This window comes from Cydia amplana, chromosome 11, assembly GCF_948474715.1.
Source record: "Cydia amplana chromosome 11, ilCydAmpl1.1, whole genome shotgun sequence".
Classification (NCBI taxonomy): Eukaryota; Metazoa; Arthropoda; class Insecta; order Lepidoptera; family Tortricidae; genus Cydia; species Cydia amplana.
Genome location: NC_086079.1, coordinates 8826278 through 9053251, shown reverse-complemented (window position 1 = coordinate 9053251; position 226974 = coordinate 8826278). Strand labels below are relative to the sequence as shown.

Genomic DNA, 226974 nt, shown 5'->3' with positions numbered 1-226974 from the left:
ATATTTTGCGTCTAAGTTTTTTAGTAATTTCCTCGCGTTGGTGAGTGATGATTGTTGAAAAATGTTCAGCTCACTTTGAAGCCCTCGCATAGCTTCAGATTCCAGTTTTTGGATTTTAGAATCTTTCGCTTGCTCGGCTCTATTAGCACGAGGTATTAACAACAACTTTGCTCCCTTGTTAAACAAATAACTATATTAAGAAACTTTTTAGGTTTTTTTATCTTTCTTTATCTAACCCATTATATGCCATATCTACTAGTACTCGTACCTATCTTTTTATAGATAGATATTCAATGAAATCTACATCGGTGCTAAATATTATGTGTCTACTTATTTCTGTTTTTACTCAAATTAACGCAACGCCATATTCGAACAGCTTCACCGCAGTAGATCTCTGCGATCAGCGATGAGCTTTGATGTGCCGAAGTTTATGACTTATATGAATCAATTATTTATTGCAAAGATGCAGATATTGACGATCGTCATAAAAAGAACAACAGGATAGGGATACCTATATTTTTACAAGAAGCCAACTATTTAAATTTTAAGCTATGATTTTAAGCGGAATTATCAAAACTATAGCTGTACTTTAACACACAATGCAACTTCTATTACGTAAATATTTGATTTATCTGAACAGTAAATTAAATATGTGTTTTGTGTAAATCAAGTTATCACGAACGCTGACCTCACCTCCCGAGCTCCACCCAAATCACAAGATCAGCCCAATCTTCTCGGCTACTCTACGGGAGCGACGTAGGTACCTAACTATATATACTCACGATATAATACATTGATAGGCGACTATACGTGCCCTATGGCATGAAGACAAGTTTGAATTTACTAGAAATGAATAATTATTAGACAAATCAAATATTTCTCAAAGTCACTATAAAACTGTTTTATGAATATTCTTCTGAACCGTCTCAAATACAAGACCGCTTTCGTATCTATAAATTGTTGAACGAAACAAAATCTGTATTTGCAAAGATTCTCCAATATCTGTATCGACAGTAAACATACCTACGCTTCATTTCAGTATTTATTCGAAGTTTCAAATTACATTAGATACTTACGTTATACAGGATAGGCATACGTATACGTACCTATAAGCGTATTCGGCGGTGGCGGTGGTGCCGGCGGCGGCGCGGCGAGCGTGCAACTATCCGCATATACTCAGGAGGCGGCGCGGGCCGACATGGGGTCGTGGTGGTCGAGATGGGACGGAGGCTGGCGCGGCGCCGCGCCGCCAGCACCTTGGGCCTTCCTCCGCGCGTGTTTACGTAAGCGCCACGCCCCGAGCCACGCTACGGCGGTATGGGGCGCGGCGCGAAGCGCGAAGCACCTCCAGTCGCCGAGCGCCGACTGCCGCGCCTCAGAGATTCACTCCTTGCGCCGCCGACCACGCATGCGCTAATCTTACAACCTTCATGGTCCACGCCTCCTGTTACATAATAAGAAATAACTACGGCGAAGCCTCACTGATCCCTGACAATAGCCGCACGTAGGGTTCATCAGGTTCATGGTATGCTGGTGTATTTATTCACGATTTGTGCATTAAAGGCTTTATATCCAGCCAAACTTCCGTTAGGATTCTTCTGGGTTCAAGAGCGAGGTAATTATTACAATTGAATGCCTAGTAGGATTCGCGGGGAGAGTTGGGTTATGAATGGGGAGAGAAGGGATGAAAGGGTGGTGAGATGGGATTTTAAGGCTACTGCTACAAAAATAATGTATTCCAATTTAAAATGGAGCTATAGTAATACTCATAATAAAAAAAAACGATCCAACAATCTTCCAAAATCACCTTTGTATGAAATCCTATCCCATCTCACCCCAATTACGAGGGACTACGGGGTGAGGTGGAATTTCCTGTTTATCGTCAAAGTTATGAAATGGAACTACCCAAAATAAAATAAAAACTAAAATACAAACGTCCGGAACACTTATTATATACACCATTCACTTTGCATATGTAAAAATAAAATGTTATCGAGGTTTGAATGTCAGTTTTGCCCCTACTCACCCCATTGTACGGTACCTATCTATCGAGTATCATTAGAGTCATGATATCGCATACCTACGCTTGATAGTGAAAGTTGACAAATACAAGGCACACGAATTCGAGCCAATCGTGCTGTCAAAGCCAGATTCCTACAGGTTTTGTTTAACCAAATGCTGCGGTACAGTACACCGACCAAACTCGCTTAGGACTTCCCAAAGTTTGTTCCTATGGTAATAAGCACCGAAGTTAATAACTGCTTCACGAATAAGCAAATACGAGCGTATATAGGTACGATAAGTATATATATATATATATATACAGGCTGCTTCCTGTAACAGGAGCAATAAATTAAACTGTAGGGTAGGCTGTACTCCTCAAACTGACCAACATTTGTTCAGCAACTTTTGAAAATAACTCATGTTTTAATTTTTATTACACTTTAAAGTTTATTCTAAGACGCAATGTATTGCACATTTTGTATGATTAAAGCGTGACAAGCAACGTCAAACACACTGATGTCAGCGTACATTGAAGGCAATATTTATTTTGTATGAAAAAGAGGAAGTCTAAAGGATTCATAATTTTTAAAAGTTCCTGAACAAATGTTGGTCAGTTTGAGGAGTACAGCCTTTAGTTTAATTTATTGCTCCTGTTACAGGAAGCACCCTGTATATATTTTTTATAGCTACAATTTTTTTGTCAGAAATTAGAGTCGGCCGGACAATTCCGCCCAATTTCGCCATTTTTAGGGTTCCGTAGCCAAATGGCAAAAAACGGAACCCTTATGGATTCGTCATGTCTGTCTGTCTGTCTGTCCGTCTGTCTGTCTGTCCGTATGTCACAGCCACTTTTTTCCGAAACTATAAGAACTATACTGTTGAAACTTGGTAAGTAGATGTATTCTGTGAACCGCATTAACATTTTCATACAAAAATAGAAAAAAAACAATAAATTTTGGGGGTACCCCATACTTACAACTGAAACTCAAAAAAATTTTTTTCATCAAACCCATACGTGTGGGGTATCTATGGATAGGTCTTCAAAAATGATGTTGAGGTTTCTAATATCATTTTTTTCTAAACTGAATAGTTTGCGCGAGAGACGCTTCCAAAGTGGTAAAATGTGTCCCCCCCCCTGTAACTTCTAAAATAAGAGAATGATAAAAATAAAAAAAATATATGATGTACATTACCATGCAAACTTCCACCAAAAATTGGTTTGAACGAAATCTAGTAAGTAGTTTTTTTTTTAATACGTCAAAATCCCCTAAATACGGCTCCCTTCATGGGCGAGTCCGACTCGCACTTGGCCGCTTTTTTTATACTACGTCGGTGGCAGACAAGCTTGTAAGGGATGTAGGTATAATGTGCCGACTCTTCATATTACACAGACTTGCAGTTCTTAAAAGCATCTCTCTCTCTCCTCATCTCATTACTACTTACAACTCTGCCTTTTATTATTAGTCGGTTGAAACGAATCTGCTTCGAGGTATACTTTTACTTTATTAACACTCAATACAGTCAGCAAAAGAATTAAATGCTTAAACAGTACCTAGATACCTACTTTTTTTTAAATTAAGTAGGTACCTATTAAGTAGGTACTAGCTAGGTGAAACATGTGGCTTTCAAGTTTCAACGATGCACGACAGGCGACTGTATTAGGTACGTTCCATCAAATAAATTGAATAATGGGCTGCCGTAGACCCTTGTCATACCAACAATTTGAAAATGTTCAGGGGCTGTCAACATTACTTTTACGTAAGCTTGTACTGTAAAGAGGCCCACTGATTAACAGTCCATCGGCCTGTCAGTTAGAACAAAAAGTTGACAGTTCCGAACAACTGACAGGCCGATACCGGCCGGTGGACTGTTAATCAGTGGGCCCCTTAAGCATAGAAAAACATTAACCTATAAAACTTAAAAACCGGCCAAGTGCGAGTCGGACTCGCGCACGGAGGGTTCCGAACCATCAACAAAAAATAGAGCAAAAAAATCGTGATTGTTTTATGGGAGTCCCCCTTAAATATTTATTTTATTTTTAGTATTTGTTGTTATAGCGGCAACAGAGATACATCATTTGTGAAAATTTCAACTGTCTAGCTATCGCGGTTCATGAGATACAGCCTGGTGACAGACGGACGGACGGACAGCGAAGTCTTAGTAATAGGGTCCCGTTTTTTACCCTTTGGGTACGGATCCCTAAAAACTAAATCTAAAAATAAGTAAAAGTAATCTTACAATAAAAAAAACTAAATATAACTTATACTTAGGTACCTACCTACCCAATTTAATTTACGCGCAGTAAGTAAAGCCAATTCCTATCACATCATCTCATTTTGTCAGTCACAATTTAAAAGCAAAACAATATCATGTTGTTCGTGACTGTACATCCGCTCAAGGACTGACAAAAATAATCTCACTCGAGCTCATTGTCCTTGGGAAAGAGCGAGGGTGGCTCGTGAAATGTAATTCACACCCGACCCGACGCGATTCGATTTGACTACCAGACACGTTGTACAATCGGTGCCAATTATATTTAGAGTGCTTACCTTAACACAATGCACTTTATAGTTCGATATGAATATAAATGTGTACCTACATCCTTATATTATAAAATGCAATATTTATGTATTTTTTCAGTGCGCTATGTGGGGTAGGTGCTATACGCAAGAGTAGTTAGGACAGTGCTACGAGCTTTGTTTAGATAATTGTAAGTAAAAGTGTGTATGTCTGTCTGTTACCTCTTCACTCTTAAACCGATTTAGTTGAAATTTGGTATGGAGATAATTTGAGTCCCGGGGAAGGACATAGGGTAGGTAGTTTTTATCTCAGAAGTCGTCTTTTAAGGAGGTGGAAATTTGTATGGGGAATCGATAAAAAGCAGATTGGATAAAAAATAAGGTATACCCAAATTACTAACTCCACGCAGACGAACTCGCGGGCAAAAGCTATTAGTTTTTCATACTTTTGGCGGAACATGTGTGGTTTACAGAGGTACACGGAAGGTACAATATAACCGCATACTTTTAGTGCGGCATAAATGGCATAATGCAAGATTTCATAGGACTTTTTTTGTCAAATATCTCGTTTTACGGAGAGGTACACCAATTAATGGTACACAGAAGGTACAATGTTTATAAATCTTTCGTTGAAATCGCCGAGGTCCACCACAGTATGACCTATTATTTGACGAAATATAGGTTTTGCCTATCTTTTTATTTTATGTAAAAAAACAAAGCTGCAGAGTCTATTTGCGCAAATAACTAAACGAAATGATCTTTCAGCAGCAAAGCATATAATGTGTGTGTGTACGCACCTTTAAAACAGACTGCATAATGTGTAATAATTATTAATTAGGTACGTACCTACCTACTCTATTCAACGGCCTCTATTCTTTCGAAGACCTTCGGGCGTCTTGAGAAATTCTAAACAGTCAAGTTGCCTACCCTCTTGATAAAAGCTTTTAAAGAAGGTATAAGTAGGTAGATATGAATATTGTCTACTGAGGCCCTATTCGACATGTACAACTGTCAGATTTCGCGTCCACTTCAATTCAACAGTTGTATGAATCGCATGTTCATCAAGTGCGGATAATAACATTTGGTACAACCAATAATACAACAAATATCAACTTTATATTATTATTACTTTAAGGTTTATAATGGTTTGGTCTGGTTGTCACCTAACTGTTGATTGCTAATGTCAAATATTGATACAGGTTTGTTCAGAGGGCCTACCGCGAACCACGTTCGACGTGTTAACTCCCTGTCACACTTACGTACGAATTTACAAGTGCGACAGAGAGGCAACACATCGAACGTGGTTCGCGGTAGGCGCTCAGATTCAACGTAAGTTCAACACGATACCAAGTGATTTAATACTCTTTGCACGATACCAGCCCATCGACACCCCATACTATGATAACTTAGGAACGTACTTGTTACCAACGTTGAGGCATAGTAAATAATCTTATCGAATTAAAATGACTGCTGTTGCATTTTGGTAGCACATACCATACTTGCTTTCAAACATAGACGTATTATACCTACTTTTCTTTAGGTTGGTATGATCGGTAAAACGTCTACCGTCATTCTAAATTGTCGTGAAAGCGGTTATGTTACGTGTTTATTTTTGTGTTTAGACTAAATAACTTTAGCTTTTATTTAAATGGGGGGCAAATCTTTAAGAAAATGTGAAGTTTGTGGGGTCAGGCGTGTAAGGAAACTTACTTCTGATATATTTTTGGCAAGATTTCCCCTTGATTCGAACAGGTCGGTAAACTGATGTTTTTGTGCGATATTTTCATTTTGAGTCGTTACCAGATACTAATTTAATTAGTTTGGAGTAGTTTTTATCGTTTACAATCCTTGATTAAAATGAAAACTTTCTGTGAATAGATTAATTCTTCTTGTAAAAAACTAGGTAACCTAAGACACGAATAGTGTGCGAACAACTTATCGATAGTCCCTTTATTTCAGATATCGACTATGGGTAAAGGTAACAGGTAATGAGGATTTGGAATATTTACCTATACAAAGGCTGAATGAAACTCCAACCTCTGAATATCTACAAGTGAATGTAAATAAGCCTGACAGCTTTTTCCCTTTGTGGGAAGTTGGAGTTCACAGCCTTCACAGGCAAGACTCAGTGTTTGCAGGAGTGCTCTAAAAGTAGATTGTAGCTTTAGTTACGTTCATAAGCGTATTGTAATATGCCTACGTAAATATAAAACTATCTGTATCTTATGTTTATTATGTAAAATAAAATTATTTTTATATTTTGCATTTATTTTATTAATCCACCTGATTCTCAATATTTACTTTTACATTAGTACAGTACAACAGCACGTATCGCACATTTATCGATATCGATAAACAGTAGGTACCGGAAGTGTCGAGCCCTAGCGTTGTTTTTTTTGTGTTGGCAGTATTGACATGTATTTGGTGTGTTGGCACAATGTACGTTCTTAATTCGGTTTAAGGCTTGTTCGAGAGTGCCGACTCTTAAAACGTAGTGATTTAATACTCTTTGCACGATACGTCAAACGTCGCTTGTCGAATAAGGCCCCTGTTTCGAAGTGTAAGGTCAAATGACGGTTAAATTCGCAAAAGCTGGTGCATCTTGGGGTTTATTACCAGACTCTTTTAACCCTAGTGGGTAACGGCAAGACATTTGCCGTCGGACAACTCGGACATTTTTTTCTCAATAAACGCGTTGTTAGTTATACTTGGTCAAGCAGATCTTGTCAGTAGAAAAAGGCGGCAAATTTGAAAAATGTAGGCGCGAAGGGATATCGTCCCATAGAGAATTTGGATTTCGCCCCTTTTTTTACTGACAAGATTTGTAGAGGTCTATAATTCCCGACAGCCGCAGGCTGGCAGGCTATAATACATCGAGGTAAGAGTTGAAAATTGTATTAACATTGCCACCAACATATACTCGTACCAGGCGGGCCGTATGCTTGTTTGCCACCGAAGTATTAAAAAAAAAAACGGGCGGACGATTCTGATTTCACAATTTGTATTGGTTTTTATAATACCGTGAAGATCACCCACGCTGATTAATCACGTCATGCTCCGTGGAAACCCCACTGTCTTTTTTGTGATTTATTGAAACGTAATGCTGATGTACACAATATGTACTGAATTAGTACATACTTAAAAAAAATTGTACCTCAATAGATCAAGAGTACAATAAACTCAATTCGGACTTGCTGTAGAGCATCTCCCCAGCAACCCCAAATTTTTTTTAAAGAAAAATCACGTAAATACTTACTTTTTAGCAAATAAAACCCTGAAAAAAAATTGTACTGTGGATTTTAACGTTGAATCAGTTAGCCATGGCTAGTTAAATTACCTAATTGTCGCCAGGACGCAAGCGCCTCCAGCCGACTTCTCAAACGTAAGAAAACATTGGAACTCTCACCAGAAACCAAGTTCATAACATAAATAAAATGTGTGTATCCCATTGTATATAAAAATACAAAGTTTCATACGTTTGAGAAGTCGGCTGGAGGCGCTTGCGTCCTGGCGACAATTAGGTAATTTAACTAGCCATGGCTAACTGATTCAACGTTAAAAACCACAGTACAATTTTTTTTCAGCGTCTTATTTGCTAAAAAGTAAGTATAAATTTACGTGAATTTTCTTTAAATAATTTTTGGGGTTGCTGGGGAGATCCTCTACAGCAAGTCCGAATTGAGTTTATTGTACTCTCGATCTATTGAGGTACAATTTTTTTTAAGTATGTACTAATTCAGTACATATTGTGTACATCAGCATTACGTTTCAATAAATCACAAAAGAGACAGTGGGGTTTCCACAGAGCATGACGTGATTAATCCATGCGATATGAAATTAAATTCGTGCGTGAGATGCACACCAATTACCAAGACTATCGTCAAGGGCGTATCAAAACAATATCAATACTATAACAAACTATTAAATCAGAATTGCCCTCCTGATTCTGATGAAATTTACGAGATCGGGGCCTATAAAAAGCCATTTTGATAGATCAAAGCTTCAATTTAACCTATAGTAATCTACTTTGATTAATCTATTTAGCAGCCAAGGGTCATATAGTAGTTAACGAAGTTAACGCGGGCCGCACTTTGTTAATATTTAATTAAGTATTTATGCCTTTATCAGACATTGTCGTTTGTCAATATTACATGCAAAATAGCCAGGGACGCTCGGGGGCCGCATGAGAGCCTGTTGCTGACCGCTGATCTACAGGACTAGGCACCAAGTCCTTTATGTACCTAATTTATTTTTAGATGTCAATTATTTTATCGGTGAATTCGTGAGCGTCAGAATGACAGGACCATGATGGCTATTTATAACGAGTGTTACTCCTAGATTTAGTACTATTTGGTACCTCAATAAAAATCGAGAAATATAGAAAATAAAGTGGTCAGCCATTCTGACTGATTTATGCCGTAAAGCTGAAAATAAACGAGATGATGAAAATATTTTGAATTTGTCGCTTTTTTCAAATTTAATTTCCAAAATATCGATCCTAGAAGAAAAATTGTGAGGACCAAACTTGTAGAGAATCAAATTTCCTACAGTTTTTGTCCTCACGGTTGTACTGTAAAATCATTAATGGCCGAGTTATTCAAGATAAACCGTTTTTCGAATATACACAGGAGCCTGATTCAGTCTACTTTTTGAATTTACACTCCCAGTGACCCCCCCGAGGGACTGATTGAAGAACTGATTATTCACAGGTCAAAATCTATAATGACTGAACTATCGACTTGGCGAGGGCACTGCCTTGCCCCTAGATAGATATACAGTAAAATCCGCTTATAATGACATCGAAGGGAAGAGACAAACACGTCATACTAAGCGGATGTCATGTAAAGCATAGTTGTACAACTACTTATTTTTGTTAAGTTTTCCAAATTCATCTCAAATTCCTTTGTGAGAGATGAGTTTTATTTAACTTATAACGAATATCAACTTGTCACTGAGAATAAAAACGCACCCAACGTCCTCGCAGGGAAATACGTGGTGATGGCCACGAAAACCAGCGAATGTGTCAGTATAACCGGACCATAGAGAAATATAGTAAGACAAGAGTGCTCACTCCATACATCAGTTCATGACTATTAATTTCAGTATCTACATCTAGCATCGAGTAGCGGAACTATCAGTACTGCTACATCTATTGTCAAGTAGCAGTACTGATAGTTCCGCTACTGGATGCTAGATGCTAATAGTCTTTTTGGTACTAAAACTGATGTATGGAGTGAGCACTCTATGTATTTTTTTCTCTATGACCGGACATAATTTCATGGAAATAGGATTTTTAGATCATTGTAAGCGATTTGTCACTATAAGCGAAGTCATCTTATCCAAATTTGTCACAAAGAATTTTATATGAAAACCAAACTTCGCACAGTAGGTAATTACGTCCCGTTGCTACAAAAACAATATGATTTTGTATGTTATTGACGTGTACGTTTACACCGTATTAAACGAATTGAATTGAATCGTAAACCGATCGCATGCTAACGCTCGAATCGCTCGATCCAGCAAAGACCACTATATTTTCGTTCTAGCCCCGTAAACACAATACATAATAAGGAAATTAGGTAAGCAAGATTATTTTGGTTCAAGGAAATAGGTATATGTTAACTTCCTACACCTACATACGATAGGTTTAATATTTCTAAAGAGAGTTACTAATAAAATGAATGTATAATTTTATAAGTCGTTAATAGGTGGAAATATATCACAGATCAACACAACATGAAGTTGCATAAATGCCAGTCTTACATAGATCCTCGTTGGAACCATCTTTTTTTTATTGAAGATAAGAATTTAAACTTCCAACCTTTGAGTGGTAACTATGTTTTTGTTCTTTTTCGTACTATGTACACTTGCCGTCCACCAAAGGAAGAAAGGTCGTCGCTTTGGATGACAGCGAATAATCTTTGAGTGTATAGTTCGTTTTTTTAGCATTAGAAATAAGGTAAACAATCTTGATGTGTCTTTTAATTGAAAAACCCATTTTAAAAATAAGTTACGGCAAATATGTAACAATTATGAATCTAATACGATCATTTATATTCTTCTGCTTTCATAAGTAATAGTTTTTGATTTTTAAAAAGCGTTTCTCAATTAAAAGACATGTCAAGATCGCTTACCTTCTTGCAAGTTACGACTATAATGAAAACACACGACGTTGCACTTTCTAATGCTAAAAAAAAACGATCTATAGTACTTAGTAATTTACATTTTTAAATTATGATGAATTATCAGTTGCATTACACCTAATCTGCTACTTTTACCCTTGGTATATAGGGTAGTTCGAATACGTTAGTAATTTTGTCGAGTGGCGAGTACTTTAGTTGCTAAAATCGAGCAACTCATCAAAAAACGTTTAACTACAAACGAGCAAGTTACAAGTAGATCGGGTTCGGAACTTCAGACTACGTTAATTTAGTAGAGTGGCGAGTATTTGTTACTAAACGTGTCCGAACACCAAATATATTGTCGAGTAGATTAGTAAGTGTTGGGGGTTTACTCGACTAAATTACTGACTTAAACCGTCGAGCGCCCTAGTATCACACGTGTGATACTAGCTTAATTTGAGTCGTAGCAGTATCAAACATGTGTTACTACAGATCAATATGGATCAAATTGACACCTAGATTAGTCGAGTGGACCCATTTTATTATATTTTTTCTGGCGAGTGAGGCTCCCCCCACCACTCTTGCTAATCTACTCGACTTAATTTTTGGTGTTCAAACACGTTTAGTAACTAAAATACTCGCCAATTGCCTAAATTAACGTAGTCTTTCATATTCTACTCTATATCTGTAGTGCGAACCATTTTTGGTCAGTTGACCGATTTTATTAAAATACTCGCCACTCGACTAATTACTAACCTAGTTCGAACTAGGCTTATGAGCCAGCTAGTCTGAAGACTGAAGTAGAGATGGGTCGAATATGGAGTATGCAGTATGCCGAATCGAATATTCGGCCGAATTATTCGGTCCATCTGTATCATTCTAATAAACCATTTAAAAAAGCGTCAAACAAATTGGTCAAAAAGCAAGGTTCTCGAAAAAACATTTCGACACTCTCATTCTCATTAGGGTTTCCTCACATCTATAGATGCGGAGTCAGCAAAAACCGATAGAAAAAAGCTTTATATCCACATTATTCACGCAAAAATGCATGGTTCGGCTCGGCCGACGCGGCGTCATCTTTTTCGCTCTTATTGCGTAGACATAAAGGTTTTTTCTATTGACTATTGCCGATTCCGCGTTGATAGATGTGTGGAGACCCTATTATTGTGTTTTAATGACAATGGGAAAACGTAACCGTACTTTAAAAAATCTGGAGAAGCTTACATTTTACAGTGTTACAATAAGTCAAACAAAATAAAAAATCGGCCCATCTCTACTATGAAGTAATCTGCTGTACTGAGTTACATAAAATAGAGAACTCCTAAAGAATTTTACAAGGAATTTAAATAGAAAAATTTCATTTCGGAAACTTACAAGCTGCACATGACTAATAATAGTTATAATGTAAAGAATATTTTACTCAGAAGTGATAAAGGCTTCCCCACACCCCTTCCCCTCCCTTCTGCCCCCCAGTATGGAATCAAACATTTATAGAAAATTCATACCTATATGATTGTAACATCCTTGCAAAACACAAGTGTGAGAAATAAGGGGCTCTCAGCAAAAACCATGCATATATGTAAATGATAATAAATAAGTGTAAACCTCAAGTATCTATCAACCCTTGTAAATCACAAATTACACTCTTATCAAGGCTGGAGTTTAAATTCTTATCAACTAGATCAAAACAATGATTTTTGTTCATTTTTCCTTATTGAATACAATAAGGATTTATAAAAAGCTCTTCTCAGTCTGCTTGCTCTTGCAGCTTGAATGTCCCATTAAAACACGGGCAATAATTTTAAAATAGTCCAAACTGTAACCATTGTCCGTCAAAAGGTTCATCACACACACCAATTTTATATTTTCAAGCCAATAAAGTTCAAAGTTCAAACACAATTTTTATTTATTAGTGATAATTAATTACTTAATACATCGGTGGTGATACAGGCTTTACCGTCGGTCACGGTAAGATCTGTGGGAGTCACGATCGCGGCTACGACCGCGCGAACGGTCGGACGTGCGCCACAGAAACTCATCCACTGAACGTTCATAGGACCTCTTATCATACACTAGCACTGATCGGGGATAATCCGCTAACGGCGCGTCATAGTAACGTGGCGGAGGCGGTGGGGGTGGTGGAGGCAGGCCATCGTACGAGGCAAGTGCGCCACTGAATCCTGGAGGAGGCACATATGGCAACGGTGGGAGCTGATGATGCATGGATCGCATATACTCAGCCACATATGCCTCTGCTGCTGCTGAACTACTGCTGCTGTAGCTGTCACGTCCGCGTGTAAACCACAGGGGCAGCCTATCACGCATGTATGGTGATGGAGACCTTCTCTTGTATGACCCAGATGATAATCTGTTCCTAGGCGGCATAAAAATTTTACGCCTACTCCTAGATGAGGAGTTCAGCCTTGCTCTAAAATTAGAACCTCTTGTCAACAGTGGGGCTCTATATGTTCTATAATTACCACCACTCTTTAAGTAAGCTTTTTTAGATGCCTCTTTAGACTTCCGGAGTATTGGTGTCATTTCAATACCTTCATCTTCTGGAAATAGTCTGCATAATTCTTCAGCAACTTTTGGCTCAATTTCTTGACCATCTCGTCCAATTTTTACAGGTTTGCCTTCATTCCAGGGGTTGTACAAATGCAGAGTGCTACTGAATGGCAGCTCCTTGCGGCAGATCCAATCAACTTTAAATACACCATCCAGTACTTTAGCAGATAATCCTGGCGGCAGTACCCAAGATATGGGCGGCACATCTCTTCTGGACTCGCTGCTCAGACGCGCGAATCCTGCAAACTTTCCACTTTCCTTCACTGAAAATATTAATAGCACATTTCTTGACTCTCTATAAGCCTGGTTTAAATTTGCTTCGTTTTGTGGCAAAGTTGACCACACACCTTTAGCTTTAGATAGTGTAATATTTTCAGCATTATTTGACTTAATTAAAAAGAATCTTGTATCTCTGAATAAATAATTCAGTTTAGTCATGTAATCATAGGTCTTTGTTTTATTGTTGGCGGCTGTAATGCGTGTCCTTTTAGTTTGTATTGGAGAATGGCTTTCGGACTTGGTACGTTTACGATTTGCGCGTCTTTCTTTTGACTTAGAACTGGCGGTACTTATGCTTGGAGAGCTTGAATCACTTGAAGATGAGCTGGATACTTCGCTGCGTGTATCATAATCTTTTCCTTCCTCGAGCTGTTTCAGTTCCTCTCCTATTTCGGCTTCGACTTCACCAACGCCAAGATTCACGGCGTCAGTGTTATTGGAAGCCTCCATTTTCAGTTACTGTATCACAAGCTAAGATCATGTAACTTTAAATTGAGAGCTTACGTTGACATATTACGAGAAGAATACGCTTGAATTTGTCTAGACAAACAGAATAGAATGTTGGAGTGGTATAATATTTTGATAATTAAGCACAATAACTATGTTTATCAAAGAAATAAATCCATAAAAACACCACCCACCACCTCATTCTGCTAACCATAAACACGCAAGCAAGGTTACAGATAATTTATAGAAGCAATGAAGCAAGTAAAAAGCTAGGACCAAGATCCACTTGTAAGGGTATGCACGCACGAGCAACTTTTGTCTACGCGACTATTTTGTCTCTCAGTCTATTGGGGAGTCGTATCGCTACGTGTAACTCTTTCTCGCTCTCACTTATGGGTGCGACGCTTGAAGGTCACGGTGCGGTGCGATAGTGTGTTATCACTTTAATCCATGGCCTCACTCTTGGTTAAGCCATTGTACACGTTGGGCCAGCGTATCGTGACAAAAAAAAACCGGCCAAGTGCGAGTCGGACTCGCGCACGGAGGGTTCCGCACCATCAACAAAAACTAGAGCAAAAACAAGCAAAACAACGGTCACCCATCCAAGAACTGACCCCGCCCGACGTTGCTTAATTTCGGTCAAAAATCACGTTTGTTGTATGGGAGCCCCACTTAAATCTTTATTTTATTCTGTTTTTAGTATTTGTTGTTATACCGGCAACAGAAATACTTCAACTTCAACATTTATTCAGCAAATAGGCCACAAGGGCACTTTTACACGTCAACATTGAATTTACATACAAGCAAAAAAATAATAATAATACATCAACAACATCATCTGTGAAAATTTCAACTGTCTAGCTATCACGGTTCGTGAGATACAGCCTGGTGACAGACGGACGGACGGACAGCGGAGTCTTAATAATAGGGTCCCGTTTTTACCCTTTGGGTACGGAACCCTAAAAAATAAAAAAAGGTTTTTTACATCTACTCTTGTCTGACACTTCCAGCTGCGAAGCCCCCTCCACACTCGTGCGCGAAGCCGCGGACGCGAGTGTGTAGTCGATTTCGCATACTTGTGTACCGGTGTGGTATCGGGCTAAACGAATATGAATAAAAAAGTTAAATTTTGTTTATGGTCGAATGTCACCTGATTTTAGTTTCTGTAGGTTGGTCTTTCTTATTGGATCTGAAAAAGCCGCCTAACAAAACTTAATACTCAGGCCATGGGTTTCTTAACTTTTTGTAGGTAAATAAGTTGGAACTGCGGTGCGCCTAAACAATAAAGATCTAATCATGCATTATGTTCAAAAGTATCTTGAGAAATTACCATTGCCGAAAGGAAGTGCGAAATCCGTTAATAATGGAACCAATATATTCCTATACTGTAACTACTACAGCTTTTATTCTCAAAAGGTAAGAATGGATAAATTATCTCTCCTCCTCTAGATTATATCTTATCATTAAATGACCTCGAAATAACTGTAATTATAAATAAATCATCATTATTTGTCTAGAATTACACAATAAATAAAATCCTTACCTGACCTTTTTTTGTTTTTTTACAGGTGTTAATGGCATTATACGAAAAAAATGTAGAGTTTGAACCACTACTGCTTGATATCACCAAAGGAGAACAATATTCATCCTGGTTTCTTGATATTAACCCACGAGGAGAAATTCCTGTACTTAAAGTGAATAATGACATCATCCCAGATTCAACAAGAATCCTTGATTACTTGGAGGACTACTTAGATCCTAGTACGTGATTTGCGGTTATTAACATTTTTTAAAGTGCTTATCAAGTTTTGTTTATTAAATTAAAACGCTTCACGCGCCGTTTTTGCGACTATGTTGTAAGTGAAGATAATTGTAGGTGTATCTTAAGAATTTAGAGCCAGCAGACTAAGTGTACTAATTCTCGACGCTTCTGAGTAATTGCAGCAACCCTCCGAGGCATCGTGTTAAAAAATCTTGTAAGCTTTTAGGTAATTTTTTTGTTTGGTCTTATTTTAGAAATGCCTCCACTAATTAATGTGTCGACGGATAGAAAGGTTTTAAATAACATAAACAAATTCCGTGACCTGATTGATGCACTTCCAGCAGGTGTTATTACTGTGGGTTCTTTCTTTCACCCTCAGTTGTGTGGCAGGCCTAAGTTGCCTTTCATTTTGCCTGTCAGAGAAGTCCTAAAAAGTGAGTAACAAAGTATAAAAAATATTTTTTTTTTACAATCCATTTTTCTTTTAAAATGTGTAATGATAATATTCATATTCTTTCAGGTGGGGACTTAGGTAGTTCCAAAAACCTAAGAAAATTAGCTGAAGAAAATCCAAAAGCAAGAGGCATTCTGTTGTACAAAGCAGAAATTCAGGACAGAAAACACGAAATACTTACTAGTGAAGAAGAATATTTAAAAGTATTAAACATCGTAGACCAAGTCTTAGCTCAGGTTGAGGAACAGTTGAAAGAACAAAATGAAGGTAATTAGCATACAATTATTTAGAATTAAGACAAATTGGAAAATGTATTGTATATCTTTTTTCTATTTTTAGACACTTGGTTGTGCTGTGAACAATTCAGCATAGCTGATGTTGATTTGGCAATACTTTTGCATCGTTTGTGGGAACTAGGCCTTGAAGGCAGATTCTGGGCTCAAGGCAAACGTCCCCTAATAGAGAATTATTACCATCGTGTCCAACAAAGAGAATCATTTAAGAAGACTGTGCCGACTTTACCGTTCCATATAAAGATGATCATTACTTCCCAACCTCCCGCATATGTTGGTGCCGCTGGAGCAGCATCACTGGGCATTGTCATTGCAGTATTATATGTTTTCAGAAAACTTCTTCATTAGTCAATGATTGTTACTAATGAAAATTTAAAGAATAGTTATACTATATAAAAGAAACAGTATTAGTAGTTTGTATAAGAACTTTTATTTCTTAAATATTAATTTAATATCAATAAATAGTTTTCAAAGTGAAATAAATCTCTTTTGATTTAACCTTAATATAGAAATTGTGCAAATTTAAAAAGTTAACTTTCTTAGTAAAGTTGTTTCTTACCCCCTGCACCCAGTTTACCTAATTTACTAATAACAAGATTTTATACTTGAATCCAGGTACCCTTGATATATGTACTACCAATTACTTTAAATCCCAGAAAATGCTACAACCATACTAACTAGTACTTGAGATGAAACATATGTAATGCACATTTGCCTGGCTTATTTTTATTACCTCAACTACCTTAGATTATCTTTTTTCCTCTGATGCAGCCTCTGTGGTATCCTGCCGGTTGATGGGCATGCCCATAAAATGTTTACCATTTGTGGTGCTTCTTTTTCTAAATGTAGGAGTCGATGCCAATTTTGTTTTGTTATACTTGAATGTGCCATCTCCTGGTAAATTAGGAAGAACATTTGGAATTGTATACCAAACTCTATAGGTCACAAACCATGTAAATATAGCTATTACACCACTGATGAATTTCTCCACCATAATATGGTAATAAAGAATGGTAGATACAAGCATCACATCCCACAGTATTTGAAGCAAAGTTGTTGCAATTAAAAATCCTCTCACATAGGGTGTCCATTTTTCATAGGATGTTTTTACAACCTCTAGTTCCTCAGCTGAAACTTTTCTTAGAGGATTCATGCTTACAGATTTATCATCCATACTTCGTGCATGTTTCTCATCTCTGATGTAATCTTTTATTCTTTCCCATCCATTTATGGCCCTGGCCTCTTCTATCATCACTAAACTTGAATATATAAGAATGAAACAATGACCAGATATATCAAATCCATTCCAAAAGCCCCCGTTTTTTAAACACATTACTTTGTTGTCTACATTCTTCATATTACATCGTCCATATTTGGTTTCAATAACATTAAAGATCATTGTCCAGATGTACCAAAAAAATGTAGCTATCGCCAATCTCGATAAGTGTGCTGTAGCTATGAGTCTTCTATTACCACAACAAGTGGTGTAGGATGTCAATAGAACGTAGGGCACCGTCATAAATAATGTCCAAAACCATCCAATTTTAACAAAATATTGGTTGAATATATTATCACTCCTTGAGAAATATGTTTTCGGAAACGTTAGACTGTCCGCCATAAGTGAAAGCAAGAAAAGAGCTCCTAAATAAACTGCTATTTTTAAATTGGTGTCGAAGAACAGTACCTTCTTGCAAATGTGCACTATCATTATAACGAGAACTTCCAAAATAGATGATGCTTCTCGGGTAGGTTTATTACCTTTACTTTCAAAAGATTCATTTTGAAAATTGTAATTCATTCGGGAATTTTTATAATTACTACTTCTACTTGTCATGGCTCAGAACTCTAATAAACTTTGTTTAGTTTCTAATTCTATCTCATCTCCGTCAGTCTCACTGTGTCGTCGGATCGTAAATTGTAATGAAATTGTAGGTTAACCACGGACAATAATATGTCAACTGTCGTTTTTTTTTTTAAGGCCTGATTACATAATACATATATAAGTATAGTGTGTCAAAGGTCTGTTTGATTTCAAACATGACAGAGAGAATCATACTATCTTTGTCTAACACTAGTACTAGCACTCAAAAGAAAGGGATGATAGTATAGTTTTTTTTGTTCCTATTTACTGACAAGATTTGGTTGACCCAGTATAGTTTGTGAGACTAGGACTACCTAAAGTCATAATACACTACCGCACCACACCAAGGTCACGGTGCACCACACCCATAAGTGAAAGCGAAAAAGCGATATCTCTCTCGTTCTCACTTATGGGAGCGGCGCATCAACGTCGCAGTGCGGTGCGGTAGTGTGTTATAGCTATTAAACCATTGCGACGAAAAAAACTAGAATTTGAATTGAACATGAATTTAAAAAAGTTAAACAAGCAAGCCAAGCCAAGTTTTCTTTTTCCCTCCTATTGCGTATTCGACGTATAAGTATATTTTCGGCGTTCGAATTTCACGGAGACTTCGTGTTGTTCATCAGTGTTTACTAACTACTTGAAGGTTCTTAGCCATAATTGTTTATTTCAAGAAATTTACAATGCGTAAAGTATCAAAAAGCCGTGCGGACGACGATGGCATTTCATCTGCCAACGGGTCGGTGATAAATGATGATCGGTCTGATACACAACTCTCTGATGAAAATGATAAACTTAACGAGTCTGACGCTGAACCCAGTCGAGATTCCGAAGAAAAAGAAGCTGGGAAAAAGGGAAAGTCTGCTAAGAGCAAAGGCAAGAAAAGAAAATCTGAGAAAGAGGACAATGACGCCGAAGAAGAATACGAGGTAATTGGGTTTAAGCTTACTAGCATAAGATATATTCTGCAACAAATTTAATTAGACTTTTTCTTTGTATTCAAAAGTATGAGACTATGCCCACTAGCCCGTTCCGTCACCGACCAGCACCGTCGCGTGCCATGCACGGACCGTCAAAAATTGTCGGCGAGGATTATTTTGCCGGTGCCCAAACGCTACGTGCATGGCACGCAACGTTGTCAGAACGGCGGCGAATATAACCAGTATGCTCACCGTATACTGGTTATAACCGCGTATGGTGACCGTTCTAAGCCCGTTATAAACGCGTTGCCTCATCTGTTGCTCTCTGTTGCCAGTATGATAACCATTCGCTCGCTCTTTCTGACGAGTCTGGCTGATTGCTACGGGGATTATAGGTGGATGCTATGGGGATGATACGCAGTTACTATGGGCACTAAGCCCGTTATGTACGGATATGAAACAATGTGGACACGGTGTAGTGGGCATAGTAGTCCATATCGCGTTACATTCCGCGCCTGATACGTTCACAGCACGGTGATGGTATGATACGGTGTAGTGGGCAGACCTTAATATGGTATTTTTTTGAAGGTGGATAAAGTGGTAGACTCTAAGAAGATCAAAGGGAAATTGCATTATCTTATTCGCTGGAAGGGTTATTCTGCTGACAGTGACACTTGGGAACCTGAAAATACTCTTTCTTGCCCCGAGCTCATCAGCAAATATCATGAGGAAGTAAGTATACAATGTGAAGTTTCTTCTATAAGCATTAGCGATTTTTTTGGGCAGGTTTTTGACATTTAGTTTGACTAAAGCTCAAGTAAGGATTCTAAGCACAGAATTTTGTACATTGGCCCCCCTCTTCTTATCTCTTGCACGCACGTAATTATATTGCTGTCCTGCCCATGATGCAGGTGGTCAATGATACTCTGCGAGCAGGACAGCAATAGGAACACACAAAATTATTTGTGCTTAACGTCCTAACTTTATTAATAGATGGAATTTCTGTAAACAGGTTAATGTTGTGAGTCTATGCATTATTGCAAATGGGAGTACAATTATTATATATTTGTGGAGAATTTTACTTGTATCCACCTGGTATAAAACTATGTAACTCGTACTATTGTTGGGCCAAAATCAATGTGCTTGCAGAGTTTTAAATTATTAAGCTGGCCGTCTCGATTGTACTTGCAGCTTTCTCACTTTATTTTTATTGCCCTATCGGCATGTTGGCTTTACCGCACAACCGCACATTAGTGGTAGCTTTTGCCTTAAAAAGTTGTGCCCCATGTTATAAATTATGTTTTGTAGTTATAACAGCAAGTCTGAAGAAGCACACATTTGCCCTTACACTTTACCCACCAATTATGTCAGTTTTTATATACCAGATAGCTACTAAAATTACATTGTGGTTTAAAACAGTCTGCACTCATTTTTAGTTTAGTATTGTCCAATGCTATAGTTCGTTTTTTTTTTAGCATTAGAAAGAACTTGCAAGAAGGTAAGCGATCTTGACATGTCTTTTAATTGAAAAACGCTTTTTAAAAATCAAAAACTATTACTTATGAAAGCAGAAGAATATAAATGATCGTATTAGATTCATAATTGTTACATATTTGCCATAACTTATTTTTAAAATGTGTTTTTCAATTAAAAGACACATCAAGATTGTTTACCTTATTTCTAATGCAAAACCCATTATAATGGTATTTTTTAATTTTAGAAAGGCAATTCAACAAAGAAAAAAGAATCATCTCCAAAGAAAGGAAAGAAGAGAGGAGCTAAAAAAGAAAAATCAAGCCCTAAGAAGGCTAAAAGAGCCAAAACTGAGTGGGACGGTGAGAATGCTGATGAAAACGCTGAATATGAGGTAGGTTAGGTTAATATTTATATCATAGGATATGCTTATACAATCAGACGATATATATAATATACAAATTATATATACCACTGACATAATTTTGAATAAAATATATTTCATAAAATATATATGAAAATACTCAAATACATATGTACATAGAAAACACCCGTGACCCTGGAACAAATATCTGTGCTCATCACACCAATAAATTTAATGTCCTTACTACCAACTAGGTCAGACTGGTTGTAGTCTTTTTATAACCCTAATGGATTATTTAAATAAACAAGACCAAGTTGAGCTTTTTAATTATTTACAGATGGTAAATTTCTTTAAATAAACAATTATTGCTAAGAACCTTTTTACAGATCTGCCCAATTAATAACTCAAATGGATAATCTATAATATAGTACAGTCATTATAGATTTTGACCCGTGAATAATTAGTTCTTGGATTTTTTTTTCGAAGGTCCCTCGGGGGTGTCACTGGGAGTGTAAATTCAAAAAGTAGACTGAATCAGGCTCCTGTGTAAATTCGAAAAACCAAACCAACCAAATTGTTCAGAATTTGATTCTCTACAACTTTAGTCCTCTTCATTTTTGCCGTAAAGTAGAAAATAAACGAGATAATGATAATATTTCGAATTTGTCGTTTTTTCAAACTTAATTTCCAAAATATCGATCCTAGAAGAAACATTGTGAGGACCAAACTTTATTTCCTACAATTTTTTTTCCTCACGGTTTTACTGTAAAATTAAAAATGGCCGAGTTATTCAAGAAAATCCGGTTTTTTGGTAAAAAAATCATTTTTCGAATATACGCAGGAGCCTGATTCAGTCTACTTTTTGAATTTACACTCCCAGTGACCCCCCCCGAGGGACCTACGAAAAAAAATGCAAGAACTAATTATTCACGGGTAGAGTCGGTTTTTTTGGATAAAATTACAGTATTAATATTCATTAATCTTTGGTAACTGATGAAGTTTCATTATTAAAGACAGGGTTCGAATCGAAAGGACAATTATCAATGATTATATCGTGATTTTTATGCCTGATAATTATCGATTTCATAATAACCTAACATATAAAAAACGCCCCAATCATTATTTTTTACTATCAAAGAATTCAAAGAAAATAGCACCAATATAGCACCATCCATACCTGGGATAATTATCCGATATTTATCGGATATTTATCGTGATAATTATCAAAGACTATAATTATCTTGATAATTTCGAACCCTGATTAAAGAAAGATAAGAATCAATAGTAACAAATGTTTTTACTAAATATAGTTTTCGGTTTGCAGGTTGATCGTATCTTAGAGGTTCACCATGGCAAAAATGGAAAACGAGAGTTCCTGATCCATTGGAAAGGATGGTCTAACAAATTTGATTCTTGGGAGCCCGAAAGCAATCTCAACTGCACGGACTTGATCAAGAAATTTATGGAAAAGGTAAATTATAAATCTAAATAACTTTTTTCAACCCTTCTTCCAATCTTCTAGTTTTTCATAGCATATCTAATAGTAGTTTATGCAACAGTGATATAATAAGGGTTCTTAAAATTCAAGGGTCGAAGTTACAAAACGAGACTACGTCTCGTTTTGTAAAAAAAGACCCGAGAATTTTAAGAACCAATTATGAGCTGTTGCATACATTACTTTTTCTATGACAGCTGCAGCAAAAAAAAAAAAAAAAAAAGTTATTATTAAAAAAAAAGAGTTATAATTAAAAAAAAAAGAGTTATTATTTAAAAAAAATTGAGTTATTATTTAAAAAAAAAAAGAGTTATTATTGTAAATGAAAACATACCTCTTTCAATCAAGATGATCGGAACTTGTATCTTTAAAAAAAATAAAGCACTTGTATTATACTCATAAGATGACTGCTTGCAGTCATCTTATGAGCCTATAGACAAAGCATTCAAATGACATTGCTTTAGATATCACTGTCAGTCATTTAATTGACACATTTAAGTGCTGGAGTAGAAAAATGTCTTTTTGTTATATACAATTATATTTTGTTTCTTCTTTGCCTTCTTTGGTATAATTATTAAAAGCAACAGCTTGCGAACTAGTGAATTGTTCAATAATTTCTCAAGTGGTGTAGCATTTTCGTTTTATGGTGACTTGAAATGTGTAGATCTGTAGGCTATCACTACTAATTCACTTATATTCGAATTATTTAAAAATATATTTATTTACTTAAACCTTAAGAATTAGCATGAAGAATCTATAATTTTATTTTAGTCTTGACATACATTGACATTTTCAAATTGTAATTCTTAGGTGGAAGCAGCCAAATCGTCGGATACTCGCAGTTTAAGAGTAGCACCCGGCACTACCAACCGATTTACCTTACAAGCTCCTTCTTCAGGCCGCAGGCTCAGCAAGAGGCGTGGTCAGAAGCAGAGGTAGTGAGATTATGAAATAATGATTAAATAAGTCCTTATAATAGTAATTATTCATAAAACTTACTATAACTCTGTTAAACAACAAACACAAAATATGTTTTAATAACAAAACTTCCGTGAGACAAAGACATAGTAAATATATTAAAAACGGGTCACTCACGTATTTTAAGTCGAAAAACGCTCGACATGTTTCACTTCGTACCGAGAAGTGTCATCAGGAGCTTGCGTTTACGGTGACGGACCGGCGCAGACTGCGGGCCGCAGCTCTCCGCGCCCGATGACTCGGCGCAAGCTCCTGATGACACTTCTCGGTACGAAGTGAAACATGTCGAGCGTTTTTCGACTTAAAATACGTGAGTGACCCGTTTTTAATATATTTACAAAATATGTTACTATGACAAATAGGGTCAAAGGATTATGGCATGTGAAAGTGTAGGTACATACATAGACGTTAATTAATAAGCCATGAATATAAATCTATGCTAATATTTTCACACACTTGCGTAGTAAGCGTGCTGTTTCACGCATGTACAGTGGGAGCTAACGTCTATTTTACTCCCACGGGAGTTATAGTTTTTTTTTTCAATATGTCATTAACTCATACGAAATTACGAACCAAGATTCTATGTAAAAATACTTGTTAAAAGTCAAGGAATAAAATGAGTTTTATTTTCAAACTGTTCGGAAAGAGAAGAGTCGTGGAATGTATGGGGCCCGATACATTAAACGACTCTTCTCTTTCCGAACAGACTAATAGCCGTTTAAAATATTTTTACACAATTTTCAATCCTGGTTGAATGCAGGACGGCTCCGTGCCATTGATGCCTAACCAGTCAAAAAATGACAATATGGAGGACGAATATCGGAATTGTCACCGTATTTCAGAATGATTTCGCTTAAAATTTAGTTTTTTTCGCAAGTGTGATAAAAAACATTGCGTGTAACTCCGGGGGTAAGAATATTGCAAACTCGTGCGGCTGTTGTGCATTTAAAGACCTTGTTTGCAAAATTTTACTTGCCCCCTCGTTGCATAATGTACTATTTATTCTGTTGCATTTGAATACTGTTTATTTTTTTCAGAGTTCGCTACGACGACGCGGAATAATGTCAAGTTTATTACCTCCCATAAGACGAAAGCAGTAGGAGCTCCTTGTTTGTGGAATGTTTGTAAGCGGAATATGTCCGTATTTTATTATTATTTTTTTATCCATTTTGGGCCGCACACCACTACCAGGTGAGGGGACCACAATCTGAAAGTTCGAATGCTTTATCAGCATGTAACACCCCCTAAGTAGGCAGCAATTTGAGTTTTAGTCATTTCACCACAATTATTTTGGTTTAAAAAGGTAAATTTAGTAGGAACTCGATTGTGGACGAGCTTAGGTCATACATAACTGAAGACGCTATTCTTATTCCTCTTATGTTAGTTTGCTATACTATGTTACCGTTGCTTTACAGTGACGTCAGTGTGTTAAGTAGTGATCTTGTTTTATTTAATGCGTCTTCAATTAATGATTACTCTGCGTACATATATTACAAAACACCTTGTATTAATTTATAGACATGCAATCAAATAGGTGTCTCATGGTTGCTGAAATATGTATCTCAGTTATGTTGAAAGTCAATAGTCTGATAAAGAAAAGTCGAGAAATAAAATACGAATTAATATGTGTTGTCAACTACAACAGACGAACTGGCTAATGTAACTCAGGGTGGTATTCCACCTATCCAATTTCTTGATCCAATGTGTACTTGCGTCTCACATTTTGCTTAATGAGAGAGTGAGAGGCATTGCACATTGGATAAAGAAATTGGACAGGTGGAATACCACCCTCAGCAAAGAGCTATTAAAGTTCCCGAAAGGTATATTCGGGTAGTTACGAAAGTTAACTTTAATATGATATCAAGGGTGATTTTCGGCATTTCAAAATGCTGAAGTATTTGTTACTAGGCGAATATACCTTACAATACGTGTGCAAACGGTTTGGTTCAACCAATTCAGTTTATAAAACACATTGTTTTTTTTTTAGTTATATGTCAGTAAGTTCACTAAATCTGATAGCAGTATGGTATTCGGCTTCCAAAAAATTGCAATACATATGTATATGTATGTTACATCTCTATAGTCTATACTATAGCCAGTCTCAACAGGTCATGGGACTGAAAGGCTTATAAACAGAGATAAATTTTAAAGTTTTTTTTTTCTCTAGGATTAAGGATTTTTTTATTGCATACCTAAAGCTTTGGATTCCTCCGAAAGCGGTGCCGTCATATAGCGGCCGTCTCCATACTAAATAATACGGCTAAATATGGATGTCGTAGTATTTGTATGGAGACGGCCGCTATATGACGGCACCGCTTTCGGAGGAAACCAAAGCTTAAGTGTTTAAATTAAAAAATATCACCGACAACTGTTGTTTCCAATTAAAAGTATGAAATAAATTCATAACATAGCGTTGTAATGATTTGTGACTAAGGTCTTACTTGAGGATTATGCTGCAATATCTGTTATACCTACTTAGTTTTTCTTGGCATTAGAAAGAAGGTGGGAGGAAATTAGGGATCTTGACGTATTCTTTTATTAAAAAAATAACTCACGACGGACATGTAACAATTATAAATCTTATATGACTATTTACATTATTTTGCTTTCAATGGGTAGTTACTGATTTAAAAAAAAGCGTTTTTTTCCTTTTTTTAATGCAAAAAACAGACTATAGTGACGGGTTACCCTTCGATACAACAATTATCGTGTAATTTGATAAAAGCACAGGCTAGTCTAGTTAAAGGTGTTAAAAAATGTTTCTTTATTATTACTACTGTGTATTTTACGGCGCTTGTTCTTTAAATAACGAACAATATTTCGGTACAATAAGCCCAAGATGGTACATACTTATTTTACTAGAATCTTGTTTGTTCTGTAGGTAGGGCTTGCAAATATTCGAAACTTTCAGATATTCGAATATTCGACTTTTTCTGACGACGTATTCGAATATTCGAATAATTATTCGAATATTATAAAAAATAAGAAAAGGAACGAGAAATCGGTTTATTATCGTTTTATTCAAAAGCTTTTTTCACATATTGCTAAAACTAAGGATATTTGGCAGAAATCCACTTAATTGACTAGATTTTATCATCCTACTATTTATAAGATGCCTACATTTATAAAAACAAGTAAAACGCCAAAATTAGGCGTATTTAATATTTCTAAATAAAACTTATTATATTATAAATGCGTCGTTGCGTGAAATAATATAACTTTAACCATCCAAACACCTAGGTATGTAAGATATTTTTTTAGTAGGTAATTATTTTCCAATTTAAATTAACTTGTAATCACTCAGAGGCCTGTAAAAAGGCCTTTAATTTCATTGTATTTTGAATCTTTATTGACTTTATTTGTTTTGGCAAGTTTATTATTCCTAATGGTGGGCTAATTATATAATATTGGAATATTTAAGGGAAAAAGTTAGTTGAGTACTGGGTGGATTATTCGTCAGCTAAAGGTGCATGGTTAGATTACCAAGTTGGGCAGGATAGGTATGATTAAATTTGTGAATTGCGGTAAGTGGCAAGGTTTAGACTTCAAAAATTCGCTTAACGTACGCTTGTACTGAATAAACAGAATGACCCTTTAACTTAAAACTTACGCACCGTAAAAATAACATACTTTTTGATTTCGTTTTCTTTTAAATTGAGTTAGGTTTCACTGTATTCACGAAGTCTATCGAGAGGAATACAGTAAAAATATTATTTCCTTCGTATTTGGGTACCTACCGTTCCTCATTCACTGTAAATACCCGTAAAACACACAGAAACTGTAACTACAGCGGATGACATAGATTTTTTTATAGTAATAAAAAATATTCGAATATTCGAAACCTGAGCGGCCGAATATTCGAATATCAAAACAGGTCGAATATTCGGCAAATTCGAATATTCGAATATTCGAATTGCAAGCCCTATCTGTAGGTAATTACTAAGTACAGATGCCGGCAAACTGTTGAACATGTGACCTTGCCTTTAAGCTCGTTTAATTATATCTTTATTTGCACGACAGAGATGGAAATACATTACAACAGTGTAACTTTGTACTGTTTAAGAAGTTTGCCGGCACCAACATATAATATATGTATTTTACTTTTCCTTGACTTGTGGTGCAAGATATTGTAGTGGCTGTCACTTTTATGACACAAAATAAACTGTGTCACACACATGGGCTATTTGGTACAAGTAATATACAGGGTGTCCCAAGAAGTAGTGATATACTGAAGCTGGGAGGTAGAGGACCTAGAGGGCTATCTGAATCACCCCCATGTATGTTCCGCGATTTTTCGTATTTTCGGAGTTATGATTTTTTTTAATTTTTCACCTATCGCCGAGTACGATGAGATTTTTATTTATGGTGACGTGAATTATTGCGGTAGATGCTTGATTTTTTTTGTGTGCTACGCTGATAGATAGGCCAATTCAGTATGGTAACATTTACTATCGTTAGATCTTTGAATGGAATTAAAAAAAAAATTAATGCCAAGAAAGATAAAATTACCCAGTATGTTCACAACTTCAAGGGCGCTTAGAAAAATAAAACATACTGGGTAATTTTGTCTTTCTTGGCATTAAAATTTTTTTTAATTCCATCCAGTTCAGCTTAGCACACAAAAAAAATCAAGCATCTACCGCAATAATTCACGTCACCATAAATAAAAATCTCATCGTACTCGGCGATAGGTGAAAAATTAAAAAAAATCATAACTCCGAAAATACGAAAAATCGCGGAACATACATGGGGGTGATTCAGATAGCCCTCTAGGTCCTCTACCTCCCAGCTTCAGTATATCACTACTTCTTGGGACACCCTGTATATTATATGATCGGTGTGTTTGTTCTGTTTTGGGGCTAAGTATGTCATTTTTAAGCTGGCATGTGTAGTGTTATTTGTGTTACAATTTACAATTAAGTTTTCGGAGTTATTGCGAGCTGTCTAATGACTAATGAGATATTTGTGCAAAACGACGAATATAAAATTAATTTACTATAACAGGATTTTTGGATAGGTAATATATATTTGCATTTTCTTGTGTATTAGACAAAACTCCGGCTCGTTATATCATTTATTCATATAAATTATAGGTATAATGAGCCGGTGGACCATGAAGACCACAGACTTTTTTGTCTTCTTGCAATAAAGAAAGTTAAAATTAACAATTTAGCTTGATTATCATGTTCTAGTAAGCACAAGAACTTGCGATATTCATTCATGGCATAAGTTCTGATTTGTACTATGCACTTTTTTATTTACGATTGCATTTAAAAGAATTCACTATTTCATAAAAATAAGTGTAATATAAGATATGAATGTGTAAGTATCGCGAGTGCGTGTCTCATTTTTACGTGACCGGCGTATGTTTTCAAGTATGTCTATTATTTCTAAATATAAATAGTTCAATATAATAAAATAGTAGTTTCATTGTTTTGTCCCACCGAACTCTTATGGCTCCTCTACACGATGGGCCAACGCCGGCCACTCCAAAGGACGCAGCCATGCGGTAGAATGAGATAGCAATATCACTTGCTCCCTCTAACGCATAAATGCGTCCCTTGGAGTGGCCGGCGCTGGCCCATCGTGTAGAGGAGCCATTATGACCATCACACCCTATCTACCCTTATTTTGCTTAAATATCAGGTTTGCTTGTAGTGCTTGTGCCACATGTCTCCGGTTGTTCAAGTTAATTCATATACGATTTGATGTTTACGCCATCTACTATGTAATCACAATAATTTTAAAGTCCTAATTTTGCATGTGAACCATTGAACGTATCAATCTTATGTAATAATACTCATTACTTCTAATAGATGGCGTTACGGGTCCTAAAAATCATCAAGCATAGTTGTTTACTTGAATAAAGAGTCTTGCACTACCTATCTGCATGAACGCTGCATTTTTAATTCTCCCACATCTCTCATCGACCGGTACAAAAGTGGTCCTTACCGAACGGATATAAGAACTATATTAGTGTGACATCGAAATTAACCTCAAATGTTGTTTACGTTTTAACGAATTTAAGAAGAAATTAAAGTGAAAAAACTGTATAATACGTGATAAATAGACTTGATAAGTGTATACAAACGTTGGTGTGCTTATATCTTCATTATGGAAGACTATATTAAGGAACAAGAAAACGTGTACGCGATGTTGACGAAAACTATTTCAAATTACAAGAAATCGCCGAAACAAAGACTGACTAGTGGTTATGTACAGTTACGAATGGAAATATTGACCGAATATTGGAATCAGTTTCACAACAATCACATGGAAATGTTGAAATTGGTACCTAAACATGAACGAGGAAAGTATGAATATTTCACAAAAGATTATTTTATGGAAGTCGAAGAACAATACATCGAGTTACGGTCAGATATGATGGACTTGTTATTAAAGTTAAGTTCACAGAGCGGAGAAAGTACATCGAGTTCACGTAACCCTCCAACTGCCACTAGTGTTAGTGATGAAGTCCGTCTGCCTAAAATTAATATTCCACAGTACTCGGGCAGTTATCACGAATGGACTTCGTTTCACGATATGTACACATCGCTAATACACAATAAAACCACACTCAATAAAGTGCAAAAAATGCATTATTTGAAAAGTTGTTTATCAGGTGAGGCGGAACAATTACTTAAGCATATACCTATCAGCGAGAGTAATTACGACATGGCATGGAATATTTTATTAAAAAGATACAACAACAAACGAATTATTGTAAACACAATTTTGGCACGATTAGTGAATCAACGAAAATTAGCTACGGGAACATCGAAAGGGTTACGAGATTTGTTAGACACCACAAGTGAATGTATGAATAAATTGAAAAATCAAGATATACAAGTAGATACATGGGATACACTGGTAATTCATTTAATTGTCAATAAATTAGACTCCGAATCACACAAAGAATGGGAACTCGAGCTCGGGTCCCTAGATATTAGTGAATTACCAACACTAAACATGTTGAACAAGTTCCTGGAAAAAAGATTTCGTGTTTTGGAAATGATACAAGCTCCGCCGTCGAGTGCACCTGTAAATAAAAGAAGTTTTCATGTAAATAAGAGCGAACAGAAATGCATTTTTTGTAACCAAGACCACCTATTATACACTTGTAAGGAGTTTACGAAACTTGAAGTAGATAAGAGAGTGGAATATGTGCAAGGCTGGCGGCTTTGTTTTAATTGCCTGGTACCGGGGCATTCAGTCAAGTTCTGCAAACATCGATCTTCTTGCCGCCGATGTGGGAGAAAACACCACTCTCTGTTGCACAGCACGTGGAGCCCGCAGTCTCAGACCTCTGCGCCGGTTCCGGAGGCATCAGCGCAGCTTTTAGAGGATAAAGAAGATACCAAGGAAGAAAAAGAAGATAAAAATAAAAAGAGTATTATATCTCACCTCACTACGGGGAGTCGCGCGCGGCTGATGCCAACTGCATTAATGCAAGTATATGCTGAAAACGGAGAAAAACACTTGATGAGAGCGCTGTTGGACCCATGTTCACAAGAGTCTTTTATAACTGAGGCCGCAGCACAAAGGCTTCGCTTACGACGTACCTCAGTCAGTGGGCATGTCACGGGAGTTGAGAAAATGAAGACTACACTCAAGTATGTAACGGAAATAGAGTTCTCATCAAGAATCGAGCTTAAGATGAAGATGAAGGCAACTACTTATGTTGTACGACACGTCACCGACATTATGCCGGAGAATGAAGTGAAGATAGAAAACTGGAAACATGTCGAGAAGTTGTGCCTCGCAGATCCAACATGTCACACTCCAGGTCACATCGACTTGCTTTTAGGAGTCGAAGTTTGGAGCGAAGTTATTAAACCTGGAGTGATCAATGGCCCCTCAGGAACACCTATAGCACAAGACAGTCACCTGGGGTGGATTATTTGCGGAAATGTGAGGACAGAACACACTGCCACAAAAAACATCGTCAGCATGCATCTCAATGTTGATCTTAACAACATGCTGAAGAAGTTCTGGGAGTTAGAAACCATAGAAGAAGAAAGCAATACACTAACCTCAGACGAAAAGAAGGCAGAAGACATTTATGAGAAGACACACAAAAGAAAAGAAGATGGTCGTTACGTGGTCAGGTTGCCATTTAGAGAAGAACCACCTGTGCTACCACGTGACTCACGAGAGATAGCAGTGAAGAGATGGATGTCGCTAGAAAGAAGATTAGATAAGAATCAAAAATTGAAACAAGATTACAACGACGTCTTACAAGAGTACATAGATCTGCAACACATGAAGAAAGTAGATGATAAAGAACTAACCGAGAATTGCGTATACCTACCACATCATGCTGTTGTAAGAGACGACAAACAAACTACACGAGTTAGAGTTGTATTTCATGCTTCATGTGCTGGAACTAACGGGGTTACCTTAAACGATGCATTACTCGTAGGCCCTACTCTGCAAGAAGATTTACGCGACATACTGCTGAGATGGAGAACACACAAAATCGCATATGTCGCGGATATCATTAAAATGTATCGGCAGATTGAAGTTAATGAAAAAGATACAAATTATCAAAGAATTGTTTGGAGAACTGATGCTCAAAAACCGATAGAAGATTACAAACTACTTACCGTCACCTTCGGGACCTCTTGCGCTCCCTACTTGGCCATCAAAACCTTACGTCAAGTTGCGATAGATGAGGGTCAAGAGTATCCTGAAGCACAGCGTATAATACTAGAGGATTTCTACATGGACGACGTCCTGTCGGGGCATGAGACAGAAGATCAAGCTAAAATAAATCAGAAAGAAATCACAGCAATTCTCAAAAAGGGTGGGTTTGAGCTTCAAAAGTGGAGTTCAAATAGTGAAGCATTCATGCAAGAGATTGAACCTGTAAAACGATCACCAAAGGCCCAAAGAGAAGTAGATGGAAGAGACAGTATTAAGACTTTGGGTATAATTTGGAACACTAAAGAAGACAAGTTACAAATAACGAATAATTTGAAAGACTCACCTGAACAACCTGTCACGAAGAGGAATGTTTTAGCCGATATAGCTTCATTATTTGATCCAATGGGTTGGCTGGCGCCTGCGGTAGTAATCGCTAAAACATTCATGCAGAAATTATGGCAATTAGGTGTTGGTTGGGACGAAGAACTCGCAGATGACGTGAAGGAAGAGTGGCTGAAGTTTAGAAAAGAGATTCCTGCATTGACAGAAGTAAAGATAAATCGTTGGATACATACCAACGCAGACAGAAGCTCGATTGAGGTTCATGGATTCTCTGACGCCTCGATGAGTGCGTACGCAGCCGTAATATACGTCCGAGTCATCGAAACAGACGGGCAAGTACAAGTATCTCTACTCACGGCTAAAACGAAAACAGCGCCTTTAAAGCAAATATCCATGCCCAGATTGGAGATGTGCGCTGCTGTTCTGCTGTGTAGACTCCTGAAACATGTAGTAAGCATATTAAAAGTTCAAAAACATCAAGTATTTGCCTGGTCAGATTCACAAGTGGTACTGTCATGGATAAAAGGCGACCCAGGTCGATGGACTCCTTTTGTTAAAAACCGAGTTACTGAAATAAAGAAGATGAACGAGATAAACGGGTGGTATTATGTCAATACTAAACACAATCCAGCGGACCCAGCTTCACGAGGAGTGATGCCTAGAAAGCTGTTGACAAATACACTCTGGTGGAATGGACCGGCGTTTCTCAAGGAGCCAGCCATAGAACTGCCGGGAACCGAAGTACCTGAAACAGACTTAGAATGCAGAAAGGTTATTAAAACATTAGTTACTACAACTAAAGAAAATGAAGAGGATTTAATACGCACCTTGATAGCTAAATACTCGTCGCTCGGGAAACTGGTTAGAATAATCGCATACTGTCGTAGATGGATGCTGCACCTGAAAAGAAAGAGAGAAAATAAATATCACTTACCAACTTACCTGACGACTGAAGAGAGAGATGAAGCACTTACCATTTGCTTAAGACGATCCCAGGAAATCGAATTTCAAGAAGAAATTGAAGATTTAAAGAGTAAGAGACAGCTGAAAAGGAAAAGTCGATTGTTGTCACTCGCCCCCTTTTTAGATCCAAAGGGTGTGTTGAGAGTAGGCGGCCGACTACGCCATGCTGATTTAGAAGCCCAACAGAAGCACCCCATTATAATCACGAAAGACAATGCTCTGTTACCTCTTCTTCTAGCAGAAGCACACAGCAGCACTCTTCATGGCGGTCCGCAATTGATGGTGATGTATCTTCGATCCAAATACTGGCTAATCAACATGACTAATAAAATAAAGAAATATGTACGCAATTGCATCGTTTGTATCAGGCAGAGAGGAGAAACCGGCAGTCAGCTCATGGGGGATCTGCCTGCTATAAGAGTAAAGCCCGCAAAGCCTTTTTTGATCAGCGGAGTAGATTTTGCAGGACCTATAAACGTGCGTATGAGCAAAGGTCGTGGGGCAAAATCCACCAAGGCGTACATATCTCTATTTGTCTGCATGGTGACCAGAGCTTTTCACATCGAACTCGTGAGCAGTTTAAGTACAGAGGCATTTATAGCAGCTTTAAGACGATTCGTAGCTAGACGAGGACGATGCGCAGAGATGTGGAGCGACCATGGCACAAATTTCATAGGAGCCAAGAAAGACTTGATAGCCATGTGGCGCCAAGGTCAAGCAAGAATCCCAGACGAGTTTGCAGCCCTGTTGGACAATATGAGGATTAAATGGAAGTATATTCCTCCTGCAGCTCCAAATTTTGGTGGTATATGGGAGGCCGGCGTTAAGTCTATCAAATATCATATGAAAAGGGTCATAGGAAATTCAACCCTCACCTTTGAAGAATTAACGACGCTCCTCACCCAGATTGAAGGGTGCCTTAATTCTCGGCCCTTATACCCTCTCAATGATGATCCGGATTCCTTACAGCCGTTAACCCCAGGTCATTTTTTGACCACTGAACAGATTGTTAGTATCCCTGATGATGACTATACAGACTCTAAGATTCACCAGCTATCTAGATGGCAGCTAACGCAAAAGATGTTGCAAGATTTCTGGAGACAGTGGCAGAAGGAGTTTTTAACCCGTCTTCAGCAACGTCCTAAGTGGAACCGCGTAACCAAAGATCTGGACATAGGCGATTTGGTACTGGTCAAAGACCAACGACTCCCGCCTGGAAGCTGGCCTATGGGCCGTATTATAGGGAAACATCCCGGCCCTGATGGCTTAACTCGGACTTACGAAATACGTACAATTTCTGGTGTTTTGCAAAGATCTGTAACTAAATTATGTGTTTTACCTTGTGTAAAGGACTCCGTCCTTTCCGGGGGAGTATGTTCAAGTTAATTCATATACGATTTGATGTTTACGCCATCTACTATGTAATCACAATAATTTTAAAGTCCTAATTTTGCATGTGAACCATTGAACGTATCAATCTTATGTAATAATACTCATTACTTCTAATAGATGGCGTTACGGGTCCTAAAAATCAGCCCATCGTGTAGAGGAGCCATTATGACCATCACACCCTATCTACCCTTATTTTGCTTAAATATCAGGTTTGCTTGTAGTGCTTGTGCCACATGTCTCCGGTTGCACTGTAGGCAGATTGTAGTTAAATATAGCTCTACTGATAGCAATTTTTTCAAGAAACAACTTTTGCATACCTAGACTACTGTTTTACGTATTAAGAAGCTGTGTCACAGACACAGCAGGACCTCAAGTTGTGCCAACCCAAAAGCCCAAAAGGAAGAGTGTCACCCCACTGGCTGTGTCAAGTAACAAAAACAACAAATAATGTATACAGTGTGTATTTGAGTGCCAATTAACATTGAAGTTAGCCTAACTGCGTTCTATACACTTTAAAGTAACAAGATATAGTCTACAAATATCATCATTATGTATAGGTATTATAATTATAATGTAAATGCATGGTAAATAGATAGTAACAAGTCTACTTTTATCAAATCGCATCTGATCTAAATTTATAATTCACTTTGTTACTACATACTACTAGTAACTATACCTACATATTGTAGGTATATTGAACGCTCAAGGAGTTATCAACTGTTATGGTCTTCGAAGACTTTGCAACTTTTACTTCCAATCCTTGAATAAATGTTACACGTTCTTTAGATACAAATAGGGGATATAGTACGGCTTCCAGAAACTTGCGCCGAGCAAGATGAATTAATCCTCGATTATCAGACAATTACGAATTTCTAACAAAAGTTGTCAATCGGTTTTATACTTGGTCAACCAGATCTTGACAGTAGAAAAAGGCGGCAAATTTGAAAAATGTAGGCGCGAAGGGATATCGTTCCATAGAAAATTTGAATTTCGCGCCTTTTTTACTGACAAGATTTGGTTGACCAGCTCTATTTTTGCGCCGGGAAAATTGGCTATCCTAAGGCGAAGACCCACTGTTGCCCACAGTGGGCTGCCGAGTTAGCTGTCCGCGGGCCGGATTGAAACGCCTCGCAAGCCGGATTTGGCCCGCGGACCGGGGTTTGGAGACCCTTGATTTAGAGTATTTAGACGATACCTTCTAGATCAGGTCTAGGCGGGGCGACTAACTGTAGGCCGTGGTCCTGCGGCGCAGGCGCGGGCGGCACGGGCGCGCGCGGCGGCGGCGGCGACACCACCGCGTCCGGCACGCGCGCGCCGCACACGTGGCACGCGCCGCCCGCGTCGCACGACACGTGGCACGCGCGCGCGCAGTGCGTCGTGCGGCACGCGCCGTCCGCCGCGCCCAGCGCCCGGCCGCAGCGCGTGCAGCGCCCGCGCACCGCCACCCCGCGCCGCGCCGCCGCCAGGGCGAGCGCCAGCGCCTCGTGCGCCTCGCGCGCCGCCACCCGCGCCGCGCACCGCCACGCGCCGAGCCGCCCGCCCGCCGCCACGAGCGCCGCCCGCGCCACGAGCGGCGCCCCGCACACGCGCGCGGCGAGCCGCTCCGGGGGCAAATACGCCGCCGCCTCCAAAAGCAGCGCCGGCGGCATGCTCTCGGCGCGTTTCAATAGCCGGGCCCACATTCCGCCCGCGGTCTCCGCGGGCACGCCGGGCGCGACTCTCGCGCACAGCTCGCACGCTCGCCTCAGCAATTCCGTTTTCGCCTCCCCCTCGGCGTCGGAGACGAGGTTCAGAAGAGCGTCCAAGGCGGCCCCGGGGTCCCCCGTCGCCTCCAGGCACGCCGGCTCCGCCGCCCGAGCCCCCGTCTCGCGGACGATCGCGAGCGCCTCCTCCGGTCGCAACGCGCCCGGATTTTTTTCTAAAAAGGCCCCGGCGGCCGCGGGGCGCCGGGCGCACAGGTTGCGAAAGTGGGCCGCGGCGGCCTCGCCCCGCAGGCGCCCCGCCTCGAGGAGGCACTCAGCGAATTCGAGCGCGCGGTCGCTCCCCGTAGCGCTCAGAGTCGTCGAAAGAACGTCGGGGAACCGGTCGGTTACCAATGCGGCCGCGGCCCGCGGGCGAAGCTCGATAAGCTTCGAAAGGTGGGCCTCCATCTGCTTCATCGTACCGACGCGATCGGCCTCCGCTCGGGAGGCGAGATACTCGAAAAGCTCGTCGACGTCCGCCGCGGACGGGTTCTCTATCTCGAAAAATCTCGGCAGGGCCTCGGCGTGGTTGTCGAGCAGCACGTCGAGGCGCCACAAGACGCGCGGGCGCGTGGCGGCGGCGGCGGCGGCGCGGTGCGCGGCGAGCTGCGGGCGCGGGGCGGCGGCGGGCGCGGGCGCGGGCGCGGGCGCGCCGGGCAGCGACACGGCGGGCGCGGCGGGCGCGCGCAGCAGCAGCGCGAGCCAGGCGCGGTCGGCGCGCTCGCCCGCCGTGCCCGCCGCCAGCTCCGCGGCGCCCGCCAGCACCGAGCGGTCGCCCGGCAGCGCGCCCGTGCTCAGTTGGCCGGTGATAAATTCTAGTATCTCGGCCCGTTCGTCGGGTTCCTGAAGGAGCAGGAGATCGTTAGCCGAGGGATGAGATGCCCGCATTTCGGACGAGGTATTTTGGCGCTCGAACTGGGTGAGAGCGCTACCTAATAATAGTTCGTGTAGGAGCGGGTTCTTTTTCCCCGAGTTAAACGCTCTACTTTCCGTTTCGAATACCTACGAGTGAAGTAAAATAAATGCGTTTTACAAAACGTGACTAAGTATGAGCGAGCGTCAGAGAACACGGACCTGCAGTTGATGCGCGACGGCGAGCAGCGCGCGCGCGACGCGCAGACGGTTCTGCTTGCCGAGCGGGCCGGCGAAGGGCGGCTCGCGCGCGCTCTGCTCCAGCAGCCGCACGCACGCGCGCGCGTCGTGCGCGCACAGCACGTGCAGCGGCGAGCGACCCCCGCGCTCCGTCTGACGACATTCATTACATAGAAAAAAAAATATAGTTAACAACTTAGCTAATTTAGTCTAAAATCTGAAAAGAGACAGTAGATGAAGGATTCATACTTTAAGTACCGTTCATACTTAATTTTAAGCGAACGTGGTTCCTTTAAAATATATATAGACATAATCATAGCTGAGTAAGAAGCGCCGGTGGCCTAGCGGCAAGAGCGTGCGACTTGCAATCCGGAGGTCGCGGGTTCGAACCCCGGCTCGTACCAATGAGTTTTTCGGAACTTATGTACGAAATATCATTTGATATTTAGCAGTCGCTTTTCGGTGAAGGAAAACATATACGGGCCTAGTTTACCCTCTGAGTTGGAAGATCAGATGGCAGTCGCTTTCGTAAAAACTAGTGCCCACGCCAATTACTGGGATTAGTTGCCAAGTGGACCCCAGGCTCCAATGGGCCGTGGAAAAATGTCGGGACAACACGAGGAAGATGATTGTAATCATAGCTGAGTAAGGCCCTCAGCACGCGGCGTCGTATCGTAAGAAAAGTGTAAGCGTATCGTAATACGCATTGTTGCAGAGAATCGTATGAGATTAGGTACACTTCGTGTGCGGACTTGTTTGACCATACGTGCTTGTAGCGCTCTCGTTCTACGCGCGTTATTACGATACGCTTAGGGCTGATTTAGACGGCGCGCAAACTCGCATGCGATTTTAGTTACATTGCGGATGATGTTGATTACGTCCAATTTAACCGACCGATCAAAACCCGCAATGTAATGAAACTCGCATGCAAGTTGTTGCTTCGTCTAAATGAGCCCTTACGCTTCTCTTACGTTACGACGCCGTGTGCCGAAGGCCTAAAGCTTTGGATTCCTCCGAAAACGGTGCCGTCATATAGCGGCCGCAAAAGACGGCCGTCTTTACGGTGGCGACATGTGGAAAGTACCACGGCGGCGTCATAACACACCGTCATCCACCAAGGTCAAAGCGGCAAATTTAAAAAATGTAGGCGCGATGGGATAACGTCCCATAGAAAATTTTAATTTCGCGCCTTTTCCTACTGATAAGATTTGCTTGATCATCTATAATTTACTTGGAGGATGAAATATCATCAGAAGAGGAAAATAATCGTAGTACGGAATCATTTATTCAAATCTCGTGTCATTTATTTAAAATGGCGTCACCGCTATCTAATAAAACGTTCACGAAACTATCGACACCGTCATGACGGCCGCCATCTTACGTTACGTTGACAATCAACGTAACGTAACGCCGTCTAGGAAACCGCTCCATCTTGTTTACATAGACAACGTTCTAGTGACGTCAGTCAACGCTATATAGCGGCCGTAATATGACGGCACCGTTTTCGGAGGAATCCAAAGCTTAAGGGTACAAAATGTACAAGTTTTTATGAAGCACGTCGGCCGCCGCCGGCACTGGAGCCCCGCCTCGCCCGTAGCGTACATATGATGGAGGCGGACTCACCTCGGCCAGCAGCGCGTGCAGCGCGTCGTGGCGCGCCGAGGGCCGCGCGTGGTCGGGCAGCGCGCGGCCGCCGGCGCCGCGCCCGCCCAGCGCGTCCGCCGCCGCCAGCAGCAGCGCCCCGCCCGCGCAGCGACACGACGGACCGCCGCCGCACGACGCGTCCACATAGCCCACGAGTTCCTTCATCGCGCCACTCGGACCGCCTGCAATACTAAAGGCTTTCAGGACAAATTATAATTGTTGAGCATGAGACTTTTCGCTCGTCGCGACATCTAGTATCAACCGCTACTTGACGCTAGATGTCGACTATGAAAATAAGCAAGCGTGGTCAAGGGGATTTGCGGTCTAGTGTTATTAGTTTATTAGGGTCGGTTGCACCAAACTGTTGCCATCGTTGAAAAGCTCACTAAATTTTATTGTATGGAAAGTTTCAGTAAACCGCCGCGGCGCGCCGGCTGACGTTGATCAGTCTGTCAAGTGCGTATGGTGCAACTGGCCCTTAGTCTAAGGTATTACACGGTGCGGGCGAGCGACGTCAGCAGGGAGTCACGACACGACCACCGGGCCGGGAGCAGGAGGGTGTCACTCCGCAGTTTAGGTACATTTGGCCGGCGCGCCCATCGGACAGGCGTATGGCAGTGGGCTGCCGCTCGGCGTGCACGATAGTCGTGTCACGTGGCGCTCGCGCAAAATTGAAAATACGCAATGGCTTCGAAACTTACTTCCACGAGAATCAGACATGGTATCTTCGGATAAAAAATGTATGTTTACATAATCAACGTTTGTAATTCCTACATATTTATATTAAAAACAATAAATCAGTGGGTATAGGTATAAAAACTTGTCAAGTGATAACCCCGTGCCGACACTCACAGCTTGGTCATAAAACTGCGGCGCGCAAAGGAGATTCACGGTTCGTGCGCGGTTATAAGTTTCAATTTTGCTTGCAGGCGGCGATATAGGTGTAGTTTTATACCTAAACCTGACTTTTGTGAAGGAGTGAATTTTCTGTACGGTAGTACTATTAGTTATTCTGTGCCGGGAGTCAGGTAAAGCAAGTATCGCACCTAAAGCCGCCGCGATGGCCCCGACGCCGCGCCAGAGCCCCTTGTCGCGGGTGAACACGCTGGAGCGGTGCGGGTCGAGCGACGTCAGCGGCAGCGAGGCCACGACTCGCTCCACTAGGCCCGGATCGCAGTCCGCCAGCCGCTCTATCAATTCCTGTGTAGCAGACGTTCGTAATTTTGTTTTAACTTAACAAGGCCAAGAATTCTAAGACAATAAGAACTGGGGAACACATGTTACAAGCTCTCCTTTTAGGGTTCCGTACCCAAAGGGTAAAAACGGGACCCTATTACTAAGACTCCGCTGTCCGTCCGTCCGTCTGTCACCAGGCTGACCGTGATAGCTAGACAGTTGAAATTTTCACAGATGATGTATTTCTGTTGCCGCTATAACAACAAATACTAAAAACAGAATAAAATAAAGATTTAAGTGGGGCTCCCATACAACAAACGTGATTTTTGACCGAAGTTAAGCAACGTCGGGCGGGGTCAGTACTTGGATGGGTGACCGTTTTTTTGCTTGTTTTGCTCTATTTTTTGTTGATGGTGCGGAACCCTCCGTGCGCGAGTCCGACTCGTACTTGGCCGGTTTTTTTGCATTTAGCGTAATAATCATGTCATGGAGTTTCAATTGTTCACGTATGTAATACCTGTGAGCAATCGGGCGAAGGTGCTGCGTCGTAAAGTTCACCGCGCACCGCCGCTTCCCCTAACGCCTCCACGAATACCTTTTCCCCCGCGCATTGCTCCCACAGACACGACCAAAGCTCTTCGCTGGAAATACAAACGCAAAAGGGCGTATTATCCTAATGAATAACAGGTACTCATTGTGTACCTAAAGGCAGAAATATAGTAACGTAATCCGCACGAGTGTATAAATATTATATGAAAAGTAAAAGAATTGTTAATTAACACAATTAAGTACTTCCTGTTTAATTCGTTTAATACGTCGCTTTTTGAGGGTAGCTAGGAGTACATCTCGTGGCTAGGACATTAGATCAGCTAATTATGATCTAAGGAACATTCATGTCAAGCGGCGTCACCTGAGACAAAAGTGAATGCTGCTATGTATTCTGATACAGACTCATAAAAAGCTCTTACCCCAGTTTAAATTTTAGGCACAATTTGATGGCCAGGTCTGCTAACACCTTGTTACTCAGTAAATGTGGTCTTTCAGAGATATTGATAACGAAGGAATTGGCCAGCGCTGCAGCGTCCGGTCCTTGCGCCGAGCACAGCAGTCGCAGCGCCTGGGCGTGGCGGCCGGAGCACATGGCGGCCTGCGCGCGCGCCAGCAGGTCGCGCGGCCGCACGCGCGCCACGCCCCGCCGCCCGAGCAGCGCCAGCGCGCCCTCCGCCACGCACGCGCCGCCCAGCGCGCTGCCTCCCGCCACGCACATGGCGCGAGACACGCGCCCGTCTGTCCACAGACCCTAAATCATTTATCATCATGTTACTAATAAAAAAAAAAGCGGCCAAGTGCGAGTCGGACTCGCCCATGAAGGGTTCCGTATTTAGGCGATTTATGACGTATTAAAAAAAAACTACTTACTAGATCTCGTTCAAACCAATTTTCGGTGGAAGTTTACATGGTAATGTACATCATATATTTTTTTTAGTTTTATCATTCTGTTATTTTAGAAGTTACGGGGGGGGGGGACCACACATTTTACCACTTTGGAAGTGTCTCTCGCGCAAACTATTCAATTTAGAAAAAAATGATATTAGAAACTTCAATATCATTTTTGAAGACCTATCCATAGATACCCCACACGTATGGGTTTGATGAAAAAAAAAATTTGAGTTTCAGTTCTAAGTATGGGGAACCCCAAAATTTTTTTGTTTTTTTTTCTATTTTTGTGTGAAAATCTTAATGCAGTTCACAGAACATCTACTTACCAAGTTTCAACAGTATAGTTCTTATAGTTTCGGAGAAAAGTGACTGTGACATACGGACGGACAGACGGACAGACAGACAGACAAACAGACATGACGAATCTATAAGGGTTGCGTTTTTTGCCATTTGGCTACGGAACCCTAAAAATGAGATCTTAAAGTCAAACATTTTTGAATTACCGACTGACCTTAAAAAAAGCAGACGCGTAGACCGGTTCGATTTGGGACAAATCCAGTGGCTTATCATAGTCGTCGCCCCACAGTCTCAGATTCTCATCCGCGTCAAATATTGCGAGATTTCCGCCGAGCCAGCCCAGCCACAAGGGCGAACTCTTTAGCTCCACACGATGTACGGGACGAAGCAATATCGAGGATCCGGTGACGTTTACTGCGAGCCATTGTAACGTTTTTGCTCGTCCACAGACTAATACGCGTTCATCTGTGTCGCTCCACGCTAGTACCGGCAGCGTGTCGGGCGGGCCGCCGAGCCGGACCCCGGCCGCGCGGCCGCCCGCCACGATGATCACTCGAGAGAGAGTCGCCAACGCTAGGATGCGGGCATCACGAGCCGCCATGGCCACTACTTCTCCTCGGGCGCCAGAGAACAAGCAAGACGAGCGGGCGGATCGCACGCCGAGAGGACGTGAGAATTTTATCAGCCACACGGATCCACCCGTATCTAGCGCTAATCCCGACATTCCGGCCCACGTGACCCGTAGCGTTCCCCAAATCTCACCCCCCAACGTCACGCGTCTTAAAACGACTCCTTGTATGCTATCGTACTGGCAAATAAGACCTCTCGCGTATCCGGCCAGAAGGCGTGTGCTGTCCTGATTGTAAGCTACGCAAGAGACTGCGCCGCGGTCTGTGTTGGAGTCACACACCCATCGCAATGTTTGATCAAAAAATGTTAGTAGGTGGCCGTGGGCCGTGCCTACAGTTAGTTTTCCGTTCGCACCAACACTGAGGGCTGTAGCAGCACCTGCTGATGATCTTTCCTGAAAAGAAAAATTGGATCTTGTTAATTTTTTTATGATAATGGTTATCTGACAGGATTATTCTTTATCTATCTTTAAAAAGAAACCCCTTTTTAAATTATTTATGAAGACATTGAGTTAAAATTAATATCAGATTCTCAAGGCTGCTGTACCTTCAACACTCAAAAGTAAAATGAGTTAGAAAACCAAAATTATTTGGTAGAACCTATAGGCTACTTTCTCATTGACCTAGAACACATGACATCTGAACATGAACCAAATAGTCTTTGAGCCCAAGTAAACGGAAAGTCCAAAAACTGTATATTTGTTGTTACTTTCAACACAAGAAAAAACAATTTTTTTATTACAAACTTATACCTAATTGAAGTTGGTGGCTTCTATCCTTCGAGCAACACCGGGAAAGGAGTCGGTATTCATACTATTTCCACTCTGCTGAAGCATAGGTACAACTGTACCTATGGTGGTGCGTGTTGTGACTAGTTCGTACACAAAATGCCGTCGAGGTTTGCTAGATTTGTCTTTGACGTGTGTCATTTTCTATGTATCTGTGTCGTCATTACAGATTGGATTTTGTATATAGTGAGTGACAAGTGTGACTGTGTGCAATCGCTTAGGCTCCTCCCTTTCGACATGTCGGAATCCGGTGTTGCTCGAAGCTTCTATCAATTTTTTTTTCTTTCTTGGCTTTTACTCTTTGCAATTTTGCACAGACTGAATTTGCCAATGTTGGTTTATACTTTTAAAACTTACAATAAAACGGAATCTGAAGTTACAGGATATTTACACACTTTTACTTGTTAAAAATAAAATATTATTAATTAATAATTCACCTTATAAAGTGAAACAGACCAACTTTTCTCTTCCACCATTTGCATTCTGCCAGTTGTACATTGTTGTATTATGTGCCATAAAATTAAAATGTATACCTGAGCTTGTATAATTTGTTGGGACACAGCCTGTAGAAAGTCTATTTGTACGGCCGAGCAGCTGGACGGCTCCTCAACAGGTTTGAACGGTATCTTTTCTTCACCCTCATCCTCAGCAGACAGGACCTCGGCCAGAGTTGGGGCCTCACTTGTTGGCAAGGCATATTCAACTTCATCTAACTGTAAATAAATAAGAATTATTTATCTCCACTATAAAATTATTTAATTGACATGTAAATATTAAAGGATGTACCATCAGCTGCATAAAAATTGTATACATTTTTTTAAATCTTACAAATGTGAGATGGAGTTCAGAAATAACAGTAATCTATAACTCTTATTGGAAAAGTTAGTTATATATGCATATATCGTACCTCTTCAAAGTCCATATATTGTAAACTTCCAACTGATTCTAAATCGGAGTCCAGCAAAGATTGAACAGAAGGAGTTTTCAATAAATCCATTTTAACATTGACATATAATAATAAATATATGGTGTTTCTCTTTTAACAAGACAGCTAAACTGAATTTTTAGATCACCGGGTAAAGTCAAAATACATGACTCTGACTGTTTTAGTTAGGCGATTACATTTGTTGTATATCTAGTAACATTTTAAGTCTTAATATTCCAAATATCATTACACTATTTATCAAATTTGTTTTAAAAACACCGAGTAAACGTAGACACCCCCTTTGTAGATGACATTGACATTTAGTTTAGTCACATTCATAGATGGTAGTATTTCTAGTCACATTAGTGTCATTTAGTAACTAAAGGCCTGTCCAGACGAAGACAATTTTTCGGCAATCTGATTAAATTGTTCGATTAAATTGTGAAGGACGTGCGGACACAAACGCCAATTTCGAATCGATTTTCGCAGACAGTGAAATCGACTCCACACCCGCGTTCGCGGCTTCACGCACGAGTGTGGAGGGCCTTTTACGGGCAAAGAGTAGTATAAGGCCCCCTCCACACTCATGCGCGAATGCTTTAAAGACGCAAATTTTCATGGAAATAGGTGCATTATTATTACCCCAGGCCGTTCATCTACCTCTAAAAAAGCGGAGCCACATTAATTTAAATTAAATCTTAAGGCCCCAGTACACAATGGGCCATCGCCGGCCACTCCAAGGGACGCATTTATGCGTTAGAGGGAGCAAGTGATATTGCTATCTCATTCTACCGCATGGCTGCGTCCCTTGGAGTGGCCGGCGATGGCCCATTGTGTACTGGGGCCTTTAAAGGATTCCCTTGCAAAAATTCTTTGAAAAACACGGAAATATAGGACACCTGGCAACACTGGAGCACGTGTGCGGCAGTCTGAGCTAGGATCGCACCGTTTTGACGGTTCGGTGCGATAGTGTGGAAGCCCACGCCAGTACGAGCTATTCCTCGCTTGGAGGATATAATCAATATCAAGGATATAATTTAGTTGTATCCTCCAAGTATTCCTCGAGATCCAAGGTCGCGGTGCGGTGCGATAGTGTGTTACGGCCTTTCCGTTCGTTTTCATTCGTTCTTTTTTTTATTACGTTCAATTACGTTTCATTACTTTCATTCATACTCATTCATTTCATGATCGTGAGTAATTTAGGATGTCGTGAGCTAAAACCCTAAAAAATATAGTTGTTTGTGTACCTGTAAAGGTTTGTTGGAATTTTATTACGCCGCAAGGAGAGACCCGTGCAATCACTGGTAAATTCGTTAATCGCTTCCTCCAAATCTTTGTACGTTCGTTATAAGTTAAGTAATCTGTCGCCATTTTGTGTCAAGTGCCTGAGGATTGTATTCGTCATTCGTCTGTGAATTTAACCACATGAATTAGATTATCTCACGAAATGGCTGAGAATACATCAAAGGATCCTCCTTTACAAACGATTAATGGTATGCCACCAAATCATAATCCTTGGATGTATGGTCTGTATCAGCAATACAACGGCTATCATGGTGGTATGTACCCGCCTTATTACAACCAGTACTTCAATCAAATGGGTCATAATCCGGGCCTGGCTAATAATGCAGTCCACCAGTTTCAACAAAATAACGACGTGAAGCCGGATTTTGGCCGTCAGCAGCAATTTCCGCCTAAGTCACCTGCCCAACCAACTCCTTTGTTGGGCATGTCACCTCTTGACACAAGTCGTCCTTTCTTCAATCAATCTCCCATCAGGTTTAATCTGAACGGTAACCGGAAAAGTGCACCCATACCTCCTAATGAAAACCCTCTTCTGGGTAATAATGGAGGTTCAAAGAAAAAACGTAAGAAGGATAATAGACTAAATAATGATAGCATTGATGCTTTTCCGAATTCAATGCTACCTCCTCTGCCAGACCATCCTCCCCCACTACCACCTTGTCCTCCACCAGATACTCCTAAGCCACCTCCTCCTCCACCGTTAGATATTCCTATGCCCCCTCCCCTTCTCACTGATGACATCCCTGAGCCAGCGGGTGAACCACAAAATCACTTTGAATCATTTAAGCATCAGGAAGCCAATCAGGATCAAGAGGAAGTATCTGAAACGTCAGATTTATTAAAGTCCTCTTCCATTTGTCAGTCTTCTGCAGGATCATGGCCAGAAAGCCTGGAAAGATATATCAAAAGATGTTATGAAAAATGCAAATCAGGCCTTGACCGTGACCAAATAGATATTTGCTTGAAGGGCCGTATCACAGCAGCAGCGAATAAGGATGAGATTTGGTCTAGGAATTGGGATGAAGAGCCAATTCCTAGTGTGCACAGTGAACGCAATAACTTATCTGTTAAGCCGGTTCGTGGTACATTATCACTGTATCAAAAACTTGAAAATGTACCTGAACCAACTAAGGGAAAATCTAGCTTGGGAGGACGTTTTTCTGGTCATAAAAATTCGCCTCAAAGAAGGCGAAGACAACATTCTAGGAGTAGGTCTAGATCTAGGAGTCCATCTAGGAAAAGACAGAGGTAAAAAAAAATCCATTTACTTATTTTGCTATTTTTGATTATTTGACATGTATCTGACCATACATTTTATTTCAGCACATCTTCTGCATCAGGTGATGAGGTAGAGGAAAAAAGAAACTATAAGGGTAAATCCCGACAAAAAATTAAGGATAGGTTGTCATTTGATCATAAGAAACAGGAAAAAAACAATAAAAATCAAAAAAAGAAACAAGCTTGTGGTCAGTTTCTTGTTGAAGATGTTCAAGTAAATGCTGAAAAACTTCTTAAAAGGGCAGAAAGGTTTGGAAATACTAGTGTGCCATCCATTGCTAGCTCTGTACAGGTAAGTTCTAGGAGAGCAGAGCCATCTGTCAACCGATCCATCATTCAGGACAATGAAGGAGACTATGAAGTCAATAACATGCACATTGTGGGGACCTGCACAGATATTGAGAAATCATTCCTCAGATTAACAAAAGCCCCTGAGGCCTGTGAAGTGAGACCAGTATCTGTGTTAAGGACTTCTTTAAAAAATGTGAAAGAGAGGTGGATAGATAAACAGGACTACAGATATGCTTGTGATCAACTGAAATCGATACGACAGGATTTAACGGTAAGTGTTTCTACCTCTGAAGATGTAAACAATGTTTCTATCTTTTCAGAGTTATTAAATTTGATTTTCATTTTTTCAGGTACAAGGAGTAAGAGATGGATTTACAGTTGAAGTGTATGAGACACATGCAAGGATAGCATTAGAAAAGGGTGACCATGAAGAGTTTAATCAGTGTCAAACACAACTCAAAATGCTCTACAGTGAATTACCCAACAGTAGAAATAATGCTGCTGAATTCACAGCATACCGGATACTGTATTACATCTTCACTAAAAACACATTAGGTTAGTATTGAGTCACATACAATAACGTTTTTAATAGTAAGTATAAATGATAATACAAAAATATTTACCAAAACTATTTGTTGCAGATTTAACTACAATATTCCAGTTTCTCTCTAAGGAGGACAGGTTGAATGAATGTATTAAACATGCCTTAGACACCAGATGTGCATGGGCCACTGGAAACCTACACAAGTTCTTCTTGCTCTACAAAACAGCGCCTTTGATGGCTGGGTACCTTATGGACTGGTTTGTGGAGCGAGAAAGGAAGCAGTATCTCAAATACATCATCAAGTCGTATGTTTTTTCAATACATGTTTTTATTTTAGTTGGTGTGGTAGCACTGTCATTATCACTGGGTTATTTGCATTTGTTACCACCAACAACCAAGTTGTTGCCACTTGCTGTTGTTAATAGTAGCAACAGGTGAGAATAACACATCATAGCATGTATCTTTTTATCCTTGCATGCTCACATTCTTATTTATTTATGTATGTGTATAATATGAAATAAAGCCATGTCTGATGTCAATACTTTCTGAGCATTTCTAAAAAGTGTTCCATTTTTTTCTAGTCGACTAATATGACGAAATGCTTTAGTGAACTAATTAATGTTATGAATTTGACCCGTGCACTTGATTTCGGCGGGACATAGACAATAACACAAATCTGCTGAGAGCATGGCAAAATATACACACTTTTTTCAAAAAGCTCATCTTTATCATCATAGTGCAATTGAACACTGACACCATGTTCTGCCATAGTTAGCAGCAACATATTGCTACCGCGAATTTTAGAAAGTCGGTTGGTCTCTATCGCTCTTGCCTAGTGACAGGGACACTAATAGACAATTTTCGAATTTCGCTGAAGCCCCCTGTATAATGTATCACCCCTCACTGGGGTAGGCCGGTGTCAGTGTTAAATCGCCTTAAAGGTATAACTCTGTGCGGAAAGAGAAGAGTCATAGAATGTATTGGAATCCATACATTTCACGACTCTTCTCTTTCCTACTCATAATGTGGCAGTTACGGAAATTGGAATAGCGGTTTAAATTCTGGTTTTTGTAGTTTGTATATTAAATAATCTGATCTAACCAATTCGCTTGTTTTGAACATACCTACCAATAATAACATCGAGATGGAGGTGCCACGGGACCTTGGTTTGACATCATAAGCATACAATATCATGTATACTTTTAGTGTTCCGTACGAAACGTTGTTAGTTATATATTTAGATAGTTGCACATTCTGGACTTCATTTGGTAAAAACATCTATCAAATAGGTATATAATTTTATCCTGATCAAATTTCAATCAAATCTAAAATATCAGTCGCCTTTTTTCGCCTTTCGGAAAAGAAACTTGACAGTATTTCGAAAGAAAAATGTCAAGTTTTACTACAATACTTATAGTATTATCGCTTGGTTCTCCACTCGATATAATATATCAGTATATCACGTGGACCCCCGCCTTATTAGGCAGGGATATCTAATAGATGCTGGACCAGGTTTCCGTAGCCGATTTGGAAAATACTGCGAAAAACGTAAATCATAATTTCGTTAGGTACGGTCAGCCAAGAAAGTGGTCTACCACTTTTCGACTCTATCAATCAGATGATAGAATCAGATTTATTTATCTGCCTCTATTGCTCGAATATGCAAGAGCGATAACGAGACAGGTACAGTCAGCCAAGAAAGTGGTCTACCACTTTTCGACTCTATCAATCAGATGATAGAGGCAGATCATTGATATAGTATAAAGAACTGGATACCCAATCAGCCGCCAAAAATGGCCCCACAAAAGTGATGTCAAAACAGATCATGCATTACTTTTTCGTTTAGTCTTGTTTGAAACGCTCAAATGTGAAGTTGTCAACAATTACGAAATGTGCCGTTAAAATATGTAAAAATAACAATGATAAAACAAGGAAAAAGGATGGAATGTATTTCTTTCGGTTAGTTCTTTGGATAGCATTACATAATTTATGTAATCTGGTGGTAATTTTATGGTTTTGAATAAATTAATTTGTTAGTACCAAAGAAGGGATGTCAAGGAACAAAATTCTATTGAGTCGATGTGAGGTCAATATTTTTTTATATTTTTATATGGAATTCATAAGAAATAATATTATGTTTAAATTGAAGATTTCCAAGAAAACCTATGCGACGTGCAAAGTGGACTGCTATTTAATTATAGCAAGAGATAGGGGTGATGTAGTTTTAAACAAGGCAAAACGGCACTAGTGTGTTCGGCCCATTTCCCTGTTTCCGACATATACACCACCAATAAGGGCTTATATCGACTAACTGTAAATGCTAAACCTGTCGGAACACAGTGACAACCACAGGATTTTTTTTTATAAAGTATAGGTAGACTTTATAAAAAAAAATCCAATCAGTATCTAAATGTCCCCGTGCACCCGTGCTATGAGTAAATCTTAAATACACAGTTATTTAATAAGTAGAATTTATTTCAAGGAAATTAGTATTTAAAGACGTATACTTACGAATTAAAAATTTAATTTGTTTGAATTTGAACCACGAATTAATTTTATTTGAGCTCCCGATTAAATTAAATTTGTTTTATTTATTACTTCAATTTTAATATTTTCCTGTACAGTAATACATATTAAAGTGTACCAAAGTGACTCCATTCGTTCATTATTCTCGTTTGACGTTGTTTGACGTAAATACGTTACGTTTAGTGCCATCGGACTAAATTTTTTAACAGTGTTGGTACTTATGTTTGCAAATTTGACACTTAATGCTTACGACATTAAGCTCTTTTCTGTACGAAACATTTATCTTGACTCAAAATTTACGTAAGCGTTTTTATCATCAATGCAAATGGTGCGAAACGTCATTGGGATCCACATTTCTTGACGTTTTTGTTCTGCTTTGTGTGTCTATTTCTTTTATATTAAGTCAGTGAGGCAGATAAATAAATCTGGTGTTGTATTTCTTTTTTGCGGTAGGGCATCACCATCAGCTCCTTACTTTCGTCACGTGTGTCTGTATATCAGTCATTTTTATCCGAAATTAAATTAAACAAAAACTCTATCATGAAATACTTATCGGTTTCTTTAAAAATAAGTTAATGTTTGTGCATAAAATCGCTTTAAAGCTTATAAGGTCTCTCCACCCGTCTGTCTGCTATTTTATCGATAAAAAAGGATTTTGGACATGACCCGTTTTCACAAAACCTTCTGTAATAAAAGAACGTAAGAGTAAGATACGTAATTTTGCTTCTACAGTTGCTATTTTTATCTTAAATGTGAACTGTTTGTAGGATGCCTTGTGTTTAATTTGATGGGATGTATGACAATATATGCACGATGACGTCGATGACTCATAAATTATTCTATTTGGTTTTGGTTGGATATTCCAACGCTCTTATATTTGCAGCATGAATAATCTGTATTATAAAGTCTGTCAAGCCATCTCCGTCAGTAGAAAAAAGCGGCAAATTTAAAAAATGTAGGCGCCTAGGGTTGTTGTCCCATAAAAAATTTGAATTATGCGCCTTTTTCTACTAACAAAGTTGTTTGACTGGCTTTTGCAGATTCTGGATTTTGAAGATTCGATTGCCTTGTAACCTTTACTTTTAGGCATTTTAAGAAAAGGTAAACAAAACCACGTGACTTGTCTAATATCTATCAACCATGGTAAAATTCATAAATAGTTATGATTATTCAAGTTAGAACTTATTATATTGTAACATTTGTAACATTAACTGAACGGATGGTCATGGTGTTTTGTTTTAGAGTCAGATCTTAGGCTAACTCGGCAGCGATTTTGATAGCATAGACTGTGCAAGTGTTGTTTTAAACGTCTAACTTCTATGGAAATATGTTTAAAATAACACTTGCACAGTCTATGCTATCAAAATCGCTGCCGAGTTAGCTTGGTCACACTATTATCTTTTATGAAATATTAAGAGCCCGTTATCGATTTTAGAGCCAAAATGTAAAATTGATAGATTTATTCGTTGAAATTGTAGGTACTCCTTTTGTTACGTAATAGCTAAATAACAAGTATTGGTTTCTATCAGCACGTCTTCTCATCTTGCCTTTTAATAATGAGGTCCCGAGCGTGCGTCACCGGCAATATATGATGAGAAGGGGCAGTTTTTAAAAATTCATCAAAAGATCAGTGGTAAATTATAAAAAATTATGTATAAGAACAGTTTCAGGAAATGTTGTAGATTGTTTAAGTATTAAAATTACGTTGAAATTAAGTCCATTTTCACTTGTTTTGAAGTAATTTCTGGTGAAAATTGATTTCGTCTAACTTTAATTTACTCTTATTCAATATCATATAACAAAAATGTAGTCTATGAAAGTTGGATTGGAGTACAGGATATGTGTAATACAAAATTATCATTTTTAGCAGTCCAAACTTTACGAAATTTTCAAATAAGATTGACTAAATCAGTGCTTTACGCGCGTTTACCTAAAATATCATTACTAATTTAGTGAGTCTGTTTTCAAAAAAATGATGTGTAAAAGTGCAAGATAAGAAGACGTGCTAATAGATACCAGTAGGTACTTGTTATTTCTATTACGTAACAAAAGGTGTACAATTTCATCGACTAAATCTATCAATTTTACATTTTTGCGACTAAAATCGATACCGGCCTCTTAAAATACGGACTATATACTGTGAACTGTTAGCAGTTAAATTGATTATTCAGTAAAATCTTGTCAATTTAAACTTAGTAAATAAAGGGTTTTTCCATGGTAACACTAAAACCCTTGTTTTGCTAATTTACTCACGAATTCCCACTCCTTGTCTTTCTGTACTATGTAAATGGTACTTATTAGTACAGAAGTACATTGTATGGGGTGTGCCTTCGTGAATGGAAATACAAATTAAACAAAGACGATATAACTGTAGACGTACATGGGCATAAAAAATGGCTCACATACGATTGAATATTCCATCGTGGAGCGGATCTAGGTGCCGCAAATATTCCATATAGAATTACAGGGATCCGCGTCCGGTATCCTCAGCGAGGGTTTTTAATTGAGATGCCATAGTCAATGTTGCAACAACTTGACTACTGGATGTCATATGCGTCGGCAGCGGCACAAATGGCCCAATGTCGATACTGTCGATAGCCGGCGGTTGGCAGATAACGCAGTGTTGCTGTTGATATCTTAAGCTTACGTTTTCCCGAGATTATTATGGCTTTCCATCCCCCACTTGTTATCACCAAGTTGTTAACACTGGTAACAGTCGGGATTATTTTCACCTGTTACCATCACTGAGGTCTGAGATCGTGAGAAGAACTGAGCCAAGGATCCCAGTATTTACCACCAGTAATTACTAATAATGTACCATTATGTCCATTATTAGTAAGAAGTGGGTCATTTTAGAGCTCCGCACAATTTATTTTAATAAGTACTTGGACAGGTGATTCAGTATAAAACTAAGCCGTTCTGAAAATGCTTTTTTCTGGGTAAAGCTGGTTGGGTACTTGCAATCACATATTTTCGAGGTAATTAGAAGCCCTAATGTTTGACATCCCAGTTACCACAAAACTTATGTACCTACCCAGGTTGTGGTTAGACACACGAAGTAGAAACTGCCCCACGATATGTTCTAAAACAGTATGTCTACTACAGTTATTTTGTCTTCAAACACGTCAAAGGGTATAGTGACCAGGCACGCAAAGATCCGCTATTTGATGCCTTAAAACTATATAGTTTAAACTGGGCACTCGACTACTGCTGCTTTTCCACTAAGGCGGAGATGAGAGGTAGGTATCAACCAATAGCATTGGTTGTAATCCAGCGAAGCGGAGATGTGGATTACAACCAATGTTATCGGTTTATTCTTCTCATCTCTGCCTCAGTGGAAAGGCAGCCTAAGATCGTGACCTTGCCACTGTATCTGTCACGTGTCATATAAAAAAAAATCGAACTCGCCAGCCAAGCTGGTTTGTTGTTAAATGTATGTTTTCTTATGTGTGCAGCTACAGACAAAGTGTTCCTGTGGATTTCATCGTTCGGGAGCTGGCGTTTGAGTCGAGTTCCAAGGCCTTTGAGTTCTTGAATCAATTTTCTCTCATTTACACTGACTGCGATCAGACTCAAATAGATTGCAAGTCTAGCTTTCAAACTGTAGCGAGTATATAACATTTTGTTTTTGATAGCCGTCCTGTACTGATAGCGTGCTCCTGCGTGGTGATGTAGTCCATACCCACCTGGCGAAGGAGTTCAGCACGGGGATGTAATCCTGAATCATGTTATTCACCTTAATTTTGATCAGCTTTACTAGGATGAGGCGGCAAAACAACTCACACACTACTTTAAGTTATACAGCGGAAGAGAGATGAACTCAAGATTCAAGATGAGGACCTACATCGCTATACGAAGATTCAAGAAATTGTTATATACGGGAAGTTTTGGTGTCTGAATGCAAAAAACAAACAGTGCTGTTGAGTGACTTTTAAAAGCAAAGACTTTTCATGTTAATGATAAAGGACTATAATGTGTTGTATTGTTTTGTCCTCAAGTTTTTTTGTAAATACTTAATGTAAATTTTTTATGCTCCATTCCACTTTTAATTTTTTTGTAAAAATAATACAATGCATGAATTCTGATTCTAATTGTCGTCATATTTATGTGTTTAATACATGATTCGTTTTAAAACGGTATTTTATTTTATAACTAAACATTATTTGTACACTCGGCGTCACGGAAATCGCAGAGCTTCATATGGGGCGAGCGATTCTAGCTCTTAGTGAAATGGTTTTGCCTTATTCAATTTGACATCATTTAAAAGCTCATTTAATAACCTTTACTGATGTCTCATGTCTCTTTTGTTTACGTGTTTTCGCTTGCGGCCGAAGGTGTGTGATTTCCGTGACGCTGAGTGTAGAACAGCTCACCTGCTAGCAGCTAGCATGAGTCGAGTTCTCGCGCGCAACTCTGTGTCTACATCTTCCGCGACTTCAAGTATGGACTTAAGAACGCAACTCATGCTAGACGGTCCGAATGTTGTGGCTAGTGCAATGGTTCATAAATATTCATAACCTTTCAGTGACAAGATGACAACGAATAACTCAACATCCTGTGAATCAAGGTATTGGTATTGAAAGTTAAAATACCTTTGACTGTTTAATTTATTGATCTGGTTTTATTATATTCGCGGACCACTTCAGGTGCTTCCAGGGACTACCGGTTAAGAACCACTGCGCTAGTGTGAATAGATCACGTACAATTCTTACTGCCTAAAATTGCACCAAATATACGTATATCATTAATATAGAAATATAAGTAAGCTTAGAGTGCTGACTCCATATATGTTTCCTTACTTTAATAATAAGGTGGATGAGAGGTATGGTAAAAAGTACCTATCATTAATAAGTTAAAATCTACCAGTGGCGGATTTGCAGTGTTGGCCGCCCTAAGAGGCCCCAACCCTGTAGTAACTACTAGCCGCCCCTTTCTCAGCATCCATCATATAGACTGACGCCCCTAATATCTGGCCGCCCTAGGCCCGGGCCTACTCTGGTCTTAGGGCTTGTTTACACATAGATTAGTGTTAATTGAAAGTTCATACATTTGTTACTTGCGTTTAGTAGTATGTAAATGTATAAACACTTAACACTAATCAATGTAAAAACCGGCCAGGAGCAAATCCACCACTGAAAACTCGCAGTTAATAATTATAAAGGTTAAATCTTATTGTTTATCTGCAAACGATTGTCATCTTGACTAAATCCCCTGTTCCTCCTCCCACCCAGCCCAGCACAATATATACCGTTTCGAGCTGCCAGCTGCAGGAAACCCACATTCATGAAGAAGCCTGACTCCCTTATCCAAACTTCGTACTAAACGTAACGTAAACAACTGTATACAAACTTCTATGCAGGTCGCAGGTCTGATATTCTGCAGGTTTTTAAAATTACCTCGTCAGTTGCGATGCGCTCGTTAGTTTGGTAATGGAATATTACGCGAAACTTTGCGTAGGGGGCGCCACTATGACAATCCATTACAATCCGAGGGTCTACCGTGAAACAAGAAAATAATAATTTCGTTATCTAACCTCTCCATCGGTCATGCATATTCGAGCGATAAAGAGGCAGATAACCAAATTTCGACTTTCGCGTTTCCCGGTAGGCCCTTTGTAAACAAACCGCCTTGATGCATCAATCAATATCATATTTTATTATTGAAAATTTGTCAAAAAACAATTTAAGGTACAATATGTAGGTATAAATTACTCTGTTTACGATAGGCGCTAGTCTAGTGCTGCACTCTGGCGGCAGAACATTGCTGTAATACCCACTATTAAATAAGCCTATTTATTCTTACCCGTGCCCAATGCCCATTAAAAATAATTACTCATAATTTACAAGCTAGGTTAGGTTACTATAGCTGGTCAACCAAATCTTGTCAGTAGAAAAAAGGCGCGAAATTCAAATTTTCTATGGGAAGATATTTGCGCCTACGTTTTTCAAATTTGCCGCCTTTTTCTACTGTCAAGATCTGGTTGACCAAGTATAGGTAGGTACTTCTATTCTGATACAATATATTATACAAAAAGATCACTTACTACTAGAGTTCCCGTTTCTTTACAAGGGTACCTTGATTAGCGAAAAAGGTTTCGCCAACTGCCAGATTTCTTATATTACCTATACAATAATAAAAAATATAAAATAAGATCTTTAATAATCAGATCTAAATAATGAAATTCAAATCTCTTCATATACCTAGTTCTTTTATCACAGATCTAGAATAACACTTACATACATAGATCTGTTTTGTATAGTAAACCCATATGGCTGCTGATTTGCGGCATTTTCTTGCTGGCCATGTGGCCATTTTTGTAATGTCAATAGTGTCAGTGGTTATGTTATGCATCTTAGATATAATATAGCTGGTCAAGCAGATCTTGTCAGTAGAAAAAGGCGGCAAATTTGAAAAATGTAGGCGCGAAGGGATATCGTCCCATAGAAAATTTTAATTTCGCGCCTTTTTTAGGGTTCCGTAACCAAATGGCAAAAAAACGGAACCCTTATGGATTCGTCATGTCTGTCTGTCTGTCCGTCCGTATGTCACAGCCACTTTATTCCGAAACTATACTATTGAAACTTGGTAAGTAGATGTATTCTGTGAACCGCATTAAGATTTTCACACAAAAATAGAAAAATACAATAAATTTTGGGGGTTCCCCATACAACTGAAAGTCAAAAAAATTTTTTTCATCAAACCCATACGTGTGGGGTATCTATGGATAGGTCTTCAAAAATGATATTGAGGTTTCTAATATCATTTTTTTCTAAACTGAATAGTTTGCGCGAGAGACACTTCCAAAGTGGTAAAATGTGTCCCCCCCCCCCCCATGGGACCTAGAATATTACGGACGGACTGTCACCTAAGACAAACTGTGACACTGCAATGGCGGACGGTTTGAATGTGTGCGTGTAGACAAGTGTTACCATGTAACACAAATTCTCCCCTAATGGTGAAACAATTATTTTTAATATCGTCCTTGTTTTCAAATAAAAAAATTAGGACAGTTTTACGTTAGACAATAAAAAAGGTGTGTACGTATCTGATTTTATAGGTCTTGAAAATGCGCAATATTGCACAATTACTTTGTGCAAACATTATTTTCAATACCTAATGATATTTAGCATCGTAATGAAATGAGTTCGTCATGTTTTTTTTAATTTATACATTTAACTTGAAACATATCTGGTTTTCAACAAAAAAATTATAATACATAACAAACAAACGTTAAGTATCGCTCCTTAGTATCGGGAAATTACCATACCGACCTAGTTTCAAATGCACAATCAATAATTTAACCATTTACCTAAATGATCTCTTAATACATAATGATTTAATAAGAAGGGTATCAATTACCCTACTTTCGGGAAATTACCCTATTCATGTTACTGGTCACACTCCTGTTTTGCAGTTTGATAATTTATAAACAACAAATTATCGTGATTTTACGTACTAATTGATAAACTTAAGTATGAAAAGTTATTCCGTGACTTTTTTTCTTTCGATCGGTACAATTCTAGCAGGATTTAACTACGCATGCCGGCATATTTTATATTTTTCTTCGACGTTTACTTCAATGACGTTTCGTTTCGTCTGACGGCAAACTGGTGGATGTGGGCTGTCAATGTGTGTATATCACGCGTAAATACTTAGAAACTGGTGGATGTTGGAATCACAGTTGTGTTGTGAGCGAAACTCTGTCCGTAATATTATAGGTTCATGTCCCCCCCCTGTAACTTCTAAAAGAGAATGATAAAAGTAAAAAAAAACCGGCCAAGTGCGAGTCGGACTCGCGCACGGAGGGTTCCGCACCATCAACAAAAAATAGAGCAAAACAAGCAAAAAACCACTTGTCTAGAGTTTAGATATACATCCTACCCTAATGCTGTGATAACATGCAAACAATGTTGGCTGACTGGCACCTTAAAGGTTTGTAAGTGGCGAGTCGTATGGCAGCCACTTTAGCATCATAGTGTAAATCCCACATAAATGAGCTAAATATAGGCCCTCAAAATAATACTTATTGGAATGTAGTTATCATTAATAACCTTGAAATCTGCTTAAAAGTGGGGCAGACACACTTTGCCAGCAAAGAGCTCCGATATTACTGTTATCCACAGTGAAAGAACAAATAATATGTAAGATATTCCCACTTGATGGCTGTTTGGCAGTTGATATGGCTGGCCTCCGATCTCATCAACATGGAATCCCATCGGGAAAATGACTGCAGCCAAGCAGAAAACTACCACTGAAAGTAATGAAAATAAATGTTAATTGTGCATGTTAAAATTATGTGTGTCAAAGTTTAGTCAAAGGTCCCACTGTTGCTTACTATAAGGTGCCATAAGGATGAGATTTGCTAGTAAAGCATCTTTATGGCAAGTGACAAAGTGGGACTTTTTGCTTGGAAACAACACATTACTTTTCCAGGATCAACTTGGAAATTGCTCCACTGGCACATGTTCATGATGAATGCTAAAAGCTCTGCATAATACCTAACCTTTTGTATACTACTATCAAAACTTGCTACTGAGATAGTGGAGTTTTAGAAATCGAAATAGGATCAATTGACATTATCCTAGGCATAACAAAGGTTACAAGTTGATTACCATTGACATGACATTGTAATAATCACATAAAAAATCTGATTTGAATACATCAACACCTTTTTATAATTTGGCGTTCAAAGTCAAATTTTGTGAAGGGAGCAATATAGAAGTTTATATATAGATACTTACTTGCAGCAAAGCCCACCCATCTTGCATAAGGGATAACATTACGATCAAAGTGACTTGATGCCAAGAGTATCACCGTTGTTGTAATGCATATACATCCAATAAAGATGCAAATAAGGGCTAGTAGCCATTCAGGTTGTAGGTCTGGAGTGAAGCATACCTGTGGTCTGTTATATAGTGTAATACAGGACCACATGAGCCCTAATCGAGTATCCCCTGCAAAAATAAAAGTGGATTAGGTACATTTCCAACAAGAATTAACTGAGAGGTCTCAAATATCACATCCGCGGCAAAATCATGAATAATACCAAGGTTATTGTTATTGTCGACGCAAAGTACAATGTGAATATCAATTTTTACCTCCAACATCAGTAATTATCCAGTCGGGCATGGCAAGGCTAACTATTGCAAACACATCAGCTGCCATGAACAGAGTCCCAGATATCACTGTTAGTTTATCCATATTGACACAGTAATCCTATGTTAATATTGATCAATAATTTATAGCATTTATGTGGCACAAATCATACGTCTATCATTATAATTTAGGATTCACAAAACCCATCCGCCCATCACAAACAAACATGAATCTAACAAAAGTATTAAGCAAAGAGTATAATAACTATATATGTCAGTGTTGCCAGAGCGCTTCCAGCTTATGTACGGTCGTACGTTAAAAAAGGTACGATTTTGATAAAAAAAGTACGGTTTTTTTTATTAGTATAATTTTCTTACAGAAACAATATTTATATGTGGGTGTGTGGGTGGGGGGTATGGTGGGTTGATGAGACATGAGTATAATTTTCCTGATTGTTACTGACTGACAAATTGATTTGACCAACTATAAGTGTAGTGTACACGTCATATACTCGGTCAACCAGATCTTGTCAGTAGAAAGAGGCGGCAAATTTGAAAAATGTAGGCGCAAAGGGATATCGTCCCATAGAAAATTTGAATTTCGCGCCTTTTTTTACTGACAAGATTTGGTTGACCAGCTATAGTTAACCAATTTTGTTTGCATTGATATAGATAGGTACATGAAAAATAAAATTTGTCAAGCCATTTCCGTCAGTTGAAAAAAGCGGCAAATTTAAAAAAAAATGGTGCGAAGGGTTATGGTCCAATAGAAAACTTAAATTTCGCGCCATTTTATACTGACTAAGTTGTTTGACGGGCTATAAATGGCCGGCTGAATTTTGACTACCTGAGTTTTGTAATCTGGATAATAATGCCAAATAAAACGAAATACACTCAGATGACTAAGTAACTTTCTACTGGATATGCAAATGTACATATATAAATTAAAAAGAAATGCATGTGAATAAGATTGGTAAGATAAACAAGTAGGATTTATGGACATGACATGACTTAGGTACCTGACAGCCCGAGAACAAATTCTTTATAATTTTTTTAACTTCTTTTAGCGTTTTTATTATTCTTCGAGCAACTGCACTGCATTAGAAGCAATCACAAAGCAATATTAATAATATTACACATAAATTATTTAATATAGTTTTATGGATAATTGCCAATACCCTACCAGGGTGCCATGTCATCTATTTCCATTGTAACATCTATTGTACCATGGTTAACATGGTTGCAAACGATATTACTATTACTATTAGCAAAGCACAGGTAAGAAAGACACAACTGCCGACTGCAACTAAAGAAACGTGTATTTTCTATAGTACATGGTACTTTTTTATGGTGGTTATTGTTGTCAGATTAGATATTTTGCCCTGAACAAACCATCCTGAACCAATACAACGAAAAAAAAGTTGATAAACAATCTTACATCAAAAGGTACGGTTTTAGTACGATGTACGCTGCTTACAAAAAAGGTACGCAAGGGTCCAAAATAGTACGGAAAACCGTACTAAAAGGTACGATCTGGCAACACTGATATATGTATTACATGAATCTAGTATAACTGGATTGGGCATGAGTGGTGGGGATAACTGACAGAACGGGATAGTCTTATGTATCTTTCAGTAGGAGTAGCAGCGAAAGCGCTATTATTGTTTGTCCTTGTCACAGTCTCACATCTTGTTTTATTCCCCACCGTAAATTGACCACCGTGATTGGTCGAATTCATTTGTTGCCCACCATAACAAATGCTACCTTCTATGATGTATTAAGTACACAGACCTGTCATTGTCGCGCTCGCGCTTAACAGACAGCTGAAGTGTGTGAAAGGGAAGCCATCACGTATATGAACATCGCATGAGTGCGAAAGAGTCAGACTACAAATGAGAAAACGTGACCATTTTTGAGTTTGACGACGGCCGCGGACGGCCAAGAGCGTATCACCGTAATTTTCAATTTGAAAAATATACACAAATTCGGAAGAAAACTATTTGATAAACTAATACAATGAAGATAGTGTCTTGTAGTGTACCGGATTTCAGTGTCACGGGGCCAAATAAACCTAGCAAATATTCATTTCAGAGGAATAATGATATTCCGAGCGAAATTTTCTTAACGATATTTTGTCAAATTAACAGCATAAAAAGTGTAAGAAGCCGGTTTATACAGGTGATTATAAGTTTTTCTTCCTTTGTGTGCTAATATTTTATCATATTACTCAATAATTTAAAATATTTTGTGTAAAAACATAAACTGTTACTTTACGCTAGGGCTTGACAAAATGTTCAGATGACAGTATCGATAACTTGTCGGTATATTAATAGCTACCTATGTAATCATTTCTTCACAAGACATAATCGGGTGGATCAACTATTTCTTGTTGTTATTCTGTCCGGTCACCCAAGAGACAATAGTAGCATAGTTTGTTAGAAGACATTGTCCACCACCTTCTTCTGACACGCTTGGTAGACGACCCTCAATGGAAAGGGTTTATAAGTTTCACAATAAAGCGTGTTTGGAGAATTTAAATGCCTATAAAATCAGGTTTTAAAGAGTGACCCAGGGAAACGTAACCATGGCAACGAGTGACAAGAAAAAGTTGATTCTCCCAATTAAGATATTAACCTTTATAACCGACTTCAAATAATGATTGCTATACCTTTTTGAAGGTGCAGATGTTTAGCAGTAAATTTAAACTTCACTTTCCAACACAGTAAGAGTTAGACTAAGATAAGGCTGTAACGATTTTGATAGCACACGCAGTGCAGGTGTTATTTTATACATCATAATGTTGTAGAATTTTAACGTTTAAAATAACACATTTGAAAAAGTAGTCGATAAAGCAATCAAACACCGACAGATTATTAATATGTTATAACATGACATCACTATTTTTGATCTCACATAGACAATTTACGCACACACTTGCATTTCATTTTTGGTCGCACTTTTGAAGATTGACAGTTGTTCTTGTCTATTCTAATTCTATGATTAAGTATCGACTTTGGTATTGACAGTTAGCAGATGACTGACAGTGACAATGACAGTTTACGTCCAGTATTACCAGCGCTATAATAGATAATTAGATATAGACTAGCAAACTCAGTCAGTAAATAAGAATAAAGAAATATAGTTATAGCCGGTCGCACAATTTTCTCAGTGGAAAAAAAAGCGCGATATTAAATTTTTCTATAGCCGCCTCCATTCACGCACATAGTCTGGAGGGGACTTATGCTGCCGTGCTAACAACATATGCAGTAATCGCTGTTGAAAAGTTATGCAATTGTTTATCTTGTTCTCTTTGAATAAGTTCTTTATTTAAACGATGATTTTCATGCAAGTACTGCACTTACTATTAGCAGGGCAGTATGGAACGATAACCCTTCGTGTCTACATTTTTTAAATATGTCGTTTGTTTCTATTGAGGGAAATGGATTGATAAGGCATTTTAGCATGAATCTAGTTATAACTGGATGGAACTGGCATGAGGGGGGGGGGGGGTATTGATCGAATGGGATTAGTCTTATCATAGAGAAAAAATACATAGAGTGCTCACTCCATACATCAGTTCAGACTATTAATTTCAGTGTCTACATCTAGCATCGAGTAGCGGAACTATCAGTACTGCTACTTGACAATAGATGTAGCACCGACCGGAAAGTCTTATCTCAACAGCATAAGACTTTCCGGTCGGTGCTACATCTATTGTCAAGTAGCAGTACTGATAGTTCCGCTACTCGATGCTAATAGTCTTTTTGGTACTAAAACTGATGTATGGAGTGAGCACTCTATGTATTTTTTTCTCTATGGTCTTATGTATCTTAAGTTAAGCCCCCTCCAGACTATGTGTGTGAATCGCGGCGCAAATTCGCACACGAGTGTGGAGTGGGCATATGTTAGACAAGACATCCTCTAGACTGAGCATAGTAACGCTACCCCCTCTGCCACTATATATATACGGTAGTTTTACTCCATCTTCGAGTCAAAGTGTCAGAATCCCGTGCCGTGATTGGTCCGTGTCTTTGAACGGACCAATCACGGCAAGGGATTCGCTCACCTCGTCCCCCCGCACCCCCGTATTTTTGGCAGCATCGGTTTCATGAAATAATTGCTCTAAACTCCGTCTAGAGGATTCCTAGTCTATGTCTGGAGGGGTACCTACGGTACCTACTCATGCATTACTCATGTGACAAGGTTACATATTATTTAATTTAAATATAAATAAAACCACATTTTTACCACATTGTACCTTGAATATAGTTATTTATTGATAAACTTAGATTACTGGCACGATTTGTGGCAAGTATGCAAATTCTAAAATATGGATATACATGTATTATTAAGTTAACTAAGCACATAGGCACATAAGTTTTCATCTCGAAGTCCTTTTAAAATCGCTATAGTCGTTACCATTAGGCATTCATTTCAGGTGTCAGCCAGCACCCTTTCACTTGACAATGGTTTACCATTCCGAAGAAAATTATTAATTAAATAATTCGCGCCGCTCTGGCGCTTCCCAAAACAGCAAAAGGTTTTGAATATTCGTATAAATAACATGGGTAGTTGTTAATTTTTTTTTTCAAAGTGTGTGTACCTAGAGGTCCTAGAGGACCTAGAGAATCGTCCTGATTCACTTACGTACAAAATCGAACTATGCTTTATAAACTGTTTTTGCGCTATGATAGTTTAACGATATATTGCAGTTTAATCACATTGTTAGGAAGTAGGTTACTCCCTAAGGGCCACTTGCACCATCCCACTAACCCAAGGTAAAGCGGTTAAAACGTTAACTTAGTCTCAAATTGTACTGGTAACCATGGTAACTCCAGGTTTAACCGGTTAACCCGGGGTTAGTGGAATGGTGCAAGTGGCGCTAAGTGCAGTGAGCAGGGAGTTAAGCAGAAGCAGGCGGTGGCGCGGAAGTGTTGGTGGTGGCCGTGGAAGCCGTGTCGTCAGGCTCGTTGATTTGTAGCCAAGGCATGCGGCGCTGGAGTTCTTGCCTATGTACGAAAACAAACGTTTTGCTTAATATTTCAAGTGTAAAGCAAAGCAACAATAAAGTAAAGCAATAGTGTAGCTAAACTTATAAAATATAGAATAATAATTATATGCTTGTAAGCCGAACATAGTAAAACATACATAGATACCTGTATTTGTATTTTGGATGATTATACCTACCTGTATTTTGGATGGCTGATGGCGTAAACCCAGGGATCTATGCACGCTACAGCTTTACACGCCACAGCGGGGATCATTGTTACCTGTAAGAGATACATTACTGTTTTACAAGTGTAATACCTGAATCAAAATTAAGTGAAAATATTGTTTTGATAAACTATTTAAAGTCCTTTATAATCCTTTCACTGCTCTATGAAGTTAAATACCTAAAGGTAAAGGGATTGGCATACTGGAAGAAGTTTTATAAGTTTGCAATGATTGAGTAGGTAACCTATTAAGAAAAGTACCTACTTAATAGACCTTATTAGAGCTCTTGCCCAAATTATCGAATTGTTACCCGTTCAGACTTTACCCAGCTGCAGTGCACCAACTGACAGCAGCTCTACATTTCCGAAGCATTTAAATGAACGAAATGATGCCGTACGGGGTTCACAAATTTAGAACACCAGCGCTACCTTGGCTAAACAGATCTTAGCCTGCGCTATTGGCATTGCTTACCCCAGGTGTCAGCAACTCTTGATTTCCGAACGCGCCGATAAGCGACATGATCCCGTACGGGGTCCACGAGGAGACGAAGAGGAAGCACACCGTGAGGGCTGCTTTAGCTATCCGGATCTCGGCCGACTCAGCGTTGGCCTGTTGGTTGGATCGCAGGGATTCTACGTTCATCTTCTTGGCCTGTGCTCTGTAAACAAGCGTTCGCATGACACTAAAAAATATCAACCTCGTTTCACGTTTTGTTTTATACTTTATTGTAATGGTGGACTATAAATGAAATGAAAATCTTTATTTCAGGCAACTAGTGCCAAGAGGCTCATGGAATAAAATATACATACCAGTGGTTATAAAAGAAGACAAATTATCCTGTGAGGCCTCCTACTAACGAGCGCTTTTTCAACGCGCGTTAAAAAAGCGCTTGAATCCGTCCACACGCTAAATTCGATTTAACAACCAACGCTTAAAGTTGAAAAACCAACAACGCTTGATAAAAAGCGCTACCGCCATCGTGTGAATAAATACACACGTTTCCATTTGTGTCATTCAAACGCTTTTTTACCGCGCGTTGAAAAAGCGCTCGTGAGAATGAGGCATGAAGATCTCTTCTTTGACAATCGGTAGGTATACACAGGTCACATACCTCAAAGCAGCTTCATGCGCGAACACTTGCTTGACGATGCCGCTGTAGAAGTAGACGATGGCGGACATGGGGAACACGTAGCTGCACGTGAAGATGCACGCCACGAAGAGCTTCGTGTCGAACGTGTTGGTCAGGTAGTCGAATGTGCAGGACGTCAGAAAACCCTCTGCAAACAAGTTGGAATACATATACTTGGTCAAGCAGAAATTGTCAGTAGAAAAAATCGGCAAATTTGAAAAATGTAGGCGCGAAGGGATATCGTCCTATAGAAAATTTGAATTTGGCGCCTTTTTTTACTGACAAGGTTTGGTTGACCATCTATAACAATTTAAAACTTACGTCTTCGTAAAATTGCTACGATGTCTACCACATACCTATTTCAGGCGGTTGGTAATAAGTTTCACAGTGATTTTCAGGTAGAAGGTAGCCGAGTTTGGGAATAGTTTTTATATTAAATTGTACCTGCTTGTACTTCAAATAAGCTTCATGCAGCTAAGCTTTCAACCAGTCCGTAGCTTGCCATAATAACTTCTTACCAGCCGCCTCGCATTGCAGTTAAACGGTAGACCTATACTCAGCTTAATAAAGCTTAAAATAAATGAATAGTAGAAAAGTTCACTGTCTCAGGCGAGGCTTGAACTCGCGCCTCTGGATCACTAGCCCATCGCTCTGCCAACTGAGCTACCGAAACTTCACTCGATGACAGCTAATATTTCCACTATAGGTATCACTAGTATGCGCGTGCCTTAGGGCTCATTTAAACGGTGCAAGAACTCGCATGCGAGTTTCATTACATTGCGTTATTTGATCGTTCGGTTGAATTGATGTAACCTCAATGGTCCGCAACGTAACTAAAATCGTATACGAGTTCGCGCGTCGTCTAAATGAGCCCTTAGGGATGCGCCTAGCGACATTTACCTATCTTAAGAGCTTTACTCTTCTTAAGCGGCCACCGGAGCGGAGTTCTAAGTCATATGGGAAAAGTCACCCGTAACGATGCGCCACCCAATTATTTTTAAGCTTTATGGTAGGTGTCGTTTGCCAACGTTTCTGCTTAACACAAAATTAAATTGGTCTTGGTATTATTTAGCAGCTAAATGATACTTGGCACATCATTGAGATACCTGGCACATATCGGCCCCAAATTTTGAACAGGGGCAGTAGAGCCCATGGCGTGCAGTAAATCCAAATCAACGCCATTAGTAGCAGTACCTTCCCTTTCGACAGGCGACCGTCTAAAGGCCGTGTAATTGTTGAATGTCTGCAACAGAAATGAACCTATTATTTAGCACATTTTTGTTACAATTTTAACGCTTAACTAAATAAGTACATCATGAGTAGGTAGTTATTATTAGTTAGTAGTACCTAGGTACTTATGTCTCATTGAGGCAACACAAATGGCCTCAACCTCAACTTTTTTAAATATACTACGTCGGTGGCAAACAAGCATACGGCCAGACTGATGGTAAGCAGTGTCCGTAGCCTATGGACGCATGCAACTCCTGAGGTGTTACATACGCGTTGCCGACCCTAAGACTCCGCACCCTCGTTGAGCTCTGGCAACCTTACTCACCGACAAGAACACAATTTACACAACATTATGAGGGCCTAGTGTTTTTTGGCTGCGGTTTTCTGTAAGGTGGAACAAGGTCTTAGGGTACAAGGTGGGTAGACTGGCAACGCAATAAGAAACACATTTTTTTACCTATCGAAGGCGATGACAGCGTTAGTCATTGAAGCCCCAATACCACTGTAGGCACCCATCAATGCGAATATCTGGCACCCTAGGTCGCCTACCGCGAATCCTTTCATGGCACTGTTGTAAATGAATATCGGTGCTTTCGCCATCATTATGAAGTCGAATATTGACAGCTGCAATATCAAAAGATTGCTTGGCGTGCGAAGACTTTTCGTTCTGTAAACAAAAAGAAAATTTTGGAAATACCTTGATAGAAAATCATTTTTTGGGAAAAGATTGGTGCGGCCCGGAAAAGGGTTAAGTTTTTTTTATGCGGAGTTGTAAACGAAAGACGGATTAAAAATCGATGCAGGAGTACCATTGGACATCCGAATAATGAATATCAAGAATAAAGTTAAAGTATATCAATTCTCCATAGAAACTGCGCCTTTGAAGAAATGTTAAAGTAGGTAGCGAAGAAAATGTAGAGTAACATAAACCGACCAGTTTTCCAGTCAATGGAGTTGGAGGTTTACTCACGTGGAGAATATGAAGATGACGAGCCCGTTCCCAATGAGGGCAGCGGCTGTGAAGAAGATGTAGAGCAGGGCGAGCGCGGTGTGTGCGGCGGCGGGGGGCGCGGGGTACGAGAGCCAGTGCTCGGGCACCGCGGCCAAGTCGGCGCCCGTCAACCCCGCGCCCAGCATCTCTACGCCGTCGATGCCGTTTGATCTGGGTATTCAGGGTATTTTTACCCAAGTTAGTTAGGTACTTACCTTACAAATATTTGTCAAGTTTTTACCTTCTAGACGTGGTGGGGATCGACTCAACAAAAATCACGTAAATATTTTATACTAGCGACCCGCCCCGGCTTCGCACGGGTTAACAAATTATACATAAACCATCCTCTTGAATCGCTCTATCTATTAAAAAAACGCATCAAAATCCGTTACGTAGATCTAAGCATACATAGGGACAGACAGCGGGAAGCGACTTTGTTTTATAGTATGTAGTGATAATTTACACGTACAATACATAAATACTTCGTATATCGGATATTGGTTTTTGAGTATTCTGTTTTGTAAAAGTATAATTCTTAACATTAAATGCCGACAAATCTGTATTTTAGGTAATACAAATACTGATGATTTATGGGTGGATCGTTGATGTCTATTACCTGAGCGGTGCGAAGTATGCGCCGTATTCACTTCTTTCCGTCTGGTTGTCCATGACGTGTGTTGCAATCATCCTGTGAGCAGCCCTCGGTAGTCCACTCTGACCCCACTGACTGACTGCTACCGATCTAATGCGCATTTAACTTTTATATCAACAACTAATAGGATTGCAACGGATTCACAGATTATCCACGCAACCGGATTAACTGAGGTTTTGCGCGGCGGCACTGACACAGATTTGTGCTGAAAAGGCGACGATTTGAACGAAATCAGAGGTGATTAGAGCTTCCGTGAACTGTGAACTGAAGCCGTATTAGTACAAATCAACTTTGGTGAATCAAATAAAGGCAGAGGAGTAATTTTGTCTTATATGTACCTACCTATAATTGGAAGTCTGAGGATTCTTTTTAACCGACTTCAAAAAAGGAGGAGGGTATCAACCGTAATTTGACCGTATTTTTATTATTAGGTTTCCGTACCTCAAAAGGAAAAAACGGAACCCTTATAGGATCACTTTGTTGTCCGTCCATCCGTCCGTCTGTCTGTCAAGACCAGTCTCGGGAAAGCGTGGAGGTATCGAGTTGAAATTATAAAAAAAAACATATACTCGGGTCTAGTTTCTTGAAGCTGTGAAAATATCAAACTTATAAGTTAACGTAAAAAAAAGTTACGGGCGGCATAAACTGCAAAAAACGTCCCGTATAATATTTATCTATTTATTTATTATTTGTATGTCTTTCCCATAACGGAACAATGGTGTTCCGGGCCTTTGGGAGGCGTGCGCGGAGGCGAAGCCAACACGTAGAGATCCTTTTGACACTTTAATGAAATGTAAGGGGTATACCATTTATTATTATTATTAGGTAGGTACCTACCGACAGGGAAAAATCTGAAACCTATAATTTGTATAAAAATAAAAAATAAGTAAATTTGTACGGAACCCTCGGTGGGTGAGTCCGACTCGCACTTGTCCGGTTTTTTATAAACACTGGCGCTATGATATTCGTTGATCTTTGATATATTTCGTTCAAAAAAGAATGAAATAATTAATACATTAACATTCGAGCACCTATTAAATTATATAGCTGGTCAACCAAATCTTGTCAGTAAAAAAAGGCGCGAAATTCAAATTTTCTATGGGACGATATCCCTTCGCGCCTACAATTTTCAAATTTGCCGCCTTTTTCTACTGTCAAGATCTGGTTGACCAAGTATACCTAATAAATTAACAAAATGGAAAAGTTAAACCAAATGCATATATTCAACAATTTAATAGACATCACAACAACCATTTGGATTGAGTACATACCTATTAGTTTCCTATCGTAAGAATTTTGTACAATTACCGTGGATACAAAACATTCTAAGTTGTATAAAAGTGACCAATTTAAGAATTGGCTCATCAGTCAGACAACGACTTCCGTCGTTAGGGTAGACAACATTTAATTAACACATAGAATTATTTAACTACCTCTAATTACGTTTTCATATACTAGCTTTCTAACAATTCTAACCAGTATAATCCAGTATACTTTGTAAAAACTCCGAAGATCAGGATTTTATTTATTGCATATACTTGGCATACAGAATATTTAACGTCACCCCATGTATCAATCCCATAACATCAATTTCATAGGCCATATGCGAAGTCTCGGTTTAACAATAGCATCCGAATTACTTTGACTTTTTAGTTGAATAAATATTGTTTTATAACCACTACCACACAGATTATACTTTCCTCTAGCCTAATTTAGAAATACTGGACGAAAGATTCAGAAAGGACATTGGAAATAGCTTGCTCTCCCTCTCTGACTCCCGGTTTAGTTTGCTTGGTTCACAAAATGGCAACTTCCTTATGGGGTGTTATATAGCTACAGTCATGTCATGTGTGTAATGAAAGGGTATGAAAGATGTAGGGTAGGGACACACACACATATATTATGTTTATTAGACTATAATTGTGTCTGATAATTAGTAGGTACATATCGTCAGGAAGAAAATTAGGGACATCCAAGAACGGTTTACATTGGATAAATATAATTATCGGTGTAAAAATAGATAATATTGTAATTGTCGTTGTTTTACATGTGAATTGAGCGTCACTGTTTAGACTAGACACATCACATACCTACTAATTGTCACCAAAGCAACATGAAGAACATTTTTCCAAAGTGCCAACAGTTTTTATAGTCAGCGCATTGTTAAAAATAGCAATAAAATAATTAGAATTACTCGTACTTATAAACTGCCCGAGAGATTATGCAAATGGATCGCTAGGTTTTTGTACAGCACACGCATATACAGTGTGGAAAGATAAGTCGGGCCCTGGAGGGAAACTACCTTAAATCCTTAAGCTGGCTCATTTTACTTAATGGAGACATTCCTTTATTTTTAAAAAGAAATAAAACTGCATTCAAAGTATTTTTCTTTTTTTCTTCGATTTGGCTTGTCTAAAAAAATCTTGAGTACTAAATATTACATTTTATGGATATTTTGTACGACAGACGAGTTTAAGACTTAATGTTTCTTGGAGAAATGTTATCATTGACATGAACTGTATCGACTAGTAGAATAAAATTGCGAGTTTTTATTTTTTGGAATTTTTAGTCGGTTTGTGTCCCGGGCGAGGCAAGCGAGTTTTAGAAAATCTTTGAATGCAGTTTTGTTTCTTTTTAAAAATAAAGGAATGTCTCCTTTAAGTAAAATGAGCCAGCTTAAGGATTTAAGGTAGTTTCCCTCCAGGGCCCGACTTATCTTTCCACACTGTATAAGTCGTAGTAGAAGGAAGGTGCTCCGATAGCTTGGACATTAACGGTGGCGTTCCGCAAGGTTCTGTGCTATTCCCAACGCTGTTGTTGCTGCATATCGTGACATGTTATCTATCGACGACTTTAATTGCTATGAAGGTGACAGTACTGGCTAAAGCTAGTGTGCTCCATAAAGCGAGACGATATACTTTACTCAGGTAGGGGTAAAGACAGCTATATATATTATATTGCGGCAGTTAAGCGTTAGGGGGCTTTGTTCGCTGTCATAATGTTTTGTTATTATTTGTGCTTTGTGTTAATAAAATAAACACGTCACAAGTCTGACCCCATATGGAATACCACACACACCAGCACACTCTAATGACCGCACTGTTCGCCGTCGGCAGGGTGTTCATCCTCACACCCTAGAACCTCAATGGTCCACTTTGCGGGTTAAGAGGAATTTCCTCCCGCGGACGGTAAGTACGGCGGTGGAATGAGCTCCCTGCCGAGGCTTTCCCGTGAGGCTACTATGGGGTTCTTCAAGAAAGAAGTGTACAGGTTTTTAAAGGGTCTTGTCGACCCTACTATTAAAAATATATATATCTAAAGTATGATCAACAGTATCAACACTCTGATGAAAAATAAAAACTCTGAAATAATAACCCTTCACAGGATTAGAGCGAGTTAACTAAGTCATGTCAGTCATGTTGCTTTCGTGCTGAATAGACGATAGACCCGACGAAAGATATAGCTGACGATGTGAGGACAGTCATGAGTCAGATTAAAACACTTAGATTACTACTGTTACTGTGTCAGCCAATAAACAACGTCTCATTACATATATTTATACGCCTCTTCGTGTAAGATCAATTGACCACATTCTACGTGTAAATATTATTATAAATATTTATATAAAACTTAAAATCAAGTTACTACAATATCCATTCCTATCTACGATTAACAATCGTATTATCACATTTAATAAGTTTGTTTCAGCAAAATTAAAGCAGTTAACCCAGTAGGTCCCTGAAAACTTAAAAAGAAGTCTATATTATACCTTGACCTCGCGAATATTTCATTGTATTCAATTATTCAGTTTTATTGTGAATTAGTTTAGTTTAATATTATTATTTTGTTTATGTAGTTATTATGATTTTTATTAGCTTTGATTTATGAAATTCGCTTATCAGTCTTTTATAATATACATTTAATAATACTTTATATTAGTAAAAGTTAAAACACATTATTAATTAATTACTTAGATAGCCACAATAAAGCCCTCCATTTGCTGCTCGCAAATAAAATTTTACTCGAAAAAAAAAAAACTTGTTTACAGGTATGTACGGTATGAAGTAGGTAGATGTACCTTTGGTGATAATTAATCGTCTATGTTATAATTATATAATATCAAAGTTAAACTATTTCACACCAGGGTCGTGTTACTATTTTTAATATATTACCAAGTAGTTTTAATGTCGTAAAACAGGCGAAGTAAGGGTTTCTAGCTATTTTCTAAAACTAACACACAATACTAGGTACATAGGCAGCGGCGACGCACCAGCGCGGCGGTCCTCCCGCTGCAGCCACCATTCAACACTCGTAAACAGCCAACAAACACACCTCTAGATAATAGAAAATCTGCTTTCACTTCTTGGGGCACATCGAAAACAGTGTAAATTATGTAAGAAAAATAAAACTTAAATAATTGTATACCTACTCTTAAAAAAATATCAACAAGGTTCACTGGGCGCAGAAGTATCGGAGGTGTCGACAGTCTCGGAGCTCCGAGACGGTGTTAGATCTCATTGGTCGGGCGGGGGCTCGGCCTCGGGCTCGATGGTGATGCGCGTGTCCTCGACGGAGGGCGACAGCGGGCACGGCGTCACCACGAGCCGCGGCGACGGCGGCGGCGACGGCTGCGTCGGCAGCGGCGCGCTACTCGCCCGGGTCTCCACTTCCACTGACAGGCGCTTATCGTCGGGTTTGCTGATTTCCTCCGATTCATTCATTCTGAAAGAAATGTTACCAAACTTATCGGTTTCGGGTAGGTAGGTACTTAATCAAATAATTTAACCAGTTTTACTAAAAATATCATACTTTGTTAGTGGATCATCTATTACGTTGACGTTGAGAGCACTTTCTCCCGGAGCTGTAACAAAATTAAAATACATTTTTTTTGACAGCTCAATAACATTTTCGGCGCTTTATCAACTTCCTTGTACTTAGGTAACAATCGCAAACTGTTTTGCACTGAACATTTTGCTTCATTAATTTATTATTCTCTTAAGGTCTTGCAACAACAATGACTGAGACCTGCGGGTCTTGGCTGATACTGCACTTGTATGATTCCATAGGGGAAATTTGTAGACTCACTGTGGCCAGCGTCGTCTCGCAAGCGCTGCTGGCGCGCGAGTGGGCGGCGGCGCGTGTTGTCGCGCACGCGCAGCGTCACGCCGGCGCACGCGCCGCTTGCGTGCAGGTCCAGCGCCAGCGACGACTGCGACCCGCACTCTGACTCCGCTGCGCTCGCACTAGGGATCACATAACAGCTACAAGTACTTACCTACAGAAGATGGACAAATTTGAATATTTTTGTTAATTCTTATTATTTTCTCATCTACAATAATACAACACTTTCTTTTTCATCAAAAAAAATCTGTAAAACTTGTGAAATAACTAGATTAAGTCATTCATAATTATTATCATTCCCTCTATACAATTGGCAACCAAACAGAGAGATACAATTAGTGATTACTTTTTTACGTGATCCCACACTTGTTATAAGTACCTACAACATTGTGTGCCAAGGATCACATAATAAAACACTATCAATACTATACCGTAGGCACCATGTTATAATATACAGTGTGGAAAGATAAGTCGAGCCCTGGAGGGAAACTACCTTAAATCCTTAAGCTGGCTCATTTTACTTAAGGTGACGGTAGAGGTGGGAAAATTTTCAGATTCTGTCAATTTACCCCATTTCACACACAAGCGCGCTTCACGCACACTACCTCACTTTACTGGGACAGGTCATTGACCCATCAAGTTTTTTTAAGATAGCGTTTTGAGTTTAGTGTTAACCACTGACCTCTTTTGAGGAACAAAAACTGTAAAAACGTTCCATTGAAAGAAGAAAGAGAAACAATACATTAAATCTTGCTCTCCTTGTCTGTTCATGTCACACGTGACGTATTTAAATTCTAATCTAATTCATTTGATTGTTAACTATTTTCTGCATATTATGGCTTTGTCGAGATACGCGTTTTGTAAAGTTAAACCGAATAAACCCTGATCCGATGTCATTAAGTCAGATGTAAAATGTTATTTACTACTCTATACGGTTATTCATAAGGCGAAAAATCAATTCAATGAGAATTTAAATAAATAAAGTTTCGGCAGGGTGGAAATTTAATTAAGGCGGACCAAATAAAATTTAATAATATATGTCGGCTGATGTACCCCTAAGATCTTTACTGATTTACTTGTACGAGTATCGTATATTCGCTATTTATTTTGCTATTAAATTAATAAAATTAAAATAAATAATTAAATATTATACTGGTATTCCACCGCTATTATTTCAGTGCTGAACTGATTATCTTCGATCGTAGCCTTGATGATGTAGTTGTACTTACACTTACGGCGGTAGGAGCGGCAATGAACCCCGCGCAGCGTAGAACGAGAGGTACGTTGGGATAAGTGCATATCGTCGGTGCGAATAAAAAAATCGCCATGCATTTTTTAGGTACTTTACAGGAGACAAAAAAAACTGTTTATTTTCCTGTTTGTAATATATTTGTTGCACCTGTATTTTTTTTCTGGTAGATCAATGGTTTTTATATTATACTTATGCGGAAAATAAACAGTTTTTTCCGTAAATTTTTACAATTAAAATTATTTTAGCCAGAATTTTGCTACATAGCGAAATTTGGTTCACTTAAAATCGTCATGTGTAAAGTTTACACATAGCGATTTGTTGCCAAAGTAACGTAGCACGAGAAATGATACATAGCGGATTTTAGGGTCAATAAATCGCCATGTGCAACATTATCGCCATCACCCTCGACGGAAAACAAGGCATTTAATTTCGTTATGTGCAAAAAATATCACATAGCTATTTTTTTGTACAAATTTTGTTAGTTATTTTCAAAACTAATATAGATATTAAAAAAACATTGATATAGATCGACGGGAAATTGAAATAGGAATTAGAATATGCCAAAATTAAAAAATCGTATAAAAACACATAGCGATTTTTTTATTCGCACCGACGATATACACACAATTCTTTGGCTGGTTGGTAAGCTTTCATAATTTTTTAGGGTTCCGTACCTCAAAAGGAAAAAACGGAACCCTAATAGGATCACTCGTGCGTCTGTCTGTCTGTCCGTCCGTCTGTCACAGTCTATTTTCTCCGAAACTACTGGACCAATTCAGTTGAAATTTGGCACACATATGTAAATTTGGCACACAAATGTAAATTTGTGACCCAAAGATAGACGTATAACGTAAATAAAATTTATTTTAGAGAATTTAAAATACGGTAGCCATTATGGGGGCCATTAAATGAAAAAATTAAATAAAAAATAATGTTTTTTAAACTATATAGTGTCACATATCTAATAAAAGAGTTCATTTTAAGAATCTCAAATATTTTTTTTTTTATAATTTTAGTATTAATAGTTTGGCAGTTATTCAAGAAAATAGGCAAAAAATGATCATTCTCCGCCCACCTTCTCCGAAACTACTGCATCTAAAATTTTGAAAAAAATACACAAAGTAGTTCTTTACCTATAGATGACAGGAAAATCTATAAGAAATGTGCAGTCAAGCGTGAGACGGACTTAATATACGGAACCCTTGGAACGCGAGTCCGACTCGCACTTGTTTTTGTTTAGCTCTAATTAGGTTTAAGGAGTTTTATGAGTGAAAAAAGAAGTTTTTTGTTTTATGTGCCCGCGTTATTGCCGAGCGATTGAGTTTTAAACGATAATTAGATAAAAAAACTTGTTTATCACCCAACGAATGTAGATCCCCATGACACTTCGTCCAAGTCGCCTTTGGATAGGCTTAATTTTAAAAATAATAGAAATAATGTTTTATATATTATCATACCTGCAAAAAAAAATCTAAAAATAATTTACGTGACCAATGCTTATTAGTAAATATCTTATAATTTAATATCGGATATATCACACGATACAAAAAATGGCCGCAAAGTTAAAAGTTCATTTATTTACGTTACTAGTCCATCTTTAGATCACCGACTCTTTGTCATATGTGACAAATGTGTACCAAATTTCAATTGAATTAGTCTATTAGGGGCAGACACACGAGTGATCTTATAAGGGATTTTTTTCTTGAATGATTTGTATGCACTTACCCCAACGCACCTCACGTGCCACGCGGCGCAGCGTAATCAATAAGTACCTAATAATTAGTGTCCGAGCGAAACACAAATTTTTGTATACATAAATATTGTTGTCTTACTTGCTCCCCAACTTTTAGTCTTTGTCACATAGTTTAGTTTCATAATACGAAGTAGCTACTATTTCGTATGTTTCGGCCAGGCCGAAAGATTCGGCCGTTTTATGGCCGAAACCGAAACTACGGCCGAAAATGATTTTTAGGCCGAAACTGGCCGAAACCGAAACCGAATCTTCGGTCGGACACTACTAATAATCACTTTGGTCTTAAGTACCACAGACCCTACTGTCGCTTAAGTCCTTTATGACAATCTTTGCCTATTAGAACTTATAAAAAAAAGCGGCCAAGTGCGAGTCGGACTCGCCCATGAAGGGTTCCGTATTTAGGCGATTTATGACGTATTAAAAAAAACTACTTACTAGATCTCGTTCAAACCAATTTTCGGTGGAAGTTTACATGGTAATATACATCATATATTTTTTTAGTTTTATCATTCTGTTATTTAAAAAGTTACAGGGGGGGGGACGACACATTTTACCACTTTGGAAGTGTCTCTCGCGCAAACTATTCAGTTTAGAAAAAAATGATATTAGAAAGCTCAATATCATTTTTGAAGACCTATCCATAGATACCCCACACGTATGGGTTTGATGAAAAAAAAATTTTGAGTTTCAGTTCTAAGTATGGGGAACCCCAAAAATTTATTGTTTTTTTTCTATTTTTGTGTGAAAATCTTAATGCGGTTCACAGAATACATCTACTTACCAAGTTTCAACAGTATAGTTCTTATAGTTTCGGAGAAAAGTGACTGTGACATACGGACGGACAGACGGACAGACATGACGAATCTATAAGGGTTCCGTTTTTTGCCATTTGGCTACGGAACCCTAAAAAGAGAATCCGAGTAAATTATATCGGACTACCGAACCTACTTACAAATTTTCACGAGATATTTGAGAAATCTGATATGCAAAGGAGAACATTCGAACAAACGAAAGTATTTTTGCCCAAGCTGAAACGGAGACCTTCGCCAACGTTCGGTCAGTGATGGTTTAGGTACAGTCAGCTGCAGGTCACCCCTGTATAAAAGATTGTATGCAGGAGTGGTACCTTTTCTCTGCAGCTGACTGTACACCTATAAAAAATAGTTGTACCTGCTGCAATTTTATACCGGTACCGTACTTTATATTTCAACAGGTATAGTACCTTCAAAACGAAGCGGTATTGATAAATAATAACGGTACCGTACCGCCTATAAATAATAATAATAATTCAGCCTATATACAGGGTGGTGGACTAGCCAAAATGTATGAAACTGCCAAATGTTTTTTTCACGATTTTGGGGTTGGTCCCTTAATAAAAGTTGCTCAGTATAATCCCAACACCTCCCTGGCAACGGAATGCAGTTATTTTTCAGCCACTCTGTATGGGAAACCCGGAATTTCATAGGAAAAGTTAAAAGTTTAAAAAATCATAACTTGAAAACTACGAAAAATCGGCTAACATACATATGAGGTACATTCTGATAGCCCACGATTTTTGGACGTCAAGGTTTGGACCACCCTGTATAGACGTGTCCCCATAGTCTCAACGCTAGCCCAATGCGGATTGGGGACTTCACACACAGCTTTGAATTTCTTCGCAAATGTATGCACTATGAGTATGCAGGTTTCCTCACGATGTTTTCCTTCACCGAAAAGCTAGTGGTAAATATCAAATGATATTTCGTACATAAGTTCCGAAAAACTCATTGGTACGAGCCAGGATACCAATGAGTTTTTCCTTACCGCTTATACCGTAAAGAAATAATGCAGTCTCTGCTTTGCACGAATATTGTGTGGACATAATTCTTATAATCACCGAAACATACATACCTCTACGCACAGAATGTCATTGAAATAAAACATTGTTTTTTATAGTAAATTTATATAACATTCGATATTGTATACACATAACAATAAGCAGGCCAGGCCGCAGCGGTATTGGCTTCTGTAAGCTTCATCTCGGTTTCCAAATCCGCAAAACTCGCTGGTACTAAATGCTGGTCTTGCCGTTATTAATTATCTTGATTCTTGAAGATTATCAGAACAGCACGTTACGTAATCGCATACATAGACGGAACGAACGTCAACAAAGTAGGTGTAGACACTGCAAGTCTTTAGGTATTAAACGAATTACGCTTCGTATTAATAGATGAGTAATAATTTAAATAAATAATATTCTCTAACATAAATACAAGATTACAATTAATTGACATCAAAAGTCATTGACGTACAGAAGTCATATACTTTTTTTTAATGACGCAAAATTGATACCAGCATAATGAAAATCAATCCCAATCAGTAAAACGAGTCTTTAAACTTTTTTCATTTTAAGCGGGTTTTGAAGGAACAAGTTACTTAAATTCGATTGTAATCGTATTGTTTTAGGATAATTTACTGCTGTTTCCGACCGTTACGACCCGTAAATAACAACAACTCACATTTAAAATTTGACTGGAGCTCCACGTGATTATATTTATTTACCCTATTTTTTTAAATACAATTTATCTCCTGGTATACATTTTCGTATGCGTATATGATGAAATGTCTATAATAATGTCAAAAACGAGCTACGACGACGTACACGTCTACTTCGATGCAAGGCCAACGGCCATCTGACTCGAAGAAGAGTTTTGAGTGATGTCGTCAATGTATGGAAATTGTACGAAAGTTTACATTTGGGATTGAATTTCTGTGTTGTATTTGTGAGTAAAAATATAAGTAGATAATAATTTGGTAGTTTAGTTATCTAGCCTTCAAAATTCCACAACAACTCAATTACTGTCAAAGACAAAACTGTAATGCGTCTTGCTCAAACGGAACTCCATATTTTGATTTTTGGATACTTTTAGTGTCTATTTGTAGAGAATTACAGCAAATAAAAAATATTATGGCATGAAGAGCCGGTACACGGCTTCTTCGTGAACAGATTTACGTATAATTTAATGCAGTTATTAATCATTCATTGAACAAATTGATTGCACAAAGTGAGGTCTAAATCGAAAACGTCATATACCGTCCCCTTAATGGAGACATTCCTTTATTTTTAAAAAGAAACAAAACTGCATTCAAAGTATTTTTCTTTTTTTCTTCAATTTGGCTTGTCTAAAAAAATCTTGAGTACTAAATATTACATTTTATGGATTTTTTGTACGACAAACGAGACCTAATGTTTCTTTGAGAAATGTTATCATTAACATTAACTGTATCGACTAGTAGAATAAAATTGCGAGTTTTTATTTTTTGGAATTTATAGTCGGTTCGAGTCCCGGGCGAGGCAAGCGAGTTTTAGAAAATCTTTGAATGCAGTTTTGTTTCTTTTTAAAAATAAAGGAATGTCTCCTTAAAGTAAAATGAGCCAGCTTAAGGATTTAAGGTAGTTTCCCTCCAGGGCCCGACTTATCTTTCCACACTGTATATAACACTCAGTGTGGGTCCTCCATTACACCCAAAGTTCACAAACTTTTCAGAAATTCACGTGTTGAATTATATTTAGGTAGGTACTAGGTACATCATAACACTTACATGCGCTTTGCTTTGGTATATCATTAACACTCACATGCTGCGTGTCCCTATGTATTTTCTAGATATTTAATCAAATGTAGATTTTATAAAGTATTTTAATAAAAATATTATTTTTACTTGAAAGTTCTGAATACAAATTTTCATATTTAGCACAACACAACATACTTTTTTGCATACTTAGGTGGCATCTAATGAAAGCTATTAGCAACAAAACACATGGAAAATTTTAACGCTTTTATGGCGATTCACATCCTGACACGGCGATCTACCGCAGTCAGCATAGCAACATATGTAATTAAATATGTCAATTATCCTGCGCGCCGTCGCGCCTTCAATTGTTAAGAAAGAGAGTGCGGGTGGACACACGCATAATGGAGGGTTTCGTACCGTCATCCGATATAAAAACCGGCCAAGAGCATCTCATGCTCAATGTAGGGTTTATACCTTGAGTCACTGTAGACTTCCTTGAACGGGGGCTATTAGTAAGTATCATGTACTTACATAACAAGCAAAAGGGGGTACCTTCACTGCACTTCGTCGGCATGATTCATTCATATATTCCTGACAAATTGCAGCTTTCTGGCACTATATGTGTGTGAAATGGGTTTAACAACTTATTGTGAAATGTGTCGGGTTTCGGGAGGCTTCGGCAGATCGCAGTGTCAGTTAGAGTACCTATAGCTTAAATTTCATAAAGCTCTGGTTAATGAAGTGAAGTGGCGGGTAGGAGAAGGCCATGCAGATACTAACAATTTATAGACAATAAAATGCCAGTAGGTGATTAATATCATTGTATCAAAGACTCGATAAGTACCTTGAGCCACAGGATTGTGAAACAGAGGACCTACCGCTTATCTGCATGTCTTGGCTGTCGCTCGAATATGCAAGAGTGATAGATAGGGGAAATGTTATCTTTTTTCGATGTTGGCGGTAGGCCCTCTGCAATAACGACTTTGATATAGGAGTAAGGACAAGGACACGATTATGTGAAACCGAATTTCACTTGAAATTAGACGACTTTCACCAAGTCATCACGGTGTGAACACAATCTGACTTTTATGAAATGGAAGGTACCTGACGGCGGAGTGTGGCGGCTCGTCGACGGACAGCGCGTAGCGGCGCAGCGGACGACGCAAGGCTGAGATGGGCACGGCGCGCGCGCCGCCGCCGCGCAAGTCCGGCGCCGACCCAAACCGGGCCCGGCCCTTTTTCTCAGCGGTTCTGTGCCACATACACTCTACCCTACTATGACGGGTTTTATGCTCTACGTGGTACGGAGCAGGAAAGGAACAAAGATCTGTATGTATTACCAGCATTGACTTATCATCCCCTTAAATGTCTTTAAGCTCAGAGGATGAACTTTCTTGAATCTCGAAATATTTAGATACGTAGGTAGCTAAATCTAGCTAAGTTATAATTTTTAAACTTAAACGAGACTTAATCGCGTGCACTTACGTTTATTATTTGGCCTGACGTTTCGATCGTCACGTTAACGTTCGTGGTCTTAGCCAGTTAAAAAGATTTCAAATTTCAATATTACGTAAATATTGGAATACATTGAGATCGTTGGACAGGCATGAGCTTACTGCTGGATGAGCAACTAAAATTTGGGATTCTTCATGATTAAGGACTGTAGCAAATTTTGTTTTTTAGAGCTATGTACTAATTGCGTATACAGTTAGTTGATTTAATTTTTTTTATGGAATCTCTTGCGTGTTTTTGTAGTAAATTTTAAACCTTGTGATGCTATATTATTTTAGCAAAATTCTACTACATATGCATGTTCTACGCAGTTCATACATAGCCGTTGAGAAAGAAGCGAATACATTAATCTGATGGGTAATACTCATTTTATTCTATAGAACTGAAAAGCTTTTAGGTAACTTTAATCCAAACCAGTAGAATAAACTTGTTCTATAGAAGTAATGAGTATCCCGGCAAGTATGATCAGCGCTCGAATGTACCTAGTGGAATGCGGCGGGCGATGCCTAAAGACCGGCGCGAGCGGCAACGAGTGCGGCAGCGGCAGCACGTGCGGCAGGCGGTACACGCCGAGCTGGTCGAGGCGCGCGGGCGCGCACGGGCCTCGGCGCGGCACGGGCCGCGGCAGCGCCTGCGGTCGCGCCGGCGTCACTTTCGCCGCGCTGTCGCGCGCTTCAAACGTCATCACGCACGCTGCCACTACTATAAAGCCTGCCAACAATGTCAGTAACTTGCATGTTTTTATTACAAAATTGGAGCGGCAGCGGCATTCGAATTTTAAAACGGATCTTGATTTGATATTGATTTCATGCCCATTAGTGCAGTTTCGTGCCAGCTTTCGTGAATCAACCTGTACATTGGTACAAACTTTCATTGCATGAGTGACACCTGTATCTATAAAGTCAGAGCCACCAAAATGGTTAATGTGATACACACATGTGTCGTGCCTGCTCTTGTGAATCGATCTGTATCAGTACGAGTAAGAATCGCTGCGAGTTAGTTTTATTTGGTCCGTCCAAAACCTACGTACGAGGGGTGTTCAAAATATTCTCGGTATGAGAATGAAAACAAACAAGTACGAAAAGTTTGATATTTTTATTTTTCAATATACTCCCCCCCTATGTTCATACACTTAAAAGATCGATCAATTATTTTTTTTAATCCCTCGTAAAAATATTTTTTATCTTTCGTGTAAAAATGCTCCTCCACTGCCGCCTTCAATGCTTCATCGTCAGAAAATTTATTTCCACGCAGATCCTTTTTAAGATTGGGGAGCAAAAAGAAGTCGCTGGGGGCTAAGTCCGGACTATACGGTGGGTGAGTAACAGTTTTAAACCCACATTCAACAATAGCTGCCTTGGCAATATGAGCAGTATGGACGGGGGCGTTGTCATGCAGAAGCAGAATACCTTTGATTAACTTTCCTCGCCTCTTTTCTTTAATTACATCCTTTAATTGACGTAGAATGTTAGCGTAGTACTGTCCTGTGATATTTACACCTTTTTCTTTATAATCGATTAGTAATACTCCTTCACAATCCCAAAATATCGTGGCCATGACCTTGCCAGCTGAAGGGATGACCTTGAACTTCTTGGGATGAGCTGAACCCTTAATGTGCCACTGCATGGACTCTTGTTTACTCTCTGGGTCATAATGATGAACCCAGGTTTCATCTCCAGTAACTATTCTTTGCAGCACCTCATCAGGATTTTCACCGCACAGGTCAATAAAATCGGAACAACAAGCTACACGCATGTCTTTTTGAAGCCGAGTCAGCATTCGCGGAACCCATCTTGCACTTACTTTTGACATATTAAGATGGTCATGTATAATATCATGTACGGTACCAATAGAGAGATTGGTTACTTGTGCTATAGATTTTACCTTCACTCGACCATCTTCCAATATAAGTTTTTCCACTTTATCAATATTTTCTTGTGAAGTAGCTACTACAGGCCGGCCAGGTCTAGGGTCATCTTCAATAGTCTCCCTTCCGCGTTTAAACTCGCTTGACCACTTTTGAATGGTAGATAAAGAAGGAGCAGACTCACGGTAAACACAATCCATTTCCTCTTTTATGGTTTTTTGATTTTTACCCTGTTTTGTCAAGAATTTTATCACGCATCGATGTTCTAATTTAGTTAACATTGTCAATTCGCACATGATGTTCATGTTTGTTCAGCAATTGCAGAAAAACAAAAGACTATCTCGGTTCGAATTATACTTTTTTTTAATGTCAATGAATAAACCTTAGCGGCCAGTAACGAAAGAAATTTTAGAAGAGGTCGTAAGATATAAATACCGAGAATATTTTGAACGCCCCTCGTACGTATCCTCCCTACCTCGACCGTACGATGACATAGTTACAAGAATAACAACACAATACGAGTATGCATTCGTGACAATAGACGAGCATCTTTGCTTTGCGAACAATACCTTAGAATCCTTAGATTTTACTAGTGTTTCCATTGTCTGATTCACACTCCGTAAACATGTCATATAATATGTATATTGTATGTATAGGTATGTTATGTAATACCTTTACATATTTCAGTGAACTAACTTTTTCATACACAACATTACACGTGTTTCATCCAGTAATATAACGCTTTGTTTTGTTATTTCTACGAATTCAGTGAACGCAGGTGTGCGCCTTCAGCTTTTACGTTAACAATTTTACGTTACCTTTCAAATACTCGTATGCTACACGTGCTACGGCGTAGCACTTCGTAGTCGCGCTGCGGTTATAATGAGGGTTAGGCAACGTAACAGAAAGACGCATACATTCAACAACATAAAATGCATAGTTATGCATTTACACGCCAAAATGTATGAATAGTCATAAATTTTAGCGTGTTCTCATTCTATAAATATGATACTAATTTGAGTTACAATTGAAATTTTCGTAATCCTCGGTTGAGCTAAGTGGTCCTAGACACATTGTGATAGTTATTTGATGTACCTACCAATAAGTCGCGATATCGCGAGATCGCGTCTCATTATATAATTAAAATTTAAATCTTTTTAAAACAGCATCTTTGCATTTCTAATAATAATTAAATCAGGTTTTCGTTTAAATTACAAATTATATTTTTTTATTTTGCCACCTCTTACATTATTTTCTTATAATTAAGAAAACACATGAGTACTTGACAATATCGTAGAAAAAAAAATTACTTTTATCTACCTATATAAAATAATCTTAAATTCTAATATGCTGTGATTAACAAGACTTATTGTATCTGATTGTATCTATTTACTGGAGATTGTTTTTCATGATAATATCCTCAATAATGATCGGCGTTTGTCTATCTATGTACGATTGTCAACTTGGGTAGGTCCTGGTGTTAGTCGTGGAGGTCCCCTGAGTTTTTCACGCAACTTAACCGTAACCGACAGAAAGGTAGATAACGATTTTCGATTTTTCGACGTTGGCGGTAGGCCCTTCTTGTCGGCGCAACAACCTGTAACTACTGATGCGCCGACGGAGTATTTGCAAAATTACGAAATCGTTTACTTACATGCAAAGATTTCGAAAGTTTCTCAATATTTCCCGTGGGGATATTTCAGCATAAAAACCAGTCAAATGAGACTGACCTCCGAATCCCATGACGATGGGCCCGGCGTACGAGAGGTTGTTGAGGTGGAAGCCCCTCGCCTCGTCCTTGACGGAGATGGTGGCGTTGCCGCGTACCTCCTGGTCTACCGACAATGTGTCAGCGTAGTACCCTGTAACAAATTATATCCACGCTAATATTTCATTATTTTTGCATAATCGCTTCTTGCACAATGCAGCCGGAGCATTCAGATTTTATAAATAGTTAAAGCTTTAATATTGTTATGATAAGACGACTCGTAGTGCATCTCGTGCTATTGTTTGTGTTCTGCATGCCTGTTGATGGTGAAGTATGCATGTGCTTCTTAGTTGCTAAGTCCATCTTTTGTACCATATTTTATGCAAAATAAATTTGGTATTTTTTATTTGATATTTGTTGCGAATAATTGCGAGCGACCGTATCATATAAATATTGGACTGTGTATCGAAACAAAGAACAATTATTTTTATTGATTTCAAAAAGTAGACAAAATTAAAAAAGTAATAAATGTAATAATGAATAGTTGAATACGTTAGGTATTAAATTTTAGTGTTTCATACTAAATTATTTTTTGTAGAAACGGTGAAATGTGACATCACATACAATATCACGTACAATTGTTATTATAAATGGTTATTTATTTATTAAGTATATTTGATTAATGATGAGGAAATGGATATTCCGATGTATGTACTTCTTTTGTTGTTTTTTTTTGACTCATAGATTTTATTCTACAAATTCTAGACTAGTATTTTTTATACCATTTTTTTTTATGTTTGACGATCTTTTTGTAAAATTCTTAATGTTAAATTTGATCTATATGATAATACAATGTTATTATGGAATAATATTAACATCAATAAATTGCTCTGATAATTAGATTAAGATAATATGTACCTATGTAATACCTAATTACTATTCATAAGTGCTTGTTGCTAGGCCTACATGAATATATTTTATATATTTGAAAATTTGAATTGAAATAATTAGAACCTACAATTTAGATGATTTGGATTTGGTACCAGTGTGGTTAATGTGTAGACCTACAATATCATATATGCAATACGTAATTAAAACGTCCTCCGCGCGCCGAGATGAATCAAACATAACTCTACTCTCATATCACACGACACATTACTAATTAAAACGCTCGTATGTGTGCACCATCAGCATGGCGGCCGGAAGCAGCGAGCCGGAAGTGTCAGCGCCGGAACCAGCTCACTGGCAGGAAGCACCCCCCACGTCACGTTTGTGGGACAACGCCGTAGTGTTACGATTCCGGTTGTCTGTCTAATTTGTAAACGCGGTGCGGTTTATAGCTAGAATGATTCTGGGCTTATTTACTTAGAAGTCGATCACTTAATTAAAAAAAAAAATCAGTTGTTACCACAGGTCATAATTTGGTAGTAACTAGTGGAAATAACCCACACGGTGCCAATGTTTTTAATTGCGCCGTGAATGTTTACCGGTATATCTACTTCCGTGCTTCTATGGTGGGTCGCAAGTGGTCTTCTAACGATAAATTTATAATTTGAACTGATACCAAATCATCTAAATCCAATTCTATTTTTTTCTCGCTAGGGGCGACAGTTGTGGCCAGCTTAAGGGGACGGTATATGACGTTTTCGATTTAGACCTCACTTTGTGCAATCAATTTGTTCAATGAATGATTAATAACTGCATTAAATTATACGTAAATCTGTTCACGAAGAAGCCGTGTACCGGATCGTCACGCCATAATATTTTTTATTTGCTGTAATTCTCTACAAATCAACACTAAAACTGTCCAAAAATCAAAATATGGAGTTCCGTTTGAGCAAGACGCATTACAGTTTTGTCTTTGACAGTAATTAAGTTGTTGTGGGATTTTGAAGGCTAGAAAACTAAACTACCAAATTATTATCTACTTATATTTTTACTCACAAATACAACACAGAAATTCAATCCCAAATGTAAACTTTCGTATAATTTCCATACATTGACGACATCACTCAAAACTCTTCTTCGAGTCAGATGGCCGTTGGCCTTGCATCGAAGCAGACGTGTACGTCGTTGTAGCTCGTTTTTGACATTATTATAGACATTTCATCATATACGCATACGAAAATGTATACCAGTAGATAAATTGTATTTCATACAATAGGGTAAATAAATATAATCACGTCGAGCTCGAGTCAAATTTTAAATGTGAGTTGTTGTTATTTACGGGTCGTAACGGTCGAAAACAGCAGTAAATTATCCTAAAACAATACGATTACAATCGAATTTAAGTAACTTGTTCCTTCAAAACCCGCTTAAAATTAAAAAAAGTTTAAAGACTCGTTTTACTGATTGGGATTGATTTTCATTATGCTGGTATCAATTTTGCGTCATTATAAAAATGTATATGACTTCTGTACGTCAATGACTTTTGATGTCAATTAATTGTAATCTTGTATTTATGTTAGAGAATATTATATGTTCATTTAAATATTACTCATCTATTAATACGAAGCGTAATTCGTTTAATACCTAAAGACTTGCAGTGTCTACACCTACTTTGTTGACGTTCGTTCCGTCTATGTATGCGATTACGTAACGTGCTGTTCTGATAATCTTCAAGAATCAAGATAATTAATAACGGCAAGATCAGCATTTAGTACCAGCGAGTTTTGCGGATTTGGAGACCGAGATGAAGCTTACAGGCCAATATCGCTGCGGCCCGGCCTGCTTATTGTGATGTGTATAAATCGAATGTTATATAAATTTACTATAAAAAACAATGTTTTATTTCAATGACATTCTGTGCGTAGAGGTATGTATGTTTCGGTGATTATAAGAATTATGTCCACACAATAATCGTGCAAAGCAGAGACTGCATTATTTCTTTACGGTATAAGCGGTAAGGAAAAACTCATTGGTATCCTGGCTCGTACCAATGAGTTTTTCGGAACTTATGTACGAAATATCATTTGATATTTACCACTAGCTTTTCGGTGAAGGAGGAAACATCGTGAGGAAACCTGCATACTCGTAGTGGATACATTTGCGAAGAAATTCAAAGCTGTGTGTGAAGTCCCCAATCCGCATTGGGCTAGCGTTGAGATTATTGTCTATACAGGGTGGTCCAAACCTTGACGTCCAAAAATCGTGAGCTATCAGAATGTACCCCATATGTATGTTAACCGATTTTTCGTAGTTTTCAAGTTATGATTTTTTAAGCTTTTAACTTTTCCTATGAAATTCCGGGGTTCCCATACAGAGTGGCTGAAAAATAACTGCATTCCGTTGCCAGGGAGGTGTTGGGATTATACTGAGCAACTTTTATTATTGGACCAACCCCGAAATCGCGAAAAAAAAATTGGTTTTTTATACATTTTGGCTAGTCCATTTTCTATGGAAGGGTAATTTTTTTTCGCGGTTTCGGGGTTGGCCCCATTGTAAAAGTTGCTCAGTATAATCCCAAAACCTCCCTGGCAACGGAAATGCAGTTATTTTTTAGCCACTCTGTATGGGAACCCCGGAATTTCATAAGAAAAGTTAAAAGTAAAAAAAAATCATAACTCGATAACTACGAAAAATCGGCTAACATACATGGGGTATATTCTGATAGCCCACGACGTGAGGAATCTAAAAAAAAATTTTTGGACGTCAAGGTTTGGACCACCCTGTATATAGGCTGAATTATTATTATTATTTATAGGCGGTACGGTACCGTTATTATTTATCAATACCGCTTCGTTTTGAAGGTACTATACCTGTTAAAATATAAAGTACGGTACCGGTATAAAATTGCAGCAGGTACAACTATTTTTTATAGGTGTACAGTCAGCTGCAGAGAAAAGGTACCACCCCTGCATACAATCTTCTATGCAGGGGTGACCTGCAGCTGACTGTACCTAAACCATCACTGACCGAGCGTAGGCGAAGGTCTCCGTTTCAGCTTGGGCAAAAATACTTTCGTTTGTTCGAATGTTCTCCTTTGCATATCACATTTCTCAAATATCTCGAGAAAATTTGTAAGCAAGTTCGGTAGTTGGATATAATTACTCGGTTTCTTTTTTTTTTATAAGTTCTAATAGGCAGAGATTGTCATAAAGGACTTAAGCGACAGTAGGGTCTGTGGTACTTAAGACCATTGTGATTATTAGTAGTGTCCGATCGAAGATTTCGGTTTCGGCCAGTTTCGGCCATAAAATCATGTTTCGGCCGTAATTTCGGTTTCGGCCAAAAAACGGCCGAATCTTTCGGCCTGGCCGAAACATACGAAATAGTACTTCGTATTATGAAACTAAACTATGTGACAAAGACCAAAAGTTGGGGAGCAAGTAGGACAACAATATTTATGTATACAGAAATTTGTGGTTTCGGTCGGACACTAATTATTAGGTACTTACTGATTACGCTGCGCCGCGTGGAACGTGAGGTGCGTTGGGGTAAGTGCATACAAATCATTCAAGAAAAAAAATCCCTTTTAAGATCACTCGTGTGTTTGCCCCTAATAGACTAATTCAATTGAAATTTGGTACACATTTGTCACATATGACAAAGAGTCGGTGATCCAAAGATGGACTAGTAACGTAAATAAATGAAATTTTAACTTTGCGGCCATTTTTTGTATCGTGTGATATATCAGATATTAAATTATAAGATATTTACTAATAATAAGCATTGGTCACGTAAATTATTTTTAGATTTTTTTTGCAAGTATGATATAGAACATTATTTCAATTATTTTTAAAATTAAGCCTATCCAAAGGCGACTTGGAAGAAGCGTCATGGGGATCTACATTCGTTGGGTGAAAAACAAGTTTTTTTGTCTAATTATCGTTTAAAACTCAATCGATCGGCAATAACGCGGGCACATAAAACAAAAAACTTCTTTTTTCACTCATAAAACTCCTTAAACCTAATAAGAGCTAAACAAAAACAAGTGCGAGTCGGACTCGCATTCCAAGGGTTCCGTATATTAAGTCCGTCTCACGCTTGACTGCACATTTCTTATAGATTTTCCTGACATATATAGGTAAAGAACTACTTTGTGTATTTTTTTCAAAATTTTAGATCCAGTAGTTTCGGAGAAGGTGGGCGGAGAATGATCATTTTTTGCCTATTTTCATGAATAACTGCTGAACTATTAATCCTAAAATTATAAAAAAAAATTATTTGAGATTCTTACAATGAGCTCTTTTATTTGATATGTAACACTATATAGTTTAAAAAACATTATTTTTTAATTTTTTCATTTACCCCCCCCCCCCCCCCCCAAAAATGGCTGCCGTATTTCAAATTCTCTAAAATAAATTTTATTTACGTTACACGTCCATCTTTGGGTCACAAATTTACATTAGTGTGCCAAATTTACATATGTGTGCCAAATTTCAACTGAATTGGTCCAGTAGTTTCGGAGAAAATAGACTGTGACAGACGGACGGACAGACAGACAGACGCACGAAGAATTATATGTATATGCACTTACCCCAACGCACCTCTCGTTCTACGCTGCGCGGGGTTCATTGCCGCTCCTACCGCCGTAAGTGTAAGTACAACTACATCATCAAGGCTACGATCGAAGATAATCAGTTCAGCACTGAAATAATAGCGGTGGAATGCCAGTATAATATTTAATTATTTATTTTAATTTTATAAATTTAATAGCAAAATAAATAGCGAATATACGATACTCGTACAAGTAAATCTGTAAAGATCTTAGGGCCGAGGGATTATCAGCCGACATATATTATTAAATTTTATTTTGTCCGCCTTAAATAAATTTCCACCCTGCCGAAACTTTATTTATTTAAATTTCTAATTGAATTGATTTTTCGCCTTATGAATAACCGTATAGAGTAGTAAATAACATTTTACATCTGACTTAATGATATCTGGGTTTATTCGGTTTAACTTTACAAAACGCGTATCTCGACAAAGCCGTAATATGCAGAAAATAGTTAACAATCAAATGAATTAAATTAGAATTTAAATACGTCACGTGTGACATGAACAGACAAGGAGACCAAGATTTAATGTATTGTTTCTCTTTCTTCTTTCAATGGAACGTTTTTACAGTTTCTGTTCCTCAAAAGAGGTCAGTGGTTATCACTAACCTCAAAACGCTATCTTAAAAAAACTTGATGGGTCAATGACCTGTCCCAGTAAAGTGAGGTAGTGTGCGTGAAGTGCGCTTGTGTGTGAAATGGGGTAAATTGACAGAATCTGAAAATTTACCCACCTCTACTGTCGCCTTAAGATACCTACAAGCTTTTCAGATCGTTGACATCGCGATATAAACTTTTACGGGGTGCTCAGAAAAAGTGTGTTGTACATTAAATAAGTGCCTCGTTAGTGTGACCATTAGACCTCCATTCCAGATCGTTTATTTTTACAGCTTGAGACGAGAGACATCGCTTATATCGCATCGTATTTAACTTGCCAATCGTTTACGCTCCGTATCGAACGAAACGCAACTGTCACTGCCGCACTAATATTGGAAGAGTGATAGAGAGAAACTAACCATATCGTTCGCTACGGAGCGAGCGAATTGTCATCTTGGCGACACACCATATATCGTGGCATACGCAAGTCATGCACATTAATAATGTTTACATTTGTCTTTTCTGTATCTAAATGTCGACAATATCAGATTATAATTAGGTCCCAGGCACAGACAAGACATCCTCTAGACTGAGCATAGTAACGCTACCCCCTCTGCCACTTATACGGTAGTTTTACTCCATCTTCGAGTCAATCCCGTGCCGTGATTGGTCCGTGTCTTTGAACGGACCAATCACGGCACGGGATTCCCTCACCTCGTCCCCCCGCACCCCCGTATTTTTGGCAGCATCGGTTTCATGAAATAATTGCTCTAAACTCCGTCTAGAGGATTCCTAGTCTATGGTCCCAGGTTATAAAAGGTCTACAGTTTTTATATTCTCAAAAACTATTACGTCGGGATCCGTGCTGGGCGGTGTAAGTAACAGCCAGAAATAGGCTCAAATTTCTTAACTACGATTTCAAATTTAGATACAGAAGATAATCAGGTATAAAACTAAAACGGGATTTTATGGCGTACTTTTTCTAAGACAATTTTACAGAAAGCAAAATTTGGCACATTGTCAGTGACATCGCCATTTTTCGTAGGAATGGTCACGTGACTGCCATACCACCCACAATAATATTAACCCTTTTCGGCATAGGTAGGTAGTACGATTTATCAACCAGATACGCCCCAATAGAATTACATTCATTTTCGGAAATGTGACTTGTTTTTAAATTATTCATCAAAGAACTTGACATATATTTGCAATTCTTGCGAAAACCTTGTAGATTGGATGGGCCTAGAAAAGGGTTACGAGCGTGGGACTCTTGGTCTCACCTATGACGGCCATGGCAGCGCCCAGCAGCATCAGTAGCAGCCCCGCGGACAGCGCGCGGCACGCGTGCCAGAGACACTGCGAGCTCATTTTCCCGCGGACCACCTGGAAAAAGTTATACAGCAAGGTTATAAACTTGCTTTTTAACCGACTTCAAAAAAAAGATACGGTTATTATTTAATATTAACTAATAAATACGTTATGGCCGAGCAAACTGGAAAGTGAAATTAGCTTTAGCTTTATGGAAATCGAACGTACCTACTTAAGTAAGTATGTAGATACAGAAATAATGGAGCGATACATGGTATTATTTCGAATTCAAATACCTATTGGGTCAGAAAGACAAATGTTGCATAAAAATAGCGAAAAAATCTGGTACATATTAAGATATATTTTTAATTTTACCGTGCATTGTTAGTATTTCGCTAACATTTTATTAAGACCTAACGGAACAGGCGGAAGATAAATGGAAATAATGGTCTCACGTGATTCCTTTTAAATAGGTACTTTTAAAATGTGCCAGTCATAGATGCTACAAATAATACAAAAATATAACTTGTAACGTAGCGAATAAGCTTTACATATGTACCGTCTCACGGGGTGAATAGGGACAATTTTGAACTTTGAGAGAGATTTTAAAGGAAGATTTCCATTAGGGTCACAAATGTTAAGGTTTAAAAACTTGAGTCTTATGTCTAAGAATCGATTTATAATAAAATATTTCTTAATAATTTCGTCTAAACGTCCTTTTTTTGAAACAAAAACAGGCCATCCTGATTCATACTGGATGCGGGGTGAATAGTTACAAGAGCAGACGATTCAACGGAGCCACGCCGTTCTATCGGCAAAATAGTGTTTACATTTTAAGTTTATAAAATTATACGTATGTTAGTCTATACGGTATATTGTATATGTAATATGGGCCTTGTTGCCTGAATTAAATTATAAAATAAAATAAATAAATAGGGACAACTAAGTTAAGGTACGAAGAGGGACAATAAGTGATCAGGGTTGTCAAAATTTAATAAGTTGATAGGTAGGTAGCTAAGTACCCATGTAGTGTTTATTGTACTTAGGTACTTTAAATGATTAGGTAAATATTTTTAGTTAAAACATGTCATTCTCACCTCTTGTCCCTATTCCCCCGCCCTCCCTATTCACCCCGTTTGATGGTACTTGTTTATGAATCGAACACAAAACGACAGCACTTCCATTCATCCTCAACGATATCTTAACGTACTTATTCAAGAACTGCGTGCGCAACAAGTTTAGGACAACTGTTGAGTCAGTGGCGGTTTAATGATGAGCTACTCAAAGAACTTAATGAGCTAGAAGCTCTTTCGTTTTCCGTGCTATGCATAAATTTTAGATTTTAAGTAGTATTATTGACACGTAATTCTCAGATTGTAATATTTACGCTTACGTGTACAAATGTGTCTATGTACCTTAATTATTCATTAACTACTCAAGCAAATTTCATAATTAAAATAAGTGTAATAGCCTAGATCAATCAGTAGTATCTTTATACATATAAAGCTATTTTTTTCTAAGTAAGTGGATAATTAGTCGTGTTTTGGACCACATAAATAGGATTTTCTAAAATTTCCGGCAGAAACATTATAATAATCGCTGAAAATACACCGCACTTAAGAAAATTTAATTGACAACAAAGGATTTTCTGAGAGTAGGTTTGCATTTGCGACATTAGACAGCATTTGAGTTGTTTGGAAAAGCTTTGAGGTGGTGGTGCGGAATTAAATGATAACTGAGACATGAAACGGTCTTGTGTGTACCTGGACATTCCAGGTGGCCCCTGAGGCAGGGTGGGCCCTCCGCAAGGGCCCCGTCACACTCCGCGCTCGCCGCATGTCGACTGCCGCGCGCTTCGAATCTCGGGGTGCGCACGCATCCAGCCTCTTTGCTCCATCCCTCCTCTTAGAGCTACTCTGCTCGTGTTTATTGAAATACCACAGCCCGTTCTACATCGCTCATTTTCGCATAGGTACGTTTCATGCGGCCTAATCATACACGGGGGAGAGTGCGTGTCATCGCGCAATGAACTTCGAACGTTGCCTCACTCACGATCGGTCTCTAGCGTTGCAAGTAGACCACCCACTCAAACTTGATATATATTTGGCAATTATAGGTATCGATTTCGTATTTGTTTGGCATGCCTTTGTTATTAAGCGGATTGGTGACCTCTTATCAAACCATAGCTCGAATTTAGTGTTAAGTTACTAAGGACGAAATTTACGTAGCTTTGAATTAGGTATGTTTCAGTTTATTAGGTATGCCTTGTTATTGTTATTATAATATACCATTCAATATTTATTTAGGCAAGCATATATTTCTTGCGTATTTTAGGCGTAATGTAGGTAAGTACTTAGCTTTGGTGCCATTTAGGGTCTACCAAAGCTAATTTGGTTGATCGTTGTTCAATACTTACTTATTTATTATGAAATGTCCAATAATAAATATGTTATGTTCGTGACTGTATCACTAAAGGTAATAGAATTTTAAATTGTCAAGAAAAGTAAAAAAAAAACAAAATAGCTACCTATTTATTTTACCAGGGAGCAAAGTTGTTAATTGTGTAACCTCTCGTGCTAATATTGATGTCAGAGCAAGCGAAAGAATCCAAAATTAAACCAGATAGATTGTCACCTCCACAGTGGCCGAACTATCGCAACACAGTCCATAAGGACATCTTTGTTACCATAGGGATAACCCTATGGTAACAAAGATGTGTTGCAATTTGGCTACTTTAGTTGTCACTATACACAAGTTACACAACTACACATTGACCAATATTGCCTTAACCTGTGCGTTAGTTTTGAACGTACCCGCCCCTTCTACGTAATGCCGGGATCCCGATCCAAGTTGCTAGGTATCCGAAACTTGTGTCAGGTCTCTGGACTAGTTAAGTCGTCGTAAATCGCCTCGGCTTGGCAACTAAACCGCAGCACGGCATTTACATTTAACTTTAGATTGTGGCATAAATGTGGTTACATTGATTTTTGATAAGAAGACATCAGAATAGTTTTCGTTTGTAGGATTTGTGGGATGTATGTAGGACTATATTCGGTTATAAATATATTCTTTTAGGTACGTAGGACTGTAGAGCATGTAAATTATACCTACTTGGGGAACCCTCATGCGTCTATTAAATTTGAAAAAAAAAAAGAACTGGATCGACAATAAAATCCATAGGTCTAATTATCGACACTGCTCAAATAATTTCATGAGAATCGGGTGAGAATGCGATGTGACCTGTACACAGTCGCTGGCAGTGTCAATACTGACAAAAGCATACGCTAACGTCTACGTACTTTATTCTTTGCGTTTACGTAACTTACTTTAAATTTTATGCATCTCACTCGTACTGACATATATACTTATTAGTGCGAGAAGTTTGATGTTTACGTTTTTGGAACCCACCTCTACCCCATACCTCTCCGATTTTTTATTATGTACTTATGTTCCTTCGGTTAAAGCTCATTTTTGAATGTAAGGGTAGGTTACACAGTAAAAGACATGTTTCTTCGATGCAGGTGTAATTGCAACTGAGGTAATGATTTACTATGGCTACATTTATATGTAAGATACCTTTAGACATACCGGCCGCTAAAACTAACAGTTCTCAATAAATTTAAACAATTCAAAGAGCATGCACAGTTATTTAAAAAAAAGGATGAAAATTTTAAGATACCAATGTATAATAATTATATAACACTTTACTAAACTATTCACTTCAGTACATGCAAAATCATTTCACTCATTTCACCATATACTTCACTGTACTTGATTAGGTATAGAACTACTAGTATAGGTCTACTCATTCAATGTTTTAGGGAGTAATATTAATTTTGACAAAGGTCTTTTAAGCTCGTGGTCTCCCTTGCCACTTATATCTTTGTTGCAGTGTGTTAAGGTAATCGTTCTGCCATTGGCGCCAAAAGTTCTGTGTCATCTTCTGTACTAACTGCCATCTGGTAAGTATATTGACTTGTGCTCGTAATTTAAAACATGTCTACTTCCGAACCAATGTGTTTTACAAGCTTTTATTTAACTTGCAATGTACTATGTATGTATGTTTGTACGGGTCAAATCTTGCAAGTTAAATTTGACTCACTTCCCGACTTCCAATGAAATGAAGCTGTGCATACACATGTAAGTCGGGTGACAATGCAATATTATGGTACCTACCATCGAGCTGATCTGATGATGGAGACAGGAGGTGGCCATAGGAACTCTGTGATGAAACAACGCAACCTAATTGTGTTAGGGGTTTTTAGAATTGTCTCGATGAGTATTAGTTGTCTGTCGTAAAAAAGTACAGTCAGCGATAAAAGCTTGTACCAAAAATGTAATTTTTGCCAAAAACTTATTATGGCTCCTCTACACGATGGGCCAGCGCCGGCCACACCAAGGGACGCATTTATGCGTTAGGCAGCGGTCGGCAACCTTTTAGCAGCAAAGGTCCACATAGTAGTTAATGAAGCCGACGCGGGCCGCACTTTGTTAATATTTATGACTTTATCAGACATTGTCGTTTGTCAATATAACATACAAAATAGCCAGGGAGGCTCGCGGGCCGTCAGTGACAGGTTCACGGGCCGCAGGTTGCCGACCGCTGCGTTAGAGGGAGCAAGTGATATTGCTATCTCATTCTACAGCATGGGTGCGTCCCTTGGAGTGGCCGGCGCTGGCCCATCGTGTAGAGGAGCCATTAATACTATATACCATCGTCGAGACAAGTAGTTGACCATTCGTAAACCTTATTGTCGTGACAGATTGGGCAATAAAATGTGCTGTAGTAATTTAAACCTACAAATGAAAACAAGTTTTTTGCCGCAAACTGGGGAAAGCTCCCGATGCGGATTCTCGTCATCCCCTAACATAAACTGGGAAATAATGTCGTTAAAATATTACAACCTATTCGCATACATCTTTGAAGGATAAATGAATGATATCTTCTCAACCCGGAAGTTTAATACTCTAGAGATATCAATCGGTGTATTTTCGTAACAGAAATGAAAATTTACGAGCTTTTATAAGAATAAGTTTGTAATTTGTTTGTTACATCTTGAAAAACGGATGATGTATATTTTCCACTAATAAATAAGTGTATTTGTGTTACATGTGTGTTACAAACAATTATCTAACACACACGTATGTTTTATACGATAATGAGTTGATGACAGACCATCATTAAACGTTATTTTAATGCAAACAGCTCGTTGCTCGTTATAGTTTATTACACGTATTTACATGTTTTGTATGATGTTAATTCGATGTGTCGGTAAATAGAAGATGCGGTGTTTGTGTAGGCGACAACGACTGCGACGGCGGTGGCGGTGGCGGTGCCGCGGGCCGCAGGTCGCAGGCCGCGAGGCATTGCGGAGGGCCCGGGGCCGGCGCGAGGCGTGAGGGGCTGTCACGTGGAGCTCGGGGCGCCGGCGCGGCCGGGCCGCCCGGGCGCGCGGACTCGGCGCTCGGCCGGGCTCGCGGCATTCCCCTGCCGGCAGCCGGCCGCTCCGCTATGCGCGCCGCCCCCCGACGCGCCGCGCGCGCCGCGCCTCCGCGCTCATCGGCCGCAGCGAGCCGGGCCCGGCGCTCGCCCTCGGGCCGCGAGAGCCTCCGCTAGTGGTCGGGTTGTATGGTGTGTGGCGCCGGGCGGCGGGCGGGAGGGCAGGTGCCGGCGCGCAGGTGCGGCCCGCGCCCGGCCCGGGTCCGCATTCGCGGCGCGCGGAGCCCTCATGGAGCCTCCCTGGGAGGTGGAGCTGGAGCTGCGGCACCACATCGAGAACTGTTCGTGCACCTGCGACCACATGGGCTACGGAAACTATATGGACTACCAGGTGGCGCCGGCGGCTCACGCTTGCCTATGTCGCGCGATCACCTCGCCACACGCCCACGTACGTGTGCTTGATGTCCTCACCCCATCCGCATGCCACCACACCTGCCGCGGTCCGATAGGGGCCGTCTCCACGTTGTCTTGTTTTCGTTGTCACGTTGTCCATCTCGTTCACTAATAATGACTTGTTTCTTTGTTATTTGGCATGACCTATACGTCCTATAAAAAAAACATGAAAGTAGTTTAAAGTAGATTTATATATTATACGACTTAGGCCCACTTGCACCATTCCACTAACCCGGGGTTAACCAGTTAAACCTGGTGTTTCCATGGTTACCAGTACAAGTTGACACTGAGTAAACGGTTTAAACGCATAACCCCGGGTTAGTGGGATGGTGCAAGTGGGCCTTATACCCTCTTCATCCATTCGTCACCTGCTCGTAATTCCAAAACTTTCATCCATATTATGTAAATAGCACCTTCTTTTGGAGTAATGTCAATATTAGCTATTTCAGTACGTAGGTACTTGATCCGTTATTATTTTATTTTAATAAAATTTAGTCTCTAACATAAAACTTCTCAATAAAACATAATTTATGTATTTAATAAACATGCGGAGCTGTTGAATACTAAATAACTACATGTCAATGAACTCGGGTGCACAAACTATATCGACTGCGTTGTTATGCTTATTGCTTTACTGCATACGAGTATTATTTACGAATATAGTATAGGTTTAGGTAGTTATTAGGTCAATAACGGGTACTAGCTACTAGATCTAGGCATAATCAGTAATATGGTGTCACTAAATACCTGAGCTTTGTCTTGTATATCCCAGATACTAACTGGCAGTTCGTTTGTTCTACTTTGTCCATAGACTAGTAATCCTCTAGACGGAGTTTAGAGCAATTATTTCATGAAACCGATGCTGCCAAAAATACTGGGGTGCGGAGGACGAGGTGAGCGAGTCCCGTGGGTTTATGCGTCGTTGGACTAAAAGTAAATATGGCGATGTATAAAAATGTCTACTTGCATAAGTTCGTGCGTATATAATTTCGACGAAGTATAAAAATGTGCATCTGTATATTAGACCAAATACAAATATGTTGCGGCACTAGACTAAAAGTAAATATGGCGATGTATAAAAATGTCTACTTGCATAAGTTCGTGCGTATATAATTTCGACGAAGTATAAAAATGTGCATCTGTATATTAGACCAAATATAAATATGTTGCGACACTAAAAGTAAATATGGCATATATAAATATTAATAAATATATTTTCAAATGTTCTCAGTTTTTTTTTATAATTTATAGATAAAAGTTTGTCTGTTTAGAATTCAGCTTGTTTGTTGATCGCTTATCTATTAGCTTGTTCATATTTATTGAATATTATTCGTTTTAATTTAAGAACTAGATGTTACGAGGGGATGAATTTGTTCCGTATATGTATTATTATAATCCTGGACCTATGTAAAGAAAGTAGTCATTTTAATATTCCGACTTGATAAGACTTAGACATTTGTATACTTTGAAAGTAGTCATTTTTATATTCCGACTTGATAAGACTTAGACATTTGTATACTTTGAAAGTAGTCATTTTTATATTCCGACTTGATAAGACTTAAACATTTTGAAGTATTGGCTTTCTAATACTCGGACCAATTTTTATTTTATATCTAGACATTTTTATACATCGCCATATTTACTTTTAGTCCAACGACGCATAAACCGTCCCGTGCCGTGATTGGTCCGTTCAAAGACACGGACGTCACAAAAAGACACTTTGACTCGAAAATGGAGTAAAACTACCGTATGTTTGTGGCAGAGGGGGTAGCGCTACTATGCTCAGTCTGGAGGATGTCTTGTCTGTGACTTTGTCCTACCGATCTGTCAAAGTTCAAAAGAGATCATTGTGTAGTAAATTGGTTATCATTATCGCACTGTCATTTTAGTATCTGGGATGTTTAATGGCAATATCAATCCAAAAAAAAATATAGGTACTTACCTAGTCTCTTTTCAAACGGAAACTAAATTAAATAAAAATTACAATCAAGCTTAATTTTTTTTATAAAAAGAATATTGTCTTTTTTTTTCAATAAAAAACATACTTGTTCGAAATCAGATTCCCTTTGGTTTGGTTTGGATTGGTGTAGGTTCGTATCCTACCGACTGCGCCATGTTATATTAGGATTTAAAATAAACGACAGCCATAATTTAGTTTAGTTTAAGAATTATTTATTCATGTTCAATTATAGAAAACCAATATAAAAGTCAAAGACTAACTAAACATACTCTACCAAATTTACAATATTTCACAAAATAAATCATGAAATTATGCAAAAAGTAAATAATAACACGTTTAAACGTATAAACCATTAGCGGAACATTAAATTAACAGTAATTAATCTTATGACGCCATTAATGAAATACACGTACATACATAATTATCAAGTTTCCAAGTTATGTTACCCGTTTAGGTACTTACACCAGTTACACCGTGCACCGTCGTGGTGGACGAAGTTATGTATGTTTCAGGGCATCTCAAATTGATAATTCTGCCCAAACGACCTGTTTATGTGACCATTTAACCCTTGCGGAGTCGTTGTAATCTGTGTTTTCGATATTGTATGACAAGCTGGCAAAAGTAGAAATGTTGTCAAACAAATAATAGAAAACAAAAAAAAACATACAACCGAATTGATAACCTCCTCCTTTTGAAATTTGGAATTCGGTTAAAAATCAAAGATAATTACCTACTTATTTGAGTTACGTATATGCGTAATGTTATTTGTGATATTTTATTTAGCAGGTCCTTTGAAAATTGTTAATTAATATTGATCAAATCGTTATATGTATGTACTTTGCCTCCATTGAAATACCTAATTGTTTTGTAAAAAATACTACCTTTTTCTAAAATGTTTTTTTTTTGTGGTTTCGTTTAAAAGCATTCACACAAATATTAGAATTTCAAATTTGGTCTGCACAAAAGGCATTTATTGTAATAATATTTTTACTGAACAGATATCATTAGTCGTGTATATTCTTTAACTGTCACTGAAACAAATTGAGTGTTTTCGTGAGAATTGTTTTTATGATAAATACTTATTGTCAACCATTAATACCAATAATACCTACTGGCGTATTATTATTAACCACTAGTACCAGCGCAGAACTCGCTCTCTGAAGACGATTTTCTATCTCATAATACCGCAACGTACGGCAAAGGTGCGAAGAATAATTACATCAGCTTTTTGAAAAAATGGGGTTCACGCGTTTATGCGTTAGGTAGGTACGACACTTACGACGTTCGCACCTGCCCTTAATGGGCCAGTGTAAGTGGAGCTCGTGTCGCTTTAAGCCCAACTTGTATTGAGAGGTTCTAGTGAAATGGTATGATATTTCACTTTACTGTTAAAAAACACTCGTAAACGGCTTTAGCATGTAGGTATACGTTGGTATTTTTTGCTTCTATATTTTTGCTTACGAAGGTATATTTCTGTCGATCGATTTTTACATGTTAAAGATATAAGAGATCACTTAAGCAGGGACATTTGCAGGTAGGTACTTAAGACATAATGATAATAATTAGATACCAAAAGCAGCGTATTGTATCGCATCGGCTACCGGAAACTGCTCAGTACAGCCCATTCATAATAAATAATAATAATACATTCATATAATTAATAATACATATTATATCTGTATTAGTACAAGTAAGAGCAAGAAGCTCTGCGAGTACTGTCAAAGCAATATTAAATTGAGATCAAGATTTTAAAGTTTGAATACCGCTTATAAGCGGGTGTGGCAAACGTTAGAACATCAGTTTGCACCTTCCCTTTCCTCCTCTTTTTATTGTAAAAAATATGTATAATTTCACCCAAAATTGATCTTAAAATAACCATGTTTTACTGGCACCTTTAATGTCTAAAAATCGGCGTGATGTGAAAGTGTCATTAGAAGTATATAATTCTGAATTTATACATATAATGTATGTGTAAATGATTTGTTTTTGTAACAGTATAGTTCAAGATTTAACCACCAAACGGATCTCCTAATTGCAGCTTAAGTACTATATTTTTCGCTAACCTTAGGTTTTTTCATTCATGCCGGTCGCTACCGGCCGCTAGCGCTATGAAGGTCAAATGTGGTCACGTTTTTTTCATTAGTGGTCTGCCTCTTTCATTCTAGATATGTAGTATTTAATAAGGACATTGAAAAAATTTAATGTGTAAACGTTTTTTATTTAAGTGTTTTATTTTAAAATCGCTGAAAAAATGAGTACCTAATGTTTAAGTTGATTTGGACCATATTTGAGTGACAATACATATACAGGGTGTTTCCTGTAACAAGAGCAATAAATTAAACTGTAGGCTGTACTCCTCAAACTGACCAACATTTGTTCAGCAACTTTTGAAAATAACCATGTTTTGATTTTTATTACACTTTAAAGTTTATTCTATAAGACGCAATGTATTGGAAATTTTGTTATTTTTAAAGCGTGACAAGCAACGTCAAACGCACTGATGTCAGCGTACATGGAAGGCAATATTTATTTTGTATGAAAAAGAGGAAGTCTAAAGGATTTATAATTTTTAAAAGTTGCTGAACAAATGTTGGTCAGTTTGAGGAGTACAGCCCTTAGTTTAATTTATTGCTCCTGTTACAGGAACCAACCTGTATATATTGAGTGATATATTTAATGTACGTTACCTACCTTGATTGACCCACATTGCGCCACTATGAAAAACCGGATAATAATAATATACACTTTTTTTGTTAAGAAGATTCATCTTTCTGTTGCAAATGTCGTCAGTGAGTACGTTAAAAGCTCATCACAGAGCGGCGTGAAACAGTAAATAATATAGCGTCCGCGTTTAGATTAATTTAACGCCTCGCTTTAACTCAATATTATTCATATCGCTTTATCACTTTTAATATTAGCGTAAACAGATGCTGATTACATCGTATATTTTATTCCCCGACATTTTTACTTACCTAGTCTTACACTACCTACTTAGCTATTTATAATAATTTTCCGATTAGTGTCTCGGCTTTTTCCCTGTCCGACTCGGCTCCGAGTTAATGACACCACATAATAAATGAGCCGAAACCGTTTTTCCGTTAGGCAGTTACTCATTACAACTTGTCTGTCTCGTGTGTAATTACGTAAATAAACAAGGATACTTACTTAAAATTAGCAGCGTGCTTGCTTAAGAGGGCCGTCTTGTTAATAAGTTAAGCAGCTAAATAGCAATTTGTGTGTTGGGTTATTTAGTCTAAACAGTTCAAAACCAAGTGCTAAATGATTTTAAATATTTAACCCGTTTGACGAAAATTCGAAAGCAATGTAATTAAATCGAATATTATGTATAATATTCTTTGATACACTCGATATACTTACATGAGTTGGATCGGAATCGGGTTCGAATATTTTATTTGTATACATGTACATATTACATATACATGTATACATGTACATGTACATACTTGTTTTTATGATAATTTGATGATGCCCATATTAGTTAGAAATAGTAAATTGTTTACTTGCTGAAAATCCGTATGTCGTAAAATGTAGGCCGGCCATTAAAATAGATCATTGGCTAACGCCCTACATCTCAGTTTCGCAAGTGCTAAAAGCGTGTAAACCGCATTCCGAGTTCAGGGGCTTCATTCTCGTATTGCTATATAGGTATATTACATTTGGAATTAAATTGAATTGGTGGTGCGACAACGCAAGTCATGTAAAGGTAGGTAGTGCCTTAGCATGACTTGCTGTCGCGCGTGACTCCTTAATAGCAGCAACCATATCCATACATGAACACACAAAGTTATTTTGCGTGTTTTATTAAAATCAATAGGTATTTGATTTTAAAGTGATATAAACTTCATCACTTACGTACTTATAAGTAAATTATATTTTTCTTGATCGAGTTTAGTGGTAATTTTAATACTAACTTTACTTGTAACTAACAAACTAATGTATATAATCAATAGCAAACGAATGTAGGTATAATCATGCAAGTCGAATATAACCTAGGTAGGTGTAGGTACTTCCAACAACCGTACATATCGATTAAAAATACGACGATAACGATTACGATGACGGGATATGTGTATATATATATATATATAATAGAGATGACGTAATAATAAAGTAGTGTGGTATCATCGAGCAGATCTGATGATGGTTTAGTAGAACCTACAAAATTAGGCTCATATAATTTGCTTTAGCGAGTAATTTTTTTGGGGAAATGTAGAACAGTCGGTAATAAATATTTATCTATAAAAATATTTTTTTCGCTGATACATATTTATTTCACGTCTTTGCTTTATTTTATTCCGAACTTATATACATATGTATATTTATATAGTATTTCCTACATATCTTTACTAAATTCTTGAAGGTTAATATATACCGGTTACATTAAAGAATTTTCAGGTGACTTTATCGACATTGAAGTAAGATAGGTACCGATACATCTTACGTAAAAAAAAATCAGAATACACGTAGAGTTATTTAAATTTGTTTGAACATTACGTCGCGCTTCCTCGTAATGTGAAATTGATACTAAAAAATTAAGAGACTTACAAATTTAAAATATAAAAATATTAGTTACTTAAGAATTTTAGAGTGAAACATTGAGAGCATGTTTAATTGGTAGACCTTATCTTTTTGTAAAACAAATTCAATCCAATTGAATTGGATTCCGAGAATAGAGTCCATTTTTGGCCCTCTGCGGGAGTGCTACGAACGTCCATGTGTTGTCGCGGAAGTGCTACGCCACTGCTACGTCGTAGCACTGCTACGACAAATGGACTCTTTTTCGGTTTTATCGTTTTATTTTCCTTAAACTTTCCTTATTTACAACAAGTTGTAAGGTATGTGTTTTAATATTATTCTGATTAAATTGATATGGATTGTGTAACATAAATATATGTATACAAATCATAAATACATATATTTGATCAGTTTAGTTATAAAATGCACGTACTTTTGTGATTATATGTATTTGGTCCTTTGAACTGGATGGCTTTATTTAAATAATAAATAAATAATAATAAAAATTCGTTTATTAAAAGAAAAAAGATATAATTACATAACTAGCTCAGTGGTCCCACACTAGGATAGGCCTGTGTCGTGGTGACCGCTCTACAGAATTACTACAAACAAACTTTTGGGGTATCTTCTAAACTCTAAAACTAAACTCTCTCACTTTATATGAGATAAAAAACTATGCTAAATGAAATACATGCAAAACTAAGACATACTAACTAATAGCATTGAAGGGATGTTTACAAAAACAACATAACTGCTTAGAGCGGTTGACACTTTTTTAAGAACATTGTTAATCGTTTCAGGTGTCAACCAGTGTAGTCAGTTATGTTGTTTTTGTAAACATCCCTTCAATTGTTATATTATATTTATAGGGCAAATATGCCCGATAACGCATAACAGCCATTGAAAACCAGTTAGAATTCTGAATCTGTGATTTGGGTATTCCAATAAGTTTTTCTCGTGACTGTAAAGTGAAATAAGTAAATCGCTATAATTTTAGGTTTTTAGCTTATAGGCACACTAGATTGGTACACCATTCCAGTAAATCCACAAAAACCCGATACGCACGGCTCTACCCGTATCCGTAGTCACAGTTAATATAGATGTATGAACATAAATCAATCAACCTCTGTGTCACGTTTCCCCCATGACTGACTCGCTAAATGCACAAATAGAAACCGTTGATTTGACCTAAATTCGCAAGAGAGTAAAAGAAATATTTCTTTGACGATAATAGTAAATTAATCACGTCCAAGATTTTAATAACAGGCTTGAACGGCGTACTGTTTCGGGAGTCCTTCATGAAAACCAAGTCAGCAGTCCTCTTAGCTACCATTTTAAGCATGACTTATGTAATAGTCGACGTAAATAAAAACCTAAGTGACAGTCTTGAAAGACACCTCTCTGTTTCCAGTCCTAGGTTTCGACACTGACGGTATACGGAATGAATTGACGGTTTGTTCCTGGTTCGTCGTATTCCTGTTTCGTCGGATTCCTGATTCGTCGTATTCTTGTTTCGTCGGAATTATATACATATAATTAAATATGTCGTGCAGTAAAGCAGTATTTACTAAATATTTACTGGTTTACTGCACGACATATTTAATTATGTGTATATAATTTCGACGAAACAGGAATACGACGAACCAGGAACAAACCACAGCGTTGGTTGCAAAGAATACAATACTTAGTGCATGTTGTAATAACACGAGTCACCCTCTAGTCGGCATTTTGTTCTGTTAGGCTGAGCAATAAAAGTTCTCACATGAGAGCTCATTCCAGGACACGCTGCTCTTTACATCTCAATTCAGCCGGCACTCAATTTTATAGCACTAAAAGCATTTTCAACACATTTTCGGGATGTGTAGGAAATTCCCGGGTGATATAATGGGCCCGATTCAGATTTTGTAATAGATATCTATTAGACATCGCCAAGATACGATAACGATATGTTTAAGATCTAACCTGTCAAATTTGACATTTCCGCGATTCTGGAAATACTTTTGAACGATTTCCACAAGATATTACTTAGAGAACTAATTCACATCTAATAGATATCTAACACGATCTATCGTAAAAGTGACATTGGTTGCCCGAATTGCGCTGCAAAAGAGAACTAGTTGAAATCTAAACTATAACGTATCTAGAATGGATCTAGTACGTGTCGTCTCTTGTGAATATCTTGAAGTTCGAATACGGCAGTATATCAGCTGCGAAACCTAATGTGACAAGGTGATAAAACGTGCATAAACGGTTGCAGTGGCGTGAGAGTGCGCGATACACTCCGCGCTTTGTGTGATATGATAATTTACTATGCGCAGGTAATATTTCAGAGCGAGTAAATGGTTGTAGTGTAGGTGCATTATTCCCCTAGCACGATGAGAGCAAGCTAGCTCTTAATAGTATTGTAATAGGTATTAGATTTATTCCATTGTCATGCACAAACATCACGAGCGGTGTTTTTAATGGGGAATGATTGTTAGAAAATTTTCAATATTCATTGTGACATGTGATAATAACATATATGCAATATGTCTCAATATGACGAGCCTATAACATTATATTTAAGTATAATAAACGTTTGGAAGTGACAATAGTAGTTTATGCAACAGTGATATAATAAGGGTTCTTAAAATTCAAGGGTCGAAGAAAGACCCGAGAATTTTAAGAACCAATTATGAGCTGTTGCATACATTACTTTTTCTATGACAGCTGCAGCAAAAAAAAAAAAAAAAAAAAAAAAAAAAAAAAAAAAAAAAATATTATTAAAAAAAAAGTTATTATTAAAAAAAAGAGTTATTATTAAAAAAAAAGAGTTATTATTTTAAAAAAATTGAGTTATTATTTAAAAAAAAAGAGTTATTATTTAAAAAAAAAAAGAGTTATTATTGTAAATGAAAACATACCTCTTTCAATCAAGATGATCGGAACTTGTATCTTTAAAAAAAATAAAGCAGTTGTATTATACTCATAAGATGACTGCTAGCAGTCATCTTATGAGCCTATAGACAAAGCATTCAAATGACATTGCTTTAGATATCACTGTCAGTCATTTAATTGACACATTTAAGTGCTGGAGTAGAAAAAATATTTAAGTTTATAATATGTATATGACGGCGCATCAAGAGAATTGGCTTGATGGCGCTAGTATCGCGTGTTTGATTTCGGAACGAAACGTGACAGCTGTCAAAGTGACGTAACACCGAGCGCTGGGGTGGCGGCCATGTTGATTAGAGTGACAGTTATGATTCGGAGGTCGCCATGTTGCGCTCGCGCCTCACGTGCTACGGTGGAACGCCATATTAATTCTAATCGAAAGTAATCTATGTCAAATACTGTGTTACAAGTGTAATTTAATTCTAAATTCGATTATACGTTTGAGAAGCTATTCGGAACAACTTTTATTTCGACAAACCTGGTCTCCTGGCCCGAATACCCGCCAAAATGGATTCCTTGAATAAAGGTGTACAGAATGATCACAATTATGCTTCTTTATCAGAAGTGGGATGATCATAAATGTGCGTAAGCAGGCTTACTACACCTGAGTTTGATATTAGCAACTTATGGACCACGCATTCGCATTATCAGTCAGGAGTGGTCGAGCGAACAAATATTGAAGCCATATCTTTTCTTGCAGATGCTCCACTAGGTGACTAATCGCACGAGGGCGTGCGACAGTCAGGGTTGGCCGTGACGGCGCATCAAGAGAATTGGCTTGATGGCGCTAGTATCGCGTGTTTGATTTCGGAACGAAACGTGACAGCTGTCAAAGTGACGTAACACCGAGCGCTGGGGTGGCGGCCATGTTGATTAGAGTGACAGTTATGATTCGGAGGTCGCCATGTTGCGCTCGCGCCTCACGTGCTACGGTGGAACGCCATATTAATTCTAATCGAAAGTAATCTATGTCAAATACTGTGTTACAAGTGTAATTTAATTCTAAATTCGATTATACGTTTGAGAAGCTATTCGGAACAACTTTTATTTCGACAAACCTTACAGGTGCTTCTTTAGAAGCATAATTGTGATCATTCTGTACACCTTTATTCAAGGAATCCATTTTGGCGGGTATTCGGGCCAGGAGACCAGGTTTGTCGAAATAAAAGTTGTTCCGAATAGCTTCTCAAACGTATAATCGAATTTAGAATTAAATTACACTTGTAACACAGTATTTGACATAGATTACTTTCGATTAGAATTAATATGGCGTTCCACCGTAGCACGTGAGGCGCGAGCGCAACATGGCGACCTCCGAATCATAACTGTCACTCTAATCAACATGGCCGCCACCCCAGCGCTCGGTGTTACGTCACTTTGACAGCTGTCACGTTTCGTTCCGAAATCAAACACGCGATACTAGCGCCATCAAGCCAATTCTCTTGATGCGCCGTCATATACTAAAACAATGCTTCCTTGCCCCATCGCCGAATGAACATGTTGAACGTTATTTGACCTAAATTAGTATAGTGACCGTATCACTACATAGTATAAAACAAAGTCGCTTCCCGCGCTGTCTGTCTGTATGCTTAGATCTTTAAAACTACGCAACGGACTTTGATGCGGTTTTTTTTAATAGATAGAGTGATTCAAGAGGAAGGTTTATGTATACCTAATTTGTTAACCCGTGCGAAGCCGGGGCGGGTCGCTAGTTAAAATATATAATGTTTTTAGTTATACCCTGGCAAGCCTACTACCTACATACTTAAACCATTACACAGTTGCGAAACGCTACAAAAACCCATTAACTATATACAGGGTGACATTTGAGTCGTGATCAGTAATATGTTTTTCTAACTCCATAAACAACGAGCAATTTAATGCCCATACTCTTACTAAAATCAGACCAGATTTTTTTAATTTGTTTGTTTATTTTTTGTCATTTTTTAGGGTTCCGTAGCCAAAAGGAACAAAACGGAACCCTTATAGATTCGTCATGTCTGTCTGTCTGTCCGTCTGTCTGTCCGTCCGTATGTCACAGCCACTTTTCTCCGAAACTATGAGAACTATACTGTTGAAACTTGGTAAGTAGATGTATTCTGTGAACCGCATTAAGATTTTCACACAAAAATAGAAAAGAAACAATAAATTTTTGGGGTTCCCCATACTTCGAACTGAAACTCAAAATTTTTTTTTTCATCAAACCCATACGTGTGGGGTATCTATGGATAGGTCTTCAAAAATGATATTGACGTTTCTAATATCATTTTTTTCTAAACTGAATAGTTTGCGCGAGAGACACTTCCAAAGTGGTAAAATGTGTGTCCCCCCCCCTGTAACTTCTAAAATAAGAGAATGATAAAACTAAAAAAAATATATGATGTACATTACCATGTAAACTTCCACCGAAAATTGGTTTGAACGAGATCTAGTAAGTAGTTTTTTTTTATACGTCATAAATCGCCTAAATACGGAACCCTTCATGGGCGAGTCCGACTCGCACTTGGCCGCTTTTATTTACTTTTATTTTACTTTTACAATGTGGTATTTAAACAGCTTTGTAAGATATTTCAAATGAAAAATTAAGTAAATTTTATTTCTAACTGGGACAAATGACAAAATTGATGTCAATGACAGTTCCGATTCAAAGAGGCGATTCAATTTACTAATTTAAATATCTTAATAAGCTGTTGTAATATCCTAAATCCACTTACAAAAGTAAAATAAATGACAAAAAATAAAAAATATCTTGTCTGATTTTAGTAAGAGTAGGGGCATTAAATTGCTCGTTGTTTATGGAGTTAGAAAAAACATATTACTGATCACGACTCAAATGTCAGTATACTTAAATTGAAAATAAATATCACGCGATTCATGTGTCAGAACTGGCTGAGCATTGGAAGCGCATTTCCAACGTCGAGATTGTATCGAGCACCTTTCTTATTTTTCTTGCGATACTTCCGTCGCGCCCGGCCCGCGCGCGCGGTCCGATATCCTGCTGTCGACACGTGTGCCTCTCGTCAAAAATTGATACCTTTACGTTCTACGTTTGTACCCTCTATTCACTATTTATTCCAACTGCCGTTTCATTTGATCACTTGCACTTTATCTCCGATTTGGTTTTTTAGAGGTGGGGGTGTGAGCTCATTCAATAGCTGCGATTTGAATTGGTTATTTACTGAGAAATATGGACGTGCGCGTAATAAAATGTATAAATATGGCTAAGCCAAGTATGTATATTCTTATTCCGTTTTGAACATATGCATACATATATATTAGTATGTAATGTGGTACACATTACATACTAATTTTAGTTCGAGAATTGGTGCAACTAAAGAGTTATAAAATGGCATGTTGATGAAAATAAATAAATATTTGGGGACAATCTTACACAGATGGACCTAGCCCCAAACTAAGCAAAGTATAATTCCCTGGAGGGAAAGTACCTACTCTAAATAATAAGTACCTATAACTCCCTGGAGCAAAACTACCTATTACTCTAAATAATGGAGATAGCTAATTACACTTAAAAGAAATATTCCTTTGTTTTCGAAAAGAAACAAAACTGCATTCAAAGATTTAAAAAATACGCTTCCCTCACCCAGGAATCGAACCGGCTAAAATTCCTGAAACTACTTTTATGGCACGAATGAATAAGGATAATCAATAAGGACAATCATAACAATCGAATCACTCAATCACTCTAATAAACAAGGAAAGAGAAGAAAAAAATGGATATATAAATGTATGAGCCCCTCTAACTTTAAACAAAGGGTCCAAAAAAAAGTGAAAGTAGAGAATAATAAAGACATAACAAGCATGATCAGTTAAGGCATCTTCCCTTCATCGAAAAGACATGCAAAGGTATTCCCTTTAGCTTGTAATGTATTTTATATGATACCTTTAATAGCCCCCGTTCAAGGCAGCCTATTGTAACGGACGTTACGGACAGGTAACTACGGGACCCTACACTGAGCATGGCCTGACATGCTCTTGGCCGGTTTTTTTAAATATTCATTAATCAAGTATAGACATGTAGACTGTTGAATTGCTCCTCTAAAACTCAACTATGACAAATTACTTAGAATAGAATTGATCATTTCTTGGCCAACCTAACGTTTACAGTATGTATGTTCGTACATGACAATCACTTGTGTACACGTACAGTCAAAGAATTTGATTTCCGTACCATTTCGTACCTTGTCACAGTGATAATCAATATGAAAGTCGATAGGGCCCTCATACTATAATAATTGTCACTATGACAAGCAGGGATGTTGTGGATGCCGATTTTTTGACATCCGCGGACGCGGATGCGGATGCGGATTTTTAGAGGCTCACATCCGCGGATGAAACTCCCCTAGCGAGTCGCTGGCAGTTAATGTATTAAATAAAACCTTCTATACCTGCTTAATAAAAGCTGTTGAAGTCATTAATTGAACTTTCCCTATTAATTAAACAATTGCTAATATATTTGAAAGTTTGTAAACGAAGTAAGTAAATATTTTACATTTAATAGTAAGGTAAGTAAAGTCCCTGCAAGTATTTTAGGTTGTTTTTTGTTCTGTTACTTTATCTCCGAGTTGAGGCATAAGACATTTCGTAATCTACCTTAATTATGGTAAGATAAAAGTTTCGGGATAACAGTTAAATTAATCGAGTTTTCGTTTAGTGACGGAACTGGAGGCAAACAGATAAAAGTTAGAGCGCTTCTACCCAAAACCAACATCTATATATAGCTATAGGCCTAGGCGTGTAGCTACACTAGGGTGCGTAGCCAATGTGACATCGTTAACGCTTCGTAGCGAACGAAACGGAACTTCCACACTAGTGCGGAAGAGTGATTGAGACATGACTACGACACGCTACGGAGCGTTAACGATTGGCACGTTGGCTACGCGCCCAGATGAGGTTATCTTTTGGTGAACCTACCACACACATTTTTAGTTAATTTAGCTTTAATTAATTTGTAGTTATTGATTATTTTGTATCTCTTAGAAATTCACGGGTATAGACATCCCGGTCATTTGATAGGCGTGCGTGGGGATACAGATCCAATACGTAGAGACCCTTTGGAGAAGTTTCCTGTTATGTAATACACCTGCTAGGGCCCATTCACGGGTACAAATAGATACCCGTAAATCGGTCCCAACAGGCGTAGGGGCTATGGTAAATATAGTGGAGAAAAGTGCCAGTTGTGCGGTGTTGAAGTTTAGCTGGTCAAAAGATTGGGCTATTGTAAAGAGGTCCGGACACCTGCCATAACAATGTTTAACACGTTATCGAGGCAGGTGGTGACTCGCCGCTGACTAAATGGGCCCCTGAAACTGCCGTCGTAATGCCAGGATCGCACATACCGAGTAGAGTGGCGAGAGAGTAAAACGAAGTATGGAATTTTTACTCGGCCGAGTAACAATTTCATACTTCGTTTTACTGTCTCGCCGATCTACTCGGTACGTGCGATCCTGGCATAAAGACGACCAGGGGCAACATCGGTGTGAGCGGCTCAGGGGTGTCGCGAGGTGTGCACCGCTTTCTACCCAGTGGCTGTTAACAGCCACTGTGCCAACTCGCGTCTTAACCTCTAGCCGCCCATACGTCAAACCTTACCAAGCAAAATGAAATTTTATTTTGTCAACACAAAGTTCAAATTAGAATGGAACAGGAGACCTTTTTATAGGTCTCTGGGCGGCTAGAGGTTATGCATCTTTTATTATTGATCCTTTATTTATTTTTCGTCTTAAGTTAGGTGTTTTATAATATGGATATAAAAGTAAAATATAAAAACACTTACAAAACAATAAAAAATACATATAAACACATTATAAAAATCCTAACCTAGGGTGCCGCCAGCAGCGGGGCAAGACCCAAGGGTAAATCCACGGTGACTCACGTTACTTTGTAGTCACTATTCCTAACAATCTTGTCGTATATTTGAGATCAAGAGCTTTCTACGTCGAAAACTTGATAATAATATCACAGAGTACATTACTGCGAATCATTTATCGAAGTACTTTTTCTCCATCAAATTATAAAAATTGGAGAAAAGTGGAAAATAACTCCATGACTCACGTTACAAGAAATGGACACGGAGTTTTACGCCTTTTGTGTTTATTGATTTCCCTTTGATTATTGAATGAATTAGTTTTAACAAAATAACAAAACAATGACATAAATATGCAAGCTTCTTTAATAGTTAACCAAATAAAATCAAAGATACACCCTTATTTAAATAAAATATAAAACCTTACGAACTCACGTTACAGCGATTTCGTGAATCACGTTACTTGCGACTACCTAGAATATTTTGATATTTTTTATCATTTCTAGCAAACAAATAGCATATTTATTACTTATTATTATTAGAATTAGAACTTTTCTGATACGTTATTTAGCTCTACCCAAAGCTTGGCGATTAATTAACATCGAAGATGAGGATGCAATTGAACTATCTAAGGCTCTTGCTTATTCAGCTTTTTTCTTTGATCTATATGTTTTTCAACTCTTTTTCTGGTTTTTTCTCTTTCATCCTTTATAAATTGGTTTTTCTTTTTTTGAGTCATGTTATCTAGCAACTTCTTCTTTTGCCTGATTTTTTGGCGGCAAGCCTATGTTTTTTCTTATACTCTTCGTACTTTCCGTCGTCTTTCAGCTTCTGTCTTCTTCTTTTTGCCCTTTCTGCCGCTGATAGAGGCATTGTAGCTACAAAATACATTCAAATATTTAGTTACTCGCTTTACAGTTGCAACAACGCGATTCACTGTGACTCACGTTACAAGTATCTCAAGTCATGTATTTCTATAAAATAACACTTATGCGGAGAAATAAACCGCGAGAATGACACCATCTAAGCCCAATCATACACATAGTTCAATATAAGTTCGTTTGTCCAAAACTTCAGTACAGTAAATGAAAAATATTGTTTTTTACGTTACTCACGTTACTCAACGACATGCAATTTTCATTCACCTCTTACATATTTTTCTTTCAACTTATGATAATTGTAATCAAAGTAACGCGTGAATAATTTAATAGACAACAGATAAATAAAGGTTACTTACCTCTTCTTTGCGTAAAAATCAATTAAAGTCGTAATATTTATAATCACTTATTTTACGTTCGTAGTTGATTCCGCAAGCAGCACTTACAATGTCGGAAATTATGACAACCGTTGACTTATTATTGACTTAAGGTTATAAAATTTGTTCTGCTACCCTCATTTGATTATTCTACATTCAAACACATTCTAAATTCAATAGTTTATTTTTTCGTTGTCATGTCCGAGTTACGCGGAAAGACCCCCAAGCTTTTATTATTGATTATTATTATCAATTCTTTATTTAAATTAATTTTTATAAAGAGCGATAAAACAATTTAATGATTGATTGATTGACGACTTGACGACGATTGACACGAGATTTACAAATTTACCGAATTAGCTTTTCTGGCTGACAATTGCAACGAAATGAAATGAAATCATAATAATTTATTACTTAAGCCTAAGAACATAATTATGTAAGTATTATGTATATCGAATTACGAAAAACTACGAGATAAAGGCAAAGTGTCAGGGGGCTTTTTACGACTCTAATCAAGTTAGTGTAGAGGAAAGTTTAAGCACTCTCGTAGGTACGCATGGAAGGAAAACATTAGATATATCTCTTCCTTAATCATGACGGGTAAACGGGGCTCGCAGTTCACCTTTAACAAGTATTTTCCTCGGGGCTTTTTATGAGTTTCATTCGATGTAGGAAGGTAGGGACTTAGGTATCAGGGAAAACATGATGTCAAAATATCGCCGTGTCTGTTTGTGCACAGGGCTGACGAGCTGACGAGCAGTCCTTGACATGGGAATTTCCTCTTTTTGTTGTCAGCCTGCCGTTTTCAGATGTTGCCGGGCCTCGTCGAGATATCGATCTGAGCTATCTTTGTTGAACATTAAAGCACCCGTGTGCTCATCAGTGGGGGCAGTGTGAACCATCTAATTTTAAGGGATGACCTAGTTGAAAAAATCGGTCATCTAAAAAGGTTTGCCAAAAAGCCACGTTGTTACCGTGTCAATATTAAAATAGCCTGGGGCCTCAGCGCATATTAGGTCAATGGATTATTATTATGTTGACATAGGTTTATTTACTGTTTAACAGTATTTACTTATGTACATCACAGACTTTTGCACTTGTAGGTACCTACATCAAATAAGTTCCGTCATTATAGCCAACTTTGCCACCAGGGGAAACTTTGCCCAAAATGACAATTTTAAACAAATTCGTTGATGTAGAAATATTTAAAATACTTATGGCCACCCTGCTATTTTTAGTAGAAAATAGGTTATATTTGTGACAAATCTATATACCAAACATGTGCACAACTTGACTTAGGAATTTTCAGCGAGTTTTCAAATATAGGGTATATTTCGGCGGGCCAGAAATTGTTGAAAAATGAATGCAAGTAGAAAAAAATTGAGAACCCTTAGACAAATATTTCCGGGTTTCAACTTTCAGTTATAAAGCATGAAGCATAGATTATGTCTATTGAGGTTTAATCTAAAAAGGCCTAAAGACACTAAAGTTATGGCGGTGGGCAATGTAATCCGGTAATTTACAGACCTATGGATGCCAACATTGCCCACCACCAAAAACGGCTTAGGGTTGTCACTTTTGACAAATTTACCCAACTTCGCAAGTTAAAGAAGGTTATGTTTGTACACTAAAGTAAGTTTATAAATATATACTATATTTAATTGGTCTTATTATCCCTTATTTAGATGTTTTATCTCTTTAACGCGTGAAATATACAGCAAAACTCGTGTTTTTGGCCATTAAACTATTGTGACAGATTTTCTCTAAAGTGCCAACCCTAGCCTTTGACCTTTGTAAAATGCTTAGGTGAGTCTTGTATGGAAATGGCCAAAAACGGGTAGGCAACATTGCCCACCCAATTTATTTAAGTTCTTATACTTATCGCTAAGTTATTAACAGGGAATGGTAGGATTGCCCAAAACCTTTAAGGTGACGGTAGAGGTGGGTAAATTTTCAGATTCTGTCAATTTACCCCATTTCACACACAAGCGCACTTCACGCACACTACCTCACTTTACTGGGACAGGTCATTGACCCATCAAGTTGTTTTTAAGATAGCGTTTTGAGTTTAGTGGCCTCCTTTTAGGAAAAGCGTTCCATTGAAAGAAGAAAGAGAAACAATACATTTAATCTTGCTTTCCTTGTCTGCTCATGTCACACGTGACGTATTTAAATTCTAATAATTCATTTGGTTGTTGACAATTTTCTACATTATGGCTTTGTCGAGATACGCGTTTTCTAAAGTTAAACCGAATAAAACCAGATGTCATTAAGTCAGATGTAAAATTTTATTTACTACTCTATACGACTTTTCATAAGGCGCAAAATCAATTCAATGAGAATTTAAATAAATAAAGTTCCGGCAGGGTGCAAAATTTCAATGAGGCGGACAAAATAAAATTTGAAAATATATGGAAACAGTGTTGGTTAATGTACCCCTAATATCTTTACCGATTTACTTTTATGTGGTATGCCTTTTGTTTCGCTATTAAATTAATAAAATGAAAATAAAAAACTTACATACCCACATACAAACATGAACCCTGAAAACAATACACTCTTTTTTTGGGGCAGTCGTGTAAAAATATAATGTAGGTGTTGATAGTTACTTACGGCGGTAGGAGCGGCAATGAACTCCGTGCAAAGTAGAACGTTAGGTGCGTTGGGATAAGTGCATATATCTACTTATAATTCTTTGGCTGGTTGGTAACCCTGTCTCTTTTATTTTTTGTTTTACTGTTATTAGGTTAAGGGAGTTTTAGGGAGTGAAAAAAAAAAGATTTTTCGATTTATGCGCTCGCGTGATTGCCGATCGATTATAATTAGACAAAACAACTTGTTTTTCACGCATCGAATGTAGATCCCTATGACACTTCCTCCAAGTCTCCTCCAATAATGTTTATACCTTATTTTAATTACAATGTACCTACCTTAAATGTTACATTTTTAAACAATTTTTTGTGCTATACATACTTCAAAAAAATCGCTGGAGGTCTAGGAACCACTGGTAGCCTAGCGGTAAGAGCGTGCGAATTGCAATTCGGAGATCGCGAATGAGTTTTTCGGAACTTATGTACGAAATATCATTTGATATTTATCAGTCGCTTTTCGGTGAAGGAAAACATCGTGAGAAAACCGGACTAATCCTAATAAGAGCCTAGTTTACTCTCTGTGGGTTGGAAGATCAGATGGCAGTCGCTTTCATAAAAACTAGTGCCTGGTGATGATGTGACACATACTTCCAAAAAATTCTGCAAATATTTTACGTGACAACTGCTTATAAGTAAATATTATGTCGGTACACTTATAAAGTATAAAGTAGAAAATATCTTATAGGTACATAATATAAAAACCGATCATGTACCTACGAGTAGGATTCACTATGGGTTCCACAGTTACACATTTTTATTGCATATGTTTTGTTTAAGACCAACTCACCTATAGGACATAGGTCTTCCATTAATTAATGCAGTGAGACGCCTCATTCGGTTCTCGTATGTTTTTTTTTCTCGTAATGTGTTAATCATACAGGATTCTGAGTCTTGGAGACACTATACATCTCTAAGGATAATTTGATAAACTATGTTATTTTTTAGTTCTGACACTTAGAGACATTTACACCTCTAAATAAGTTTAATTTTTTTTCCATGTATCTGTTTTGTTTTTATTTTAATATTATTATTATAGTTTTTTTATGTAATTCGACATTAAGAGACCTTATACATCTCTAAGTAATTGTATTACGTTAGTTTGATTTGGTAGTTGTAGTTGTATTTAATAATTGTTGATGTATTATTATTATTATTTTGCTTGTGTGTAAATTCAATGTTGACGTGTAAAAGTGCCCTTGTGGCCTATTTGCTGAATAAATGTTGAAGTTGAAGTTGAAGTTGAATCTTTTGGCGTTGAACTATTTTTTGTATACGTAATACAATTCTGAGATAGGTTATGGTCAGTGATCGGAATTGGTAGTGCCATTTCACGGGACTTCGGTGCGTAAGCTTAGTATGGATATACCTTTTCACCCCGGGATTTCATATTACCTACTTTAATTAAAGACATGCCAAGAAATATTTTTGTGAAAAAAACCGGCCAAGTGCGAGTCGGACTCACGTTCCAAGGGTTCCGTACATTAAGTCCGACTCACGCTTGACTGCACATTTCTAATAGGTTTTCCTGTCATATATAGGTAAAGAACTATTTTGTGTATTTTTCAAAATTTTAGACCCAGTAGTTTCGGAGATAAGGGGGGGGGGGGAATAGTCATTTTTTGACTATTTTCTTGAATAACTGCTAAACTATTATTCCTAAAATTAAAAAAATACCTATATATATTTGAAATCCTTACAATGAGCTCTTTCATTTGATATGTAACACGATATAGTTTGAAAAACATTATTTTTTAATTTTCTCATTTACCCCCCAAAAATGGCCTCCATATTTAAAATTCATTTATTTACGTTACACGTCACAAACTTACATATGTGTGCCAAATTTCATCTTAATTGGTCCAGTAGTTTCGGAGAAAATTGGCTGTGACAGACGGACGGACAGACAGACGCACGAGTGATCCTAATCCTATTAGGATTCCGTTTTTTCCTTTTGAGGTACGGAACCCTAAAAATAAGAGTCTTGGAATCCCGAGCCTTATCCATGTTAAGTACAATGTTTGAGGTCATTCACCCCAAATGGCACTACCTATTCCGATCATTGGTTATGGTACATTTTTGCTTACCTAATTCTAATTATGTATTATATCTGATATGTCACATGATACCAAAATCGCCGCAAAGTTAAAAAAAGTTCATTTATTTACGTTATTAGTCCATCTTCGGATCACCGACTTAATTACTACTTCCTTACTTGACATATGTGTACCAAATTTCAATTGAACTAGTCCAATAGTTACGGTGAAAATTGGCTTTAACAAAATGGCAGACACACGAGTGATCTTATAAGGGATATTTTTTTCCTTGAGTGAACGGTATGCACTTATCCCAATGCACTTCACGTTTCACGCGGCGCGGCGTAATCTGGCCCCTATTTCACCACGATAACAGGTACGACAATTATAAAACATCACTGTTATTGACGCTATATGCATCCATGGACTACAGTTACCGCTTACCATCGGGCGGGTCGTATTCGTGTATGCCACCGTCATTGATTTTTTTTATAAAAACTTTATTTTATCGGATAAAACAGACATTTCTCTTGCGAAAAGATCTTGTGACAATTGTCACAAGATTTTTCAAAGAGTTTTCAGTAAGTCTTGACAGGAAATGAGTTCTGTGTCGCAATTTCGTGACAATTGTCGTGTTTCTAGTGACAATTTCCACAAAATAAGATTTTTTTAGTGGCAATATAATGGAGTTTATTTATTTATTAAAATGTTGGTGGCAAACAAGCACATCGCCCGTCCGATGGTAAGCGGTTACCGTAGCCTTTGGAGGCCTGTGACGTCAGCAACAGTGATGTCGACAATTGTCGCATCTGTCACCGTGGTCGTGGTAAAATAGGGGCCAGTAAGTACCTAATAATCACAATGGTCTTAAGTGTCACAGACCCTACTGGCGCTTAAGTCCTTTATGTCAATTTCTGCCTATTTTAATATCATAGTTATTTAAGTTTTATTTTAAGTTAACCTTAGCTATAAGTTTTAAATTGTTAAGATGTACTAACAAAATATGGACCATGTTTGTCTGAAATAATCGTTTTTTTTTTAATTATTCAAAAAAAAGAAACCGAATAATTATATCGAACTACCGAGTAGGTACCGAACCTCCTTACAAATGTTGATCAGAATCAGTTGAGAAATGTGATTTGCAAAGGAGAAGAATTCGAAAACCTATACGAAAGCATTTTTGCCCAAGTTGAAACGGAGACCTTCGCTAACGCTCGGTCAATGATGGTTTAGGTACAGCCAGCTGCAGAGGAAAGGTATATACCACCCCTGCATACAATCATCTTTGCAAGGGTGGTACCTTTTCTCTGCAGCTGACTGTACACCTATAAAAATGGTTGTCCCTGCTGTAATTTTATACCGGTACCGTACTTTATATTTCAACCGGTATAGTTTTAACTTCAAAACGAACCGGTATTGATAAATAATAACGGTACCATACCGCTTATACCGTAAAGAAAGCATGTCTCTGCTTTGCACAATTATTGTGTGGACAAAATTCTTATAATCACCGAAATATACCTACATACCTACGCACATAATGTCATTGAAATAAAACATTGTTTTTTTATAGTAAATTTATATAATACTCGATATATACACATAACAATAACCAGGCCGCTGCGGTATTGGCCTCTAAGCTTCATGTCGGTCTCCAAATCCGCAAAAACTAGTTAGTACTAAATGCTGGTCTTGGCGTTGTTCTTGATTCTTGAAGATTATCAGAACAGCACGTAATCGCATACATATAGACGGAACGAACGGCAACAAAGTAGGTGTAGACACTGTAAGACTTTCAGCTATTAAACGAATTACGCTTCGTATTAATAGGTAAGTAATATTTAAATGAATATATAATTCTCTAACGTAAATACAAGATTACAATTGACATCAAAAGTCATTGACGTACAGAAGTCATATACATTTTTTTAATGACGCAAAATTGATACCAGCGTAATGAAAATCAATCCCAATCAGTAAAACGAGTCTTTAAACTTTTTTCATTTTAAGCGGGTTTTGAAGGAACACGTTACTTAAATTCGATTTTAATCGTATTGTTTCAGGATAGTTTACTGCTGTTTTCGATCGTTACGACCTGTAATTAACAACAAATCAAATTTTAATTATATTTATTTACCCTATTTTTTGAAATACAGTTTATCTACTGGTATACATTTTCGTATGCGTATATGATGAAATGTCTATAATAATGCCAAAAACGAGCTACGACGACGTACGCGTCTGCTTCCATGCAAGGCCAACGGCCATCTGACTCGAAGAAGAATTTTGAGTGATGTCGTCAATGTATGGAAATTGTACGAAAGTTTACATTTGGGATTGAATTTCTGTGTTGTATTTGTGAGTAAAAATATAAGTAGATAATAATTTGCTAGTTTAGTTATCTAGCTTTCAAAATCACACAACAACTCAATTACTATCAAAGACAAAACTGTAATGCGTGTTGCTCAAACGGAACTCCATATTTTGATTTTTGGATACTTTTAGTGTCGATTTGTAGAGAATTACAGCAAATAAAAAATATTATGGCGTGAAGAGCCGGTACACGGCTTCTTCGTGAACAAATTTGCGTATAATTTAATGCAGTTATTAAACATTTCTTGAACAAATTGATTGCACAAAGTGAGCTCTAAATCGAAAACGTCATATACCGTCCCCTTAAGTGATCCTTAGACATCATCATCATACCTACGACATCATACCATACTGACGACCGGTCTGGCCTAGTGGGTAGTGACCCTGCCTGTGAAGCCGCGGTCCTGGGTTCGAATCCCAGTAAGGGCATTTATTTGTGTGATGTGCACAGATATTTGTTCCTGAGTCATGGTTGTTTTATATGTATTTAAGTATTTGTATATTATATATATCGTTGTCTGAGTACCCACAACACAAGCTTTCTTGAGCTTACCGTGGGGCTTAGTCAATTTGTGTAATTAATGTCCTATAATATTTATTATTATTTATTACTATAATATTTATTATTATACGAGCTGTATTTGAACACCAAATTGACGTGGGCAATGTTGTCCCAAATCCCAGGTATCTTTGCCCGCTTTCTAAAACGCCAAAAAAGTGGGTAAAAACACGATTTAGAATTTTTTTCTTCAATGAAAATGATGCGTTTGATCACTATGGACGTGCTGAGCAAAACAAAGTCATATGATGTGATATATTTTTTTTGAGAAATTCGAGTTTTTTCAAAAAAAGCGGGCAAAGTTGGCTATAATGACGGTTCTTGCTTTTATTTTAAGTGACGGTCATTTATTTTTATTTAGCTTATTTATAAAATAAATAGATTAAATAGTAAAGTTTGTAACACATATTACCTAAGCAACAAGATGTTCGTACGATTTTATAATTATTGTAACTTTTTTACCGTTTTCTTCGCTCTAGATTACTTCAACGGTTAAATTAGGTATTTAGTAACAGTAAGTTTAGTTAGGTCTACATAATACTTAACCATACCAAATATTCACACGCTCATTTTGTTACCAAAGTGGGGAAGTGATTTCGCTGTTTCAACAATAAACAGTCCTAATCTACGTTTCCTTTATGAAGCTTACACAACATACAGAATTTAATCCGCGTTAAGTAGAACAGGGAAGTATTTAACGCTATATTTTACCATATTTACCGACGCTGTAGATTTAGACAACTCGGTAACATTACCTAAAGCGAAGCAAAGGTAATCTCCTCTCCGTTAGTAATATATCAATGTTAAGGTGCATCTTTCACAAAGGGACGACTATAACGATACATTCTTTATGAACCGGACCCAAGGAACCCAAGGGACGCCGCTGCCTTAAGCGGTATATAGCTTCGGGGAACTCTCTAGTCTGAATGAGCAATTATGTCGTCATTAGGCTGTTACCGTGCCTAACTGTTATCTAATTTCAAACAATTGGCAAACAAGTCGGTACATAATTTACTAATAAGGTTGATTAATCACAATGATGGTTTGTTAGCTGTACGTCCAATACGCAGTTCGTCCAAATGATATTTCAATTCGCATTTCGTCCAACACGTATTTGGTCCAACATGCATTTCGTCCAACAGCGTTTCGTCCAACTCGTATTACGTCAACACGTATTTCGTCCAACCGCATGCCGTCCAACATGGATTTAGTCCAACACACATTTTGTCCAGTAGGCATTCCGTCCAACTCGTATATGTAGAAGTCTTGTCAAGAAAAATATAATTATGCGTCTCTCATTACTGCAGCCACTGGTCATTTATGAAAATTCGAACCGTTTGTCTGAGTTACGTACACCTTTGTACGACACACCTGTGCGTGAGCGGCGCGTTTTCGTGAACCTTGTAGGAAGACACGAAGGTGGACATTGGGATTTGGGCTGTAGCCGCACGCGTCAGTTGACGTATTTGGCGGTCAAGGGGTTAATGGAATGGAAACAAAGATTCATTGATTGGCGAACGATCCGAGCGAGCGAAGCGAAGTTCTACCAATCAACATGGAACACACGGCTGGCTAGAGAGAGGCACGTCCCGGCATTTCGATATTTCTTGACTGAACTATCCGAGGATAGTTTGTTACGCTATAACTAAATATAGTATATTTGTTCTATTTCAAATGAAATTAGGTAAACGGTAATTTTCCTCAAATGGTACCTTTTCCCTGTCACTGTCACAGATATATGCCGCGTTCACACAACTTTACACGAACGCGACATTTCCAAGCATTCCCTGCGCAAAGTTGTCGGCTCGCTCGCAAATCAAAGGGTCTACCGCGAACACTGAAGTCCGCAAATTGCGGGCATTTTTCTGTTTAATTCCAATTGGACGTAATTAAAGTGACAGAGAAAAATGCCCACAATTTGCGAATTTCGATGTTCGCGGTAGACCCTCAGGATGGAACTGTCGCATATTTGTTAATCAACATTACGTAACGAACGTCAATGAGGAATTTCACATGCTCAATGTGTGTTGTGTAGGTATTTATTCTTATCCTAGTCTTCCTTAGTCTTGTCCCAGAGAACGGGACGAGCTTCCACTAGTGGAATTAAAAAGTCGACATCTAAATTGTCAGCCATTTTTGTGCATTCATTATCACGTGAGAACTATGCAACAGCAAAACAATAACTACCGAGCGGTGCGCCGTCCGCCGGTGTAGCGGGACCCTGCCGTCGCACCGTGCGCGGCACCGTACACGGCACCGTGCCGCGGCACGACGCTGGCCGGCGCCGCACCGTGGACATGTGGCCGGGCCCTAACAACAGTAACAACCCGTTAACGGCTCCGACCGCGGGTCCCAGTAGCACCATATCATCGGTGTAGCTGATATTATTGACATTTTCTCATTTCCCATATCCTCTTAATAGACGAATCACGAAATGGACGAACTCCGTAATGATGAATCGCGAAATGGACGAAATGCAGAGTGACAAATCGCGAAATGGACGAACTGCGTATTGACGAATCACGAAATGGACGCATCACTTATGGACAAACTGCGTAGTAGACGAATGGACGAAATGCGATTTGGACGAACTGCGTATTGGATGTCCAGCTAACAAATCGTTGTTATTATAAGTATGTAAATAAATTTAGGTCTACTCATGGACCTAGTATAAGTCTATGGGTCTACTACATAGGTAACCAACTAAAGTAAATTGCTTCTAAGAGCCTAAAAAGTGGAAAACGCATCGATTTAGAAGAATATTTGAGTCAGATTATTATACCTACCAAGGATTTTACCATCGATTGGTCTTGATTAAAATTCATCCATTCTCGGAGTCAGAGAGGTTCCATCTGTACCTGTGGAAGAGGTACTTTTTTGAGTAGGTACACAAATAAGAAGAGAATCTATTGTATAAATATTCATAAAATATTCGTCCACATCTGAATGTGGAAGTCCCAGAATTGATCGCATTTTGACATCAACCACCGTGATTTTCGCTCGTAGTTAGTATTCGCTCGTAGTTAGTAGTAGGTAGGTACTACAGGTTCTATTATAATTTGAAAATTGGTTTAATATTTTTGATCAGATTGCAGTTTACTGAAACACTAATCGACATAAACATATACACATATATTTAGTAAAGCAATTTATATTTATACTGGTTTTACTAGTATTGAACTCTAACAAAATGTTGGTACATAGTAACTATTGGGAAAAAAATCCCTAGTTGTTATCACTGGGTACTGGTGTGGTGGGAAACAAATCCCAGTTGTTACCACTATACTAAGGGGTCATTCATTAATTACGTCACACGTTTAGGGGGAGGGAGGGGATCAAGAAAATGTGACATATTGTGACATGGGAGAGGGGGGAGTCACAAACATTGTGATGTCACTTTGACTTCATCAGTAACCGAAAATTAGTTTATATTTTTTATTTGCTGTACAGTTAAATAATGAGATTTTGGATGTAACTTTCGTTGTGTTATAAAATTACTAATATTTATATATCAAAAATATTTTTTTATTAAAAAAATAATGCCGAGTTAATATTGTCGATTTCGTTGAAAACAAAATTGCCTAAAATGTGACGTCACTCAGGGGGGGGAGGGGTTTGCAAAATGTGACCAAGTGTGACAAGGAGGGGGGGAGGGGTAAAAAAACCTAGAAATTCGTGTGACGTAATTAATGGATGATCCCTAAGCTCGCGCGAACATATTTTAAACATTTAAGTCGCGCAACGCAACCGTGGCTCGTGGTTGTCACCTATTCGAGTTCAATATGCTCGAATAGGCCAGCAAAATTCGAGCGTACTTGCGATAATCCTGTAGTCGCGTTGTATTAGGACGTCCCCTAAAATAATGTCGCTCCATCAAAATATAGTATCGATGATCTTACTACCTGAATAAGATTTTTTCAATATTAAATAATCCTTGGATCCACCGTTTTATATCACAGCATATTTCCGCAATATTAATATTAAGACGACAGCAATAAGGCAATAAGACAGCTAGTAAAGCTTATAGGCGCAGAGCTAACCCCAGGAAATTATACAATTTATAGAACAACAAAAACTGCTCCAGTTAGACTTAAGTATAATTATCTTCTGTTTGGTACGGGAACGGCAGCTATTTATTTAGATAGGTATTTACCAAGAGGTTAGAGAACTATACTAGCGAGGGGCTGTATAATTAATTTATTAATTATAAAATAGTAACCTATGTCACCGGAGCCATCGATACAAACGAATCGATAGACACCTCATTTATAATAGGCTTAGTAGTTTTTTATGCTACGGTGGAACATACCCGATACCTACAATTTTATATCTCAATCTTAAATCTCAGTACATTACTTAACCCAGAAATACATACATTGACTGATTTTTTTTTTTTAACTTGGCAGAGCACTGCTTAATTAATTGCACACATTAAATTGATTTTAAAACCCCTAAACTGGCTTGCCCCTTTGACCTCTACCGATGAATAGGTGCGGGGCTGCCGGGTGTATGGTACGGCACACTCCAAAATAGAATCTGTACAAATTGTAAACCTTATTCTTTATTCCTAGGCTAACTCTTAGACTATAGAGCTCGCCGCTAACAGCTACACCAACAGGATTATCTACGTGATTCAAATTCTACAATAATGTAGTACAACCGAGTACATCGGCGATTAGGGACATCTTGGTACATGGCCTTGTAAAGGTGCTCTAAAATACACTTATAAATGTATACGTGCGTTGTGCGATCAACATTTCTCAAAGTAAAAACTGTGTTATGTAAGTAAAACAAAATTTGTTAGTATATTTGAAGAAGCTTTTGTAGTAAATAGGTACACTTATCACACACAAATGCACTAAAGTACCTGTGATACTTTGGTTCCGAGTAGGGCTTGCAATTCGAATATTCGAATTTGTCGAATATTCGACGTGTTTTGATATTCGAATATTCGGCCGCTCAGGTTTCGAATATTCGAATATTTTTTATTACTATAGAAAATCTATTTTATCCGCTGTAGTTACGGTTTCTGTGTGTTTTCCGGGTATTTACAGTGTATGAGGAACGATAGGTACCCAAATACGAAGGAAATAATATTTTTACTGTATTCCTCTGGATAGACTTCGTGAATACAGTGAAACCTAACTCAATTTGAAAGAAAACGTAATCAAAAAGTAATGTTATTTTTATGGTGCGTAAGTTTTAAGTTAAAGGGTCATTCTGTGTATTCAGTACAAGCGTACGTTAAGCGAATTTTTGAAGTCTAAACCTTGCCACTTATCGCAATTCTCAAATTTGATCCATACCAAACCTGCCCAACTAGGTAATCTAACCATGCACCTTGACGAATAATCCACCCAGTAGTCAACTAACTTTTTCCCTTAAATATTCCAATATTATATAATTAGCCGACCGTTAGGAATAAAAACTTGCCAAACAAATAAAGTCAATAAAGATTCAAAATACAATGGAATTAAAGGCCTTTTTACAGGCCTCTGAGTGACTACAAGTTAATTTAAATCGGAAAATAATTGCCTAATAAAAAAATCTTACATACCTAGGTGTTTGGATGGTTAAAGTTATATTATTTCACGCAACGACGCATTTATAATATAAGTTTTATCTAGAAATACTGAATACGTCTAATTTTGACGTTTTACTTGTTTTTATAAAATGTGGGCATCTCATAGTAGGATCATAAAATCTAGTCAATTACGTGGATTTCTGCAAAACATCATTAGTTTTAGCAATATGTGAAAAAAACTTTTGAATAAAACGATAATAAAGCGATTTCTCGTTCCTTTTCTTATTTTGTATAATATTCGAATATTCGAATATGTCGTCAGAAAAAATCGAATATTCGAATACCTGAAAGTTTCGAATATTTGCAATCCCTAGTTCCGAGGCGAGCGTGCCGAGGGTCGACCATGGGGAAAATTAGAGATTTTATAGGTCTGTTTTGTGTGTTTACTAGTACTTTTAACTCTTTAGCTACAAGCTAAATACATATTCTAAATGATACGTTCGCAATTCGCAGAGCAAGTTACAGTTAGTTGGCATGTAACGATTTCTTGTAGGTTGTAAATGGGCATAATTTACGAGAGCGTCATGGATGGGTAGTGAAAGGGGTTAGTGGGTACTTAGGTATATGAATTTAATTTTAATACGCGTTTAGAGATTTAAGTACTTTCATTTACGAGACGTCGAGAATTATAGGCACTAATAGTTGGACAATAATATTAAATAAAATCTCTTAAGTAACGCAAAATTTGTTAAGATGCTACGAAAGATTTTTCACTATATCTACCATTCTTAAATCCAACGTCGATGAAAGTAAAGTAGGTATTGGATTTTTAACTGTAATATAGAAGGTTATATATATATCGAATACTTTGATAACTTTTAATTCGGGTCGGAGGGCCGGGACTTTGTTGTTGTTTCTGTTTCGTATCAGTGTGGCTGGCCGCTCGGGACTGCGGCGTTTATGAGTCGTGGTATTAAATGTGATTTATAGCTTCATTGCGCGCTGCTGAAGCCATTAACTGTGTGCCCTCGTCGAAAAATGTACGAGTGCAGATAATGAAGGGTTTCCCACGCTTCAATGTAGAGACCGTAAACCCAGTTCCCTTTACGTGGCGCGTGATTCACAACATCAATAGGAGTTCGCTCCGTGGAGCATCGGGGTCCGCGTTCTATAAAAGCGCTCGTCTGCGGTCGGATGGCTAGTTGTAAGGTAACAATGGGGGCGCAAATTTCACGCAACATTATGCCGGCCGTGGGGGCAGCAGCAGCCGTGAGCTGAGCCCGGTGTCTGGCATGCAGCGAATCGATGCAGCCCCGCCCCTGCGCTCCGCTGCCTCCGCCCGGCGAGCCGCAATGTTTTCACAACTTTCCTCGCCCGAGCTGGAAGCGCCCGGGACCTGCTCGCTCACCACTTTAACTCTCTCTTTAAGGGACCGTATAGCTATTGTAAACACCATAATACGGCGTTCACTTTGTTTAAGGAGCGGGCTATTAGGATATTGTTCTACTTGCATTAAGTACCTCATAGAAATATTAACCGTTTAGTTACGGCAGCATGATTCCCGTTAGGGTTTTGTTAATTTGCCAACCTAATTGTTGGCGACGGAGATAATCTCATAAGTATTGAGCGGATTTGACAGCTGTTTCCCCGCGGGCGATAACAGAGGATGATTTTATGTCACCGCACTGCTCCAGGAGGCAGCTGTCTGAGCGAACATAAACAACAACATTAACATCGATCGGATACAAAGCATCAACGTCAATTGTTCTAGTTGCGCGTGCCAAAACAGGGCATCCCGATGTTGCTAATGCTAACCTAGTTAAATAATTATTTTGTTAAAAGCTTTTAATAACATAACAAAAAAGGTACATTTTCCTATTAATGGAATTGACTAGGTACTTTTATTTGGCCTACTTTATCCTTTATTTATTAGGTATATTTTTGGAAAAATAACATAAGATATATTCGATAAGATTGAAAAAAGCTCTGGTCTAGCGGTAAGAGCGTGCGACTTGTAATCGGAAGGTCGCGGGTTCGAACCCAGGCTCGTACCAATGAGTTTTTCGGATCTTATGTACGAAATATCATTTGATATTTACCAGTCGCTTTTCGGTGAAGGAAAACATCTTGAGGAAACCGGACTAATCCCAATACGGGCCTAGTTTACCCTCTGGGTTGGAAGGTCAGATGGCAGTTGCTTTCGTAAAAACTAGTGCCCACGCCAATTACTGGGATTAGTTGCCAATCGAACCCCAGGTTCCCATGAGCCGTGGCAAAATGCCGGGACAACGCGAGGAAGATGATGATATTCGATAAGATTGAATGTTTACCTACTATTGTACGAATTACACAATTCCAACTAAGTGTCATTCAGATTTTAATAGTCAAATAAATGGACTGTACTTGTGATTCGAGTAATAGTGGGTCAGATTTGAGTAGGTAACTAGATAGCAGTTATTTTTAATTGTTTGTGACATGTTGATAGTGTACGGAAATATATATATCTATCTAATACCTTTAAACGAGCAATTCTCGTTTATTTATTTATTTATATATATATATATATATATATATATATATATATATATATATATATTTCGGGGATCTCGGAAACGGCTCTAACGATTTCGATGAAATTTGCTAAATGGGGGTTTTCGGGGGCGAAAAATCGATCTAGCTAGGTCTTATCTATGGGAAAACGCGCATTTCCGAGTTATTATATGTTTTCCGAGCGAAGCTCGGTCACCCAGATATTTTTCATTATGATGCAACGACCCAGTGACAGTGAATTTATACTACACTGTTAACCACAATGTTGCTAAATCATGAAATACAATTCTGACAGCACACTACATATACTTAAACCGTATGAAGTCGTTAATCACCGCGATGGCAATTAACGTCGCGATCGTGCCTGTACTCCGCACTCGACAAAGCAGATCATCGGAGCGTGGGATTAGCATACAGCTGACTCGATTTATATACTTATGTCGATAAAATTCAAAGAGGTTAACTTAAACATATACCCGTATCATTTATAAAAATGGCAATCATATTTCCAGGCCTTGTATTTACAATAAGCTATACGTTATATTCTGTCATGTGCCTTTTCCAATCCCCAAAATGTTAGTTGTTCGTGTAACTGCCGCTGTGTGGTTAATTCTGACAGGCATCGACGTTTGTGTCGCCCCGACGTGAAAGCACGGGCACCGTGTACTATGTAATTCTGTCAGCTATGCACTACGAGTATGTACCTACTCAATTCTACATATTGCTTATGTGCCAGCATGTCCGCTTGTGGTGAGCGAGGTTAGGAACTGTGTACACTGAATTGATTGAATATATTTAAGTATGAAATATACATATTAAGATCATTTTTACCTATACAAAAAAGATCACCAACCAGTAATTCATGAACTACGTGAAAATTAAATTCGGTTTAAATAATAGAGTGGATCGATATTCCAACAAAGATTACCGGATAGATCATGTACATACAAAACAATATTTTTTATCTCGTGATGTTTGTTTAAACCACAGAAGGTTACACACACTTATTTTTCCTTTTTAAGTTTCTGCTTTTTACAAGGGACAACAGTAACTACTTTGAAAACCTTTTTTTGTTGAATTCGGATGTATGTATTGTAGTATTGTAGGTAGTAAGTGTTGTATATATAGAGCTGGCAACTCAGCAGCAGTCTCCCGCCATTATGGACAGCAGCTGTCAATGTCATGTTTCTGCAGTGTTGCCAGATCTACTGATTAAGCAGTAAATCTATCTGATTTTAAAAATATCTACTGATCTACTGCTTTTTGCTGGTGAGCTACTGATTTTTCGAAAACGAGGGGTATCAATTATAAAACCATCATAAGACCTGTCGTCATGTATGGATCAGTGTTGGGCCCTAAAGGTGACGGATGAGAAGAGATTGCATGTAGCGGAAATGAGAATGTTAAGATGGATGTGTGGTGTGACAAGAATGGATAGGATAAGGAATGAGTATACGAGTATAAGAGGAAGCCTACTCGGAATGTTGCACCCATAGTAGAAAAAGTAAGAGCGAATCGCCTAGCGTGGTATGGGCATGTGATGCGGATGAAAGTCATGTGACGAGAAAGGTATTACGAATGAATGTGGAGAGAATTAACGGGAGAGGAAAACCGAGGAAAAGATGGATGGACTGAGTCATGTGACGAGAAAGGTATTACGAATTGTTGGTATGTAGAGGGTGTATATGCAATCGACACTGGCTTGACACATTTAATTTGAATACAGAAGCTCAAGTTTGAATGATGTTTAATTCAAACTTGAGAATGTCAATTACTCTACTTCCAAACGCCGTCATGTAATGTTGTGTTTATAAAGTTTATAAATTAAATAATAAATAATGTATTGACAAACTAAAGTGCCTTCCAGTATTTATAATAAACCTCCAAAGACCTCCTGCAACCAATTAAGAGGTTATGGAGCCCACAAGATAAAGTAAAATAAGTGATTTTAGTGTTTCAGATAAAACGATTCAGCTTTCGTACACAAATATTTCAGAAGATAAGCCTAGCAACGGAGTTGTTTACAAAATAAGGCTAGCAACCAGACTGACGTTTCAGTAAACCGTACGTAATTTTAAATGATGGAGAATTCGGACTGCCTAAATAAATTGAATTTAAATTCCTCCTATCCTACGTGGCGTAAATTAGCAAAATTATTTCTGGACGCCAAGGGAGTTGGAGAAGACAGCGAAGATAAAGGTAAAGCCGCAAAGGCTAAATATTTTATTTTAAAATCAATAGATGAGAATATCTTACATTATGTTATTAATTGCTCAACTACAAAGGATATCTTTGATAAGTTAGATGTTGTCTTTAATTACAAAGTGGAAAAAGACAGCCACCTAAAGGTAATTGAATTCTACAACTATAAATTCAGCGGAGATATACTTCAGGATATTAGCAAACTTCAAAATATGTGTTTCGAACTACAGTCTACCACAAATAAAATAAATGATGACATGCTTATACAAAAGATTTTAACAATCTTACCAGCTAATTTAAATTTCTTTAGAACTGTATGGGAGGTAACTCCAAAATCTGATCAAACCATACATACTCTCATTGAACGTATTCAAAAAGAACTTAAGCTATTTGATAGTAGTCCCTCAGAAATACATCCACAAACAGAAGAGGCCATGAAAAGTAATGAAAAGAAGTGCTTTAACTGTAATCAACCAGGTCATATTGCGAGATTCTGCTTTAATAAAAAGTGCACCATTTGCAATAAAAGTGGACACACTTCCAGTGAATGTTTTTCTACAAAAATATGCAGGAAATGTAATAGGAAGGGACACATTGAAAGGTTTTGCCGTACGTTCAGCCTGGTGAGTGAACAAATAAAACACACGACTAGTACTAGAGCTATAATTGATTCAGGTGCTTCTTCCCACATGTTTTACAATAATGATATCATAAATTCCACAGAAAATATAAATGTAGATATAAGATGTGCCAATGCAGAGAACCTCGTCGCTCAAGCAATAGGTACAGTCAACACAAATGGTTTTGAACTGGAAGATGTACTATATGTTCCTGCAATTTCTAGAAACCTGATATCTGTAAGTTCAATCACTGATCACGGTGCATCTGTACTCTTCGCTGGAAATAAGGTATCTGTAAAGAAACATAATAATATTATTCTTACTGGTTATAAAACTAGAAACGGTCTCTATGAAACAGAATTTTCTGCAAATATCGTTCGAGAGGTATTGTTCTCCGAGAATGTCGATATCTGGCATCGCCGGCTCGGTCACGTATCGGATGTGCCGCGTCTAGCTAAATTGGTAAACGGTATTAAAATTGGGGGGGCAAATCAAGAACATTTTTGCGAAATATGTGTCAAAGCGAAAATGACTAGAAAACCTTTCAAAAAACAATAGAATTCAAGCTAAATTCCCTTTGGAAATAATTCATACGGATGTTTGCGGTCCAATAGAAACTCCCACTTGGGATAACAAAAAATATTTTATTACTTTCCTAGATAACTTTACACATTTTTGTGTCGTTTATTTAATTACTTTTAAAAGTGAAGCCTTTGACAAAATAAAACAGTTTGTGAGTTTAGCGGAAAATCATTTCAATTCAAAAGTGAAAAAAAATAAGATGCGATAATGGACGCGAATACTCGAACAATAATCTAATGTCTTGGTGCAACTCTAAAGGAATAATTCTAGATCTAACAATACCCTACACGCCGCAACTGAATGGAAAAGCGGAGAGACTGAATAGAACCCTGTTAGAAAGAACTAGAGCATTAATATTCGATGGCCGTGTTCCAAACTATCTATGGGGCGAAGCACTTACAACTGCCAGCTTCCTAATAAATAGAAGCCCCACCGAAGGTAAAGACAAAACTCCAGCTGAGATGTGGTTTGGCTTCAAACCAAATGTATCGCATATAAGAAGATTTGGTTCAACAGCCTATTATAAAATAAACTCAGGTGTACGAAAGTTAGAAGTTAGATGTAATAAAGGAATTCTGATTGGCTATATCAGAAATGGTTACAAAATATGGGTGGATGAAACGAAAACAATTGTAAGAGCCAGGGATGTAAGAATAAATGAAGACGAGCAAGGTATATATCTAAATGAAGAAAATGATGAAAGCATTAGAGGTCTTTGGAAGATATTCGAAGAGAATGAAGAGACGGTTAGGGAAGGCACAACACGAAATAAAGAAGTTAATAGACAGGAAGAAAATCAAGGTGGTAGAGTCAACAATAATGAAGGTCGAGAAGGTGAAATGTTAAGAAAAAGAATGAGTAGTAGAAATATGGAGAGTGTTCGAGAAGGCGATATTCATTTGAGAAGATTGAGTAGTGAAACAAGTGAAGACGAAACAAATGAAGACGAAACAAATGAAGGTGAAACAATTGAAGGTGAAACAATTGAAGGTGGAACAATTGAAGGTGGAACAAATGAAGATGAAACAAATGAAGTAGAAACAAATGGCAATGAAACAAATAACAATGAAACAAATGAAGTTGAAATAAATGAAAGTGAAACAAACCGAGAAGTAGAAGAAGAAGAAAGTAATGAAGAATACTATGATGGAAATGAAGAACCTGTTGATACTGAACTAGTTGAAAATCGAGTTGAAAGTAATCGTAATCGAAATAATGATAGTGATAATAATGAAAATAGAAGAGTTCAGCCTGCCAGAGAACGTAGACTACCCGATAGATATAAAGATTATTTAATGAATTATGACACTGAAGCATCGATGTTGACCTACGAGGAGGCAATAGAATCAAAAGAAAAGGACAAATGGAAACAAGCTATAGAAGAAGAAATTAAATCACTTGAAGAAAATAAGACGTGGTCATTTGTGGATGAACAAGAAGCAAAAGGAAGAAAATTAGTTACTAGCAAGTGGATTTTTACTGTCAAGTCTGATGGTAGGTATAAAGCCAGACTAGTTGCAAGGGGCTTTCAACAAAAGTACAAAATAGATTATGATGAGACATATAGTCCGGTAGTCAATACTACTTCTTTAAGAATTCTATTATCAATTGCGGCAGCGAAAGGTCTAAAGATGAAGCAGTTTGATGTGAAAACAGCCTTTTTACATGGAGACTTGAAGGAATGTATATATATGAAGGTGCCTAAAGGCTACAATGACAAAGAAGGCAAAGTATGCAAACTAAACAAGAGCTTGTATGGTTTAAAACAAGCTCCACTAATGTGGAATATCAAGTTTACAGAGTTCTTAACAAAGATGGGTTTTAAACAAATGAAACTTGATCAATGCATCTTTGTCATGGAAGGTGAAAGGAAAATTATCCTTGCAGTATATGTCGATGACGGATTAGTACTCGGAGAAAGAGAAGAAGATCTATTGCATATAATAGATACAATTCAAAAATCCTTCGAACTAAGAATTTTAGATGAAGTAACTAATTATATAGGTTTGGATATAAAGCAAGATAAGAAGGGGATTAAAATTTTTCAGAAGACATATAGTGAGAAAATCATTAAAAAATTTAATCTTGAAAATGCAAAAGAATGTAAATGCCCAACAATTATGATAGAAGAACATCCATCTGTTAAAGTTGATACAAAGTCTCATGAGCTTTACCGCGAGATGATAGGGTCATTGTTATATCTCTCGAATAAAACGCGACCAGACATTACTTTTCACGTAGGTTATTGTTCGAGGCATCAAAATTCTCCAAATTTAAATGATTTAAACAATGCTAAAACAATTTTGCGATTCCTTAAAGGTTCAGCAGAAAAAGGGATTCACTTTAGTAAAGATGATAAAGTTCTCAGGGGTTATTGTGATTCGGATTTTGCGGGAGATCCAGACACTAGACGCAGCACTTCTGGTTTTGTGATTTGGCTGAATGGTGGACCAGTGGCATGGAGCTCAAGAAAACAATCAGTAGTCGCATTAAGCAGTACAGAAGCAGAATTTATAGCAGCAGCAGAATGTTGTAAGGAACTACTGTTCGTAAGGGATCTGATCTATGAGATAACCAAAGAAAAACTCGAAGTTGAGATGAGAGTGGATAATCAGTCTGCGATTTGGCTTATGAAGAAAGGAATCATGGGAAAAAGAAGCAAACATATAGACGTAAAATACTATTATCTAAAGGAGAAAATCGACGAGAATCAGATTACAGTAAAATACTGTCCAACTGGATCACAGCTGGCTGATATACTAACGAAAAGTTTACCAGCTGTAAAATTTGAAAAATGTCAACGAAGATTAGTGTTTTAGTGATAATGTGAGCTATTGAATGTAGACAATGTAGTATAAGTGCGGGCTAAAGTGAACGTTAATAATTATTTCGAATAAATGTCGGGGTTTTTCTTTTATATTATATCGTAGTATGTAAGTTTTTTATAGGGTGTGTAAACTTTTATATTATAATACAGAAATATATACTTATTGAAAGAAAACTTGAGGATCAAGGATTCTAGAAACAAAGTGTATTCAAAATTGAGGGGGTGCTTAATAATGATTCACTTAAGGGGGTGTAAGTGTAGAAAGTGTAACTGAATCATTATTTAACCTCATCCACCAAAAAAGAAGAAGAGTAACATTCCCTTTAATAGGTACATTTTACATCGTTTCTGATAAATATCCTTGAGTTTTTAGGGTTCCGTAGCCAAATGGCAAAAAACGGAACCCTTATAGATTCGTCATGTCTGTCTGTCTGTCTGTCCGTCTGTCCGTCTGTCTGTCCGTCCGTATGTCACAGCCACTTTTCTCCGAAACTATAAGAACTATACTGTTGAAACTTGGTAAGTAGATGTATTCTGTGAACCGCATTAAGATTTTCACACAAAAATAGAAAAAAAACAATAAATTTTTGGGGTTCCCCATACTTCGAACTGAAACTCAAAAATTTTTTTTTCATCAAACCCATACGTGTGGGGTATCTATGGATAGGTCTTCAAAAATGATATTGAGGTTTCTAATATCATTTTTTTCTAAACTGAATAGTTTGCGCGAGAGACACTTCCAAAGTGGTAAAATGTGTGTCCCCCCCCCTGTAACTTCTAAAATAAGAGAATGATAAAACTAAAAAAAATATATGATGTACATTACCATGTAAACTTCCACCGAAAATTGGTTTGTACGAGATCTAGTAAGTCGTTTTTTTTTATACGTCATAAATCGCCTAAATACGGAACCCTTCATGGGCGAGTCCGACTCGCACTTGGCCGCTTTTTTTTATTTGTTTCTAAGTCTGTATTTTAATATTTTATAATTGGTATTAGAATTGTTATTAGGTATAGATTATTAGTGATGTTGAAGAGTTGAGTTGGTGAATAAAGGTTTTATTTTATATAATATGATTAGTATGGAAGAATCGAGTGGGAGTATAAAGGAAATATAGAAGAGGATTATTGTTGATGAGTCGAGCAGGAGAATAAAGGATTTATTAAAGAGTGGAAGAATAAAACGTTTATTATAGATAATTTGTGGTGACGTATCGAGTGGAGGAATATTTGAGTACTTATCTTGTTGAATGAGAATTTACTGTAATGTATTTGTTGAATGGGGATTACATGTATGTAATATGTGGGAAATATACAGGGTGATGTAATATGTTGGAAATATACAGGGTGATGTAATATGTTGGAAATATACAGGGTGATGTAATATGTGGGAAATATACAGGGTGATGTAATATGTTGGAAATATACAGGGTGATGTAATATGAGGGAAATATACAGGATGTGTTATGTTTTTTCTGGTTATTGTACTTATATGAAATTATTTATTGGAATATTGTCTTAACTAAAGAATAGCGCTGTAAATTAATGCTTCAAGCAGAGTCGATTGAGGGGGTGTGTTGGTATGTAGAGGGTGTATATGCAATCGACACTGGCTTGACACATTTAATTTGAATACAGAAGCTCAAGTTTGAATGATGTTTAATTCAAACTTGAGAATGTCAATTACTCTACTTCCAAACGCCGTCATGTAATGTTGTGTTTATAAAGTTTATAAATTAAATAATAAATAATGTATTGACAAACTAAAGTGCCTTCCAGTATTTATAATAAACCTCCAAAGACCTCCTGCAACTAATTAAGACGAATGAATGTGGAGAGAATTAACGGGAGAGGAAAACCGAGGAAAAGGTGGCTGGACTGTGTGAGAGATGATATGAAACGAACGCAAGTAAATGATGAGATGACGGGCGAGAAAGAGGTATGGAAGAAAAACACATGCTGCGCCGACCCCAAATGAATGGGATAAAGGGCAAGCGAATGATGAGTAGAAAAAAAACTTGTGCTCATTTATTAATTATAACCCTATGCGCGCACGAGCAACTTTGTCGCCGCGACTTTGTGTTTTGTCTTTGTCGCACTCAAGTGTCGAAGTCAAGTGCGACAGAGACAAAACACAAAGTCGCGGCGACAAAGTTGCTCGTGCGCGCATAGGGTAATAACAGAAGTAAGAGACAGAATGATACTCTTCATTTTACTGTTACTGACAATTTGGTTTGCCAGCAATACTCAATTACGCCCAGTTTGTCAGCAGAAAAAGGAAAAAAAAAACAAATTTTCTATGGGAGGTTGGTGTCAGGTCAGAGCATAATTTATTTATTTTAAATTTTACCTATTGCAGACATCACTTTTTAAATCTACTGCTTTTTTCCCCTATCTACTGCTAAAACGATTTTTTTCTACTGAATATTTCAAATTTCATCTGGCAACACTGTGTTTCTGTTCGGGTGTTCTAAAATAAAGCGTTGCATATCGAATATTATCTGGTCGTATTAATTAATTACACCAAGTTAATTAGCGATACAACATTGGCGACGAGCGCGAAACGATCCACATTAGAGAAATGCAACTGTGTGAAAGTTGTAAATAAAAAGTGTATTACGTTTACCATAATACATGTGTCGGCTTAACCTCCAAACAATTCAATGGTGAAATCGGTTGAAAATCTGATTCAAGCTGGAAAGAAATCTTGGATTCAAGAAAAGACTAAGCTAGAATTAGTAGAAATAGCTAATCATTTAGCTCAAACACCCATATTTTCGGTTGAAAACTCGAAGATTGATGAAGTTCGGCAGTACTTGCGTGATTACGTGGACAAGGGTAAAATTGTAGCAAATCAACATTCCAGTATGACTTCAATAACTACGTTAGACGCTTTTAATGGAGACAACTGGATTGCATACCAGCAGCAGTTTGAATGTTTCGTGCTTATGAATGATATACCGGAAACAAAAAAGGTACCACTACTAATAACAAAACTCAGCACGACCGTATACGACCTGCTAATTACCTTATGTACGCCAACTTCTCCAGTAAATGAGACTTATACAAACATATGTGATAAGTTAAAAAAACATTATCATCCCGTAAAGAACCAGGCCTTACATCAAGCAGAATTTAGAAGCAGATGTCAAAAAGCAGATGAAACTATAGACCAATATATAATAGAACTGAAAAAACTGTCTAAAAACTGTAACTTCACTAAATTAGATGACGAGATTAAAGAAAGGTTGCTAAATGGAACATATCGTGATACTGTAAGATTTGAACTATTAAAGCAAGCCGATCAGTCATTGGAAATGTTGACAAGCATTGGTAAGACAGCTGAAACAGCATACAAGTTGGCATTTACTAAGGAAAAGGAAACCCAAATGTTCAAATTTCAAGATGCATCAAGAAAAAAGGGAACTGGTCAAAGAGCAATGCCAACAAACAAGCAAAATTCTGGAATGACATGTTATTGCTGCGGTAAGGGTGGACATATGAAGGCACAATGTTCACTGCGTCACAAATTTTGTAGTGAGTGTGGTGTTAAGGGACATATTTTTAAAATGTGTGGTAGTAATAAGGAAATAAAAGTAAAAAATGTGAATGTAGTTGAGTCTGATCAACAAAGTGATTATTGTAATGTTGTTAAAGAAAACCTCTCGGAAGATACTGATTATTTTGATGTGTTTTATTTTAGCAATAACAGAAAAATTTCACCGGCTATGTTAAACATTTCTGTAAATGGAATCACCATGGACTTTGAAGTTGACACAGGGGCAGATGTGAGTACTATTAACTTTAGCAGAAAAACAGAAACATTTTCCGAATTTAGAGATCATCAAGAAAAATGTTATATTTACCAACTTTGATCAGTCAACTTCAATGCCCTTAGGTGTTATTGAAAACTTATGTGTGGAGTATGGGTCTGTAAAGGCAAATAACCAAAGACTATTTGTTGTAAAAGATGAAATGCCTAAAATTATTGGAAAGGATTGGCTATCCTTACTGCAACTATGGCCCCCAAAATTTGAGCAAAATTCATGTGAGGAAACAAAACAAAATGTGTGTGAAAATACATCTAAGGATAAATTAATTACTAAAATAAAAAATGAGTTTGCTACCATTTTTGAGCCTGGCATGGGTGTATATAAGGGTGAGCCAATCCATTTGTCAATGAAACCTGATGCTAAGCCAGTGTTTATGCCGGTGAGATCTGTCCCATATGCTTTAAAAGATAAAGTTAGAGACGAAATTAGAAGATTAGTTGATCAAAAGCGTATTGAGCCAGTGGAATACTCTGAGTGGGGTACACCGGTGGTCCCAGTCTTGAAACCAGATGGGTCAGTTCGATTATGTGGGGACTATCGGATAACAATAAATAAATATTTGCAGATTGATCATTATCCACTGCCAACTATTGATCATATTTTAATGAAAATGCAGGGAAATAATTATTTTTGTGAACTTGATTTACAGGAAGCCTATCTGCAGGCTCCATTAGATAAAGAATCCCAGAAATTAGCAACCATTGTCACGGAGGAGGGCATATACAAATACTTATACTTACCTTTTGGGGTCAGTACCGGCCCAGGGTCATTCCAAAGGCTAATAACACAAAAATTAAACGGCTTAGACATAATAGTCTATATTGATAACATATATGTATATGGAAAAACCTTATCAGAAACTAATCAGAAGTTGAGGGAGGTATTAAAAAGATTATCGGATTCAGGGTTAAAACTAAAACTTAATAAATGCAAATTTTTTGAAGAATCTCTAAATATTTTTGGTTTTGAAGTAAACAAAAGTGGGGTAAAAATTATTAAAACCAACATTGAACCTTTGTTATCATTACCACGCCCTGACTCTGTAAAAATGTTAAAATCTTTTCTGGGAAAAGTAAATTACTTTAACAGATTCTTACAAAACATGGCAATAGTACTGAAGCCACTGTATGACTGTCTAAGAAAGGATAAATTTGTGTGGACTGAGGAATGTGACAGTGCATTTCAAAATATAAAAAAAGCTCTTGCTAACACATCCTCACTCTCACATTTTGATCCACATGCAACAATAATACTGACATGTGATTCATCAGATTGTGGAGTAGGTGCCGTGTTATCTATAAAAGACCAAAATAATGTTATAAAACCGGTGGCATTTGCCAGTAAAAAATTAAATGATACCCAAATTAAATATCCCATTCTCGAAAAAGAAGCTTATGCTGTGATTTTTGGTGTGAACAAATTCTATGACTACCTATTTGGGAAAAAATTTATACTTCAAACGGATAATGAGGCATTAACAAAAATACTGGGTCCAAAGTATGGCATACCAAGAATGGCAGCACGGCGTTTGCAATACTGGTCAATATTTTTGAGTGCATTTGATTATGAAATTCAGCATGTAAAGTCACAAAATAATCCTGCAGATTATTTATCCCGAGTTACAGATTGTCAGGATGAAAGTTTTAAAAATTTTGATTTAATTCAAAAAGATTACCAGTGTAACACTATTAATTACATAAATAATGCAAATATCAACACACTAAATTGGAAAAGTGTTCAAAGTGAAACAAAAAAGGATAAAATGTTATGTGATGTATTGAGATTTTGTAGGGATGGCTGGCCACAAAAAAATGATCTAGGTGAAGAATATGAACCTTATTTTAAAAAGAAAGATGAAATTTCTATGGAAAAAGACTGTTTACTTTGGGGTTACCGAGTAATTATACCACAGACCATTAGAAATTGTTTACTGCAGGAGTTACATGCTAGTCACTTAGGAACAACAAGGATGAAAGAGATATCTAGATCCTATTTTTGGTGGCCGGACATGGATATAGATGTAGAAAATATAACAAAAAGTTGCTTGATATGTTTACAAAACCATAAAAATCCAGAAAAAGCCAAGTTATCAGCATGGCCACAGCCACCGGCAGTCTGGCATAGGTTGCATGCTGACTTTTTGGGTCCGTTGTTTTCAAAAATGTTTTTGGTTGTCATGGATGCACATTCCAGATGGCCGGAGGCTGTAGCAATGACAAAGATAACCGCGCAAAAGACTATTGATGTGTTTAAAAATATTTTTGTACGTTATGGCTATCCTTTGACACTTGTGACTGATAATGGCCCGACATGGACCAGTGGGGAATTTAAACAATTTTGTAATTTAGTAGGAGTTAAACAAGTATTCAGTCCGCCATATCACCCGGCTACGAATGGGTTGGCAGAACGTTTTGTAGAGTCATTCAAATCTCATGTTGTAAAAATCGTAGAAAGTGGACATAGTGTAGAGTATGCATGTAATCTGTTCCTATTCGATTATAGGTCCACGGTACATAAGAGCACAGGTCAAAGTCCAGCCAAATTAATGTATGGAAGGGAATTGAGAAGTCGTTTTTCCTTGATTAGACCTAACCCTGTTAGTGATAAAATAGATTTAGAACAAGTAAAACAAACTATGAACAGTAAGGATGTTATAAAACATTTTTCAATTGGTGAAAAGGTGATGGTACGAGACCACAGAAAGAACCAAAAAAATTGGTCTCTAGGTAAAATAACTGAAGTTTTAGTTCCAGGGGTAACTTATAGTGTAGAAGTAGATGGTCTAATATGGAAAAGACACGTGAATCAATTACTCGAATGTTCTCAAAGCATAGAGTAGTTACTTATAAGTATAAGAGATTTACAACATGTTTACAACTATTTTTTTGTAAGTGGAGGGAGAGTGTTGTATATATAGAGCTGGCAACTCAGCAGCAGTCTCCCGCCATTATGGACAGCAGCTGTCAATGTCATGTTTCTGTTCGGGTGTTCTAAAATAAAGCGTTGCATATCGAATATTATCTGGTCGTATTAAGGTGACGGTAGAGGTGGGTAAATTTTCAGATTCTGTCAATTTACCCCATTTCACACACAAGCGCACTTCACGCACACTACCTCACTTTACTGGGATAGGTCACTGACCCATCAAGTTTTTTTTAAGATAGCGTTTTGAGTTTAGTGGCCTCCTTTTAGGAAAAGCGTTCCATTGAAAGAAGAAAGAGAAACAATACATTTAATCTTGCTTTCCTTGTCTGTTCATGTCACACGTGACGTATTTAAATTCTAATAATTCATTTGGTTGTTGACAATTTTCTACATTATGGCTTTGTCGAGATACGCGTTTTCTAAAGTTAAACCGAATAAAACCAGATGTCATTAAGTCAGATGTAAAATTTTATTTACTACTCTATACGACTTTTCATAAGGCTCAAAATCAATTAAATGAGAATTTAAATAAATAAAGTTCCGGCAGGGTGCAAAATTTAATTAAGGCGGACAAAATAAAATTTGAAAATATATGGAAACAGTGTTGGCTAATGTACCCCTAATATCTTTACCGATTTACTTTTATGTGGTATATTCGCCTTTTGTTTCACTATTAAATTAATACAATTAAAATAAAAATATTATACCGGTATTCCACCGGTATTATTTCAGTGCTGAAGCGATTATCTTCGATCGTAGCCTTGATAATGTAGGTGTTGATAGTTACTTACGGCGGTAGGAGCGGCAATGAACCCCGTGCAGAGTAGAACGTGAGGTGCGTTGGGATAAGTGCATATATCTACTTATAATTCTTTGGCTGGTTGGTAACCCTCTATATTTTATTTTTTGTTTTACTGTTATTAGGTTAAGGGAGTTTTAGGGAGTGAAAAAAAAATGATTTTCGTTTTATGCGCTCGCGTGATTGCCGATGGATTATAATTAGAACTTGTTTTCCACGCATCGAATGTAGATCCCTATGACACTTCCTCCAAGTCTTCTCCAATAATGTTTATAAGACAATACTCAGGAATTGTTAGGAATCCACCAAAAATAAACGTATTGTGTTGCTCTGAAAACAAAGGTTTTATTTAACCAAACGTTTACATTTTGAAACTAAACTTATTTAGCCTTAAACACACTAAAAACATACCTGAAAACAAAGAAACGACATTTAAAGTCTATTAATTGGCATGTCGATTCCCACTTTGCACTTCAAACTATTTAATTTGTTGTATTTCACTCTCCGGTTTTATAACCTCACGATAGTACATTCGCCATCTTTCTCAAAACAAATACTGTTTTACCGATAGTGCAGCGATGCCGATGGCAGCGCCATCTGTCGGTCTTGTTAAGTAAACTTCTACTTTACCGACAGAGTCGATTGTAGACCATTCAAAGAAATCTTATTTCTTTATATCTCCCCTCCACGGAAAGAAAATTTTTTTAACTAGAAAATTTTCAAGCATGCTACAATGATTACTTTGATCTTCTCATTTATACAGATGCTGGAATGAGCTTCGAGATATGAAAAAGATTTGACTCTAATTTTTTGTGGCCTGTATCAATTCTATATATAGAATTTGAAATTTTTTCTTTAATTTCAAAAGGTCCAATCTTTAATTCATCTAGTTTTTTTCTGTTTAACTTGTGTCCGTTTTCTACATATACCATATCACCTGTATTGAACTTATGACATGTTCTATTCTTGTCGTATATTATTTTATTATAGTTATGAGATTTAATAGAATTTTCGAATGCAAGTTTTTTGTTTTTAATCCAGTCATCTACTGCTTTATCTAATTTTAACTCGTTTGGCAGCAATGAATCATCCGAGCCATCCAGAAGGTATCTTGGTGTGAAACCAGTGACTGTGTGTTCAGTACTGTTATATTGGTTCACACAGTCGTGAGCGATTGTTGTCCAAGCAATCTTATTCCCTTTTTCGTTCATTTTACATCTTATTTTGTTTACGAGAGTTTGATTAAGTCTTTCATTCAAACCGTTAGAGAATGGTGCATTTACTGCTGTGAAAATCAGCTGTATTGATTTTGCATTTAAGAAATCTTTAAATTCCTTGGAGTTTATGCCTGGATATTGGTCGGACAGGATCATGTCAATTTCATAATCTTTTATTACATTATTTATTAATTTTATGAAGTCCTTAGCACTCTGCGTCTTCGAGGTCACTATATATGCATATCGCGTAAAATGATCTACTAAAAGATGAAGGTATCTTTTTGTCGAGCGTGATCCACCAAATCCGCCAATTGTATCTATAGAAACGATTTCGAAGGGCTTAGTAGCAGGACCTAAATGCGACATTAAACCATATTTAACTTGTCTTCTCGTTTTATTCTTTATACACACCTCACATGTTTTACATGTATTAGTGATATTTCTTGTCATATTTTTTGCCGTATATTGTTTTCCAACTTTCATCTGCAATTGTTTTACACCTATGTGACACATATTTTCATGTACTTTTTTTATTAGTCTTATGCTGAATTCCTCTGACAATACTATTTTTTCTCTTTTCTTTATTTTCTTGTAATATACATTGTGTCTATGTATTAAATTGTTTTTATAGTTTTGAATATCCTTATTTTTTTCTTGGTCTGCGAGTACTTCCTGTAAATTTATTAAATTTACTATTTTTAATTGTTCTTCTAAATCTTCATTGGCTTCTAATACTGGATTCCTGCTTAAGCAGTCTGCCTCTAAATTATCTTTACCTGGTGCGTATTTTACTGTAAAATTGTATTGTGATAAATAATAGGTTAATTCTCCCAGGTCTTCATCAGGTCTAGATTTGATATTTAAATTTTCCAATGGCTTGTGGTCAGAGTATACTATGAATGTCTTGTCTATTAGCCAGTATTGCCAATATTTTATGGCTTCTTTAATCGCCAAGCATTCTAAATATATAGCTTTTTTTCTTTTTTGAACTTCATTTAGTTTTTTTGAAAAGTACGCTACTGGCTTTTCTTCTCCGTTTGGCTGTGTCTGTTTCATAACTGCCCCAATTCCCTCTAATGACGCATCAGTGTATATTTTAATTGGTAAATCTTTATCAAAAATTTCCAGGATCGGTTGCGAACACATTAATTTCTTTACTTCTTCAAATGAATTTTGACATTCCGCTGACCAAACAAACTTCTGATTTTTCCTGAGTAGCTTATGCAGTGGTTCCAAAATATTGGAGCTGTTCGGTATGTATTCTCGATAAAAATTAATTTTTCCTAAAAACTGTCTGATGTTTTTTTGATTTTTCGGTGTTGGGAATTCTCTTATTGAAATTAAATTATCTGCCACTGGTCGCACTGTGTTATTCTGTATTACATGGCCAAGGTATTTTACTGAACTTGAAGCAAATGTACACTTAGTGAACTTTAGTCGGAAACCTTCTTTTCTTATTGCCTCTAATAACTGCGTCAAATGATTAATATGTTCAGTATAAGAATTTGAAAAGACTAAGATATCATCTATATAATTAACGGTAAATTCTGTTAATCCATGTTTTCTTAGTATGTTACTTAATATTCTTTGAAATATAGCCGACGAGGTCTTTAATCCATACGGTAAGCAGGTCCACTGATAATGGCCTTCTTGTGTGACAAAACCAGTTTTCTTTCTATCTTCAATCCGTAGCGGGATGGACCAGAATGCCGAGTTAATATCCAGTGTTGAGAAAAATTTGCAGTTTCTTGTCTTTATTACTAAGTCCTCAATTAACGGAAATGGCTGAGCTTGCGGAACAACTATTTTATTTAAATCTCTGAAGTCAATGCATAGTCTGGATCTTCTGTTGTCTTCTTTTTTAAAAACTAGGGTCACTGGTGCAGCAAACGGACTGTATGATTCCTCTATAAGATTCTTCTGAAGTAATTTTCCAATTTGTTCTTCAATTTCTTTCTTATCTTGTATAGAACATTTGTAAGGGCGTTTACTACAATATGTATCCACTAGCAAGTCTATTCGGGCTTCATAGTCTCTCACTGTTCCGATATCATATTTATCCTTCGCAAAGCTTGATTTATATTTTTCGATAAGTTTATTTATTTCACATTTTTGCTTTTCATTTAAATGACTCATATCTGTGTTAAACTCTTCTTTCATGTGTTCATTATAATTCACAGAGATTAAATCTATTTTGTCACTGAGAACTGCGGAAGCAATTTTTTTATGTTTTTCTTTTTCTATTGACAGCCTTTCTGGTTTTTGACTGATTTCCAGGTTTTCATCTTGAGCTAACTTAAACTCTTTTATTATGTCTAGTCCTATGAGGAAGTCGTACTTAAATTCTTTTCCATCCACTATGTACACATCCATATGTTTTTCTATTTCCATAATTTTTATTTTCAAATTTGTCAAACCTTTTGCCCTTCTTACACCATTAATTGTTACTAATTTTGCATTTTTATCATATTTTTTTCTTGCTGATTTCTTCAGTTTCAATAATTTTGAATTAACTAGAGACACGTTAGAGCCTGGGTCATATATACCCAATACTTCTAATTTATCGTTTAATATAAGTTTGACTTTAATCAATGGTGTAATTACGCGTTTTTTTGATCATCATCAGTCAATTCAACATCTAGCACGACATTGTTTACATTTATTTTATTTTTTTTGTACTCATCCCCTGTTTGCTTAAACCAGCATTTTTCTTCGGGATGGAAACGGGCACCTTTGTTTAATTTTTCACATATTTTGCAGGGTTTGATCTTATCAGCTCCTACTTTTGTGTCGAAGGTGTTTCTTTTCGTTTTATAGTAAGTCTTTTTATTTATTGTATGCTCATATTTTCCAAGTTCATTGTAAAGACTTGTGGTGGAAGATATTTTTCCCTTATCAATCTTGTCCATTATGAAATCTGGTAAGCCCATTACGATGAGATGAATCATGGTCTGCGAGTCAGTCTGTTTGTTTACCTCTAGGAGTAGTCTTTCCTTCTTAGTGGCATATTCTATTAGTGAACCCGCTTGGTATTTAAATGTGAATGCGTATTTTATCTGGGACCAGCCTTTATTTCCATATGACTCACACAGATTATTTTTCCAAATTGTCCAGTCTGAATCTATGGTAAATTTTATCACCATGCTGTTGTACCAATCTAGGCACTGTTTATCCATTAGATGTTTTAACATTTCAATTTTTTTTGTATCCTGCACCATTTCAAACCTTTTACATTCATTCTCAAATTCCTTAATCCACTGTTCAACATTTGTTGTTTTTCCAGAAAATTTCTCCAGTAAAAACCGTTCAGCTATTTTCCCTAAGTTTTTACTTACATGTTCTGTATTATTAGTATTAGTATTATTACTTGAGTGTTTCGTTTCACTTATAATTTCGTCCAAATATTGATCCCCAAACTGTACATTTTCACCTATGTCCAAGTAGATTTTTCTCAATTCTTCAGTTAGTGGGATCCATAATTTCCGTGTTTGATGTCTTTTTTTCAATGAGTTTTTTACTTTAGTGAATACATCCGTAGTCGTAATACCAGTGTGTTTACTAGCAGGTTTCAGATCGTCAGGAACTTCAAACACACGACCGTCAGGTACCTCGATTGAGGTTATACATATTGTATTTGTTTTTCCTTCCGAGCCCGTCGCTAGTACCTCGAACGTAAATCTTAACTTTTCCATGTTTTTGTTTTTACTAGAAATGTCGTTTTATAAGACAATACTCAGGAATTGTTAGGAATCCACCAAAAATAAACGTATTGTGTTGCTCTGAAAACAAAGGTTTTATTTAACCAAACGTTTACATTTTGAAACTAAACTTATTTAGCCTTAAACACACTAAAAACATACCTGAAAACAAAGAAACGACATTTAAAGTCTATTAATTGGCATGTCGATTCCCACTTTGCACTTCAAACTATTTAATTTGTTGTATTTCACTCTCCGGTTTTATAACCTCACGATAGTACATTCGCCATCTTTCTCAAAACAAATACTGTTTTACCGATAGTGCAGCGATGCCGATGGCAGCGCCATCTGTCGGTCTTGTTAAGTAAACTTCTACTTTACCGACAGAGTCGATTGTAGACCATTCAAAGAAATCTTATTTCTTTATATGTTTATACCGTATTTTAATTACCTACCTTAAATGTTACATTTCTAAATATTTTTTTGTGCTATACATACTTCAAAAAAATCGCTTGAGGCCTAGCGGTAAGAGCGTGCGAATTGCAATTCCGGCTCGTACCAATGAGTTTTTCGGAACTTATGTACGAAATATCATTTGATATTTACCAGTCGCTTTTCGGTGAAGGAAAACATCGTGAAAAAACCGGACTAATCCCAATAAGAGCCTAGTTTACCCCCTATGGGTTGGAAGGTCAGATGGCAGTCGCTTTCATAAAAATTAGTGCCCACGCCAATTTATGGGATTAATTGCCAAGCGGACCCCAGGCTCCCTTGAGCCGTGTCAAAATGCCGGGACAACGCGAGGAAGATGATGATGATGTGACACATACTTCCAAAAAAATCTACAAATATTTTACGTGACAACTGCTTATAAGTAAATATTATGTAGGTACACTTATAAAGTATAAAGTAGAAAATATCTTATAGGTACATAATATAAAAACCGATCATGTACGAGTAGGATTCACTATGGGTTCCACAGTTACAAATTTTTATTGCATATTTTTTGTTTAAGACCAACTCACCTATTATAGGACATAGGTCTTCCATTAATCTTTTGGCGTTGAACTATTTTTTGTATATGTATTTATGTAATACAATTCTGAGTTAGGTTATGGTACATTTTTGCTCACCTACTTATAATTATGTATTATATCTGATATGTCACATGATACCAAAAATCGCCGCAAAGTTAAAAGTTCATTTATTTACGTTACTCATCTTCGGATCACCGACTTACTACTTCCTTACTTGACATATGTGTACTAAATTTCAATTGAACTAGTCCAGTAGTTACGGTGAAAATTGGCTTTAACAAAATGGCAGACACACGAGTGATCTTATAAGGGAGATTATTTTCCTTGAGTGAATGGTATGCATTTACCCCAATGCACCTCACGTTCCACGCGGCGCGGCGTAATCTGGCCCCTATTTCACCACGGTGACAGGTACGACAAAAACATCACTGTTATTGACGCCATAGGCATCCATGGACTACAGTTACCGCTAACACTGATTTAAACTTTCACGATTTTTACACATTATTAAATTGTACAACGGAACCGCAAAACGTTCAAGCGGATAAACAAGACCAAGTGCGGGTAGTTCGAAAAACTCGCGCGGTTAGAAGATGCTGATGTCAACTTAAGCCAGTCTTCTCCGAGACCACGGGGACAACGCCGTCCTCAAAACGTCGGAGGTAAATCTTAAAACTTAGATACGCGATTAAGTCCCGTTGTACAATTTAATAATACAGTTACCGCTTACCATCGGGCGGGCCGTATTCGTGTTTGCCACCGTCATTGTACCTATTATTAAAAAAAAACTTTATTATATCGGATAAAACAGACATTTCTCTCGCGAAAAAATCTTGTGACAATTGTCACAAGATTTTTCAAAGAATTTTCGGTAAGTCTTGACAGGAAATGAGTTCTGTGTCGCAATTTCGATACAGTGGCCGTGTTTCTTGTGACAATTGTCATTAGCTTCGCAAAATAAGAATTTTTTAGTGGCAATATAATGGAGTTTATTTATTTATTAAAATGTTGGTGGCAAACAAGCAATTCGCCCGTCCGATGGTAAGCGGTTACCGTAGCCTATGGAGGCCTGTGACGTCAGCAACAGTGATGTCGACAACTGTCGCACCTGTCACCGTGGTCGTGGTGAAATAGGGGCCAGTAAGTACCTAATAATCGCAGTGGTCTTAAGTGTCACAGACCCTACTGGCGCTTAAGTCCTTTATGACAATTTCTGCCTATTTTATATTGTTCAAAAAAAAAAGAAACCGAATAATTATATCGGACTACCAAATTTTCACGAGAATCAGTTGAGAAATGTGATATGCAAAGGAGAAGACTTCGGACATACGAAAGCATTTTTGCCCAAGTTGAAACGGAGACCTTCGCCAACGCTCGGTCAATGATGGTTTAGGTACAGCTAGCTGCAGAGAAAAGGTACCACCCCTGCATACAATTATCTATCTGGTCGTACCTTTTCTCTGCAGCTGACTGTACACCTATAAAAATGGTTGTCCCTGCTGTAATTTTATACCGGTACCGTACTTTGTATTTCAACCGGTATAGTTTTACCTTCAAAACGAACCGGTATTGATAAATAATAACGGTACCATACCGCTTATACCGTAAAGAAAGCATGATGCAGTCTCTGCTTTGCACAATTATTGTGTGGACAAAATTCTTATAATCATCGAAACATACATACCTACGCACATAATGTCATTGAAATAAAACATTGTTATTTTATAGTAAATTTATATAATACTCGATATATACACATAACAATAACCAGACCGCAGCGGTATTAGCCTGTAAGCTTCATCTCTTGTCTCCAAATCCGCAAAAACTAGTTAGTACTAAATGCTGGTCTTGCTGTTATTTTATTCTTGAAGATTATGGCTTGTTTCTTGATTATTGAGAACAGCACGTAATCGCACACATATAGACGGAACGAACGGCAACAAAGTAGGTGTAGACACTAAGACTTTCAGGTATTAAACGAATTACGCTTCGTATTAATAGGTAAGTAATATTTAAATGAATATATAATATTCTCTAACGTAAATACAAGATTACAATTGACATCAAATGTCATTGACGTACAGAAGTCATATACTTTTTTTTAATGACGCAAAATTGATACCAGCATAATGAAAATCAATCCCAATCAGTAAAACGAGTCTTTAAACTTTTTTCATTTTAAGCGGGTTTTGAAGGAACAAGTTACTTAAATTCAATTGTAATCGTATTGTTTTAGGATAGTTTACTGCTGTTTTCGATCGTTACGACCTGTAAATAACAACAAATCAAATTTTAAATAAATTTATTTACCCTATTTTTTGAAATACAATTTATCTACTGGTATACATTTTCGTATGCGTATATGATGAAATGTCTAAATAATGTCAAAAACGAGCTACGACGAAGTACACGTCTGCTTCGATCCAAGGCCAGCGGCCATCTGACTCGAAGAAGAATTTTGAGTGATGTCGTCAATGTATGGAAATTGTACGAAAGTTTACATTTGGGATTGAATTTCTGTGTTGTATTTGTGAGTAAAAATATAAGTAGATAATAATTTGCTAGTTTAGTTATCTAGCTTTCAAAATCACACAACAACTCAATTACTGTTAAAGGCAAAACTGTAATGCGTGTTGCTCAAACGGAATTCCATATTTTGATTTTTGGATACTTTTAGTGTCGATTTGTAGAGAATTACAGCAAATAAAAAATATTATGCCGTGAAGAGCCGGTACACGGCTTCTTCGTGAACAAATTTACGTATAATTTAATGCAGTTATTAAACATTTCTTGAACAAATTGATTGCACAAAGTGAGCTCTAAATCGAAAACGTCATATACCGTCCCCTTAATTAATTACACCAAGTTAATTAGCGATACAACAGTAAGCAAGTTCCCATGTTAGCCCAGTTATTAACTTCAAACGTCCAGTGGCTCCTGAGGGAATCCAAATCAAAAGTTAGTGGCGCGCCGTACTCGCGGCACGTCCGTGCCTCTATCGCAATACAGTACTTAACTACTAACTTAACTTTACTGCTATTATACTCGACCCAATGTCTTCACGGCTTTTTATATTATTAGAAGTGATATACCGAGGAAATGCGCAGCTTATAAATAGTAACTTAGCAATAAGATACAGCAAAGAAGAGGTATATTAGGTATGACCGTGTCATACAACATTATTTAGACGTTTAGAGTTTGACATAATTAATATCTGGGAGACCGAGCAAAGCTCGGAAAACATATAAAAACTCGAAAATGCGCGTTTTCCCAGGGATAAGACCTAGCTAGATCGATTTTTCGCCCCCGAAAATCCCCATATAGCAAATTTCATCGAAATCGTTAGAGCCGTTTCCGAAATCCGAAATATAAATAAATATGCAAGAATTGCTCGTTTAAAGGTATAAGATAAGATAGATAGATAGATAGATAAAACAGTAAAACATTTTGTTTTGCATGTGGACCCCAACCTAGATATATTACTGAATCGCGATTAGAAAGGGATTGAGATAGCTGTCAATCCATATTGATTTTGACGTAAGTTTATGGAAATCTGTTATTTCTAATCCCTTTCTGATCGCGGCATGATAATACTAATTTCGTCAATCATAAGTGGTTAATGGAAATGTGTATCATGAAGCCTCGAGAACGTCAATTGCCGCTCTGTTCGTAGATTGAGGAACAACATCCACCACACAATAAACGGATTTTTAGTGTAGGTATAAAGCGGTTGCTAACAGCAAAGTACGCCTGTTCTAGCTACTGAGGTTAATAGTTATTCGTTTTGCAAGGGTCAAAGTTGTTGTTTAACCGCTCGTGCTAATAATTAAATTGATACCCGAGCAAGCGAAAGATTCCAAAATTTAACCACGAGCGTAGCGAGTGGTTCGTAAAGCGGAATCTTGAACATTGCGAGGGTTAAGTAAACAAATTTTGCCCCGGAGTGAAACACAAAATTTTTCACCTCGCCAACCCGAAGAAAATATGAACTGTAAAACATCAAACAAAATCAAACCAAAAGAAATCCAAATGAATACCATTAAATATTTATCATTTAAAAGTTAAATCTACCAGCTAACATAAGGAAACAACTCAAAATTTGCATCTGATTACTTTGCCCCACATGCGGATAACAATGCAACTTTCTCATCAATTTTAAACAATTAAGAGAACCTTTACCCGCTGGTGTGGTGAAAACAAATATTACGCTTTATTTTGAGTGTCTACAATAAATTATATTGTATAAATTCGTAAGAGAAATGACTATTCAGGAATAATCTGTACCTAACTATTGATTACGATAAAATATATACTTTACAACTAGTACCACCTTTTTTATACTTATATATATGTACCTACTTTGTTATAACTGCAATAAAAATATTATTAATTTGTTAACTAGTACTATAATACCTACTAATTACCTACTTTAAATATAAACGTATTTTGATACATGTAAACTAATAAACGGTAACTTTATAATCCTATTCGCCTTGCGTTCATTTGCAATTTTTCCCACAATATGTGCCTGATAAAATGTTCCCTGCAGGATCACGAGTTTATAGGTCAAGGCATTGCTATGCTGCGAGCGGGCGCGAGCACAATCAACTTAGGCCCGTTACTCCGTTTACACTTTCCTTAGGTAATATTGCCTCTGAAAATCGCTACATTTTAAGCCCCCTCCAGACTATGTGCTTGAATCTTGTGCGCGTACAAGTGTGGAGGGGGCTTTAAACGCGTTATTGTGGCTGTCATTAAACCGTTCAAAGCGTTTTTTAGTCAAATTGTATGCCATTCTCGAAATCGAGGGGTGATTTTAATTTAAGATTTAAAAAACCGGTCAAGTGCGAGTCGGACTCGCGTTCCAACTCCAAGGGTTCCGTACATTACCCAATTTTTAACAATGTATTTTTTAACACTGATTTAAACTTTCACGACTTTTACACATTATTAAATAATACAACGGGACTTAATCGCGTATCTAAGTTTTAAGATCACGGGGACAACGCCGTCCTCGAAACGTCGGAGGTAAATCTTAAAACTTAGATACGCGATTAAGTCCCGTTGTATAATTTAATAAAATGTATTTTTTATGTGGAACGTGAATGAAATGTCTATAAAAAACCCGTAAGGGTCGGATCAAAAACTACGTACATAATTAAGTCCTAATAGGTTTATAGGCTTGACTGTAGATTTCTAATTATAAGTTTTCCTGTCATCTAAAGGTAAAGAACTATTTGTGTATTTTTTCCAAAATTTTAGACCCACTAGTTTCGGAGATAAAGGGGGGGGGGAGGGGGTCGGACAGAAAGACAGACAGACAAAAACGGTTTCTGAGATACCTACTTCTTATGTTATAATATGCACGCTAACGGTATTAACATACATCACTGAGTGGAAATTAATTAATAAAGGATTATGCTATAATGTATCCACATTTATAGTGTGATTTTAAGTTCCTTCTAAAGAACATTTTAGGTCTCGTAGTTAAATTATGAAACAAAAATTAAGAAAGATCGCTTCTCATTAATTAATACTATGTAAAACTTCAAAGTGCGTCATTATCACACTCATAGAGCTTTTTACGTGACATTTTCATCCAGAATAATTATATAGCCACTAAGTACAAAATATGAGCAGTGTAATGAGGGCCTAATAGGATACTGAAGTCCCAGTGACTGAGCCAGTTCGCTCTGTAAATGGGTCAGAGGCTATTCGGGCCGCTCGCCCCTGCCACCCTCTGTCGCCACCTTCCTACCCCGTGCTGTGCCTTCTGCATAATTGAACACGCGGTAAATTATTGTCACGCTTGATAACAATTGCAACTTTTTCCAATACCTTTTATGTTCAAGCATGGACTTAAGAAGAACATTAAAGCGGCATTTGAACTTTAAAAATGTGATCTTTCTGTATTGTATATCTGACTTTAAATAGGTATTGATCTTTATCTATCTATCTAATACCTTTAAACGAGCAATTCTTGTTTATATATATATATGTTTCGGGGATCTCGGAAACGGCTCTAACGATTTCGATGAAATTTGCTATATGGGGGTTTTCGGGGGCGAAAAATCGATCTAGCTAGGTCTTATCTCTGGGAAAACGCGTATTTTCGAGTTTTTATATGTTTTCCGAGCGAAGCTCGGTCACCCAGATATTTGTCATTAAGAGGATAGTGCCGTGCTCATATAATTTAATAAATAAAATATAATGCCCTAAACTACACGTTTACCTAATTTCATTGAAATAAGAACCTATTTACTTACGTTATTGCGTAAAAAAAGTATTCTCCGATAGTTTAGTTTAAAAACATCAAAATGGCGAGACGTGCCCCTAGCCAGCCGTGTGTACAAGTTGAATGAATCTAAAAACTTCGCTTCGCCCTACACAAAATTGACTAAGCCCCACACTAAGCTCAGGAAGGCATGTGTTGTGAGTAGACTACTCAGACAACGATATAGGTATATTATATATAGTATGCAAGTACTTAAGATGGGTAGAAAATACCCATGACTCGGGAACAAATACCTATCTGTGTTCATCACACAAATAAATGACCCAGCCCAGGACTATCGGCTTCATAGGCAGAGGGTCTGAACTGAAAGGTATCTACCAACAAGACCAGACCGGTCGTCAAAATGAGATCAAACTTGTTCGAATCGACTTCCTAGCCAATGTTGTGTTTTTGTAGCATAAAGCTGCTTTTACATTATAGGAGGAGGGTGGATATTGCTTTTCGGGGTATATTTTTCTCGTCCGTCCCGTAATAAAGCCGGCTTATGTACCGACGTAGGTAATTAGATAGGTGCTTCAGTTAAGGATAGAGAACCAGTGACGGCCGATCGAACTACTAGTTTCGGTTTCGACATGGTTTTGGGGAAAGTTAGGGTTACGGTTTCGATATTAAACCTGACCAAACTTTGACTTAAAGTAAACTAGTGACGTGCCAGCTTAGGTTGCCTTCGTTCTGTATAAATAGTACCTACAATACGATACGATACAAGTCCGAAAAATAGGAAAATTGCAACGAGTGGCGATAAATTAAAACACGACCGAAGGGTGCTACTTTACCGCACTAGTGCGATAATTAGAAAATTTAAAGGGTCATAAATGTACTGTAAAACGTTGTACGATATTACATGTGCGAATAGGTACCTAATTCGCAACTCATACAGATTCATTCGAAACGGCCAAGCCACTTAGGTATTTAAGGTTTACTTGGTTTGGTTGTTAACCAGTGTTTCAGTAAACACTAAACGCCAAAAAACTCTCCGTTCATACACACAAAACAAAAAAGTTACGCATCGGTACAAATAATGTTAGGTACCTATTCGCATTTTGTTTTCATTTTTAATATCATTACTTAAATACGTCAGTTATTCCAATCCATTGTCAACGTAGGTACGCAAGCGAGATTACATTTAATCAGGATTCGCGCCGCGGAACGAAGGCACAAGAACCATAATGAGTCGTGCATGTAAAACAATAATATGTTAACAAAGCTGCCTACAAAATTAAGCAATTTGTAAGACTTGATGAAGATAAATGATACAAGGTTAGAAATTAAGAGCCTCCGTGTCTGCTTAACTCGCACAAATTAAATTAATTAAATCTCGCGTTTTCTTGCGACACGAAGTGATATGATTATGTTTTTGTTTGTTCCAGGCGGCAGTTCCGGAGGGCATGACGTTCTCCGGTCCGCTGCCGGACGTGGCGGAGCGGTGCGGGCGCTGGGCGCCGGACTCGCTGTCCGCCTCGGCCTCGGGCAGCTCCGACGAAAAGCCCACGCCACGGCGCCCGCGCTGGCGTATCGCGCTCGCGGCGCTGGTCGTGCTAGCTGCGCTCGGCGCCGCGCTGGCCCTGCCGCTAGCGTTGGGCGGCGGCGGCCGTGCCACGCCCGAGCAGAGAATGACCACCATACGTCGCATGTTGCGTGACTCACCACTTGTCGACGGTCATAACGATTTAGCTTGGAATGTTCGAAAATTTTTGCACAACAAAATCGGTGATTTCAACTTGAGTGCTGGACTCGAGGGCCTCGAGCCGTGGGCGCGGTCGCGCTGGTCGCACACGGACATTCCGCGCCTGAGGCTCGGCCAGGTCGGCGCTCAGTTTTGGTCGGCGTACGTGCCGTGCGGTGCGCGGGATCGAGATGCTGTGCAACTCGCTCTCGAGCAGATGGATGTTATCAAACGCATTGTAGAGATGAATGGCGCTCACCTCGCTCTTGTTACTGATGCCACGGAATTGCTGGAAGCACATCGAGAAGGCCGGATAGCTTCTTTAATTGGTGTAGAAGGCGGACACGCACTTGGCGATTCTTTAGCAGTTCTCCGCGCCTTCTATCAACTTGGAGCTCGCTATTTAACCGTAACTCACACGTGCGATACACGGTGGGCTCGAGCAGCTGGGACATCGGGCGGGCTTACTGAATTCGGTAAAGCTGTAGTACGCGAAATGAATAGGTTGGGCATGATCGTCGATTTGTCACATGCGGGCGAAGAAACAGCTCGAGATGCTCTGGAGACATCGAAAGCGCCTGTTGTGTTTTCTCATTCGGGAGCAGCAGCATTGTGTAATTCGACGAGAAACGTCCCAGATGATTTGCTACGCAAAATCGCCGAGAACGGTGGAGTGGTTATGATTAATTTCTATGCGAAACTGGTGACGTGTGGTGAGCGAGCGACAGTGGAAGACGTCGTGGCGCATATAAATCACGTGCGGAGCGTGGCGGGCGTCGAGCACGTGGGGCTGGGCGCCGGTTACGACGGCATCGACGCGCCGCCCGAGGGGCTGGAGGACGTGTCGCGGTACCCGCACCTGCTGGCCGAGCTGCTGCGCGACCCGGCGTGGAGCGAGGAGGACGTGCGCAAGCTGGCCGGCATGAACGTAGTGCGCGTGCTGCGGCACGTGGAGCGCGTGCGCGACCAGTGGCGCCGCGCCGCCGTGCTGCCCGGCGAGGAGACGCCTGCCACCGCTCGCCGCGGCGATTGCGTCTACGGGCCCGCGTGACGCAGGCTGCGCGCCGCGTCTATCCGCGGCCCACCTCGTACTGCTCAATATTGACACTTGTTGAACGTAGTTATACATGTATATTAGTGTCCAAATGTGATTTAGAGATTAAAATAATACCAAAAACCTAATGCACAAATGTTTAGCTAAGGACCCGCGCGCGCTGGGCGGTTCGTCTCGCGTCGCCCCGCGGTTCTCCGCTCAACTCTTTTCCATCCACGCACACGACTTCGTTGACGAAAGCCCAATGCGATCCGCGATTTATATGATGTGAGCCAATGAAGATATAAAAGGAATAATGTGTTTATAGAAAAATAAATATTCTTTATTTATATTATCGCCTACATTTATTTCAGCCTTTGTATATAACCTAGAAGTAAGACCAAGAAAAGTCTGCAGCGCTCGATAAAAAGTAAAAGTTTTAAAAAACAGTACCTATGTGATAACACCACAGAAAATGGATTAAAATAGTCTTGATACTTGTGAAATTTCTACCATACTTATACCGTCTATGAAAAATGTAAGTTGTGTATTATGGTTAAATAAATTTAATTCCAACAATAGATGTCACTATTAATATGTAGACATAAATACTAAATGTTGATAAATAATATTGGGAGAATGTGACATTTGGCTTCACCAAAATCACTGCAGCACTGAGCGTTTGTAATATTCGCAACGGCCTAGCGGTAAATAGGTACAGAGAGAGGGTCGACCGCAAAAACCGTAGTTCGCAAATTGCGGACATTTTTCTCTTTTACTCCCATTAAGGCGTAATTAGATTGACAGAGAAATTGCCCGCAATATGCGAACTTTGGCTGTCGGAAAAACGAAATATACATTAACAATAAAAATACATTAAAAATACGGCTGCATAATGGGCATAACGCACGGCTGCATAATGACATAAGGATCATCGTCACCTATTAAAAATAATTCTAATTGAACATAACGCTAGCGCGAATTGCAATTTGAGCATTACACATATTTACGAGTACGGTACGAGTAAAGCATTATGTACGATTGCCAAGTCATTATATGTATTAGAAATTAAAGATATCTTATTGATACGGTTTTGACACCCCCTGGCACTGATTAAAATAACCGACTTGGTTTCACATTACATCTCAAAACTTCTTTGTAGTGGAAGCGTTGCGAGACTTGCACCTTTTTACATGTACTGTTTTTGATGGGATCTCATCTCTTTTTGTAGGCAGTCCTTCTTTTCGGGTACTCATACCCATACTATGTATTACACATATATCATAACTAAACACATCTTCATTCATACTCGTACATCGTAGTGTACCTTTACTTTACCTACTATTTGTAGGAACTGCAACAAATAGCATAATTATGTTTATATGGGATTACAAACTTACTTATGCAGTTCTTAGATCTTTAAAACGTGACTGATATTGCAATATTTTTAGGTTTTCTATGGCTTGATAAGCTGAAAACTACTTATGTTTAAAATTAGGTGAGTGAGTGAGTGTGTCAGTGTCGAAACTAATGAACATTGACGTACAATAATTCTTAAACTACAAGTTCAGATTTAATGTTTTTGAGAATATATCTAAAGCATGTTAAGCCCTATATGTCACTGAAAATTCAGGGTTCTAGCTTCAGCCAGAACAAAATTACAGGACGTAGAAATTGGCCTGAATCGCTTCGAGAAAAGGATGGTACGGCCGTGCCTCTTTGTTTTGTTCGACTTGGTGGGGGCACTGCCGTGCCCCCAGATATACAACATACATTAAAAACAAATATGGTTTATAATGTGACACACCGAACTACCTTACCGCGAACATCGAGCTTCGGAAATTGCGAATTGCATTTTTAGAGCGACGTCCCCACGACGTCCCGTTCCTACCTGTCATTTCGTACGGAAACCGAATGAAAATTCCGAACGTCTGCGGCCAGGGTTACTAAGGTGTAATTAGCTGTTATAGCCCAGATATCGTAGAATGCACGAGAGGATGGTGACCACCATAGTATTAATGGCGTTGTATTGTCTTGAAGATATGCCATGTTACATTATTAGATTATTACAACACAAAATAATAGAGAAAAGATTAAGTTGAAATAAAGAGACGCAGACAATGGTAGTTTTGTCTAAGGTCGAGCTCGACACAAATGTATGCTTACAGGTTACGCCTACATGTATAGTTTGACTCCGAAATTCATCGACTTGGCAATAGATGACACTAAAAATGTCTAACTTCATCCTGCTCAGTAACGCCATCTAGTATATTAGTCAGGAACGAAAGGCCCCGGCGACGATATTATTTTTTAAGCGAGTTCAAAACCTGACTATGAAGAGAACACTCTGTATCTACTTAATTCGCTTTGATACGGTGCAAGTATTAAGATTTTTCATTCCACTTACCCGTCATCAATTCCAAATTTTGTAAACATTGTCGTTTTTGAGCTTAAATCGCCTCGTGCTGATTTTTTACTAGTGTAAAATTATTCGTCATGCGGAAAAGTAACTCCCACACACCGGTTTTGTAAGGTTTCACCATGTTTTTCCCGTTCTTTACAAAACACAACGAATATTTGAATGATTTCGCCAAACACATACCCAAAGAGCATATAATCACTACGTTCTAAGAGACGGAACTCCATAGTACGTAATTATTTGACAGTACTTGTCAAACGGTTTGGTTTGACGTTTATCGTCGGAGTTCCATTCATACCAACATAATGAAAAGTTTTTTTTCTGGGATTTTATGGCCTGGTTACGAGACCTTTAAGCCAAATGACAATTAGTTTATGGAAAGTAGTGCTGCGAAAAATCAATAATAGTGAGTTCTCGAAACGATAATAACCGACATGACAGAAAGTAGTGCTGCGAAAAATCGATAATAGTGACTTCCTAAACCGATAAAAACCGTCCGCTTGATAATCCTACTCCTCTCCTACTCATACATTTTTTTTATCGTAGAAAATAAAACACCAGTGAGTTTATAACAAAGTTTATTAATTTCTTAAGTTGATACTTGGTATATACATATTTGTTCTTATTGCACAATTTGAATACTGAATGTACAAATAATTATGCTGTACCTATATTTTTACACACTGAACTGTACAAAATATATTCAGGTAGAATTTAAAAACGGATACACTGTGCTCGTTACAAAATCAAATATTTTGGTCTAAAGATTTTTTACCCAATCTTAGAATTTAATATATTTAAATAGGATAAGGTAAACAAAAATATAACTGTAGGAGGGAAGTAGGAACTAACCGAATTATATATACCTAACACACTTAAGAATCGAAATTATATATGCCTAGGTAGGTAACTTTAAGCCGGATCTGCTGTGGACTGTGTGATGTGACCCTTATTAACCCCTGACACAGAATGGCTACATAAGTACAATCACCAAGTTAATACGAATAAAACAAAAGGCACGTATTTAACTGGTCAACTAATTAATCGAATTTGGGTAGGTAGGGCAAGCAATAAGAAGTTATAGAGGGAAAAGCTAGGAACACAATTTTTGACTCCGTAACTTTGTTTGGACTAGTTAGGAGGTGAACATATCAAAAGTCCCCGGCCGTAGCCGCGGTGCTGGGGGGGTAGAGGGGGCAAAAAAGGTCTCATTTTTCGGTTTTTCACTTATATCTTGGAAACTTTGCGTCTTAGCGAAATGACTACTAAGAAACACCAAAAGCTGATAAAATTTGTTACAAGTTTTATTCAGTCAAGTTTTTCGATATCTTGAATAGTTTTTGAGATATCCGCTCTTGAAAGTTTTTTCTTAGGAATGGTGGTGGACCACCCAACAAAAATAAAATTCAGCACCCCCGATTTATACGAAAATGATACCAAACATGGCCTAACAGCTTCACTGATGTAGATATCAAGATAAAATTAAAATCCCTGAATAAACTTTCAAGAGCGGGTATCTCAAAAACTATTCAAGATATCGAAAAACTTGACTGGATAAAGCTTGTAACTAATTTTACAAGCTTTCGGTTTGTCTTAGTATTCATGTCGCTAAGACGCAAAGTTTCCAAGACATTCCAAGATATCAATGAAAAATCGAAAAATCCGACCTTCTTACCCCCCTCTACCCCCCAGCACTGGGGCTACAGCCGGGGACTTTTGATATGTTCACCTCCTAACTAGTCCAAACAAAGTTACGGAGTCAAAAATTGTGTTCCTAGCATTTCCCTCTACAACGTTTTTTGAGCATTCATTTCCTGACCTACGTTTAAAACAATAGAAATGGGTACTAAAATTAATAGTTAGGCAACAAAAACGGAGCCTTAAAATATATAATATGAGACAACATTTTAATACCATTACAGCTTTTGTTTATTTTTAGGCAGGTACCAAATATTTATTTGCAACTGAATTATTATATTGGAGACTATTTATGAAGCACATTTTGAAAAGAAAACAGGATCGTGTAGTGACCAGACAAAATATTTTAAAAGAACTTAATTTTTTAATTAATAGATAGCCGTTTTCTTTTTAAAATGTGCTTCATAAATGGTCTCCAATATAATAATTCAGTTGCCAAATAAATATTTGGTACCTGCTTAAAAATAAACAAAAGCTGCAACGGCATTAAATGTTGTCTCATATTGATATATTTTAAGGCTCAGTTTTTGTTGCCAATCTATTAATTTTAGTACCCATTTCTATTTTTTTAAACTACTCAAATTCAATTAATTAGTTGACCGGTTAAATACGTGCCATGAATAAGTATTGTGATACAGCGAGGACTTATTACTTTAATGCTCATTGTTTTAGTTTAGATTATGTCACTGTTATTGTCTTGTGTTTTTTAAATAAATATATAAATATACCTATGTGACAATCTTTTTGTGAATAAAATGTACCTAATATCTTGACATGTAAAATATGTTCATTTTCAACAAGATACAAATAATCCTATAACTGTGTTCTAAGTAGTTTTCGTTATGGCAGTTATGAATTAGGCTTACTATTTATATCCTACTTCCCTCTGTACTCCTAGCTATGGTTTTAAGATGGCAAAAAGCTGAATAAAGTAAAGTCGATTACACTTTCTGGAGCTTCTTCAGCAATTCATTCTTCGTTGTAGTGTAATCTGTAACAAGTCCAAATTAATTTTAAAGAAACTCCGTAGAAATCTTTGGTCTCGTAAATGCATTATTCGTACAATGCAAACATAATACTACATCCGCGGAAAAATTAAAAGATGTATGAGAACCTTTTACCAAGTGGATGAAATTAGGTTTGTTTTAAGCAATGGTATGTATTATGCAGGCTAATATTAAAAAGTATTATTTGGTACCATTCCGCCGTATACATCCTTTAAACCGAAGATGAGATAATAATATGCTGTGCATAAATATGAACTTTGGAATTAATGCTTCAAACTACTGAGAGATAAACTTATTTTTAGGGTTCCGTACCCAAAGGGTAAAACGGGACCCTAGGGTTCCGTACCCAAAGGGTAAAACGGGACCCTAGGGTTCCGTACCCAAAGGGTAAAACGGCACCCTATATTACTAAGACTTCGCTGTCCGTCCGTCCGTCTGTCTGTCACCAGGCTGTATCTCACGAACCGTGATAGCTAGACAGTTGAAATTTTCACAGATGATGTATTTCTGTTGCCGCTATAACAACAAATATTAAAAACAGAATAAAATAAAGATTTAAATGGGGCAATAAAATTAAAGATTAAGTTGTATGGGACAACAAAGTTAAGCAACGTCGGACGTCGCGTGGTCAGTACTTGGATGGGTGACCGTTTTTTTTTGCTTTTTACCCTTCGTGCGCGAGTCCGACTCGCACTTGCCCGGTTTTTTAATATGAGTAACAAAACCGTATTGACTTACCAGCCTTTTCTTCGTTTTTCGATTATCAGAAGCAAGAACTAGAGTATCCCTAGATCCAACAGGTAGTTCGTCAGCAAGGCCCCTGCGTTTCGCTGGTATTGAAGCTGAAATTAAATAATCCGCATAATTATAGAGGTATTATTATACGAGCGTAGTAGGTACCTACGCGCCGTGTCGCGTACTACCTACGCAGCGCGTGCATTAAGGACGCGGCGCTGGGCCATCGTGAACGTGACCTCTGCTTGCCTCTGTTATTAGTACCTACCTACTTAAAAATGGAGACCTACAAGTATATGCTCTAGGAACCACGGACCGGAAGACGCAGCGTGGGAAGGTCCTCTACAAGATGGAGTTGCATGGGGTCGGCGTGTGCCCGGCCGCTGTGGAGATCGTTGAGGGAGGCCTTTGTCCATCAGTGAACGTTTTTCAGCTGATATGATGATGATGGAGCTTTCGGAAACCCGTCGCGCGAGTGACTAAAAATACGTAAAGGCTCTACCCATCCATGCAGTATCATACTATGACCGTGCTGTCGTGAACGTATCAAGCATGGAATGTAACGCGATACGGACTAAAAATATAATAATTTTTTTATAAGTTGATTTCAGCCTACCTTTAGTTCAGTCTTGGGTATTTTTGTTAAACTACCTAAATCAATTTCATTAATTTGGTAGGTACCATATATCAAGCTGAACTGATGATAAGAAGTGGATACCTATATGAACTCTTTGGTAGTCAGTAGTGACAGTAGTAAACCAAAACTTTGATCTAGATGAGTCCAAAACTTTAGGAGGGTGAATTACAGTCAGCAATTAGCTTTCCGGCGATGGTAAACTTCATGAGGTACCAGGTACATCCGCGGAAAAATCCAAAATAGGTAGCATTGGAGCCGATTAACTAATTTGAGCCACTTTCGGATTTCCGATTGAGTTGAAATTTTGGATACGTATGCAAATCGGATGACAATGCAATATTATGATAACATTGACCTGATCTCATGATGGAGACAGGAGGTGGCCATGTGAACTCTGTGATAAACGCCACCTAATTGTGTTTGGGCTTGTTAGAATTGTCTCGATGAGTATTAGTCGGCTGTGGAAAGACAAATACATTCTTACATAAAAGCTTATACCAAAAATAACTAATAACTAGTTTTTTGCCAAATACTTATTCCCTATTCCAATATCTTATACTGATAGGGTATGTCCATTCTAGGGGGCCTATTACTGGATTCACGTCCATTACCGGGGTTCCATTACTGGAGCTTTGGTGTCGATGACTGGAGAAAAAACCTAGTTTTAATTTGTTAAGTATGTGGAAACTAATTGCAGTATCTTTGATACAACACGCCTGAATCAGGAAAGACTGATAGGACATTCATCTTTTAACACGCTAAGCGGTAGAACTTTTACATGTATCAGGGAAATATCACAAATACTCAAAATTATATTTTCATTATTTACTTGAGGAACGAACGTGCGCACACAAGCGAGCGACGTGAAGTACTGCCGAAATGAACGATCGCCATCCATACGCAACGATAAAACTGTGCAAACGCATCGACAACGATTTTTCTGATATAAAGCCCTTGCTACACGGTCGCCGACAAGCCCCCAGACCGCGTGGCCTTGGCCGGTCCCGGACCGTGTAGAGAGTTGTTACCAACAAAATTTGACCAAAACTGACTAAGGACATACCAAGGTCAGACGGTTAGAAGGCTTGTCGGCGACCGTGTAGCAAGCCTTTAATTTGCAACTGCCACCGATCAACGATAATCGACAACGATTTGTCATACACACGGCAGATAAAACTGCGCAAATCGGACTGCACAGTTTTATCGCTACGATTTATCGTTACGTGTGTGGCCTGCATTAAATGTCCCATGATGGTTGCCTTTACTATACTACTTTACTATTACTATAATAAAATAAATAAGTAGTATGTGAGTAGGTAAAAGATAACTGGCCTTAACGTCCATCGATCTTGAGGTAACTCGGAACCGAACGAATGTGGCTTCGGAAGTATTTGTGTGTCCGACGTGGTATACGATCCCCATCAAGGCACACCAAGAGAAAAACTTCAGCAGCCAATACTTCAGTTTAAAATCAGGAGACAAGGGCTGCAACAAGACGCGCTAGTAAAAAAGTGACAACATTTCTTACTTTTTTTGTTTTGGTCTTGAATTACGTTTTGCAGTTAAGAGCATAAAAGTAAAATTTTCTTCTAAGACTAAGGTCTTTTCTTTGATTGATAGGTGATTTTCTTCTAATCGGTCTCAACAGCCAAACAGTTAAAACTTATTGCACAATTTTACTGAGCAATAAAATTGTGTAGATGACAAAACTTGTTATATTATTTTATTTTTGCTACAATTTATTTGAAATCCGTATTTTCCGTCATTAAATTTAGTAAATCACATAAAATAGGAATCGATTATCGTTCAAAAATGCTCCGAAATGTTTGACTTGGCAGAAAACCAAGCGTCAGAAACTCTGATCACATGTTGAAAATAAAAAAAAAGTTAGTTGGCGGGAATTGGATATGTATTATGTTCTTTCGCTTTACGACAATTTCATGGTGTAAATTGCCGTGAAAAATATAATTTATTTTCCTCGCAATCGTAGTGAAAAGCAGAGTGTACAACAAGGGCTATAAATGTCCATTTTTACAATTTTATGCCCTTTCATTTTTATAATTTTATGTCACTTTTATGCCCTTGTTGTACAATCTACTATTACCAACTATATTTGTCTGGTTGAACGAATGGTTTCCTTATATACACGGTGTAACATGAGGAAACCGAATAATTTTAACCACGCATTTCTGAGGTCAAAAGAAGGAAAGAATGTAACACGAGTTTAGGTCAATTTCGCCAAAAAAAATTTTTTTTGGTTTGTTTTTTAAAATTTTTGAATGTATTTGTACATAAATAATAAATCTTATTGGTAAATTTGTTACTTAAATTGATTTTTACATGTTTTTTTTCGTAAAACCTTCTTTTTGCAAAGTGTTACTTGTCACTTTTTGACATCTATCAATAAAGATATCGTCGGTGTACTTCCAAAACATGATAACTGACAAAATGGTCAAAAATGAGTTGTTTATATAGTTTTGTTCACATTTTATTGTTTTAAATATATATGTGATTTTTTTTTTATGTTTATTATTTACAAAGTTATAGAGTGTAAAAAAGTACTAACAGACAGGAAATTAAATATAGTGTACACGTAAAAAATAATAAGGGTATTTAAAACAACATATCTCGTAAAACTGGTCATGCAAAATATATAAAGTAACGTTAACATGTTTTGTCTGAATGTAGTTATAATTACCGTTATTAGTGTAGTTATTAATTAGAACCTAGTTAGAGTAACTGGTAAAATATCATAACATTATTCATTATTATTTACCTATAGGCATTTCTTTCAATACACGATCTATTATACAACTAAATAATATTAAATTCACTTAAGACTGATTTAAGTATGCTCGGTAAACGCTAACAATATCAGTATCATAATTTTTTGAAGTAATTTAGTTAATAAGGAGTGTATTGTCATATGATTCTTCAATAAAGGAGAGAAAAGTAATATTAGAATCACTTATAACTGTTTACATGTAAATAATTACACGTTGCATGTAATTTATTACTTTTTATTTCTACGTTAGTGTTTAGAATTTGCTTATAATATCGTGTGAACTAGTATTTTTTATCACTGTCTTTTTTTTAAATTATATATAATTATTTTTATATGATTATAAACAAATACACCAAAATCAGTTCATTTTTTATACAGGTAAAACATGATAACTAACACATGCCATGTTTTTGTCGGCCAATATTTTATATTTTTCGGTTTAAAAATATCACTTTTATCAATTAATAGACAATTTTAATATCCAAAAATTTTAAGTGTGAAAGTAAATTAGTCAAAACGGGTTTCTAAATTCCCTTATTTGAGGACCAAACTTTCAACTCGCGATTTCTCGAAACTATGTTTCAGGTAGTTATCATGTTTTAGAAGTATACCGACGATATTTAGACTACGTCCCATAGCAGCAACATCACCATCAAAAAGGCCTTTTACATTATGTAACAACAAAAACTTGTTTATTTTGAAATTAATATTATCTCTGAATCTAGGCGTTTTTAAAAAAAAGTTTATAGGACATTTTTGTTTCTAAATATGATCAGGAATACGCTGTTAAAATTATTCGGTTTACTCATGTTACACCGTGTATGGTCTATTAATTTATATGCAGGATTTAAAATGTTAGAGCATCGGAATAAAATGGGATTTCATACGATTACTTTATCCCTAGGAGTAAAATGTTACTTTGAAAACCCATTTTGTTCAGCTGCGATTTTTTTTTATTTGGAAGCTTAAAAACCGGTCAAGTGCGAGTCGGACAAGGGTTCCGTACATTACGTCCGACTCATGCTTGACTGCACATTTCAGGTTTTCCTGTCATCTATAGGTAAAGAACTATTTTAACCAACTTCAATTTCATAGAAGGAGGAGGTTCTGTATTCGGTTGTGGCTATTTTTTTTCTATGTAGGTACGTTCACCGATTACTCCGACATCCGTAGTCCGATTTGAGTAAGTAATTCTTTTTTTTGTCTTAAAGTAAATTTTTTGTCCTTTTTAAAATAAATTATTGATAGCTTTAGGGCGTGTTGCCATGTTGAGTTTCCCCTCAACGACGACAACACGACCATGTGCACTCCTCATTTACCCGGGCTTGTGACCGGCTCCTTTGTGGACCACGGATGATCCGCAATGGAGGCTGAGTTTCCTTCTTGAGTTCGCTATAAATATAGTAGTTGGGGACATTTCCCTCCACCTCCTCATGGTCTTTGCTGGCTCGCGCCGTACATACCGAATCGCGGGAGCCGTATTGGGTACTTGCTGCTTCGGCTCATTTCCCCAAACTCTACGTTGCTTCGTGTCTCCCTACAAATCAATTCTTTTAGTGTCCCAGGCCTGAAGCCGAGGGCAGGTAGCCGCCGCGGTCGCATCTCTGGACGCCTCCGCTCGATTGAAGCTCCGCAGACTTATGGCCCGTCTTGCCGCGCTTACCGCAGCAACTGAAAACAGAATATCCTTTAAAAATTATATTAACATTATAACCTGAATATAGATGTCATGATTTAAAGATAAAATTAACCTGTTACTCTTTTTTTTTCAGTTTTTATGGGTACCTGGAAAGCCTTATGTATGCGTGGCTATTTGGCTTTGCCTTGCTGTTGTGCCATTTTAATAGCATCCGATAACGCTTCTTCTCGGGATGCCAAACTTTGATTAAGTCGTTGACATTGGCGTCGTATAAATAGGTGGGCCATAGTGGAGAAGATGTTGTCGAAAACAAAGGTCTTGTGTAACGCGCAATCGAACCATGTGGTGTCACATCCGGTATTGAATAAAGTCACAGCATAAACAAATACGTCTATTCTATGGAGACTTGTGCAAATATCGGTTTCCATTATTTCCGTAGCACGTTTTACTAGACAACATAAATTCTTTGAGGGGTATGTTAGGGATTGTTTTTCGCCCCACCACTCTCTTAGACGTATATAACTGTACGTGTCATCATTTTTTATGTCGTCTAGATCTGGGGTGACAGTCAAAGTGTTGCGGCATTGGTCGCATTCGTGCACTTTGGTAATTCGTGACGCTAAATAACCGCTGACGTATACAACTGATTGGTTCTCTATAGATACTAATTCCTCTTCGATTTCGTTAGTTTCCGGCCCTTCCGGTAGACTTAACACGGGGATTTCCTCGTCGCTTAAATCATCACCATTCTCAGCATCAATGGAGGCTTGTGGATTTTCAGTCGATTGAGGATTCTCACTCGAGGAAGGTTTCGACTCATGAGATCCAAACACCAAATTGTGAAAGTCTGTCAGCAGCATATTCCTATCTTTTTGACAGTTTGATCCTGCACTATGGGGGGCCGTCAGCCCAGTGACAACTGCAGTCTTCAGGGCTGCCATAAAATGTGTGCAAGTAGGGTTGCTATTTGTTGGACTCTGTTGTCGTATTACGCCAAATAAGTTCTCCAGAGAATCTTGGTTTAACTGGCGTAAGTTTAAGTATTTGAATCCCATTGCTCTGGTTTTCAGCCAAATCCCTCTTAGAGATTGTAATGACATCAAGTAACCTTGGATACACTTAACGTTTGTGGCGACAGTTCCAAATGTATTAAGAAATTTGGCTGTTTTTAACTTTCCTTCAAGTGCCGCCCACTCTTCCAAATGAGTCGTTTTTTGCGAAACATTTTGTCGCAAACCTTTTTTTATGTCTTCTGCGGATGATGGTCCATTGGTAAAGTCAAACAACCGGTCAAGTTCCTGTACCACTTCAGCGGTTTCTAACAGCTCAGCAGCTTGTCTTTCATCCCTTTCAGCTTGGGACAGCAGTTTTAGGACAGCGGCTACTGTGTTGCTCAACATTTGGGCAGCATATTTAACTCTCATTTTTGCCCTGTATTTCGGGAAGACATGCACAGGACTGACCTTTGATAAATATAGGAAGTTTCTATTTTTTTCCTCGACCAACCTGAGGTGAGACCACTTTGCCTTTTTTCCATTCCAAGACAAAACTCCATTGTTCAGAAAATTGTTTCGCAGCGATTTAAACAGATGTGGTATATCATATAGAGTAAATATTTCCTCCCCATCTAAAAAGAATGAGTTTTGTAACACGCTTGAAGGTACGGAAAATTTTTTCAACAATTTTATGGCGCCCATATTTGTAGGTCCTTGATCACAGACCGTAGCCAGTACCTTGTGCCCAGTAGCATTTACGGCAGTTATTATCTCTTTTATCAGTACCGACAATTTTTCAGTGGAAATAGTTCCTTTCACAAAGTAAAATGCTATAGGTTGCTTGAATTTTCGGTATATTCCTTGGAGCATAAATACCAAAGCATGGTCAGCAATATCACTTGATCTTTCAGTAGATCCAAAATCTCGGAAACCTTCTACATTTCCGGTAGATGAATTATATAGGAGCCTTGGTTTTAACGCGATTTCATCAAATAATAAGGCACAAACTTTTTCTTTTTCGTTTTTATGTTGGCCTGCCATTACTAAATGATCTAAAACCGATTTGTTGAGCCCTGGTTCCATAGGTATTTTTTTTAAGACGTTTTGCAACGTTTTGACGCTCGGTAGAGGAATAATATGCCTCAAATATCTATATGTTTTGGCAGATCTTTTCAGAATCGCCAAGCAAGAAATTTTGTTTTTTGTGGTCCACCGTCGTCCAGTTGGCTTCCGGGATTGGTTTTTGCTGGCATTTATTATAATTTCTTTCAAAGCCGGCGATTCGATATTTTCAATCACGGTCGCACTTTTTCGTAACGACGCTAGGGTGCACCTTGTCTTTTTTAGTCTTTCCACCAGCTTCTTTTTTCTTGGACTCATGTCTGTAAACATTTTTACAAGTTTTTATTTAACTACTAGCGACTCACTCCGCCCCGGCTTTGCATGGGTAGTAAAGCGTAATTTTTTTGGGATTCAACTAAAATGTTTAAATTCACCCATATTATATTGTACAACTATCTACCAGACACAAAACAAAAATGCGAAAAAGTAGGTATTAGTTGCCCGTTGAAACAAAAGCTTGTACCTATCAAAAATTAAATTTTCGACACCCAAGTAACACAAAAGTAGCTGAATATTGTTTGAATAATAGAGCATTCCGTATTGTAAGCTGAATAAGGTAGCTGTATAACGTCTGTATAAGCGCTTGTACAGACGTTATACAGAAGGTTTGGGAACAAAGTGGGAGTGCCCACGCCGCTTATTACTGCATAACAGTAATGTAATAGCTGTATAAGTGTGTGCCCACACATTGAATCGCTAAATAACACTTGTATAGAGGCTGTCCAAAGCTTCTATGCCGCTTTTAAACCAAAGTTATCCAGCTTTGTACACAATGCATCAGTTATTCACACGTTATGAAGCTTTTGGTTCCAAAGTGCATTTTTACAGAAAATATATTCAGATATTTGTGTCAAATCAACGATTTGTCTTCCATTTTAATTTTTGAACTCGTGTCAAAGTGTAGGTTCTGAAGTGAATACTTACAAAATAAGGAGGACATCACCCATATATTTATTTGATGAATACATAACTTCAATTTCATTGCGCATCAGACTTTACTGTTAATATATATATATATATATATATATATATATATATATATATAAAATGTATATATATATATATATACATTTTATTTAAAATTTTAAAGCGCCGCGTAAATAATGCACTGTTTAAAAAGTAAATATAGACGAAAATTTACTACTCCACTTTTAAATTTGTAATTTTTTTGCGGTGTTTAGATGTTTTAGTGATAGAAAATGTACTTTAACCATGGACTTATAAGATGGACTGCACTGTCACTTTTTTTGCCATATTAAATTGAACTTTATCACCGAGCTAGAAAGACGTTCGTACCAGACTAGAAAAAACGGTCCACTTGAGATAGCAAAGGTGGGTCGCGGTGTCTCACTCGCACGTGTTGCCAATGTTAAAAATATACCATTGTGGTAGTATTTATATCAATATACTACTCAAATTAAATAACTTCTTATATTATTTAAATGCTATATTCAGAGTAAGGTTCTGATATCTTTTAAGAAATTTGTAAATAAGTATGATGTCAATATTATTAACTGATTTAACCAAGCATGTGGACAACAAAAAAAAAACATTAATTTTGGTGTGGTAGACATTGTAGAAACTTTGAATGTTAATTGGTATCCCTATCGTCAATATCGTCATGACATGTTATCAAAACACGTGAATGCAAAATTTCCTAAAAATGGTGAAAATATGTTGCGTTAAAGGTTGTGGGAGTGAAAGAATTTCTAATTGTGGAATATTGTTTCACCAGGAAGCCACAATTATTACATTTTGCGATAAAAATACAAGACAACATTGTCAAACTCATTAGGGTGACTATGATGTCGGCACGATGAGAATCAGTGTTACACAATTTTTATTAGGTACTTAAGTAAGTTTATATAAATAGGTATGTATTTATTTCGGCATGTTTAAATTGGTGAAATGAGAGCCAATACAGAATAAATAATTACCAAAATTGAAAATCAAAGTCCTTAAACATTACAGACACATTTATGCATTGTTATAATAATAATAAACACATTGATAATAAAAGAAAAATAGAACTTTATCGTAATTTACTGACTTTTGGGACGATACCAGAAACGTTACTGGGAATTTACCCTCTTTGTAAAATTTATTAAGAACGGCACATCACTAATTTCTTTACATTTCACGACTCTTCTCTTTTCGCACAGGTGACCTAGCACCGTGAACACCGAAGTTCGCAAATTACGGGCATCTTTCTCTTTTACTCCTATAAAGGAGTAATTACAGTAACAGAGAAAGATGCTCGCAATTTGCAAACTTCGATGTCTATGGTCCAGTGACAAGCGTCCTAGTTAAAAACGATAGCGAGCGGGCGTAGCGGACCCACGCGACCCTCAGGCAGTTACGAATTTGCCCTAAGATCGAGTAGGCCCGGGCCTAGGGCGGCCAGATATTTTGGGCGGCAGTCTATATGATGGGTGCTGAGAAAGGGGGGGCGGCTAGAGCTTGCTATGTAGCTTGGGGCCTAAGGCGGCAAAGACTGTATGTAATTCCTCCACTGTCCTGAGAGCCTACCCCGTTGCGTCTTTGTCGCACTTGTAAATTCGTACGTAAGTGTGACAGAGAGGCAACACGTCGAACATGGTTCACAGTAGACCCTCTGGTTCTGTCAGCATATTTGTCTCTCTATCTCTCTCACTCATACCTGTGTTCTTGACAGACGTTACGGCGGACCACCTTCCTGACGATCGACCATGTTCGTGATCCAGTACCTATGCCTACTAGTAACAGCTTTTCTTCTTCACTTGGTCCCTCAATACTGAGGATCGTGACATCATATCAATTATAGCGTGTGACAGGGACAGCACGCCCACGCGTGCGTTAGAAAGGGATATCGCGCCTTGTAAGCGTCTCCCCAAGAGAACCAATCGCGGTCGACCCCCGGCTCGCTTCTTAACAGATTAAGCCGCGGGTCAACTTATGGTGGGCGCGTGTGCCGCCATGTTGTATCGCGTGATCGCTGAGGGCGCTGCGCGCGAGTTAGTTCGGTAGCCGACACCTTTGTGTATAAACGTATGCGTGTATCCGACCCTACGACCGATCATAGCTTTGTTCAATTGTAACAGTTTTAGGGCCAGTTGCACCAACCACATTTGACAGACTGATCATCGTCAGCCGGCGCGCCCCGCGCCTTTACTATGAAACTTTCCATACATAAAAATTTAGCGAACTCTTTAACGTTCGTAACAGTTTGGTGCAACCGACCCTTAGTATTTTAATGTGTAGTGGACTGTGTTGTATCGTAATCCGTGTACTTTAAGTTTAATAAACTGCTTTTAACTTCAGTGCCGACTATTACTATACCCACGCCCGCTATACAATGCCGAGTTAGTATTGCCGATTTCGTTGAAAACAAAATTGCCTAAAATGTGACGTCACACCAGGTGGGGAGGGATTTGCAAAATGTGACCAAGTGTGACAAGGAGGGGGGAGGGGTCAAAAACCTAGAAATTCGTGTGACGTAATTAATGGATGATCCCATACCTAACCATTTCTTGTTCGGTGGACAAGTCGCATGCTCAATAGCATTTAATTGAGCCAATAACATTTTCATAATTCTACGCTTACCTTTATCCGGTTGAATTCTTAGGCATGTAGATTGAAGATCAGCTCGAATGGTAGTCGCAGACGTTGCGGTGTCAAACACTGGGGTTTGTGCTTTCGTCGACGTGTCTTCCTCATCATCATTATGTTTAAAATAATTGTGATCACGAAGAACATCTTGCACTGAAACAAAATTAATTTAAATTAATAGCATTAAAACCAATCGGGACAGAAGTAAAATTACATACCTACATTAAATTATCTAAAGAAATTTCACACGTTAAAATAAGTTTCAAAAAGAAATTACAATCATAGGTAGGTAGGTACATAATACATTAGTTAGTACCATCACTTATTTTTATTTGTCAGTCCTAGTAGGCGGAGGCGGTAAACCAAGTGTAAATATGTAGGTATGTACATTACTTTGAACTTATTCTTATCTGTTTTAGGCCCCCCCCACATCTAGCGTCCTTCGAGCGTCGGCGTCTGTCGGCGTCTGGTCAGCGCTATGGAAAATGACGTCGCTGCGCAGTTGCGTCGACGCTGCGTCGACGTTGCATCGAGCAGCGGCCATAGAATTGTAGAAGCCGACGCTCGAAAGACGCCAGATGTGGGGGGGCCCTTATACCGATCTATTTGACCTACTTATAGGGCCTGAAACTTTCCATACATAAAAATTTAGCGAACTCTTTAACGTTCGTAACAGTTTGGTGCAACCGACCCTTAGTATTTTAATGTGTAGTGGACTGTGTTGTATCGTAATCCGTGTACTTTAAGTTTAATAAACTGCTTTTAACTTCAGTGCCGACTATTACTATACCCACGCCCGCTATACAATGCCGAGTTAGTATTGCCGATTTCGTTGAAAACAAAATTGCCTAAAATGTGACGTCACACCAGGTGGGGAGGGATTTGCAAAATGTGACCAAGTGTGACAAGGAGGGGGGAGGGGTCAAAAACCTAGAAATTCGTGTGACGTAATTAATGGATGATCCCATACCTAACCATTTCTTGTTCGGTGGACAAGTCGCATGCTCAATAGCATTTAATTGAGCCAATAACATTTTCATAATTCTACGCTTACCTTTATCCGGTTGAATTCTTAGGCATGTAGATTGAAGATCAGCTCGAATGGTAGTCGCAGACGTTGCGGTGTCAAACACTGGGGTTTGTGCTTTCGTCGACGTGTCTTCCTCATCATCATTATGTTTAAAATAATTGTGATCACGAAGAACATCTTGCACTGAAACAAAATTAATTTAAATTAATAGCATTAAAACCAATCGGGACAGAAGTAAAATATAAAACAGATATATTATATGTATACCCATGTCTGTAGCTTTACTATCTCCGAGTACTTAAAGGTCACTGAGCTAAAAGCCACGCACAGACAAATAGATGAACGGACACGGCGAAACTGTAAGAGTTCCTGGTTGACTATACTTACATTTACAAAACCCTAAAAATCAAAACTCTATCACCCCATCCATTAAAATTTGTCACGCCCTGTCGAGCAAATCATACTTAAAACTAAAATACAAAGGTACTATTTTCATCGCACAACTAATTTAAATCTATAACGTCACATAATCATCGATATAATGGACTGATAAACATCACTCAGGAGAGTCAGGAGTGAACTATGAAACTTCCCAGACAATAAAACTTAGCGAACGTTTTAACGGTGACAGACTGTTTGGTGCAACCGACCCTAAATCTAGATGCCTAATTTTCTTGCCGCTTCGCAGACAATTAGCATACCTACTCATTAGGAAATAATTCTACCAGTAGGTACTTAGAGTTACACCAAGAAAAGTCTGCAGCGATTTTGATAGCCCACGCAGTGGAAGTGTTATTTATACGTCATAATTTCATGGAAGTTTGACGATTAAAATAACACTGGCACTGCGAGGGCTGTCAAATCGTTGCAGACTTTTCTTGGTGTAACTTCACCACCCTCATACTAGTAATACGCTTAATAGAAAAAAAGCGGCCAAGTGCGAGTCGGACTCGCCCATGAAGAGTTCCGTGACAGCAAGTAACATAATAAAATTGGGGTTTACGGTTTATGTTATGACGTATTAAAAAAAACTACTTACCAAATCTTGTTCAAACCAATTTTCGATGGAAATTTGCATGGTAATGTACATCATACATTTTTTTTAGGTTTATCATTCTCTTTATTTTAGAAGTTACAGGGGGGGACACACACATTTTACCACTTTGGAAGTGTCTCTCGCGCAAACTATTTAGAGTTTAGAAGAAAATGATATTAGAAACCTCAATCATTTTTGAAGACCTATCCATAGATACCCCACATGGTCGTATGGGTTTGATGAAAAAAAAAATTTTGGGTTTCAGTTCTATGTATGGGGAACCCTAAAAATTTAATGTCTTTTTTCTATTTTTGTATGAAAATCTTAATGCGGTTCACAGAATACATCTACTCACCAAGTTTCAACAGTATAGTGCTTATACTTTCGGAAAAAAGTGGCTGTGACATACGGACGGACAGACAGACAGACAGACATGAGGGGTCATCCATTAATTACGTCACACGTTTAGGGGGAGGGAGGGGGTCAAGAAAATGTGACATATTGTGACATGGGGGAGGGGGGGAGACAAACTTTGTGACGTCACTTTAACTTCATCAGTAACCGAAAATTGATGTAAATTATTTAGTTCGCTGTATATTTAAATAACAAGTTTTTAAAACGAAAATAGTTTTTAATCGTTTAATTTTCTTTCCTAAGCAGTTTTGGGTTATAAAATTACTAATATTTATATCGTCAGAAATATTTTGATAAAATATACTTGTTAACTCACATTATAGACGGGTCTAACGCGAATTATATTCAATTACCTTTATTTACCGACGTTTCGACACAGGTTTCACTGGTCCTGTGTGTGGTGGACCTGTGTCGAAACGTCGGTAAATAAAGGTAATTGAATATAATTCGCGTTAGACCCGTCTATAATGTGAGTTAATATGTATTCAAAACGCGAAAGTTTAAAATATACTTGGTCAAGCAGATCTTGTCAGTAGAAAAAGGCGCGAAATTCAAATTTTCTATGGGACGATATCCCTTCGCGCCTACATTTTTCAAATTTGCCGCCTTTTTCTACTGACAAGATCTGCTTGACCAAGTTAGTATATTAAAATAATACTTAGGTACTTACTTAATTCTATTTGGCGATTTCGTAGAAAAAATGTGACGTCACACTAGGGGTGGAGGGGTTTGCCAAATGTGACCAAGTGTGACAAGGGGGGGGGGAGTCAAAAAACATAGAAATTGGTGTGACGTAATTAATGGATGACCCCTGACGAATCTATAAGGGTTCCGTTTTTTTGCCATTTGACTACGGAACCCTAAAAAACACAACCGAATTGATAACCTCCTCCTTTTGAGATTTGAAAGTCGGTTAAAAAAGGTACCTTTATCCGGTTGAATGCCTAATAGTCCAGATTGCAGACAAGCTTGGCTAGTACTGGTAGATGCAGCAGCTGATGAAGTTTGTGCTGGAACCCAAAAAAATACATACCTACATTAAATTATCTAAAGAAATTTCACACGTTAAAATAAGTTTCAAAAAGAAATTACAATCATAGGTAGGTAGGTACATAATACATTAGTTAGTACCATCACTTATTTTTATTTGTCAGTCCTAGTAGGCGGAGGCGGTAAACCAAGTGTAAATATGTAGGTATGTACATTACTTTGAACTTATTCTTATCTGTTTTAGGCCCCCCCCACATCTAGCGTCCTTCGAGCGTCGGCGTCTGTCGGCGTCTGGTCAGCGCTATGGAAAATGACGTCGCTGCGCAGTTGCGTCGACGCTGCGTCGACGTTGCATCGAGCAGCGGCCATAGAATTGTAGAAGCCGACGCTCGAAAGACGCCAGATGTGGGGGGGCCCTTATACCGATCTATTTGACCTACTTATAGCTGATACTAATAACCTGCTTGAAGACATGCATATCGGCGTCCGCGTGAGAGCAAATCTCACTTATCTAGTAGGAGTAGTAGGTACCTAGTAAAGAGTCCTCAAGTAAACTATTACAAAGCAGTCAGAGCATGCGAAGACCATCAACTATGAGTTTCTCCAGACACGTCCTGCCTCGCACAGACAAACTGTGGAATGAACTGTCGCGTGTGGTATTTTCGGACCGTTACAACCTTCAAACTTTCAATAAAAGAGGCCTGCAATGAAATTACAACCCCTATGGTGTTGCGGGTATCCATGGACAACGGTAATCTCTTACCATCACGGTGACTCGTGTGCTCGTTTGCCTCCTATGTCATATAAAAACACATGTTCCAAATTTTATTAAAATACCCATAATCTTATAGTTTTGGAGTAAAATGACTGTGACATACGGACGAACAGACGGCCATGACGAAACTATGAGGGTTTCTTTTTTGCCATTTTGGCTACGGAACCCTAAAAATGTTCACAAATCGGAATATAGGTTTCGAATAGCAACGTGATCTTGAGATCTGTGTGAAAATACTTTTAAAACAAAACTAGCATATAATTACCATTTTCACTGGTATTAACAAAGTACAAAAAAATTCACTTCCACTTAACTTGTAGAGGAGATGTTCCTAGTTGACTACGGAATCCTAAAAAGGGTACAATACAATACCAAGTAACTAAAAAACCGGGCAAGTGCGAGTCGGATTCGCGCACGAAGGGTTCCGTACCATAATGCAAAAAAACGGCAAAAAAAAACGGTCACCCATCCAAGTACTGACCCCGCCCGACGCTGCTTTACTTCGGTCAAAAATCACGTTTGTTGTATGGGAGCCCCACTTAAATCTTTATTTTATTCTGTTTTTAGTATTTGTTGTTATAGCGGCAACAGAAATACACCATCTGTGAAAATTTCAACTGTCTAGCTATCACGGTTCGTGAGATACAGCCCGGTGACAGACGGACGGACGGACGGACGGACGGACAGCGAAGTCTTAGTAATATAGGATCCCGTTTTACCCTTTGGGTACGGAACCCTAAAAAGCGGCCAAGTGCGAGCCGGACTCGCGCATGAAGGGTTCCGTAACAGCAAGTAACATAATAAAATAGCGGTTCACGATCTATGACGATTAAACAAAAAACTACTTACTAGATCTCGTTCAAACCAATTTTCGGTGGAAGTTTGCATGGTAATGTACATCATATATTTGTTTTAGTTTTATCATTCTCTTTATTTTAGAAGTTACAGGGGGGGACCACTTTGGAAGTGTCTCTCGCGCATTCGCATTACATTAGAAACCTCAATATCATTTTTGAAGACCTATCCATAGATACCCCACACGTATGGGTTTGATGAAAATAAGTATGGGGGACCTCCAAAATTTATCGTTTTTTTTCTATTTTTGTGTAAAAATCTTAATGCGGTTCACATAATACATCTACTTACCAAGTTTCAACAGTATAGTTCTTATAGTTTCGGGAAAAAGTAGCTGTCACATACACGGACAGACAGACGGACAGACAGACGAACAGACAGACGGACAGCCAGACGGACAGACATGACGAATCCATAAGGGTTCCGTTTTTTGCCATTTGGCTACGGAACCCTAAAAAGATCTCTCCAAAACTCCATCACACCTTTACTTAAAAATGCCCAGTCGAGGAAATCAGCTATGTACTCTATTTTAATCTACGTCACTCAGTTTTATAGTAAGAAAACTATGAAACTTTCCATGCTTACTATAAAACTTTGCGAACGTTTTAATGATGACAGAATCTTTGGTGCAACCAAACCTAAATATGACTACCTAATTTTCTTGCCAGTTCGCAGACAATTCGCATATGTACTCAATAGGAAATAATAAACAAATAATTCAACAAGTAAATGAGGATGTTACTTAATATATAATACGCTTACCTTTATCCGGTTGAATGCCTAATAATCCAGATTGCAGACAAGCTTGGCTAGTACTGGTAGATGCAGCATCTGATGAAGTTTGTGCTGGAACCCAAAAAAATACATAACTACATTATCTAAAGACATTTCACATGTTATAAAAATAAAATAAAATTTGTTTATTGCAGACTTCTTCATAACGGTCCATACATGTTAGTACTTAATACTTACTATCTTAATAAGGAACTAAAATAAATTATTGTTATTAGAAATTATTCAACAAGTAACATCCTCATAATAATATGCTTACCTTTATCCGGTTGAATGCCTAATAGTCCAGATTGCAGACAAGCTTGGCTAGTACTGGTAGATGCAGCAGCTGATGAAGTTTGTGCTGGAACCAAAAAAAAAATACATAAATACATTATCTAAAGGCATTTCACATGATATAAAAATAAAATAAAATTTGTTTATTTCAGACTTCTTCATAACGGTCCATACATACGGTACTTAATACCTACTATCTTAATAAGGAACTAAAATAAATTATTGTTATTAGAAATAATTCAACAAGTAACATCCTCATAATAATATGCTTACCTTTATCCGGTTGAATGCCTAATAGTCCATATTGCAGACAAGCTTGGCTAGTACTGGTAGATGCAGCAGCTGATGAAGTTTGTGCTGGAACCCAAAAAAAATACATAACTACATTATCTAAAGACATTTCTCATGTTATAAAAATAATATAAAATTTGTTTATTGCAGACTTCTTCATAACGGTCCATACATGTTAGTACTTAATACTTACTATCTTAATAAGGAACTAAAATAAATTATTGTTATTAGAAATTATTCAACAAGTAACATCCTCATAATAATACGCTTACCTTTATCCGGTTGAATATTTTTATAAGTTATTAATTTTAATTTACAATATTATAATATATCTATTTGGCTGGAGCCAGGCATATACACTACTAATAATAACTACATACACCATTGAGTGTACCCTGGTCCGGTGCACGAGAAGCTGACTATCAAGCCTGTCAGCTATAACTGCCGGGAGACTGTTGCGGCTGTCCCGCAGGCGCCGCAGCACGTATAATAAGTTTAAAAAAGATATTACAAACATACCTGGTAGTGGTAAGTGAAAGGTACATATTACATTACCATCACTTATCACTTTTATTTGTCAGTTGTAGTCGGCTGTTAACCAAGTAGAGTATGTACCTATACTACTTCCATACTATAGCTGTAAAACTGTGGCCTTTTTCCAGTGATAGAAACATTTCTGTCACGTATATGGGACTCTTTTTATCACTAATATATATAAGTAGTCGCATATATGTGATAGAAATGAAATTTATTTGTTGCTGTGCTGGACCTATCCACTGTTTTAAAGGATAATTAATAAATATGTTAACTAATAAAAAGTTACCTCGTCTACTTGCTACATGTTGAGGGAATCCTCTTAATTGATGGTCTGTCAGTGGAGGTGCGGCAAGATTTAATTTTGGATATGCTCTTTTTTTTAGCTTATTTCCTGTCTTCCCAAAGTCTCTCCGGTCAAAGTGGTCACCACAAACATGACGTAGCTCATGCAACTTCTCTATGGGGACATGAATCAGATCTTCTTTTCCAACCAGTCTAAGCCAAGTTTTACACCTGTAAACCAATAATTTAAGTACTTTAGAAAGGTAGCTAAATATGAAAATGAATTACATCAAAGCTTTTGTAGTAGGTAAGTAATTAAACTTCATATAGGAACAGACTACGGTCTATGATGTCACCCTAGAAAGTCTAAACCAAAGTTCTATGGGCGAGCAGTACGTGCTTGCTCCTCCTATTTGAATCCCTTGCGGCATTACGGAGTGAAGGATTCGAACCGGCTTCTCAGTCGGCCTTCAGCTTACGCGGCTAACAAATCAAAATGTTTAATAAAGTAATTTGATTTATTCCCTAGTTGTATTTAGGAACTTGTTGACTTACCGCAGTTCATCCTTGGGAAATTTGGCAAAGAAGCCTCCTCTGAAAATTTCTCTCACGCCGCATATCTCACAATATCGGCTTTTTCCGACCATTTTCACACACACAACAATCCAATGTAGGATTTCAAATTTTTGCAAAATGGTCGACTGACACTCGTATGTACGCATTAATGTCAAGTTCCGGTTCCGGTCCGGTATGTTGTCGCCTTGCGAACTTTATCGCCACATATTTTTTGTCAATAAGGGAGTTTCCAGAGACTGCACATACCATGTGAATGACGTTTAGTAACTGCTTAAAAACATTGCCATATATATTATAGTTTTTTAATTCGCTGCCAAATTATTGCGCTATCGACTTTTCTTGCTCTGTAGCCCCCTCCTTCTAGATCAAAGACTAGAGCATGTGCGGAAAGAGAAGAGTCGTAGAATGTATTGGATCCCATACATTTCACGACTCTTCTCTTTCCGCACAGAGGGCCTACCGCGAACCACGTTCGACGTGTTGCCTCTCTGTCGCACTTGTAAATTCGTACGTAAGTGTGACAGGGAGGCAACACGTCGAACGTGGTTCGCGGTCACGGAAGAAAGAAAGAGCGCGCCGTTTGTGTTCGCTGTGCGTGAATCGCGGCTTCAAGCTACGAGTGTGGAGCGGGCTGTTAAGTGGAGTCCAGACGAGACAATTTTTCGCCAATCGCCAAACGCTAATTTGATTCCCCGATCAAATCAGCAGATGCAGACACAAAGTGCATTCTTATTTGCATTATTTGACACATTATGATTATGACTGACGTTTATAGATCTCTATATCTACATCTGTAACTAACCCAAATCGATTGTCACAGCAAGCGATTACGATTGGATGGCACCTAGAGTGAGGTATCGAATTGTGACGTTTAATGAATTTTTATTTGAGATATAAAGCTAGAATAGGGATGATGACACATGTTGAATTTTATAACAAAATCTAGTAAAATAGATAGCTGGCGATTAGTTTAAGATTTATCACAATAATGTGGATATTAAAATAAAATATTGAAAAATTACAAAATTACAGGACCTGAAAGTTTCAAAATTTAAGTTTTTATTTAAATTCCAAAAACGATAAAAGTAAGGGTACCATTTGATTCCTTACATTTCATCCAAAAAAATATTGTATAGCAACTATATACATAAACGCAATATTTCACCGACAAAAACGCAATTTTCTTGTTTTGTCCATACTACAAGATGGGCGATGACGTCACGGCCTCTGGTCGTTTTGTATAAGGCGTTTCGCGAGTGAAGTGCGACTGTCGGACTTTGACTACAATTTCTGACTTTTGTGTTACTTTATTGCAATGGGTCCCATATATACATTTGATCCTAAAAACAAACCCGATCGATTGATACCATAAAAAAAAATTAGTCATGTAGCCTATTATATGGTTAATAAATAATAATAAGAGGATATAATAAATTTAATAATGTTTTGTTATAAATATGGAATAACTATTGTAATATGAATGATTTATAACAAAATTTACCTAGATTTAATAATGTTTAAAAATTTGATGTGTAAAATGTATATTTTATGAATAAAACATTGAATTGAATTGTTGCGACCTAAAATGAAAAATTTATATCGATTAACTTAGACGACTACCGATTCATAACGGTGGTGTCCGGCCAACCCTAAAAAAAAAAAGACGTAGAACGTAAACGTTTGCAGAGTATTTGTCTTCCTTTGTGATTTCAATGTGCAAGACATTTTACGTTGTATTGCTGTTGTGAGTGACATGTGTCAAATAATGCAAATACGAATAATCCCACTATAGTATGTATCTATGCCTCTATGGAATGCAAATTGGTGATTAAATTGTGTACGTGTGGACGCTATATGAGGTTGGCGCCAATTATTTTCCTGATCAAATCGGTCGATTTACCGAGCTCGTCGGGATACGTTCACCATAAGGTGAACGCAGCCAAAAACAAGTTGTCAACGTTGTCACTTGTCAGACATTTTGCGTCTGGCAACATAAATATTATTTTATCTCATAATTTTATTTATTTCAATAGCAATTTGTTGTCTTTGTCTCGTCCTCAGCTCAGCTGTATTATTGTGTGTACGATTATTTAATATTGTTTTATATTTTACATCTTTAGTGTTTATTGCGAGGGTTTGAAAAGTGACACTCATGCATATTATCTTAGGCTCGGCATTGGGGCAGACTAAAATGTTAACTATAAATTGAAATTTCTGTTTGAAGGTAAGCCAGTCTAGTTTCTTATAAAAAGTATACAAGTATTGTGAGCTTTGTATACATCTTGCACGTATGTTTCATATCAGTATCCTCTCATATTGCATGCTGCGTTACCTTGACTACTAAGGATGGATCCCAAGCAAGGTTGGTCTCGCCAGCGAACATATGATAGTTGTCCTTGTAAACTCCTACCGCGGTGTGACCGAAACAATATACTCCTTGTGTTGTCTCGTGATGGTTCATTCCATTTGTTTAGTTATACAATTGTCGATTATTAATGCTAATGTGCTACAGTACAGCTCTTTTCTGATAATAATAAACACCTGAGAATTTCCGTTTCACACTTAATGTAGAAATTGAGTAAATCAACTGAACATTGTGGCATCACATAATAAGTTGTTTGTTATACTTGTTATGATTGATATTAATAATGGTTTTCAGATACATTCAATGAGTCAGTGTCTTCAATATTAGAGCGGAAAGTTAGGGGGTGGTTAAGTGGAGTGATTGATGATATGCGCCGCAGCAGCCCTGTGCAGCAGTGGCTGGACTCCCTCCCGGCCGACGGTGTTGGCAATGACACCGAGAAACCAGATGAAGGGACCCTTAAAGAGGTCATATCTGATGACAGCAGAGCTGAATCTGTCACTGAGAACACAGTTGTTGAGGCCACTGATGAAGTACAAGAAGAACGAAATTTAGATGTACCTAGTCCTAAAGATTGGAAAAGAAAATCGCTAGAGAGTGGGGTGCTTACAAGTGCATCTCCGAGCAATGTTAGGAAAAGGTTACAGAGAGATCATTCTGTTCAGTCGGAGGGTTATTCTCCTAAACTGAAAAATCCACTTCTAAGAGATTATTCCCTTCAGGTAAGATAAATAGCTTTTCTTAAAAAAAATTATTATCTTTGATAAATATCTTGTTTAATGTTTCATCATAATTGCAATAATTATCATCAAAAGCAGATTTTTATTTGTAAGGAATATTCAGTGGCTGTAGTTATCTTTTAATTTCAGTCAGATGCAAGTGGATCGAGTGGCAGCTCGGTTCTGAATGTGCTTGGAGCTAGAAAAGTGGATGCCGAGTCAGTACTACTGGCTCTGGGTTTTGGACCTAGTGAGAAACAACAGAAACTACAAAGGATACCTGATAGATTTTTAGTTCCATCTAAAGTAAGTATGAATAGATGTCATTATTTTAGGTTCTATACAAATTATTAGTAAAAGTTGGTCAACTTACATTAATTCACAAGCATGATACAGAACACTATAATTAATAAAAATAAAATAAAAAACCCCTATGCAGAAAAGACATTCTTCTTCTTCTTCAATAGACATTGGCGTCAAACTTATAATAACATCCCTCTTTTTGTGCCGAAGGTCAGAAACTAAAAGATGAATACATTTTTAGCGTTCGGTAATTTCACTTGCAATAAGGATGATAATCTATTAACTGGTAATAGAAGGCCCCATACACATTCTATAAATGCTTATTAGCGTTGGTAATCTAATAGAAATTAGACTCGAAAGAGTTGTTGGAATGGGATTATTTTATTAAATAAAAATTTGATTCACTTAACTCGTGGAGCATCCAGAACCAAGAATAGTATGGAGTTACTATCACACGTGCCTTGGTAGGGCGCTCCACGGGTTAATCAACTGTTTCCTAGCATTTTGCCACTCTAAGACATACTGTTTTTTGTTTGTTTCATAGAATACAGTGAAATTGTATGAAAAAATATACATATTATATCAATATTATTCCATATTTAATGTTAACGCAGCTTATCTCTCTCTTCATGTGCCTAAATATAAACGACATAATATGATTAGGGACATGGATTTGTAATACAATTATCAGTTAATTAAATTAGTATGGGATGGGGTAATGTTACTGACATTCTGTTCTGGTCTTACGTCAGTGATAATATTTTCAGTCTTTCAATATGGGTGATGTTGTCATAAGTCTTCCTAAGCTGTAGAAGCAGCAAGAAGTATTACGTTACATCATCAATACAGAGGTCGCGGGTTCGTACTCCGGCTCGTACCAATGAGTTTTTCGGAACTTATGTACGAAATATCATTTGATATTTACCAGTCACTTTTCGGTGAAGGAAAACATCGTGAGGAAACCGGACTAATCCCAATACGGGCCTAGTTTACCCTCTGGGTTGGAAGGTCAGATGGCAGTCGCTTTCGTAAAAACTAGTGCCCACGCCAATTACCGGGGTTAGTTGCCAAGCGGACCTCAGGCTCCCATCAGCCGTGGCAAAATGCCGGGACAACGCAAGGATGATGATAATGAGGTTAGGTAATTATTCCCAAGGAAATTGTTAAGTAATTGAAATATTCCCCCTAGTAAAAATTTTGCTGTTTGTCTTAAGCACTCTTAACTGACCCTCAATTACCTTATGTCTTTACAATAAGGCTTACGGTTCGGTCACATGGGCCCGGATCCGCGCGCCGCGGATGTGTCTTACTCACACATCCATCCGTGTGACCGGCAATGCTAACATAAATTGTTTTTTTTTTTTAGCTGAAAGGCATAAGTACAGACAAGTTTATCAAAGATGAGCAACATTCCATGCGCATGCACGACTGTGGAGTGTTTGGGTACCGAGGATTGACTGGTGAGTGGTTTTCAATATTTATAATCATACAGGGTGTTTCAAAATACTAACATAATTGATTCTAACTTCATAGTGGGCGTGGGTGTGGGAAGCCTGAAATTTTAGATTTAGGCTATTTTAATTTGCTTATGCTTATGGTGTCAGGTAACAATTTATCGAATATGCGTGTAACAGATGTTCGTAAGTTCATAGCCCCACTTCATCGTTATTTACAAAAACAATCATTTTGCATTGTAGGATCGATTTTGGAATGAGTTATTTTTATCTGCTACTTTGTTATTGAGGGACGAGGGATATGTTGATTAATTATTAATTTCCCATGGGAAGTTTTTATTTATTTATTTATCAATTAAGTAATGGTCACTCTTTACTTTATTATCTTAGGGGAAACTTTGAAAAGTCTACGTTTAAATCGAAACAATCGTTAAAAATTTATAATTTCACTACTTTTTTCATAAATATTTGGTAGGTTGCATTACGTAAATTAATTATTTTGCTCAATCGAACAGATAGCTGCGTGTCTGTCACGCGCGATAGTGCATGTTTTTCGTCCTTAGACCGCATAAGACATGTAAATGTAACGGTTAAAACTCTAGATCGATCTTTTCCTTAAGCACTGCACATATCTGTTTACAAAACGCGCCTGTACATTTTCACTTACATGCCTAGGTATTTAATCATATTTAAGTTTATAATTGTGTAGGTACCTATTTATGTAACAGCGACCACAAATATGCAAATGATAACAGAAATACCTATTACTAATAATGTTTTGGTTAAGGCGGAAATAATAACAGTGACTAATGCTAACTGCGAAATAATAACCTTACTAACAGAACACTGCACCCCAGTCTGCCGGTTCATGAAAGTTACACCCTCCGCCCGCCATATTGCGGTGCCGGAAATTGCTGTACAGTAAGTATCATCATTTTTTAATACATTTGTATTTTGTTATCAATCCTTTTTCGGATCACACCATTACACTGATCTAGAAGTTTTGGTTCATTTCTAGATCCGCTAAGGAAGTGAATTTGTACCTTAAATCGGAATGCTAAGTTTAAAATTCCTTTCTAACGGTGTAGTCTCTAAGGGCTCATTTAGACGGTGCGAGAACTCGCATGCGAGTTTCGTTACATTGCGTCATTTGATCGGTCGGCTGAATTGATGTAACTTCAATGGTCCACAATGTGACTAAAATCGTATACGAGTTCGCGCGCCGTCTAAATGAGCCCTAACGCGTACTATGCCTAATACTTCTCGCGTCGAAACATGGGCCCTATACAGTTCCACCAAGTCTCATTTGGTTGGGCTTCATTTAAAACATAAATATCTGGGAGACCGAGCTTTGCTCGGAATACATAAATCTCAAAAATGCGCGTTTTCCCAGAGATAAGACCTAGCTAGATCGATTTTTCGCCCCCGAAAACCTCCTTAGGATACTTAGCAGTGGCGGCGCGCCGGCGCGTCAAACATATCCATAGACATGCCGCTAATTTGGCTTACATATATTATTTCCTTTACAACTCTGCTGAAACGTCCAAAAACAGGCAAGCAGGTGGGAATGGGCTTTTATGGACGCGCCGCCACTGATCTTAGTTCTTGTATAAATTGGCTTAAGTGTCCACATATAGATATGAAGGCGGTTAAAGATAAAATTATTTTCTCCATTAACTATAAAGGGAAACAAGATAAAAAAAAAATCGGAGATTACTAAGGCCTCGAATTATTAATACCTATGTATACAAAAACCGTTGAATGAGGAAACTTGAGTGTTGCATAACTTGCAACTTGTTTACTTGAGACGAGGAAAATTGTAGCTTATTTTATAAATAACAACGTTTTACAAACATTGCCTATTGAGTTATGTTATAGGTTCCAAGAAAATCAAGTATAGGATAATTTAAGTACGCATGCACTGCAAACTGTTTCCTAACAAAAAATGTGGGTGCCTGTGGTATGTTCTGAGTTTCACAATTTTACGGTACTTATGTGCGAATTATCGGATACCTATCATACCTACCGAGTGACCTACCTTATCGCGGCGTGTTCTTAGTTCTTACAAACAAGGTCATGACTCATGACTTCTCACCAAAATACGGATGATTACTATTTGCACCTCAGTTTAGAATTTCGAGATTCTTATCACCTATGTAACTACATCAAGTTTTACTGATTTCAGGGAATCCCCATGTACCACCGTCGACAATTGTAGCTAAGATAATGGAGTGCATCTTGCAGGACGACGTGTGTCGCGAGGAAGCCATGCTAAAGGTGCGGCATTCCATTGCGGACATGCGCAGTCCGCTCGCTGCGCATGTCGTGGCCGCGCGGCACTCACGCGCACACCACTAGACGTAGCTGCTTTAAATTTAACCCAATAGAGGGCAACTTTGGCCTATTTGAAAACCACACATAATCTAATAAAAAAACATAAAAACGTGGACGGTCAGCTAAAACCTACCAGATGACAATGTGCCATACTTTCAATGCTAAAACCTATACCAAGTTAATCCCAATGGCCAAAGTTACCCTCTAGGGACAAAGCTACCCGACTGAGCGTTTCAATGATTGGGTCTAGTGACTGCGGATACCGGGTTTTTGAGTTATAATAGAGAGGCGTTTATAGGAACTGGACATTTCAAGGACGCATATTGTGCGTTCGATAGTGCTCGGCTACATAATCTTAAAAATCGCTGGCGTACAAATTAAATATTTATTAGTTGAACGTAATGCCTAGGGGCTACCTCTGCTATGTGACCTCTAGTCTATATTTAGCTAGTGAATTTCTGAAAACGAATCACGCTCGAACGATCACTTTTAACCTCTTGAATGCCGGAACGTGGATCCGCGCAGTAAGTATTGAATTCTAATTAATTAATAATTATAGCTGGTCAACCAAATCTTGTCAGTAAAAAAAGGCGCGAAATTCAAATTTTCTATGGGACGATATCCCTTCGCGCCTACATTTTTCAAATTTGCCGCCTTTTTCTACTGTCAAGATCTGGTTGACCAAGTATAGAATTAAATACCTACTATCGTGGATCCGCGTTCCGGCATTCGAGAGGTTAAGAGTATGGTGTATGGTCAACAGTTCCTACAAACTCCACATGAAATCACAACTCTTTTAATTACTTCTACCTTTAAATTCTTCGCAACACATATTTTCATAGTGTAATGGGCTCATTTCATATTTCCTTTTTTTTGTTTGACGATCGCATTTCGTTGGGTGTAGTTGATACGTGTTGTTTTATAGTGTGACATGTTTTTTAACAACTGTTGATTTTGTGAAATGTTGTTTAATTTAATTACAGTGACTTACGTACTTTATACTTATTAATTTTACCGTTTCGAATTCGACTATAAACTTGTAATTTATAATATTTATTTAAAAATTAAACTTAACAGACTGATTCTTCAGTGTACCTACCTAGTACTTAGAATATGTATTAAAAACTGAACTTAAAAAGAAACTCGAGCTACTTTAACTGTTTACTTAAAATATATTTCGCATAATACTTGCCTCGGTAATAATAATGTAAATAAGTATGGAAAAAATCTTATTGCTATTTTACTGTTGTTAGGAAGATCTTAATATTACAGTGTCTCTTATTGTTTCATGCTACTTAATCTCAAAAATAGTTGGCCATTTTAAATCTTAGAAATTTGGTTTTTCACGTTCTGATATAGTTATTAGAAATAATATTAATTTATTATATCACTATGCAATGAAATAATTATGACAAAATAACAATGTGTTACCTATGTTAATAAATCATGTTAATAGAAGATTATTGTGAGATTTTAAACTTGTGTTAAAATAGTAAAAATGTCTAACAGCCATCATCATCACACAATATTTTTTTTGTTAATGATTTCACCGTAATGATGTTCCTTAAATATTTAAAACAAAATATTGTTGGTGTGTTCAATTTATATGTTAGTCAGAAGTTCGTTTTAGGTAGAGAATCGCGTAAAATTCAGTGACCAATATTTTAACATTTACCTTTCCTTGTCACTTCCGGTCCGGATTTGGTGACGCTGGTTGTCCTACCAATCCGGACCACTTGCGGTGTCTGGGCCATTGCATATCAGATTTCACAGTCTATTTATATTAATTTGTCTATAAAATTGTATATTCGTTAATGATAAATAAATGATATCGCATGTTATGAAGTATACGTATATTTTCGTCATGTATATCTTTTGGCTGTGTATAAATTAACTTTTATTCTGATTTTGATTAGTAAAATATTACGTTTATGTGCAATATGATTGTGATTTATAAATTGTTGGCTCAAGAGTATAATTCTGCGATCTGCCTGAAATATTACCGTCAAGATTAACTGTTTATCGCAATTAATATTCATTTTGTAAATTGAAGTGTCTTAATAAAATGTTTACTGGCTAAGCCGACAAAATAGTGTAATAATGTCGTAGCTCAGTATACCTATTTATAGTTAAGTACCTACATTATTGATATCAAAACAATTAGGTGATTATAAGTCAAATTAGTTCCTCCACAAAGTGTAACTGAGAGGATCATTCTTACTAGAAATATTAGTAAGTAGTGTAAATATTAAATAAAATCAATCTATTGTGTGTAATATTTACTAGAGTTCTATTGAATTTTAATATATCAATTTATTTACCCAATTTCGAAACTTCTTAAATGTACCTATTTATTGATGTACTATTTTTCTGATACTAATATATTCTGCCACTTAATATTAAGGGATGATGGCATGTATTTGTATGAAGGAAGGTCTCATTTCATCTCATTTGTGCCTTACTTTAACTGGTACAGTCAACAAAAAAATCTATACAATATGACCAAAACGCGAATAAAAAATGTCACCGGTAACGTAAATATATTTGATCGTTTTGGTTACTTAAGTATGAGTTTTTAATGTTTAAGGTCGGTACACCTGATGCTAGAGTTAGATCAAGCTTGGTTGGCAGTGATTTTGATAGCAAGAATGCGCAAGTGTTATTTAAACAACATAATTTCATAGAAGTATGACGTTTAAAATAACACTTGCACAGTCTGGGCTATCAAAATCGCTGCCAACTTGGCTTGGTCTAACTCTAGGATGATACCAGGCATTCCAGGCAAGCGGTGCACGTGTACTCATATCTACGCATCCGGTGTACACCGTTGTTTGTGACGTACGCAGTTGTTCATGATTTATCGGTAAAGTTGTTATCATTGTATACCTTTGACTTAGTACTATCAGTGACCTGAGTGATGTGTTTATTGTTGCTCATTTAATTAGTTTAGATATGTACTTATGACTATAGGTAAAAGGAGTATCATTGTGGGATCAAAAAGCGTGGCAAATAAAAATGGCTCATGTCTTGAATGTTTCGTTTTAATTTTATATAAAACCTGCCTATTCCTACTAATTTAATTAACTTTATATTTTTTCTTAGCTGTTTAGTAGTACGTGAGCGTATTGAACCATCCACCAAATAACTCTCTTCTTATACAGTATCTTCTGAATTCGTCGAACACAAACATAAACAATGCAAAGGGGAGCGCCAGGAACCACCTGGAATGTGAGCAGATTGTAGCAGTTACCAAACAATTATACTTCTCTAATGATTTATTATAGCAACGATATCTACTCTGCTAACATACCTAACTATTCCTTTGTTTATGAAAATATTCATTTACGCTATTTATTTAATTAGTTGCCCGCTTGTTAGAAGTCAAGTCTTCTTTTTAACACAAAATGTAGATAAGTCACCATCTTCATCTTCCTCGCGTTGTCCCGGCATTTTGCCACGGCTCATGGGAGCCTGGGGTCCGCTTGGCAACTAATCCCAGTAATTGGCGTGGGCACTAGTTTTAAGTGTTTATTTACAATGCGCACGGTCTATAAAAACTGCAAATAGTGCAAATCCTCACCATCGCAGACGTATAGGGTATGCCTTGAAAAAGTCGTTGACGCCCGGGCAGTAGCATACCAGGCAGGCAACAAGCAGCTCTACCACGAGCCCCATATTCAGCACCTTGTTTTTCATGCCTGAAACAAACTATTTTAAGTACCCTAACTATGTATATATACTTTCTGTATTCTAAGTAGGTAGGTCTTAAATCTTAATACCTGCACCTGTGCGGTGATCGCTCTTGTGGGAGTACTTATACTGATTGCCATGAACTTTATGCCATTAAGTGTACCAACGTGAGCAATGGAATTGTCTTGCTGATGATGCCGTTTAGGTATGATATGTGTGATTACGATGACCACGTAGTACCTAAGCGGATGGCTGCATGGGTACGTATCCAACGTGCCAATCGTTAACGCTCCGTACCGAACGAAACGCAACTGTCTCTAGTCGCACTAATATGGAAGAGTGATAGAGAGAGATGACTTCGCTACGCCACGGAGCGTTAACGATTGGCACGTTGGCTAGGCGCCCTGTTGATACGGCTTCGAGTTTTGCTGATACCGCAGGGTATGTTATAGTGAACATGTTGCCAAATGTCTCACCAACGTGAGCAATGGAGTTATATCTCGTCTTGCAAATGACGCCGTTCATCATCTGAGTGATGACGACTGCCACGAAGTACGCAGCCTGGCTGGCGCGCTGCACGGTCATGCGCGCCTCGTACGTCCACTCCTGCCCCACGGAGTCCCGGAGGTCGCTCACGGCTTCGTTGTCCCAGTCGCTTCGTATGCCTGCAAAGCCGGAATGAAGAATTTGTGCAGTTAATATAGATCGTTCATTTTAAAGGCCGGCATTATTCCAACCCCCGTTGCGGGTGTCCATGGGCGACGGTAAGTAATTGCTTACCATCAGGCGATTTGTATGCTCGTTTGCCTAAATAGGATGATGCCTGTACTGGGGTTGCTTTTTGACAAGACTAAATATCTAGACGAACATGCCAGCGGCCCCCTCGACCAGCCCGAGGTGTCCAGCTTTTTTTAAGAATTCACATAAATATTAAAAGAAATATTAACATCTTTAGTATTAACATTTACCAAACAAAACATCGGGGAAAAAGCCATGTTCAGCCATGACCACGAAGTATGCGAACATGCCGGCGGCCACCTCGACCAGCCCGAGGTGTCCGTAGGCGAGCCGCAGCATGCGCCCGGAGACCAGCTGCTGGCCGCGGCGCGGCGGCCGCGCCATCACGTCCGACTCTGCGCGCTCGTGCGCGAGGGATACGGCTGGCCACATGTCCGTGCCGAGGTCCACGCATAGGATTGTCATTACTCCTGAAATGTTTTAAGTACCTACTTTTGTCATGATGTTTGCGCTACGGTTCGGTAACACCTGACACAGATCCGCGCGCTGAGCCGGTATGCAAACGGGACATCGCTATAGGTACCTATATGTCTCGGTCGCACACCGCAGCGGCGCGCGTTATTCCGGCTTTTTGCCAGGGCTCGCGAAGGTACTGCTTTTAAAAATCAAATCCCAAGAATTGGTGCTACCATTTTTATCACATTAATGACAACTGTGAAATGGAAAATTCTGCGAGTACCTACGCTTTAACGTCTCGGACACGAAACGCTCGCTAAGGCCGACCGCCATACATTGATTAAGTATGTAAGTAGGTATATCAAATTTATGATTATGACTGTTGGCGTATCAGTGTCGAGCATGCGGTCTGTGGCCCTCGAGACGTTTACCTAATTCTAAAGAGCGCTCCCATACATACTCAGGTACAAACAGGCTAAATCTGTACTACGGCATCACTGCCTCGGCTAAATGAGAATATTATGAGGATTTTTACGTTTTGTTTTAGTCCAATGATTTTGTAAAAGACGTGGAATAAAAGAAAAATATTCCTAAAAAATATTTGTCAACGTATTTTTGGAGCTTGTAAGTTCGTTTGTTGAATTGAAGCTTGCGTTCGTCTAAACTTACCCAGTGGCAGTGGTATTGAAAACAAGATAAACATCAACACAGGGAAGATTTCCGGCACATTCGATATGAGTATGTAGCAAATGGACTTTTTTAAGTTATCGAATATCTTCCGCCCCTCCTCTATTCCTGTGACGATGGTCGCGAAATTATCGTCCATTAAAATTATATCAGCGGTTTGTTTCGATACCTGAAAAGTAGTGGAACCATAGTACCTACTCGTAAATGGCTTGTGGCTTGAAAGCGAGTGTAGGATACTGCTTCTAATGTAAAAATTTGGCAGTTTTTTTAGCACCAGTGTGTGTCGGTAAACTGGGCCCATAACCTGCTGAGGGTGTTCAATTGGCAGAACGGAAACGAGAATACCTATATGGTGAATTTATTACAAGTTCTGATAGACTCGTGTCTGTAAGACTAAGAACCTGCCCTACTTGTGAGCCTGTGATGCCCATGGAGATACCGATGTCGGCACGACGCAGCGCGGGCGCGTCGTTGACGCCGTCGCCCGTCACCGCCACTATGTCGCCTCGCCGTTGACATGCTTCCACTATCTGTAGCTTTTGAGTGGGTGAGGTTCGTGCAAAAACTGTAAAGGACCTAATATTAGCTTAAAGGTAGGTACAGTTTCTAAAGAGGTTTCCAAAGGCAGTTATACGTTTGAGTGTTAAATTAAGAAAGTGTAAATAGGATTTATAAAACTCTAACATAGATAGGACGATAAAAAATGCTGGGTCGGTAAATACTGACAACAAGTCTACTAACAGTGCCTAACACCCTTTTAGCTGGCCATTCGGTTGAGTTTAAGTCGTTGCAATAAGGTTTACCTCAATTATGTCATATCATAGTATTTGTCGATGATCCACACCAGGAATGTTGCGGATGCCGATTTTTTGACATCGCGGATGCGGATGCGGATTTTTAAAGGCTCACATCCGCGGATGCGGATGCGGATGTCAAGATTAGGTACTTAGAAAACGTCAAATATTACATTTTTAGTATTTTTTTATTTAAAAAAAACGAAACTTTTAGTATCTGAGCAAGAATATAGGTACGTTATATTTAATAAACAGTAACTTGGCCGACTTTTCTGGATCTAGACGATTTCGTTATAGGTAATGACGAAATTACCTAGCACTTACGCCGCCGCTAAGACGTTCTTGTACCGACTTGTTCGACATCCGCATCCGCATAAGCTCCGCATCGATTTTATGCGGATGCAGATGCGGATGTTGAAAATAATGCGGAAGTTCCGCGATTGCGGATGCGGATGTTCGCAACATCCCTGATCCACACGAACAGTCTGATAGATATTCAGATCAGTTAGGTAGGTACCAATTTCATAGTATTTGTCGATGGTCCAGTCGAGCAGGTCGGGAGTCATGCTGCGCAGCTCCGCGCCCGTGATCACGTGGCACGCGGTCGTGGCTATGCCGACCTCGCCTGCCACTGCGCGCGCGGTTTCAGGGTGGTCTCCGGTCACCATCATTACGCGTACGCCTGCTGCACGGACGCGCTGAATGGCTGATAGCACCTTATCATCATTAAACACCACGGGTAAGTCAATTTAAGGGTGAGAATTTCGAGTGGCTAGTGCATGCTATAAAACAAACCAAACAAAATAAGCTTTCGAGAGTAATATACTAGTAGTATGCAACATCTAGCAGTCTAATGTGCCCTCTCATTTGATAAAGATCAGGTAAAATGGAGCAGTGGTCAATTGGTGGAAGTATACAATTTATTTACCTCTCTTCTTGGTGGATCCATTAGTCCCAAGATTCCTACAAAACGTAATTTGTCTACAGGAAAATTAACATCTTCGGCATCGAATTTATAATTCAGTGGAAAATTACTAGCATCCAAAACTAGGTCGGCTAACGCAAGAATTCTTTTACCTAAAACGAAATTGTAATTATTTTACTTCAGTTAGCTATGCCTATATGTTGGATAGTCCATACGAGTAGCACCTACTGAAAATAATAGAATCGTATGGGTGGGGTTTTAGTTGATATCAAAGACAGCAAGAAATAAATGTTTTAAGCTGTACAAAAAATAAATATCGTAACATGACTAACTGGTCCTGTGATCGGAGATGTATCAGGAAGAAAAGAGGCTTCCTCAAAAAAGGAGTGTACAGGTTTTTAAAAGGTCACCAACGCGCATGTAACACCTGCATGAAATTGCACAGTACAAGTCCACACGGCATGACAATTAAAATTTATAATAAATTAAGTGACACCTTAAAGGGAGAAAAGAACAATACACTATTTTTTAAACAATTAAAAAAGAATTTAGTAGACAAATGTTACTACCATAATATAGGAGAGTATTTTGATGACAAAGATGTTTAGTGTGCATAAGTTTAATTTGTATACTTATATTGTTATTTATTATTTATTGTAATTAGGATAATTTAGCATTTAAGTTCTAGAAAAAGTTATCTGTTATGCCCCACCCGGGTTTCATAATATGACGTGTATTTGTGTATACTTATGTTGTTTAGCATGAATAAATGAAATGAAATGACCTCAGGAGTTGCAGGCGTCCATAGGCTACGGTGACTGCTTTCCATCCATATGTACACTACCGAGCAAAAGTACAGCTACCTATTGCATTGCAATCATTCATGAATTGTATTACCACAATATTATTACCAGTTTTGGCCATTTCGATTCCAGCAGAGTCTGCTCTTTCCTTCATTTCTCGGGTGAAGGTCTTTGTATCTTTCTCCATAGCTATTGTGTTACACCGAGCTATAATAATCTCTGGAGCTCCTTTCATTAGAACTAAATATCGCGAAGTATTTTTATCCAAGTGCACACTTACCTGCCACAATAAATTAAAATATTGATCTAAAGTTGAACCCACCAAAAATGTCTCTACCATGAAAGTATTTTATTTACTTACTATACAGCAAGTATCCAGAAATCTAAGAGAAAGTTCCAAAAAACATGTTACAGAAACTAACAGTTAACGTCGTATCTAAACACAACGGTATCCCTAACTACGAAATTCTGGAAAATCTAAAGCAGAATGTGCCCAGATTACGCCGCTATAAAAAATTTAGCAAACAATGTGGCAGAATCAGAATCAGTGCATTATGTGGTAGGTAGGGTTTGCACGACGGATCCGAAATGTATGGGAAGATCCGCGGATCCGGATCCTGATCTGGATAATTGCATACATTTCGGATCCGGATTGCAAACCCTAGTGGTAGGTATTCGCACGTTATGGACGCAACTATCTAAATAAAGTTAAGTTTAGAAGATTTAAAATATTACTAGTAGAGTAAGATTTTATTTAGTTAGATATATTTAAGTTATTTATTTAGTGTGTGTGAACTGTCCTAGTTATATGTTAATTTTAATGTGTGTATTTTATTACTTATTATGTTAGAATGTGTAATGAAAATTTGTAATTTGCAACTCATTTATAGAAATAAAAGATTTATATAAATAAAATATTACTTGGTATTTATACGTAGAGTTGAAAGGTATCTCCGCGACTTTAGGATGCTGGTTCCTCAAAGACACCGGGTCACCGTGTTTATTAACAAAATCCAAGATGGCGGACTCGGAAGCGTCTCCGTGGATGGTGCCGTCGGCTTTGAATGTGGCCCTGCTGCATAGGGCTCCACATCTGATTATAGCAGCGTTAGCTAACGAGGATTGGAAATATTAAGGATATATATGAAAAAATACAGAAAATGTATACACGTCACAATTTGGAAATCAAAGCTAGCAATAATACTAGTCATATATACCAACATCTATTGAATAGAGCTCACCATATTTATCTAAAAATGCCATTATGCCACCGACATCAAACTACAGCAGGGGTGCTCCGCGGCGCCCTGGTGCGCCTTAGTGTAAGGCCTGAGTGGACGCTCGAAGCGGAGCGTTCGGCGGGGCGTGCAGCGTGGCGTCGGGCTCACAAGTAATTTGAGCAGCGTGTACTAAGGCCGCTCCTCTACGCTTGCATTTGTTTAACATGCACGCCGCACGCCCCGCCCCGCTGCACGCCCAACTCGAGCGTCCACTCAGGCCTTACACGTAGATGGAGGGGCGCCGTGAGGCAATCCTCTTCACCAGCATGTACCTACCTATCTATTTCGAATAGCCTAGCTATTTAGTTTAGGGCCCCGAGATTAAATTTTAATCTTGCCAAGGCGTCGCGGACTGAAAAAGATTGGGAACCCCTGAACTACAGCATTTATTGTTATGGAGGTGCTGAGTAGTAACTATAATATGTACCAGGGATGTTGCGAATATCCGCATCCGCATCCGCAACCGCGGAACTTCCGCATTATTTTCAACATTCGCATCTGCATCCGCATCCGCATAAAATCGATGCGGATTTAATGCGGATGCGGATGTGGAACAGGTCGGTACAGGAACGTCTTAGCATTGGCGTAAGTGCTAGACTGCTAGGTAATTTAGTCATTAGCCAAAAAACCTATTAGAAATTAGCAGTCAAGCGTGAGTGGGACTTAATGTACGGAACCTTTGGAACGCGAGTCCGACTCGCACTTGGCCGGTTTTTTGAAATAAAAATTACTAAAATGTAATATTTGATGTTTTTTATGTACCTATCTTGACATCCGCATCCGCGGATGTGAGCCTTTAAAAATCCGCATCCGCATCCGCGGATGTCAAAAAATCGGCATCCGCATCATCCCTGATATGTACCTGTATTATACCTATTGTACTTTAACCACAAGATAAAGCGAATGCCACTATATTGGAACTGATAATTGATATTTTATTTTCTCACACCAGATTATTTATTTACCTTGATTGTTGCGCAAAGCATCTGGAAATAAAAGCGGAAGGTTTACAAATGTATACCTATACCTACTACTAAAATTTAATACGAAAAGTGATATAATTATGTACTAAGTAGAATTATTTAACCCTTTAATTACTGTGTAATTGTGTATGCTCTGAATACGCTTTGCTACGCGGAGGCTTATTCTGTTCTAACAATGTGATATGGTTTCCTCTAATTTTGATACGACCTTGAGTTGACCTTCAACCAGAATTGTTGACAAAGTTTTGACACTGACAGATTCATATCCATAAGAAATCCTGATCAAATTCATAACCTGTTATTACAATCAGAATACGCATCCAGGCAGCTCAAGCGCACCACTAAGTGCGAGCGAATGAGCGAAATGCTTTATGAGACGAATGTGATATACTGTAGATATTGATATTGCATTTTGTCGGCGCCAATCAGCGAGAGCCACCAACGATAATTGGTGCTCACGGCACGGCCAAGGTCGTATCAAAATAAGAAGTCAAGTCAAAGTCGTAAGAAAACCTTATCAACTTGTGACAGCAGAATCAGCCTCTCAGTAGACCTAAAGGGAAAGCAATGCTAGGGCCTACGACTACGGCGTAGCAGTCGTAGTACACATGTCCATTTGTCCAAAGTAGCAATTAACACAGTGCTAGCGCGGCTACGCGCTACGAGCATAGCCGATACCTAACATGGGCAAACCCGTATGTAGCGAAAAGCGCGTACGAACAGAGAACCCGCCTAGCGGGTCGGTGGCAGTGAATGTGTTAAGATTTAATGGTGCGATACCTTCAAATGACGTTTGCGATACTGTCAGTGTTTTGTTCCACGTCCACACATCGTACACGCACATCTTATTCTCAGTAAGGGTGCCAGTTTTGTCCGAACATATGGTAGTGCAGGCTCCTAAAGCTTCAATGGCGTCAAGGTTCTTTATAAGGCAGTTCTTCTTGACCATGCGCTGGGCGGTTAGGGTTAGAGATGCTGTCACTGTTGGTTGCAATCCTGATGGGAGACATAATGCCAAGCCAAGATACTGTTTAAGTAACCTCATCTGCGGTACCTAAATTTTGCTTGCCGAACAAATATTTAAATTTCACCGAAATAACTTTTGACAGTATAAATAAGTCAAATCGTAACGTAGGTACGGAAAAATGAAGTAACGTTTTTTTAATCCCCTTTCCTACTAATGATTCTTGCTTTGAAACAAGTGCGAGTCGGGTGGTCGGACTCGCGCACGGAGGGTTCCGCACCATCAACAAAAAATAGAGCAAAACAAGCAAAAAAACGGTCACCCATCCAAGTACTGACCCCGCCCGACGTTGCTTAACTTCGGTCAAAAATCACGTTTGTTGTATGGGAGTCCCACTTAAATCTTTATTTTATTCTGTTTTTAGTATTTTTTGTTATAGCGGCAACAGAAATACCTACATCATCTGTGAAAATTTCAACTGTCTAGCTATCAAGGTTCGTGAGATACAGCCTGGTGACAGACGGACGGACAGCGGAGTCTTAGTAATAGGGTCCCGTTTTTACCCTTTGGGTACGGAACCCTAAAAATCAATAAACTTCGATAAAGCCAGCTTCAGTGTCAAGTTTAAATCTCACCTTCAGGTATATTGGCAACAATGATTCCAATAACGAATATGATGGTCTGCATGAACGGATAATCGAGCGCCAGCGACGCGCACGCCACGAATGCACCCAGGCCCAACGCCCAGATACACATGTAGCGCATGAATCGGGATATCTCCTCGGATAGGGGGGACGGTTTGGGCTGGATTCTGGTGGCTAGGCCAGCTACGCGACCTAATGCCGTTAGATCGCCAGTACACATGACGATACCTATAAATAAGGTTTGAATGAAAACCAAAATCCGGTTCGTCGGACCAAAGAGAATTAAGCGGACTGTAGGTACTTACTGGTAGTACAGCGTCAAGGAGTCGTAATTTTTTTACTAGCTTCTAATGGTGAAAATAATGATGGATGTAAAGGTACGTGACGCTACCTACGCCTGGACGTTTGATGATGGAATGGGGAAGGTGTAAAACAATATTTTTATGTTTTACCTGTAGCCCAACCTTCGACACATTGCGTAGAAAAGAAGGCGACATTAGGGGACTCTAGTATGTTGGCAGTGCCTTCGGAGTTACTGCGACATACTGCTACAGACTCGCCAGTTAGCGATGAGTTATCTACCTGAAAACGGGGATTATTACCGGTATAACTAAAAATCAGAACATCAAAAGGCACGCGCGTTAACACTAGGGCTTGCATTCCGGAATTCCGGAATTTCGAAATTCCGGAATCTCGGGCAAATTTTCCGATATTACAATTCCGGAATTGAGATACCACTGAATATCGAAAATTCCGGAATTGGATTATTTGGATTTAAGTACTTTTATTAGATTTTAATACGTATACTACTAAAAATTTCCAAGAAAACTACACTATGCTGGTGTTATTAGCCGTCACTGACAAAAGTCTGAAGTCTAGCAGCATGTATTAACATGCCCTGTTAACGTAACCATATTTTTTTTACTTTTGATACTTGCTTTTTAAGCAAAGTCATACATTTACTTGCCCAGAATCCTATCAACGCGAAACTTTTGATTTATAATTTATAAACATTTGGATATTTTATTCTCAATTCAGAAAGAAGTATCCTCGATGGAATTTTCGGATCCTGTAGAAGCTTATATTCTGAATAAGGAATTTAGGAACTAGTAAGGAAAAAACCAAACTTCAAAAGCGTAATCTCAATAAGGCTTGCGTTTTTGGCACTAGTCGGTAATGCATAAAGGTAATATGTACCTATAGCTGAATATATAATAAATGACCTTACCGAGATCGGAACCCCAGGATCTTCGTCTTCGTAAACAGGGCCACTTCCTACCTACCTACTAGGCTACGGAGCCATTATATTTAGACATTATTGAGAATATAACCGATATTGACATTATAGGGAATGTAACCGATTTCTTGCATCCGTAGTTTCCCCAAATAAATACACCGTATCATAGAAGTGAATAAAAGTGACCATAATAATAAGGTGCACTACTCAATTTATTGATATTTTTCGATTAATAATACTTCAGATTAAATTCCTCTAAAACAATACTTTCTTTAATAAACGTAAAGTATGAGTATTTCATATTATTTGGTGGTTTTTTACTAAAAACATCGAATAAAAATATGGTAAACCCTAATTCCGGAACCAGTACCGGAATTCCGAAATTGGGACCCAATATCGAAAATCAGTTCCGGAATTGGAAACCGTCCGATATTGCAAGCCCTAGTTAACACTTTATATACGTAGACAGCTTATTTCAGTTTGTTATGAATTATGATAATTGATAAGACGTAGCCTCAGACGCTGACGTAACGAGATCTTCACGTTGACGAACGTACCTATGGCCGCAGACTGGACGCATGCGGCGTGTCTTTTGTGTATTACTCCGTTTTTTTTTCAGATTAGTAATTTTATAACCTCGGAAGTAGTGGTAATATTTTTCCTCCAAAATTAAATCTGATCAACTAATATGCACTGAATTATAGTGTCGTTTACATTTTATTGTAGGTACTGCATATACTACCCTACTAATCATAGGAATCTAGCATTTCGGGAGAAAAAGCTAATTACCATTAGATTCTGGGCCCATAACCTAATGGGTTTTGAGTGGAATAACTACCAAGATTAAAACGTGTAAAACATTATATAATAGCAGACAGTATATTCTTTTGTTACCTATCAAAATAAGACAGCATAAATCACACATAGGTTTAAAACCTGTTTGGTTAATCTTTTCCAACAATTACCTACTTATGAGGTTAGAAAATGTCTAATCTAAAAAAAAACGGCGTACTTTTATAGCATGTCGAAATATATTAAAAATGTATTTAACTCACTTTGAAACCTTTACTGTCTATGACCCGAATGTCCGCCGGCACTATGTCCCCGGCTTGCACGCGGACCAAGTCTCCTCTCACTAGGTCCCTGACATTGGTGTCGACGTTCAGCACGCCATCTCTAGTGCACTGGGCGTTTGTGGGAATCATGTTGTTGAAAGTTTTCATTATCTGGGAAACAGTCGAGTTTATGGTTGGATCGCTTACGCCAGTCCTGCATTGTAAACATTAAGGTAGACTTTTTAGACCGCGAGCCACGAACAGGTTTCCATGACCAATCGCCTCCCAGGCGATAACTCCTATAATGGTTAACGGCTACGTATGATGAATCCTCGTGGACGTCAGCTGCCGCTCCGTTGGTGGGTTGAGGAATGGCAGCAACCGAAACACGTAAAAAAAAAAAATATTTTCAGTCATCGCCTCCCGTTTGATACTTTGCCAGATGATAGTTTAGGTGCTATTGTTAATAAAAAAAATCGTCAGCCGGTTGTATCGCGGTGGAAACACCGTCAGCTGGTCACATGAACATGTAAAAAAAAAATTTTTTTTCAGTCATCGCCTCCCGCTTGATACTTTGTCAGATGATAGTTTAGGTGCTATTGTTAATAAAAAACATCGTCAGCCGGTTGTATCGCGGTGGAATCACCGTCAGCTGGTCACATGAACATGTAAAAAAAATTTTTTTTTTCAGTCATCGCCTCCCGCTTGATACTTTGTCAGATGATAGTTTAGGTGCTATTGTTAATAAAAAAAATCGTCAGCCGGTTGTATCGCGGTGGAATCACCGTCAGCTGGTCACATGAACATGTAAAAAAAATTTTTTTTTTCAGTCATCGCCTCCCGCTTGATACTTTGTCAGATGATAGTTTAGGTGCTATTGTTAATAAAAATAATCGTCAGCCGGTTGTATCGCGGTGGAATCACCGTCAGCTGGTCACATGAACATGTAAAAAAAATGTTCATGTGACCAGCTGACGGTGATTCCACCGCGATACAACCGGCTGACGATCTCTTTTATTAACAATAGCACCTAAACTATCATCCGACAAAGTAGCAAGCGGGAGGCGATGACTGAAAAAATATATTTTTTTTACATGTTCATGTGACCAGCTGACGGTGATTCCACCGGGATACAACCGGCTGACGATTCTTTTTATTAATAATAGCACCTAAGCTATCATCTGACAAAGTATCAAGCGGGAGGCGATGACTGAAAAAAAATATTTTTTTTACATGTTCATGTGACCAGCTGACGGTGATTCCACCGCGATACAACCGGCTGACGATTTGTTTTATTAACAATAGCACCTAAACTATCATCTGACAAAGTATCAAGCGGGAGGCGATGACTGAAAAAAAAATTTTTTTTTACATGTTCATGTGACCAGCTGACGGTGATTCCACCGCGATACAACCGGCTGACGATTCTTTTTATTAATAATAGCACCTAAACTATCATCTGGCAAAGTATCAAACGGGAGGCGATGACTGAAACCAATTATTTTAAATTTTAGATTGTATTTATTTATTTGTTTTATAAATTCATGTGACCAGCTGACGGTGATTCCACCGCGATACAACCGGCTGACGATTTTTTTTATTAACAATATCACCTAAACTATCATCTGACAAAGTATCAAGCGGGAGGCGATGACTGAAAAAATATTTTTTTTTTACATGTTTATGTGACCAGCTGACGGTGATTCCACCGCGATACAACCGGCTGACAATTTGTTTTATTAACAATAGCACCTAAACTATCATCTGACAAAATATCAAGCGGGAGGCGATGACTGAAAAAAAAATTTTTTTTTACATGTTCATGTGACCAGCTGACGGTGATTCCACCGCGATACAACCGGCTGACGATTTGTTTTATTAACAATAGCACCTAAACTATCATCTGACAAAGTATCAAGCGGGAGGCGATAACTGAAAAAAAAAATTTTTTTTACATGTTCATGTGTACAGCTGACGGTGATTCCACCGCGATACAACCGGCTGACGATTGTTTTTATTAACAATAGCACCTAAACTTTCATCTGACTAAGTATCAAACGGGAGGCGATGACTGAAAAAAAATTTTTTTTTTACGTGTTTCGGTGGCTGCCATTCCTCAACCCACCAACGTAGCGGCAGCTGACGTCCACGAGGGTTCATCATATATGGCCGTTAACCAGTATACGAGTTTTCACCCGGGAGGCGATGACTGACGAAATTTGCGCCTGGCTCGTGGACCATTTAGAATTGCCTTGGACTGACCGCGTTGGAAGGCCAGCCACTTTGCGATTTTAATCAAAAAATTAGACGACACTGCGCCAATACTAAGGTACTTAAAACGGGGTGACAGGAATAAGTACCTTTTCCTATACCAAATCTGAGAAAGAATATCACCAAAGGCCACTTACCTTCGAACTTTTGTAGTTCTGAAAGAAGCTGAAAAGTCCGCAAATGACGTCAACAGCTACGAGGACGCATCCCAAGTACAAGTTGTCGCGGCTCGGGTTCGGTTTCGATGACGCTTCGAGGAGGTACGCGCCCAAACACAGTAGAGCGCCGAGCCAAATCAATACGGAGAATCCTATTATAAGGGAACGTCCGGTCAATGGATTAGGATGCTTCCAAAGAGAATATAACCACTACGTTGGTGCTTCCAGTGGTTAGCCAACATTTCCTACCTACCTACCTACTATTCAACTTTTACCTAGTTTAGTTAGCTATTAGATACCTCATACCTAAGTCCTTCCGTTGCTTTGAACAGCAGGTAAAGCTGACTAGTCTACCACTAGTTAAAAACCGTTAGGGCGGCTACAGAAATTTCGCAGTTTTGTTTATATGTCCTGGGTTAGAAGCGCGTTTTCGCAAAAACAAATGCCTAAAGCTGTTAGCATAAGTGGCAAAGCGAACCGTTCCTCGGCTCCGGGTATGGAGGATACCATACAATCAAATAGGGCAAACGACATAGGTGATGAGGATTTAAAAAAAATACTAGGTACTTATGGAATAAGGAGCCTTTCCGTGAATTGAGACTACTGTATACAGAGTTGCCCAAAAATTCGTTGACAAAGAATTTACTTATAGGATTTTTTTTTATTACATTTTATTTAACTTGCAAAAATCGTATAACTTTCAAAATAGTCTGAATTGGCTTTAATAAACAAACGCAACCGTTTGTTCAAATTATCAACAATATGTACTTATTACATTAAAAAATCTTTGTCAACGTATGTATGTTTGGGTCACCCTGTAGGTTAATAGGTAAGTATTTAGTTTAGGTACGTCGCAAGTCGCAATCTGTTGGCATACCTAGGCATATATTTACCTGTACACATGGATTTTAAAAGTACTTTAGGCCACCCGTATTGCGTCGCGGGCGTCAGTGCGTTGTGCCCGTAGAATTTCAACAACTCTGCTGCCTTTGCACTGGTCAGTCCATTTACAGGATCGGTCGTGAACCGAATGTAAAATTCCTCTGTAATTTTTGTCATTGTTTTAGAATTGCCTATTGCACCTTAATTACTTATCGGTAGGTATAGTATCGATACAGTATGCAGTGTTTCATACGCACATTGTGACTCGTCTGCCCAATTGGATTCGCAAAGTAGGCAGTTGTGTCCGGCTGCGAATGTGACTTCTTGAATGGTTTATCTCTTTCATTTATATAGTGTACATCACGTATATTGTAGATGCACTCGTAGGTACGGGTAGCGCAGTTTCGCTGTGCTTCCTAGGGCGCGACGTAGAATACACGAATATAAGAACAAATCATTTCAACGAACACTTACTGAGGGGAACGAGATGTGCATCCGTTTGTATCTCCTGTTTCAGCAAATTCAACCTAGTTGTGCTCAGGTCTCTAGACCTCAGCCCTTTGGGTTTGCTAGGGCGAAAGAAGTCAGTGATCGAGGCATAGCTCGAAGTTCTAGCATGCATAGCGAAAACGATATCAATAACTATTGATAAGAATAAATAATCATGACAATCCAGTCAAGGAGCCTAGATTGCCCGAAATAATTGGCAAATCTAGATGGCTGATTATTTAATTACTTGATTAAGATAAGGTAAGGTAATAAAAATTATTTAAAAAAATATAGTATAAATACCGACTATTTTATTACTTATGTAGAAAGTAAATTAAACTGTCTTAAAAAATAGGCAGTGTCAATTTCAAACATAAAAAAAATTAAACATTTTCCATAAAACAACTCAAATTAAAGGAAATTTATTTCATTTCAAAAAAAAATATACCAATATCATACACCTATCACATTTCTGTTATACTAAATTGAAGGGATGTTTACAAAAACAACATAACTGACTACACTGGTTGACATCTGAAACGATTAACAATGTTCTTAAAAAAGTGTCAACCACTCTAAGCACTTATGTCATTTTTGTAAACATCCCTTCAATTATACTGTTTAAATTCTGTTTTTACCAAACATTATACACACATACATTTATTATTTTTAAATGCATTTTTTCAGTAGGTACCTTTTATTTTAAATTTTACTTTTGATTCTATCTGAATCTTTTGGATTGGGCTCTCTAGAAGACCAAGCTTCATTCAGTAGACGAATCTCTTCATCATTAACTTTCAACAACTTGTCTTGTATGGTACTTCTCATCAATCTTTTAGTGGTTGTCAATAGATCATTTGAAATATTAGATATTTCATTTAGCTTGTTCCATACCTTGGTTTGAACTTCCTCTGGCTTGTAAACACAGTTAACAAACCCATAATCTAGAGCTTCCTTGGCATTCATCTTTTGGTTGAACACTAGCATTTCCAAAGCCTAAAATGAACAAAAGGATATCATATTCATAAACCAAAAATAATCTAACCAGAAAAAACAGTTTGAAGTTTACAATAAACAAACAGGTGATTTGGCTGCTCGTTTGCCTTTTATGATATCAGTAATCTAGGAAAGATAAGTATATATTATAATGAATCTAGTAAAGATAGCCTGTAAATAATGGAAATAAATGGTTGGTACATAGAAATAATCGTACCTTTCCATATCCAATGATCCTTGGGAATGTAAAAGTTGAACATCCTTCTGCTGTGATACCTAGCTTTCCAAATGGAGTGTAGAAAAAGGCCTGAAATAGACAACAAATACTTATAAATACCATTTAATAACCATAATTTTTTTTTAATGTTACTCTTTAATAATAGTCTCAAGTAAAATTGAAACTATTATAATCATCAGATAAGCTATTATAAATACACAAAACCAAATCTTAGCTTGCTAGATTAATTAAAAGAAAACTTTCTAATTAATGACTTACATTCTCCGCAGCAAATACTAAGTCACAAAGTGGCAGAGTGGTCACAGCAATGCCTACAGCCGGTCCATTCACAACTGCTACCAGTAACTTGGGGAATGTAATGAAGGCTTCAATAAAATCATGCAGCACTGTGAGGAAACTGGGTGTATGGGCTGTCCTTAAGGCAACCAAGTCATTGCCGCTGCTGAAGTATTCCCCAGCTCCTGTGAGCACCATCATAGATAAATTGCTGTCTTTTGCTCCATCATTGAGGATCCTTGTTACTCTCTTATACATATCAAAGTCGATTGCATTTTTCCTCTTAGGCTTGTTATACGTTACTATTTTAATTGTCCCTTGCACCGATTCGATGATGGTGTCAAAGTTATCCATTTTAGGCAATTACTCACTAGTTGCGAAATCTTCACTCAGTCATGGACTTTGGTTTGGTATCAACGAAGTAAGTAGTCAAATTGGCTGGAACAAATTAATTTGAATAAATGTAAATAAAGTAGTGTAAGTATTGTATTTAATTTGATTAAGCTATTACTTACATTAAATCACGAGCTGAAAAATGAATGTTCTTTGTAGTGATAAGATAAATCACAGATAAATATAAACATTAATAAACCATGTTTACAATTTTTTTTTTTTTTTTGTTAGAATGGCTTTTGCTGCCAGGGCACTTTGCCAACAATTTTTTACTTCGACGAATTGGATGAAGTTCGACTTCGACGGCTGATTTTTTTTAAATTACCATATGTCAATGTCAAAAAGGGACTAAAGCGGAACGAGCTACTTTTTATCACACCGCTATAAAAACTTATCTGCTCTTACTGTTGATATCAAAGAGCGTTTTAAATAGTAGATTGATCCTAATGTCATTTTAATGTCAAATGTGACAGCCGTGTCCTTGAGTCCTTGAATTCTCGTGGACCGTGGTGCTGCTGATTTGGTTTAAGAGGTTCCGCTATGTTAAACTAGTAATGGTGAAATTTCTACACTTTTTAAAAACAAATGCTTATTTTATAAACAAACATACCTCTTCCCTGGCTTCTACCCTTTCTTTAGTTCAGTCCAAAAGTTTTAACACCTCCAGAAACATGTTCAGATCAGCCGTTTTTAATCTTCATGAAGGAAGTAAAGATCAAGTGCAGGAATTTTTAAATTCTTTTGACACAGTTTTAACTGATTGTGACGGTAAGCAAAGAGTTTTCAATTATTTAAACAGTTATTGTACATTTTCAGTTTGCTTACAAGTAGCAATTTTACTTTCTGATTATTATATTTGCAGGTGTTCTGTGGATCGATAATAATGCAATACCAGGGTCAGCTGATGCAATGAATTATTTTCGAAAAATCGGAAAAAAAATATTTTACGTAACTAATAACTCGACAAAGATCCGGAGTGATTTTGCAGCAAAAGCACAACAGTTGGGATTTATTGCTAGTCAGGTAAACTATATAAAAATATTTGAATCAATCTCATATCTAACTAACCAAAATTGAAAATTTAAAAACCCCCGACTATAAGATTATAAGAGCTGATGATCTACAAATGGCTGAACAGATTTTCATGAAACATGGCTAAGAACACTCGGGATAAAATTATCTGACAAAAAAAACTAAACGAAAATCGGTTCATCTGTTTTGGAGCTACGATACCACAGATACACAGACACGTTAAACTTATAACACACCTCTCTTTTTGCGTTGAGGGTTAAAAATATTTTTTTTCTTAATTCTATTGCTTCAAAACACATCAAACTTGTTACTAAACTAAACTTCGGGCTGCATGTGGAGGCAGTGGCGGGTAGGGTCAGAAAGCTGATATACACCATGAAGATGTTAAGGGAATCAGCTGACTTACCCCTATTAAGAACTATTTATACGCACTTGGACAATCGATAATCAATTACTGCATCCTTGTCTGTGGGGAGGTACATCCTCGACTATCCTTCTGAAATTAGAAAGAGCGCAAAGAGCGGTGCTTAAGGTAGCCTTGAAGAGACCAATTAGGTATCCTACGAAGGTCATACAATGACGCTCAAGTACTCAGTGTTCGGAAGCTCTATCTTCTGATGGTGGCTCTGTCTGTACACAAAATGGTTCTAAACTCATTAAACTACAATAGGTTACTTAAAAATCGAATATTTAAAATTCCTACGACTGCCGTCAAAACCACATTTGCACATCGTTTCTCAGTCTTTCTCCATCCCCGAATCTACAATCGTTTAGTTAACTTGTACAATTTTAAAAATTACTCAGTCTTCGAAACAAAAAAGCTCTTAACAGTTAAGATGATAAACTTATCCTTTTTAGACACAGAAAACATTATTAGGATAATATCCTAACATATAACACACTTATACACACCACACACCCACACACGCACACTCACACAAACACACACACACACACACACACACACACACACACAACGTGTTGACACTCAATTAGAATAATAATTTTTAGGCCTTAAATATATTATGTTTCTCTTATAAATTAATTTCCTAAGTCTACTTTAATTTTTGTGTTCAACATGGTTCAATAGCCGCTCATGTAATACCTTTAAGTAAATCGTATGATTTCCCTCACGGGACAGGCTTTGCCTAGTGTGGGGGTCAGTATAAAGTGTAAATGCTGTAATGTATTTTTTGGAAATAAACTATTTATATTGTATTTGTATTGTATTGTTATATATTAAAATACTAGAAACCTAATTTGAGAACTTTTTAATTTAAATAAGATTGTGATTTAAGCATTTCAGAATTGGTGTTTCTTGCAATTTATTTTATTTTTTCCTTATATTTTACCTTTGTAGGATTTCCCTGTCGCTGAATTTTAAAAATAGTGTTGTATTAATTATTTTCAGGATGAAATACTCTCCACGGCATACCTAGCAGCACACTACCTCAAAGGTATAGGATTTACTAAGAAAGTGTACTTGGTTGGCTCTAATGGTATAGGAGAAGAGTTGAAAGCAGTTGGAATAAGGCATACAGGAATTGGAGTAAGTTCTTTTAAATAATAAGAAATGGAATATTTAACTGCTCTTATGAAGTATTCCATTGTGTAAGTATGTCATCAAAATTGTGGAGAATCCATGGGATGGAATTTAACCTTTTGACCACCAAAGTTATCTACACTGAACCGCAAAGGCACTGTTTAAAGCACGGACCATTACCGGTATAACTAAACATCAAAATATCATAGCATCCACAGTTACCTATCAACTACCTAGCTTGCATATACATAAAGGAGCCTCGTCTGCCAACAAACCACTCTGTGGTTTGGCAGAAGAATATATGTAATTAGTTGTAAGCAAGATCTCTGAATAAACGTTTTATTTTTTTATTTTTTTTTATATTTATTTGATGTTATAGACTAGTATTTAGGTAAGGATGATGATGATTTGATAAACGATTGATCAGATTAGCTAAATTAAGTGCAAAAATATATATAAACAACCATGATACCAGAATTGAATACTGGTTATTTTGTATGAAGAATATACCGGTATTCGGTCGCTGGTTTAAAGTGAACCTTCATGCATTGTAATAAGGTTTACTATGTCATACTAAATAAAATATTTGTGGTGTTCAAAAGGTTAAGGGTAGTTGTCAGATGAATAAATATTTTTTTGTTCAGTGCTCATGGCCCTTTAGACTGGGACATATGTGACGTTATCTATGAAAAGGGACCTTATTGTCTCGTGATTGTCAATTTAAGTTACAGTGTAAAAACAAATTAATTAACTCTGACGTGGAAGGGGCTGCCGCATTCCAAGATTATTTTTCGAATGTGGCTTGTGATATTACTAGAGAGATCAAATCATCTGCAATGCAAGCTGGACATTTGCTCCATCCCTCTTTGGAGAAATGTGACAGTATTTTTGAATTCAGTTATGTGAACTCGCGAACTATTTATAAAACATTTAAGTCTCTAAGCAATAAAAATACAGAAGATCTATGGGGCATGTCAGTGAAATCTATAGGCCATATTATTGAAATAATCACACCTTATTTATGTATTATCTTCAATTCTTGTATTGACCAGGGCGTATTTCCTAATCTAATGAAATACAGTAAAGTTATACCTTTATTTAAGTCGGGAGAAAAAAGTAACCTAGAAAATTTCAGTCCAATATCTATTCTACCCGTGCTTAGTTAAATTTTCGAAAAAATCATGCTAAATCAATTACAAGCATATTTTACTAGAAATAAACTTCTTCATAATCGGCAATTTGGATTTACAAAAGGTCGGTCAACCACATAGGACATATGTGACGTTATCTATGAAAAGGGACCTTATTGTCGATGGTGTTTACGCCATTATTAACGATGCTCTGATAGTAATACAATGTCGCGTGACGTTGTGCGGCGTAAGCTCCATCGACAATAAGGTCCCTTTTCATAGATAATGCCCCATATAGCTTTTTGCTCACAACCTTAATACCTACTTCTATAGCTTAATGCAAATCTTAGTTGGCCCTATACTAATTACTAACAGCAACAGTAGTTAAACAAATGTTGGAAAAGGTATGTAAAGATATCTTAAATGTTTTTTCTTTATGTGTCTTTTTAATAAATTACCTAAAACACTGTATTGAAAAATTCAAGTTGCATGATTTGACCCGTACAAACATAACATAGTTTACATAGTTAGGTATATTGCAAGTTAAAATAGAAGCTTGTAAAAATATATCATATGTTATAGTAGATTAGGGCAAAAGGCAATAGATATCAATGTTGAACTTTATATCTCTGGTGTAATTAATCTTTTTAACACAATAGATAACAAATGACGAAATGATATACTGGCATTAGGTTAATACTCGCATCACACTAAGGCTTATTTATTTTATGTCACCCTAGGCCCGTAAGTGGGATTTTGTTTGTTCCTGCTACGCAAGAAGAAAATCTCACTTCCTGGCCAAGGCAAACGTAAAACTTAATACAAACCACGGGCGGTAATTCGTAAAGCCCCAGATCGCATATTTATGGACCCAAACACCTGCGTTCTGGAGCATTTACGAATTCACCTCCCTAGGTATGTCTCCAATAAGAGATATAACATGTAGGATGAACATGGCCATATTTATGTAAGTTACTGGCACCAGAGAAATAATAACAATGACTCAAACAACATTAAAACATTGGTTCGTAAATCTATTTATAGTTGGTCAAACCAAATTGTCAGTAAATAAGAACAAAAAAAACTATTCGCTAGGTGCACGACTGGTGCTGCCCTCATTTTGGCAGACTTTCTAACACGTTAAATCTTATGGAGTAAAATTAGTTCAAGCGGCTGCCGCTAGTACTAATGGCGGACATTCCATAAGATTACCTGTGTTTGTGACGATCAGCGCCACTTCCCCCTCCACCGACTTCGCACCTGGCGAATATTCATCCTTTTCTTTTAGGTGCTAGTACTAGTGTAAGACAAAGACAGTATGATTCTCTCTGTCTATGTATAAAATGAGACAGTCCTTTGACAAACTATACATAATATGTTTATTATTATTTTTCCAGCCCGATCTTGTAAAACCAGATTTCAAATCAATGAAGCCATCAGACTTAGACCCTGAAGTGGGGGCCGTGGTAGTTGGGTTTGACGAGCATATAAGCTATCCGAAGTTCATGAAGGCGGCCTCTTACCTCGCGTCCGAGGATTGTCTGTTCATTGCAACTAATACTGATGAGAGGTTTCCAAAAGGTAGGTTACATTTGGATCACACCTTCTGGTGCTTTTGCACTTTGATGAAAGCTACTTTTACTCTCCACTTCACCCCCCAGTGAAGGACTCAATGCCGAGATTAAAAAATATAGCTGGTCAACCAAATCTTATCAGTAGAAAAAGGCGCGAAATTCAAATTTTCTATGGGACGATATCCCTTCGCGCCTACATTTTTCAAATTTGCCGCCTTTTTCTACTGTCAAGATCTGGTTGACCAAGTATATACCTACTATGAAATATAACTATTAAAACGGATTATATCGCATATATTGAATTTATACTACATCCCGACGTTTCTAACATTTACAGTGTTTGTGGTCAACGGGTGACTGAGGAATAGTTTTATTTCTTGAGTAACTATCGCGGTAACCGAAGACAATATTAAATACCTAAGTACAAGTATGTTTCCAAGCATAAAATTTTCAGGGTTCAGATTGTCATAATCATAATGCATTGCATACGTTGCATACGTGGGCTAAGTGTGTCCATACACACCGCGATCTCTTGAACTGTTATTGGATGATCTAAAGTGTCATTCAATAGAACTTGCTAACTATGTAAACAAACCGCCATACTAAAATTGACACTGAATGTCAATTTACTAGTAACTTTTGTTTACATAGTTAGCAAGTTCTATTGAATGACACTTTAGTTACAAACTTACGGATCTATGTTATTTGTGTATTATTTACGTAAAATTACAAAATGTCCACTACTAATCAACTGATCAATTTACTAGGTATTGGCTGTTGTATTTATAAATGTTGCTATATTCTCATGTCACTGTAAATGTTGTATTGACTTGTGAAAGAGCCCTTGAGGCCTACTTGCAGAGTAAATTATTGAATTAAATACCATCTCAACAAAATGTATAAGTAATATTTTGGCGGTTTGGTTTCAGGCGGCTCTATCGTAGTGCCAGGTACGGGCACCATCGTACGAGCGGTGGAGACATGCTCTGAGCGGAAGGCGCTGGTGCTTGGCAAGCCTCACGCCTACGTCCGGAAGTTCCTTGAGTCCTGCGGGCTGGATCCGGCGCGGACGCTTATGATTGGCGACAGGTATATCGACACGCAATTTTCTAATTATTTAAAGCTAACATGGGCAATTAAAGTATGACTACAATTAATAAATATACCAAGTAAATTAGTTTTTGTGCCGGCTAACGTGCTGTAGGTTTTAAATAATTATGGTCTGCCTGGACACTATAGCGATTGTACGCTATACACTAAATCCTGGTCACGGCACCAAAATGTAACTTCCTACTAAAATACCAAATACCCATTTACATCCTTGCAATGAATGAATAATTGGCCTTTTGATCGTCTCGTTATGCAACCTACTCTCTATCTGATTCACTATTATTCCTACTACAGGTGCAACACAGACATCGAGCTGGGAGTGCGTTGCGGCTTCCAGACCCTCCTAGTGCTCTCCGGGGTCACATCTCCTAAAGACCTGGAGAAGATCCGCAATGAAAAGAAACCGCCGCTACCGGACGTGGTTCTACCTAAGCTGGGCGACTTGATGTCTCTGCTGCCGTCATAACATGATCAACAATCTAACAGATTTTTTAAATAAAGGAACAACGAATAAAATTGGGCGATACACGAGCTTGCGACTCTGGGATACCAGTCCTTCGCCTTAACTTACAGGTGCTTACAGTCCGCGACTAATATTTCCATCATATCGTTCATTGTCGTATGACAAATGGTAATGTGTGTGCGCATTAAGGGGTCGCCAGAAGTTAATTTTTCCATTGATTCTTTATTTCTAAAATAGTCATATCGTTAACAGACGGCTCTGTTTAGTGCAATATCATTCCATCAGATGATAATAATTCTTATGGGATATAATATGTGCTATGTGCGGAAAGTCAGGAGCGCTTCATTGGCATATGTGACTACTCAAACGACGAGTGGTGATACTGGTGATAAGGTAGGTAAGTCAATCGTTTAACCTACTTTCCTGAGATAATACTATTGCAACAGGGAGGGAGTCAATAGGGAGTACACAACCTCCATAATATATAAACTCAAAGGAATTATTTTCAGCTGAAGGACTTGACTAGTCTATTTTAAATTGGCCTTGCAGTAGTTGCGCCTGTCACTAATTCACTGCTATGAATAAAGGCTTTCTCGGCCTTGAGTAACTAACTACTCGTACTTGTCATAATATGAAGTTTTATCTACGGCGATAAAATCTACTATTAGATGAGGCCAGTGTTAAAGATCTTAGACGAATATTAGTGCAAACTATAGGTTAATTTTCGTTACGTTGTGATAATCTTGGTAAGCCTTAATAACATATACTAAGTATTTTTAATATTATTTTTGTGTGTTCAGTTATTTGTTTGTAAAAATATTTGCTTGGAAAATGTAACGCAAGCTCAAAATAATGAAACCTACATAGTTCACTTGAAAGTTAAAAAAGATGTATTTTTTTGCATTTATTCAAATATTGCCAACATTCGTCGAGATTGTAGTAAATAGGCGAATTTCAGTTAAGGCGCTTACGCTTAGCACACTGCAACCGATTCGCACGTCGCTCCGACGTACGAGCGGGATGTCGCTATAATACGCGCATATCGTTGTCTCGCTCAAACATCGGAGCGACGTGCGAATCGAATGTAATGTGCCATGCGCCTAAGTACCCATTTATGAGGTGTCATTATTTCTAATTCTAAATGTTAATGCAACGTTACTGACCTCAGGTCAACATTTTTATAAACGTGGTTTTTGTTTTGCTTGCCATTGACAATAATTATTATACGTAGGCTCGTCTTAAGTAGTAGAATCGGGATTAGCCTATAATTTGTTCAAAGGTTGGAGTAGTTTCAATTTCGTTTCGCTTCGATGCTGTAATTATCGGCCTTTTATTTTTGTAAACGCTTGCTACGTTTATTTGTTAATGGTATAAGGGTTTGCTTCTTAATCAATTAATCATTATACAAACTTCCTTCTAGTAGTTGCGTTAGTAAAAAAATACCTACAAACAATTTATAACGGCACTAATATGCCGGAGAAAATACCTGTTTTATCATCATATCGGCGGGTTAAAACTACTCTACCTGAATACTTAGAAACACGAAATAATGCAATTTTGTCCCATAGGGACTTTAACGAATCTTAGGTAACTGCTGCGGTTGTATTTTATATAGTAGTCATCGCTACATAACTTTAATTATGTATTAGTTTATTATATGGTGATGAGCTATGTGTTCAAAATATTTATATAGTAATAGGGTTCCCACTTCCCGCCCCTTTTTAACAAAAGAGACCGATTTACAGTATTACTGATCCAAGTCCCAAAATACAGGCTGGCTAAATGACAGATGTGCAAGCGTCGAAGTAGTCTTCAATTTTTTTTACTTGATGGCGCTAGTATTAACTGGTGGTCTTTACTGACCATCGGTGTACCTCACATGTTTGCAATAATAATGATCAGTTTGACAAGATCACTTCAAAATAGGGCGTTGCGTTAGCGTCATCTAGTAAAGCTGCTACTTTCACGGCATATTTAGGTGACTTTGCGCGTCTGTATAAGTTCAGTTGTCTCTAATAAGTACCAGTGATAGTATTGAGATCTTTTTGCAAATCAAGTAATCATATATCATATTTATTCTATTTCTTTAATTGTATCAACTGTATGACAGTTCTTTATTCTTTGTCTTGGGATTCTATTTTATAATTATCATTTATACCTGTTAGATATACATACATATTTTATTATGAATTAATTGAAATACTTAGTAGCCTATTTGCTACTATTTTGTTGATTTGATATTTATTGCCCCAAACCATAATCAGTTTTAAATGTCATACTTACCTACTAAAGCTTTAAGGCGAATGATATGTGATACGTTATTGTGGGCCATTGTGGAACCTTTTCCTAATATAACATCGATTGTATTTTCACGGGAACATTGATACATATATGCTACATTGTAGGGATTTGATATTTCTCAGAAGCTTATTATTAAGGACAGAGATTCATTGATTGCATAAAATGTGTAAAATCTAAGAAAACTCGTGCCCATAGTTTGGCAGCTGAAAAAGATGGCGCTGTACGGCTTCATATGTTTTGTGGCAACTGAATTGTCAAATGTTCCTAAAAAACTTAGTCTTATTTTTACCCGTAGATATCTTATACAGGGTGCTTCCTGTAACAGGAGCAATAAATTAAACTAAAGGCTGTACTCCTCAAACTGACTAACTTTTGTTCAGCAACTTTTAAAAATTATGAATCCTTTAGACTTCCTCTTTTTCATACGAAATAAATATTGCCTTCCATGTAAGCTGACATCAGTGTGTTTGACGTTGCTTGTCACGCTTTAAACATAACAAAATTTGCAATACATTGTATAGTGTTTGTTAAATTAGTTATTATATAACACCTACACATAAACACCGGCTCGGCAATGCCCTCGCATACATAATATAACTTCACTTCCACAACAGCAGTCGTATAGCCCGCGGCCATCGTGCTCATCGACCATAGAGACAGTGACAGTTACTTTTCTACGGCTTTGCCGCCAACACAAGGACACACGAGACGGCGTATGTATGCTATTTCAGCTACTCGCATAATCGCATACACTACACATTGCGTCTTAGAATAAACTTTAAAGTGTAATAAAAATCAAAACATGAGTCATTTTCAAAAGTTGCTGAACAAATGTTGGTCAGTTTGAGGAGTACAGCCTACAGTTTAATTTATTGCTCCTGTTACAGGAAACACCCTGTATAAATTTACACGACCTGACCCTACAGTCTATGAATCTTCGTTTGTGGGATAAGTACTTTTAAGAATGAAGTTATATACCTACCTCAATCACTCCACTTGATATTATGCTTTGTTATGTTCTGTTGTTTCACAGCTCGTGAACCTTATTTCAAAGGAATAAGGTCTACCAACGGTTAGCAAAGTTTGTTACTGTTGGACAACTAACAACAACTCAAATATTAGTTCAGATGACAATAAGGTTCCATGATGACCTACAGAATTATCCCTGTGTCTATTCGTCGACTGTTAAAATTAGCAATAAACATGGGCTGTTATATTATAGGTATATGGACACGCACATAACATTGTTACGTAATGTACCTACTGTGTTACTAATTGTAATAGTGAAATTGCTTTTAATAAATTGGCAGTGTTTGTATTCAAATAGTTGCTTGGAAACGACACGTAGTCGGACAATGGGTGCTTTACATGTAAAACTACCATACAAGTTTCCAAACGCATCGCCACTACCTAAAACGTCCATTTACATGGTGCGAGTTTCGGATCTCTTACAATTTTGGTTGAGACATCGTACTTATAAGGGCGGTTTCAAACTATATACCAAATAGCGCGTAACGCCGAAAGGACAAGGACCTTAAGTACACGTGTAGAAAAAAACGCTATTTTGAAACGCCCTTACATTATCGTGGGCGATATGTGATTGGTCCATGATTAATGATTATTGAACAAACCTTTTTTATTTTAAATCATAGAAGAAAAGAACTCGCTTAGTATTATTTTATATACTAAAGACTAGTACCTACCTAAAGATAATTTTAAATCACGTTTGGCTTCCGACTCTGCGTTTAATTTTTACATTGAAAAGACAAAGCGATTAATAGGTATTGCCATTCAAAGTGTAATGTCGTACATACGTTTACATAACACGATGACATAAAGAGTGATTTTGTTAAATCTAACCATGCTGTCTCATACATTTTGGCAATTAATATGTTAATGTTTCCTATGGAATAGCAGATTTTTTCGCGATTTCGGGGTTGGCCCCTGGTAGTGAAAATTGTTCTGTATGGTATGACCCATACAATAGGTACCTATTCACCCCTCAGGACATAACAAAATCACCCTATACTATTTTTAGTGTTACATTAGGGCATGTACAGACGGACTTCAATCTGACTGTAACTTGTACGAAGCGAGAAACTCATACCATGTTTAATTACCCTTAATTCCGTGAGACCCCTAATAACTATACGCTCAACTGTAGATCAATTTATACTTGGTGATGCATTTGGTTAGTAGTAGATAAACTAAGTGAATACCTACTCTTACTCTTTAACAAGCATTGGCAATATTTCTCACAAGCCAAAACTGTTAAGATATGATCCAAAAGTTTTGTTTGCCCACTACCTGTTGTTTCCTATGGCATGCTATGTTTTAATTTTCCACAAAATAGATTCCACAAAGTAGCTCTAATTAAGTACCTATGTCGTATAAAATCTTAGCTTAATACGGTAATGTTAATTGAAAATACTATGCAAAATCGGTTCAATATGGGTTCAATACTGTCAGAGATATGCGTAGGTATCAGTGGCGGCGCGTCAAACATATCCATAGGCAAGCCGGGACTAATTCGGCTTACATATTCCTTTACAACTCTGCTCAAACCTCCAAAAACAGGCAAGCCGGTGGGAATCGGCTTTTACGGACGCGCCGCCACTGGTAAGTATACCTATCACTGTTTCGCTTATTTTTAAATTACATTTTTGTAATGTTTGTATTGGGAATCATAGTAGGCATAGGTACCTATTTATTTCGTAAACTTATTAAAGTTATTATGGTGTAGAATTGTAGGTATTAACCTTTTAAATACACAGCAATTAACCAAGGCGTGTACTTGATCGGCGCAGGTGAATATTACTGTCATAAAGTCATAATTCATAAGTACCTACTTGTTTGACAACAGAATATTAAATTAGGGCACTTGTCACGCACTGGGAGTGTGAAGTTCTAATATAAGTCTATAGGATGTATGGACTGATGTTCATATCTTACCAGTAAATGGTTTTAGTAGGACCAGTATTTAACTGACCTCCAGGTCGTTAGCAACTATACGATAACGGAAATCCTTTTATAATGGTTCCCTTACGACTAGCGCTCATAAACGAAGGGGACAACAGTCCTGGGACACGGAGCAAATATATATTAACAGCGCACCCTCGTCGAACTCGTCAAAGAACATGGTACGTGTGTATAGACTCCATAAGTCCTTACGACTTTCTTTTCCTAGACGTATGTTGAGGGCGCATGCGCGAATCTCGCCGCGCCCATCTCCCGCGCGCTTGTCAACAATGCCTGACTCTTGTTAGGGAGCGTACTGAGCGTAGTCGAACGTTCGTCTCTTGATATCCAGTATATAAATGACCTGGCTATCCGTAGTCCATACGTTATCGGAAATTAAACTTATACTGGTTTATACGTTTCTAGCTTGCGCGCGGAGTACGATACAAACAACAGGGCAGCTCTAGCTTTGGTTCAGTATCAGTGCAGCCGCGGAAGACGCCGCGCCGTCCCCTCCCGCTACGCACGGTCTATGTGATCTCATTTCCTATCTCATATCCAGACATATTTATGTGAGTCTATTTATATATTTGATGTAGGTATTTATTGTGTGCGTGCATGTTTTATGATCCGAGATATTTTAAGAGAGCGCATCCTAGCCGTTACTACTTATTGAATTTTCGGGAATATCATAACATAATTACGGTTCCCCTAAAATACCTATTTAATTATGTTTTTATGAAAATTGGAAGTAGAATTGGGGTGAAGGATTATCTGTATATCTTATATTATTCATTTGTATTCATAAATGCTGCTTGGAAGAGCACTTCTATCCCTCCTTCATAAAGTAGTAACAAAAACAAAGGAAGCGCTAGGGGTTGAAAAAACGCCCGGTGAGGGCACAAATACACCAAACATTGTGTTAAGTTTATAGCTAAACTATCTGACTTTGCTGTAGATCTCTTTATTAAAAACAGTTTTATGAGAACTCTTCGTAAATATGTAGCTTCGTAAATTACCTATTACCGGGAGGCTGTTTGGTATACATCCAGCAGTAGAAGTTATTAAGCGAGCGGGGACTTCAGATTAATCTGAGCGCTAACGCGCAGTACCTACTTAGTTCAAACGTAAAACTTACAATTCAACTTAAGTCAAAATGCTCTTTCATGTGTAGTAAAAGAAATGTACCATTCAATGTGGTACTGCGTGGCATTGTTTTTGATGTATTATTTTCAATTTTTCCTCGCGATAAATCGTTATCATTAATATCAGGGTTACGAAATCATCATTAATCTGGCAATTTATTGATAATAAGTGTAACGGTAGAGTACACTGTCACGGTAGGTGCACTTCGGATAACACTTTGTCAACAAATTTTATGTGCGCATCTTTAGGTAGGTAGGTACCCGGTTTATTTACGTACTATAAATATTTTAACCATCTGATAATGTATATAAACTACAAACTACGTATATAACAGCTAATAGGTTTATGCTAACTACTAGCTGTCACTTACGTTCTTAATTAGAGTTGTGACTTCCCTACATAGTATAAAACAAAGTCGCTTACCGCTGTCTGTCTGTCCTTATGTATGCTTAGATCTTTAAAACTACGCAACGGAAATGATGCGGTTTTTTAGGGTTCCGTAGCCAAATGGCAAAAAACGGAACCCTTATAGATTCGTCATGTCTGTCTGTCTGTCCGTCTGTCTGTCCGTCCGTATGTCACAGCCACTTTTCTCCGAAACTATAAGAACTATACTGTTGAAACTTGGTAAGTAGATGTATTCTGTGAACCGCATTAAGATTTTCACACAAAAATAGAAAAAAAACAATTAATTTTTGGGGTTCCCCATACTTCGAACTGAAACTCAAAATTTTTTTTTTCATCAAACCCATACGTGTGGGGTATCTATGGATAGGTCTTCAAAAATGATATTGAGGTTCCTAATATCATTTTTTTCTAAACTGAATAGTTTGCGCGAGAGACACTTCCAAAGTGGTAAAATGTGTGTCCCCCCCCCCCCTAACTTCTAAAATAAGAGAATGATAAAACTAAAAAAAATATATGATGTACATTACCATGTAAACTTCCACCGAAAATTGGTTTGAACGAGATCTAGCAAGTAGTTTTTTTTTAATACGTCATAAATCGCCTAAATACGGAACCCTTCATGGGCGAGTCCGACTCGCACTTGGCCGCTTTTTAATAGATACCTAGAGTGATTCAATAGGTAGGTTTATGTATAATTTGTTAGCCCGTGCGAAGCCGGGGTGGGTCACTAGTTGTTAGATAAAAAAAAACAAATTAGCTGCTAGCGAAAACTAGTTTTTCACAGAAAACCTTGAAAATCCGCGATCGTAGCATCAGTTCCCCAGACGATGCTATGATGTCATTCCGTACGTGTTTACGATTCAATACTCGTAAAGTGCACACAGTTTACCTTCCAATTTCAGCTCTGCAACTCAAACGAGCACAATTCGTTATGGATAACACTTATCGCAGTGTTAAAAGCGGTTTTGTTTCAGTTGTCTTTTGATTTAATAGTGTGATTTCTAATACATTCATTTCAGAATTGCGTAATTTGTAAATATGTTGTGTACTTCATGAATATGTTCCCACTGTTTATGATATAAAGTTATATGTCGTAGTTATGACCTCAGTTATGAGCACCTTTTGGGTCCCTCGTTACGCTTAAGATTCAAAATTAAACCACTTGCTAAGCTTGTGACTGTATTATAGAATCTTCGAGCTCAAAATAACCATTCATACAGGGAAAACAGATTTCTATTTTGTTTCACGAATTAACTATTAAGTACCTATGGTAGATAGATAGATTTCGGCAAGGTAATATTGTTGTGAAAGTATTGTTTTTAGAGAGAACTATTACACCGTGACCACGTACTCGTACACCGTATAAATACCTCGCACCGGAGTCGCACGTCGGAAAAAATGTAAATGAATACATTAATCAATACTAACACAATCCACCATTTACTCGTAAATAATTAGGTTGTACCTAAACTTAACTATTTAAGTATATACTTACTGATGTTTTAGTTTAAATTAACGGCAAACGACAACAAATTACTATACGTCGCCATACAGTTTCGTCCAAATGCCGTCCAATTTACCTTCACATCGCATCTGGATTTTCAATTGGTCGGATTATCTACTAGTTGATATAGGCAGAGAAAGTATCGTCGAACATTAAAGCCGTAAAGCTACCCATAATCTCCGATATAGAAACTTGGAAGGCCGTTTACATTCTGTCTGCTTTTTCGCACGATATTTTCACTTTCCAGATTTCCCTCCATTTGTAGCGGTAAAGTGCGCTAACCAGATAGTATTAGCTGCATTTTAGTGAAAACATTTATAAAACATTC

The 226974-nt window shown here is 37.8% G+C and overlaps 15 protein-coding genes across 20 annotated transcripts; 7 read left to right on the top strand and 8 right to left on the bottom strand.

Annotated features, from left to right (window-relative positions):
• Positions 1 to 12533: 12533 nt before the first annotated feature.
• On the bottom strand, positions 12534 to 14169 carry LOC134652438 (YTH domain-containing protein 1). Its single transcript, XM_063507626.1, has one exon. The coding sequence runs from the start codon at positions 13940 to 13942 to the stop codon at positions 12599 to 12601; it is 1344 nt and encodes a 447-aa protein (XP_063363696.1). The 5' UTR covers positions 13943 to 14169; the 3' UTR covers positions 12534 to 12598.
• A 1027-nt stretch (positions 14170 to 15196) lies between these two features.
• LOC134651969 (ganglioside-induced differentiation-associated protein 1) lies at positions 15197 to 16931 on the top strand. Its single transcript, XM_063507114.1, has 5 exons — positions 15197 to 15355; positions 15508 to 15700; positions 15956 to 16135; positions 16222 to 16422; positions 16495 to 16931. Exons 1-5 carry the CDS (start codon positions 15236 to 15238, stop codon positions 16794 to 16796), a joined length of 996 nt encoding a protein of 331 aa, XP_063363184.1. The 5' UTR covers positions 15197 to 15235; the 3' UTR covers positions 16797 to 16931.
• On the bottom strand, positions 16860 to 18343 carry LOC134651966 (acyl-coenzyme A diphosphatase FITM2). The gene has a single exon (XM_063507109.1). The coding sequence runs from the start codon at positions 18280 to 18282 to the stop codon at positions 17197 to 17199; it is 1086 nt and encodes a 361-aa protein (XP_063363179.1). The 5' UTR covers positions 18283 to 18343; the 3' UTR covers positions 16860 to 17196.
• A 500-nt stretch (positions 18344 to 18843) lies between these two features.
• On the top strand, positions 18844 to 24721 carry LOC134651981 (heterochromatin protein 1-like). Its single transcript, XM_063507129.1, has 6 exons — positions 18844 to 19238; positions 19818 to 19961; positions 20950 to 21096; positions 22391 to 22537; positions 23372 to 23496; positions 24577 to 24721. The coding sequence occupies exons 1-6, from the start codon at positions 18993 to 18995 to the stop codon at positions 24599 to 24601; spliced, it is 834 nt and encodes a 277-aa protein (XP_063363199.1). The 5' UTR covers positions 18844 to 18992; the 3' UTR covers positions 24602 to 24721.
• Positions 24722 to 30701: 5980 nt separating this feature from the next.
• Positions 30702 to 34562, top strand: LOC134652322 (uncharacterized). Its single transcript, XM_063507494.1, has 3 exons — positions 30702 to 30736; positions 30820 to 34404; positions 34496 to 34562. Exons 1-3 carry the CDS (start codon positions 30702 to 30704, stop codon positions 34560 to 34562), a joined length of 3687 nt encoding a protein of 1228 aa, XP_063363564.1.
• A 1504-nt stretch (positions 34563 to 36066) lies between these two features.
• On the bottom strand, positions 36067 to 44688 carry LOC134651908 (vacuolar protein sorting-associated protein 8 homolog). The gene is made up of 9 exons (XM_063507012.1): positions 44598 to 44688; positions 44224 to 44403; positions 42488 to 43297; positions 41505 to 41836; positions 41054 to 41177; positions 40407 to 40560; positions 39340 to 39542; positions 37699 to 37869; positions 36067 to 37467 (listed from the first exon to the last, which is right to left on the bottom strand). Exons 1-9 carry the CDS (start codon positions 44685 to 44687, stop codon positions 36067 to 36069), a joined length of 3465 nt encoding a protein of 1154 aa, XP_063363082.1. The 5' UTR covers position 44688.
• Positions 44689 to 45851: 1163 nt separating this feature from the next.
• On the top strand, positions 45852 to 54693 carry LOC134651922 (leukocyte receptor cluster member 8 homolog). Its single transcript, XM_063507036.1, has 5 exons — positions 45852 to 47168; positions 47244 to 47760; positions 47840 to 48044; positions 48131 to 48338; positions 54015 to 54693. Exons 1-5 carry the CDS (start codon positions 46063 to 46065, stop codon positions 54175 to 54177), a joined length of 2199 nt encoding a protein of 732 aa, XP_063363106.1. The 5' UTR covers positions 45852 to 46062; the 3' UTR covers positions 54178 to 54693.
• A 3849-nt stretch (positions 54694 to 58542) lies between these two features.
• On the bottom strand, positions 58543 to 59869 carry LOC134652192 (uncharacterized protein C16orf52 homolog A). Its single transcript, XM_063507358.1, has 3 exons — positions 59658 to 59869; positions 59301 to 59513; positions 58543 to 58810 (listed from the first exon to the last, which is right to left on the bottom strand). Exons 1-3 carry the CDS (start codon positions 59758 to 59760, stop codon positions 58623 to 58625), a joined length of 504 nt encoding a protein of 167 aa, XP_063363428.1. The 5' UTR covers positions 59761 to 59869; the 3' UTR covers positions 58543 to 58622.
• A 4667-nt stretch (positions 59870 to 64536) lies between these two features.
• LOC134651960 (opsin-2-like) lies at positions 64537 to 68924 on the bottom strand. The gene is made up of 8 exons (XM_063507102.1): positions 68835 to 68924; positions 68198 to 68389; positions 67685 to 67894; positions 67104 to 67240; positions 65980 to 66145; positions 65340 to 65526; positions 64842 to 64924; positions 64537 to 64663 (listed from the first exon to the last, which is right to left on the bottom strand). Exons 1-8 carry the CDS (start codon positions 68903 to 68905, stop codon positions 64558 to 64560), a joined length of 1152 nt encoding a protein of 383 aa, XP_063363172.1. The 5' UTR covers positions 68906 to 68924; the 3' UTR covers positions 64537 to 64557.
• Positions 68925 to 73103: 4179 nt separating this feature from the next.
• Positions 73104 to 95247, bottom strand: LOC134651964 (uncharacterized). The gene is made up of 8 exons (XM_063507106.1): positions 94802 to 95247; positions 93011 to 93113; positions 85658 to 85789; positions 82543 to 82771; positions 81653 to 81799; positions 73956 to 74113; positions 73680 to 73731; positions 73104 to 73592 (listed from the first exon to the last, which is right to left on the bottom strand). The coding sequence occupies exons 1-8, from the start codon at positions 94874 to 94876 to the stop codon at positions 73385 to 73387; spliced, it is 1104 nt and encodes a 367-aa protein (XP_063363176.1). The 5' UTR covers positions 94877 to 95247; the 3' UTR covers positions 73104 to 73384.
• Positions 95248 to 98310: 3063 nt separating this feature from the next.
• On the top strand, positions 98311 to 160216 carry LOC134651947 (dipeptidase 1-like). Its single transcript, XM_063507079.1, has 2 exons — positions 98311 to 98926; positions 158536 to 160216. Exons 1-2 carry the CDS (start codon positions 98768 to 98770, stop codon positions 159880 to 159882), a joined length of 1506 nt encoding a protein of 501 aa, XP_063363149.1. The 5' UTR covers positions 98311 to 98767; the 3' UTR covers positions 159883 to 160216.
• A 26204-nt stretch (positions 160217 to 186420) lies between these two features.
• Positions 186421 to 191928, top strand: LOC134652191 (uncharacterized). Of its 4 annotated transcripts, none has more exons than XM_063507355.1 (6): positions 186428 to 186567; positions 186689 to 186705; positions 187003 to 187430; positions 187578 to 187733; positions 189097 to 189190; positions 191370 to 191928. In XM_063507355.1, the coding sequence occupies exons 2-6, from the start codon at positions 186690 to 186692 to the stop codon at positions 191540 to 191542; spliced, it is 867 nt and encodes a 288-aa protein (XP_063363425.1). In that variant the 5' UTR covers positions 186428 to 186567; position 186689; the 3' UTR covers positions 191543 to 191928. The 4 variants fall into 4 exon arrangements, with proteins under 4 accessions (XP_063363427.1, XP_063363425.1, XP_063363426.1 ...); XM_063507356.1 differs by lacking the exon at positions 186428 to 186567 and adding an exon at positions 190027 to 190105 and having other exon boundaries at positions 186576 to 186705; positions 191370 to 191542; XM_063507357.1 differs by lacking the exon at positions 186689 to 186705 and having other exon boundaries at positions 186421 to 186567; positions 191370 to 191927.
• A 2615-nt stretch (positions 191929 to 194543) lies between these two features.
• On the bottom strand, positions 194544 to 209814 carry LOC134651916 (sodium/potassium-transporting ATPase subunit alpha-like). Of its 3 annotated transcripts, none has more exons than XM_063507023.1 (18): positions 209560 to 209814; positions 209097 to 209246; positions 208183 to 208355; positions 205775 to 205945; positions 203935 to 204064; positions 203474 to 203710; positions 202655 to 202870; positions 201857 to 201877; positions 200533 to 200723; positions 199720 to 199891; positions 198812 to 198960; positions 198401 to 198599; positions 197500 to 197654; positions 197072 to 197258; positions 196177 to 196416; positions 195685 to 195873; positions 195099 to 195216; positions 194544 to 194739 (listed from the first exon to the last, which is right to left on the bottom strand). In XM_063507023.1, exons 1-18 carry the CDS (start codon positions 209705 to 209707, stop codon positions 194625 to 194627), a joined length of 2961 nt encoding a protein of 986 aa, XP_063363093.1. In that variant the 5' UTR covers positions 209708 to 209814; the 3' UTR covers positions 194544 to 194624. The 3 variants fall into 3 exon arrangements, with proteins under 3 accessions (XP_063363093.1, XP_063363094.1, XP_063363095.1); XM_063507024.1 differs by having other exon boundaries at positions 203947 to 204064; XM_063507025.1 differs by lacking the exon at positions 201857 to 201877.
• A 424-nt stretch (positions 209815 to 210238) lies between these two features.
• LOC134652190 (enoyl-CoA delta isomerase 2) lies at positions 210239 to 211472 on the bottom strand. Its single transcript, XM_063507353.1, has 3 exons — positions 211067 to 211472; positions 210788 to 210877; positions 210239 to 210570 (listed from the first exon to the last, which is right to left on the bottom strand). The coding sequence occupies exons 1-3, from the start codon at positions 211436 to 211438 to the stop codon at positions 210277 to 210279; spliced, it is 756 nt and encodes a 251-aa protein (XP_063363423.1). The 5' UTR covers positions 211439 to 211472; the 3' UTR covers positions 210239 to 210276.
• Positions 211473 to 211953: 481 nt separating this feature from the next.
• LOC134652437 (glycerol-3-phosphate phosphatase) lies at positions 211954 to 218484 on the top strand. The gene is made up of 6 exons (XM_063507625.1): positions 211954 to 212245; positions 212340 to 212500; positions 213921 to 214058; positions 216580 to 216763; positions 217686 to 217845; positions 218161 to 218484. Exons 1-6 carry the CDS (start codon positions 212032 to 212034, stop codon positions 218330 to 218332), a joined length of 1029 nt encoding a protein of 342 aa, XP_063363695.1. The 5' UTR covers positions 211954 to 212031; the 3' UTR covers positions 218333 to 218484.
• Positions 218485 to 226974: the final 8490 nt, after the last annotated feature.

What these genes read in the sequence shown, in the direction of transcription:
- LOC134651969 (XM_063507114.1), top strand. Translation starts at nt 15,236, where the DNA reads ATGCATTATGTTCAAAAGTATCTTGAGAAATTACCATTGCCGAAAGGA. An exon ending in ACAGCTTTTATTCTCAAAAG is followed by an intron (nt 15,356 to 15,507) that starts GTAAGAATGGAT and finishes GTTTTTTTACAG; the next exon opens with GTGTTAATGGCATTATACGA. An exon ending in GTTGAAAGAACAAAATGAAG is followed by an intron (nt 16,423 to 16,494) that starts GTAATTAGCATA and finishes TTCTATTTTTAG; the next exon opens with ACACTTGGTTGTGCTGTGAA.
- LOC134651922 (XM_063507036.1), top strand. Translation starts at nt 46,063, where the DNA reads ATGGCTGAGAATACATCAAAGGATCCTCCTTTACAAACGATTAATGGT. An exon ending in CGATACGACAGGATTTAACG is followed by an intron (nt 47,761 to 47,839) that starts GTAAGTGTTTCT and finishes TCATTTTTTCAG; the next exon opens with GTACAAGGAGTAAGAGATGG. An exon ending in CTCAAATACATCATCAAGTC is followed by an intron (nt 48,339 to 54,014) that starts GTATGTTTTTTC and finishes TTATGTGTGCAG; the next exon opens with CTACAGACAAAGTGTTCCTG.
- LOC134651964 (XM_063507106.1), bottom strand. Translation starts at nt 94,876, where the DNA reads ATGCGGCGAGCGCGGAGTGTGACGGGGCCCTTGCGGAGGGCCCACCCT. An exon ending in CCGCCACACTCCGCCGTCAG is followed by an intron (nt 74,114 to 81,652) that starts GTACCTTCCATT and finishes TGTGATCCCTAG; the next exon opens with TGCGAGCGCAGCGGAGTCAG. An exon ending in ATAGATGATCCACTAACAAA is followed by an intron (nt 73,593 to 73,679) that starts GTATGATATTTT and finishes CATTTCTTTCAG; the next exon opens with AATGAATGAATCGGAGGAAA.
- LOC134651947 (XM_063507079.1), top strand. Translation starts at nt 98,768, where the DNA reads ATGGAGCCTCCCTGGGAGGTGGAGCTGGAGCTGCGGCACCACATCGAG. An exon ending in TCACCTCGCCACACGCCCAC is followed by an intron (nt 98,927 to 158,535) that starts GTACGTGTGCTT and finishes TGTTTGTTCCAG; the next exon opens with GCGGCAGTTCCGGAGGGCAT.
- LOC134651966 (XM_063507109.1), bottom strand. Translation starts at nt 18,282, where the DNA reads ATGACAAGTAGAAGTAGTAATTATAAAAATTCCCGAATGAATTACAAT.
- LOC134652322 (XM_063507494.1), top strand. Translation starts at nt 30,702, where the DNA reads ATGTGCAAGGCTGGCGGCTTTGTTTTAATTGCCTG. An exon ending in GGCTTTGTTTTAATTGCCTG is followed by an intron (nt 30,737 to 30,819) that starts GTACCGGGGCAT and finishes TCTGTTGCACAG; the next exon opens with CACGTGGAGCCCGCAGTCTC. An exon ending in CTCCTCACCCAGATTGAAGG is followed by an intron (nt 34,405 to 34,495) that starts GTGCCTTAATTC and finishes ACCACTGAACAG; the next exon opens with ATTGTTAGTATCCCTGATGA.
- LOC134652190 (XM_063507353.1), bottom strand. Translation starts at nt 211,438, where the DNA reads ATGGATAACTTTGACACCATCATCGAATCGGTGCAAGGGACAATTAAA. An exon ending in TAGTATTTGCTGCGGAGAAT is followed by an intron (nt 210,878 to 211,066) that starts GTAAGTCATTAA and finishes TGTCTATTTCAG; the next exon opens with GCCTTTTTCTACACTCCATT. An exon ending in GGATCATTGGATATGGAAAG is followed by an intron (nt 210,571 to 210,787) that starts GTACGATTATTT and finishes TGTTCATTTTAG; the next exon opens with GCTTTGGAAATGCTAGTGTT.
- LOC134652192 (XM_063507358.1), bottom strand. Translation starts at nt 59,760, where the DNA reads ATGGATAAACTAACAGTGATATCTGGGACTCTGTTCATGGCAGCTGAT. An exon ending in GATAATTACTGATGTTGGAG is followed by an intron (nt 59,514 to 59,657) that starts GTAAAAATTGAT and finishes TTATTTTTGCAG; the next exon opens with GGGATACTCGATTAGGGCTC. An exon ending in ATGGGTGGGCTTTGCTGCAA is followed by an intron (nt 58,811 to 59,300) that starts GTAAGTATCTAT and finishes CATTACTTTCAG; the next exon opens with TGGTAGTTTTCTGCTTGGCT.
- LOC134651981 (XM_063507129.1), top strand. Translation starts at nt 18,993, where the DNA reads ATGCGTAAAGTATCAAAAAGCCGTGCGGACGACGATGGCATTTCATCT. An exon ending in TCAAGAAATTTATGGAAAAG is followed by an intron (nt 22,538 to 23,371) that starts GTAAATTATAAA and finishes TGTAATTCTTAG; the next exon opens with GTGGAAGCAGCCAAATCGTC. An exon ending in AGGCGTGGTCAGAAGCAGAG is followed by an intron (nt 23,497 to 24,576) that starts GTAGTGAGATTA and finishes TATTTTTTTCAG; the next exon opens with AGTTCGCTACGACGACGCGG.
- LOC134652437 (XM_063507625.1), top strand. Translation starts at nt 212,032, where the DNA reads ATGGTGAAATTTCTACACTTTTTAAAAACAAATGCTTATTTTATAAAC. An exon ending in TGATGAGAGGTTTCCAAAAG is followed by an intron (nt 216,764 to 217,685) that starts GTAGGTTACATT and finishes GTTTGGTTTCAG; the next exon opens with GCGGCTCTATCGTAGTGCCA. An exon ending in ACGCTTATGATTGGCGACAG is followed by an intron (nt 217,846 to 218,160) that starts GTATATCGACAC and finishes TTCCTACTACAG; the next exon opens with GTGCAACACAGACATCGAGC.
- LOC134651916 (XM_063507023.1), bottom strand. Translation starts at nt 209,707, where the DNA reads ATGCATGCTAGAACTTCGAGCTATGCCTCGATCACTGACTTCTTTCGC. An exon ending in CGACAAATACTATGAAATTG is followed by an intron (nt 197,655 to 198,400) that starts GTACCTACCTAA and finishes GGTCCTTTACAG; the next exon opens with TTTTTGCACGAACCTCACCC. An exon ending in TACCCTATACGTCTGCGATG is followed by an intron (nt 194,740 to 195,098) that starts GTGAGGATTTGC and finishes CTCACATTCCAG; the next exon opens with GTGGTTCCTGGCGCTCCCCT.
- LOC134651908 (XM_063507012.1), bottom strand. Translation starts at nt 44,687, where the DNA reads ATGGATTTATTGAAAACTCCTTCTGTTCAATCTTTGCTGGACTCCGAT. An exon ending in AATATATGGACTTTGAAGAG is followed by an intron (nt 44,404 to 44,597) that starts GTACGATATATG and finishes ATTTATTTACAG; the next exon opens with TTAGATGAAGTTGAATATGC. An exon ending in GGCCATCGCGGCGGCTTTAG is followed by an intron (nt 39,543 to 40,406) that starts GTGCGATACTTG and finishes TTAGTATTGCAG; the next exon opens with GCGGTCCGAGTGGCGCGATG.
- LOC134651960 (XM_063507102.1), bottom strand. Translation starts at nt 68,905, where the DNA reads ATGATTGCAACACACGTCATGGACAACCAGACGGAAAGAAGTGAATAC. An exon ending in GTCATCTTCATATTCTCCAC is followed by an intron (nt 67,895 to 68,197) that starts GTGAGTAAACCT and finishes TTTTGTTTACAG; the next exon opens with AACGAAAAGTCTTCGCACGC. An exon ending in AAGAGTTGCTGACACCTGGG is followed by an intron (nt 64,925 to 65,339) that starts GTAAGCAATGCC and finishes TATCTCTTACAG; the next exon opens with GTAACAATGATCCCCGCTGT.
- LOC134652438 (XM_063507626.1), bottom strand. Translation starts at nt 13,942, where the DNA reads ATGGAGGCTTCCAATAACACTGACGCCGTGAATCTTGGCGTTGGTGAA.
- LOC134652191 (XM_063507355.1), top strand. An exon ending in TAAGAGATTATTCCCTTCAG is followed by an intron (nt 187,431 to 187,577) that starts GTAAGATAAATA and finishes TTTTAATTTCAG; the next exon opens with TCAGATGCAAGTGGATCGAG. An exon ending in GATTTTTAGTTCCATCTAAA is followed by an intron (nt 187,734 to 189,096) that starts GTAAGTATGAAT and finishes TTTTTTTTTTAG; the next exon opens with CTGAAAGGCATAAGTACAGA.